At 47.4% G+C, this 288,358-nt stretch overlaps 4 protein-coding genes, 1 long non-coding RNA gene and 1 pseudogene across 7 annotated transcripts; 3 read left to right on the forward strand and 3 right to left on the reverse strand.

Annotated features, from left to right (window-relative positions):
• Positions 1-51,159: 51,159 nt before the first annotated feature.
• LOC139037812 (protein S100-A11 pseudogene) lies at positions 51,160-57,286 on the reverse strand (annotated as a pseudogene).
• An 18,078-nt stretch (positions 57,287-75,364) lies between these two features.
• Positions 75,365-105,250, forward strand: LOC139037673 (nuclear envelope pore membrane protein POM 121C-like). Its single transcript, XM_070474663.1, has 5 exons — positions 75,365-75,448; positions 77,455-78,718; positions 78,918-79,202; positions 79,261-80,380; positions 105,163-105,250. The coding sequence occupies exons 1-5, from the start codon at positions 75,365-75,367 to the stop codon at positions 105,248-105,250; spliced, it is 2,841 nt and encodes a 946-aa protein (XP_070330764.1).
• Positions 105,251-120,465: 15,215 nt separating this feature from the next.
• On the forward strand, positions 120,466-154,327 carry LOC139037813 (uncharacterized). The gene is made up of 3 exons (XR_011490727.1): positions 120,466-124,453; positions 153,069-153,268; positions 153,733-154,327. It is a non-coding gene; the product is annotated as an uncharacterized lncRNA (long non-coding RNA).
• Positions 125,095-150,145, reverse strand: PIWIL3 (piwi like RNA-mediated gene silencing 3). Its single transcript, XM_070475462.1, has 20 exons — positions 149,598-150,145; positions 147,250-147,358; positions 146,704-146,829; positions 145,864-146,078; positions 144,951-145,069; positions 144,212-144,292; positions 143,382-143,579; positions 141,044-141,155; positions 137,871-137,997; positions 137,537-137,654; positions 136,905-137,049; positions 135,667-135,848; positions 135,189-135,261; positions 130,986-131,186; positions 130,751-130,854; positions 129,742-129,812; positions 129,169-129,322; positions 128,369-128,497; positions 127,147-127,300; positions 125,095-126,473 (listed from the first exon to the last, which is right to left on the reverse strand). Exons 1-20 carry the CDS (start codon positions 149,754-149,756, stop codon positions 126,357-126,359), a joined length of 2,694 nt encoding a protein of 897 aa, XP_070331563.1. The 5' UTR covers positions 149,757-150,145; the 3' UTR covers positions 125,095-126,356.
• Positions 154,328-163,068: 8,741 nt separating the features above from the next.
• On the forward strand, positions 163,069-235,061 carry SGSM1 (small G protein signaling modulator 1). 3 transcript variants are annotated; one of them, XM_070475463.1, is made up of 26 exons: positions 163,069-163,251; positions 163,349-163,392; positions 187,286-187,361; positions 191,196-191,358; positions 193,512-193,664; positions 196,885-196,952; positions 197,214-197,359; positions 197,492-197,623; positions 199,289-199,413; positions 201,582-201,649; positions 202,754-202,917; positions 203,101-203,233; positions 206,889-207,053; positions 208,937-209,075; positions 211,423-211,487; positions 213,375-213,520; positions 214,828-214,956; positions 216,049-216,231; positions 217,432-217,500; positions 218,468-219,058; positions 221,759-221,883; positions 222,705-222,787; positions 226,575-226,684; positions 228,507-228,603; positions 230,284-230,451; positions 232,927-235,061. In XM_070475463.1, exons 1-26 carry the CDS (start codon positions 163,233-163,235, stop codon positions 233,013-233,015), a joined length of 3,450 nt encoding a protein of 1,149 aa, XP_070331564.1. In that variant the 5' UTR covers positions 163,069-163,232; the 3' UTR covers positions 233,016-235,061. The 3 variants fall into 3 exon arrangements, with proteins under 3 accessions (XP_070331564.1, XP_070331566.1, XP_070331565.1); XM_070475465.1 differs by lacking the exon at positions 206,889-207,053; XM_070475464.1 differs by lacking the exons at positions 163,069-163,251; positions 163,349-163,392 and adding an exon at positions 163,470-163,540.
• Positions 235,062-239,751: 4,690 nt separating this feature from the next.
• On the reverse strand, positions 239,752-244,655 carry LHFPL7 (LHFPL tetraspan subfamily member 7). Its single transcript, XM_020894334.2, has 3 exons — positions 244,444-244,655; positions 242,529-242,667; positions 239,752-240,351 (listed from the first exon to the last, which is right to left on the reverse strand). Exons 1-3 carry the CDS (start codon positions 244,642-244,644, stop codon positions 240,089-240,091), a joined length of 603 nt encoding a protein of 200 aa, XP_020749993.2. The 5' UTR covers positions 244,645-244,655; the 3' UTR covers positions 239,752-240,088.
• Positions 244,656-288,358: the final 43,703 nt, after the last annotated feature.

Consider the following 288,358-nt stretch of genomic DNA (forward strand, 5'->3'; position numbering starts at 1 on the left):
TGGCCTAGAGTTGGGAAGATCCTCTGGAGAAAGGAAAGGCTACCCACTCCAGTATTCTGGCCTAGAGTATTCCATGGGCTGTATAGTCCATGGGGTCACAAAGAGTTGGACACAACTGACTTTCACTTTCACTTTCCTTGGAAGAAAAGCTATGACTAACCTAGAGAGCATATTAAAAAGCAGAGATATTACTTTGCCACCAAAGTCCGTCTAGTCAAAGCTATGGTTTTTCCAGTAGTCATGTATGGATGTGAGAGTTGGACCATAAAGAAAGCTGAGTGCCAAAGAATTGATGCTTTGAACTGTGGAGAAGACTCTTGAGAGTCCCTTGGACAGCAAGATCAAACCAGTCCATCCTAAAGGAAATCAGTTATGAATATTTATTGGAAGGACTGATGCTGAAGCTGTACTTGGGCCACCTGATGCAAAGAACTGACTCATTGGAAAAGACCCTGATGCTGGGAAAGATTGAAGGCAGAGGATGAGATAGTTATATGGCATCACTGACTCAATGGACATGAGTTTGAGCAGGCTCTGGGAATTGGTGATGGACAGGGAAGCCTGGCGTGCTGCAGTCCACAGGGTCGCAAAGACTGAGTGACTGAACTGAACTGAACTGAAACTCAAAGAGATGTAAAACTTCCAGACACACTTGGCAAATTGATTTCACCTCTAACCCAATTTTGATTTGTGGCAGAAGGTGCCTGGTTCCCACTACTTGGAAGGGTTTTAAGATCCAGCTGGTCTGAGCAGGCCATGGTGCTGTGATCTGATAGTGATGTCTAGCACGGATGCAGAAGTTGAGAGCAGAGGTCTGTGTGGTGCCAAAGTCACTTCTGTTGGTCCTAAACAGAAAATCCAAGTATCCTTACAAAACAAAAACCTTCCCTCTTATTTTCTTTGATACTTGGGCTTCCCAGGTGGCACTAGTGGTAAAGAATCAGCCTGCCAGTGCAGGAGAGGCAAGAGACGCAGGTTCTATCCCTGGGTCAGGAAGATTCCCTGGAGTCAGGAATGGCAACCCGCTCTAGTATTCTTGCCTGGAAAATCCCAGGGACAGAGGAGCCTGGTGGGCTACAGTCCATGAGAGAATAACTTAATTGACTTGAAGCCAGTTAGCAACTTTGACAAAGTGAACATGAACTTAGGAGTCATCCTCTCCGTTCTCTGGACATTATCTAGTTATTGACCTTTATCCATCATCAGTTCAAATGTCTCTGGCAACACGGTCAACATATGGAAATTGCCTTCAACTACTTTGGAACTGAATGTAGAAGGAAAACAAAGGCATTTCCTTGGTCAGAAAGGATCAGAGTTCCTGTCTAGGATCACTTAATGAATGGCAGCCCAAGAAAGGCAGAGGAGACCATGTTTCCCAAACTGCTGACTCAGGAACCCAAATCCATCTCATTGAGGCCTGAGGGTCTCCCGAATAACAACTCACAGCACATCAAGGAGACCGTAAAACAATATGCTGACGAGGGGATGCATCAAGGCAAGCAGACTCCTTCCTACCTTCTGAGAAGAGGAATTTATATAGTAACGTGCTAAAAATAACTCCCAGGTGTCACAGACTGCCTCGTGTCCGTCGGTCAGCTCCCAGTTACTAGGGATGGAGGCAGCCTGGAACACTGGTAAAGTGAAGGGAAGGGAAACTGGCCATCATGTCTACTCAGCCCTGGGGTTCAGTGCAAAGGTTTGGGAGTTTCAGATAGACGTGGGTCTGGATCTTGTTTGAACCACTTCCTGTCGCATGACCTTGGGTGAGTCATTTTGCCTCTCAAGAGCCTCGGATCCCTTATCAAGAAAGCGGAGGTGCTACACACAGTTGTCCGTCAGCATCTGCAGAGGACTGGTTCCAGGACCACGCCCCCTGCAGATACCAAAATCCCCGGGTGCTCAAGTCCCACGGGTGGCCCTTGGTCCTGGGAATGAGGGATCCACTGACACAGAGGGCTGGCTGTACCTTCCTCCTAGCAGGTATTTTGAGAATTAAATGAAATAAAGAACACGCAGCTCTCAGAAGAGTGCCTGCAGCATGGTTAAGACCTCCATCAGTGTGGATTCAATTATTGTTTTCCGGATGAGGGTGGTGGACAGGGAAGCCTGGCGTGCTGCAGTCCATGGGGTCACAAAGAGTCAGACACGACTGAGCGACTGAACTGAACTGAATGAGTATGATGCAGGCTAAGAGTAAGTCAGAATCCCGATAATAAACTCAAGAGATGCAGTGGAGAAAGCTGCAGATAAGAAAGCTAGTTTGTGCTCCATCTACCCTGGCTCTTCAGGCTTGGGGAATTTCACCCCACGTCTCTGAGACTCCGATGGCCTGGTGTGTTGCAGAGAAAAGGGTAGCACATGGATTAAGACGGAGACACAGGTTTCAACTGCCAGCTCTGTATGTTCTGAGTGACTGAGTCTTGGTTTAGTGATCTGTCAGATGGGGATGATGATAACAACACCAGCCTCCCAGTGAAATTAACAAAATAAGCACCTCAAAACGTGAGCAATACTCATCCTTAGCTTCTTTATTAATAATAGTGCTATTATTATTATTTTAGTGACTATAGCTTAGGAACTGCCTTGCTCCAGGAAGCCAGGGGAGGCAGCAGGATGGAAAGCAACCAAACTGCAGTGGACAACTTGCCCTTGACACAGTACATGCTGGGGCTTCCCAAGTGGCTGAGTGATAAAGAATCCGCCTGCCAGTGCAGGAGATGCCAGAGGTGTAGTTTCGATCCTTGGATCGGGAAGATCCGCAGGAGAAGGAAATGGCAACCCACTTCAGTGTTCTTGCCTAGGCGATCCCACAGACAGAGGAGCCTGGTGGGCTACAGTTCATGGGGTCACAAAGAGTCGGACACAACTTAGCAACTGAACAATAATAGCAACGCTGCATGTAGGGAGATGAGAACTGCACAGGGGCCCCCAATACCCCTAGACTGTCCCTCCCTCAACCACCCCATTCTCTCCTCCCCTCCGAAAGCAACCAAGATAATTCAGAAACAAGTTTGAAAGATGTAAATGTCCACTTCTCGGGCCCCTACTGTAGGTCAAATTCCAAGAAAAAGCAAAGCTCCAATATCAGCACTAATTAATCTGCCAGACAGCAACAGTCCCATTATTCAACCGATAAATCTAATTCCTATCTGTTTGGCAGGAATCTCTGAACCACATAAACCCAGGTCTGAGTTTTATGTAACCTGAAAGGGCTCTTGATAGCTTCTGGAGTCTTTCCTCTCCCCACCCATCTTGTAGCATTGAGAAGGTCTACTCTGTGAGTTAATGGAAGAAATGGCTTCCCTCGGCATTTTCCCCATCTGTCTTAATTTTTTAAATTATACTTTTATTAAACCCTTAAGGAAAATGGACTTGCAGAGTTCTCATTAAACAGGGAACTATGCACTGCATAAAATAGAGAGATGAAATTTTTTTTTTAAAAGCAACCCTCACAATTCGCCTTAATGAATTCTCCCTCTGCTGCTATATTAGAGTATGTGCAAATAAACAGAGCACTTTGTGAGTGGTGGATGGGCAAATGGATATGCAAGCAGTTGATAATAGTTCTGGCAGCCTCCACTTGGGATCTTTCTTCCCAGGAACACAAAGCATTGGGCACATGACGTCACAAGCCTTTTCTCCCTGGACACTGACTTAACACTGGGCTGGAAGGCAACTCGTCCCTGGTACCTCTCATGGAGGGGGAATCCCTCCCACACAATGGTTTCAGAGGAAGCTGCGGGAGTCTGCTTCCTAGGAGAATTTTTGTTATTGTTGTTTGGTCACCATTGTGTCCGACTCTTTGGACCCCATGGACCGGAGCACACCAGGCTCCTCTGTCCTCCACTGTCTCCCAGACTTTGCTCAAATTCCTGTCCAGTGAGTCAGTGATGCTATCTAATCATCTCATCCTCTGCTGTCCCCTTCTCCTCCTGCCCTTCAATCTTTCCCAGCATCAGGGTCTTTTCCAACGAGTCAGCCCTTCACCTCAAGTGGCCAAAATACTGGAGGTTCAGCTCCAGCATCAGTCCTTCTAATGAATATTCCAGACTGATTTCCTTTAGGATGGACTGGCTGGATCTCCTTGCAGTCCAAGGGACTCTCAAGAGTCTTCTCAAACACCACAGTTCAAAAGCATCAATTCTTTGGCGCTCAGCTTTCTTTATGGTCCAACTCTCACATCTATACATGACTACTGGAAAAACCATAGCTTTGACTATATGGACCTTTATAGGCAAAGTGATGTCCCTGCTTTTGTTTACTGAGCACCTACTCTGGCCAGGCTCATTGCTAACTGCTTTTCCTAGTATTCATGGTTATCAGCTGTGATGAATCGGATTATGGTTCACAATGCCACAGGATTATACATCCATGCCCTTTGTCATGTGACTTGTGGGTGGGGTCTACTCCCTTGCCCCATTAGTGTTGCACTTAGTCATGTGACTTGTCTTGGCCAATGAAATATGAGAGGAAGTCACAGTGTTACAGTCCTAAGCTTCAACAGGCATCACATTTCCAATCTCTTGCACTCCTGCCATCACCATAACAAGAGAGCTAGTGGTTCCCAAATGAGACAACACACAGCCTAGAGTCATACCCAACTGACATCGGCCAAACACTAGCCCATCATACAGAAGTGAGAAAGACAAAACATACAGATGGCCAATAGGCACGTGGAAAGATACTCAACATCACTAATTACTAGAGAGATACAAATCAAAACTAAATTGAGATTTCACATCATACCAGTCAGAATGGCCATCATCAAAAAACCTACACATAGTGAATGCTGGAGAGGGTGTGAAGAAAAGGGAACCCTCCTACAATGTAGGTGGGAATGTAACTTAGTGTAGCCACTATATAGAAAAGTGTGGAGGTTCTTCAAAAAACTAAAAATAAAATTGCCATATGATCCTGTAATCCTACTCCTGGGCATATATCTGGAAAAGACTAAAACTAGTTCAAAAAGACACATGCACCCCCTGTTTCATGGCAGCACTATTCACAATAGCCAAGACTTGGAAGCAACCTAAGTGTCCATTGACAGATGAATGGATAAAGAAGATGTGGTACATATACATACAATGGAATATTGCTCAGCCATAAAATAGACTGAAATATTGCCATCTGCAGCAAAATGAATGGACCTAGAGATTATCTTTTTAAACTAAAGTAAGTCACACAGAGAAAGACAAATATCATATGGTATCACTTACATGTAGAATCTTAAAAAATGATACAAATGAACTTACTTACAAAACAGAAATAGACTCACAGACATAGAAAACAAATTTACGGTTACAAAAGTGGTAAAGGGAAGAGGGAAAAATTAGAAGCTTGGGACAAAAAGACACACACTACTATATATAAAATAATCAACAAGGTCCTACTGTCTAGCACGGAGAACTATTCATTATCTGTAATAACATACAATGGGAAAGAATCTGAAAAATACACACATGCATATATATAACTGAATAACTTTGCTGAACACTAACACAACACTGTATATCAACTATACTTAAAGGAAGAAACGAAACCTCAAACAAATTATTACTACATCAGGTTTGGGTTTTTGTTGCTGTTGTTGTTATGGTCGTCTTGGTCCGAGGTTTACTTGTTTGTGGAATAAAATGCTGATGACAGGGTGTTTTGAAAACAGCATTGTCCCTAACAAAGTTTATACCAGTACATGTCAAAGTGTCCGTGATGAAGGGCCAGCTTTGTATTTTTCCCCAAATATATCGCAGACCAGTCCTAGTTGTGCATGGAGCTGCCAGTAACCACGTGATCCTACACATGTGTGCTAAGTCGCTGCAGTAGTGTCCAACTCTTTGCGACCCTGTGGACTTTAGCCCACCAGGCTCCTCTGTTCATGGATTCCTCAGGCAATACCGGAGTGGGTTGCCTGACCTTCTCCAGGGGATCTCCCTGACCCAGGAATCAAACCCAAATCGCTTACATCTCTTGCATTGGCAGGCACGTTCTTTACAACTAGTGCTACCTGGGAAGCCCGATCATGTGGTCCTACTCTGCGTGATCAGTACTTGCTTGCATCACCAGCATCTCGCCACTGAATTTCAACACTTCAACTGGTCTATAGCTGGTTCAACGATGCAAGTCCCCTTGGCCCCCCCTGCAAGACTAGACTGCTATAAAAGTTCTTACATGCTGGTTCTCAGCGTCTGGTTGATCTTGCCTAGAACTGTGGACAAAGCTTGCAGACGCACAGCTCAGAGACTAGACTTGAGTGATGCTGGGCTGCAGTCAAGCAGGGCTCGGGTGCCTCCTAGTTCCAGTCCTGAGTGGAGCCCCAAAATGACAGACATGCTGAAAACCTCTAAATGAGCTACTTTGTGCTTCTTTCCAATCTCAGATTCCCAAAATGCCCACTGAGGCAAGACTTCTATCGTTGGAATAAATAAGGTGCGATCCCACAGCAGCCTTCAGGCCAGAGTGGACTGATCTTGACGTTCATGAAATGTAAGTTTCAGGACCGCTGTCTGAATGCACCTGACAAATAGCTCTGCCTGTACCTAAGTTGTATTACTATTAATTTTCTTAAGAGGGTATCACTGTATCAACTTCGTTTCCTTAGACCCGATTGGATTGTGCTGGGGACTTAGGCTGAAGTTCACTGAGTCTTTAGGTCCATGAGGTGAACCTTCACAGGTGCTGCAAGTCTTCAGGCAGTGACGTTTTACCTGTGCTCTAGAAGCCTTCCCCAGGAGGAAGTTTCAGGTGTGTGGCCAGAGAACCCTGCAGTGGAATTTTGGCAAAGCCATCTACGTGCTGAACTTGGGTTTCTCAATCTGGATGAGGACAGCATGCCTCAGAGAGCAGCACGGGTACAAGTTCATGGGCTCAATGAGCGGCTGGGTGTCTACAGATGCAATGCGTGGTGATTTAGCAATTGGTCTCTAGAGGCAGATACTCAAGTTTCCAGTTCACATCCTGGCTCTGCCACTGGCCAGCTGTGTAACTTTGCAAGCTTTCCCACATCTCTGAGCCTCAGTTTCTTCAACTGTGAAATGCAGCTAACATTATAATTCCCTCCTGGCGTCACTCTGAAGATTAATGAGATGACCCCTGAAAAGGATCAGCAGACTCCATGGGGCAGAGGGAATGCTTGTAAATGGTGACTGTAATTATTGTGGCCTCCCAGGTGGTGCAGGGGTAAAGAATTCACCTGTTAATGCAGGAGACGAAGGAGAAGAGGGTTTGATCCCTGGGCAGGGAAGATCCCCCTGGAGAAGGAAATAGCAACCCACTCCAGTATTCTTGCCTGGAAAATCCCATGGACAGAGGAGCCTGGCAGGCTACATGGGGTCGCCAAGAGTCAGACATGACTGAGCGCACACTCATGCACCACCACACACCACCATTATCACTGTGCAAACGCAGGTGATGGCTTTGATCTGAAGGCTGCAGGGAAGGTGTCAGAAGGCCAAGATGAGGGTTGAAGGGGTCAGTGACCCTGGAACTGAGTTAAGCCAACAGGCCACCCACAGCTCAAACCCAACCCTGGGCTGTTGGGCAGACAGAGCCCACCCCCGCAAAGCCAGCCCGCCATAAGGCCACCAAGCCTGTTCCCCTGTTTCCCTCTGCAGAGGGCTGGCAGCCGCGTGCACCTGCTCTCAGTTCACTCCTGCATCATTCCCCTAATATCTCCCTGGGGGCTGATGGATGGCGACAGGCGACAATCTATAGCTATGTGACAGAATGTTTACTACCAGCCCTCTAGGAAATGATTACTTCGAGGTAATTTTGAACCTCCAGACTATGATGCAGTGTCTCATATATTAAACTGCAGTGAGCAGTGTATAAAAGTATTACAAGGAGACCTTGTATTTCACAGTTTACTGGGGAAGGAGCATGCAGGGGCAAATTGGTTTGGGGGGATGGCGAACATGGGGGATTCAAATGCTTCATGTGCAGCCTTATGGAGGGAAGGGAGATTCAGCTTTGAGGCTACAAGACCAAGGTCAATGCTCATTTCATCCCCCTGGACCACTAGAGGGGAGACTCTACATCTACTAAGGACACACACACCATTGTTGTTTAGTCACTCAGTCGTGTCCAGCTCTTTGTAACTCCATGGTCTGTAGTCCGCCAGGCTCCTCTGTCTACTGGGATTCTCCAGGCAAGGATATTGGAGTAGGTTGCCATGCCATCCTCCGGGGGATCTTTCCAACCCAGGGATCAAACCTGGGTCTCTGCCATCTCCTGCACTGGCAGGTGGGTTCTTGACTACTAGCACCACCTGGAAGAATACTCACAACATAACCCATACTAACAAGGCTCTAGGAACCGGTAGACACAGTTGCTTCCAGAAGCTGAATGGATTTCTTCCTGCCTCTTGTACAATCATTACCAAAAATGGATTCCTTGGGGGTATCTCCTGATTTCAGAAACCTCTTTTCCCTATGAAAGTTTCCTAAAAGTTAGACACATAGACCAATGGAACAAAATAGGGTTCAGAGGTCAACTCACTCATAAATAGCCACCTGACTTACAACAAAATTTCTTGGAAGCAGAGGGTGAAAGATGCTGTTTTCAATTACAGGTACTGGATCAATCCATGTTGGAAAAAAAATCAGCTTGAACCCTGCCATACACAGAAATTAATACCAGAAGGATTGTACAGGTAACGTGAAAGGAAAACCAATAGAATGTTTAGACAAAAGCTGGGAGAGTGTCTTCAGGACCTTGGGGTAGGCAAAGGCTTCTCAAATAGGCCACAAGAGTGCTACCTGAAGGGGAAGGCTGATAAGTTGGATGATAGGCACAATGGTTCACAGTGATCAAACTATATTGTGGAGGGAATGAAAACACACCCAAGAGAGTGGGAATGGATATTTGCAAATTCAAAAAGGACTTGTATTCAAAAAGTCTTAAAAAGAACCACAAATTAGTAAGAAAGAGGCAGACGACCCAAAGAGAATAGTGGGCAAAAGACATGAACAGGAAGTGCACAAAAGACGATCTCCAACTAGCCAATAAGTACATGTAAAGGTGCTCAGATATTAGAAAAAATGCCAATCAAAACCACCATGTCATATTGCTCGTTCTTACCAGAATAGACTAAAATGTAAAAGTCATAGACACCAATGTGTGCGTGCGGGCTCAGTCATGTTCAACTCTTTGTGACTGCATGAGGCGCAGCCCAACAGGCTCCACTGTCCACGGGACTCTCGAGGCAAGAATACTGGAGTGGGTTGACATTTCCTCCTCCAGGGGATCTTCCCAACTCAGGGATCGAACTCACATCTCCTGAGTCTCCTGCATTGGCAGGCGATTCTTTACTGCTGTGACACTTGGGAAGCCCCAAGGCTGGAGCCATTGCAAACTCTCAGATAGTATCAGTGTCTGTAAAACTGGGGCAAACACTTCCTAAAGCATTTCACAGCACCTGCTCAACCAGCTGTGTGTATCGTCTTTGAATCAGCAATTCTACTCAAAAGAAATGCATACATACATTCACCAATAAACATGTACAAGACCATTCATAGCAGCCCTACTTGTATTAGATGAAAACTGGAAACAGTCCATATGTCTATCAACAGTTGAATTAATAAATTAACTGCAGGGACTTCTCTGATAGTCCAGTGGTTAAGACTCCAAGCTCTGGATGCAGGGGGCCTGGGTTCGATCCCTGGTCAGGGAACTAAGATCTCACATGCCATCACTAAAAATCCGGCATGCCACAACTAAGACCTGGTGCAGTCAAATAAATAAATATTTTTAATTAATTAATTAACCAACCATCATCACATGGTGGAATAATGCTCTGCAATGGAGATGAATTATGTATAGCTACATGCACAATATAATTTATATTTCTATGTATATTGATTCAATTTACATATACAATTAATTCCATTAATTTCCATATATATCTTCATGTAACATATCTATATAATTTCGCTTCTATAAAGTTCAAAGACTATCCAAACTAGCCTATGCTTTAGAAGTCAAGAGGGTAGATACTCTTGGGGAAGAGTGACTGGAAGATGGCTCAACAGGGTCTTCTGGGGAGTGGGTAACACTCCTATTTATATTTTAGGCACTGGTTACAGGACTATGTTCAGTGTATAAATACTCAGCAAGCAACATACTTATGCTTTGTGTGATTTTATACATATATGTATACACACACACACATATGTTACTCTTCAATAAAAGACGTATCCCCCCACAAAAAAAGAAAATCCAAGTCTTCCAAGATTGGGTCCCCAGATTGGACCAAAGCTGACAAGGAAGATGGAAAGGTGAGTTTTTGGCTTCTTCCTTGGAGAGGCAGGACTCTGGACAGGGGAAATTATCCCTACCCAGGCCGGACACTGATGCTCACTGGCCAAAAGGCATAAAAAAAAAAAAAAAGTCCACCAGAGCAGATGGAAGGGGGAGTGGGGCACACCCATCCGTACCTGCCAGGCCCTGTGCTCAGTACCTTTGTGCACATGTCTTCATTCAAGCCTCACCTGGGCTCCAGGTGGGGTGGGGGGTGGGGGGAGGTGGGTAAGTACTGCATCGTCCTGTGAGCTGAGCACTGCTGGGGAAACTGAGGCCCAGAGAGGGGCCAGCACACACGCCCAGGTCTCAGTGACTCCAAATCCAAGCTCCCAACCTCCAAGGGCAGCCCGCAGACCCGCAGCAGCTCACTGCACAGGGGCGGCCATCACCCCAGGGCCCTGCATCTCCGTGACCTCCCGGAAGACACGCAGGGACCAGACGGGTGACAGGAGCCCCCCGGCTCGGCCTCGTCTCCGCCTTTAGTTGGCACGATCTGCTCCACGTAGCAGGAGAAATGTTTACGCCGTTAACAAGGCACGCTGTTAATTAAGACAGCAGTACCCTCAGGTGCTTTTAATTTAGGGTAGGCAGCAACCGAGATAAAGATGTTCAGTCCATCGGATGTGTGCATCTTCTACACCCAACTGGCTTCCACGTGGAATTTTTAATGAAGGCGATTCTGCTTTCTCTTTACAATTTCCAAATACCTGCAAACAAGGGCTTCACGGTCTCAGAAGGATTCGGAGTCTACTGGGGGAACTGATAACAGAGGGAAGGTATGTGAAGCGGTGAAGGGGGTGGTGAGGATGTACGCAGCCCTGGTTTAAACCCCAGGGCCCTCGTTTATCAGCAGTGATGAGTTACTCGGCCTCGATGAGCCCCAGACTCCTCGGTGAAAACCCAGGGTCGACATGCCCAGCTAATAGGGTTGTTGAGGTTACAGAATTAGAACACATGTATGTGTGTACACACGTGACGTGTGTACATATGCACATAGGTACACTCATCTCATTTCGCACAGTTCTGGGCATACAGCAAACTGCTCAGTTATTGTCATCAGTTGTTAGGACTATGCTCACAGCACACTGTCCTGGGTTCAGCTTTGTGAAAACTGACCTAGGTGTTGTAAAGGTCTTAACTTCAGAGAAATTACCAAAGTCGCTCAAGGTCACTTAGCTCTTGAGGTTGGGTATCTGCCCAGAGTGAGGTTGGGTCCCGCTTGTGTCTAACTTTTGAGCCCCTCCTTTTTCAGGCTGGTCTGTTCCAGATGTGACCTGAATTTCGATCTCCCAGTCTCAGCCCAGAAGCTGAGATGGGAGTAATCTGCAGAGAGGGCCCAGCCTGGCACACAGTGAGAACCCCCTTTGTTTCCAAGCACATGACCACACCACTGGCTCCCCTGACCCATGGGGCTTTCCACTCTGGCTGCTGTTTTTGGCCAAGGATGACACAAGTTGTGGATTTCACAGCATCAGGAGGCTCCATTAAGGGCTGGCTGAGGCATAGGAAGAGCTCAGAATTACCAGACCCTCTAAAAATAGCGGCAAGGGCTCCCCTTGGTGCAATCTCCCCCTTCCCACGCCCCCAGTGAGTGACGAGGGGACCAGTGAGACTGGGTCAAAGTGTTCTGATGCCGGATTCCAAAGTAAACAAGGCTGGGCCCCTCTGAAGGGGGTTAGATTTCAGCTGTTTGTGCTTCGTCCCTGCCCATCCCAGCCCTGGCTTCTAAGCATGACTGGATTCCAGCCACGGGAAGAGGGATTCAGATGTGGATTCAAGTTCATCTATACTCCCCGAGGGAGTCAAAACGACATGAGTTTTTATCCTCACCCCCGACAACACTGATGTATCTACTGTCAAATTACACACATAATCCTACACTAATACATCACAGACACACGGTGATGTGTCTATTATGAAACATGGGAGAAGTGGAGAGGAAGGGGAGGGAGAGGGGGAGGATGAAGAAGGGAAGAAAATACATAAAATGGAGAGAAAGGGGGAAAATACATAAAGTGTAAAAGGAAGAAATGGAAAATAGATATAAATAGACCATCTGATCCTTTCTTCCCACACTCCTGTACACACAGTTCACATTCTGGGTGCCCGTTCCCTTTCCCATGCTGTATACTGATTCATAAATGAGCTGCCCTCTCATCTGGGCAGCTGCCCTTGGCCAAAAGGAGGGGCCTTGCTTTGAAGTTGACGTCCCTCGCCACCCTAAGGGTAGGCAGCTGACAGCGACACAAAAGTTCAACCCCCTGTGACGCAACCCACCTGCCGGAGATCCCGGAAGGACCAGGCGGAAGCCAGACGCCAGCTGAGGTCCCCGCCCTTGCTTATTAGCTTTTCCCCTCTTCTCCATTCTGCCTCCCCGACTCTCGAGTAGGTTTCTCCCGAGTGCCCTCCTCTCTGTAAGTCACATGGATCCAAATCCTTGCCTCAGGCTCTGCTCCCAGGGAACCTGAACCAAGAAACTACATTATAAAACACATCCCAGAAATACAACTTCCCAAACAGATGCGATAGAAAATACACAGAAAGAGAAGTTCTTATCCCTTCTTCCCACACCCAGGAGGATCGTCCTGCATTGACCCTGGTTTGCGATGCCCCCTTTCAGAGACCACTGCTATAGGCAAGTTGAGCTTTGGCAGGGTTTGCAGGAGGAGAGAGGCCGAGTGAGACTTGCAGGTTGAAAAGAGGGCTCTGGTTGCCCAGGAGAGAATGGAATGGGGATGGGAACCAGGCTGGAAGCAGGAACAGCACTAAGGAGATGCTTATGGCAGCCTGGATGAGGGTGGTGGGAGGATGGAGAGAAGTGGCTGATGGGAAAAAGACTTAGGAGGTGGGATCTCTAGTATTCGGAGGAGTAGGTGTGCGGGCTGGGGAGGAGGGGGAGGGAAGAGTTTCATTCTGGACTCAGTTCTACCACCTGAGCCAGGTCCTCTATCCCTGAAGGGGACTAGGAGTGCAGAGAAGAACCACGCACATTCTCCGTAGCCCGTACCGCTTTTATCGACATTGTCATTATCTGATGCCTTGCCCCTTTCAAATGTCAGCTCCACCAGGCGGGGACTCCACTCTAGTTTCCACAGTTTCAAGTGCCTGGCACAGGGTCTGACATCTGGCAGATGTTTGGTAAGTGCTTCTGTAAGAATCAAGGGAGGGGAGGGGCATGTGAATGTTCAGGATCATGGCATTCTGGAATATCCTGTCTGACTTTCATTCCTTGATGGGTCACGCGAGTTGTTTCACAAACACTTTAACACTACTCAGGCTGGCATAATGAAATGCTATGGACTACCTGGTTTAAGGGGCTTTCTTGGTGGCTCAGTGGCAAAGAATCTGCCTGCCAGTGCAGGAGATGCGGGTTCGATCCCTGGGTTGGGAAGATCCCCTGGAGGAGGGCACGGCAACCCACTGCAGTATTCTTGCCCGGAAAAATCCCACGGACAGAGGACCTGGGTGGGCTACGGCTCATGGGGTCACAAAAGAGGCAGACGCAGCTTCGCGGCAAAGCAGTAACAACCAGGGCACACACCACAAAGCGTATTCAAGGAAGCTGCAAGACCAGATGCAATTCACTTTGTTGACCATTTGTTGAGCACTTATTGTATAAAAAGCTTCTTGCGAAGCCTGAGGCAGACAGGAGGCTGAAGACACCAGAGGTTCTGCCCACTGGGGAACCTGAAGGAAAGACAAACCTGTAGGCAGGGCTCTGAAAGCCCACACTAAGAACCCTGCGGACTTTGAGGCCACATCTACTGGGGTCCTACCCTATCTTCTCCATTTAATTATTGGCTTAGCTTGGATGTGTTACTTAATCCCTCTGAGGCTCCGTCTCCTCACCTGTAAGATAAGGAGGAAAATGGCGGCACCTACCTTGTGAGCTGCTGTGAGGATTAAATAATAGTAATAGCAATAAATAGCATGTATTGAACCCCAAAGCCCTAGTACTATATACCTGGCACACAGCACATGTTTAACAAATGTTTGTTGAATGAACTAATTGAGCACTTACCATGCATTAGATGCTGTCTTGTTTTTAATTATTGAATTTTCTCAACAACTCTGTGGGATCCTGCATGACTGTTTCACCCTCTTTCAGGTGAGAAAACTGAGATCCTGGGACTTTAAGTGTATCATACAAAATCACACTGCTAGTAAATGACAAGAATACACTTTGCCGACTAAGGTCTGTATAGTCAAAGCTATGGTTTTTCCAGCAATCATAAACGAATGTGAGAGCTGGACTATAAATAAGGCTGAGCGCCAGTGCATTGATGCTTTCAAACTATGGTGCTGGAGAAGACTCTTTAGAGTCCCTTAGACTGCAAGGAGGTCAAACCAGTCAATCCTAAAGGAAATCAGTCTTGAATATTCAATGGAAGAACTGATGCTGAAGCTGAAGCTCCAATACTTTGGCTACCTGATGCGAAGAGCCGATTCATTGGAAAAGACCCTGATGCTGAGAAAGATTGAAGGCAGGAGGAGAAGGGGACAAGCAGAGGATGAGGTGGCTGGATGGTATCACCAACAATGGACATGAGTTAGAGCAAGCTCCGGGAGACAGGGAAGGATGGGGAAGCCTGGTATGCTTTAGTCCATGGGGTCGCAAAGAGTCGGACATGACTTACTGACTGGACAACAACAACAAACGACAGAATAGGATCCAAACCATGTCTAAGTCTGGAGCCAGTGTCCTTAGCCTGCTGTGTGTCAATCACACAGCCTGCTCCAGGGCGTGCTGATGTCTGTGCCCCCTCAATTACAGACTCCTCTCCAAGCCCAGAGTGGGCACCTGGACTCTTTCCCGAAGGTAACAGGGAGCCCTGGGAGAGAGATGATCAGAGCCCTGATGTGTGATCACATGTGTGATTAAGGGAGATAATTCTGGCTCCCACACAGGGCCAGATCTAGGGTGAAGCGAGGGAGGCACCCACCTGAGGCGCAAAATTTGAGAAGCTGAAAAGACTCACTAACAAGATAAATAAAGACAGAATCAGTATTACTGATATTTCCTTTTGCCCTAGGCTTCAACATGGCTCAGCAAAGCACTGTTATTAATCCTGTCTTAGTTTAAAGTGTTGATATTTTGTTCATCATGGATTTTTTTTTTTGCAGTAATTGAAAAATATGGCATTAGAATATCACTGTTCTTGATTGCTGAGTTTTTTGGTCTTGACTAACCTTTGCGCCTGAGTCCAGATCCTCCTCCCATGACTTATTATTTCTTTTTCCCCATTTATTTTTTTAGTTGGAGGCTAATTACTTTACAACATTGCAGTGGTTTTTGTCATACATTGAAATGAATTAGCCATGGATTTACATGTATTCCCCATCCCGGTCCCCCCTCCCACCTCCCTCTCCACCCGATCCCTCTGGGTCTTCCCAGTGCACCAGGCCCGAGCACTTGTCTCATGCATCCAACCTGGGCTGGTGATCTGTTTCACCCTAGATAATATACATGTTTCGATGCTGTTCTCTTGAAACATCCCACCCTCGCCTTCTCCCACAGAGTCCACAAGTCTGTTCTATACATCTGAGTCTCTTTTTCTGTTTTGCATATAGGGTTATCGTTACCATCTTTCTAAATTCCATATATATGTGTTAGTATACTGTAATGGTCTTTATCTTTCTGGCTTACTTCGCTCTGTATAATGGGCTCCAGTTTCATCCATCTCATTAGAACTGATTCAAATGAATTCTTTTTAATGGCTGTGTAATATTCCATGGTGTATATGTACCACAGCTTCCTCATCCATTCGTCTGCTGATGGGCATCTAGGTTGCTTCCATGTCCTGGCTATTATAAACAGTGCTGTGATGAACATTGGGGTGCACGTGTTTCTTTCAGATCTGGTTTCCTCGATGTGTATGCCCAGAAGTGGGATTGCTGGGTCATATGGCAGTTCTATTTCCAGCTTTTTAAGAAATCTCCACACTGTTTTCCATAGTGGCTGTACTAATTTGCATTCCCACCAACAGTGTAAGAGGGTTCCCTTTTCTCCACACCCTCTCCAGCATTTATTGCTTGTAGACTTTTGGATAGCAGCCATCCTGACTGGCGTGTAATGGTACCTCATTGTGGTTTTGATTTGCATTTCTCTGATAATGAGTGATGTTGAGCATCTTTTCATGTGTTTTTTTGCCATCTGTATGTCTTCCTTGGAGAAATGTCTGTTTAGTTCTTTGGCCCATTTTTTTATTGGGTCATTTATTTTTCTGGAGTTGAGCTGGAGGAGTTGCTTGTATATTTTTGAGATTAATCCTTTGTCTGTTGCTTCATTTGCTATTATTTTCTCCCAATCTGAGAGCTGTCTTTTCACCTTGCTTATAGTTTCCTTTGTTGTGCAAAAGCTTTTAAGCTTCATTAGGTCCCATTTGTTTATTTTTGCTTTTGTTTCTAAAATTCTGGGATGTGGGTCATAGAGGATCCTGCTGTGATTTATGTCGGAGAGTGTTTTGCCTATGTTCTCCTCTAGGAGTTTTATAGTTTCTGATCTTACATTTAGATCTTTAATCCATTTTGAGTTTATTTTTGTGTATGGTGTTAGAAAGTGTTCTAGTTTCATTCTTTTACAGGTGGTTGACCTGTTTTCCCAGCACCACTTGTTAAAGAGGTTGTCTTTTTTCCATTGTATATCCTTGCCTCCTTTGTCGAAGATAAGGTGACCATAGGTTCGTGGATTTATCTCTGGGCTTTCTATTCTGTTCCATTGATCTATATTTCTGTCTTTGTGCCAGTACCATACTGTCTTGATGACTGTGGCTTTGTAGTATAGTCTGAAGCCTCCTCCCATGAGTTGTTTATTCATGTTTCCTCAAAGCAAAAAAAAAAAAAAAAGTCCAAGTCTCAGTTTCTACATCTGTGAAATAGATTTCTTAAGACCTAAACTCTCAGAGCTGCTGGGAGTGCTAGAGAATACTCTTCGGGTTCAAGCCCTGCTTGTGTGACACTCAGTGGAGGTTACTCTCTGATCTCATGAAACAGGGTCACCCTGGCAGTGCCCTTGGCAGACCCAGGAGGCATTCAGGACTTTCCTTGTAAGCTTCAGTCTGGGTCACACTGTTCTCCATCCTATTTCCTCATCCACACCTTCCAACCCCGGCTGCCCACCACAACCAGTAAAGACAGTTGTACAGAGTAACTTATTCCCAAAGAAGTTCTAGAGCAGGAAAAAAAATCCTCCAAGAAATCACTGTAAAACAGTCTTGTTCTTTGACAAAATCTGTTCCGAACCAGGCAACTGAAAACAAACATTGCTTTTTCCGCTGGTGTCAGAAAACCATGCACTGTGTTTTGAGGCCTCCTGGAGAGGGATGAGATATTCTTTTTCTCAGGGGAGATGAAACCCAGACTCATACACTGCAGTGGGGATGGCTTCCAACCCCCACATTCAGGATATTTGCTATTTTGATTGTATGAACCCAAGTGAGGTACACACGCTGGGGCTTCTGAATATATTTACAAGGAAATCAGCATAATACACAGTTAATATTCAGAATATGATTAATCCAAAAGCCCCGCTCCATATTCCAATTACATCCATGCTCCCCTCCGTGGGCTGGGTTTTGCCTAAATGCATATGGAGTCAATTGGAGCGCCAGATTTATGGAGGCTGCCGAAAGGCTGGTGCTCTGATGGTAATAAGTTATATTCCTATTATGGGGTGGGCAATAAAGAATCTGATATTTATTCTGCTGCATTTTTGAGAAACTCTTGGAAAGGATCTAGGCTGCTGGAACACAGTGACATATTTCCCAAACAAATTGTCCCCACTGCAGTTTGACTGTTTAGAGGATCTGGAGTCACTTTAGAATCCCAGTAGTCTTAAAAAAATTTTTTTTAATTTTAAAAATAAAAAATAAATTTAAAAATTAAAATTTTGTGATTTAAAAATGTAAATAATTTAAATGTTAAAACAATTTTTTTAATTAAAAAAAGAAGCCCAGTATCCAAGTACTTGGTCTTTCCCGGTGGCTCAGATGGTAAAGAATCTGCCTGCAATGAAGGACACCCAGGCTCGATCCCTGGGTTGGCAAGATCTCCTGGAGAAGGGAATAGCCATCCACTGCAGTATTCTTGTCTGGAGAATCCCATGGACAGAGGAGCCTGGGGGCTACAGTCCGTGGGGTCGCAAAGAGTCGGACAGGACTCAGTGACTGACATACAACACACACGTATCCAAGTACTCAGGGAGGTTCTCCAGAACCTCCATTAAGGCTGGGAATTCCTCACTAGCTGAGATAAGACGCCTGGTTCTGTCCTCTGGTAGTCACAGGCTGTATGACCTTGGCACGGCCCTTAGACCTCTCTGAACCTCTTTTTCTCCATCTGTAAAACGGGAATAGCAATAGCAACCTCAGAGTTCTGTTGCCAGGATTAAATGAAATGCACCTGGGCAGGCCAGTGCCTGGCACATAGTAATCATCTAATGGGTGGTTTTAAAAGAACTGGAATTTACAAAAGGATAAATGGATAAAAGTTAATTTCTTCAACTCATGATGGCACCTATTACAACAGTGCGTCCTCAAAAATGTGGTAATGGCACCACATTCGGGTGTAGGGAACAATTTCTGATGGAACATGGATGGTGAATTTTAAAGTTGTGCACTTAATGTTGGTGCATCTTGAAGGGAAATAATAAATACTCAGTCTCATGATTTTGTGACTATGATTGCCTGGACCAAGGCTATAGAGGGATGACGATTAGAACAAATCTTTAAAAAAATAAAATTGTATAACTAAAGAGAGGGTAAAGATCTTGAAGGTGATATTAAAGCAACTGAGGTTTGGGAAACATTGTTCTAGAAGGAGAAAAATGGTGACATAAAATAAAATCTTAGGATTAGCAGAGCAAACCTTGGGATTAGCATAAATATATGTCTATATTTTAAACAGTAAAAATCAGTAACCATGAAGGGTAAGATTGTGGGTATCCAGTGTTGTTCTGAATTCCCCAGAAGGTTATTCAGTTGCTAAGTCACATTTGACTCTTTGCGGACCCCATGGACTGCAGCAGGCCAGGCTCCTCTGTCCCCCACTATCTCCCAGAGTTTGCTCAAATTCATGCCCACTGAGTCGGCGATGCTATCTAACCATCTCACCCTCTGCCGCCCCCTTCTCCTTTTGCCTTCAGTTTCCCCAGATGGTTCCCACTGTGCATTCCCACTCATTCCCCACCTGCAGGAAAGCACATTTGAAAGCAAAGCATTGAAAGCAGGATGCTTATAGAGAGAAACTTAAATGTTCTCACATTTGCTTTTTAAGCAAATAATCTGCCAACTTTGCTATTTCACCAAAGTTGAAATAACAATAATCTAATAGCTCAGATTATTTTCCAATGTCCCTGATTACTAATGGCCATCCAGTGGTGATGCAATGCAGTGTTTGAGAACTGCTGGGCTCCAGAACCATGCCATGTGGTTGAATTAAAACTACCTTAGGGGTCAAGAACTCAAACTCAGATTATAAAAGGAGAGAGTTGGCTCGAGCTCTTTCTGCTGGCATTTCAACAGCTAGAGAGCTGCTAAGGCCTTTGTCCTCTCCTCTCCTAAGTCCAGAGCTCTCTCCCTGGAAGGGAAAGCCATCCAGGCTGGAAACTGCAGAATGACAAGCTTCTGGAGCAGCAAGCATGGGGTTTGGTTGGTTGTGGCGGGGTGGCGGGGCGACGAGGCGGTGGGGGGGGGGGGTGGGGGGACACCTATTTTTATGTAAATTTCTGAAGTTCTCTCACAAGTTAAGAAGAGAAGCTCTTTTCCTTTGGCAAATGGGTACCAATGATGGGCGTTCTTACGCAGAAACTGGGAGAAGATTCGGGATGTCTGTGGATCCCCTGAAATGATTAGCAAAGCTCTGTCGTGTGTGTGTGTGTGTGTGTGTGTGTGTGTGTCTGCATGCACATACATGGATGTTAAGTATTTCCTTGGGGGACAATCTATGTGCATTCATCAAATTGCTGTTTGGAGCTTCAGGATGTGGAATTTTAATGAAAAAGACAAAAGAAGGGAAGCAGCTGCATCAGTTAAGAGTGGAGAAGGTGGTTTGGGGTGTGGCTGGGATGAAAAAAGAAGTTTAAGAGATATTTCTGTGGATCATGAGTCCTCTCCTAGTGTTGGAGAATTACAATAAGTGAATATGAGTTATTCTGAAATTTTTCCTGGGAGCATTAGACTGTCTTCTGTTGATCTCAACAGCTCTGGAGACCAGATAATAAAAGCACTGCATCAACGCCTCTTCTTCCAGGTGCTCAACCCCTAGAAGGCAGGAACTGACTAATTTTGGCTAATTACACATCATACCCTCCTCCACCTCCTAAGCTTGTGTTTGCTAAATCCTTGCAGAAGGAATGACTGTGCCAATCTCTAGGAGCCATTGGTCAAACGTGCATGAGCTTTGCCCCCAAGTGGACATGGACTCAAACTGTGATCTCCATCACATAATTATAAGGTTTTCTCGGGCAAGTTACAGACTCATTTGCCTCCATAGTTCCCCATCCAAAAGATGGAGGTGAACACTCCTAGTCCGTATGGCTTTTGAGATGATTAAATGAGTGAGTGGATTTCATTAGCTTAACGCTGTTCCTGGTACATGCGAGGCACGTGGCCAATTGTAGTTACTGCTCCAAAAACACATTTGTTTGAAAGACCGACCCTGCTTAATTGTTTAAAAATCATTTAGGGTCAGCAGCATAAATCTCAAACTGCCACTAACTTTAACACAATATTATTTCACCAAATAAATACTTGCTGAGAGCCTTCTGCATGCTCTGTGTAGGGCTGCAATGATTCAATTCTTGCTGTTGTAGGTGACCTAGGGAACTCAACCTAGGTTTCAAATGGATTCTCTCTGGTTCAGGAAAAGTCTGGATGATTGAGAGCTGCTATTGCCATTTTGGTGGTGGGGGAACCATTCTCTGTCTTTGAAAGGAATAAGTCATGTATGCAGAGATGTAATTTTTCAGTCCACAGGGTCCAATGGGGAGGAATAGTCAGGTGGCAGTGGCTCAAGAAACACACAACCCCCATCGCATTTTCAAAATGAGAAAACACTTGGCCGCTCTAAATTAGACCTCTGCAGAAAAAGAAATAGAACTTTCTTCTCCCAACTCTCCAGTGGCTTCATTTCTCCAACATCATCAGGGTGTCCAAGGCACCTGCCCCAACTGGCACAGAAAACTTGATTTCAAATCCAGAAAACCCCTGACTAATCATAAGACACGCGAATTAGAAATTCTGATTAATCTGATTTTCCAGTCAATTGAGGGCTCATCAGAAAATCTTCTGCAATGTAAGCCCTCTGGCTAGTTATCTTTCAATACATATGGTGGTTCGTTCTCTCAATTCTGGCTGTATCGCTGAGGAGCTATGTAGCCTTGGGCAAGTTTCTGAATGTCTTATCTACTGCTGCATCACAGAATTCCTCAAGTTTAGCGGCTTAAACCCACACACAATCGATATCTTGCAATTTCCTTGAGTCATTAGTCCAGGTATGGCTTAGCTGGGTCTTCTCAGGGTCCCACGATGCTTCAATCAAGGTGTTAAGTGGGCTCCTTTCTAGAGCTCAGGGTCTACTTCTGAGCTCGCAGGGTTGCTGGCAGAATTCAGTTCTTCATGGCTGTAGGACTGAAGTTCCCATCATCTTCCTGGTTGTCCTCTGGGGCTGCTCTCAGTTCCCAGAGGGCATCTGCAGTTCTTTGCTCTGTGACCCTTTGTCAACATGCTAACTTCCATAGCATTAACTTGTTGAGTGTTCGCCATGATCCTCTGAGGTAGATGCAATTACTATTCCCACTTAGCAGATGAGGAAACTAGGGTTTAATAAAGTGCTGTGGCTGGTACAAGGCTATCCATCTAGCAGGTGGCAGCAAAGCCCAAGATGCATAACCACTACAAGATCTTGCACGCTGCGTCTTATTAAAACTTGGTTGAGGGACTTCCCTGGTGGTCCAGTGGTTAAGAATCCACCTTCCAATGCAGGGGACGTGGGTTCAATCCCTGGGTGGGGGACTAAGATCCCACATGCTATGGGGCAACTAAGCCTGCAAGCCACAACCTGCTTGAGCCTGTGTGCCTCAACTAGAGAGCCTGCATGCCGCAAACTGCAGAGCCCATGCGCTCTGGTGCCTATTGCCACAACAGGTCCCACCACAACCAAGGTAGCCAAATGAGCAAATATATATAAATTTTTTAAAAACTTGGTTGAGTTTTATTTTGTCTTTTTTTTGTTTTATAGTATAGCTCTTGCATACAGGACAGAGATGTTCTTGGGGAAAGGAGCCATGTCTTAAGTTATGTGTGTCCTAGGTCCACAACACAAGTTGTGGCACATAATGAGCAATTAATAAATGTTCAATAAATGGATGGATAGGGTGAGCAATTAATTGGTGGCTGTCTGGATGGAGGGATGGATGGATGGAGGGAGGGAGGGATGGAGGGATGGATGGATGGGAGGGATGGATCGGTGGGTTTGAAGGGAGATGGGGTGGGTAGAGGAATGGGTAGATGAAGAGTGGGGTGGATATTAGGTTGGATATGGAGCAGGTGGTGGATGCAGGAATGAGTGTGGCCTAATTGGGGGGTGGGTGGGGGTGGGTATGTGATGACTGGGTAGAAACAGATGGTAACTTCTCTCCTCTCTGAGAAGCTTCCTAGACATTCTCTACTTTCCCCCTGCAATCATCTTGTTGTGTATATATCGTTCATTTACAAGATTAAAGCTGGCCCAGGTTCATCATTGGCTTGATGCCCATAAATGTATATTTAGATTCTTAAAAATCCACAAACCCTAGGATACCACAGGGACTGGCAGATTCTTGTTTCTTTAGAAGGGAGTGAGCTGAATGGCTGTTTAATGAGTGGATGACACCAGACCAACAGACAGATCCTAGGAGAAAGCTCAGTGTAGCCCAGAGCCCTGGAAGGGCTGAGGGATGCCTCACTTCCTACCTCCCTAGAAAGGAGAAGAATTTTGTTTTTCCAAGAGCAGATGGAACCCCCCTCCCCCTGACAGAAGAACTGGGCATAGCCCTCCCAACACCAGGGATGGGTAACCACGTGCTGCAGCATCAAATGGAGCATTCTGTGACATCCTAGCCCCATTCCAGGGTCTCAGTCTTTACCCTGACCTCACTTAGGATGTGTGTAGTCACAGTAATGGGCTTCCTTGGCATCTCAGCCGTGAAAAACTCGCCTGCAAATGCAGGAGCCACAGGAGACCCGGGTTCGATCCCTGGGTGGGGAAGATCCCGTGGAGGAGGGCATGGCAACCCACTCCAGTATTCTTGCCTGGAGAATCTCATGGATAGAGGAGCCTGGCGGGCTACAGTCCATAGGGTTGCAAAGAGTCAGACATGGCTGAAGCAACTTAGCATGCACGCAGTCACAGTAAGAGTTTAACAAACAACAGCAAAGTTCTGTGCCAAGGGCGTTAACATACATCCCGCTTAACTCTCAAAGTAGCCCTGGAAGCTGGTGCTGATACATTCTCTCCACTGGTTCAGGAATCAGGGGAGGTCATCTGCTGAAGGTCACCCGGCAGCTAAGAGGGCAACCTGAGCTTCACAACCCACTTCGATCTGACTTTAAAACTCTCCATCTGCGCTTGTGTTCCAGCTCAGTCCCATCCAAGGAGGAGGAACATCTTGTCTCAGGACAAGCAAGAAACTCGGGAAGGACAGGATAGAGCTGGGCCTCTTGTGAGCGATTTCTTGGAACACATGGTTTTGATAAAGGCATTGGGAGGCCACAGATTCAAACATTCTCTAAATCCCCTTCTAAACTATAGTAATCTTGGGAATGCCTCTTGTTTGGCTAATGGACTGGGGAGGGGGAAAATTCTTGAAATAACTGTAAGATTGTTCAAGATGGCCCTGCTGGCTAAGTCCGTGGAGAGCTCCCAAAGAATGTTCCCAATCACCTGGCAGAGCAAGAGAAAACCAAGAGGACTGAGAAGGTACCCGAAGGGCTGTACAGAGATTTGGCTCCTTGTACTAAGCCCTTAGCACAGTGTTTTTTTAATTTGAGAGCTCCACACACTCTCATTCCTGTTTTGTTTTTTTTTCCTGGCTCCACCCCAGAGCTTGTAGGATCTTAGTCCCCCAACTAGGGATTGAACCCTGGGCCCTGGCAGTGAAAGCGCCGAATACTAGCCACTGGACCACATAAGAATTCCCCCTTCCTCCCTTCTTAACTGTGCCGCCAGCTTGAATAAATGAGTCAGATGGGCAAAAATCATGCCATTTTCTTGCTGGGCTCACACTATATTCTGTGTACAGTGCTGATTTATCTTTATGTGCATTATCTCATTTAATGATCACAGCCAACCTGGGCGGGGGCTTCTATTATTATCACTACATATAAAAACTGAGGCTCAGAGTGGTGGAGTGACTCCCCAGGGTTACTCGGCTTGGAGGGGAAATAGGCAGGATTCCACCCCAGGTCTGTCTGACTACACAATCTCTTAAGGACTGCACCTCCTTAGTGCATTGCAGTCAAAACAGGGACACTTTGCAAACACAAACCCATTTTGTCCTCATCTGTGCAACGGGTTCAGTTCGTTGCCCATTTGACTGATAAGAAAACCAAGTATCAGGGAACAGAATCCAATTCCCAAGAAGAATCATGGGTAGGAGATAGCATATCGAAATACACATCCACTTCCATCCACTCCAAAACTTACTCTCTTTCTGCCACACCTCATGGCCAATCGAACCTACTCTCTCACCAAGACGATGTCCTGAGCCGGTCCCAGTGGGAACTCAGGGCAGCTCTGACCACAGCCACCTGACAGAGGGCGGCCGCCTCCACCCTCTGACTCGTCTCTCCTCTAACAGCCTGGCCCCCCCAGGCCCTGCGAGCTCTCCGCTCCTGTGTCAACAGCTTTCCGGGCTGCCTGTCCCCCGTGTTTTACAGCCCACTCGATGAAGAGCAAATTGATCTCAGAACACCTCAAGCTGTAAATTACTGGTCATGATTGGCTTGGTCACCTGGAGATGAGGGTCTATCCACTGTGCCAGGGGTCTGAATGTAATTATCATTCCAGAAAACCCACTGGCAGTGTGAGACCCAAAGTCTATGTGAGAAGAACTATTAAGATGGCCAAGGGCTACCTTCAAAATTGCATACTGCTTGATTCAGAGCTGGCCCTGGTCTTGTCTGGTGAATCAGAGTGTTAGCAGCTTACTGTGGGCATTGGATTAAGTTCTGAGAATTAACCGTGAGTATTCCTGTTATTAACAATAGTGATTATAATGACCGTGGCACAACAATAGCTAATACTCACTGACTACTTTCCATGCCTTATTTCGTTCTCACAAAAGCCCTGTTACCTACTAGCTGTGGGATTCTGGGCAAGTTACTTAGCTTCTCAACACCTCTGTTATTTCACCTACGAAGTGAGAAATAATAGTAACAGCTCCCTTGTCACAGGGAGGGAAAGGTTCACAGAACTGGTTTGTGTAAATTGCTAAGATCAAGAGCGAGGTGTATTCTTATTCTCATTACTCTTAAAGAAAGAGAAGTTCGGGGAGGTTAAGAGACTTGCCCAAGGTTACACAGCCAACACCAGGGGTTGTTTTTTTTTTAATATTCAACTACCAACACCGAAAAATAGAGATGATTTTCAGTTTCTCTTAAACACTGGGGAAAAAACTGGCAGCACTGGGCTTGCCTTTCTTTCCACCATATTCTTCTGCTAACCAAATCTGTTCTCTCCCATCAGCTAAGCCCAACAATGCCAAAGGCAGCCCATGGACTCTTGTGAGAAAAAAAAAAAAAAAAAAATTCTGAAATTTGAAGTTTTGTAGAATGCCTGGATCACACCCCTGAGTGCCCTGGAGCAGATGATGCTGACCAGCAGCTGCCGCCCTTCCGTGTGGTTAGGGCTGCTGGTTTACCCCAGTCCCCACCACTCCCTGCTGCCCAAAACTTCTCACAGTCACGACGCCTGCAGGCACCTGAGACTGTGGGCGCATTGACGCCCCGGAGTCCCTGAGGGAGGACGTGATAACATCATCCTCAGAGGCAGAAACAAGGAGACAGTGACTTGCCCAAGGTCACACGGTCCGGCGAGCGTCAGGGCCAGGATTCCAAGGCAAGCCTTTCTCCCAGGGCCAGCCTTCTTTGTCCTTTGCCGCGCTTCCTTCCCAGGCTGGCGGGCTGAGGGGAAGTCTGCAGGCGGAGACAAGAAAGAAAAATCAATATCAATCTCTCCTGCTGGGGAAGGAATGTAAAAATTCCAGAGTCTTCAAGCCGGCTTTCAGGTCTCGCTGCCTCTCCGGCAAATGACTCTTCTGAGGACAGAAGGCTGTTTCCCGTGGGACGGCTTGCTCTGTGCAAGACTCACACCCCGGAGAACACAGCGCCTCCAGGGTCCCTGTTTGGTGATGGCCACACACAGGCTTTTCCCAGCTTCAGACCTCGCCAGGAAAGCAGGAGGCAAGGAGGGGGCTGTGACTGACAGGAACCCCTTCACACAGCTCCGACCCCAGTGACAGCTCTAAGGCCCCCCACCCCAAATAAACGAGACCCTCTTCCTGGTCCCCACGCCTGGGGGGCAGCGGGGGAAAGGAGGCGGCGCCAGGAAGAGAGATTTCATCTCTCCGCTCCCAGAGCTGACAGCTTGGACAGTAGTTTCCGAGGAACAAACTTTATTCTCAGGCAGACGGACAGGCCCGAGCTTTAAGGGGTGCCATGAATATTTATGGCTTTTCTCCCGGCTTCCGCCTCAGCCTTGGCGGTTACACGCGGTTCCCGCTCACTGCCTGCGGCTGCCTCTTGCTCCGCGGGAGCCGCTCTTCTGTCCCAGGGGGAGGCAGAGCCACCAGGTGGCGCTGTTGTGTCTCGTGAATGTCGGCGACGGTCGATCCCCATGGGAGTGTGCCAAGGGCGCTACGTAGGTTACGTCATTTAATCCTCGCGACGACCCCGGGGAGGAGGCCCTGAGAGGCCCAGAGAGGCCAAGCCGCTTGCCCGCGGTCACACAGCTAAGAAGGACCGGAGACAACATTCAGATCTATAAGCCAGCGGCAGAAGGTTTCTGTAGCATAAATGTCAAGCGTACAAACACCAGCTGTCCCTGCCTGGGAAAGGCTATGGTTAATTATTTATTTTCCTGAAATTATGTCCTTCTTACATTCATGGGTTAAGATGGATTTTCTTTTTTGAAATGATGGAGCGGTGGATCTGTGTGGGTTTTCATGTCCTTATTAAGAAAAATTTTAAATGTCCTATCCAATGGACCAAGAGATTATTATACTAAGTGAAATAAACCAGAGAAAGACAAGTATCCTATGATATTGCTTATATATGGCATCTAAAAAAAAAACCACATACAAGTAAACTTACAGGCAAAACTGAAACAGACCCACAGACATAGAAAATAAACAAATTACCAAAGGGAAAGGAGGGGGAAGGGATAAATTAGGAGTTTAGGATTAACATATACACACTACTATATATAAAAACGAAAACCAACAAGGACTTAATGTATAGCAGGGGGAACTATTCTCAATTCTTGTTTTTTATAGTTTATTTTACTATTATAGTTTATCTTATAATAAACTGTAAGGGAAAAATATCTAAAAAATATAATTATACATAAATTATTTAAAAATTTAAAGTATATTATATATTATATAATATTATATTATTATTATCATTACATATTTATATATTATATATATTAATATTTTATTCGTAAATATTATATATTTATATATAATATAAATATATATTATATAATGTATATATTATTATATTATATATATTAAATATAATATAATATATTCTATAACATATGTTATATATTATATGTATATATACATATACGTATATGTATGTAAAATATATATGATAAATATAATATATATTTTTATTATATTATATATAATATAATGTATAATTTATGGTAAATATAATACAATATATTATATAATATACATATATTATATATTAATATATTTTATATTATGTATACATTAATAATATGATACATATTAATTATATAATATCTTATATATGTATAATTAATTATACATATATAACATGTACATATATACATATATATAAATAATTATAATATGTATAATTAATATATATTAATAATATAATATGTATAATATGTATAGTATATACTATATGTTATATATATCAAATTATAACTGAATATATATATTCTATATTTATATTTCTATATATATTCTCTCTATATATTCTCTATCTTCTATATATATTCTATATTCTATATCTATATATCTATATTCTATATATATATTTTATATATATTCTATATATATAACTGAATATATAATGTTATATAGGTATAATTAATTGTACCTATATAACATATGTACATGTATATATATACATATACATAAATAGTTATAATATGTATAATTAATATATTAATATATAATATACATAATTTATATATTTATATATTATACATATTCATAATACATCAGTATAATATATTTTATATTACAATAAATATAATATGATTATAGTATATTATAATTATATATAATATAACATATTTATAATATATTTATATGTTTATGATACATATAATATCAAATAATATATAATAATATCAAATTATAACTGAATATATATTATCTATAATATACATTATTTATATATTTATATATTATATATTCATAATATATCAGTATATTTTATATCACAATAACTATATTACAATATAATTATATATAATATAATTATATATATATATAATTATATATAATATAATATAAATATAATAAACTATATCTATAATATATCAATATAATACTATACATAATATACTATATAATTATATTTAGATATATATTTTATATTATGTATATTATATAAACAATATATAATATATTTTATAATACACATATATTAATATATATATATAATCTTATATGTTATATACTATGTATATTATGTATATAATATATAATATAAATAATATACATTAGATTGTATCATATGTGATATACAATTTATATTATATTATATCATAGTATATATTATATTATATTAATATATTATATATTATATATTATATTATAGATTATTTATATTATATGCTATATAGTATATAATATACATAATAATACATACATACAAAATGTGATGCATATAATATATACAATATATTATATAATTATATTATATATACATATTCTCTTTACATTATAATAATATATAATAAATACTACAATATATAACATAATATATTTTATATATTATTTATATTATATTATAATATATATTCTATATTAATATTGTATTATATAGAATATATATAACAGTTATGATTATATAACTATAATATAATATATATATTATATATATTATATATTATATATAATTATATTATATGTTAATTATATTATATATAATATATACAAGTGTATATATATAACAATTATACAATTATATATGTTATATAATTGTTATATATATAACATTATATATATAAATTATGTATTATATATAATAATTATCTGTGTTATACTATATTATATAAAATAATGTATATTAATATATAATATTTATATGTTTATATCATTTTATATATTTATTTATTTAATATATATCTATATATTTAATATATATTATATATAATATGATATAAAGTAATTCTGTAATATAATATGTTATATATTATATACATATATAATTATAAAATAAATATAATTACAATATAAATATAATAATTTATATAATTTATAAAATGATATATATATAATGATATCTATAATCAATGTAATAATTACATGATTGTATAATATAATAATTCATATAATATTTTACATAATTTATAATATATTTATAATAATATGATATATTAATATATAATATAATTAACACTTATATATTATATTGAATATAGCTTATATAATTATAAATTATATAAATATATATAAATGTACACATAGCATATATATATAATATGATTATGTTAGAAATATATAAGTATTATATTTACAAATAATTAAATATAAATGTAGCATATTTACATAAATATATTAATGTATATTATTATATAATTATAAATAATTATAATATAAATATGTATATTAAATAAATATATTATATTAATTATATATAATTAATATTAATATGTATTAAGTATATTTGATATATATATGTAAAATTGAATCCCTTTGCTGTACACCATAAACTAACACAACATTGTAAATCAGTTATAATTTAGTTAAAAGTTTTAATGACTAAGCAAAATTTTCTATCTAAAACATTTTTCCCCCAATTTTCAAGCCCCAGATATTCAAGATCAGTAATCATTCACCTTAATGAACAATCTCTGGTGTTCAGTTAGGAGGAAATTCAAGTTTGCACAACAGAATTCCGTTTGTAACCCAGTCCCACTGGAATATAAGCAGTAATACATTGTCTGCGACAAGCAGATGTAGACAGGGGACCCAGGCTCTCTGAGCCTCAGTCGTCTCGTCAGTAAAATGGGATACTTACAGGAACTCATGGTCTTGTGTTGAAGACTGAATGAGGTGGTGTGTAACTTGTTCATCACGTCATCTGGCAAGCAGTAGGCAGTCTGGTGTCTGACATCCTTCCTTTGTGACATTCATCTACCTTCTTCCATGCAGGTGTGGTTCGCGAGTCCTCTTCGCCTGTGGCATCCCACGGTGTGAACATGCCGCCCTTTGTTCGTTTCGCTGTTAATGGGCTTGCGGACAGTTTCACGTGCCGGGCTCTCAGTGATGGTGGTGCTGTGAACATTCCAGAACGTGCGTATTTGTGAACATAGGTACACACCTGTGCTGGGGCTATGCACGGAGGGAAGACGTCAGAGTCCAAGGTAGGGATAGGTAGTTTCCTGGAGAGTTGTGTCAACGTATTCAACTGCCCGCCCTGGGGAAGTTTCCAGTACCTCCACACCCTCAGCGACACTGGATATGACAACTCTTACTTTAGACGTTCTGGAGAATGTGTGGGACTGTCACGTGGGGGTGTCAAATTGTACGTCACTCAATAGTGAAAAAGAGCACATTTTCGTTTCAGTGTTAGCCACGGATGTTCTGTTGGAGAATGAGTGTTCACATCCTTTGCTCACTTTTTCTTTTTTTTATTACCACATTCTTTGTAGGCAATGTGCATTGCAGAAAACCTTTTCCACTCCATTTTACTGTTTCTTTCTCTTAATGGGTCTATCCAAGGGAACATTTCATGCAAGATGGGCACAATAAAGGACAATAACAGCAAGGACCTAACAGAAGCAGAAGAGATTAAGAAGAGGTGGCAAGAATACACAGAAGAACTGTACAAAAAAGTTCTTAATGACCCAGATACCCACAATGGCGTGATCACTCACCTAGAGCCAGACTTCCTGGAGTGTGGCGTCAAGTGAGCCCTAGCAAGCATTACTATGAATAGAACCATTGGAAGTGATGGAATTCTAGCTGAGCTATTTAAAATCCTAAAAGATGATGCTGTTAAAATGCTGCGCTCAATATACCAGCAAATTTGGAAAACTCAGCAGTGGTCACAGGACTGGGAAAGGTCAGTTTTCATCCCAATCCCAAAGAAGGTCAATGCCAAAGAATGTTCAAATTACCGTACAGTTGCACTCATTTCACATGCTAGCAAGATTATGCTCAAAATTCTTCAAGCTAGGCTTCAGCAGTATATGAATCGAGAACTTCCCGATGTACAAAGTGGATTTAGAAAAGGCAGAGGAACCAAGGATCAAATTGTCAAAATCCACTGGATCATAGGAAAAGGAAGGGTATTCCAGAAAAACATTTACTTCTGCTTTGTTGACTATTCTAAAGCCTTTGGCTGTGTGGATCATAACAAACCATGGAAAATTGTTAAAGAGATGGGATTACCAGACCACCTTACCTGTCTCCTGAGAAACTTGCATGCTGGTCCAGAAGCAACAGTTAGAACCACACATGGAACAATGGACAGGTTCATAATTGGGAAAGGAGTGCATCAAGGCTGTATATTGTCACTCTGATTGTTTAGGTTTTATGCAGAGTACATCCTGGGAAATGCCAGGCTGGATGAATCACAAGCTGGAATTAAGATTGCCAGGAGAAATATCAATAACCTCAGATATGCAGATGATACCACTGTAATGGCAGAAAGTGAATAGCAACTAAAGAGCCTCTTGATAAGGGTGAAAGAGGGGAGTGAAAAAGTTGGTTTAAAACTCAACATTCAAAAAATCTGGTGCTATAATTTCATGGCAAATAGATGGGGGAAAAGGGGTGAAAACAGTGACAGATTTTATTTTCTTGGGCTCCAAAATCACTGCGGTGACTGCAGCCATGAAATTAAAAGATGCTTGCTTCTTGGAAGAAAAGCTATGACAAACCTAGACAGCATATTAAAAAGCAAAGACATCACTTTGCTGAGAAAAGTCTGTATAGTCAAAGATACGGTTTTTCAAATACTCATGTATGGATGTGAGAGGTGGACCATAAAGAATGCTGAATGCTGAAGAACTGATGCTTTTGAACTGTGGTGCTGGAGAAGACTCTTTAGAGTCCCTTGGACTGCAAGGAGATCCAACCAGTCAATTCGAAAGGAAATTAACCCTGAAGAGTCTTTGGAAGAACTGATGTTGAAGCTGAAGCTCCAATACTTTGGCCACCTAATGCAAAGAACCAACTCATTGGAAAAGACCCTGATGCTGGGAAAGATTGAGGAGAAGAGGCAGCAGAAGATGAGATGGTTGGATGGCATCACTGACTCAATGGACATGAATTTAAACAAACTGGGAGATGGTGAGGACAGGGAAGTCTGGTGTGCTGCAGTTCATGAGGTCGCAGAGGCAGACATAACTTAGTAAATGAACAAACAAACAAAATTGTTAAATGGGAGTTTTTCATTTAAAAATAGTCAATTTTTCCTCTACATGGTGAGCACAAGTTTATCCTAGTTATGCAATCTTTGCCTACTCCCAAAGTTATGAAAACATTCTCCTAGGTTTTATTCTACAAGTGTATGTTCTACCTTACATGAGTAGATCCACAATAAATCTGGAACTGATTTTTGGGTCTGATTTTGAGGTCCAGTTAAATATTTCCGTATGGAAAATTGAGCCAGTATCTCTTTATTGAAAAGTATGGTCAAATTTATTTTTGTTTTCATTTCCAAGAATGAGGTGTACAGATGTGAGAGTTGGACCAGAAAGAAGGCTGAGCACCAAAGAATTGATACTTTTGAATTGCGGTGCTAGAGAAGACTCTTGAGAGTCCCTCAGACTGCAAGGAGATCAAAGCAGTCAATCCTAAAAGAAATCAACGCTAAATAAATATTCATTGGAAGGACTGATGCTGAAGCTCCAATACTTTGGCCACCTGATGGGATGAGCTGACTCACTGGAAAAGACCCTGATGCTGGGAAAGGTTGAGGGCAGGAGGAGAAGGGGGCAGCAGAGGATGAGATGGTTGGATGGCATCACCAACTCAAGGGACATGAATCTGAGCCAAATTCCAGGAGATAATAAAGGACGAGGAAACTTGGAGTGTTGCAGTCCATGGGGTTGCAAAGAGTTGGACACAACTTAGCCGCTGAACAACAACAACATCTTTAAGTGCCTGTTGTAGAGACTGCAGCCGTGTGTTCATGTATTCAGCCAACATTAACTGAGGTCATACTTCGTGCCAAGCTCTGTGCTGGGCACTGTGGACACACGGGCACTGCCCTCAGCTTCCATAGGGAGTGGACACAGGACAAGCTGCCCACTGAGTGGGTCTGTCTGATTCACTTCTGCATTCTCCAAGCCCCACATGGTGCAAGCAAACAGTAAGAGCTCAATAAATACCAACTCCTTTGGATGACAGGACAATACTCCATCTCTGGCACCTGGACTTGGACAGAAACTTCATCAAACCATAGGCTGCCCAGTTCTATATGCTCTGTGACTCTCAGCAGGTCGCATCTCCTCTCTGAGACTCAATTTCCCGGTATGTAGGATGGGAACTTACATCGCAGGGTCTTGGGCAAGGGGTAAGGTGGGGTTAAGTAGCTAATCCGTGAAAAGAGTCTGGCACATCCTGAATGTGCGACAAGATATAGCTTTGGAGTTAATACTGTCAGCATGATGTCCACAAGTCCTGGTAAATGTTCTGGTCCCTTCTAGAAAATCAGGACAGACCACATCACCTCTCTGTCTTGTCTGCACCAGGACCTTAAGGGATCAGAAATGACTGTTGTATCAGGTGGGTATAGAGCAGCATCTAGTGGAGAAGGGGGGAAAATGACAAAATGTCACAAGGATATTTAGAAGAGGAAGTTTTCAAGGCTGGCAGAGAATCCAGGAAGGTAATGGGCACGGGCTGGTGTCCTCAGCACGGAAGGTATAAAAGGTGCCCTTAACAGCACCCAGGACTCCCTCCCAAGTATGTGCCTGAGCCTCAAAGTACTAATGGGGGACATCCCCCCCACCTGTCCCTTGGCTTCCCTGGCTGTTGAGTCTCTGGGTCCTGTGGGCTCAGAGGCTCATCTTTCATGTTCTGCCCCATCTTCCCCATGTCCAGCTAAGGGCACTGCCTCCGCTGGTCCCAAGTCCCCTTTGCCAAAGATAAGACTATGTGTTAGTAATACTCAAACACTCCTTTCTGTTTCCACATTTTGCTACTCAGAGTGCAGTAGTTAATTTAGGGCCTGACTCCAGGCTTTTCCATGTCTGTAAACAAATCAGACAATTCTCTGCATGGTCCTGACAAGTCATAGTGTAACCGAAAGTGGGGTCTGGCTACTCATCGCTAGAGGCCAGGTTGGTGGAAAGTTTGTTTCATTTGTTATACTGGCAACCAGGGAATGGGGGGCGGGGAGGGTGGACGCCTATCCAAAGGCCAGCTCCCCGCACTGACAACCAGTGGGCAAATCTTTTATAGGCTGAGGGAGGGGGCTACATGCAGAACAGCACGGTCAGCTCTGACATCCATCTTGAGCTGGTCATCGGTAGTCTGATGAGCATCATCTTGATTGTTTAAGTACAGTTAATCTTCAGTAACGTGGTTGCTTTACTTCCATTTCTTGAGGCCAGTTCTCAGAATTGTGGCAGCTTATGTCGTGGCTATCGGCTACGTGGTGGGGGTTTCAGGATCTATAAGACAGCTCATAGAATGTGGCTCGGAATATTATCTATAGCCCATGGGAAGGAACTAAAGGTCCTTGACTATACTTAATTGGTAAACTATTATCATTTCTTTAACAGCTTTCCTTTGTTTCTGTGTGTCCTCATTTCTCAGATGAACCTCATATTCTTTGAAGTTTTTCCACAGGCAAAAGGCAGGCAGAGGATGTGGGACACAAGGACCATAGCATCCCACTCCATTTCAGTAGGTACTTAGCACCTTCACGTAACAGAGTCAGGCCAGACCACTGTAGGTTCAGATCACAACTGTACTAGAAGCAAAACCAATGAAGTCTTCTTCAATAATGTCTCACAATGTCTTCCGCTCTGAGAACAAGGGCTATCTTTCCATTTATTCCTGTCTTCTGTATTTTGGTTTAGCCACATTTTGTAGTTTGCGGAAGATGGGATATCTCTGCAGATGGCAATATGGGACAGAGGTACCATTGCTGGACATCTGTAGGTGTCTGTGGACAGGAGGAGGACGTGGAACTAAATGGAAGACTATTTCCCAGGTGGCACTAGGGGTAAAGAATCCACGTGCCACTGCAGGAGATGCAAGATACGTGGGTTCGATCCCTGGGTCAGGAAGATCCCCGGGAGTATGAAGTGGCAACCCACTCCAGTATTCTTGCCTGGTGAATCCCATGGACAGAGGGGCCTGGTGGGCTATAGCCCATGGGGCCACAAAGAGTCAGACATGACTGAGCAACTGAGCACCCATTTTCCATATTATGTGGGAGGTGAAGTCTTAAGCAAAATAAACAGGAATGATGAATCTACAGATATCCTGGAAGAAACTGGCCTGATTAACTTGACTGATTAAATTGTGCTTAATTTGTGAAACAACAGTTTTCAAATTACAAATGACTTGAACATAATCTGTTTTTTCCCCACCTAAAAAAAAGTATCATAAGTATCTTTTCTTTGTATACTTTTTTTGGTAAGATCAAAGTTTGGTCCTATTTGATAATGATTTATCATGTGATTAACAGACACAGAGAAGAGACGTGATTGCCACAGAGTTGGAGCATGAGGGAGAAGTGGATTGGGAGCTTGGGAGTATCAGATGCAAACAATTATACATAAGATGGATAAACTAGGTCCTACTGTATAGACCTTGTATATTTAAAACCCTGTGATTGAACCATAATGAAAAGTATATGAACATATGTGTATATATGTATATATATATATAGCAATCACTTTGCTATACAGTAAGAATGAACACATTGTAAATCAACTATACTTCAATAAAATTTAAATTTTTTAAATATAAAAAAATTAATGTGATTAGAAGAGTCCTACATATTCAATGTTTTAGCAATGGAAATAAAGACCTGGGATATGGCTGTAAGAGGTCAGGTTAATTCTAAGTGGTTGTATTAAATTATATTTCATCTATCATCACTGTTTGTTTTTTGCAGGATTCTTTGATCATTGTAAAGATAGAGCCCAGCCCTCCTCTATTATCTAAGAAAAATTGAAAAAGACATCTCTAGAAAGTGTGCCCCATGTTCTGTGAGGCAGGGGTTCAATTTCCTGTGGAAAGAGAGAAGATAGTGGAAATAATTTATCTCGACATAAGGACAAGTTTATGTAGGAAGCAACCATTGAGTTGGGCTTTGAGTTTTCGTGGAGTTTTGTCAGCCAAACAGGCTCATCTCTGGGCTGAAAGGAGGGTATGTGGATGCCATTGAAAGGGTGAAAACAACATAGCTACTTATTAATCCTGTTAGTGTAACTTGTAGGGAATACTAGGACCTTGATAACCAAGGTAATTGGTAAATGCACAGTATGTCCACTAGATGGCGCGAGGACACTCTTCCGTGACCCATGTAAAGATGTACATATTTGCCCGCAGGGCTCTCAACAGCTGTGCTGAGCATCGAGCGTGGTGGTGGGGGATGACTGGGTGCTGGGGCCAGGATGAAGACAGTCACGGTTTAGGGGAAAGTAACAGAGGGGTAGGAGCTGAGGTCTTAGAGCGATGGCCGGTTAGGCCCGGCAGTTTTCCTGCCCCTGCCGTGAAACCACGTATGGTCGGTCCTAACTAAGCAAGACCCTGGGAGAGCACAGTCCCCAGCGGAGGCGTGCGGAAAGGCAGCTGTGTCACCAAGGAGACGCCGACTCCGGTGGGGAAGCACAGGGTGGAACCTTCAGAGAATCGGCCCAGGATAGGTGGCAACTGTGGGTGAATGCCCGCCGCTCTGCAGTACATCATGAGAAACGCTGGGCTGGATGAAGCACAAGCTAGAATCAAGATTGCCGGGAGAAATATCACTAACCTCAGATATGCAGATGACACCACCTTTATGGCAGAAAGCGAAGAAGAATTAAAGAGCCTCTTGATGAAAGTGAAAGAGGAGAGTGAAAAAGCTGGCTTAAAGTTCAACATTCAAAAAACTAAAATCATGGCATCTAGTCCCATCGCTTCATGGTAAATAGATGGGGAAACAGTGGAAACAGTGGCAGACTATTTTTTTGTTTTTGGCTCTAAAATCACTGTAGATGGTGACTGCAGCCATGAAATTAAAAGACGCTTGCTCCTTGGAAGGAAAGTTATGACCAACCTAGACAGCATATTAAAAAGCAGAGACATTACTTTGCCAACAAAGGTCTAGTCAAGGCTATGGTTTTTCCAGTAGTCATGTATGGATGTGAGAGTGGGTTGTAAAAAAAAGCTGAGCACCGAAGAATTGATGCTTTTGAACTCTGGTGTTGGAGAAGACTCTTGAGAGTCCCTTAGACTGCAAGGAGATCCAACCAGTTCATCCTAAAGGAAATCAGTCCTGAATATTCATTGGAAGGACTGATGCTGAAGCTGAAACTCCAATACTTTGGCTGCCTGATGCAAAGAGCTGACTCATTTGAAAAGACCCTTTTGCTGGGAAAGATTGAAGGTGGGAGGAAAAGGGGACGACAGAGGATCAGGTGGTTGAATGGCATCACCAACTCAATGGAGATGAGTTTGAGTAAACTCCAGGAGTTGGGGATGGACAGGGAAGCCTGGCATGCTGCAGGCCATGGTGTTGCAAAGAGTTGGACATGACTGAGCAACTGAACTGCACTGCAGCACCCAGTGGAGGGTTGATGTGAGGCCAAGGGTGAGGCGCTGCCAGGCCCCATCTGAAGGGCACCAGGAGCGACCTAGGCGATGGGTGGGCTTGCGGCAGCAGGTCAGAGCCTCAGGCATCAGTTGTGCCAAGCTTTCAGATTTTGCTTACTACTTTAATTTTGTGAATGACAGAAATATTGATGGCAACATCACTTGAAATTCACTGTTTTACCAATAGCCCAAATTGACCTTGTCTTTTAAATTATATACAAATTATTACTATCATTATTTGGCTGTGCCACATGGCTTGTGGGGTCTTTGTTCCCTGAGCAGGGACTGAACCCAGGCCCTCAGTAGTGAAAGCATGGAGTCCTAACCACTGGACAGCCGGAGTATTCCTTACATATATGTTACTTTTATGTTATTTAAGAAAATTTCCAAATTGTGTTACATTTTAAAAACTATTATTTTCAAAAATTATATTTTTGGGAGCTTCTCTTTTTGAGTGTTTCCAAGTTTGCTGTGTATTGCTTTCAGCCAGTGTTTATTGATGTCACTCTGACATTGAGGAAGAGGTTTATATTGTCGACCAAATGAAACTTAGGGACTTTCTGTGGTCCAGTGATTAAGAATCCACCTCTCAATGTGGGGGACACAGGTTCAATCCCTACTCCAGGGAGGTTCCACATGCCTTGGGGCAACTAGCCCTGTGCACCACAACTTCTGAGTCTGTGCTCTAAAGCCTGCGAGCTGGGACCACGGAGCCCAGGGCACAACTACTGAAGCCTGTGCTCCCTAGAACCCCCGCTCTGTGACAACAGAAGCCGCTGCAGTGAGAAGCCCATGCACCAGAACTAGAGTAGCCCCAGCTCTTCACAACTAGAGAAAGCCTGCACGCAGCAACAAAGACCCAGGGCAGCCAAAATAAATTTCAAAAATGTAGATATTCCACTTCATTGTTGCATGTGCATGCATAGTGTTAGTTGCTCAGTCATGTCCAGCTCTTTGTGACCCCATGGACTGTATGCAGCCCACCAGGCTCCTCTGTCCATGGAATTCTCCAGGCAGGAAAACTAGAGTAGGTAGCCATTTTCTCCTCCAGGGGATCTTCCCAACCCAGTAATCGAACCCTCAGCTCTTGCATACCCTGCATTGACAGACAGGTTCTTTACTAGCTGAGCCACCAGAGAAGACAGTGCGTCTATAATCAGTACATTATATATAAATATATATATGTATATAATACAATATAAATATAACATTAGACATATATGTGTTTGTATATAAATATTTCATGCTTAATCTTTAGCCAGTGCAATAGTGGGCTAAAAAAAAGACTTTCATTTCAACTTCACTTTGATGACTTTAAAGATTTAAAAAGTTCATTATCATATAAACCATACCAATATTTTCCTAGGTCAGTTTCCCAAGGCAATAGAAATAAAAACAAAACCAAACAAATGTAGCCTAATCAAACTTACAAGTTTTTATATAGCAAAGGAAACCATAAACAAAACCAAAATCCTATTGACTGGAAGAAAATATGTGCAAATGATGCAATGACCAGGGCTTAATTTCCAAAATATACAAACAGCTCATTCAACTCAATAACAAGAAAACAAACAACCCAATCTAAAAATGGGCAGAAGATTTAATGTTGCTGTTGTTTAGTCACTAAGTTGTGTCCAATCAAAGATGACATATATATGGCCAACAGGCCTACGAAAAGAAACTCAACATTGATGGTTGATTTCACAGACATACAAACCAAAACTACAATGAGGTATCACCATACAGTGGTCAGAATGGCCATCATTAAAAAGTCTACAAATAAATGCTGGAGAGAGTGTGGAGAAAAGGGAACACTCCTGTTGTTGGTGGGAACGTAAATTGATGCAACCACTATGAAAGATAATTTGGAGGTTCCTCAGAAAAAAACTAAAATAGAGCTGCCATATGATCCTGCAGTCCCACTCCTGGGCATATGTTCGGACAAAACTATAACTCAAAAAGGCGCATGTACCTCAATGTTCATTGCAGCACTGCTCACAATGGCCAAGACATGGAAATAACATAAATGTCCATCACCCGATGAACGGATAAAGAAGATATGGTACATATATACAATGGAATACTACTCACCCATTGAAAAGAATGAAATAATGTCATTTGTAGCAACACAGATGGACCTGGAGATTGTTGTGCTAAGTGAAGTCAGAGGAAAATGAAGACCCTATCACTGTTATATGCAATCTAAAATATTAACACAGGACTTCCCTGGTGGTCCAGTGGTTAATAATCCACCTGCCAGTGCAGGGGATATGAGTTCCATCCCTGCCTCAAGAAGATTCCATATGCCATGGGGCAACAAAGGCCATGGACCCACCACAACTACTGAAGCCCACACAGCCTAGAGCCTGTGCTCTGCAACGTGAGAAGTCATGGCAATGAGAAGCCCAAGCATCCCAACTCGAAAGTAGCCCCCAGTCGCTGGAACTAGAGAAAGCCCACGCACAGCCAAAAATAAAATTAAACTCATTAAAATGACACAGAGAGGTACCAGTGAAATGTGAGATGCAGAAAAGACACTGAAAAGGACTGTGGACAATTAGGAGACAACAGATAGTCTATCATGTCTGCTATCCACAGAGGCTTGAGTGATGCTCACCAGGCATCCTCAAAGATTCAGCCCTTGAAGTTTTCCAAAGGAATTCATCAGCCTAAAGAGAAGAAATGACCTCCTCAGAGATCAAGCCCTGAGCCTTCGGTGTGGGCGCACTGACTCCAAGACCCTAGACTACCAGAGAGCTAACCCTGCTGCTGCTGCTAAGTCACTTCAGTCGTGTCCGACTCTGTGCGACCCCATAGACGGCAGCCCACCGGGCTCCCCCGTCCCTGGGATTCTCCAGGCAAGAACACTGGAGTGGGTTGCCATTTCCTTCTCCAATGCATGAAAGTGAAAAGTGAAAGTGAAGTCGCTCAGCCGTGTCTGACTCTTAGCGACCCCATGGACTGCAGCCCACCAGGCTCCCCGGTCCCTGGGATTCTCCAGGCAAGAACACTGGAGTGGGTTGCCATTTCCTTCTCCAGTGCATGAAAGTGAAAAGTGAAAGTGAAGTCGCTCAGCTGTGTCTGACTCTTAGCGACCCCATGGACTGCAGCCCACCAGGCTCCTCCGTCTATGGGATTTTCTAGGCAAGAGAACTGGAGTGGGGTGCCATTGTGGGTATCAAATAGAACTCACACAAAGGAGACCATTGTAACACAAGACTCTGCATCACCCAACCACCAATAGCACCCTGTGCAGGACGCCTCATCTAAACAACAAACAAAACAAAAATACAAACCCAACCATCAGCAGACAGGAGTACCCCCTCACTCAGCCTTGCCCATCAGAGGGAAAACAAACAACAAACAAACCGAAGCTCAGCACAAATCTCACCCTATAGGAAGCTCACACAAACCACCAGACCAGCCTTAGAGGGCAGAAACCAAATGAAGGAAGACACAAAGAAGACAAATGAAGGAACAAACTAGAAACACAGAAGTCAAAATAAATGAAGAGGAAATAAGCAAAGTACCTGAAAAGGAATTCAGAATAATGAGAGTAAAGATGATCAAAAATTTGAAAGCAAAATGGAGAAAATGTAAGAATCAATTAACAAGGACCTAGAAGAATTAAAGAATAAACATGCAGAGACAAACAACACTATTACTGGAATTAAAAATAGAAGGATTCAGTATCAGAATATCTGAAGCAGAAGAACAAATCAGTGAGCTGGAAGATAAAATGGTGGAAATAACTTCTGAAGAGCAGAATAAAGTAAAAAGAATGGAAAGAACTGAGGACAGTCTCAGAGACCTCTGGGACAATACCAAAGGAACCAACATTCGAATAATAGGGGCCCCAGAAGAAGAGGAAAAGAAAGGGTATGAGAAAATTTTTGAAGAGATTACAGTTGAAAATTTCCCCAACATGGAAAAGGAAATAATCAAGTCCAAGAGGCATAAAGAGTGCCATACAGGGTAAACCCAAGGAGAAACACGCCAAGACACATACTAATCAAACTAACAAAGACTAAACACAGAGAAAGAATATTAAAAGCAGCAAGGGAGAAACAACTAGTAACATACAAGGGAAACCCCATATGCTTAACAGCTGATCTTCCAGCAGAAACTCTGCAGGTCAGAAGGGAATGGCAGGATATATTTAAAGTGCTGAAAGGGGAAAATCTACAACCAGGATTACTGTACCCAGCAAGGATCTCATTCAAAACTGATGGAGAAATCAAAAGCTTTTCAGACAAGCAAAAGTTAAGCGAATTCAGTACCACCAAACAAGCTTTACAAAAAATGTTGAAAGGACTTAGATAGTCAAGAAATACAACAGAAGAAAAATATCTACAAAAGCAACCCCAAACATTTAAGAAAATGGCAATAGGAACATATATATCAATAATTACTTTAAATGTAAATGGAGCATATGCTCCAACCAAAAGACACAGACTGGCTGAATGGATACAAAAACGCAACCCATATATATGTTATCTAGAAGAAACCCACTTTAGACCTCAAGACACATATAGACTGAAAGTGAGAGGATGTAAAAATATATTCCATGCAAATGGGAAGCAAAAGAAAGCTGGAGTAGCAATCCTCATATCAGACAAAATAGACTTAAAATGAAGATTATAAGGAAGGACACTACACAATGATCAAGGGATCAATCCAAGAGGAAGACATAGCAATTGTAAATATCTATGCACCCAACATAGGACCACCTTAATACATAAGACAAACACTGACAGACATAAAAGGAGAAATTGACAGAAACACAATAACAGTAGACTTTAACACCTCACTCACACCGATGGACAGATCATCAAAACAGAAAATTAATAAGAAAACACAAGTTGATACATTAGATGAGATGGATCTCATTGATAACTTCAGGACATTCCATCCAAATGCAGAATAATACACCTTTTTCTCAAGTGCACATGAAACATTCTCCAGGGTAGACAACATCTTGTGTCACAAATGAATCCTCAGTAAATATAAGAAAATTGGAGTCATATCAAACATCTTCTCCAACCACAATGCTATGAGACTAGATAAACACAAACACATGGAGATTAAACAACATGTTTCTAAATAACCAACAGGTTACTGGAGAAATCCAAAAGGAAACCAAAAAATTTCTAGAAACAGTTGAAAGTGAAAACACAACAACTCAAAACCCATGGGATGCAGCAAAAGCAGTCCTAAGAGGGAAGTTTATAGCAAGACAATCCTAACTCAAGAAACAAGAAAAACATAGAATAGACAGCCTAATTTTACATCTAAAATTGGAAAAGGAACAACAACAAAGAAAACAAACCCAAAATTAGTAGAAAAAGTCATAAAGATCTGAGCAGAAGTAAATGAAAAAAAAAGTGAAAGAAACAATAGTAGGGATTAATAAAGCTAAAAGCTGGTTCTTTGAGAAGATAAACAAAACTGACAAATGTCTAGCCAGACTCATCAAGAAAAAGATAAGAATCAAATTAACAAAATTAGAAATGAAAAAGGAGAGGTTACAACAGACAGTGCAAAAATACAAGGGATCATAAGAGACTATCATGAACAACTATAGGGCAATAAAATGGATAACCTGGATGAAATGGACAGACTGTTAGAAAAGTTCAGTCTTCCAAGACTGAACCCAGAAGAAATTGAAATTATGAACAACCCAATTACAAGCACTGAAATTGAAGCTGTGATCAAAAATCTCCCAAGAAACAAAAGCCCAAAACCAGATGGCTTCACAGGAGAATTCTATCAAACATTTAGAGAAGAGCTAATATCTATCCTTCTAAAACTCTTTCAAAAAATTGCAGAGGAAGGAACACTTCCAAACTCATTCTACGAGGCCACCATCACCCTGATACCAAAACCAGACAAAGGCAACACACAAAAAAGAAAACTACAGGCCAATATTACTGATGAATATAGATGCAAAAATCCTCAACAAAATTTTAGCAAACAAAATTCAGCAACACATCAAAAAGCTCATACACCATGATCAAGTTGGATTTATTCCAGGAATGCAAGGATTCTTCAATATACACAAATCAATGTGAACAAATATTAAAAAGTTGAAATGTAAAAACCACATGATAATCTCAGTAGATGCAGAAAAAATCTTTGACAAAATTCAGCACCTGTTTATGATTGAAACTCTTTGAAAAATGGGCATAGAAGGAACCTACCTCAACATAGAAAAAGCCATATATAATAGGCCTATAGCAAACATTATTCTCAATGGTGAGAAACTTAAAGCATTCCCCCTAAGATCAGGAGCAAGACAAGAATTATCTTGTAATTGTATAATTAATCACTATTATACAACATAGTTCTGGGAGTCCTAGCTACAGCAATCAGAGAAGAAAAAGAAAAGGAATTCAGATCAGAAAAGAAGAAGTAAAGCTCTCACTGTCTGCAACTGACACAATACTGTACATAGAAAACCCTAAAGATAGTATCAGGAAATTACTAGAGCTAATCAGTGAATTTAGCAAAGTTGCAGGATACAAAATCAATACACAGAAATCACTTTCATTTCTATATACTAACAATGAAAAATCAGAAACAGAAATTAAGGGATCAGTCCCATTCACCATTGCAACAAAAAGAATTAAATATCTAGGAATAAACTTACCTAAAGAGACAAAAGAACTGTACACAGAAAATTATAAGACACTGATGAAAGAAATCAAAGACAACACAAACAGATGGTGAGATATTCCATGTTCCTGGGTAGGAAGAATCAATATTGTGAAAATTACTATACTATGAAATGCAATCTACAGATTCAATGTGATCCCTATCAAATTACCAATGGCATTTTTCACAGAACTAGAACAAAAAATTTCACAATTCATATGGAAACACAAAGACCCCAAATAGCCAAAGCAGTCTTGAGAAAGAAGAATGGAGCTGGAGGAAATCAACCTTCCTGACTTCAGATTATACTACAAAGCCACAATCATCAAGACGGTATGGTACTGGCACAAAAACAGAAATACAGACCATTGAAACAAGATAGAAAGCCCAGAAATAAACCCATGCACCAATGGGTACTATGGGTACCTTATTTTTGACAGAGAAGGCAAGAATATACAATGGGGCAAAGACAGCCTCTTCAGTGAAAGGTGCTGGGAAAACTGGACAGCTACATGTAAAAAAATGAAATTAGAACACTTCCTAACACCATACACAAAGATAAACTCAAAATGGATTAAAGACCTAAATGTAAGACCAGAAACTATAAAACTCTTAGAAACATAGGCAGAACACTCAATGACATAAATAAAAGCAAGATCCTCTATGACCCACCTCCTAGAGTAACAGAAATAAAAACAAAAGTAAACAAGCAGGACCTGATTAAACTTAAAAGGTTTTGCACAGCAAAGGAAACTATAAGCAAGGTGAAAAGACAACCCTTGGAATGGGAGAAAATAATAGCAAATGAAAACTGACAAAGGATTAATTTCCAAAGTTAGTTTCCAGCTCATACAACTCAATACTAGGAAAACAATCCAATCAAAAAGTGGGGAAAAGATCTAAATAGACATTTCTCCAAAGACACCACAGATGGCTAATGAACACATGAAAAGATGCTCAACATCACTTATTAGAGAAATGCAACCCAAAACCACTGTGAGATATCACCTCACACCACTCAGAAAGGCTGTCATCAAAAAGTCTACAAACAATAAATGCTGGAGACGATGTGGAGAAAAGGGAACAATCTTGCACTGTTGGTGGGAATATAAATTGATACAGCCACTATGGAAGACAGTATGGAGATTCCCTAAAAAACTAGGAATAAAACCACCATATGACCCAGCAATCCCACTCCTAGGCATATACTCTGAGGAAACCAGGGTTGAAAAAGACACATGTATCCCATTATTCATTGCAGCACTATTTACAATAGCTAGAACATGGAAGCAACCTAGATGCCCTTCTGCAGATGAATGGATAAAGAAGTTGTGGTACATACACACAATGGATATTCAGTCAATCAGTCAGTCAGTTCAGTCTCTCAGTCGTGTCCGACTCTTTGCAACCCCATGAATTGCAGCACGCCAGGCCTCCCTGTCCATCACCAGCTCCTGGAGTTTACCCAAACTCATGCCCATCAAGTCGGTGATGCCATCCAGCCATCTCATCCGTCGTCCCCTTCTCCTCCTGCCCCCAATCCCTTCTAGCATCAAGGTAGACACAGCCATAAAAAGAAACACATTTGAGTCAGTTCTGATGAGGTGGATAAACCTAGAACCTATTATACAGAGTGAAGTGGGCCAGAAAGAGAAAGATGAACATCATATTCTAATGCACATATACAGAATCTAGAAAAATGATTCTGAAGAATTTCTTTACAGGGCAGCAATGGAGAAACAGAGAATAGATTTATGGACATGGGGAGAGGAGAGGAGAGGAGAGGGTGAGATGTATAGAAAGAGTAACATGGACACTTGCATTGCCATATGTCAAATAGATAGCCAACAGGAATTTGCTGTATGGCTCAGGAAACTCAAGGATTCTGTATCAACCTAGAGGGGTGGGATGGGGCAGGAGATGGCAGGGAGATTCAAAAGGGAGGGGATATACATATAGCTATGGCAGACTCGTGTTGAGGTCACAGACATTGAGCATAGGCTTGTGGCTGCTAAGGCAGGAGACAGTGGGGGAGGGATGGATTGGGAGTTTGCGATTAGCAGATATAAACTATTATATATAGGATGGATAAATAACAAGGTCCTACTGTATATCACAGGGAACTATTAATATATTCATTATCCTGTGATAAACAATAACAGAAAAGGATTTTACAAAGAATGTATGTACAGTTAAATCCCCTACATGTGGACGAGTTCCATTCTGAGAGTGCGCTTGTAAATTCAATTTTTCGTTAAGCCCAACAAAGTTAGCCTAGGTACCCAGTTAACACCATCAGCTATATAGTACTGTGCCGTAATAGGTTTATACTTTTCACACAAGTAATACATAAAAGACAAAAATACAGAAAACATTTTTAATCTTACCATATAGTACCTTGAAAAATACAGTAGTACCATACAACAGCTGGTATACGGGAGCTGGCATCAAGGGAATAGGTTGAGAGGGTTAACAGGTAGGAAGCCCAGAGCTCCCCAGGCAGCAGGAGGAAATAAACTGCAGGTGGCAGACATTGTTTTTTCCTCTTCTCTGTTGAAGACACTTAGTTCCACCTGAACTTAGCTTTTCTCAAACCTTGAGCTAACCAACACAATCTTCTTGTGGAAATATTTTTCTTAAGCTATGTTAATCAAACACGTATTTGCTTGGGAATCTACCTTTCTTCAAATCGATTTCACCAAGGACTAATCTATTTTTTCTTTTCTCAAACTTTGGGCTGATGATGGCTCGACAAACCAGTATCAATGTCAAAAGTTTTATGGCTGTGGGGGAAGACACACCTTGTGCCTTTCTATCTCAAAAATGCATGTTGTAGGAGAGGGGCCTGGTGAAACTCCCTCAGCCTTGAGATGTTTCCCTTATCCAGTCAGCAGTTTGCTTGGGCTTCCCTCATAGCTCAGTCTGTAAAGAATCTGAGTACATGTAAATCCATGGCTGATTCATGTCAGTGTATGACAAAAACCACTACAATATTGTAAAGTAATTACCCTCCAACTAATAAAAATAAATGGAGAAAAAAAAAAGAATCTGCCTGCAATGCAGGAGACCCGGGTTCGATTCCTAGGTCAGGAAGATCCCCTGGAAAAGAAATGGCAACCCACTCCAGTACTCTTGCCTGGAGAATGCCATGGACAGAGGAGCCTGGCGGGCTACAGTCCACGGGGTCACAAGAGTCAGACTACCACTACTACTAAAAGACGAAAGCACCTTGCTAAAAGCCAGCAAGGGGTAGGGCACTCTTTCTGTCCCCTTCTGATGTCTATGTCAGAAGCTCCCTCTATCTCTATCTCTTTTTATGCTTGAATAAAACCTTGTTACACAAAAAGGCTCCAAGTGATCAAGCCTGGTCTCTGGCCTCAGATCAGATTCCTCTCCCCGGAAGCCCCGAGTTCCGGTGTCCTTCCCCGTTCTGTAGCAGCAGCGCTTTCACAGGCAAGAACAGCTACCGACCGGCGCTGGGAGAGGAGGTGGGAGACGGTGGAGCCGAAGGATCGTCAGCAATCGGAGGCAGAGGGCAGGCTGAAACCTCACTCACACCTGATGCTCGTGGCGCAGATTCCGATTCCTTGCTGGATTCCATTCTGTCTACGCTCTTGAAAAGACGACCCAGTGATGCCCGGGTGGCTACTGCACCGCCTGCAGCACCGCTGCTTCTGCACATGCTTCCGGGCCTCCTGGGCTTGAAATAAAGGCGCCGCGCTGCTCCGCTGTGTAGGCGCGGTGCAGCAAAGTACACGAAAGCGCAACCGCCTGAAGAAGATGCACGCACGTGGCAATGCACGCCAGACACAGGAGCTCCTTTACACGGCAGGACATGCGAACACACGGCCGCATCTTCGCCAGTTCACAACTTGCAGGTTCATGTGCAAGGGAAGTCACCTGATGCATTACAGTAGAAACTAACACAACATTGTAAATCAGCTAGACTGCAATAAAAGTTCAAAAATATCTTTAAAACCTTAAAAAAAAAAAAAAGGAGATAGAGAGAGATAGAAAGAAACTGGGGCTGGAACCCAGGGAGACTCACTGTCCAGCTGGGTTCTCGTCATATCTGGCTGTCCTGCTTTTCTGAGGTCTCTGCAACCTCTGAAGCCTACTAAGTACTTGGAGATCCACCGCTAATATGTTACAAAGGGAACGGATTCCAATATCCACCTCCAGGAAAATCCCTGAAGAACACGAGACCTGGGCTGCCCAGCATCGTAGCCACGTGGCCGCTGAGCACTGGGAACATGGCTTATCTGAACCGAGATGTGCAATGAGTGTAAAATGCTTCAGACCCAGATTTTGAAGATTTTTTTTTTTTAAGCAATTTCAACTATTTCAACATAGTTTGTTGATGACTGGTTGAAATAACATTTTTCCAAATAAAATTATTTTGACTTGGTTCCTTTTGCTCTAGATGAAGGTGACTACTAGAAAATTTTATCATTAAATGTGTGGGTTACATTCCACTGGCTATCCTGGTCTAGACTCAGAGACCCTCCAACCTCCGCCAGTGGGTCCCGCTGTCTGGTGGTGGCTCAGACCCACAGCAGCAGCTGAGAGGCTGAACTAGTCAGTGGGGAGAACTCGCTTCACCATCTGATGGCGAAGTCCAAGCCAAGATCTGACTAAGGAAAGACAGCTTCAGGGCTGAGTTATCTAGTCCTGCCTACAGATTCGGGAGCAGAGGTTCTGAGAGTCCCGAAGCGTACACCTAGGGCCTGGGATTTGAGTTGGCCTCGGCAACACTTGCTGTATTTAATAAATTACTCCACTCCCCCAAACTTTGTTGTGTCATCTCTGCCTTTTGTGGAAAACTGAAAAGCAAAAAAGAAATTAAGATCGGCCTCACGTTTCTCTTAGATCCTCCTCTGGCCTCCAACTCCTTCTGACGATGATTCAGGTTCAGGAGTGAGGTCCACCTACAAGGGGCTTTTAAATGCATTTCAATTTTTTGGAAGATGCCTAGCTATAATTTTTAACAAGTAATTTCTGTATTTACTTTTGGTCTCGTGCTGGGCCTTTGTCGCTGCGCAGGCTTCTCTCCAGTTGCGCGGTGCCGGCTTCTCATTGCTCTGGCTTCGCTTGTTACAGAGCACAGGCTCTCGGGCACGCGGGCTTCAGCAGCTTCGCCCGTGGGCTCAGTAGCTGTGGCTCCCGGGCCCTGGAGCCCCGGGGCTCAACAGCTGTGGCACAGGGGCTTAGTTGCTCCACAGCATCCGGGGGACCCGGAGGACCTGGGATCCTCCCGGATCAGGGATCGAACCCGTGTCTCCTGCACTGGCAGCTGGATTCCCTACCACTGAGCCACCAGGGAAGCCCTCTTAGCTACACGTTTAATGAGACCTGCATACGGTAAAACCTGCAAGTTTTGCTGAGGGATATAAAAATTGCTGTTTTTACTGAAGTGCAGTTGATTTACAATATTATATTAGTTTCAGGTGCCCAGCAAAGTGATTCAGTATTTTTACAGCTTATAATCTGTTACAAATTATTTATAAGATTAATGGCTATAATGCCCCTTGCCTTACAATATATCCCAGTTATCAACTACTTAGTAGTTTGTATTTCTTAATCCCTTAATCCCATACCCTACCCCCACTGGCAACCACTAGTTTCTATATTTTGAGCCTGTTCTTCATTTGCTATATACATTGATTTGTATTATTTCTTAGATTCCATGTATGTGATATCATATATATTTGTCTTTCTTTGGCTTACTTCATTGAGCATAATAAATATTGCAAATTGTTGCAAATGACAGAATCTCATTCTTTATGGCTGAGTAACATTCCATGGCATGTACATACCACATGTTCGACAGTGGGCTTTTTATGTTGGAGGATCTCTTCCTACCCTATTCAAACCAGGTGTCTTTAACCTGACCGTATTTTGATTTCATTCTGGCAAAAATGAGATTCTCACTAAAGAGAGAAATTACCACAAACTTTTGTGTGTGTGTGTTTGTGTGTGTTTTAAAAAACAATATTGTTTTATTACTAACAGGAGTGGCCTGTCTGGGTAGGTGGGTGTGCTGGGCTCAGGGTATGTGGGGGCTGTGAAGAGCAGATAACTGCGAGGCTGGAAAGAAAGGGAGTGGGTCTAGAGGCTAGGCCCAAAGGTTCCTCCAATTTACTTCTGGCCAGAGGCGGACTTAATAAGGGGTTCATGGCAAGCAATGGCCAGGCCACCAATAAGATTAAGAAGTTCTTGGAAATCTAGCTGCCCATCAGAGTCGAGGTCCAATCTCTTCATCATGCGGTCAAGGACACCAGGGTCCTTCTGGTTCTTTCTGAAGGCACCCAGCTCTGTATTCATGAAGATTAGGAACTCGGCCTTGGAGAGTCTGCTGTTGTTACCATCCCTTCCAGCATGCTTTTGGAAAACAGCAATCAGAGACTCCATGCATCGTTCGGTCTCCGTAGGGCTGGATACTTTTGCCATGTCGGAGAGGAGCGAGGCGCGCGGATGCGAGTGGGGAGCTGCGCAGCGAGCACTTACCACAAACTTTTTATTGAAGTACAACAAGGATTTTTACTCAGTACTGAACCAAAATTTCAAAATGATTTGCATTAATTGCAATTCACTATTTCATATAAATATGTTGTGCTTATTAATCTGTAAACCACACAATGGTAAGTAAAATTCTCATTCTGACCCTTATTTTAAATATTAACTTTGCTAAAATTTACCCTTCACTGATATCTAATATAAATTCTCACTTCAGCTAAACTATCTGGAATATGTAGGTCCAATTTGATGGGCAAACAACCTACTCAGTGATGGGCTTCTCAGGTGGTGCTAGTGGTAAAGAATCCACCTGCCAATACAGGAGACATGGGTTCAGTCTCTGGGAGGGGAAGATCCCCTGGAGTAGGAAATGACAACCCATTCCAGTATTCTTGCCTGGAAAATTCATTGGGCAGAAGAACCTGGCAGACTACAGTCCGGGCCACAAAGAGATGGACACAACTGAGTGACTAAGTGCACATGTGTGCATGTGCGCACACACACACACACACACACACACAACCTATTCACTAAGGAATTGCATGGTAGGCGATTCCATAGTGAATGGGGAAGGCAAAATGGGATTTGGTAATGCTTAATTCCCATCCTATGATAAATTCTTCACTTTGATTTTCTTGCAAAAGACCGCAAATTGCTATTTTGTTAAAAGGTGAAGTCAAAGCAAAAAAATCATGAAGCTGATTTTAAATATTCTTGAGATTCAAAATATGAGGTCATAATGGCAGTTTATTAATTGTACATATTTTAAATATCCATATTACCAAACACTGAATGAAATTTGAGAGTCTGTTGTTTCTAAACACCTCCCCACATAGTGTGACCTTTTTTCTTCAGATATTAAAAACCCTGGACAGGTTTTAGTTCTTGAGTGACAGTTGCAGACACAGTTAACCTTTGATTCATGAAGTACTCGTAAAAGCCTCTAGCCATCCCACAGCTACCCGCTAGGTGGCGCTCTGTCAAAGTCTATGAAAGGACCTTGCTCGTTCCCTGTTAGGATTCACGCTTCCTGTCTCCTACTTTCTGAAGGCAAGGACCCATCTGATGCTGTGACGCCTCAGCTTTGTACATAGCTCTGCCTCTTGGTAACTGGGCTATGGTGACTACCTTGTCCTCACAAGACTATGAAAATTCACAAGCTGTTTAAATTCTGTTATGGGCTGAATGGTGTCCCCCCCCACAAACCAGATTCTGATGTTGAAGCCCTAAAACCCGGTACACATCTCAGGATGAAACTATATTTAGAGAGAAGGCCTTTAAAGAGGGGATTCAGTTCAAATGAGGCCGTCAGCTGAGCCCTTATTCAATCTGACTGGTGTCCTCACGGGTAGAGGAGATGGCAATGTACAAAGAGAAACCAAATGCGCCCCAGCCCAGAGGAACAGCCGTGGGATGACAAGCCCAGGAAGGCAGGCCTTCCAAAAGCTTTTAAAACATTTTTCTCAAGTTATAAAAAGGATGGCTAGGATTTAGACACTGATAACTAAGCCATTATTGACTACCAACCCTATGCCAGGCAGTAAGTATGCAACTTTGTCACCCACCCAATGTGGTAGCGACTTTTGTTACTGTTTTAGTCACAAGTCGGGCCTCTTTGCGACCCCACGGACTGTGTAGCCCGCCAGGCTCCTTTGTCCATGGGATTTCCCAGGCAAAAGTACTGGAGTGAGTAGTCATTTCCTTCTCCAGGGAATCTTCCCGACCACCCAGGGAGCAAACTCAAGTCTCCACCATCGGCAGGTGGATTCTTTTTCACGGAGCCACTACGGAAGCCCATGATAGCAACTGGCTCAGTGTAACTACTGAGCCCTACAAATGTGGCCACATGTTATATGCCACGTGTAAAAACTCCAATATTTTGGACACATTGGGTTGAAAAAAATATATGATTTACGTTTACTTCATCATTTTTCTTTTCTTTTTTCCAAAGTTTTTCTTTTTTTTCTTTTTCTTGGTTGTGCCTCACAGCATGCAGGATCTTTTAGTTCCCTGACCAGGGATCAAACCTGGGCCCTCTGAAGGGGAAGCACAGAGTCTTAACCACTGGGCTGCCAGGAAAGTCCGTTTCCAATATTTTTTTTTTTTTAGGTGATGCAAAATGTGTGCAAAAACTCTGATCTAGAGGATGGTAGGTGTGCACTGTCCCCTCACTTCCATAAACTTCTCAGCCCTGCTCTGTGTCAACGTCCCAGCCAAAGAGGGCTTGCAGGATAGCTGGAGGTGAGACTGGATATTTCTTCCACCTCAGCCTAATGATGGACAACCCACGAATGGAAAAAAAAAAAATTGCAAATCATATATCTGAAAAGGGATTAACATCCAGAATATACAGAGAATGCCTACAACTCAACTACAAGCAACCCGACTTTAAAAATGGGTAAAAGACTAGAATATACAATTTTCCAAAGAAGATACACAAATGGCTAATAAACACATGGGGGAAAAAAAAACAGCATCACTGATCAAGGGGGGGGATTACAAATCAAAACCACAACAAGATACCATCTCATATGAATATCAAATATTAAAAAAAAAAATAGAAAGTAAGCGTTGGCCAGGTTGGGAAGAAAGCAGAAGCCTTGGACCCTGTGGGAGGGAATGTAAAATGGTGCGGCCATTACAGAAAATAGGAGGGCAGTCTCTCCAAAGATGAAAAAAATATCCCATGAGCCAACAAGTCCATGTCTGGCTATCAACTCAAAAGAATTTCAAAGTAGAGTCTTGAGGAGATATTTGTACACCCATATTCACAGCAGCATTGTTTTTCATAGCTGAAAGGTGGAAGCAAGCTAAGTGTCTACTGACAAGTGAATGGACAGGCAAACAGGTCTATCCATACAAAGGTATTATTCAGCCTTAAAAAGAAGGGCATTCTGACACATGCTACCAATGGGCTTTCCTTGTGGCTCAGCTGGTAAAGAATCCGCCTGCAATGCAGGAGACCTCGGTTCGATCCCTGGGTTGGGAAGATCCTCTGGAGAAGGGAAAGGAAAGGCTACCCACTCCAGTATTCTGGCCTGGAGAATGCCATAGACTGTATAGTCCGTGGGGTTGCAAACAGTCGGACACGTCTGAGCGACTTTCACTTTCACCGATATGGAAAAACCTTGAGGACATTATGCTAAGTGAAAGAAGCCAGTCCTAAGAGGGCATATACTGTATGATTCCACTTATATAAAGTATCCCGTCAGACTCAGAGACAAAGTAGAATGGTACTGTTCGGGACATCCCAGGACACCCCTCCAGGCAGGCAGCCACCGTGGCTTGGCCACCTTGAAGCAGCAAGCACATGGCCTGGGTGCCTGCCTTCGCTGAGATACCCGCGTAAGTGTGGAGATACCTCCGCTGCATCCATTTACTGCAGGAGAACCCCTATGGGGAGGGCCATTGCTCTGTGAACTCTCAGAAGGATAACTTCAGACCCAACTCGAAAGTTGATTTCCAAGAGAAAGGACCTGGAGCCCCAGCTGAGAGGTAGTCTCCCAGTGAATCCAAGGATGCTGACGTTCCAAGGGAAGAGCCCGGCCTCCCTGACTCCTGCCCTCACTTAGAACTCAAGAGATAGTGAACATTCCCTTGTGCCACAGATATGGAGGAGGGTATGTTCTCTGCTCTTGTGGGTGGCCTCAAAAGCAAAGAAAACTCTACATATTCAGGAATGAGTCTACTGCTAAGGAAAAAAATCTAGGAGGAGGAGGAAGGCGGAGCTTTTTTGCTGGCTTTTGGCCTGGAGGACCATCCTGGTGGGAGAGAGAATTTGGGGGTGTGGTGACATAAATTTATACTTCAGGTAAAGACCTATGGCCATGTCCTGTAAGTCCCCGGCAGTGGTTGCATTCCTTTTTGGTGGGGTGGGGGGTGGCCCATGTGTAAGTCTAAGTGGGCTAATTGTGAATATGTGTGCAGAGGTTGTGTGTGTGTGCTTCCCCCAGTAGATACATCTAACTTACACAGCGCAACCTGCCAGTTTTCTCAAGTAGCATAGAGGGAGCGAAGGAGGCCATCACCACCGCACTCTTTATATACATTCATTCATTCGACACCCACCACGGCCATACCTGGAGGTCTGCCCAACAACCCCACTCCTCAGACGGAGAAACTGGGGGACAGGTATGCATGTGCCCCAGTCTCAAGTGCTTGAGTGGAAGAGGCCACATGTGAGCCAGGCATGTGGTGTGGGTGGTATGGCTTGGGCCCCCTGAACACCCATCACTCATCAATGGGACCATCAGTCACCAGCATCGGTGCTTGCACCCTCAAGCGCCCAGGCCCCCAGCCCTGTCACCCCTAGAAGGGTGGCCCCAGGGGTCCCATACACCAAGGAAGCAGTCAGGCAGGGAGCGCCAGCTGCCAGTGCCCAGAGGGGGTTCCCCACATGTGCAGGCCGGCAGAGGTCCTCACGATACCGACCCCCCAAAGTAGGAGCCCGCAGAGCTCCACCCCGCGGCCATCTGGGCCTGGGGTTCAAGTCTCCCGGGGTGATCGCTGCACACCAGTTGGGTCGGGACAAGCTTTGGGCAAAAACATAGAAGCCATTCAGCGTGACCAGTGCCCGCAGTGTGCCCTGGTTCCCCCACGGCCAGCAGGTCCCTCCCCACAGCTGTCTCGAAGCCGCGGACCGCATATCTGCGGGTGGGCTAGCCAGGAGGCATTCGGCCACGCAGTTAGGCAGCACGAGTCGACTCAGGTCACGGGCAGGCCAGGGGAGAGGTTCTCCTAAAGAGAAGAACCCGGGGCCATAAGACACAGGGGGAATCTTGGTTCCAGTCCCAGCGTGCCAATGTTGCAATCCTGCCCATGGTGCCTCCCCAGCAGTCCCGATGGGTGGGTCCTTGTTACGGAGACTTGGGCAGCGTGGTTAGCATGAAGGGCAGGCAGAGAGTCCACGGGCTCTTTGGCCAGCTCACAGATGCTAAGCACGGAAGGCAGGATCAAGGACGACTGGGTCGCCTTCTGCCGCTTCTGGGTCATGACTCCTTAGGAGCCAGCCTCAGACAGGTAAAGCTGAGGGTTGGCTGCATTATCACCGGGAACCCTAGAAATCCTGAAATCCTTGAGCTACACACCCTGGGGATGGTGACAGGTTAAGAACTCAAAGTGCCTGGTGCCCACCCTCTTTGCTACTCTCTTGCACTGCCCGCGTTGAAAAGCATTGGTGCGCACACACACACTCCCCATCTCCCTCCCTCTGGAGTGGACTAGCCCACCCCCAGGCTGGTACCCAGGTGAGGACAGCCAGCGCTCTCAACGAATACACACACGTGACAAAGAAAAAGAGGACTGGAGGCAAAAATAGCACACGGCTAACAGGGCGTTATTTTGAAACGGCAGTATCTCAATGTTCTCACGTCTCCACAGCAGAGGATTGTCAAAGCATGGTAGAATGCACCGCCAGCAACTAAATCTCTTCCACCAAAAGTCTTCTCATCGTGTGTGAGATCCCATGCCACAGATGGCCAACATCAACGCGGCATCGTTGCCTTGTGGAGACTGAAATGGTCTTGGAAGAGGTCAGGAAGACAATGGCAATCGAAGTGAGCTTCAGAATGGGCAGGAGGGGCGATGCCCCTGAATCACAGCCTGCAAGCCAGGACCGCTCGTAGACTGACACATTCGTGTTACTTTAGGTCACCATGAGCAACAAAACCAAACCAAGGGCTCTGCTTTCTTGTTTCTTTCAGGTTTGGGTCACCTTGAGAGACGAAGCCAAACCAAGGACTCCGTTTCTCTTTCACACTTCTCTCCTTTGCCGTCCCCCTCCCCAGCAGTCCATGCCTGTTAACCACACACATCCACACACCGCCACCCCAGGGTCCATGCATCAAGCAAAGCCCTCGCCACACACACCCCGAGTCGTTTCTGAGTGGCACCACCAATGCCCCCACAGTCATTGTGTGTTTTCTTAGGACCCCCACCCCGCCCCGCAGGACCTATTACAGGATCTTCCCAGTGACAGAGCAGAGGAAGGAGCCCTGTCCAGAGCCAAGGTAAGCTCGCCTTTCTTCGTCTGGGGTAGAAATGCTGCTTTCTTGGTTTCTTTCCTTTTCAATCAAATATGAAAGCTGGCCAGGGTACATGAGGGGTGATAGGCACCTTTTCCATGGTGGTAGAGTGCCTCCAGACTACATCCCATCTTCCCTGACGCCACCTGCGTAGAGGGAAGGGGACTATTGAGTGAGAGAGTCTTTGACTGGCTGACACCTGATCCAAGAGGGTATTTACAAATGACAGCATCAGTGGTAAATTTCGCGGTGGTGGTGTTGAGGCAGGGGGATGGGGGGGGCGGACTTTTTGCTGGGCAGCAATAGTCCCCCTAGCCAACCAAATTAAACTTGAGAGTCGCACCCTTCAGGAAAAGCTCATGTCTTTTCCACGGCTGTCCCCTACCTCTTGCTTTCGGGGCCTTTGACCTCACCACGGGTTCTCATCTGGTCTCCTAAAGCCACCACGAAAACGGAAGGCTGGTGCAGGCAGGACGCACTGGGTCTGATTCTCAGATCAGTGTTTTATCTCTGTACTGGCAGGTGGCGTCAGGGAACATGGATGTAATCTGGAGTCACTCACTCGCTGAGTGAAAAACAATAAAAACATGCTGGCTTTCATGGGCAGAGCCGGCCTGATCCAGGGGACTGGATCTCCTGAGACTGGCCAGGAGATGAGCCCATGGGGACAGGGGTTATGGGACAGACGGTCAGGGCCAGAGACATGGAGGTCCCCAGGCCTCTTCCACCTGGGGGCCCGGTAGGGACAAGTTTCTGCAAGTTGCCCGACAACCAGTCCTTGTCTACACACTGTTGGCCAAGGGTTGTCTGGCTCAGAAACACATTTAAATGGCAGCGCTTTCACACCACGTGGCCAGGGCAGCTGTGGGCCATTCTCGCTGCAGAGCAGGTGGGAGGGGCGTGGGCCCCAGGGCTGGCCAGGCGGAGGGGACGTGGGAAAGAGATGGGGGCTGACCCAGGGTGGACGTGGTCCCTGCTGCTCTCCTTTTATGGCCCAGTGGTCATCAGTTGGAGAGCTCCTCTGACAGATCTTGCAATTCTCAGGCCCAAACTCCGTGTCTGCCTGCTCGTGAGTACAGCGACCCTGGACGTTGAAATAGGTGGGTCCCTGTGAGAGCACCGCCTGCGTGTGTCTCCCTCATGAGTTCTCATCCCAGTGCTCGGCCCCTGGACAACACATCTCAGGCCCCCCGGCAGTGTCCGAAGTGTACCCCCTGGGCTGGGATCTAGTTCAGGGGTGTCGTGCGTCTCTCCACTCTGCCTGTCCAGGCCTGCTGGGCCCACGTCAAGCAAGGGGCCTGCTCACAGGCTCTAATCTCCATCAGCGGAGAGAAAGGCAGGCTCTTGAAGCCATCACTCCCTTCCCCCTTCCGCCCCCCCCCCCCCCACCCTGCTGTTCCGGATTACGGATTACTTCCAACACAGGTGTGCCTGGCCTTGCCCTTCACCCTGCTGGGAACCCTCGAGGCCCCCTGGGTGTTGACCTTACTGTGTTCCCCAGGGCCTCACGTAGGGTCCTGGCACGTGTGCCTGAGCCCAGGAAGAATCTGCAAAGGCGTAGTCACCATCAGGCGGTCTTACTCCTCCAAAGCAAGGAGCTGCTTCTGATCTCTTTGTAGCGCGCTGCCCCCAGTGGTCCCACGCCAGAGCTGCCTGCTCCCATTGAAACCAATGAAAGCAAATCAAAAGAAACATTCCAGTCCCCTCCCCGCCCCCCACCCATGTTTCAAGGGCCCCATCCGCAGAGAACATTTTCATCCTCACAGAACATTCTCCCGCGAAGCTGCCCCGTGCCTGCCACACAGGCTCCGTTCCCTTCAAGTCACCTAACCCACAAAGCCTGTGCGTGTACGTGGATTTGCAGGCTAATGAGGTTGGAGGCCAGAGCCAGAAGGATCCGATGGAAGGGGGAAGTGAGAAGTTGAAGGGGGGGATCTTCTCTCTCAGTGAAGGTTTTGCAAGTACCATCAACCTCTGGGTGGAGGGCTCTGGCTCCAGGGAGCCCCGGGGAAGGTCTGAAAACCCAGAGGGAGCAGCTCCGTGATGCCGAGTGACAGCCAGCCCGGCCTCTGCGCGCACAGGAAGAGAAAGCAGCCCACTCTCTCTATTAACTCTATTGCTCACGTTTGTGTCGCTGAGGAATGTATCCTGGAGAGCATTTGTAGCTCAGTGAGGGTGAAGGCTGTCCATGTAGGGACCGACGCTCAGGCAGGGTCCAATAGGCCAGGGTCCCCAGGAGCACTCGTATTACACGCGCCTCTTTGGAGGCTGATGAAGAGGGACATGAAATAAGAAAGAAGGAAATATGTGTGAGGGCTTGTGTTGTTCTTTCTTATATTAATGCCATAACAGTGGGAGATACTAGGCCTATGTGTGGGTTTCAAGATTTCAGATTTCTCTTTCCCATGAGATAAGAGCTCCCATGAGCTCTTTTCTGACTTTGCCAAAGCAAAGCCTTGGCTTACGTTTGCTTGGCCTCTCTTGGGAAGAAAGTACAATCATTACTGGTCGGAGTCTGGCGGCTGAGCTGGGATGAGGCCGTCTGGCGGGACGCGGCTCCCTCACCAGCGCGGGAGCCTGGAGAAGCAGTCCCGTGTGCACGCTCCCGGCGCTGGGGAAGCAGACTCCCGCTCTCCCTCTGCACCTGCAGGTCTCGTGGCAGCCCCTCCACGGCCTGTGCTCAGGCTTCCTCCCGGTTTGAGGGCGCTGCTCCCAGGGGTGGGGAAGTTAAGAGATGACGTCCCCCCAGCTCCCTCCACGGGCTCCCAGGTCCTCCCGCAGAGCTGAGGGGGAGCACACCCTGGAGCACCTTTCTCGCCTCCACTCCTCACCCACATCCCGAATCCTGGGGCCAGCCGCCCCTCGAGCCCCTCCACAGCCAGCAGGAATTCTCCAGGACGCTGTGAACGACTGCGGGGCCGGCTGCACACCCCTGTCCTCACGGTCCTGCTGACCCGGGCCCCTGGGAGTGACCTGCCCCAGGACAGTGCCTCTGGGTGGCGGGGCCGGGGGTCATGGCTCTTCTCAGAAGCCCCTGCTCCCTCCAGACAGTGCCCGCTTCTGCCCCCCTAACACCCCAGTCCTGCCCGCTCTGCAACCTTCCCCCAGGCAGGCCCAGGTCCCCGCCTCCCCATCCCCAGTCCTTCCAAGGCTCCGGGACTAACCCTGGCCAGGACTGGGGATTTATGTGACCAACACCTGCTGGAGGACGACCCCTTGTTGCATCGCTTGCAGACCAAGAGAATTTGGACAAGTTACTTTACCTCTAAGCTTGTGTTCATCTTCAGAACGTATATACAGATTTGCTGTGAGTCTCAAACGTCTCCCAAGAACCTAGAGTCTCCCCAGGACGGGACAGTCACTCGCTACGTGGACTTAGTCTCTGCCACAGAGCCCAGCACAGCCAGGAGATCAGTCGTGGTAGGGGTTCCCCGGGTAGGATGGGGTGGGGGGACACCCATGATTCCTCCTCTTTCCACGCTCCCGTGTCAGAGAACACTGATGGATGGAGGCTGGCAAGGAGACAGGAAACGGGCTTCTACGCGTGAGAGAAAAACAGGGGGGTTAAGGTGTGAAGGGAGGGGGAGGGACAGAAGGCAACGTATGCAATGACATGGGGACAGCAGTGACCGCCTTCTTGGAGGAACAGAATGACACAGGCATTCATTCTCAGCCACACACAGTTTGCAGGCTGGGAGATGATGTTGGAGATCGTAAGCCCACCCCCTCCCCACCATTGCAAAAGTGACAGGATCCAGGCCCTGGCGGAGAACGCGTGGTGGGGGCGGGGGGACAGAAAAGGTCCAAACGTCAGGCTTTACCCCTCCCAGAAGCAGCAGGACCCTGAGTTCTCAGCCACAGCCTGACTGACCCTTCCCCCCTTTTCTTTTCCCAGGGCCTCCCCACCCCCATTCTTGCAATTCTCCATGTGGGGCATTACTTGGTGGATTTTGAAGCCTCCTAAAGAGAGAGCAACAATCTGCATGTGATTTATTCCTCTTTTTTAAATTCTCTTTCTCTTATTCATAAACTCCTCTTCCTAGCTCTTTCCTGTCCTCTCCTTCCCTCTTTTTCTGCTTCTCATTCAGAAAGACTTGGTCTCATCCAGGCACTTGAGGCCCTGGGACCAGCTATAAAATCTGTACAATAATCTCCCTGCAGCCCTCCTCCCCCATTACCCTGGCTCCTGACACCTCCACCCTCAACACATCTGTATCAGTGAATCCTACTGAGAGGGTAATAACCCTGAGTACCCCTCCAAGCTCACCCCACCCCACCCCCATGCTCACCCCACCACCTCCCATCCCTACCCAACCGGTCCAACCTCCCACCCCCATCCTACACCCCACAGCCCCAGGCCCGGGCAAGAGGAGGGACTTGGGTGTCAGAAGGGCTGGCTCCACCATGCTGGAGGGACCCCCAGGACGTCTGGCTCTGCCCTGGACCTCCCCCTCACCACTCCCACTTCCACCATCAATGGGTGTCCTGGGCAGCTGTGGACACACATGATTGTTCCTTGCCCTCCAACTGTCAAATTCTCTAGTCCTGGATTCAAGAGATAGGATGAAGTAAGAGGGGATGAGGAAGATCAAGAAGAGGAAATGTGAGCGTGGAGAGGACAGGAGGAAGAGGAGAAGGCAAATAAGTGCACGCAACTCCCGTGCCACCCCTGGCCTTTTTTTTTTCTTGGTGCTTCAGGAAAACCCAAAACCAGAGAAGAGCATGGAGGTGGCCATCTCTGTGTGTGAGCAAAACAGCGGAGACAAGAGTATGGTGGTAATCCATACATGCAACTGGTGGATGACCTGAGTACAACTTGTCAGGGAATGGTCCCCATTCCATAGACCCTGAGGATGCCAGGCTCCTACATTCAGGGCTGGGGGGGGGGGGGGCAGTGGGACAAGCCATGTGCGTCATCCCTGGAGGTATTGTTCACACTGTGTTTTCTGTAAAGGGCGTTCCTGGAATGGTTCTACATCTCCCTCTGTAGGACCCAGGCTTGCCCCTCCCAGCCAAGCCAAGGTCAGCAGGCCACATCCCCAGTTAATCACCAGATGTGGTGAGATGCCGAGGATGGCCCGGGTACCCTCGAGTGCAGGCTTTCTGGAAAAGGGTGAGGGGGACAGACACACCGGGGCAACTTCTCGTGAGCAGACAGCTCCCTTGTGGGTGCACAGCCACCCTGACATCAAGCAGGGGGCCCTGCAGAATCCACACCTGGCTGGGATTTACCCAACTACCCGCCCCAGCCTCTGTGGAGCCCCATGGAACGGCCCAGGTCACCTCATGGCACCATTTCTCAACTTGAGGTTCTATTGACTTTCGCACACTGATGTGTGAAAATTGAATACAACACAACTCAAATGAAAGCCAACTCAAAGCAATGCTAATTTAGCGTGTGTTAAAGAGCTAGTCTTTCAAATTAATAATCTTAAAATTAAATATCGAATGGATCTGGTTTTGTGGCACTCTGAAAAGCAGTGTCTTCTGTAAACTTTTCATGTTGGGATGGGGTAAAGCGGTGAAACTTATGATCCTGTCACTGCAGAAAAAACATAGGCAAGTTTGGCTTCGATGTTAAAGAATAAGGTTCTTAGGAGAGAAGAGAACACTGTGGTTCTCTGACCATTTCCACTGACTCAACGGACATGAGTTTGAGCAAGCTCCAGGAGCTGGTGATGGACAGGGAAGCCTGGCGTGCTACGGTCCATGGGGTGGCAAAGAGTCAGACATGACTGAGCGACTGGACTGAACTGACCATTTCCACTGTGTAGGTCTCCCGATGAGTCAGGCTGAGTAGGGCTGGAGGGACAGGGCTATTTACCATGCCCACCTGTGTCATCAGACCTCCCGCTCCCTCAGAGCGCCCAGACAGAGGGACCCGGCCTTTTTTTTCATCCTGGAGCCCTTTCCTCCGCATCACTTACACTGTTTCAAAGGACCAGTCACTTGAACACTGCCTGGCCAAACGCCCAGGTTAAATCACCGCTTACAGAACATCTCTCCGCTACTAGACAACACGTTTAGTAAAGAGCAGCAAACAGGCCCCAGCGCCCTGGGGATGTGAGCCCTGGCGGAGCCAGGCCCAGGTCTGGATAGCCCCCTGGGTCCTGCACACGGACCAGAGAGCCCACCCACCTCTCACTGAGTATAGCATCTCTGTGTGCGCGGCAGGTCCTGGAGCCACACCTGCGAGGGAAGATCCGTGATTGGAGGACTCACCCTGAGACATAGAGGGCGTGGAGCCTGGACAGCGTCTGGACGCTTAAATGAGACACACGAGGCGCCTCCCTCCGCCTCCTGAGTCAGCTGTTTAGCGCCCGTTTTTCCCCGATATGGTCTGTATGGGTTCAGCATTAGTTTCCTATGTGTGTTTTATATTTAACCCTTTTAATATCAAGCAAAACTGAGCTCCTGCTGGGTTTATTTTTTAAACATTTGAATGTAAAATAACACACAAGTATAGAAAAAGAACCCTCAACAAAGGGAGGGCTCTCAGTGGACTGCAGCGGGCACCCCACTCTGGGAAGTAGTCGTGTTTACCTCTGTAAAAGCCCAGGTGCTTCTGAAAAGCTCCTCTCACAGCTTCCTAACCCTGACCTCAGGCGTCCACAGCAGAAATCCCGAAGGTACTGGATTCTCCCAGCCCTCCAGCTCCCTCCACTACTTTCCAGGTGAGCTAACTGTGTGTAATTCATCGTGCTCGCAGTATGCACGGAGTAACTGATTTTCCTTCTTATAAGCTGATAAGTTAGCAGCTCCTCTTCTTCCCTTCTTCAGAGGGCTGCCAGGATGCTGAGGATATCTGGTAAACTGAACGGGGTGTGGGACAGATGTCCTTATATTTACAAGATCATAAAGCTCTATACTCAAGATCTGTGCCCTGTACAATATACCAAATAAACTTCTGTTGTAAGAAATGCAAAAAAGAAAAAAAAAAAAATTCCACAAAACAGACTTCAGGCCCAGGTGGCATCCTCTGATTTCTACCAAACATTTAAGGTAGAAGTTGATGCCCATCTCCTAACACATTCTTCCAGAGAACAGATATAGAGAGACTACACCTAACACTGCCTTTATCCGACCAGGAGATTGCTGTCTCACCCCAGCAATAGATATCACTAGACAAAGACAACAGCAACAAAGACAATTACATGCCAAACAGTCCTGCATGTTGATGTCAAAATCCAAAGCCAAATATTAGCGGTCTAAATCCAGAGGTCTTCGGAAAGGAAGTTGGGACCTCCCGGCAGGATTTCCATCTGCTGATATGGACAGGACCGCTGGGTGTTTGGGTGCTGCCTGGGGGATGAAGGGACCGTGCTGCCATCAGGTTAGAGGAATGAGCATTCAGTGACAGATGTGAGGAGGGCCTGATCTTTCAAGGAAATTCTTTCCAGAATATCTGATTCCTTTGGGGTCAAGGATCAACACAAAGGAGGCAGCTGGGTCTGGCATGTGTCCTTCTGTTGCTAAGACTCCTCTTGTCCTCGGAGCAACTGTGGGGCAGGAGGATTGAGCGGCTGAAGGGAGCCGAGTCCTGGGCTCCAGGGTCCAGGGCGCCGTCTAGAGGATTTAGGAGTTCGGAGATTTCTGTCCCCAGAATTACATTCCTGTCCCACATCCATCTGTCATCAGCTTTGAGACTCTGGGAAAGTCACTTAAAATCTAGACATTTTAGTGCCATGAACCATAACATGGATCACAGCACCGGCCCTGAGAGTTTCCACCCCCCCCCCATCCCCACAGCTGATGTGGGGACCACAGGAGATAACAAATATTCTTCACAAGCTGCAAAGCGTCACACCCATAACCTCCCCCCATCCTCTGCCCTGTGGCATCCAGGAGGCAGCACTTCTACATTTCTTGCTTATTCTTCCAGACATTTAATTTCTGAACACTTAGGTAGCACCTATGAAGGACCAGTCATTTTTCTTCAGGGTCTACCTGACTTTTTATATTAAGCTTCATCATGTAATACTAATAAGCAGGCCCTATTAACATTTCTGTATCACAGAACAGGGAACTGAGGACAGAGAGATTAAGTAACTTTCCCAGGTTCACGTGACTCCTGGTATGATTTGAACCCAGACCATTGGCACCAGCCCCCATGTTCTCAGTCGCTGTGCTGGGCTCCCTTTCTATACTGTCTCATCTGAATAAAGTCATGATCCAGTGCAATCAGTGCTGAATATTGTGAGTGTATTAATTGTTCACCGCATTGCAACATTCCTCTCCCCAGCCCCAGCTTTGATTCAGCTGACTCCCCTAGGTAGCTGGCAATCAAAGGGAACAGAAGTGGGACCTGGGAATGAATTGATATTTCCCCATGGTCTTCTCCCAGCAATTTGCCAATAGTTCTGCTTTGAACGTATTTTCTGGGATTGTGGCCCGGTTAACCGAAAGAAAAGGATCACAAGGGATTCAGACACTAGACGCACAAGAATATCATGTGCGGTCAAGATGGTCTGCTCACCATCCCCAGCCGTGGTTCAGACACATCACAACTCACTTCTGGCCAAGCCACAGGGTAGGCGCACACGTGTGCCATCCCCACTAACCACTCCATTGAAGGTACTGTGGAAATAACACCAGTGAGCAGATTCAAGAGTAAAGGCTGTAGTTTATACAGCAGAGCCTGGATCTGGGTGGGCGAGGACTGCACAGATGGTGCCCACTCAGAACCAGTTCAGCCTCTGCCTGCCCTCAACCAGGCCTTAGTCCAGGCTGTTCCAACCGTTGGTCGGGTTTTAGTCAGTGAGGCACTGGGGCTCACAGACTGCATTCATTAAACCCCCAAAGCACCACCAGCCCAGGAGATCCCGTTCCCAGCTAGTGAATATCCACTGCTCCTTGTCCAGGTTTGGTCAGTTGAAGATGATGCGAATTCTCTGTGCAACTGTCATGTGGGCAGTTGGTTTAGAATGTCCTGGGTTCTGAGCCAGTTAGAGTCACGCAGGCTACTGGTCATTCAGGGCGGTCACCTGACCACCTGGAAGTCTCACTGCAAAGCAGCAGCAGATAGAATCATGTGCCGAGGGGGAGGGGAGAGGGGCGGGATGCATGTTCTGATCTCCCGCTCCATCAGGGGGTCTTCATTTGGGGGAAAGGCAGTGTATTTGGGCTCAGGGTGAGTCAGGAGTTGGGCTGAGATTCAAGCCATTCTCTTGGGCCAGGCACCTTCTCTGGGTACCAGCTGTCTCCCTGCAGCATCCTTAGGCAGGAGGATGTGGGAAGGGAGTGAGGAGAGCTCTTGGTTTGTGTATCCGGGGCACGATCTCATGTCCAGGGATTCAGAAATCTTCATCCCCAGGGAATCATCTCCCTGTCTTGCTTCAGACCCGTCAGTCATCAGTGTTTGTGACTCTGGGCAAGTTACTCAGTCTGTCTAAATTTCAGTCTCCTGAACAGTAAAGTATGGGTCAGAGCCCCTACTCTGCCCTCCCCACAGTGCACTTTGAGAAATAATATTCTTTTCATAAGCTCTACAGTCAATGTAAATAAGTAGGTTCTGTCCTGTTTGTAGCCTCCTAGGTGCCCTTTCTGGAGACATTCTGCTTTTACTTCCAGACACTTAATACTTGACCACTTATGCAGGTAGCACTTAGGAAATGACCTATCATTTTTCTTCATGCTCAGTATTTACTAATTTTAGAACATAATGCAAATAAGCAGGTCATATTAATATTTCCACATCACAGACCAGGGAACTGAGAAACAGAAAATCTAAGTAATCAACGTTCCTAGGTACCTGGGACTTTCAAATGGAATACGACTTCAGGCCATCAGGCACCAGCACCTATACTCTCAGTATGTTGTGCTGCCTTTGTATTGTCTCAGCTAAAGTGATTTTTTCCCATGCAATCACCCTGTTGGGTATTTTAAGTGCGCACTAAAATAAAAGGTCCATCTTTGTAAGCCCTACTGATTCAGAGGGCTCCCTGGGACAGTTAGTGCTAAGATCTAAAGTGTGTCCTGGAAACAAGGCTTTTGCCAGGAAGATGTCAACATCTCTCGCTATTGTGAATGAATTTCCCAGGACCATGTTTCAAGAAAATGAAGAAAAAAAGACAGTGGATTCAAAGCAAGGATACATACAGGGACTGAATAAATACACTGGGTATGAAGAATATATACTGGCATTCAACAGCCCTAAATGAGCATTTAGTTCCAAAGGGTTGAGTCTCAAATATCACCTCAAACAAGCCACTCCATTGAAGTCGCTGTGGGAATTTCATTGCGAAATTGATCAAGAATGACTGTATCTTACTCATGTACCATGTTGACAGACAATATATAAAAATGTTAAATTGTAGTTTCTTTATTGAGATATAATTAACATTTCATAAATTCACACTTTTTAAAACTATACTACTTGGTGGCTTTTTATCTTGAGGTTTTGCAACCAACACCCCTAATTCCAGTACATTTTCATCATCCCCAAAAGAAACCCTATAGTATCAGTCATTCTTGCCGTCTCCACCCCTTTCACCTCAGCTCTGGTCCTGTCTCTATGGATCTTCTTACACTGCATGTTTCACATAAAATAGAACCATACAATGTGCGGACTTTTGCATCTCACTTATGCAGTAAGCAAAATGTAGTCAATGTGTATCCTGGTTGTAGCATGTATCTGTCCCTTGCCCTTTATGTGGCTGAATAATATTGTATGGATATAACACATTTTGTTTTTCCATGTATCAAGTGATGGACAGTTGGGTTGTTCCCATTTTTTGACTATTACAAATAGGGATACTGTAACAATCATGTACAAGCTTTTGTGTGAACATATGCTTTTATTTCTCCTGGACATATACCTAGGAGTGGAATTTCTGGGGCATATGGTATCTCTGTGTTTAACTTTTTGAGGAACTGCCGAACTATTTTCTTTTTTATATTTGTACCGGCAATGTTTGAAGGTACCCATTTACCCACATTATTTCCCAACACTTGTGTTTTAAAAAACTGTGCCCATACTAATGGGTATGAAGTGGTAGCTCACTGTAGTTTCAGTTGGCATAACTTTGACTAATGACTTTGAACAGGTTTCCTCTGCTTGTTGGCAATTTGTGTCTCTTCTTTGGAGGAGTATCTATGCAAATTCTTTCATTTTTCAAATTTGGTTGGCAGTTTTTGTTTTTGTTGCATGTGGGCTTTCACTAGCTGCAGAGCGAGCGGGCTACCCTCTAGCTGTGGCGGGTGGGCTTTTCACTGTGGCGGCTTCTCTCGGCTCGGGCTTCAGAGGTTGTGGCACGCGGGCTCAGCTGTGGCTCTGGGTCTGGAGCACAGGCTCAGCAGTTGCGCAAGGGTTAGCTGCCCCACAGCACGTGGGATCTTCCTGGATCAGGGATCGAACCCATGTCCCCTACACTGGCAGGCGGATTCTTTACCATTGTGCCACCAAGGAAGCTTGACATTTTATTGCTGAATGGCCAGTGTTCTTTACATATTATGAATGCTAGACTTTAACAGACATGATTTGCAAATATTTTCTTTCATTCTGAAGGTTGTATTATATTTTCCTTGAAGGTGTTCTTTGAAACACAAAGGATCTTAATTTTTATAAAGTCATATTTATTTTTCCTTTTGTTGTTTGTGCTTTTGCTATCATATTTGAGTTCATAGCCAAATCCAAGAATGAAGACTTACCCCCCTTTTTCTTCAGAAATTGGTACAGTTTAGCCCTTACATTTAAGTCTTTGATCCATTTGTAATTCAAAGTCTATTCTGATATTGGCATAGATGCTCTTGCTCTCTTCTGGTTACTATCTGGGTTTTCTCATTGAGTTTTTAATTCCTTTTTCTGTCCTTTAACTTTCAATCTGTCTATGTCTTTGGATCTTAAGTGAGTCTCTTTATAGACAGCATATATAGCTGGATTATATGTTCTTCCCTATTCTGCCAATCTCTATATTTTGATTGGAGAGTTTAATTCATTTACATTTAAAATAATTACTAAGAAAAAGCTTAGTATGTCTGCTATTGTGCTATTTGCTTTCTATATGCCCAAAGCATTTTTACCACTCATTTCCTACATCCCTATCCTTTTTGTGTGTTTAGCTGATTCCTTAGAGTGAAATATTTAAATTACTTTCTCACTTCCTTTTGTGTATATTTCACAGCTATTTTGTGTTTACCATGTGGATTACCTTTAACATCCTAAAATGAAAACACACTAACTTGAATTTATTTTTTTTAATAATTATTTATTTTGCCCACTCTGCATCTTAGTTACAACATGCAGAATCTTTAGTTTTGGCATTCAAGCTCTCAGTTGCAGCATGTGAGATCCAGTTTCCCAACCAGGGGTCAAACCTGGACCCCCTGAATTGGGAGTGAGGGGTCTTAACCACTAGACCAATAGGGAAGTTCCAAAGCACCTAAGTTGACGCTGCTGCTGCTGCTAAGTCGTTTCAGTCGTGTTCAACTCTGTGCGACCCCATAGACGGCAGCCCACCAGGCTCCCCCATCCCTGAGATTCTCCAGGCAAGAACACTGGAGTGGGTTGCCATTTCCTTCTCCAACGCATGAAAGTGAAAAGTGAAAGTGAAGTCGTTCAGTTGTGTCCGACTCTTAGCGACCCCATGGACTGCAGCCTACCAGGCTTCTCCGTCCATGGGATTTTCCAGGCAAGAGTACTGAAGTTGACTCTGGACCAGGTTAATCTCGATAACATCCAAGTTCATGAAGCTAAAAGGTCATCCCACCATCTCAATGCAAAAGAGACCTTCTCTAAGACACATTATAATCAAATTGTCGAAAATCAAAGGATAAAGAATTCTAAGGCAGGTGAGAAAAGAAAGAACCCTCATTAGACTATCAGATTTCTCAGCAGAAACCCTATAGGCCAGGAGAGAGTAAAATGATATATTCAGCATGTTGAAAGAAAAAATATGACACCAAAAATACTCTATCGTCAAAGTAATCCTTCAGATATGAAGGAGCAATACTTTTCTAGGCAGACAAAAACTGAGGGAGTTCATTACCATTAGACCTGCCTTGAAAGAAACGTTGAATTCTTCAAGCTGAAATGAAAAGTTAATCAGCAACACAAAAACATATGAAAGTATACAACATACTAGTAAAGGTAAATATACAATCAGACTTTGAAAACTCTAATTCTGTAATAGGAAGATGCATTAATCAAATTATAAAGATCAAAGGAAAAGAGTATCTAAAATACCAGTTACTGTGAAGCACCACTATGAACAAAGCTAGTGCAGGTGATGGAATTCCAGTTGAGCTATTTCAAATCCTAAAAGATGATGCTGTGAAAGTGCTGCACTCAATATGCCAACAAATCTGGAATCTCAGCAATGGCCACAGGACTGGAAAAGGTCAGTTTTCATTCCAGTCCCAAAGAAAGGCAAGGTTCAAACTACTGCACACCTGCGTTCATCTCACATGCTAGCAAAGTAATGCTCAAAATTCTCCAAGCTAGGCTTCAGCAGTATGTGAACTGAGAACTTCCAGATGTTCAAGCTTGATTTAGAAAAGGCAGAGGAACCAGAGATCAAATTGCCGACATCTGCTGGATCATAGAAAAAGCAAGAGAATTCCAGAAAAACATCTACTTCTGCTTCACTGACTATGCTAAAGCCTTTGTGTGGATCACAGCAAACTGGAAAATTCTGAAAGAGATGGGAATACCAGACCACCTGACCTGCCTCCTGAGAAACCTGTATGCAGATCAAGAAACAACAGTTAGAACCGGACATGGAACAACAGACTGGTTCTAAATTGGGAAAGGAGTACATCAAGGCTGTATGTTGTCATCACTCTGTTTAACTTACATGCAGAGTACATCATTCGAAATGCCCGGCTGGATGAAACACAAGCTGGAATCAAAATTGCTGGAACCTGAAGTTATTGAGAAATGCCAATAACCTCAGATATTCAGCTGAAGAGGAACTGAAGAACCTCTTGATGAAAGTGAAAAGGCTGGCTTAAAACACAACATTCAAAAAAGGAAGATCATAGCAACCGGTCCCATCACTTCATGGCAAATAGATATGGAACACTGACAGAATTTATTTTCTTGGGCTCCAAAATCAGTGCAGATGGTGATTGCAGCCATAAAATTAAAAGATGCTTGCTCCTTGGAAGAAAACCTATGACCAACCTAGACAGCATATTAGAAAGCAGAGACATTACTTTGCTGAAAAAGGTCCATCTAGTCAAAGCTATGGTTTTTCCAGTAGTCATGTATGGATGTGAGAGTTGGACCATAAAGAAAGCTGAGCACTGAAGAATTGATGTTTTTGAACTGCATTGTTGGAGAAGACTCTTGAGAGTCCCTTGGACTGCAAGGAGATCCAACCAGTCCATCCTAAAGGAAATCAGTCCTGAATATTCACTGGAAGGACTGATGCTGAAGCTGAAGCTCCAGTACTTTGACCAGCTGATGTGAAGAACTGGCTCACTGGAAAAGACCCTGATGCTGGGAAAGATTGAAGGCAGGAGCAGAAGGGGACAGATAGAGGATGAGATGGATGGATGGCATCACCAACTTGATGGACATGAGTTTGAGCAAGCTCTGGGAGCTGGTGATGGACAGGGAAGCCTGGTGTGCTGCAGTCCATGGGGTCACAAAGAGTCAGACATGACTGAACGACTGAACTGAACTGAAAAATACTGTCAAGTATAAATTTTACTAATACAGTAATTCTAAAGGATAAAGGAGCAGGGCAGTGACTTTACCGAGGACCCATGATTTCCGAGTGTTCACTGTGCCCAGTCACCTTTTAATTATCACCACATCCCTGTAACTCAGAGATGTAGGTGAGCTGATTTGCCCTGTGTTACACAGATAGGTGAGAGTCTTCTGGGACCAACAGTAGCTTTTGCAAAGACACTCCTGCTGTACTTTAATCACTTCCACCATTGGACACATTCTTTTTATATTATTCTATTTCCTTGGGTCAAAGAATCCAACTCCTGAATTAAGGTTAAGTATGAATTAGTAATGGATCAAAAGCCAAAATCACTTCATCCTTTTAATTTCCCAAGTAATGCTTTTAGTCACAAAAGTATAGAATAATATAGAAAATGACAAATCAAGTGACCTTAGTGTTCACAGGTAAGCACTAATACATTTTAATGTACCATGATCATATTAAAAATTACTATGAAACATTTTCTTTCACATGCATTTATAAATACATTTATCAGAGTGCACATGGAGTGAGATACTTATTATTCTATTGTCAAACAATCCTAATTTTTATTTCTTGGAAATTACCTCATTATTGAGTATTTAGCATATTACATTACATTCCTAAGCATTCTGTGATTCCTAAGCATTCCAAGCATTATGTGATCGCTAGAAATTGCCTAAATTTTTTATTGTGTTTAAAACACTTAACATGAGATCTTACCTCTTAAACTTTCAAATGCACAATACAATATTGTTACATGTTGTACAGCAGATCTCTAGAACATACTCATTTGCTGAACTGGAAATTTATGCCTGTTTAACAACTTTTCATTTCCCCTACACTAGCTTCTGCCAATCATCATTCTACTCTCTGTGTGTATAAATTTGACTTTTTTTCTGTTTTCTTTTTCTGGGGGGATGATCCTTCTTTCATCTCTGTTGGATATCACTGATCAACAAAATAGTGAGTTATTTACAACATGATTGAAAAAACATTGACCAACTTAAATTGGTTTTGCCTCTTTATATAGGTTTACCTGTGCTCCCCAGGTGACTCCAGTGGTAAAGAACCTGCCTGACAATACAGGAAACTTAAGAGATGCGGGTTTGATCTGTCTGTGGGTCAGGAAGATCCCCTGAGGAGGGTGTGGCAACCCATTTCAGTATTCTTGCTGAAGAATCCCATGGACAGAGAAGCCTGGATGGCTACAGTCCACAGGACTTCACAGAGTCAGGCACGACCGAAGTGACTTAGCACGGCGGTTGACTAATCAAACCCTGAGTCATTTTATAGAGACAGCACTCTGCCCATGCAAGATTGGAATCCATGTCTCCGGAACAAATCAAATTCTTAGGTTTATAGAACCTAAAGAAATCTTGTCACTGCAGTCTTTTACAAGAGGAAGGAGTACTTCAGGAAGGAAGAGCTGCCTTCTTGGTGTAGGAGTAGGTGATGTGGAGTGATTCAAGACTAGCCAATCAGCTTCCAAATTTGAAACTCCCTTAAGTCCTTAAATTGTGCCCCAAACCCTGGATCAAGGAGACAGATTCCAGAGCCTTGCCTCCTGTCTCGCTTGGATCGACCTCACAATAAAGCTCTCTCTTTCCTCAAAACCCACTACTGTAGTGCTGGCTTCTTTGCGCATCGGGCAGCCAGCCCTTGTTCAGCAACACAATTATTTGATACACTGGGAAAGGACTTCCCCCATCAAGTTAACACACCTGCCGCATATTTACCTTTTGAGTGGGGGAGGGGATGAAAACATTTCAGTTCTTCTCGTTCAGCAAATGCCAATGATCCGATTCAGTGTTGTCAACTGGAATTGAATTTGACTAGTTTAGACACTTTCATGAAGTGGAATCATGCAACTTCTGTCCTTCTGTGATTGGCTTATTTCACTTGGCACAAGGGAGCCATCTCACTTCTGGGCCTGGATCCGAAAGAATCGAAACCGGGATCTCAAGGAGGTATCTGCATTCCCATTCTTATGGCAGCATTAGCCGCAAGAGCCAAGGTGTGGAAACGACTTCATGTCCACTGACATATGAATGGATAAAGAAAATGTGGCATGCATACAGAATGGAATTATCATTCATCCCCAAAAGAAGAGGATATCTTGCCATATGCGACAACTTAAATACATTTATTTTAAAAGTAACGGCAGACTTCAGCTTGGGCCAAGACAGAGGAAGCCTCATACAACAACCTCTCTTATGCAGATCACAAGTGAAATTCAAGACAAGAGGACAAAGAAATACACACTTGCAACTTTATGAAGTAAACACTAACAGGCAGATGGGGCCTGGAAGTCCAAAGCTGAATACCAGCCTGTTAGGGGATTATGGTCTTTTTTCCCTGGCTCTTGTCTCCTAGCTTACCCAAAGCAGGTGATGTCCAACAGCAGCTTGAGAATTAAAACTCTGGGATCCACCCCTTCTTTTCAGCCAGAAGAGTGAAAAAGTATGAGACTTCCACAATGAGGAGTGAGGGAGGTCATCCCCATTTGTTTCTTCTCCTCCCTGGTTATCACATCTCCCCTGCAACCTCAGTGATGACAGAGAGACACCTAAACCCTGAGAGATGACCCGCATCTCTGGGCAAAGGAACAGGTAGAGAGGCTCCTGTTTTCTGGAGGTGGGGGGGGCGGGGAGGGCGTTCTTTTCCTTTCTTTTCTCTTGCTATTTCACCTGAAAGGTCAACCTGGCCACGTGGAGCTGCAAGACAGCCTGGAGGCTGAAACACTTTGAGGAACATGTAAGAGGAGCCCCTGAAGCCTGAGAATGTGGCTAAGAATCCTGAAGAGGAGAGGGCTAGAGAAGGCCTGTGTAGGAAGCAACATGGGTCCTAGGCCTCCCCTGAGCCTTCTGCACAGACAAACCCAACGAGGCAAAGCAGAGGCTTGCAGAAGTGAACTACAGTATGAACTGCCGCTTAGCCCCCAGGTCAGCACCTGATGGGACATGTGCCTTGTGGACGCAATGGGCTGGGACACCGCAGAGGACGAGGCGCAGTATGTGCTGGAACACAGATTCACAGGCTTCTTCATAGAAACCGCAGAGAAAGTAACGAGCTACAGAGCATTTTAATAGGAACCAGAGTCTAATAATAAGCGAAGTGTCCAGGGTTCCAACCAAAACCCCACAGCAGAGCATACAAAGGACTGGGAAAATCTGGCCAGCTCTCAAGGGGAAAAGACAATCAACAGACTCAGCCCTGAGGAGGAGTTAGCAGACGAAGCATCTGCTTCGTGGTTATAACCACACTCAGTGAGGTTAAATTCTCCTGAAGTGAATGGAAAGACACAAGTTCTTCACAGGGAAGTAAAAACTACAAAAAAAAAAAAAAGCAAATGGAAATTTTAGAACTTAACATGCAAAATCAAACATTCACTGCATGGACTGAATAATGGAATGGAGAAAACAGGAAAGATTCAGAAAACCTGTGAATCGATGGAAATGGCACAATTTGAAAAACAAAGAAAAATGAAAGAACATTGTCTCAGAGCTGTGTGAAACAATATTGGGAGTTCTAATTTTGTGCCATTGGAGGATCTAAAGGAAAGGTGCAGAATAAAATATATGAGGAAAAGAATGGTTGAAAATGTCACTGATTTAGAGACACAGACCTAAGCTCAGAAAACCTCACCCTGACACAATCAATCTGAAGAAAATTTAAAAAAGAACGCAGTCAAGGAAAATGGCCTGTTATACATCGGACAACACCAACTTGAAGGGCTGTGACTTCTCATCAGAAAACATAGAAGCCAAAAAATAAACGGAATAACATCTTTAAAGTGTTGAAAAGATCAAATCAGGACATTATATCCTTAAAGCAAAGATACCCTTAAAGATTGAAAGCCAAACAAAACTCAAAATGACGGCTGATGGAGACAATAAAAAACTAACAATTCTTTACCAATTTGCTACAAAAATGCATGAAAGGAACTTCTTCAGACTGAAGTCAAATAACTCAAGGAAGGCTGCAACTTCAAGAACAAAGGAAGGGCAGCTGAAATGGTAAGTATCTGGATAAATTATCCTCTTAAATTATTTAATATATGACTTTTTTTTTTTTCTTTTGGTCTCACCATGCAGCTTGAGGGATCTAAGTTTCTTTACCAGGGACAGAGCTCTGGCCCCAGGCAGTGAATGCGGTGAGTCCTAACCACTGGACCACGGAGGAATTCCCTGTATGACTTTCGAATGAAAAAAGGACACCACAGTCTCAGAGGGTGGCATTCAAATCATATAAAGGTGACACATATGACAACTATGAAAGAGTGTCAGGTAAAATAATCTATATGAATGTAAGTCTTCTGCATTTTATTTAATTGGTAAAATATTAACGACTGTGAGACAACGTGTATACACAGTATTGTTCTGAGAACAACTGAAAAATGGCAAATTCAAGAAAAAGTGGACAATCTTAATAGTCCTGTATTTAGGAGTTGTGGATAAATTAGCTAAAACATTCACATACCTTTTTGTGACAAATTTCTCCCTGAGTTACTTGCCTAGGAGTGGGTTTATGGGTCATGGGGTAAGTATGGCCTTCTCTGCCTGCCCTGGCGGCTGCCTCAGGGGTCATCCCAGCAGGATCTGGGTGAGGCGGGCACTTCTGCTTTTAGCAGCTCTCCCCTCCATTGCTGCTAGAGTTAAAGGCAGGAGGATGTACAGGCGCTGATGCCAAAGCTGCCACCCTGGGGGTGGGGGGTGGGGGGCTCAGAGCCAGGAACTCTGCTCCCCTTGGTTGGGTGGAGACCCCCGACAGGTCTGGGGCCCAGGGGCCCAGGCAGGAGAGAAGAGCCAGATGTCCTGCCAAGAAGCTCATCGCCCTCAAGACAAACACTTCCAACCCTCAGACCCCAGGAGTTTCGGAAGCGCCAGACTGTCTAGGAGCTTATCTCACCTGCTCACCACCCGGCCTCACTTGTCCTCTGCGCATGCGCTATCCCTCCAGAACCTTTTGCACCGAGCGCATACATCACATTCTTTGCTTACAGGTATCTAGAGCAGCATCCCAGCAACGCACCAAGCTGTGCTCACTTCACGTTTGGCTGACTTGGCAGCTGAACCAGAACGCTCTGAGCCCAGCCCTCTATCCAAGCGCCGACCACCCACCCACGTGCCCTATGGGCACTTACCTGGGCAGGCCCTGCCCCTCACCCCCACCCCAGGCTCTGGGGGGCCAGCACCTGCCAGGACGGCTCGGCTGCCCCCAGCCCGATCCCCGCACCCGCCGGTTTTCCGTGGCCGGCCTAGGTCACCCAGCTGTCCGTGCCCCGCTGTCCACTCGCAGGCCAGCCCACAAGTATCCGGTGACTCTGCATCTGCGCTTTGTCGCAGCGTCTCTGAGACGGTGTTCTCTGATCCCGCAGACCCTGCGCTCCTTCCTGGGGGTCCTCGCCTCCCTCTGCAGGCGACACCATCAGAGGAAGGCGGTGCTGGGTGCTCGCATCTCCACGATGTGCCGCGGCTCAGCGTCCGCAGTGGGCACGGTCCCTGCGTGTGGTGGGCGCCAGCAGCAGGTCAGCCCCGTGCCGCCCAGCACACTCAGGTGTGCCCCGGGCTCCTGCACAGGGAAGACGGTGAGGAGGGCCCTGGGAGAGAGCGGGAAGGGGCTGGCCCAGCAGGAGGAAGACCCCGCATTCACACAGAAGGACCATCAGAAAGGGGGCCCCGATGGCTCTCGGGGTGCACGGTCAACATTTAGGCCCCTTGCGGCCCGGGGAGACTTCTCTGCCTGCGTGCCCAGGCCTGGGCCTCTGCGGAGAAACCTCCACGCCAAGAGCTCGGTAGACAGATCCACCGAGAAACTCCAGACCTCTTGTGTGACCTCCTGCCCCCAAAGAAACGCCATCACCAGCTCCCACAGCTCCACCCCAGGTTTCCCGCCAGGGCAGAGGAGGACGGGCCCCCGCATGCCGCGAGGGCTGCCCCGGAGGTCCTCGAGGAAAGCGAGCGAGGGGGCCCCGCCGCCGCCCTGTGCCGCCCCGGTGGCTTCCCAGAGCAACAGCCGGCCTGAGGACGCGGAAGCTTCCAGGGGGCAGAAACGAACCGGGGAGAATGGCCCCCCCACATCGGACGGTCCCAGGCCCGGAAAACGCAGGTTTCCTCTGCTGCCGCGCAGGCGAGGGGAGCCGCTGAGGCTGCCCTCACCCCCTGAGCTGGGTTTCCGAGTCACCGCCGAAGACCTGGACGCGGAGAAAGCAGAGGCGTTCCGGCGCATCAACAGCGCGCTGCGGGATGAGAACCCGGCCCCGCAGCCCTACCGTCCCTTCCCCGCGACGGCCGACCCTCCGGCCCCCGGCAGGGCTCCTCGGCCCGAGAGAGGCCAGAGGGAGTCGGCCTCCCCAGCGCCAGTAGACGCCCGGGCGTCTGCTGGAGGGGCCCCCGCTGCGCATCCCTGGTCAGGGGTAAGGCACGGCTCCCCCGGGCCCCTCTCTTCCTGGTCCCAGCCCCTCCCGGGCCCTCCTTCCCACTCACGGCCCCCCCGCCCCTTTCACCCTGCCCACCCCCGCTTCCTCCCCAGGATCGGGCAGCGCGGGCCTGTCTGCTCGGCCCCCAAGCCCCTCCGCCCCTGCTTCGGCCCCGCGCCAGGGACTGCGGGTGCGAGGGGAAGCCCGGCTCCGGCCTGGGCCCCGGGTGCGGCTTGGCTTCCCGGCTTCCAGCAGAAGCCCGTCCGGGGGCCTCTTAGGAACGCGGCAGGAGGAGGAGGCCTTTCCCAGCCCCCGGCGTGGGGCCCAGCTGCGGAAGATGCCACACCGGCCTTCCCTGCAGCGCCCGGCTCCTCGGGCTTGGGGTCCCCCACACCCATGTGCCTGGACTCTCCTGTCTTCACCCGCCATAGCCCCCCTCCCGTATCTGATCCTCAGTCCCTGCTGCCCACCAGCCAGCTCATCAGGTCTTCTCTCCAAACCAGACCCTCACCCTGCACATCTGGGGGCCTGACTCCCCACCCACTTCTGACACTCAGGTCACCCCCATGGACACCATTCCACCCTCCCAGTCTCCCCTCTTCGGGTCTCCCCCTGGATCCAGCAGGAGCCTCTTCCCATCTTCCCAGGCCTTGCAGACGCCCCCCAGGGACAGCGCGGCCTCTGTCACGGTCAGCACCAGCCTGCCTGGACTCGGGTTCAGGCGCTCCTCTCACACCAGAGCCCCAGCCCAGCCCATCTCGGGGGTCCCTGATGTGCAGCAGCGCGGAGCCCCCGCCTGGGGCCACTCACCACACTATGGAAACCCGGCAGCTCCAGCCCTAACAGGGGCCCCAAGCTCTGCTCCAGGCCCCCCAGCTCCACCCGCCAACTACCCCATGGGCAGCCATGCCAGCAGCCAGCCGGCCTGGGCTGCCAGCCCAGCTGCGTTTCCAGCCGGCCCAGCCCCTGCCGCTGCCACCTGGGTGCCCCAGGCCGTGCCCAGCGCGGGGCCCAGCAGCGGGCCGCGCTGCCCCACAGTTGGTGGATCACGCACAGCCCCCTGCAGGCCGGGGGCGTTGGAAATGGAGCATCTGTCCTGGATCTCAGCTGCCTCTTTGCTGCTCTCAGCATTTCAACACAAAAAGGGGAGCCCGGAGAACCACACACAGCAGGGCGGGAAGAGTGGCCCGGAACACCGGGGCCTTCCTGGCCAGAGCCCGCCCATGGTGATCATGGGGCCCAGGGATAAGAATGAGCCCAGTGCTAAAAATAAGCCCAGCGCTAAGAATAAGCCCAGCACTAAGAATGAGCCCAGCACTAAGAATAAGCCCAGCACTAAGAATAAGCCCAGCACTAATAAGAAGCCTGGCTTTGGAGGTGCTACTGCCCCCATCTTCAGTCACATGCCTGGAGGTGCCCCCGGGCAGAGCCCCCATACTTCCAGGCAGAGCCCCCATACTTCCAGCCGAGAAGACAGCCCACCCCCAGCCAAGGCTGCCTTCAGGGCCATGTCCACCCCCGCCTCTACCCCCGGCAGCCCCAGCTCCAGGGGGTCACAGCCAGGAGACGCCCAGCTGTTAGGGACTCATCACCTGCTGAGGACTTGGCTGGACTCAAAACAGTTGGGCCATCAACAAAGTCCTCCTCCTCCAGGGCGCAGTCCACTTTCTGGGAGTCTAAGAGGCGAATGAAGACCTGAGCCGAGAACTTTGGGGACAGACAGTGTCTACCTTCCTCCCAGGCTGGGCCTCGCGTGGGCCCTGTTTCCATGTGAAACCCAAGTCCAGCCCTCACCCGTCTAATTCCAGAGCAAACCGGGCGCCTGGAGATACAGCACTCGTCCCCTTCCCCCGCCCACTACCTTCCCCTCTCAAAGGTGGGTGGTTCGAGGCTGTTGTCCCATAGTCTTGTCCCCTCCACTCCTGGAGCAGGGGGAGGCCCCCTGTTGCCTACACAGCTGACTCCTCCCTTCTCCCTGTTTTCCTTCCAGAACCTTTGTGTTAGCTTTGTAACTTATGAAAGTTTTCTCATTCCTTTGCAGAATCCTCAGATGTCTGGGATCTGTAGATCAAGTGTGGAATAGCATTGGCTTGTACGACTGGTGACATGGGAAGCCAGACCTAAGTGTTTTAGACTTCCCTGTAGTCCTGTTCGTGGGGTATGTAGAGCAGTACAACATAAAAGTTTAAGTGATGAAGCCCAGGATAATATGAGGCCAAGATAAGTCAGGATAAACCGGATCATCCCTGTCTGTTGGAATTGCTGCTTCTCACCCACCTGACTTGAAGGAGTCTGGATCATCCTGAATGTACACCAGGAGCCCACACGCTATGCCCCGGTCTTTTTTGTCTTTATTTTAGCCCCACCCACAGCATGTGGGCTCTTAGTTCCCCAACCACAGATCAGATCCGTGCACCCTGCGTTGGCAATGTGGAGTCCTAACTGCTGGACCACAAGATAAGTCCCCACCCTAGTCTTTTCTAATGCAGCAAATTTTTTCTTTCTTTTTTGCTCTTAGAATCTCAGGCAAATGACTGACCTACATATACATCTCCCCTGGGCGTCCCTGGTGGCTCAGCTGGTAAAGAATCTGCCTGCAATGTGGGAGACCTGGGTTCAATCCTTGGGGTGGGAAGATCCCCTGGAGAAGGGAACGACTACCCACTCCTATATTCTGGCCTGGAGAATTCCATGGACTGTATAGTCCTTGGGGTCACAAAGAGTCGGACACGACTGAGCCACTTTCATACATCTCCCTTAAAGAGTATGGGATTGGCACCGAAGCTTCTGGAAAGCTTGAATTAGGATGTGACAGCTCCCTGAGCAATCTGTGGCGTTCTGGTTTTAAACAAGCAGGAGGATTCCCTGAGTACATCTCTCCACTTTTCTAACAAATGAAAGGCAACTGTTTTAAAGAAACAAACATTATTTAACTATAAGAGATTAAAAGACTTCCAGTTTGTGGTCCAGTATGTTTGGAGCTTAGAGATCATCATTCCTGTCCTCACAATAGAAAAGCTGAACAAACTGAAAATCAATAATCCTGAAATCTGTCAGAGAACTGATGCCATGTGGTGAGCTATCACTACCACAAGACCTAGATAAGTGACTACAGAGAATTACAGCTTCACCAAGCACAGGACTCTGCTGGAGCCCAGATCTGGGCAGCAAAACTTACACTGCAATCGATGAATTTCTCCTCATGGGAGACATACTTAAAAACTCCAGGGAGGGAGCAGTCTTATGGGAACCACCACCATTTCATGGATTATGCCACCACCCACATTCTCAGGGTGAAGATCAAAGAAAAGTCCTTCATACTTCTGGCATGGGAGAAGAAAAGCAATCATTTTGAAACATGCCCAAAACAGTTCTGTTCTCCCTAAGAATGCTTTCCCTCAAGGGAAAATTTTACCAGAACATCACCTTAATTTCTATCAGATCATAAGAAAGGCCACTTCCTGGCCTGGAGAAAGGAAGTCCCCAAATCTAGTAACATGGTTCTAAATCAGGAAAGGAGTATGTCAAGGCTGTATGTTGTCACCCTCCTTATTTAACTTATATGCAGAGTACATCATGCAAAATGCCAGGTTGGATGAAGCACAAGATGTAATCAAGATTGCTGGGAAAAATATCAATAACCTCAGACACGCAGATGACACCACCCTCATGTCAGAAAGTGACAAGGAATTAACAACCTCTTGATGATGGTGAAAGAGGAGAGTGAAAAAGCTGGACAACATTCAAAAAATGAAGATCATGGCATCTGGTCTTATCACTGAATGGCAAATAGATGGGGAAAAAGTGAAAATATTGACAGACTATTTTCTTGGGCTCCAAAATCACTTCAGATGGTGACTGCAGCCATGAAATTAAAAGGTGCTTGCTCCTTGAAAGAAAAGCTATGACAAATGTAGATAGCATATTAAAAAGCAGAGACATTACTTTGCCAACAAAGGTCTGTCTAGTCAAAGCTATGGTTTTTCCAGTAGTCATGTATGGATGTGAGAGTTGGACCATAAAGACAGCTGAGCACCAAAGAATTGATGCTTTTGAACTGTGGTGTTGGAGAAGACTCTTGAGAGTCCCTTGGACTGCAAGGAGATCAAACCAGTCCATCCTAAAGGAAATCAGTCCTGAATATTCATTGGAAGGACTGGTGCTGAAGCTAAAGCTTCAATACTTTGACCACCTGATATGAAAAGTCGACTCATTAGAAAAGACCCTGATGCTGGGAAAGATTGAAGGCAGGAGGAGAAGGGGATGACAGAGGACGAGATGGTTGGATGGCATCTCTGACTCGATGGACATGAGTTTGAGCAAACAGGGGGAGTTGGTGATGGACAGGGAAGCCTGGCGTGCTGCGATTCATGGGGTCGCAAAGAGTCGGACACGACTGAGGGGCTGAACAACAACAACAAAAAACTCACATTAAAGACCTATTTGCCTCAGTGGTTTTTACCCAATACATTATGTTTAGTGTTCAACCAAAAATTACAAGGCATTCTCAAAGGTATTGAAAAAAAGTTTGAAGAGACAAAACAAGCATCAGAACCAGACCAGGATAGGACACCGATTCTGGAATTGTTAGGCTGGGAACTTTGTCCACCTGATGTGAAGAGCTGACTCATTGGAAAAGAACCTGATGCTGGGAAAGACTGAAGGCAAGTGAGAAGGGGGCAGCAGAGGATGAGATGGTTAGAAAGCATCACTGATTCAATGGACATGAATTTGAGCAAACTCTGGGGCTTCCCTGATAACTCAGTTGGTAAAGAATCCACCTGCAATGCAAGAGACCCTGGTTCGATTTCTGGGTCAGGAAGATCCACTGGAGCAGGGGTAGGCTACCCACTCCAATATTCTTGGGCTTCCCTGGTGTCTGAGCTGGTAAAGAATCTGCCTGCAATGCGGTAGACCTGGGCTCGATCCTTGGGTTGGGAAGATCCCCTAGAGCAGGGAAAGGCTACCCACTCCAGTATTCTGGCCTAGAGAATTCCACTAACTCTATAAGTCCCTGGAGTCGCAAAGGGTCGGACAAGCCTTAACCACTGGACGGCAACAGACTGGGAATTTAAAATAAGTAAAATTAATACAGTAAGGGAAGAAGTGGACAGTATGCAAAATGGATGGGGAGTGTAAGCAGAGATAGAAATTCTAAGAAAGAAAGGAAATGGTACAAGTTGAAAGCATTGCAACAGAAATGGAGAAGGCTTTTTACGAGTTCCTGAGTACTGGATACGACTGAGGGGAGAATCAGTGAGCTTAAAGATAGGGCAACAGAAACTTCTCAAACTAAATAAGAGGGAAAAAAAGACAGAAGAAAATAGAATATCAAGGAACTGCGGGACAGTTATAAAAGGTATAACATTTGTGTGAAGGGACTACCAAAAGAAGACAGAAAGAGAGAAAGATAAAATATATTTAAAGTAGTAAGGGCAAAAAAAAAATAATCAAAAATAAAGTAGTAAGGGCTGAAGATTTTTATTCGACATGCATCAAACCAAAGATCCAGAATCTCAGAGAACACCAAGCAGGATAAATACCAAATAATTAACACCCTTGTATATCATAGTTCAACTTCAGAAAATCAGAGCCAGAGAGAACCTTTAAAGTAGACAGAGAGGAAGAATCTTACCTGAAGAGAAATTAGTGTCACAGTGATGATGGATTTCTCTTCAGAAATCAAGCAAGCAAATAGAGTGTGCAGTGAAATGACAAATTGCAGGGGGTAGGGGCAGAGGAACTTAGATTTTGTATCCATCAAATTTCTACTTCAAAAGTGAAGGAAAAATAAAGACCTTCTAAGATAAAGCTTGGATTTGTCTCCAATAGATCTGCTTTGCAAGAAATGTTTAAAGAAGTTCTTCCCACAAGGAAAAGGAAAGTGATACAGGATAGAAACTTAGATCCACATAAAGAGTGTTAGAGAAGGAATAAATATAAAGATAAGGTAAAATATTTCAGTTGTTATTTTTTTATCCTTTAGTAACCTGATTCATTTAGTTCAAAATAATTGCAAAAATACAACTGGTGATAATAGTTTTTGGGTAAATGAACTGGTATAAGAGTAGTTCTTCATGAGCTAGAAAGGAGGGACTGGAAATACTCTTTAATAAGGTACATGCACCAAGCATGAAGAAATACAGCATGATCTGTTTATGAAGTTAGGTTAGTTGTAAGTGTATACTGTAAACTCTAAGGGAACTACTTACAATCTTTTTTTAAAGAAGTACATATAATTGTCATGCTAAAAGAAGAAAAAAGTGTAACTATACAAAATACTCAAAATCAGAAAAGGTGAAAAAAAATCACTTAAAAGAGTGGATCACAAAAAAAAAGAAAGAATGAGGGCAATGAATGGAAAAGTTACAATTATATAGTAGCAATTAATTCAAATATATCAATAATCACTTTAAATATTAATGGTCAAAAAGCAGCAATTAAAAGAGACCCTTGGGATAGATTAAAAAAATAAGCCCCAATGACATTGTCTCTAGGAGACACAGGTTCAATTCCTGGGTCCAGAAGATCCCCTCGAGAAGGAAATGGAAACCCACTCCAGTATTCTTGCCTGGAAAATCCCATGGACAGGGGAGCCTGGTGGGCTACAGTCCATGGGGTTGCAAGAGTCAAACACAACTTAGCAACTAAACCACCACCACATATTGTCTATAAGAAACTCATTTTAATTACAAAAATATTTTAATTAAAAGAGACAAAAATGATAAATTATGCTGACACGAAGCAAAAAAAAAGCTAGAATAGCTATGCTAATGCCATACAAAATAGACTTCAGAACAAGAAAAGTTATTAAGAGATAAAGAAAAGGTATTAATTACATCATGTTAAAGAAGTCATTTCTTCAAAAAGATATAATCTTTAGCATACATGCATATAACAACACAACATTAAAATATGTAAGGCAGAAACTGATAAAGTTGCAAGGAGAAAGACACAAATCCACTATTGTAGCACTAAACACAGCTCTTTCAGTAACTGGTAGATGCGGGAGGCAGAAAATCAGTAAGGATGAATTGAACAGTATCATCAATCCACTAGATCTAATTAATTTTTATAAAATACTACATCCAACAACGTAGAATACTGTCTTCTCAAGCTGATATGAAATGTTCACCAGATAGTCCACATTCTGGGTAAAAAAGACACCTCAACAAACTTAAAACAATATAAATTATACAAAATAGATTCTCAAACCAAAAAAATAAAACACTAAAGTAAAAAAAAAAAACAGAAGGATAGCTGAAAAATCCCCCAATATTTGGAGATTAAGTGACACAGGGATCAAACAAAGAATTCTCCAGAGAAATTTTACATACTTATCACTAAACGAAAATGAATATAAGCATATAACATCAAAATGTATGAAATGCAGTAAAAGCAGGATTTAGAAGGACATTTACAGCATTAAATGCATATATTAGGAAAAAAAAGTTCTGAAAACAATCACTTAGTGGAAGAACAACATTAAACCCGAAGCAAAAAAGAAAAGAAATAATGCCAACTACAGCAGAAAGTAATGAAATTGAAAAAACAGGAAATCAATAAACCCAAAACCAGTTCTTTGAAAAGAAGAAACAAACTGATAAACTTCCAACTAAGCAATCTTTAAAAAAAGAGAGAGAAGGCACAAATTACTAATATCAGAAGTGAGTGAGGGACTATTATTACTCATCACATGGACATTAAAAGGGTAATCAAGAACTATTTAAACAAGGTACCATATGATATCACTTATATGTGGAATTTAAAATACAATGCAAATAAATATATTTATGAAACAAAAACAGACTCACAAATACAAAGAACAGACTGACAGATGCCAAAGGGAGGGTGAGGGAGGGAAGGATTGGGAGTTTGGGATTAGCAGATGCAAATTAGTATATATGGGATGGATAAGCAACAAGGTCCTATTTTGTAACACAGGGAACTATAGTCAATATCCTGTGATAAACCATAGTGGAAAAGAATATGAAAAAGAATATATGGAAATAGCAGTCACTTTGCTGTACAGCAGAAATTAAGCACAACCTTGTAAATAAGAAAAATGACATGTTTGAACAGGGGAATGACATGTTCACTAATGAATTATTTTGCATATATACCAAATTTTGGAATGAACTAATTCAAATATTTCCCAAACCCTTTCACATTCAGCTTTTAATTTATATAACCAAAATCCTGCTGAGGATGTGATTTAATGACTAAATAGTTCCCAGCCAGTAAGATTCCCTTATGCATAAACCACACATCACTAAAATGTAAAGCTGTTGTGATTCAAAGGACACCATTAAGAAATTTCAAAAAAACAACCACCAATACAAAGAAAAAATGGCAAGGGCTTCCCTGGTGGCTCAGTGGTAAAGAATCCTCCTGCCAATGCAGGAGACAAGGGTTTGATACCTGATGCAGGAAGACCCCACATGCCGCAGACTAACTAAGCCCATGCGCCAAAACTATTGAGCCTGCGCTCCAGAGCCGGGAGCTCAACTACTGAGCCCACGTGCCACAACTCCTGAAGCCGGACAGCCACGGAGTCCCTGCTTCAGCAGGGCCTAGAGCCTGTGTTCCCCAAGGAGAGAGGCCACCGCAACGAGAAGCCCAAGCACCGCAACTAGAGTAGCCCCCCGCTCCAGAATTAGCAAAGCCCTCGCAATCCAGCACAGCCAAAATTAAACTTTATACCTGCAACTCATATGTATGATTTTAAAAATCTAGACTATTTAAGAACTATTACAACTCACTTATAAAAGACACATAGTCCAATTTTTCTTCTAATGGGCAAATGACTTGGACATTTCTCCAAAGAAACATTAAGCACATGAAAGGATACACAACATTAGCCATCAGAAAAATACAAATCAATACCACAATGAGAGACCATTTCACATTTCATAGGATAGTTATAATACAAAATTACAGATGGTAAGTATTTGTGAGGGTGTGGAGAAATTGGAACATTCACATGCTGCTGGCAGGAATGTAAAAAGGTGCAGTCACTTTGGAAAAGATTTTTGCAGGTATTCAGTGAAACAGTTTACCATATGGCCCAGCAATTTCACTTCAAGCTATACACTCAAAAGATATAAAAGTGTGTATTCACACAACACCCTATACATGAAAGTTCACAGTGACCTTCCTCATAATAGCAGGAAAGTGGAAACAACACAAAAGTCTATCAACTGAGGTATGATCTATACAATGGAATATTATTCAGCAATAAAAAATCAGGGACTGATACATGCTACACTATGGATGAACCCTGAAAACATTACACTGAGAAGCCTGACACAAAAAATCACACTGCATTATTCCATTTAAATTAAATGTTCAAAATAAGTAAATCCACAGAAATAAAGAGTAAATTAGTGTTTGCCTAGGCCTTAGGGGTTAGGGGAAATAGGGACTGTCTGCTAATGAGTAAGGTATTTATTTGGGGGGAATGATGTAAAGCTTCTAAAATTGTGTTGCTGTTGCAGCCTTCTGTAAATATCCTAAAAGACGCCAAATTTCACACCATGAAGTGTGACTGTAAGTGAACTATATTTCAATAAAGCTGTTAGTGATATAAAGACTGCATTATGTATCACCAGAATACAAAGTAAGTCCCCATAAGAGTGCAGAATCTTGTTCACTCACTTTAAAGGACCAAAACTAGGGCAATGAAACTCCAGAGGAATCCTATGAGTTAATGTTCGAGGTACTATGCCATGCTGAAACATTCATGAGGATTTCCATGTTTGTTCTTTTTTAAAAGTCACCTACAGTTTAATAAAACATTCAAAAGTGTCAGAAAAAAAGTCATAACTCAGGGAGAAGGTAACACAGGGAGGTTATCAAATTGAAAATAAGTGTAAAAGTTTTTATTACATGAATCTACACCCTGAATATGAAACTGGACCCAAATTTATTATTGATGTCCAAAATAACATCAAATTAAAACAGCTCAGTTAACAACACCTCTTTGGAAAGCACCAAGTTTTGAAAAAACAAAATATCAAGAAATAAATGTTTTGCAGTCATGGAGAATGGAATCATCCAAATTTCTAGATTAAAAATTAAAAACTCAGATTCCATGTCACAGGCATTGGATTGCCTCTCCTCCTCCTGGCAGGAGTGGATTCCAGGAAGTGACAGATGCATAAGGATAAAGCTCATAAGAATCCAAAAGTATTTTTAAAAGGTTACTGTATTTGTTGACCCTGAATATAATTCTTAACAACATATAATAGACATTCAAATCAGCACAACCCGCAGGCAAAGTAACCAATAATCAAGAAAAATTCAGAACTGTGTGCAATATGTATCTAAACTCTATAAGGCTTGGAAAGATGCATGCACTGCATTGTTTGGAGCAGCACTGTTTACCATTGCCAGGATATGGGTGCAGCCTAAGTGTACATCAACAGATGAGTGGATAAAGATGTGGTATGCATGTGCAGTGAAATACTACTAAGCCATAGAAAGAAGGAAATTTTGCCATTTGCAGCAACATAGATGGACTTGGAGGGTACTGTGCTGGGTGAAATACGTCAGGCAGAGAAAGACAAACACACGTAGCAAAGAGTTGGACACAATTAAGCAACTGAACTGAATTGAATATGATATCACTTAAATTTTGAAATTTTAAAAATACAACGAACTAATGAGTATAACAACAAAAAGAGAGAGTCATAGATATAGAGAACAAATTGGTGGTTACCAGTGGGGAGAGAGAAGGGGAGAGGGACAAGATAGGGGTAGGGAATAGGTACAAGCTATTATGTATAAAAATAAGCTACAAGGATATATTGCACAAGATAGGAAATATAGCCAATATTCTAGAGTAACTATAGATGGAGTAAAAACCTTGTAAAAAAAAGGTTGTGAATTACTACACTGCACACCTGTCACTTATATAATATTGTACATCAGCTAAATGTCATGAAAAAGTTTTTTGAAAATTTAGAAAAATAAAATCCATCGGGCTTTTAGTATAAAACTTTCCACAGGCATTCAAAACCCAAAACAAAGACATTCTGCATTTGTCAAAAAGGTGTCTGTCCTTTACACCCGTTTATTTCAACAATCAGTTCACAGGACTATCACCACAAAACACTCTCCTCAGCGCTTCCAAGGTGCCTGAGGCATCCTGCTTTTAAGATGCCTGAGGTGTCCTCGGCCAAGATGCAACTACTTAAGTGGTGAAAGAGAGGCTTAAGCTGGCTTAAAACTCAACATTCAGAAAACTAAGATCATGACATCTTGTCCCATCACTTCATGGCAAATAGATGGAGAAACAGTGGAAACAGTAACAGACATTATTTTGGGGGGCTCCAAAATCACTGCAGTTGGTGACTGCAGCCATGAACTTAAAGAGGCTTCCTCTTTGGAAGAAAAGTTATAACCAACCTAGACACCATATTAAAAAGCAGAGACATTACTTTGCCAACAAAGGTCCGTCTAGTCAAAGCTATGGTTTTTCCAGTAGTCATGTATGGATGTGAGAGTTGGACTTTAAAGAAAGCTGAGCACTGAAGAATTGATGCTTTTGAACTGCACTGTTGGAGAAGACTCTTGAGGGTCCCTTGGACTGCAAGGAGATTCAACCAGTCCATCCTAAAGGAATCAGTCCTGAATATTCACTGGAAGGACTGATGCTGAAGCTGAAGCTCCAATACTTTGGCCACCAGATGCGAAGAACTGACTCTGGAAAAGACCCTGATGCTAGGAAAGACTGAAGGTGGGAGGAGAAGAGGATGACAGAGGATGATATGGTTGGACTGCATCACCAACTATGGACATGAGTTTGAGTAAACTCCGGGATTTGGTTATGGACAGGCAGGCCTGGCATGTGGCAGTCCATGGGGTCGCAGAGTCCGACACGACCCGAGCGACTGTATTGAACGGGACCAAAAAGCGCGGGCAACACAGACCACGCCCCCATCGAGGCCCGCCCCCACTGACGCTATGTCCAACCAGGGCTCCTGGCTAGCGCAAGCCCCGCCCACACCCGGGAGAGAAGCCCAATGCCTCAGACACGACCGGCGCCATTTTGAGCTCCCTGTTGTCACGCTGAGGCACGCAGGTGTGTTAAGCGGGAAGGCGGGGCTGGAGCTGGGACACAGCACGCTTTCCCCAGCCTGACTGTGCCATTTAAAACTATCATTAAGCACTACTTATTTGTGCTGGGCACTATGCTGAGTACTTTCTGTGCATAATCGCCTGAAATCTCCTCCGCCGTCTTGGAACCTGGAAGGTGAGTCAGATAGTCCTTTGGATGCATTAACAAATAATAATACGAAATGAATGAGACTCCACCCCGGTAGAGTAATCTGAGTTGGCAGGACCCCTCGTCGAGTAATAGAAGTGGACAGAGCTTGGAGAATATTAAAATTAATTCTACCTGCATAAACCTGGAGTCTTAACGGCGTTGCATGCTGCATTGCTTCAGTCGTGCCCGACTCTTTGTGACCCCGTGGACTGTAGCCCACCAGGCTCCTCTATCCATGGGATTGATTCCCCAGGCAAGAATGCTGAGTGGGTTGCCAAGCCCTCCAGGGAATATTCCCGACCCAGGGATCGAACCCTCACCTCTTAGGGCTCCGGCATTGGCAGGTGGGTTCTCTGCCGTTAGCGCCACTTGGGAAGCCCTTTACCACGATGGGGGTGCTTCTTTCTGGAAAATATGGGGGCTGGAAAAGTACCTAATGATCCCACTGTGAATGAGATGCCTCATTTTTCTTTAATGAATAAACTTTATTTTGAGATGACTGTCAATTCCCACACGGTGTGAGAATTAATACAAAGGGATCCCATGCATCCTTGATCCAATTTGCCTTAATGGTAACATCTTGAGAAACAGTAGTTTATTTACAATGTCACAACCTGGATATTGACATTGATCCAGTCAAGATAAAGAATTGATCCATGACCACAAGGGTCCGTCATATCCATTTTATCCCCACATCACTTCGGTTCTCCATGCAGCTTTTCCTTATCTACTGGGTTACACTCCTTTATTCTCCATCTCTGTAGTTGCAAGAATGTTGTGTACACTTTACTTCTAGATTTAACTATTAAATGGTTGTTTTTAAGTTGCTAAGTAATGTCCGACTCTTTTGTGACTCCATGGACTGTAGCCGCCAGGCTCCTCTGTCCATGGGATTTCCCAGGCAAGAATACTTCTTCAGGGGATCTTCCCCACCTAACAATGGAACCTGCATCTCCTGCATTGGCAGGTAGATTCTTTACCTCTGAGCCATCAAGGAATAAATGTTTGAAAAAGATGAGCATCACATATCTATTTTGTTTTTCTCTGTTCAGAATTTGTGTATAATTCTATGGTTGCTGAATAAAAGTTTTTAAAGTGCATTGCCAAAGAAAAAGAAAAAACAATGTTGTGTAAATATACCATACAGTCCTTTTGAGATGTGTGCTTTTCACTCACATAATTCTCTGAAGATTCATCCAAGATGTCAGGTATATAAATAGTCTTTTATGGCTGACTATTGTTCCATAGTATGGATATTCTTCATTTAGTTTAGCTTTTCACCCACTGAAGGAGATCTCGGTTCTTTCTAGTTTTAGCTATTATGAGTAAAGCTGCTATAAACATCCATGTACAAGGTTTCTATGTAAGCATAAGTCTTTATGTCTCTGGGTGGTAAGGGGGGTAGTGGGGGGGGGGCGGGGAGATGCTCAATTGCCAGGGCTTGTTTAGTTTACCAGTAAGAAGTTGCCAAACTGTTTCCTAGATTGGAAATAAAATACACCATCTTATATTCTTTTTTTTTATATTAAGAATTATTTTATTGTGCTTTTCTTTTTACTTTTCTGTCTTACTTTTTTCCTATTAATCATTTTGTGCAATTAACTAAAATAATTCAAATCAGAAAATCAACGTTTTCTGTTTTTCTTCACATAACAGAGTACTTACTTAACTCTTTGTCAATTTTATCCAAATGCTTTCCTAAACATCCTATCTCACTTGGTGGTTTTTTTTTTTTCCATTTATTTTTATTAGTTGGAGGCTAATTACTTTACATCATTACAGTAGTTTTTGTCATATATTGAAATGAATTAGCCATGGATTTACATGTATTCCCCATCCCGGTCCCCCCTCCCACCACCATCTTATATTCTACCAGCAATCTGTGAATGATTCGCATCCTCTCCCACCTCACTACAAGTTGGTGTTTTTCCTACTTTTTTAGCCATTCTGATAAATAAATAATGGTATCTCATTGTGGTTTTCATCCCTGATGGCCAATGAATGTGGAAAACTCTTTTTTCTTCTCTGTAGATTCCTCTTTGACGAAATGGCTCTTCATGTCATCTACCATCTTTAAAATTGGGTTTTTTTATTGTTGATTTTTGAGAGTTATTTTATACACAGATAATGTGTTTGTATGATGCTGAATCTTTGAAATCTCCTGAGAGTTTATGACCTAAAACATGTAAGATTTTTAAATTAGAAACATCTATGCTTTAAAAGAATCTGTACTTGTCTGTTCTCCAATGTAATGTTTGATATGCCTCGAGAATTCTTTACATATTTAGACAGTGTTGCTTTGTTGCATGTTTGTTGCTAAGTTTTCTCTCAATCTACAGTTTATTTCTTCCTCTTAACAAAGTCATTCACAGAGCAATGTATTTTAATTTTGATAAAGTTCAGTTTATCAGTTTTTCCTTTTAAGGGTTATGCCTCTGCCTATCCTCAGATCTTGATGATTTTCTTCTGTGATTTTTTCCCCCAAAATTTTATAGTTTTATATTTATATCTGTGGTCTGTTTCTTTTGAATCTGTGCCATGTCTTCACTGTGGCATATGGGATCTAGTTCCCTGACCAAGGATTGAACCCAGGCCCCCTGCACAGGGAAGTCCCTGTAATACATTTTTTATTACTTTTTGTATGACATGTGACACTTAGGTTATAGTATTTTTTTTGTCTTGATGTCCAATTGCTCCAGCATCCTTTCTAGAAAAGGAACATCTTTCATCTATTAATTGCTTTTGGCCCCTCATCAAAAATCAGCTGGGAATATTGGTGTAGATCTATTTCTCAGTTATCTGTCATTTTCCGTTAATCTCTGCTTCTGTTCTGTCAATTCCACAAAGTCTTGATTACTATACCTATAAAATAAGTTGTGAAGTCAGGTGACTGATTCCTCCAATTTTCTTCTGTAAAACATTTTAGCAATTCCAATTCCTTTGCTTTTCCATATAAATACTGTAATGATCTCATTTGTAACTATAAAAATCTTTCTGGGTTTTGATAGGAATTACATTAGACCTATAAATCAACCACAGGAAATTGATATGTTTTACCAGGCTGACTTTTGAAGTGGCATTTGAATTCATGACTGCAGTAAACCACATCATTTGTCTACATCTTTGATTTCTTTCAGTGTTACGTGGGTTTTCAGCATGCAAGTCCTGAGTATATTTTATTAGAAATACATGTAAGAATTTCTCTTCTTTCCAGCTGTTGGGTTATTTTTCACTTTGTCCGTATGTTCATTGCTGCTGTTAAAATTAAATACCAAGTGGAGACTGGACTTGAAACTTCTCTTGAGTAGACAGAACCTGTTAAGCCACTTAATTGAAACTTAGCTTATCCTGCTGTGTAACCAAAACTCAGCTTGGATTGTTTCTTGTAAATGCCTCTGAAAATCATAAAACTGTTTTTCAAAATTGGAGTAAGGTAATAACTTTCTAATCCCCTGTTGTTAGGCAAAACCCCAATGCTATAACCAGTCTTTGTAAAGAATAAACAGCTTCTGTATTTTCACTGTATAAGCAATTGTAAAAGTGTAACTCAGCTTCATTCCACTGTGAGTCCGCTGTCAGCTCACACGCTGTTCTTATGTGCCAGATAAACTGATCTCCGCCTCCTAATTACTGCTTTATTGATACAGTGATTTTATTTGTTATTTCTGGATTTTTAATAGTATATTGAAATATAATTGATTCCTTTAAGGTTTTGCCATATCTTGCAAACTGCTAAAATCATTTATTCTAGAGTTTTATTTTCTGGGTTGTTGGGGTTTTGTTTGTTTTGTGGGATTTGTTTTGTTTTGATTCCTTGGGATTTTCCTCTATAGACAAGTGTTTGGTGAATAAAGCACTTTTATTCTTTTCTGTCATCTGAGAATGTTTCTATTTCCCATCCATTCCTAAGGGATATTTTCACAAGATGGAGGATTCTGGGTTGACAGTTCTTATCTTTGAAGAATTCATGCTTTTGAACTGTGGTGTTAGATAAGACTCTTGAGAGTCCCTTGGACTGCAAGGAGATCCAACCAGTCCATCCTAAAGGAAATCAGTCCTGGGTATTCACTGAAAGGACTGATGTTGAAACTGAAACTCCAATATTTTGGCCACCTGATGCGAAGAGCTGACTCATTTGAAAAGACCCTGATGTTGGGAAAGATTGAAGGCAGGAGGAGAAGGGGATGACAGAGGATAAGATGGTTAGAAGGCATCACTGACTCAATGGACATGAGTTTGAGTAAACTCCGGGAATTGGTGATGGACAGGGAGGCCTGGCATGCTGCAGTTCATGGGGTTGCAAAGAGTCGGATACGACTGAGTGACTGAACTGAACTGAGTGCTCAAGAAATGGTGTGCCAGTTTCTTCTGGCTTAAATGATTTTTGCTGAGAAATTGTTACACTTAGATTGTTTTTCACTGATAGCATGTCATTTCTCTTCCACTGCTTTCCATAAATTCTTTTCTGTCATTGGTTCTCAGAAATCTGACCACAGGGTGTCTTAGTGTGTAGTCTTAGGTTTGTTCAGCTTGAAGTTCACGTGACTTCTTAAATCTATAGGCCTGTGACTTTTGTCAAATTTGAGAACTTTATAGCCATTATTTTTTCAAGTATTTCATCCCTCTTTTCTTTTTTCCTTCTGGGACTCTGGTAATGAGACTGTGTTCATTTTTGTTCAGTCTGCTGTATGTCTGTTGTTCAGATGAGGTTATTTCTGGTGGTATAGCTCAGTGTTAGAGCATTCGACTGTAGACAGGGTAATTGTTCTGTCTTCAGAATTGATATTTCCCTGTGTCTCTTATATGCTAGTCTTAAACCCGTCCATTAATTCCTTTTAATATTTCATTATTGTATTTTTCAGTTCTAAACTTTTCATTTGGTTCTTCGTTATATCTTCTCTTTCTTTGCCAAAATTTTCTGTTTTTTTTCATTGATTTCAAGTATATATGATGGCTGCCTTAAAATCCTTGTCAGATAATTTCAACATCTCTGTCACATCAGTGTTGGCATTTACTGACTGTCATTGTTCAGTCCATTTGAGATCATCCTAGTTCTTGATATGATGAGTCATTATCTATTGAAACCTGGGCATTTTGAGTATTGTGAAACTCTGGATCTTATGTAAATGTTCTATTTAAGCTGGGTTTTATGACTCTTCTGCAGGAGGAGAGGGTCCTGCCTCATGACTGCCAGGTGAGTGTGAAATCTAGGTCTCCAGTTGGCCTCCATTAACCCTGAAGGACTGAGGTTCCCCTCACTGCTGGTCGGGGTGGGGCAGGGGTTCCAGCTTCCCACCAGGGCTCCAGTGCTACCTCGCTGGCAGGGAGGGGTATGAACGCCTCCTTAGTGCTCCCCATGTGACCTGACTGCCCTCTTAGGTAGGGAGAGTGGCCTCAGTAACACTGAGCGGTGGTCGAAGCCCCCTCTTGACCACCTCTTGTCGAGAGGACATCACCTCCTGACAGCTGGGTGGGGTGGGAAGCCCAGGCTCACTCCAGAGCCCACCAGCACCGAGGAGTAGAGGGCTCCCTCATCACCCAGCAGGGACCCCAGCAGGGGGTCCCTGCTTGGGACAGCCCCGTGCCCTCGCCAGAAGGGAGTGGGGCACTTCATCACAGCCTGTAGGGAGTGGAAGTCCAGGTTATTGAGTTGGTCTTTGCAGGCATATGTGCGTGGCTTATTCAGACTAATTTATCTCGGTTTCTGCTTTGTGCCTGGATCAACCGCCCTTGACCTTGAGATACAGATGAGAAGCAGACCAGTCAACTGACTTCTTTGAAATGTGGCCAGACATTTTCACTGGCTGAGAACAATGAAGGGGAAGGGTCAGAAGGAAGAAACGGATTGCAACCTACAGTAAGCACTATAAATTACTAATCCCTATTAATGTTCATCCTAAAGGAGATCAATCCTGTGTGTTCATTGGCAGGACTGATGCTGAAGCTGAAATTCCAATACTTTGGCCACCTCATGCGAAGAGTTGACTCATTGGAAAAGACCCTGATGCTGGGAGGGATTGGGGACAGGAGGAGAAGGGGACGACAGAGGATGAGATGGCTGGATGGCATCACCGACTCGATGGGCATGAGTTTGAGTGAAATCTGGGAGTTGGTGATGGACAGGGAGGCCTGGCGTGCTGCAGTTCAGGGGGTCGCAAAGAGTCGGACATGACTGAGCGACTGAACTGACTCACTGATTAATGTTCACTGATTCCTAAAATGTTGACGTGCACTCTTGCCGCCTCCTGCTTTACCACGTCCAATTGACCTTGATTCATGGATCTAACATTCCAGGTTCCTATGCAATATTGTTCTTTACAAACATCGGACTTTCACACATCCACAGCTGAGCGATGTTTCCACTTTAGCCCAGCCTCTTCATGCTTTATGGAGCTGCTTCTCTGCTCTTCCTCAGTAGCCTATTGAACACCTATCAACCTTCGGGTTCATCTTCCGTTGTCATAACATCTTTTTGCCTCTTCATTTTGTTCATGGGTTTCTGAAGGCAAGAATACTGAAGTGGTTTTGCCACTCCCTTCTCAAGTGGAGCACGTATTGTCAGGCCCTGACTCGGAGGGACATGCCCTTCAGCTGCTCCACATAGGCCAGACAACACGCCTGGCATCCTGGTTGTCCCACTGTTGGTCCTCGTTAAGCGTGTAAACTTAGAACTGAATAAATAACATGTGCTGGCAAAACCCTGCCGAGGATAGCAGCTGTGAACATGAGCTTTGGAATCAGATAGCCCTGGCTGCAAATTCTAGCCCTTCCACTAATTAGCTGTGTGACCCTGGGTAAGTTATTAACTTCTCTGAACCTCATCTATAAAAGGAGAATTGTTAATATAACATGTTTTGGTTTCCAAGTATGAACAAATAGCTATCTGCTGCTATTTTTGTTACTTAGGACCCCATCAATACACTTTGGGATGGTTTGTTACACAGCAGTGGGAGGATATGGTTTTTATCCTCCCATAATACAGACTGAACAAAATGGGATTTTCCTGACATTATGGAGCCAGAATTCAGTCTCTTTCCACTACACCATCAGGGTGCAGCCTCTTCAGACATCCCCATCGCCATGAAGCAGGGCCAGTTATTGATAAGACAAAGGGCAGGTTCCATTTGTGAAACTTCAGTCCACTCACTTATGACTCGGTTTTCATATCAATAAAATGGGGTCATGGCACCTCCTGGGAGGCTTATATTACTGTGAGAGTCTTTTCGGGGAGGGGGATTCTGCCAGTGAGACTTGGGTACTGGCCTTTCTCCATTGTGGAATCAGAAACTGAAACATCTTCCTCTATATCTCCTTGGGAGTGCACTGGAAACTATCCCTGGAGGCCAGCAGACACAAAGGTCCACAGCCAGAGCCCTCCTCCTGAAGACTGGAGGCTGGAGGGTGCGGGTGGGGGTGCCAGGCTTGCAGGAGACAATATACACAGTGAGTGAGACCAGGCCCCTGGCTGGAGCAGATGCAGTCCCGGGGAGCAGGAGGGTGTTTGGGCAGGTGTCCTGTGGGTGTGACCCCCTGCAGTTCTAAAGGCGGCCCTGCTGCTGCCCCTTGGAGCTTAACTTGTGCAGGCGAGGCTTTTGCTAACCAGGGGTAGGCAGGGGGAGTGGGGTGAGGGGAGGGTTTTCCTCTTCTGGAGCTCAGAGTTTCTAAAGAGCCAGAAGCTCAGAAGATGCTGGCATTGTAGCCCACCACCTCCCCAAGTGGGTTGGGGAGGCAGGCTGAAACTCCCCCCAAACCATATAATTCACAGTGTGTCCCTGGGTCACCCACTGTCTCTTTGTTTATTCAGTCAATACATCTGAGGCTGCAGTCAAGACTTCATCTCACCACTGTGTGATTTGAGCAAGTGACATCACCTTGCTGAGCCTCAGTTTCCTCATCTGTAAAATGAGGATGACAATAATACCACTTTCGTAGCTCTTCCAGGATTTATTGAGAAAACAAGTAAGGCCCTCTTATTCCTGTTGATGCTCTCCTCCATTCCATGCCCTTTCCATCACCTCAGCCCAGGAGACCCCCTGTCTGTCCACTCAAGAGGCCCAGCCCTGCTGGTATTTGGGGTTGTGCAAGGAAAATAGCCAAAGACACAGCTGGAACCAGCAAGATAAAGGCTCTGTGACCTTGGACGAGACACTGGCCCTCTCTGGGTTTCAGCTTCTCCATCTATGGAAGACAAGAGCTGCACTATAAAAAGTTGAGACAGCTGTGCCCAGTGCATCTATGCGGTGCCAACTGTGTGCCCCACACTTCACCTGCATCCCAGCAACCCCAGGGGGCTGCCAGCGTCATCAGCAGCCGCACTGTACAGGAGGGGAGGCTCAGAGAGGTGGGTGACGTGTCCACGGTCACACAGCCAGGAGTAGGGGTTCTGGGCTTGAAGCCCCACACTCCTGCCTGAGGAGCTTGGGCCCCTGGGAAAGCAGGGCTGACTCTGGAGGGGCTTCGTCTTGCCCTGCTTCCCAGCACCCCCTGGGAGGTGCACCCTGGAGGAGCAGCCGCCACCCTGCCTCCGCCACCCTGCCTCCGCCACCCTGCCTCCGCCAGGCTCAGCACGAAGCGGGGGCAGAGCTGGTGCTCCGACTCCAGCTCATCGGAAATGAGATGGAAAAACACAGGAGAGTTGGCCTGGGAGAGGAGGGTGCTCAGGAGCTGGCGCTGGCTCTCTGGGGCTGCAGCACAAAGAGCTGAAACAAGATTCCATTCCTTTGAGCGTGTGAGGACCTCCTGTGTGCCTGGCACTGAGTGGGGCCAGAGGGTGGGTGGGAGAGTTAGGAGCCGTCCCCGCCCCCAGAGAGCTCACTTCCATCACACAAGCCCTCTGAAGCATCACTTACTTCGGAAGCTCACTATGTCCCTTCACTCTCACCACCACGGAGCTACGGGTGCTGTTATTACCCCCAAGGAATGTATCTGGAAAATGAAGCCCAGAGAAGGAAAGTGATTTGTCCAAGGTCACACAGCTAGTCTATGTGGAAGTAGAGAATTACAATTCTTTCCTTTGAATTATACAATTTATTATCAGGTATTTACCTTTTAAAGGCAAAACAATCCTTTCGCTCTCCAAGCATACTTAGTTTTCTAGTTATTAATGTGGCCTCATTAATCTTTCTCTTTCACTAGTGTTTGCTTGGTATGACTTCCAAAAGTTTTAATCAAAAATACATATGTGTACTTATATGTAGATGTGTCTTACATGATTTATTTAGTCTGGATAAAAGCTTTTAAACTCTCATATCAAGCCCATTCAAATTTAGTATAAGTGAGTATTTTTATATTCATTTATTTCTACTATGTTTTTATATATTTGTATTTATTTCTAATTTTTTTTTCTATTTGTGCTTACTTCACTCTGAACAAAAGAAGTCTTCAAATCTGACTGCCATCTTTCTCACCCCATGTGTTACTTTTTTCTAGTAGTTCACTTCTAACTTTTTTTAACTTCATATTTGGAAAATAGTGTTATTTCATCTGGTGAGGACTTCATTTCTGTTCACCAGTCTTCACTGAACGTCCCAACATCTCAGACTTTTATTCTGAGATCATTGCCCCTTTAACTACCTCAGTTTTGTCTTAAAGAATCATCTTTACTCTTTTCACTGTTATTTGAATAAACATTCAGGCCTGTAGTTCTACACAGATCTTTTGAATCTTAGCATATGAAGGTGTTTCAGTTCCTTTTGGGTCTACTTTCGCTGGTTGTTTTTATGGGGTAAGAACAGCCCTTTCTCATCACTCCCTTTGTTTTTCTTGAGACACACCTGAATGTAGCTCTATGTGGATTTTTAAAGTTATTCACATGGCTAGGATTTTCATCTGGCTGTCTGAGGCTGATATTTTTGTCAAATCCAGGAAATGCTCAACTGTAATTACTTTCAATGTTTTCTTTCTCCCATTGTCTCCAGTTTCTCCTTGGAATAAAATTGGAAGATGAGCAAAGCTTCCCCCCTTTTGTGTTTCATATTGTTTAACCTCTTTATTTGAACATTCCATTTCTTTATATACTGAATTGGGAAAAATATGCCAGACCTAATTTTCATTTCTATGTTTCTTTCTTGACGTATCTCTAATCTTCTGCTATAGCTCATTAAAGGAGTTTTAATTTTAATTTCTGTATTTTTCACTTCTAGTAGTTCCAGTTGTTTCCTTTAATAATCTTTCTGTCCATTTCTGATCCCTTGTGTATCTAACTAGACATGAGAATATAGGTGAATTTTCTAGGTAAAGAACTTTGACCGTGTTTCTACAAGCTGTTGTAGTCCCTTGTATATGGTACAGATTTGTGTCCTGGGAATGGGCTGTGTCTGTGTGTGAGTTTGTGTGGTGACATTGTGCATGTGTATTTGTGTATCTTTCCCCTATATTCCTTTTACACAGCAAAATTGCAAGCGTCCTCTTTCTTAGTAAAATGTCCCATCGCCATTGGTTCATGGGTATTTGTATTGGGTATACTGTGACGTCATTCTGAGGCTAACCACCCCATCTGAACATCAGTATCTACCACCTGGTACATACATTTCAGTCCACAGTTAGTGTCTGTTCCTGCCAGGACTTAGCTATAAGCCCCCTTGGGGCCCCAAGTTAGTCAAGTGTAATCACTTGCCAACTTTCCTCTTGGGGAATCTGCCCCATGGTCATCAGCAGTTTGTGCCTCCCCTGTTGACAGACAGAACAGTTCTTGGCATTTTGTGTCTGAGGGTTCAAAAGGAGTGTGTGCAGTTTCAGCCCATTTCTGTGTTACTACAGTCCATAGACCAAGGAGGCCCCCTCAAACCAACACATTAGCATAGCCACTCATCAGTTCCAGTCATCTTACAAATCTGAAGCATGGTTTTTCTAAAGGGCATTGACATATCCTACTTTAAGTCAGTCTTCAGATTTCCATGGTGATTTACACAGGGCCGTGCCCCATCTGGGCATCCTTCCAGGAGGCCAGTTTTCCATTGCCTTTTGGCCTGGCCACATGGACAAGCTATTGTTCACCACCCATGCCTCAGTGAAAAACCCAAACAGAGGGGCAAGTAGATGCAAAACATAGCCCCATGGAGCTAATTTATTTTTAACTTCTTTGATCAGAGTGATAGTCTTCCAAATAGGAAACTGCTCACCTTGTAACTGTCATCTGAAAGTTAATCTGATCTTTGTTGGTTAATCAAGAGCTGTTTATAGGGCACTGTCCCAAGTGGCAATACAATCAGTGGCTCCTCATGTGATCCCAGAGTCAGCCTGGGGAAAATGAGTGTACTTGCCCACGGGTACGATGCGCAAGTCTCTGCAGCTCCCTAATAGCATATTCCTGTGCAAACCATTTCTATTTTATTATGAAACTCATCTGGGCATTTCCTTCTCTGTTATAGTGTCCCTTTTCCATCACCCGAAATACTATGGTATTTTGGGCTTCAAGGTTATTTAATGTCCTTCAGTTGTAGGGCAGAGTCAATTAATGTCTGAGAACAAGAGAGTAATTGTGCCTCAAGTGGAAATTTTCTAGTCAGTGGTCCCAGCAGTGGTCACTGGGAGGGAATCACAGGGTTTTGCTGTAAGCCCAGTGTCTATACTCTACATGGGTCTATCCTACGAAAAACTGTGTACCAACACTTCAACTTCTATTTTATACTCTGTAGCCTCTGACGTTTTACTGCTTCCCATTTAGCAATTAGGATTGCTTGAATGAAGGGCGTATTTATGTGCCCTTTTTTTATAATACCAGGCAGGGGAAACATTCTCTAGTCAGACCCAGTGTCCATCTCCATAATATATTCAGGTAAAACTGACGTGGCCACTTCACACAGAGCCTGCATAAAACATTCCAGTTTTCATCCAGACCTTCTGTCTTAATCCTATTAATTCATGCAGTTCTATTATTTTCTCAAATTATAGGCTTCAGGAGGTCCTGTGTCACCCACAGGTTTGTGTGCTGCACAGTACATGACGTTCGTTTGTCGAGGAGCCCGAGAAACTTCCCTTCCTCCCTCCCAGTCATTCCACCCAGACATGCATAAGGCTTTGGGTCCTTGGGCGGACACTTGAGCCAAGACACACTGGCCCCTTTATCAGTCTTTATCTAGGTAACTAGTTAAATCTGCTTCACTGTCAGCCCAGCTGACCCCCAGGTGGGTTTCTCATTGTAATCTTTGCCTCCTGGCTTTTAAAATTACTCCACACTGGGTTAAATAGAGTGGAAAGACAAGTTGGAGAACCCATGTCCCCTTGTTCTACTCATCCTCTGATGGTGTTCCATTAAGACTTTTAAATGCCTTTAATGCCTGCTTTATCCATCCTATTCTCAAACACCGTGCAGAGATTTCCATTCTGCTGGGATTCATGCCTTGATTTTCCTTTCTGCTTTTTGCCATTTTTTTAGTCTATTTCTTAATTAGCATCTATAAAACCCATAAGGGGAAACAGACAGAAAAATCTAACAAAGTCATTTTGGGCTGCTGTTTGATTTGACAGCAGTTAGGTTACACGGCGTGCCTCAATCACAGCACTTGCCCTGCCCTGAGTGAGGGTTAAAGTCGCGATTGCCATAAAACCAGTGCAGCATTCTTGGCTTGTGTGCAGAGCACTTCAGCTGCTTCATCTGAGGTGCGCCACTTGGCATTTATAGGGGGGAGTCGGATAGTCTTTGTCCTCAGGGGAAACAAACTTTGCAGGGCCTTTTATCCAGCCCACAAGGCTGACTGTTCCATCGGGAATAACCTTTGGTGTGTCTGAGTCACGCATTGCCTTCTGTGATTGTTCTTTAGTGACGTGTGTGTCCTGTGTCAGGCCAGACACACTCTTCCACTCTGCAGCCTTCAGAACCAAAGATGCATCCTCCACATTAGCCCTGGCACGTTCCATTTCAGCACGGGTTCTTCAGGAAGCCGATGAAAGCAGCCCAAGAAGGAAACCCTTCAGACTCCACCCCCTGGTGTCCGCGGTTTCTCAGTGTTGCCGTCTTCCTCACCAGGCTGACCTTTTTGATGACCAGAGGCCGCCTCTCCCGCCCCACAGCTGAGCTCGTCAGTGCCGAGACCTGCCCCCAGCCCTTTCTCTCGCTTCAGTTTTAGCTACCACAGGTGACAGTGCCCCAGGGGCTGCATACTTGTTTTCTTATTGTTCTACAATTCCTGTACATCCACTGAGGCCCAAACCCCAGGAGCTGGGTGTATCACCTCTCAACTCTGTGGTTTACTTTTAAGTAAGAGACGGCAGCACAGCTGCCACTTCATACCATGAATCACCTAGTGGCCGCCCAAGGGTCAGAGGCTCCCCACTGCCTCACCCTCTCATCCTTTCTCTTCCCAGACCGCATGTCTCAGTGCATCAGGGCCTTGTAGTAGATCCCTCATTTCTGACACAGAATGCTGTTTGCTCCCTTTTCTGGGCATACAGTAATATGAATCTGATGTTCACCACACTGCCTGGGGTTAGCATCAGACCCCACAGTGGGGGACACAGTTCCCGACAAGAGGGCCCCTCCATCAGAAACCATATGCAATTTGGGGATTCCTAGCCACCCACACTTCTGATGGACTGGCTATATATTTAGGGGTTCCCACAACCCCTGGGGTATGATAATTCCTGTGAAATAATTCCTAGGACTAAGGTGCGGGGAGCCAGCCTGACTGCTCAGGCTCCTTCTTGGCTCTGAGAGAGATCAAGAGGTCCCTCTCTGTCCTGCCACCCCTGATTTATTAAAGCACAGGTTGGCCTTTCTCACCTCCCTCAAGGAAATTGCTGTAGCGATCTTTCACCTGTTTTCCTGGTGCTGATAAACTCGTCATGACTGAAGCCTGTTATCTATCTAGTTAATGTTCTATTGATCTCAGTCATGTTGGGTGCTAGGGTAATACTTTACTGTCCTTAAGTGAAGGAATTTAAAACATCTGTGCCTATAGCTCTGCACATATGCAAACCTTTAATCTATTAGTAACTCCTGTTAGCACATATATAGGTGTGGTATTCTTCAATAAAGTCATCGGTTTCAGTCGAGAACTGACTCTGTCCCTCTCAACCCCATCTTTTCTAGTCTTTTATTTCTCAGGTATTTCGGCGATTGCGCCCGTGATTGGTTCGTTTGCCGGCAGGCTCCGGCAAGTGGCGCCCGAACAGGGACACGAGCGGATCCCGGACTACAGCCACCCAAAAACAAGTAATCCCGCGGGCAGCGTCTGAAGTTGCAGGTATTGTGGGTGGAGAGGGTATAGTTGAGAGTAAAAATTATGGGTCAAAGTAGTAGTAAACAGTTCTTTGTTTCTACGTTAAAAATTATGCTAACTGCTCTAAAGTTTATAACTCCTAAAAATCTGCAGCCTACCTCCGGGACAGTTGAACACATTTGCAATTCCCCGGAAGACCCAAAATCTAGTAAAAAGGAGGCTGTTGCTTTAACATCTGACTCAGAGTCTGAACTCTCTCATGAGGATCAAGGAGAACTAGATGAGAAAGCATTTGAGTACAATAGAGAGAATTGGGATGCTTTTATTGTCACAAAAGGGAAGGACAAAGCATCCCCCTTTTTGGAATTTAAAGAAATGTTAACATCCATATCACAGAGAGGAGAGCTCTACCCCCTTCTACCTAGAAATTACCTTAATCACGCTTTATACATTTTAAACTTTTTAATTGTAGATAAAGAAGGACATTCAGCCGCGCAGAGATTTTGGGATCCTCAAATCTCTAGTAAGAAACCGATGGTCTTGTGGAAGGACCCGTTAGATAATAACTGGCATGGCCCAGATCCCGTGTTAATTTGGGGGAGGGGTTATGTATGTGTTTTTCCACAGGATGCTGAAGCACCACGCTGGCTTCCAGGAAGGCTGGTACGCCAGACGGAGGAGATCCCTAAACCAGCAGATGAGTCGTCTGACTCTTCAACAGAGAAATCTTCTCCCGACAAATCAGCAGATGCATGAGTTTATTCTTCAAGCAAGGAGGATAACTGCAGAGACGGCTCAACCTCGACAAGCCCTAGCTTACACTGTGCTCACTTTGGCTTGTGCGATAATCAATCAAGCCTTCCCTCAGGCTGAAGCCAATGCTTTTGTTTCTGTTAAATGGCCAGGGACAAATTGGGAAAATAGTCCTAGTAAAAGAATTGTTGATGTTTTCCCATTTGTAAACGCAGCCATTTCCTTTGAGGGAGATATAAAGGCCATTAGTCAAAAGAAAAGGGGGAGATGCGGGGAGCCAGCCTGACTGCTCAGGCTCCTTCTTGGCTCTGAGAGAGATCAAGAGGTCCCTCTCTGTCCCGCCACCCCTGATTTATTAAAGCACAGGTTGGCCTTTCTCACCTCCCTCAAGGAAATTGCTGTAGCGATCTTTCACCTGTTTTCCTGGTGCTGATAAACTCATGATTGAAGCCTGTTATCTATCTAGTTAATGTTCTATTGATCTCAGTCATGTTGGGTGCTAGGGTAATACTTTACTGTCCTTAAGTGAAGGAATTTAAAACATCTGTGCCTGTAGCTCTGCACATATGCAAACCTTTAATCTATTAGTAACTCCTGTTAGCACATATATAGGTGTGGTATTCTTCAATAAAGTCGGCGGTTTCAGTCGAGAACTGACTCTGTCCCTCTCAACCCCATCTTTTCTAGTCTTTTATTTCTCAGGTATTTCGGCGATTGCGCCCGTGACCGGTTCGTTTGCCGGCAGGCTCTGGCACTAAGGGAAGCCATCTCTTTACACTTACAGTTTTATTATAAAGGATACACACAGGTGAATTCTAAGAGGGTTCTGGATGCCGAGCTTTCATGCCCTTTCCTGTGGAGTTCTCACACATCCACCTCCTGCCATGTCCATGTCTATGTGTTCACCATCTTCGAAGTTCCACTGATCCCAGGTGTCCAGAGATTTTACGGGTGTTTTATTAGGATAGGATGTTTTATTATGTAGGCTTGTGGACAGGGACTTCCCTGTAGCTCAAATGGTAAAGAATCTACCTGCAGTGCAGGAGACCCGGGTTCAATCCCTGGATCGAGAAGATCCCCTGGAGAAGGGAATGGCAACCCACTCCAATATTCTTGTCTGGAGAATCCCATGGACAGATAGAGAAGCCTGGAGGGCAGGCTACAGTCCATGGAGTCGCAAAGAGTCAGACACAACTGAATGTGCCAGATTATGTAGGCACAATTAATCAAATCATTGACCAAGTGAAGTTAAACTCCAGCCCACTTCCCTCTGCCTGGAGGTCAGTTTGGCTTGAAGTTCAAACCATCTAATCCTGCAGCTGGCCTTTCACTCCCATCCTCCAGCCATTCAGGGATCTACAGTGAGCCATCTCTTTGGCATAACAAAGGCTATCTTAGCACACAGGAAGTTCCAGGGAATTTTGAATCTCTGTACCAGTAATCAGGGAGAGAGGCCAGACACCATGTTTATTTATACTAGGGTAGTGTGTCCAGATTTATCACGTGTACACCTGCAGTATGTGCAGTATACTGTATGCTAAGCACACCTCAGTAAACCAGGAAAAATGACCACTGCCATCCCGGAAGACGTTCACCGAGTTCTAAGTGGACAGAACTGCATCTCACAATCCCTGTGACTGGGACAATAAGCAGTTTGTTTCAATGACAAATCTCCACTCTGAGCTGGCTTTTATGTTCCCCTCTTGGTATTTTGGTTGATCAGATACAAGAATCTATAACTGTATTTGACTTTAGAGAAAAAGGAGACGCGATACAGGGGCAGGGGTGGGGGCGGTGGTAGGGGGTTCTGCTGAGTTGTTCAGTCAGCAAACAGGGACCCAGGTCCTGTAGATTAACCCTTCAGTTCCCAGTCCTGTATACTTTCTCTGGGGCTTCTGCTTCCTTGGGACAGACTCTAAACTTCTGCTGTGAACCTGGCATATAAATTATGACTTTAATCCTTATTCCCAATCCTCCTTGTGCGGGATGCTCACCAGGTCTGAGACTCTGGTAACCCCAGCCTTTGTTCCCCCAGATACTCTAACATTAAAGGGATGCCTTCTCAAGGGTGCACCCTTCCTGTCTCTCTCCCCATTTCCAAAGTGTGTTTTTTTTTTTAAACATATATATATATATAGGAAGCCTCAGAATTAACCTTCCCCATCTCAGCCGGGGCTCTGGGGCAGCCTTCCTTACTTTTGCAAAAGCCCCAGGTGAACCCATGCATCATACCCAGTTCTGGAGTAATCTGAGAAAGGAGGACACTCCCAGGATAAATGGGGGGTGTGGGGGGACTTTTAACTCCAACTTTCACCAACTAAGGTCTAGTATTTTCCTTCAGAAAATGTTGCCAAGAATAGGAAATGCCATTCTGGTGTGGAAAATCAGTCTCCCATCACTTATGCCAGCCCTGGTTTCTGTGTGCTGGGTGCGGAACACAGTTCAGAGATCTTCAGGGACTGAGAGCATCAGGGTGGGCACTGGGCTCCTTTCCCCAGGAGGGTGAAGGGGAGGTTGTGCGTGTGGGGTGAAGGGTGAAGGGGGGTGAAGGCAAGGTGGGGCAGGGGAGCTCGGCAGGGGACCGCAGCCTTGCCACGCACGTCCATCCCCGTCACACCTGCCAGAGGAGATAGGGTCTGGGGTTCCTACGGAAGCCGAGTGGTTTCAAGTCCATGCAAATGTAAAACGAGGCAAAGCCTGACCTGAGGATCCTTTTGTTTCATGACTCCTGTGTGAAATGCATGACATTTTAATAGAATTTAACTGTCCTGCAGGGGTGTTGAAATTTTTACCCACAAAATAAACAGACTGCTATATTTAAAAAGATCACTTTTCCCCCTGCCTAGAAGCAAGCTTCTCATAACAAGATTGCCCTAGAAATCCTTGATCTCTAGATCACAGATTCCCAGTGGTGCTTGGTGAGACCCTGCTTATGCTAACTCACTTCAGTCGTCTCCAATTCTGTGCGACCCCATAGACGGCAGCCCACCAGGCTCCCCCGTCCCTGGGATTCTCCAGGCAAGAACACTGGAGTGGGTTGCCATTTCCTTCTCCAAAGCATGAAAGTGAAAAGTGAAAGTGAAGTCGCTCAGTCATGTCCGAATCTTAGCGACCCCATGGACTGTAGCCTACCAGGCTCCTCCGTTTTGGGGATTTTCAAGGCAAGAGCACTGGAGTGGGGTGCCATTGCCTTCTCCGTGGTGAGACCCTGGCCGTGTGCAATTATAAAGGCTCCACTGAGATCCAAGAGCAGTTGCCCAGTAGGTTCCATAGGAGCCATCCAAGAACCTTAGGCAGCACCTTAAGAGGGAAAAGACAGAGAGGGACAGAAGGAAGACACACAGAGTATCCAGGCCATGGGGAAAAGAGGGGTGATGGGCTCTAAAGTCTTCAGTCTGTGCTCCTTCCAGGTGAGGAGGAGAGGAGATGCTGGCATAAGGCTGCAGTGAGAACGGCAGGGGCATCTGCCTCAGTGTCTGCAGAAAGGAACTTCCTGCCTCTTTTGCACATTTTGTGGTATTCTCCAACAGTTGACGTGTGACCAAACACTTCACCAGAGCAGCTGGTGAGAGGCAGAGACGAGGAGTCAGGCCTGGCGTGGATCAGCAGGAGTGGACTGCAGGGTCCCGGCAGAGAGAGGAGGCTCGGAGACCTCTTCTCCCTCGTGTTGAGAGAGGGACTAGTGTTTACTTTTCATCAGCTTCCAGAGGTTGCCTGACTCCTCTTCTAGACAACATCAGCCGGGGACTGTCTGACCCAGAAAAGCACTTAAACTGAAGAGGGCTCACAGTGCGTTGCCCCGCAACTGTAGAACATTCCAGGTGCAGTGGAAGTGGAGGGGGCAGTGGGGAGCACGGCCCAAAGTGCCGGGCGAGCTCACCAGAGACATGGGGCATGATCCCAGAGTCCAGATGGTTTCAACTGTTTCTCTGAAATTGTCTAGCACAGGTGTGCCCCACACCTCGCTCTTCACTTCTGCTGGCAGGTGGGACCCCTAACTGGGAGCTGGGGGTTGACCTTCTTCCTGTCTCTGCCCCCAGGGCCTCTTTTAGTGCCTGGCACGTGTGTGTGAGTCTTAGCAGAACCTACAAACGCATGGTCACATCAGACCAGTAAACTACACTTTCAAGGAACCCCCAGAGGAGGGGAGACTGTGTCTTCATCTTTGGGTTCTAGAGCTGTGCCATCATCCAATGTGGGTGCTCCCTAGCCAGATTTGTCTATTTATAACTAGCTAATTATAAATAAAATGAACATTCAGTCCATCCATCACACCAGCCACGTCTCAAGTGCCTTAGAAGTTATGTGTGAGCAACTGCTGTATTCAACAAGGCAGAAAGAATATTTCCATCCTCAAGGAACAGTGTGTCTTCCGCAGCGGCTCTGATCTGGGCCCAGGGTCTGTTGGTGGAACTCATCTAATTCAAAGCACATCCATTACAGGTGGAATTTCAGGTTGATAATTTGCAGGTGAGTGTGGTTCTTATCTGGTGGGAATGGGGGGCGGAGCGTGAGAAGTTGAGGAGGGATCCTCTCTCTCTTTCTCATCTGAAGACTTGCAACTGTGATCTTGGAGAAGGCCTCTGGCTCTTGGGAGCCCAGGGAAGGCTGAGAATCCAGAGAAAAGAGGCAAGTGATGCTGAGTGAGCCAGCATGGCCCCAGCTGGAATAGGAGGAATGAGTGGGCCACTTTCTCTCCTAACTCTATCGCTCCAGTTTGTCTCTCTAAAGAAGGGCTTGTGGAGCGCATGTATGACTCAAGGAGCAAAGGTGGAGCCCGAGGCTCCATGTAGGGAATGAGTCTCAACTGAGGAAGAAGGGTGTAAAATCAGAAAGAAAAGGAAACCCCGGAGGGGCTTGTTTGGTGTTTTCCATATTTCAGCGACTTAACAGGAAGAGGTTATTATGTCTACAGGCCTCCACGGTGTTTGTAATCACCTTTTCCTGCTTTGTCATTGAAGATAATCATTTCCAAGAGACCAATTCTTGCTGCCTTTGCCACTGCCAGACACCAAAGCCTTGGCTTACGTTTGCTTGGCCTCTCTTGGGAATAAAGTACAATCATTACTGGTCGGAGTCTGGCGGCTGAGCTGGGATGAGAACGTCTGGCGGGACGCGGCTCCCTCACCAGCGCGGGAGCCTGGAGAAGCAGTCCCGTGTGCACGCTCCTGGCGCTGGGGAAGCAGACTCCCGCTCTCCCTCTGCACCTGCAGGTCTCGTGGCAGCCCCTCCACGGCCTGTGCTCAGGCTTCCTCCCGGTTTGAGGGCGCTGCTCCCAGGGGTGGGGAAGTTAAGAGATGACGTCCCCCCAGCTCCCTCCACGGGCTCCCAGGTCCTCCCGCAGAGCTGAGGGGGAGCACACCCTGGAGCACCTTTCTCGCCTCCACTCCTCACCCACATCCCGAATCCTGGGGCCAGCCGCCCCTCGAGCCCCTCCACAGCCAGCAGGAATTCTCCAGGACGCTGTGAACGACTGCGGGGCCGGCTGCACACCCCTGTCCTCACGGTCCTGCTGACCCGGGCCCCTGGGAGTGACCTGCCCCAGGAGAGCGCCTCTGGGCGTTGGGGCTGGAGGTCACGGCCCTTCTCAGAAGCCCCTGCTCCCTCCAGACAGTGCCCGCTTCTGCCCCCCTAACACCCCAGCCCTGCCCACCCTGCAACCTTCCCCCAGGCAGGCCCAGGTCCCCACCTCCCCATCCCCAGTCCTTCCAAGGCTCCGGGACTAACCCTGGCCAGGACTGGGGATTTATGTGACCAACACCTGCTGGAGGACGACCCCTGTTGCATCGCTTGCAGACCAAGAGAATTTGGACAAGTTAGTTTACCTTTAATTTTGTGTTCATCCCCTGTAAGGGGCTAGAAAACTTACAGGGTTATTGTGAGGACTAAGTATATCCCACGTAACTAAGGTCGTCGCCCCAGGCACAGGACATGTGAGTCATCCATGGAATTGGCCTCTTTCTCTCCCAAGGGGCCCATCACACACCCCCTAATCTGTGACAAGTGCTCCCCTGAGTTTGGATGGATTGGTTCATCAATCCATTGACTGACTGGGGAGGGTGGCAGGATACTCATGATCATGCCTCCAACGCTGCCATACGTTGGAGAACACTACGGTTGGTGGAGGCTGTTGAGGAAACGGACCTTGAGAGAGGAGGAAGGGAAGGTGTGGAGACGTGGCTGCCTGTTGGCGGCGCCGGTGACACAGGCATGGCACCTGGTCATAGTTACAGAGTTTGAGGGCCGAAAAGGGGGTCCTAGAGGTTCTAGACCCCTCTCCCTCATCGCAGAGGTGAAGCCATTAAGTCCTGGGATAGATGGGGACAGAAGGGGCCCCGAAATGGGGCTACATAAAGAATCCCGGGAACGTCAGGGCCCCAACTGCTGACCCTGACTGTGGACTTTCAGCTCTCCTCTCCTGTGCCCAGCCCCCGCCAACACCACTGCTGCCCTCGGGCCCTAGAACACTGCTTTGCTTGCAGCGAAGACTCTGAATGGGAGGGCAACAGTCTGCATGTGATTTACTTATTGCTCTTTTCACCTTTTCATTTTCTCTTTTTCGAATCCATAAAGCTTTTCTTCTAGGTAGCTCTTCCCTGTCCCCTCCCCCTTCCCTCTTTTTATTGATTCTCCTCCAGGAGGACCTGGTCTCATCCAGGTACTTGAGGTCATGGGATCGTCTATAAAATCTGTACAGTCTTCCCTGCAGCCCCCTTCCTCCACTTCTTTAAGCATTACCCTGGCTTTTGATTCTGCCCCACCACCCACACCCTGTCTGCATCAACTTAATCGTGCTGAGCAACCCAGAGTGCCCCCCTCTCCTGGGGCAGGAGGCAGGGCTGGCAGTCAGAAAGCCTGGACCCACCCAGCTGGAGCTACCCCACTCCCAGATCCCACCCCAGTGGAGTCTGACTTTGCCCTGCCCCCTCCCACCGCCACCCACCCAGCATGTAGTTCTGCCCTGGGTGCCTCGGACATGTGCCATTGTCTTCGCTCCAGCTGCCAGGAAGCTCTCTCCTAGTCTGCTAGGATGAAGGAAAGAGATAAAGTGGAAGAGGAAATGGGAGTGGGAAGCAAGCAAACTGCAGGGGGAAAGGCAGATAAGGCCCTGTGCCCCACTGCCTGCTTTCTTCTTGGCACTTTTAGAAGAACCAGCAAAACCAAGCAGCACCCTGGGTGGCCAGTATTTCACACAAAGGAGACACAAGCGGATGGTCAAAGTCCATGCAGACACATGCAGGGCGCCCTGAGGCATCTTCCTGGACACGACAGCCCACTCCACATAAACTTCTAAGGTTGCTGGGCGACACCCTCCAGGGGCTCCTGCGTTTGGAGGGCTGTAGGTTCCTGCAAAGCCAGCCCTGCCCACCTCCAGGCTGCACTGTTCACACCACACGTGTTTGGAAGAGTCTCCCAGGGTTTATTGACTATCTTAGTAGTACAAGACCCAACTCTCCTCCCCCAAACCCCCCTAATGCCAACAGGGGGCATATCCCCCACTCAGCAGTTGAATGCTAGATCCGCTGAAACTGGATAGGATGAGAGAGCACCAGGTGACCCTGACCCTCCCCGCTCCTTCAGGCCTCCTGGGAAAACGATGGAGACAGAGACAGAGGCACCTGGGGTCCCTTCTCATGCAAGCAGGGCAGCTCATGCGGGCCAGCTTTGAACCCTATCCATGCTCAGTAGTCCTGGCATCAAGACTACCCCAGGATTCACACCCAGCTTGGTGGGTGCCCCCCACCCCCACCCAGACTCTGCAGAGCCCTGTGAGGGGCCCGAGTCCCCTCAAAGCACCATTTCTCAGGCTGAGCTTCTACAGATTTGTCACATGTATGTAAAAACAAAACAAAAACTTGAAGCAAACTCGATGCCATTCTCATTTGAGATAGTGTAAGGGGGCAGATTACAAATTGCTTATGTTTCTTTAATTTCCAAATTCATAAGTAAAGAAACCCATATTTCATTCTATTTTAAATAGTGTTTTCTGTAGCTTTTTCACATTGGAGTATTTAGGCCATAAACCTTATTGGTTTTGGGGTTTTTTTTTTTTACCACTGCATAATCTTTTTTAAAAATTGAAAAACAGAGGCAAGCAAGACTGGTGGGGAATGTTAAGAAAAAGATTATTGGGGAGGAAAACGTAAGTTAAGAATTAACCATTTCCACTGTGTAGGTCTCCCGATGAGTCAGGCTGAGTAGGGCTGGAGGGACAGGGCTATTTACCATGCCCACCTGTGTCTCATCAGACCTCCCGCTCCCTCAGAGCGCCCAGACAGAGGGACCCGGCCTTTTTTTTCATCCTGGAGCCCTTTCCTCCGCATCACTTACACTGTTTCAAAGGACCAGTCACTTGAACACTGCCTGGCCAAACGCCCAGGTTAAATCACCGCTTATAGAACATCTCTCCGCTACTAGACAACACGTTTAGTAAAGAGCAGCAAACAGGCCCCAGCGCCCTGGGGATGTGAGCCCTGGCGGAGCCAGGCCCAGGTCTGGATAGCCGCCTGGGTCCTGCACACGGACCAGAGAGCCCACCCACCTCTCACTGAGTATAGCATCTCTGTGTGCGCGGCAGGTCCTGGAGCCACACCTGCGAAGGAAGATCCGTGATTGGAGGACTCACCCTGAGACATAGAGGGCGTGGAGCCTGGACAGCGTCTGGACGCTTAAATGAGACACACGAGGCGCCTCCCTCCGCCTCCTGAGTCAGCTGTTTAGCGCCCGTTTTTCCCCGATATGGTCTGTATGGGTTCAGCATTAGTTTCCTATATGTGTTTTATATTTAACCCTTTTAATATCAAGCAAAACTGAGCTCCTGCTGGGTTTATTTTTTAAACATTTGTATGTAAAATAACACAAGTATAGAAAAAGGACCCTCAACAAAGGGAGGGCTCTCAGTGGACTGCAGTGGGCACCCCACTCTGGGAACTGAAATCACGGTCCGACTCTTTGCAACCCCATGGACTGTAGCCTACCAGGCTTCTCAGTCCATAGAATTTTCCAGGTAAGAGTACTGGAGTGGGTTGCCATTTCCTTCTCCAGGGGATCTTCCCAACCCAGGGATCAAACATGGGTCTCCGGCACTGCAGGCAGACACTTCACTGGCTGAGCCACCAGGGGAGCTTCTCACTCTGGGAAGTAGTCGTGTTTTCCTCTGTAAAAGCCCAGGTGCTTCTGAAAAGCTCCTCTCACAGCTTCCTAACCCTGACCTCAGGCGTCCACAGCAGAAATCCCGAAGGTACTGGATTCTCCCAGCCCTCCAGCTCCCTCCACTACTTTCCAGGTGAGCTAACTGTGTGTAATTCATCGTGCTCGCAGTATGCACGGAGTAACTGATTTTCCTTCTTATCAGCTGATAAGTTAGCAGCTCCTCTCCTTCCCTTCTTCAGAGGGCTGCCAGGATGCTGGGGATATCCGGTAAACTGAACGGGGTGTGGGACAGATGTCCTCATATTTACAAGAAACCATAAAACTCTGCACTTACGGTTTGGGTACCTTAGCAAAACCATGAGATACCACACCTCACACCTGTTAGAATAGCTGTTATCAAGCAGACAAGAAACAATAAGCATTGACAAGGATGTGGAGGAAAGGGAACTCATGTGCACCGTTGGTAGGATTATAAATTGGTGCAGCCACTATTGAAAACAGTATGGAGGTTCCTCAAAAAATTAAAAAATAGAGTTACCATATGACCTGGCAATTCTACTTCTGGATTTACTAACTGGAAAAGATATATACACCCTCATGTTCATTGTAGCATCACTGACAAGATATGGAAACAACCTAAGGGTCTATTGATGGGTGACAAAGAAATGTGATATATATGCATATATAATTCAGCCATTAAAAAAAAGGGATAAAGGAAATCTTGCCATTTGTGACAACATGGGTATACTTTGAAGGCATTATGCTAAGTGAAATAAGTATGACAGAGAAATATGGTAACAGTTTCATTTATATGTGGAATCTAAGCAAACAAAACAACAGACTCATTGGTACAGTGAACAGATTGGTGGTTGCCAGAGGTGGGCAATGGGGAGAGTTGAATAAATATGGATGAGAGTTGAATATGAGTTCAGAAAGTATGAACTCTTCCAGTTATAAACTAAGTAAATCATGGGCATAGAAAGTACATCATGGTGACTGTAGTCAATAATACTGTATTGTGTATTTGAAAGTTGCCTAGGAGAATAGATCTTAAAAGCTCTCATCAAAGAAAGTTTTTTTCTTGTAAGCATGTCATATGATGGGTGTTAACTCGGCATTGTGGTGAGCATTTCACAATGTGTATACAAATAGTAAATGATTATCTTGTACACCCAAAAGCTAGTGTTATATATGAGTCACATTTCAATTAAAGAGAATAAAATGCTTAAAAAATATTTGGGTACCTTATATAAATTGTCATCAATTAAAAAACAAGAAATGCAAAAAGAAGTTTTTCCACAGAACAGACTGGAGGTCCAGATGGCTTCCTCTGATTTCTACCAAACATTTCAGATAGAGAGAATACACCTGATACTGCCTTTATCTGACCAGGAGAATACTGGTCTCGCCCCAGCAACAGACATTAAAGAACAAGGAAATTACAGGCAAAACTGTCCTGAATGTTGAAGTCAAAATCCAAAGTTAAATATTAGCCATCTGAATCTGAAGGTATTCAGAAAGGAAGGAAGCTGGGGCTTCTGACAGCATTTCCACCACTTGATGTGGACTGCTGGGTGTTTGGGTGCTGCCTGGGAGAGGGAAGGGACAATGCCACCGCGTTAGAGGAATGAACATTCGGTGACAGAGGTGAGGAGGGCCTGGGTCATCCTCAGAGACAGTCTTGGGGTGGGGTCTCCAGGCTATGTATGGCTATGGAGGGCCCCTCTGGGAGGACACGGAAGTCTCTCTCATGCCACTGCAGGGTCGAAGGATGGATGAGGAGTCTGCAGGGGCTGGACTGTGATGAGGAAAGATGAGCAGGGACGGTGAGCCCTAAGACCCAGTGCAGCCATGGACCCTCCCTGGCCAGGCCATAAGCCTACGGTGCTCAGACAAGTGCTCACATCAGTAGTCGGGGCATACCAGCTTTACCCACTAAACCACCAAGCATAGTGCAGCAGGTCACTCTCCTCATGAATCAGCACCAGCTGCGCATCCAGGGCTGAATGAAGGCCAAGCTGCTTCATTAGAGACGTGCCATTCAGGGCACTTGGCTTGGAGAGGTGGGGCTCTGAGAAAAGCCGACCACTGGTCTCCCTTTGAGGTGGCTGATGCGTGAAGATGCTGGGGGAAGAGGGACACATGGGATGAGACCCCCTGATCCTTCAAGGAACTTCTTTCCAGAATATTGGACAGCTTTGCGGTCAGGAATCAACACGTCAAGGAGGCAGCTGGGTCAGGCCTGTGTCCTGCTGTTGGCTAAGACCCCTCTTGTCCTTGGAGCAGGAGGATTGGAGGACTGGAGGGAGCGGAGTCCTGGGCTCCGGGGTCCAGGGCGCCATCTAGAGGATTTAGGGGCTCAGAGATTTCTGTCCCCAGGGAACCAGCTACATTCATTGTCCCACACGCATCAGGTCATCAGCTTTGAGACGAGACTCCAGGGAAGTCACTTAAAATCTAAGACATTTTAATGCCATGTACCATAATATATGGATCACAGCACCTGCCGTGAGCACCTATGAAGGACCAGTCATTTTTCTTCAGGGTCTACCTGACTGTTTATATTAAGCTTCATCATGTAATACTAATAAGTGGGGCCTATTAACATTTCTGTATCACAGAACAGGGAACTGAGGACAGAGAGGTTAAGTAACTTTCTCAGGTCCTTGCAGCTTCTGGTATGATTTGAACCCAGACTGTCAGGCACCAGCCCCCACCCTCCCAGTCGCTGCGCTGTGCTCCCTTCCTATTAACGTGTCGTCTCACTAAGTAAAGTCGTGTCCCCATGCAGTCAGCCTGCTGGCTGTCTCAGGGGCACACTACATTGCAACGTCCCTCTCCCTAAGCCCGATTTTGGTTCAGTTGACCTCCCTACACAACTGGTGATCAAAGAAAGCAGAAGCGGGACCTGGGAATGGACTGACACTTCTCCACAGTCTTCTCCCAGCAACGTAGGCATTGTTTGTCTCAGTTTTTGTTCTGTTTCCCGTGATCATGACCAGGACGAGAACAAGAAAGGGAAGAATATGGAGTCAAACCCAGAAAGCAGATGACCGCCACGTGTGGTCAAGAGGATCTGTCGGCCACTCCCAGCAGTGGTTCAGACGCCTCAGGGTCCGCATCTGGCCGCACAGCCGCGTAGGGGTGCACATGGGCCACCCCCTCCATTGAAGATGCTGTTGAGTAGGGTTCAAGAGTAATGGTTGTCTACACAGCAGAGCCTGGATCTAGGCGGAGGGAGAATTGGGTACCCCCGAGGCAGGTGCCCACTCAGAGCCAGTTCAGCCACTGCCTGCCCTCAACCAGGCCTTAGTCCAGGCTGCTCAGATGACCGGTCAGGTTCTAGTCAGTGTGGCCCTGGAGGCCTGTGGATTTCATCTGTTAAACCCACCAAGGCACCAGCTCAGGAGCCCCTTTTCCCAGCTAATGAATATTCATTCCTCATTAACAGTTGTCAGTTAAGGTGAAGCTAATTCTTTGCTATTCTGTCATATGGATGCTTGGTTTGAAATGTCCTGGGTCCTAAGCTATTAGGGAGTCATGATGATTACTGACTATTCAGAGTATTTGATAGAGCACCAGGAAAGCGTTTATAGGGTGAAGATGCTGGGGGAAAAGGGAAATAGACTGAATACCCCTGATGATCAGAGGGGCCCTTTGATTGGGACAAAGTGTATAATTTGGGGTCAGGGATTTAAATGTAGAGTCAGGAGACTGGGTCAGACAGGTACCATTTTCCTATTTCAGGCACCTTGTCCAAGTCATCAAGTGTCTCCCTGCAGCAACCTTGGAGCAGCTGCAGGGGGGCGTGGGGAAAGGAGAGGAACTCTTGGATCAGTGGTTCAGGGCACAAGCTCGTGGCCGCAGGTGTTCAGGGATCTGTGTCCCAGGTGGCCAGCTATACTCCTGTGTAGGATTCATCCTCATCAGTGTGATGTCAAGTCACTTAGTCCCTCAATTTCAGTGCCCTGCATCATAAAATGTGGGTCACAGCCCCTTCTCTGCCCACCCCACAGTGCGATGTAGCATTCACAGGAGGTCAGACATTCCCCATGAGCTGTAAAGTACCAAACCCATGTGAAGGCTGAAAATGAACCTTCTCTCCTGACTCAGTCATTCCTCTCTGGAGGAACCACTGCCATATTTCTTATTCTTTCAGGCTAGTAATCTTTGAACACTTCTGTGGCACTTAAGTACTGATAATTTTTCTTCAGGCTTTATCTGTATTCACTTAAAATCAGTCTCATAATAGCAGTAAGCAGACCCTACTAACGCTTTCCTATCACAGAACAAGAAATAAGAACAAGAGGGTCTACATAACTTTCCCAGGTTCACGTGACTCCTGGTGTGATTTGAACCCAGACCATTGGCACCAGCCCCCACATTCTCAGTCGCTGTGCTGGGTTCCCTTTCTATACTGTCTCATCTGAATAAAGTCATGATCCAGTGCAATCAGTGCTGAATATTGAGTGTATTAATTGTTCACCGCATTGCAACATTCCTCTCCCCAGCCCCAGCTTTGATTCAGCTGACTCCCCTAGGCAGCTGGCAATCAAGGGGAACAGAAGTGGGACCTGGGAATGAATTGATATCTCCCCATGGTCTTCTCCCAGCAATTTGCCATTTTCCAGGATTGTGGCCCGGTTAACCGAAAGAAAAGGATCACAAGGGATTCAGACACTAGACGCACAAGAATATCATGTGCGGTCAAGATGGTCTGCTCACCATCCCCAGCCGTGGTTCAGACACATCACAACTCACTTCTGGCCAAACCACAGGGTAGGTGCACACGTGTGCCATCCCCACTAACCACTCCATTGAAGGTACTGTGGAAATAACACCAGTGAGCCGATTCAAGAGTAAAGGCTGTAGTTTATACAGCAGAGCCTGGATCTGGGTGGGCGAGGACTGCGCAGAGATGGTGCCCACTCAGAACCAGTTCAGCCTCTGCCTGCCCTCAACCAGGCCTTAGTCCAGGCTGTTCCAACCGTTGGTCGGGTTTTAGTCAGTGAGGCATTGGGGCTCACAGACTGCATTCATTAAACCCCCAAAGCACCACCAGCCCAGGAGATCCCATTCCCAGCTAGTGAATATCCACTGCTCCTCGTTCAGTTTTGGTCAGTTGAAGATGATGCGAATTCTCTGTGCAACTGTCATGTGGGCAGTTGGTTTAGAATGTCCTGGGTTCTGAGCCAGTTAGAGTCACGCAGGCTACTGGTCATTCAGGGCGGTCACCTGACCACCTGGAAGTCTCACTGCAAAGCAGCAGCAGATAGAATCATGTGCCGAGGGGGAGGGGAGAGGGGCGGGATGCATGTTCTGATCTCCCGCTCCGTCAGGGGGTCTTCATTTGGGGGAAAGGCAGTGTATTTGGGCTCAGGGTGAGTCAGGAGTTGGGCTGAGATTCGAGCCATTCTCTTGGGCCAGGCACCTTCTCTGGGTACCAGCTGTCTCCCTGCAGCATCCTTAGGCAGGAGGATGTGGGAAGGGAGTGAGGAGAGCTCTTGGTTTGTGTATCCGGGGCACGATCTCATGTCCAGGGGTTCAGAAATCTCCATCCCCAGGGAATCATCTCCCTGTCTTGCTTCAGACCTGTCAGTCATCAGTGTTTGTGACTCTGGGCAAGTTACTCAGTCTCTCTAAATTTCAGTCTCCTGAACGGTAAAGTATGGGTCAGAGCCCCTACTCTGCCCTCCCTACAGTGTTGATCCCAAGAAATGACAGATTCTCTCCACCACTGACAGCTGAGGATTGAAATTTCCAACTGGTATTATTAAGGAGTCTTTCTTTTCAATTCTGTCAGTTTGCTTCATGTATTTTGGAGCTATCTTGTTAAGTGCAAAAATGTAATGTTTCCTCTTTGAAAAATGGACCCTTTGTCACTATAAAATGTCCTTATTGGTCTCTAGGAAAAATTATCATAAACTTTGTTTTACATAATAAAGCCAGTCAAAGTCAGTCTCTTTTGGTTAATATTTGCTTGGTATATGTTTTCTCATCCTTTTCCTCTCGGTCTCTTTGTATCTTGAATTTAAAGTTCAGCTCTACATAGCACATGGTAAGATCATGGCTTTTTATCCATTCTGCCAGTGTCTGCCTATTAACTGAACTGTGTAAGCCATATACATTTTGTTTAATCCCTAATCACATAGAATTGAAACCTGTTATTTTGCCGTCTGTTTTCTGAATGAGTTGCATCTTTTTGTTCTCCTGTTCCTCCATTACTGCTTTCTTTGTGGTGGTTATTTTCCTTTCTTTTCTTTTTTTTTTGTGGTGGTTATTTTCTAGTGGAGCAATTTAATTCCCATGTTGTTTCTTTTACTATAGATTCTGGGTTATAGTCTTACTGGTTTCCCTGGGAGCAATTAGCATCTTAATTTATAAAATTCTTATTTGGATTAATACCAAATTAATTTCAGTGATTCACAGAGACTTGACTCATCTGTGGATCTGTTCCATTACCCTCCTGTATGCTGTTGTTATATTCATTATCCACTTTATGCTTTTTGTGTTCAGCAACACAGATTTACAATATTCTTGTAGTGTCCTTTTTAACCAGATAGAATAAAATAGTACATGGTTTATATGGGCTTCCCTCATAGCTCAGTTGGTAAAGAATCCACCTGCAATGCTGGAGACTCCGGTTCGACTCCTGGATTGGGAAGATCCCCTGGAGAAGGGAAAGGCTACCCACTCCAGCAGTCTGCCCCGAAGAATTTCATGGACTGCAGTCACAAAGAGTCGGAAACAACTGAGTGATTGTCACTTCCACTTTATATGTTTATCCTATATACATCTTATGTACTTACATTTACACTGTTGTCTTTTCAGCATAAAGGACTCCACATTTCTTATAGGTAGCAATGGATCCTCTCAGGTTTTATTCATTGGTAATGTCTCAACATCTCCGTTACTGAAGGGCGTCACTACTAGAGAATTCTCGGCTGACATTCAGTGACTTTTAGCAGTTGTTTGTTTTGTTTTGTTTTTTTGACTGCATGGCATGTGACTTGCTGGATCTCAGTTTCCCAACCAGGGATGGAACCCCAGGCCCTTGGCAGTGAAAGTGTGAGTCCTAACCGTTGGACCGCCAGAGAATTCCTTCTTTCAACGCTTGTAATGCACCATCCCACTGATGGTGCCCTTAAACTTAGTGGGAGGTTTTGCACGTGATCTGCCACTTCTTTTTTGTTGCTTTCATGATTCTTTGTCTTTGGCCTTGAATCATTTTATTATGATGCAAGCTTATTCATCGTATGAGGGCTACCCTCATAGCTCAGTTGGTAAAGAATCAGCCTGCAATGCAGAAGACCCCAGTTCAATTCCTGGGTCAGGAACATCCGCTGGAGAAGGGATAGGCTACCCACTCCAGTATTCTTGGGCTTCCCCTGTGGCTCAGGTGGTAAAGAATCCGCTTGCAACGCAGGAGACCTGGGTTCAATTCCTGTGTTGGGAAGATTCTCTGGAGAAGGGAAAGGCTACCCACTCCAGTATTCTGGCCTGGAGAATTCCATGGAGTGTATATACAATCCATGGTGTCGCAAAGAGTCAGACACGACTAAGCAAGTTCCACTTTCACTTTGGGCTTCCCTGGTAGTTCGGTCGGTAAAGAATTTGCCAGGAGTACAGGAGACCCAGGTTCAATCCCTGGGTTGGGAAGATCCCAGGGAGAAGGAAATGGCCACCCATTCCAGTATTCTTGCTTGGAAAATCCTATGGACAGAGGAAGAGGAGCCTGGCAGGCTACAGTCCATGAGGTCACAAGAGTTGGACACGAGTTAGTGACTAAACCACCAAGCTTATTTAACTTGGTGTTTGTCAGACTTCCTGAACATTGTGGTTGTGTTTTCCATTAAATTTGGTGAGATTTTGGCTAGTACTTCACATGGTCTCCCTTTCTCGTGTCTTTTTGGAGCTCTCTTTATGCATGTGGTAGTACACAGTCTAATTAGGCTCTGTTCATTTTTCTTCCCTATCCCCTTGCCTTTTTTATTTAAAAAAGAAAAAACTGTTCATCAGACTGGAACTCAGTTATCCTGATGTCTTCAAATTTGCTGCTTCTGTCTTCCTCCTATTGAAATCTGTTCAGCCCTATTGTGGGTTTGTGTCCCCACCCCCAGTTAGGTATTAATTCCTTATTTGGAAATAAGGTCTCAAGTTTGGATTCACAGACACAGAGAAGACCACATGATATTGAAGGCAGAGATTAGAACAATGCAAAGGCAAAGAAAACCATGGAGTTCCAGAAAATGCCAAAAGCTAGCAAGCAAGGAAGAATTCATTTTCTAGTTTTTCATAGGGGGCATAGCCCAGCCTACAGCTTGACTTCAGATTTCCAGCCTCCAGAAGTGTGAAACAGTACATTTCTGTTGTTTTAAGCCATGTGGTTTGTAGTGATTTGTTACAGCAGTTCTGAGAAACTGCTGTTTCTCAGAAGCCCCTCCAGTGAAATTTTCAGTTACTTCCATCCTTTTCAACTCCAGACAGTCCATTTGGTTCTCTTTTATAAGTTTATCTTCTTTATTGCTATTTTGTACTTCAAAGAATATAATTTTCATACTACTGTTCAGTTTTTTAAGTATGATTTCTTTTGATTCTTTGAACATACTTAAATTATGTTCATAGCAGCAGCTATTTATAATAGACAAGACATGGAAACACCAGATGAGCGAGGGTACAGAGCAGAACAGAAGGGGGTCCCCCGAGATCTTGCACCCAGAGCAGGTCAGCCCCCACATACGCTGAGAGGGAGGAGGATAAGGAGAGTGGTGTGCAGGTCGTGAGGCAGGTGCTTAAGAGTGTGCCCCTGGAGACTCCAGCAAGGGGCTCCCCTAAGCCTGTCTCATTCTGAGGCACTCATGGGGGAAGGTGTTCTGCGTTCACATATGTCCCTTGTTCCCGACAGTCTCAGCCCTGGACAATGTTTCTGGCAGGACAGTGGCTCGTCTAAGATGTCCATATTCTAATCTTTAAATTCTACCCACATGTTGCCTTATATGTTTGGAAAAGATAATCAAGGTTTCAGACAGAGCTAGGCTGGTTATCAGCTAACATGAAAATAGGGAGAATATCCTGGATTATCCAAGCAGTCCCAGCATCATCACAAGGGTCCTTAAAAGTGGAAGTGGGAGGCAACCAAGAGTCAGTGTCGGTGTGATATGAGAATGACTCCACTGAACATTGCAGGCTTTGAAGATGGAAGTGGGGCCCGGGAGGCAAAGAGTGCAGACAACCTATAGAAGTTGGAGTGGAGGAAACAGACTCCTGGAGCAGGAAAGGAGAGCAGCCCTGCTGACACGTTAAGTTTAGCCTGGTAAGGCCTGCATCAGACCTCTAACTCAGAGTCAGGAGGTTCATTATTCTTAGATTATATATTATTATTGCTACTTACAGCTTCCCAGGTGGCACAGTGGTACAGAATTTGCCCTGCAGGAGGCGCAAGAAACACGGGTTCAATCCCGGGGTTGGGGCGATCCCCTGGAGGAGGAATGGCAACCCACTCCAGTATTCTTGCCTGGAGAATCCTATGATCAGAGGAGCCTGCTGGGCTACAGTCCATGGGTCTCAAAGAGTTGAACACAGCTAAGCACACACACGTGTGCACGTGCACAAACACACACACACACACTGTTACTTAAACCAAATTCATTCCTAAAAGACCTTAAATTGGTCTGCCTAACACCTACTCAGCAACATGAAACTTAGGTAGTACTGTGATATACTGGAGAAAGTTTATCTACTAAGCCTTTGGAATAATACAGCTTTCCCCTAGAAATATTTGATACCCAGTTTCCTTCATCTGATTTTATAAAGGACTAGTAGGCTAATGAAATCAGATAGTGTCCTGGTCACAATATTTCTATCAGTCTTAGAAAAGCAACAATTTTTTTTTCTAATAAGCAGATTAAGAAGCCTAAGACCAGCATATATTTTTAATAATAAGACTGAATTCAATGATTTTTAACATGAATACCTTTATTGAATTTTAACTTTATAAGTCTAGAAATTAGTGTTACAAATAAATGACATTTGTATTGCATTTATAGAAAACATTCATAAAGTTCTTACTACTTTGAATTTGTTCCTTCCAAGTGATTTCTGTAGATCTCTCGAAACCTGCTACCATACATGTATTATCATAAATCAAATTCTAGCTTTAGAAGAGAATATGTTTAATCATGGAGACCATATATAGCTAGGTAGGACATTACCTGGACTGCAGTATATTTAAATAACTTGTTTTCATTTTCTTATAAGACAGGTTCAAACCTAAATGGTTAACCTATAATCAAAGCAGTTATTTTTAAGCATATCATTTTGGATATATTCAAAGCCTGTCTATTCTCCCTAACCACCCCACCTCAAAAAAAAAAAAACCACTCCATTTAGGAGTATAGGAAAATAAAAGTTTCACATGCTGTCTCTTAAGTATATTTAAAGGTAGGTTTAAGTGGAGAGAGAAAAAAATGTCTGCTTTCAGGAAAAACGTGACAACTTTAAACAGCTTATCTTCTGATGATGGTACAGCTATCACAATATGTCACATTTAGAACATGCACAAGAGAATTAATTAAACAAATGCTAACAAAGCCCTTTTTTACCTTCTTTGTGGAAAAATGACAAAATATTATGTTCCTGAGCTGCCAACTTTCAAATCCTTACTACAGCTCCACCAGAAAAAAATTGATTATTACTTGTGTACAAAGGATAAACTATTTCACATGTAGGTTATTTCTTCCTTATAAAATATTAAACACAAATTCCCATTTAATTTTGCCACTGTTAAATATTCGCTGTCCTCAAGGAAAAGATTGTTTCAAAAACAAAGTAGGTATGATTTTTCCAAGTAGAATTTACTTGTTCATAGACATATTCTCCATGTGACTAATTCCCAACCTTTACAGTTATAGCAGCTTTACTTGGAGCAGAGGATTCAGGCACATTGAATCATAAAGTCTTTGTAACACATTTGAGAGGTTAAATTGTGAGTCAAAACCTTCATTGTCAGTTCTCCCACCTGGAGAAGAAAAGCCTCATGTTTAAGTTAGTGGTTGTGTTGAAAATAGCTTAAAATCTCTGAATCTCATCCATGTCAAGAATGGTTTTAAATTCTGATCATGCATCTGGAAAAAATATTTCAGATGTACAGATGCAAAATGAGAAGATAAATGTACAAATTATGTTTTTCAGCATCCCACTGTGCTTTCTTCTGTAGGTTAAAGGTAAAAGAGGTATTTTGACAGAGATTCATGTGGTTGTTGATGAAGACTCTGGCCCACCAAGTAAGCCAGCTTATGGGCATAATGGCAAGGAGCAGGAACTCGGATGATACCCTTAAGGAGAAAGAAAAAAAAATTTTTTTAACCTTTATGTTTACTTCCCCTAAGTTTCAATTTTTTCTAGATATCCAAGTTTCAAAAAGTAGATTCAATTTTGTACAGTTTCACAGATGTGAAGGAAAATCAGTATCAAAAAATACCACAGCCACTGTGGGAAACAGTATGGAGGTTCCTTAAAACCAAAAATAGAGTTACCACATGATCCAGCAATTCCACCCCTGGGTGCATAATCCAGAAAAGAAGAAAGCTTTAACTCAGAAACATGCATGCACCCCAGCAACACTATTTATAATAGTCAAGACACAGAAGCAGCCTAAGTGCTCAGCAGCAGATGAATGGACAAAGTCCTGGTATGTTTCTCTGAGAGCATACTCACTCAGCCATAAAGAGTGAAATGACGCCATTTGTGGGAGCATGGATGAATCTAGAGATCACCATGCTACCTGAAGTAAGTCAGAGACAAATATTACACTGTGCCACTTATGTGTAGAATCTAAAAACCAGGGTGCAGATTTAACTTATTTACCCAGCAGAAATGGACTTACAGACACAGAAAACAAATCCATGCCTACCAAAGGAGAAAGGGCAGGGGAGAGGGATAAATTAGGAGTCTGAGGTTGACAGATATACACTACCAAACTGAAGGGAAAAAAAAAAAAAAACTTACCGAAAAATTGTAATACATGTGGCAGAGTTTGTAAGTGAGACCCTGTATTGCATCCGGGCTCAAGTAAAGCGTGTCGTGGATGACGTTATAATGAGTGGGAGTGACAGTGCCGGTCCCTTCCCGCACAGACTGACTCACAATGAAAAAATCGTACCTAGAATTATAGAACGTGTCGGTCTCACGCTTATTTTAGAAGAAAAATGATGTAGCAAACCTAGCCTCTTAAGTAACATTAATTTATAGAAGTCCATTCTACCGACTTTCCTTTATATTTAGAAGCCCAACTAACTGTTGAGCAATGGTTCGCTAAAGCACATCTACAAGAGACAGGGAAATCATTGGCATGATTAATAACCCTCGTGGGATTTAAACTCAAAAGCATATGTACTGATGCCCAGAGGCAGCAAACTTCAAAACAGCACATTAGACGTGGTCACAGGTAACGTGATTCGGGAAAAAATAGGAAGTATCTGTCTTTCAAGTCACCAGAATAGATTCAAACGCCCTAAATTATGTGCACATCTACAAAAGACAGTGAAATTGTTGACATGATTAATAACACTCGTGGGATTTAGACTCAAAAGCATATGTGCTGATGCCCAGAGGCAGCAAACTTCAAAATAGCACATTAGACGTGGTCACAGGTAATGTGATTCAGGGAAAAATAGAAGTTTCTGTCTTTCAAGTAAGTCACCAGAATAGATTCAAACACCCTAAATTATGTAAGTGGTAAGGTAACCAATTTACTGTCAGTGTTGAATGTTTATATCATTTTATGCTATGCTTCATGTTTATCCTATTTTTCACTGGCTTTGTTTTCTTCAGTCCTTTCCTGCCTTCTATTAGAAGAATCGGTGTTTCTGTCTTTTTTCAAATTGTGTTCGTTTCTCCCTCTCTAGTGGCATGAATGTCCTGTTTATTTCTTGCTGTGTGTTTTGCATAACTTTCTTATTTGCATAATTTCTTGAGAAGTTCAAAGTTAACCAGAAGTTCTAGCATTTCTACCTAACACCTGGGTCATCTTAGAATGATCGATATATTTGTCTGTTTTTTAAATTCTGAGAAACAAAATGAAGACAGAAAAAGTTACCGTATAAAACACAAATCATTTTTTAACCTTCTTTAGGCCAATTCTTCCTTTCTCATCGAAATTATTCAAACCTTGAAAAATTCTTGCTATTTAAATAAAAGGGAACCTTTAAAATAAAGAAAGGTGGCTTACCATTCTGTCCTAGTCACCTTTAGGTCAATAACTGTTCCTGGAGATGGATTGTTAAGTCTCCCTCCATCCTTTCCAATAAAAAATCTGGTATTTATTCGTTTCTTCACCACGATGAAAGTTAGTCTGACCCTTAAAAGATTATGATCACTTGTCACTATTTGCTCTGTGTTATCTCAGAAGCATTCAGAATGTCAGAAACAGCCCACACTTAGGAGCCATTAAAGGGAGTCTGCAGATGGCAGGCGGCTTTCTGCCCACCCCAGTTTTACTGTCTTAGCTCCACTAGCCTGATTCAGGCAGTATAGGAGGAGGTTCCGACTCATAGCCATTCAGATCCTAGGGGGAGGGTCCTCTCCTCCCGAGGTCAGAATTATTTGTACTGCCTATGCTAGGCACCAGGCCTCACTGACAAGCAGATGAGACCAGAGAAGGGAACTGTGAGAAATCCCCAGCCCTGGGATGTACAGAACTCCAGGATGGAGAAGCTGGATAAGTGCAAACTACTGACAGGCTGTATTCATGGATGCTAAAAATATCAGAGGTTATCAAGCCCTCCTCCATCAAGGTTTGGCAGGAGATTAGATAAAGAGAAAGCTTCATGGGTTCCCAGGTGGGGACACAACCTACTACTTCAGGGCTTCTGGGGAAAGGTATGTCTCCCCAGCCACCCACTGAAGGCTGCTGTATCCAGCTCTCCAATTTACACACCACAATACTTGCAGATACTCCTCCCCGCCCCCTGCCCCCCAACCTAAAATGCAAGACGTACAAAATCTGCTCTTTATAATGTATATACCTACTTTTGTCCTCTGTAAGCCTTCTCTAAGTAGGACTCCATCTGTTTTACTTCTTGATCTATCAGTGCTTGAAGCTGCCCGTCTCCCACTCCATCTCGATACACAATGATAGAATGTGGCAGAGATGAATTTTGTTCATACCAGAGCTTCAGGGCAGCTGAAAGGAAGTCAGAAACACATATAAATTGAACCATAACTTTTAGAACAAAGTGGGCTACTATTTCTGACAACTTCTGGATTCTTCTGTCAATATGGTGGCTTTCAGGACACTGCTAAAGTCCGCTGTCTAGTCCAGACTCAACAAGAGTATGGACACTTTGAGCCAGATAGTTCTTTGTGTTGGTCAGAGGCAGAGAGTGTTGCGGTCCCATGCTTGGTAAGACATTTGACAGCCTCCCCAAACCTCTATCCACTAGACTAGATGCCAATAGCACCTCTGTCCTCCTGTGAAAACCAAAAGCGTCTTCACTCATTGCCAGATGTCCCTGGGCTGGGGGGGGGGGGGGGGGCGGGTGCTGGGCACAAAAATCTCCACCAGTATAGACTCAGGCCCTCCAACCTCCACCAGACACTGACTATACAAGCAGGTCGTCAGCCCCTTGACAAGCTCCTGCCCCGACTGCTGGATGATACACTGAGAGAACCACCTGTTTGGAGAAAAATAAACCATTAGCTTGGAAAACAAGATTAATTCAGAATCAAAATGATGAAGTTAATCTACACACCCCCCCCAAATTCACTGTCAGTAGCTAAGGATCCAACTAAAGATCCATGCTTTCATGCCCCTGCAGTGATCCAAGTATTGGTCTCTTCCCATATCTTAGGCATTTTGTAACATTTTGAATGCACAAAAATAGTAAGATAGAATGGAAACAGCCATTAATATTAGCTACAAATTATACATGCTTTGAATACACTTGGCTCCTACTGTTTCGACTCCTGGGGAATTCCACTAGGTACAAACCCTGGGTTTTTCTGGAGACTCCTCCTTCTAGGTCAGGAGTCATCCATATAAATGGATTAAACAGCCCTTCATCCATATGAATCTGCTTGGAGGGAACAGTTTTCTTCAAAACAGCAGTAGGTACTGTGACCAGTGCTCAGCGTATCAAGGACAATCACCTATTTGTCTTGAGTATCTATCCCCTTACTGCATTTTCGTTCACTTCAGAGTCTTGGAATGACCTGATAAATGGTCATGACATATGTTTGCCTCGTCATCTGAATTTGCACTCAGTGGATGGGGTGAGGCATTCTGGCTCTACATTTTCACTGCCTTCTCAGGATTTACACATAGCAAATGCTTGTAAGACCCCGAGAGCCCTGCCATGACCGCCATCTGACCCACAGGACTGCCTGTGGTCACGTGGGCATTATCTTTAAGTGGTCACATTTGTCACAGTTGTTAGATAGCAATAGAGAATGGCCAGAAGCTTCCACATAGAATGTCCTGGGAGCCTAACTTTGCCAGAAGGTCAGGAGAGCACATCGCTAAGAACCTGTCCCTGGATCTTGCCAGCAACGTGCATGAGGGCCACCTCTCTCATCTGGCCTCCCCACTAAACACTCCCAAAGATTAACTCACCGTGTCAGGTCTGGATCGATGCTTGCTACAAATCCCGCAACTGACTTCCGTCGATGTTCAATATCATGGAAACAATCGATACCGATGAACATTGCATTCTGCAGCTTAAGTTTTAAACAGGGTAGGAGATTGAGTTAGAACAGAACACAAAGCAAATTTACAATTTAAATAGGACCTTAACAAATTCTGCCACAGACAGATGAAAGCAAGAGAAGCCAACAGAATCCCCACGTACTCCTATGTCCACCTTCCAGAGGGCACCTCCCAGCTTGCAGTTCATCTGCAGAGCAATTTTTGTAGCTATGGTCACTGGCGTCTTAGGTCTGTCCAAGGTCCGTTTCAACACGCACTGGCTTGGAATTGGGTAATTGATGCACAGATATCTTTTTATGCCATCGTAAATTTCCTTGTTGTCGGTGGGCAGCAGGCAAAGGACCTTGAAAGGAAGCAAACATGAAACTCCCTGAGATGCAAGAACATGATGATGTGAGAAATGGATGCTGTGTTGCAAAAGCTATGTAGGTGGAGCACTGACAAAGTAGGGCCTGTTTAAACAGATACCTGAGTCCATGAGCGCGAAGGGTCTAGAATCACACATTCAACAACTGTGAGTGTGAATGTATGGAAGAAGACAGGCTGTGAGATATTATTTGGAAATACGCATCAGTCCCTTAAACCTGCAAAACCCTTTTATGCTGGTCATTTGATTTCGAATGACATAAAGTCATTCGACTTCATTTTATCATGAAGTCGACATAGTGGGTTAAGAACATGGACTGAACTATACCATCACCAGGATGGTCACCATCAATGGATGATCACTATGTGTGGGGCACTCACCAAGCATTTTACTTAATTTGGTTAATTATCTCAATGGTCTACTTAGATATACTATTATCCCCATTTTACCCCCGCCCCCAATACCAGCAAACAAATTTGGGGAGTTGTTATAGAAATTGCCTGATTTACAAGATTCCAAACTCTCGCCAGGACCTCTAGTAGGATACTAAGCAGTTAGGAAGAGAGGTTCCTGCTTAACTTGTTTCTGACTAATGGGAAAAAATCATCAATATATTCTTTTTAACATAATGATACTTATAGAAGTTTTTGGCAGACATTATCAGATTAGGGCAATTCTTTTCTCATTGTAGATTTAGCAAGTTTTTCTTTTTACATGAAAGGGTGAAGTGAAAGTGGCTCAGCCATGTCTGACTTTTTGCAACCCCATGGACTGTATAGTCCAGTTCTCCAGGCCAGAATACTGGAGTGGGTATCCTTTCCCTTTTCCAGGGGATCTTCCCAACCCAGGGATTGAATCCAGGTCTCCCACATTGCAGGCTGATTGTTTACCAGCTGAGCCACAGGGCCCATGAAAGGGTATGGGATTTTATTAAATCCATTACCCATGTGGATCAAGAGAAATATTCACCATACTATAATTCTCCACACTAACCAGTTCATTTTTAGGAAAAAAATAAAATATCAAGGCCGTAAGACCCAAAGATAGATTAAAGATACTTCCCAGATTAAAAGACTAAAAAAAATTTTTAAAGCCTGTCAGATGCCTCAGGGGACCCTGGATGAACAAAGGAATTAATTTTGCCATAAAAGGGGACAATTGGTGGAATTCGAATTAGGTGTGTAGATCAGGTAAATGGCTGAGGAAAAACACATATATATACACTTTTGTGTGTCTGTGTGCTTATCCACTCAGTTGTGTCCGATTCTTGGCAACCCCATGGACTTTATAGCCCACCAGGCTCCTTTGTCCGTGGGATTTCCCAGACAAGAATACTGGAGTGGGCTGCCATTTCCTCCTCCAGGGGTTCTTCCCAGCGCAGGGACTGAATCCATGTCTTCTTCATCTCCTGCACTGGCAGGTGGATTCTTTACCACCGAGCCACCTGGGAGACCCATATACACACCTGTAGCTGCAGTGAATAACGACACGTGTATACACACACATATTACATATATAGTGAGAAGGGAAGAATGGTTATATGTCGGTAGATAATAGAGGGCTTCCCAGGTGGCACTACTGGTAAAGAGCCTGCCTGCCAGGGCAGAAGACTTTGGAGATGCAGGTTTGATCCCCAGGTAGGGAAGATCCCCCGGAGGAAGGCCCGGCAATCCACTCCTGTCTTCTTGCCTGGAGAATCCCCATGGACAGAGGAGCCTGGTGGGCTACAGTCCATGGGGTCACAAAGAGTCGCACACGACTAAAGTGACTTAGCACACCACAATACAGGTGGGTGTAGAGAGGGCAAAAGAATGTTTATAGAAATGTGATAAAACATACTGATTGGGAAACCTGAATGATGGCTGTAGAGAGAGTTGGACTGTCTTTGCAACTCTTCCTATAAGTCTGAAAATATGAAAAGCAAAAAGTTTTTAAAATCTCACAAAAATAGTGGAGGTTTTGCACTGGATTGATGTGTACTCATTTTTAAAACAAAAATTATAAAAGATCCTCACAATGGGGACTGTGTTCACAGTTGGCATTTTTACTGCCAATACTGGATTTTGAGGAATAGGTAGTATTATGTATTAATAGAAGCTGATTACTTTATTCTTTTTGCCTTAAGTTAACTTAAGTTAACTGCCTTAACTCAGTAGTAGATTTCTTTTCCTTCCTAGTTTAAAAAAATCTTATAGGTTAAATGTGCTTTTATTTCCTGTATTTCTGCCTTATTCCTCCAACTCACACGTTTATAGGAATTAAATTATTTATTATTCAAAAACTTATGCTTCCTCATCATGACCTGTTTAAAATAGTGATCTCTAATCTTTTTGTCTGTCATGAGGAAAATATTCCCAAACTATGTGAGTACTTATGAACTCTTCTAGTATTACCACTAATTCACTTTAATATTTGAGAAGTTAACATTTAATTTTAGATATAAATATGTGGCTTGATATCTACCCATCACATTCAGTGGGTTACTTTACACAGACCACTTCTGGCCCCCCACCCACCCAATGCCACACAGACTTTGAAATTTGTGAGTCACGAGGCTTCACCCCTGCTTATACACATGATAGGGAGACTTCCATTGATGCATAATTTTCAGTTGCTGTTTAATCAGTCATTCCAGTTGTTTGGAGTGTATAAGATTATAGGCATGCTCTCCTATAAGATTATAGGCATACCTTAAAATATTTAAGGAGCACCTTGAATAAGCAATATTGGTCCAAAAAGCAAAGCCAGGATAAATGGGTAAAAGTGGGACATGTTCCCATTCAAGATACAGATAAGCTTTCTTAAAAGACATCCCCACAATTAGAAAGGCAGTCTTTCACTTTGCAGGCAAATGCTCAGTGGACAAAGTCATGTCATGAGTTGGGATGCAGACCCACCACCATGGCCTCTTCAAAGCCATTCTAACATGTGAGTCTTTGCTGAGTCCCACCAGAAGCTTCCCTGCCCTAGCTAAGCATTTAAGGTTACAACGCCGGAGAAGAATTAAGCATGGAGTTCAATCACAGTGACAGGAAGCAAGCACACAAGACTTACAAACAGGATTTCAAAAGTAAGACATTTCATTTGAGTATGATAATGGCTCACAGAAAGTAGCCATCACGCATGTGTGCTAAGTCGCTTCAGTTGTGTCCGACTCTTTGTGACCCTATGGAATGTAGCTCTGTCCATGGTGGTTCTCCAGGCAAGAATACTGAAGTGAGTTGCCATTTCCTACTCAAGGGGATCTTCCCAATCCAGGGATCGAACCTGAGCCTCTTACATCTCCTGCATTAGCAGGTACGTTCTTTACCCCTAGCATGGTGACTCACAGAAGGTAGCATTCAGTGTAGCCTAAAAGTGTCCCAGGTAGAAGCTGAAAGGAGAGAGAAGTCTAGGCTCTATGGATAAGACAATAGGAGGAATATCCTGATCTTGTGATCAAGAAACAAAAGGTTCCTTTCAAGAGCATTTTGGATGATGAAGAATGTGAGATAAGTTTGAACAAAGCACCCAAAGAAGGAAGGAAAAAGAAGTAACTTTAGTAATTTACATACCACATTTGTTGACAGCTTGGTCTAAGACACTGGATGGGGAAAAGGAAAAGTCCCAAGAGAAACACCAGACAAAAGAAAGGACACTTACTGGAAGAGACCAGATCATAGACTTTGCAGGTTATAGCTGGAGAGAGAAATAATACACACGTGACTACCATAATCCATATTACTCAATATTTTTATGGTGTTTTTCAGTTTGAGACTTAAAAATTAATTCTAAGTCCTCAAGCCTGAAAGAATGAGCATAACACAATGATATTAGGTAGTAGCTAAAACCCCAAAGTCTGTATTGAGCTACACTACAGGGGTAAATTTCTATTTTTTGACTGATTTGGGAAACCAATGGCAACATCTCAATTCAAAGATATTAATACATGCAAATGCAGCTCACTAAGGAGGGGGCACACATCACATAGACACTTACCATCTGTGTTTTTTGTGAAGCGTGTTTTTCCAAGGTTCTTATGTAAGATTGGACTGTATCAGCTGCTTCGAGCCTAGAAAAGAAGTATTTCATATTTCAAAAATAATGAACAGTGAAACATGTAACATTTTACACAGCTGATGACACATTAAAACAAGATGAGCATTTCAGCATTTCAGACAAAACCAAGTTCAGTTTTTGGAAATAAGACTGGAAACTAGTTTTTACCATCTTCCCCCCTCCACCCCACCCACTTGCTAATTCTCATGTCTTCAAGATGAAGCCCAATAGCCAGAAATCTACAGATCCCAAGAGTCTGATTTAATACCTGCAGGCTGGAGGAGACTTTACTTATTTGCTCAGACACATTTCAGAGTTTGGATAACATGACAAGAGTCCTACAGTTTCAAAACCTTCCACTTTCAGATTGCCAGCAACCAGTTTTGAATAAAAAAAAAAAAATTTCTGCTCTACTTACAGTTTTGCATTTCTAACAGTTATGCCCATTTTGGGTGTCACTTTCTGTAGATTCTGCTGCAAGTTCAGGGCTGTTCCATAATTTCCCTTAGTATAGACTATTAGCCAATGATCCAGTGACATTGCTCTAAGTAATGGTACCTCCCTTGTGTTTTTTGACCAGTCTGCTTTATGGTTGTCAAACTAGAAGAGAGTTCCAAGCCATGGTGTAAAATTCATTAAAAAAGAAAAATTGACATCATTTAAGATCCTTTCCATTGTAAATGCTGTGATATTTCCTATTGAAACATTACCATTTAAACTTCAGTCATGATAGGATTTTTAAAAATACTTTAAGAATAAGTTTATTGTAACTAATATAAAATCTGATATGTTTTCAAACAGGTTTTCTAAAAAAGTAACCCCCTCCCAATTCCCCCTTCCCCACAAGATACAGTTATAAGAACTTGGACAGAGTTCAAGTTTTAAACGTGAAATTCTCACTTATTATTTGATCCTTGAAAGCTCCAAAACATTATATTCTAAACAAAGGTCCATTAAAATCAAGAAATCAATAAGCCACTTGCTTTCTGCTGTCATTATGATGCTTATTCAAAATGCTGAAGGAGAACAGGTAACACAACACTGCATGAGACAAGTATTCAAACTGCATGGATTGGGACTTCCCTGGTGGTCCAGTGGTTAAGACTCTGTGCTCCCAATGCCAGGGGCTCAGGTTTGATCCCAGATCAGGGAACTAGATTTTTCATGCTGCAACTAAGATCCAGTACAGCCAAATAAAAAAAAATTAAGTGTATGGATCTATGAAGTCACAAACAATTGAGATGAGAATACTGGGAGTATTAAACACTGACTTAAAAAAGCAGTCTTGAAATCTTTATCCATTGTAGACTTCAGCAGCTGATCTAATAGCTATTTTTCCTTAAGATATAGGTTAGTAACACTGGAGTTTTACCATGGGTTATTCTGGGTTATTTTGATTTTAGATATTTGACTTTTAAGGATATTGTGACTCTTAAGGATACATTTGGAAGATTATTTTGCTACAAGAGAATGTACACAATAATATTAATAACAAAGATATAATATATAATACATATGAGTTTACTATATGCCAAGCATGTTACATGCATTTTTATTGAATGCTGACTTGTCCTCTCATAGATAAAGGACAGGTAGTCTGAAAAGAGTTATTGACAGAGCCAAGTTAGTCCCACTTTGGGTTGTTACTAATTTGACCCAACTCTGACATAATTCTGAAGTTCTTACCATCCTTCTTCCTTGGTGAATTCTTACATCTTGCAAGGTTCTTCCAGAAAAGGACAAAAACCCCGCTTCGAGTTCCAAATTCCAGTCTCGAAGCTCCTTCTGCACAGTATTATTTCTGAAAGAAAAGATATTTCCACATGACCAAACCCCAGAAAATAAGCAAGGACAATTATCCATGTGCAAAACACAAGCCAGTATTTCTCTCATCTGAAGTTCCTCATTGCTTGTCCTTTGTGTCAAGATGCTACCAATAAACTCCCTAAACTCTGAAACAATCTTGTCTTTGTTCTCACATTTGTGCGGGCACTTACCCTCTCTAGGCCTCCTCTAACACAGCAATGACAGAAAAAAGGAGTTGCCCTTCCCTCCCCAATCTCCTCCCAAATATAATTTTCTTCCCAATCATCACTTTGTAATTGAAGAACTCTGAGATGCCAAGTGATCCACACAGGTCTTCACTTCATACTCCCAGACAGAAAAGTAGCACTTAGTCTGCATGGCTTGTGGGATCTTAGTTCATCAACCAGGGATTGAACCCATGTCCTCAACAGTGAAAGCAGAGTCCTAACCACTGGATCACCACGGAATTCCCAAGCACTTACTTTCTTAAAGCATCCATAAATGTTAGCAGTTTATGCTGCCTTCTATCTGGATCCATCCTCGTGTGGGCAGACAAGTCTCTCATCATTCTGTAGTCTTTACGCATGTCATCCGTTAAGCCTTTAAAAAAAAAAAAATCTGAAAGATAACATGCTGAACCAGTAAGAATAGATTTGTATTAGAGGAGACTTAACTGTTGTGTCCAGAAGGAGGAGGAAATCAGAGAGAACACAGGTCTGGGTCATGTGGAATCTTATGAAAGAGCCTATAAAGTAATATTGGTGACTTTAAAGAAGGGGGGGTGTCTTTTATGAAGATGGGATAAATCCGCAGTACCTGTCAGGTGGCATAGCTCAGGAACCAGCATGATAGGCTGATGAGATGTGTCCTGCCGGCTCTTTTTCCATTTGCCTTTGGTGATCAAAAGTGGCTGATTTAAGGTAGTGACCACTGTACCATACCGCTGTTGAACAGAACAACGAACACTGGCATGACTATTAGCAAAACCTTAGTAACGTCACATAAATAGGTGCAAAGGTATATTTTCGGATCACAATTGGAGGCCCAGAGGTGGTGTGATACAGTTTCCCCAAGTTGAAGAAAGCACCAAAAATATTCTAAATGTTCTCTTGATTTGATGTCCCAGGGGTCACTGATAAACATAGATGGCCAAGGAGGATAGGACACCCACCAAACTATAATGGAATCATTGCACTACCCTTTTTAATATAGATGTAGATAGGTGAGAGGCTCTCGGAATATGTATTTCTCACCACAGTAATGCCTTCAAACTTTCTAAAACATATTGAGAACTTTCAAGAGGACTCCCATTACTAATAGGGAACAAAAAAACCCTGGCCACTTTTTAGAGGGGCAGTTATACATCTATTCCCAGCATTCCTCCTTGTTTATTTGCCCTAAATACTTAGCCCTGCTTCCAGTAGGAAAGGCATCTTCTAAGACTTCACATACAGAAGTTCCTATCCCTAAGGCAGCAAATTCTTGTACAACAGGGTGTCTGTGCTCCCAACCCAATGTGCAGATTCTTCATAGATTTTGTTCTTAAGCTACTTGTTAGCAAGGTCCTCGTCAATAATAAGTTAGCCACATGAATTGCGGTATCATCTGGCATTTAAAGGCTTCCCTGATAGCTCAGTTGGCTACTTGTTAGCAAGGTCCTCGTCAATAATAAGTTAGCCACATGAATTGCGGTATCATCTGGCATTTAAAGGCTTCCCTGATAGCTCAGTTGGCTACTTGTTAGCAAGGTCCTCGTCAATAATAAGTTAGCCACATGAATTGCAGTATCATCTGGCATTTAAAGGCTTCCCTGATAGCTCAGTTGGTAAAGAATCCACCTGCAGTGCAGGAGACCCCGGGTTGATTCCTGGGTCAGGAAGATTTGCTGGAGAAGGGATAGGCTACCCACTCCAGTATACTTGGGCTTCCCTGTGGCTCAGCTGGTAAAGAATCCACCTGCAATGCAGGCAACCTGAGTTTGATCCCTGGGTTGGGAAGATCCCCTGGAGAAGGGAAAGGCTACCCACTCCAGTATTCTGGCCTGGAGAATTCCATAGACTGTATAGTCCATGGGGTCACAAAGAGTCAGACACAATCAAGAGACTTTCACTTTCACTCAGTGGCATTTAAGCTTCTGGGAACTTCAAAAGGAGCTTGTTCCCAAAACAAAAACTCCAGGCTGTACACCCTGTGACTCCAGACTCATCGACAGGCCCAGAGAACATGCTTTAACTTAACCCACTTTGGCAGAGTAATGATATTGAACTCACCACATCTGTACACGGAAGAGAACTGCTCACTGAGTTAGGTTCAGGTTATAGGACTGGATTTTAACACGTATGACTGGAAGTAGGGCGTCAGCCTGCAGCTTTCAGCCTAAGGGACCTAAGAGCCAGTAAGCCGCTGCTTCCTCTCGTCTAACGCCACAACCTTGGAGTCCACTTGTTAAGACGGTAGAGCCACAAAATGGAAACAGATGGGATCTCCGAGCCTTTGAGAGCCAGAAGTCTTCAAGCCAGAAGTAAACCTTTTAAAGTCAACTCTCTGATATTTCAGCGTGCAACTCCATCAGTGCCTGTCTCATCCCCAAGCCAGCTCCTCCCATAGACTCCCCCCAGTTCAGTAAATAATGCTTCCATCCACTCACTTCCTCAAATAAAGCCAAAGGGTTACATTTCAGTCACCCCTTTCCATCACTTATCACATCCAAGCCTTCACTGTATCCTCTCCATTTCCACCTAACTTCTCCCACCCTGCTCCAGACCAACCACCATTTAAGTCGACTGATTCACTAACCTTCTCACGGGTTTCCCTTGCTCAGTTTTTACCCCCGTGCAGCCCATTCTCTGTACATTAGACAAGACGTCTACAAGTATCTGCATAAGGTGATTGGATGGTAACATCCAATTTCTCTCGAGAACACTCCACCCTTGTTTGGGCTCTGGATACACCATGCCCATCCTGAAAACAGTGTCTTTATACCCTCTCTTCTCCCTCATCCACACCCAGCTTGCTCCTTGCTGACATTGGGTATCAGCTTCTCCGAGAAGCTTTTGAAGAATATGCAAACCCAGTAGCCACCAGACACTGTCCATAACACCACCCAGTTTTAATTGCCTCCATGTCCCCTGTAACTACTAGAATAGTTTTCTTCTTTCATCACCTCTGTCTGCCAAGCAAATGCAAGTCCCTTGAGAGCTGAGAACTCAATTGTCTTACTAATGTATACCCAAGATAGACAATAGGCATTCACTAAATGCTTTAGGGATTGAAATGAACAAGCAGTAAGTGTGAAACACAAATGAAGATGTCATAATAACCACCCCTTGAAGGGATGTCAAAGGGCTATGTACCTACAAATTCCATGTGGCTTTGGGTCCCAATATAATACAGGCTTTTTTAAGTGTCAATTTATAACTTTTAAAAAATCATCCGTTTATAAGTTCTTTCCATTTGTCACATATATCTACCATTCCTTTAATTATCTTTCTTTTACAAGCCAAAGCTAGAAAACCAACCTCACCAACTGGCCTGAGTTTATGTCTTTGTGAGCACTCAAATTAAAAATAGAGGAATCCATGAATTAGATTTAACACATAACAGGCATCGTTTCAGATTGTAGTTGGTCGTTCTTTTCGAACCAAGATCTGTGGGGCTGAAGCTCCTCTGTAACGTTCTCATTTCTGAAGTTCTACCATATTTTGTTTTCTACCTAACAACCCATCTCCATGTTTAAAACTACCATAGCTACATCTAAGCGATGCCCTGACAGGCAGGGCCATCTTGGAGCCATTCTAATTATGTGACTTTACCCTCTACACAAGGCACTGGGACACAAGGATATTTGACATAAGTCAAGCTTCAATGACCCAAAGGGAGAATATATGCAAATATATACATATGTATATCTAAATAAGACTTGAGACATATACTTAACTATATAATAGGAAAATTTTTTAAGACGAATGTGTTTAAAGAAAATTCCATACCTCTTTGTAGTAGTCTACAAAGGAGATTTCACTGCCATCTGACTTGGTAAATGTGGAGCTGGGAGACATCTCCCAAATAATATCATCCACTCTATAGGTTCTGTTGTTATACCTGCAGAATAATCGTGGAATATATGGTGTTATTCCTGACTTTGGTGCATCGAACCATGTAAAAAGGGAGTGGTTTAAAATCCTACTCTAATTGTAGGATATATCAGCTTTGTTAAGATTAGTCCACACAACAGGCAATTCAACCCTGTAAGTGTGCAATCTAGTGGTTTTTCGTATATTCACAGACTCATGCAGCCATTAACGCAATTTTAGAATATTTTCATCACCCAAAAAGAAGCACCTTAACTATGAGCTTATGTGTATATAGTTAAGCTCGTAGTTAAGTATAGTTAAGCTTAACTATAAGTCACCCCTTCTTTCCACCCAGCCCTTTAAACCACCACTAGTTTACTTACTGCCCCATGTGTGTGACTCATCACACGTCATATAAATTAAATTATATAATATGCATCTTCCCTGACTGGGTTTCTTCAGGCTTCAGTCACACTGTAGCATGTATTGCTACTTCCTTCCTTTTTACTGACAAATAATATACCATCGTATAGATATACCACATTTGTGTTTATCCATTTACCAGGTGATGAACATTTGGGTTGTTTACACTCAATCTATTGTGAATACTGGTGTTGTAGATAATCATATACCAATTTTGGTTGACATGGTTTTATTTCTCTTGGGTATGTAGAGTGGAATTGCTGGGTCACATGGTAATGCTGAATTTAACACATTGAGGAAATGACAGGCTCCTCAGCGAGGCCACACCAAGTGTATGACGGCTGGTTCCAATTCTTCCACATCCTTGCCAACACTTGTTAACATCTTCCTTTTTCAATTTTAGCTAACCTAGTTAGATAGGAAGTGGCATTTCATTGTGGTTTGAATTTGCATTTCCCTGGTAGCTAATGATATTGAGCATCTTTTCATGTGCTTATTGGCCATTTGTAATTCTAGGTGGAGAAATGTCTATTCAGACTCTCTGCCCTTTTTTTTAAAGTCAAGTTTCTTTCAATTATTGAGTTGCAAATATTCTTTATGCAGCTACACAAAAATTATTTACTACGTGAGATTTGCAAATATTTCCCCCATTCTGCCAGTTGTCTGTTCACCTTTATGACAGTGTTCTTAAAAGAACATTTTGTATTTGGTTAAGTCCAATTTGTTTCTTTTGGCATCACTTGTGCTTTTGGTGACTTTTCTAATAAGGTTTTTACATAACTCAAAGTCAAGTAATTTACTCATGTTTTCTTCTAAAAATTTTATTTAGGTCTATTTTGAGTTAATTTTTTAGTAAATTTGAATTAATTTTGTATATCCTGTGATGAAGGGGCAGGTAAATATACAGCTATCCCAGCAATAGTTGTTGAAAAGACTATTCTTTCCTTGACTTAATTGTCCCCATACCCTTGTCAAAAAGTCAACTGACTTTAATAGTGAGGGTTAAATGCATGAATTCCCCATTCTGTTTCACTGATTTTTATGTCTACCCTTACACCAGCATCACACTGTCTTCATTACTGTAGCTTCATAATACGGTTTGAAATTAGGAAGTGCGAGTCTTCCAACTCTGGTCTTCTTAAGATTGGATTTAAGCTTACTTAGCCAAAATGTCACCCACTCCAGTACTCTTGCCTGGAAAATCCCAGGGACGGAGGAGCCTGGTGGGCTGCAGTCCATGGGGTCGCTAAGAGTCAGACATGACTGAGCGACTTCACTTTCACTTTTCACTTTCATGCATTGGAGAAGGAAATGGCAACCCACTCCAGTGTTCTTGCCTGGAGAATCCCAGGGACGGGGGAGCCTGGTGGGCTGCCGTCTATGGGGTCGCACAGAGTCGGACACGACTGAAGCGACTTAGCAGCAGCAGCCAAAATGTCCTCTTATCAATTTAAGATTTCTAGTGTAGAGGGAGATTAAAAATAAAAACTTCCTTCAAATGGAAATTTGCTACATTATAATTAAGCACAAATTTTAAAAAATAGCTATAGACAAAGAGAAGGGAAAGTAAATTTGGAAGCAGCATACATACCCTCATGTGCAATAAGGGTTCAGAGCCAACGACCAGATTTGCAGTAGGACATACAAGGACTGCCGAGTTTACAACTGACACATACTTCTATGTCGGCGAGAAAAAGTATCTAATGATTCTTACCATTTTCATGCTATTTCTGCTTCTGAATGTCAACATTTAACCATTTTAAAATCCAAGGAACATCTCTAATGAAAAAATGTAAAAGTGATTGCATAGGTTTTCAAAAAGCAGACTTACTTTGTAAGAACAGATGACCCAACTAATTCTCTAAGAATTTTCTCTTTGGCATCTTCTCCTCTGACTTTTTCACGAGTGTGTGATATTAAATCATAAGCAGTTTCCATTCGGAGCAGTTTATGGCTCACATCAGCACAGAGAGTAAGACCGATTTCATATGGAAGAATAGAAGTAACATAGCCAGGCCATATTTCCAACCTGCAAACAAGTTAGGTGTGGGTGTCAAGATCCCGGCTCTGGACGTAAAGCCAAGTGGTAGGGGCCCTAAACTCACTGTCCAAAATGGGTACTGTTAGTGTCAGCTTTAGTCTCTTATTTTTAATAATCACTGACCTTTTGAAGGACCTTCAAATAGAGATTTTTACTAGATGTGCTAGTTAAAAGTAATACATCTTTGTTAAATCATTTTTATTACCACTTGCAGGCTTAAACTATTGTATATACTCATGTGAGACTATATATGATATATAAGATGTAAATTATATATACATATACCAATGAGTAATAGACATACATAGAGGCAAGTGTTGGATTGACTATAATTTCAGAGAAATTATCCAAGATTCAGATGATTGATTTCCTAAGGTTTATACAATAACTGACCATCTTAAAAGTTTATGTTTATCATGCCAGGAATTTTTAGGGTAGATAAATTTTGAAGTTCAAATTATAAATTCAGTTGTAACTTAGTTGTTCACAGTCATTGGAGAGTATTTAAAAGATCACTTGTAAATCATACACCAGTGCAGATGAGCAACTTTCTCAAAGGTTTCTATGATTATGTCTATAGAATGTGAGACTTCACACTTCATAGACCACTTCATACATACCTATACTCATTGAACTCAGTCTTCTTATTTTTATTGTAATAGTTGCGACCAATTTGGTTCAAATCCATCTTTTCCAACATTCTAGAAATGGAAGAACAGGTTTTGTTGAAAGTGTAGTGAATATTAGTAAGCATTTGTTAATACACATAAGGATGCATTAGAGAGGGAGATGATCTGTCAGTGGTTTTCTTTATACTAACAACACAAAATGCCTGATAATGACTATTAATGACAAGTAAATTATTAATACACTGAGGTGAATACTGAAGTCAATTTAACCTCAAATTTTCTCTTTCATAATATAAGACAGTATTACATGGAAAGGCCATCAGTATGTATGTCCTTCGTTCCTAGAAATGAATCGAAACATCTTTTGCAGTCGATGTGTTCCAAGTTTTGACTATTTGTTCATTACCGTGAGTCTAGAACAGACAACAAGTATATTTGCTCTAGAAAGGAATAAGCATGGGTATACATAGCTGATGTCTATCACTTCTCCGAGACAGGTTCCCGACAGGGAAGGCAGAGGTGGGCAGGAAGTGGAATACTGGAGAAACCCATGGAATTTGCACGTGCCTAGCGAAAGCCCCAGTGTCCTTGCATCTCAGAAGATCCTCCACCCTCTCAGAACGCGGGACTCGTCAAGAACACAGAACGCTGGAAGCACGCGGCTGTGTTCGGCATCACTGACACACAGCAGTGTGGGTCAACTGAATCCGAAGGAAAGCATCTTACATACTTTCTAAAGAGAATGTTGTAATAGCGGAGGCAGTCTGGAGAAGTGGTCTGGAGTTCTCTGGAGAGCTCGAAGGTTATCGTCACAGGTTCATTTTTCAACTTGCTGACCACTTCCTTTTTCTGAGAGGAAGAAAAAAAAAAAATTCCCTTAGTTCTTCCAAGGAAACTAAGCTCCACCGTGACAGATTGAATTGTCACTTGGCTGCCCTGCACAGCACAAGTGCTAGGAGCAGTCTCTCCCACAGAAAGGCAGACGCAGGCAAAAAATGGGATGGGCAAGACCAAAGCGAAGAGCCAGAATTACATGTGCAAGTCAAACTTTCATTTAAGCAAGTTCCTATGAATTATTTGACCCTCTACCGTAGAAGTTTATAGGATAAAGCAGTAAGTCCTTCTAATGTGTTTTTTTTCCTCCTGTTTAAAAAAAGAGAGAGAAAAGGAGGGAACAGGGAATTTTAAAAATTGTTTTTTCTGCGGTTTAGTTGCTCAGTTTTATCTGACTCTTTGGCGACCCCATGGACTCTAGCCCTCCAGGGCTCCTCAGTCGATCGGGTTTCCCAGGAAAGAATGCTGGAGTGGGTTGCCATTATTCAACTTCAGTATCAGCATTTGAAACATATTGTGCCATCAAAAAAGGTGAAAGTTATATTTTACCTTTATGTCAAATAAATTCAGTTTAGGCAGTGAGATGAAACGCTAGATACTGTCAGTGAAAATTAAACATGGTACGTGGGTCAGTTACAAGTCCTATGGGCAAGGAGTGTTTAGGATTTCTCCACAAACTGTTGCCCAGGAATGGTGAGACTCTGGCTACTCTAGAGTGAAAAACGGGAGAGAAGAACAATGTAGAATGCTACTACAGATGTGGTAGAAGAACGCAGAAAGCATGTAGGAAGATATAGATACTACTTAACCGTTTCCCCCAGCGAGTGAGGCAACAGCAGAGATTTTCCATCGTATATACAACGATTTCCCAGGAACTTTTCAAGTTCAGAGAGTAAAGCTTCCCGTTTGCTTCCATCCTCTATGTCTGGTGTGTAGATGACGTTGTACTTGTATAAATGCTTCTGAGAGCAAGACTTGAGCCGGACATGATTCGAAAGTAGCATTACCGGGCTACCTTGCGTGCCTGGGAAAATGGAACCCTGTGTCAGTCATGAGATAGTCTGGCTGATCAGGCCCCAGACGACCTGGACACCATGGTATTGAGAGCCAGAGTCAGATCCAACAAGGGAGGTGGTCAGCAAACGACATAAGCAGTTATGTACGCCTGGCATCAGAATCCCTCACCTGAGTTTAGGTGAGTCCTTATGCAAACCCACATTTAGGAAGTTCAAGCAGACAGGTATTTAACAGAGGTATTTAAATACAGGTACTTAACAGATATATTTCTATATTTAACAGAAATATCAAAAGAAAACGTCTGCAGCACAAATGTCCCAAAAGCTGGGGGTTGGGGGAGGGGAGCCACTGTATATAATAATGTTTTATTTTTGGGGGAGGGTGCAGTTTATTAATCAGTATGTCTCAGCACAACCAAAGAACTGGATCATTCTATCTCAGTGTGTCTATAAAAGGAAGAGAGGAAAATGAGTTATCTCCAGGACTCTAAAGTCAGTCTTAATTTCTGCAAAAGTGAAAGTTATTATAAAAATGTAAGAATGTGAGAGGGTACCTCCACTTAAAGTGATGGTATAAAACATCACAGATACTTAAACAACAACATAAAATTGTATTGTTAATGGCCAGCATACCTTTTGTCGACTCTCTAACGTGGACCAAATTCTGCCGAGTATTTACCACAAAGTCTTGATAATCTCTACCAACATCCCTCGTCTTCCTCAGCAAGGATCCCTGTGATCCAGATGGCGGTGGAAGTTCTTCAATGTACAAACAAGCATGACAGTTGTCAATTTACACAAAAAGGGGAATGTACCTAGAAAGGACAATATTACACCCCAGCTATTAAAGATATTTTGAGGTAGAAAGGATAGCAAAGGAACCAAACATTATTTAGCAATGGGTCATCAGAAAAGAGGGCTTCCCTGGTGGCACAGTGGTAAAGAATCCGCCTGCCAATGCAGGAGACCCAGGTTCAATCCCTGGGTCAGGAAGATCCCCTGGAGAAGGAAATGGCTACCCACTCTAATATTCTTGCCTGGAGAATCCCACGGACAGAGGAGCCTGGTGGGTTATAGTCCATGGGATCACAAAGAGTTGGACACAACAGAGCGACTAACACTGCCATGTATTAAGCATTCTCTGCCCCTCACGGAATCTCTCTTCCTCCCTCCTTTTACCTGAAGGCTGAGGCGTCGCTTCTGCTCCTGCTGGTGGCCCAGCCCCAGCCACGTGTCTAACACCCGTCAGTGACTGGAGTCTAGGCTGGATCTGACGAGGTTGCTGAGCCTGCATGTTTTTGGGAGATAGAGTAATGTTATCCATATGTTCAACTATCATCCACAGGTTATATGCCTGCCATGTGCCATAATGCATGTATCAGGGCAAAAGGCAAAGAAACTTCCTTGAAAAGCTTATATTCCAGTGACAGAAAATAAATCAACAATTAACTGACATAGCGTGAATATGATAATTGCTGGGGAAATGAAAAAAAAATAGGAGGAAGCCAAGTATGGAAAATACTGTAAAGGTGGGGTGTGAAGGAGGCTGGTGGTCTTGACTCATGGGGGACAGAACCTCAGTGAGAAGCTGACACTGCAACAAAGACTGAGAGGAGGCGAGTTAACAAGTTACACAAACCTCAGGTAGAAGACACGGCAAAGCTCCTAAGGGAGAAAAGCTCGAGGGAGAGCAAGATGAACAGGGAGGGGGACGCAGGAGGACTCAGAGGGGCAGCGGAGGGGCGGCCAGCTGAAGGGATTCGCCTCCGGCTCTGAGAAAACAGGAGCCCTCACAGGCTGTGGGCGGGACGCGAACCCGAGGTAATCTGGTCCGATGCTGGGAACAGACTGAGGGTGAGGCCAGGGCAAAAGCATGCCGAGTTAGGAGGCTGTTCGTGGGCTGCAGCCAGGGACCCTGGTGGTTCAGCCCAGAGGGTAGTAATAGAGAGGGTGAGAAATGATCAAAGACTGGATTGTTTTCTGTAAGTCAGGGGGGAAGGAAGTACTTCCTGGTGGTTTCTGTGAAGTGAGGTCAAAAGAGGATAAATCCAAAGGTTTCGGCCTAAACAAGTGTAAGAAGGGGATTTCACCAAGTGAAGTAGTTCAGAACTGTCTGGGAGGGCAAATCAGGAACGTGAGACATCCATGGGGACGGTCCTCTGTGCAGGAGAGGGGTCTGGCTGGAGATATAAACAGGGGAACCTGTCCACTTACCAGATCACACTTAACAGCCATGATACCGCTAAGATGACCAAGGGTGTGCGCGCATGGACCAAGGAGAAGAGGCCCAAGGATGAGGCCCTGGGCATTTGAAGAGCACAGGAGGAGAGCCCAGCCAAGGGAAGCTTCCAGCAGTGGCCAGTGAAGTCAGCAGAAAGCCAAGGGCGTGTGGTGACGGGACCACCACTCAAGGAGGAGACGACCAAGGAGAGAAGAGGGCTCGACTGTTCCACGTGTAAGCGATAGGCCAGGGCCGCGGAGGACTGACCTGGAGGACTGACCGAGTGGAGGATACTGGGGAAGCCTGACCAGAGCCTTTTCAGCAGAGGGATGGGGGAGACCCCTGGCTGGAGTGAATGGACAAGACGGAAATAAGGGCTGGCGTTCAGAGTAGACACCAGACTTCTTTGATGAGAAGCAAAGAGAAGGAAAGTTAACTGTGGGGAAAGCGGAATCCAGGAGAGGATTCTTGTTGGTGGAAGTCAGCTCAGCTGGATGTAGGCAGAGGGGAATGACCTAGGACTGGGGAGATAAGAAAGGAGAACCGCAGGAGAGATTCAGGGGATGGAGAGTTGACTCAGGGACCTCAGGCAGGAGCAGAGCCAGTGCCCTGGGGACTCGGGTGAAGGGCCAAGGCCAGGATGTGGAGATTCAGTGAAGGCAGCACCGAAGTTCTGCTTGGGTGCCGTATTTGTCTCAGTGACGTAGAAGCTGATGTCGGAGGCTGAAAGTGAAGACGGAGGAGGAGCCACAGGAGTGTAGAGCAGGCAGCAGGTGACGGGGGGTCAACAGTCCTGGAGGAGAAAGAATGGGACCGCTGGGGTCATGGGACTGCCGGGCCAGCACCGGGATCAGTCAGAGGTTGTGAAAGCCAGACCCACCCACCCCTCCTCAGCACACAAAGAGGATAGGGGATAAGAGAAGACCGAGATGCCTGGAGACAGCAGGGATACCGAGTTTTAAGCAAAACAGGAAATTCTGTCCAACTCAGTCTGTTCACACGCTTGAATAAAATCGCCCGCTTTGAGGTCACTCCCCAAAGAGGAGTTACTGGCTGAGGCCAAGGGATCTGGGTGCCTCTCCACCCACTCAGGTTTGGAAGAAAGCCTGTGTGCATCTGCGAAGACACACAGGAGAAAGGGAAGCAAGCGGTGGAGACAAAGCCTACCACAGGGCAGCCCAGCCGCAGTCTCCGCAGGAGAGCGCTCCATAGCAGGAGAGGAGCTATTCCAGCTGAGCCACCAGCCTCCCTCTTCTCTGGAAAGGCAGCATCTTTTGCATAGAGAGAACTACGTGAGGGAGCTCACCGCTGTGCCTCGTTTCACTAAGTCAGCGAAGCTCAGTGGAGGCTCGGTTCCGGGCACTCGAGGCGTTGGGGGCCCCCTCGCCGCCTCGGGCGGAGCCTGCTCCGAGGGTGGTGTGTCCCGCCGTCTGCCTCGGGCGTGAACTCTGGCCCTGCCAGTCATTGCTGTCCTGAATCCGATGGCCCTGAAGGGGGAGACCCTTAAAGAACACAGTTATGTTAGACATCTCTGCACTGTTGCCTGGGAATTTTTTTTTTTTTTTTTTACTGTAAGCATCACCTGATGCTTACACCACACCAATGAAAGGGACTGCCGCCAAATTAGTCAGAGGAGTGTCCTGTAATAAAAGATGGGGGACCTAGGAAGATACTCGTGGGAGTTTAAGAAGATTGTTGATTGTGATTCTTTTCCTCACATGCATTCACAAGGCACTATGGTCAAAGCACTTGCTGGTATTAGTCGGGTGTGTCCTGAGTTCTTACCTACGAGGCATCCCCATAGCACAGTGAGGAGCCCAAATGTGCCCTAGACTTTAACACACACACACACACACACACACACACCTACCCTTAAATTGCTACCACACACACACCCACACCCACAAACTGCTAGTCCACACACCCACCCACACACACACCCTTACACTGTGACTCCACCCTCCTGTCTCTGGTCTTGGCCCTCTGGACTTGGCCCACACAGCTCACCTTCTGTCTTTCCTCCTCTGGGATTAGGAAGATCTGTGTGTGATGCGCCCACAGTTCTGTGCCCTCGGGTCCCTCTCCTCCAGCCCCACGGTGTCTGAACACCAATTTCTGCGGGGTTAGAGGTGCAGACCTCCTTTCCAAAAGAGTTATCCCTCCCCAGGACACAGCTCTGCGCCCCCAAAGCAGTCACCAAGCAGAGGCGGGACTGGAGAGAGGACCGGCCTGGCTGCCTTGAGGGATGCACCTCACCGCCCCCGCCAGCAGGGCCCACCCCAATTTCAATTTCAAGCCTGCGGCCCCGCGGCGCCACCTGCATCCGGGCCCAAGTGCAGCCGACTCTGAGTCACACCTGGCGAGGTTAAGCGGTGCTCTGAGCGTCAGTGGGAGGGGTTGAGGGGCTGCTCTGCCTGCCCTCAGGCCCACCTGATCCTGCCTCTCAGCCACTCACCAATTAACCTGCCAGGTGACTTTACCAAATGACGTGCACTTGAAACTCCAGAAACTTATGTCCTTGGCACTTAATTGTTGTTGTTAAGCTGCTAAGTCATGTCTGACTCTTCTGTGCCAACCCCGTGGGCTGAAGCCTGGCCCGTTACAGCCCAACCCTCTGTCCATGGGATTTCCCAAGCAAGAATACTGGAGTGGGTTGTCCTTTCCTTCTTCAGGGAATATCCCCAATCCAGGGATTGAATCCACATCTCCTGCTTGGCAGGCAGATTCTTTACCACTGAGCCACCTGGGAAACCCTTAGCACTTAATACTTGAACTAAATCCCTGCTGTTGCCAATTTGGCCACGTTGTAGCTGCTGCGACCGTCTTTGGACTCTAACATTGGCGCCTCCCTAATCATCTCCTTGACACACACATCCCTACAAGAGGATTTGCAGTGATTTGTAAGCCAAGTATTGGAGGTCGTTTTTGCAGATGATGTTTGTTGTATTCTGCCTGCAATGCAGGAGACACAGGTTCTATCCCTGGGTTGGGAAGATCCCCCAGAGGAGGAACGCATTCCTATTCTTGCCTAGGAGATCCCATAGAGACAGGAGCCTGGCAGGCTATAGTCCATGGGGTCGCAAAGAGTCGGACACAACTGAGAATATGTGTTAATTGTTTCCAGGTTTTGTCATTCATTGCCTTTGCCACTTAAAGTAAAAAAGTAAAAGTAAAGTGAAAGTTGCTCAGTCATGTCTGACTCTTTGCGATCCCATGGACTATACAGTCCATGGAATTCTCCAGGCCAGAATACTGGAGTGGGTAGCCTTTCCCTTCTCCAGGGGATCTTCCCAACCCAGGGATCGAACCCAGGTCTCCTGCATTGCAGGCAGATTCTTTTCCAGTTGAGCCACAAGGGAACAAAGTTTTTTAAATCATGAATTCTTTCTTTTAATATTTTCATAGTTGCATTGTTCTGCACTTAATTCCTTGATGTACACATTGAATATCCATTTTAATTACGAGAAAGTTACTGACACTTGAATAAACCTCACCTTACTGCTTTGAAATTCCTGTGTTACCCAACAGAAACCTGTGTGCACACTCAGCTCTGAAATGATCCTAAAGATTAAAAAAGCCTAAAAGTGCTCAAAAATTTCTGGCTGTTCTTTTAAATATATTTTTTCAAATGAACTTTAGAATCCTTGCAATGAGTTCTAGACTATAAAAAATTCTGTCATCCTGTTAATTAGAGGTTGTGTTGAATTTAGACGTTGATTTAGTTCCCCCAAGTTGCAGAGTCCTCACTAAGATTTCCCTGGAATATCCTTGTGTCCAGGCTTCCCAGGTGGCTCAGTGGTAAAGAATCTGCCCGCCAATGCAGGAGATGCAGGAGACGTGGGTTCGATCCCTGGATCGGGAAGATCCCCTGGAGGAGGAAATGACAACCCACTCCAATATGCTTGCCTTCGGAATTCCACGGACAGAGGAGCCTATAGCTCCTATAGCTCGCTATAGTCCATGGGGTCGCAAACAAGTCGGACATGACTGAGCGACTAACACTTTCGCTTTTTACAGACATCTCAGGTTAATGAATTTAGCTCTCTTCTATATATCAGAAGATGCAAGAGTCTGGGCTCATTGAAATCGCTCCTTCGATAAGCACCCTTGCTGTCGAGGGCTGGTGTCCTGTTCTTTCCCGTCTGGGTGTATCCCGGTGGTCCTGATGGTATCCTGGTGTCCCTGTCTGGGTGCATGGATGTGGGTGGCTACAGTGGCTGAGGGCTTGGCAGTGAGCCATCAGTTTCCGTCCTGAGTCCCCTCGTGGCTCCTGGAGGAGAGGGCAGCTGCGTTGACTGATGGTAGCAGCATCCTTTGTTTACTGATAAGGCAGTAAAGGATTTTCATCCATGAGGAAAATGAGGAGACAAAAGCTGAGATTGACACAGCAGTGGAAGTACGGAGCCTTAACCACTGCACTCCCAGGGAAGTCCCAAGAAATCATTTAGCTTTAACTAGAATGTTCAGTTCAGTTGCTCAGTTGTGTCCGACTCTTTGCGACCCTGTGGACTGCAGCATGCCAGGCCTCCCTGTCCATCACCAGCTCCCGGAGTTTAGATCCATGAAGGGTAAAGATCAATCAGAAGCAGATACCAAAGAATGTGGGACTTGAGATACAAATTAGATCCACACTAGGATCTGCCAGTTCCTGAAACAAGTGGGGCAGAGCTGGAACCAGCCCCTAAGCCTCCTAGCCCAGTGGGATGGACTTCTGTTGGAGGAGTGGGATGAGAAAGCCAGGGCTGTCGTTACTAATTGATTACTGTGCTCTTCCCAGCCAGACCTGGATGTGGCCTCAGATTTTCTTGAACAGAGCTCCAGAATTCCAGAACCAACCATCTGCAGTTGGACATCAGGATGAAGCCTGACCCAACGAACCTGTAACTCAGAAGACACATGCACCCTATGTTCACAACAGCACCATTCACAATAGCCATGACATGGAAACAGCCTAAATGTCCATTGACCGCTAAATGGGTAAAGAAAATGTGTGTGTGAGTGTGTATAGATACTGCTGCTGCTGCTGCTGAGTCACTTCAGTCGTGTCCGACTCTGTGTGACCCCATAGACGGCAGCCCACCAGGCTCCCCCGTCCCTGGGATTCTCCAGGCAAGAACACTGGAGTGGGTTGCCATTTCCTTCTCCAATATAAATACTACTCAGCCATAAAAAAGAATGAATAATGCCGTTTACAGCTACATGGATGGACCTAGAGATTATCATACTATGTGAAGTAAATCAGAAAGAGAGAGACAAATGCCATATGGTATCACTTATATGTTAAATCTAAAATATGATGCAAATGAAAGAAAGTGAAAGTCTTAGTTGCTCAGTTGTGTCCCACTATTTTGCAACCCCATGGACTACAGCCTGCCAGACTCCTCAGTCCATGGAATTTCCCAGGCAAGAATACTGGAGTGGGTTGCCGTTTCTTTCTCCAGGGGATCTTCCCGACCCAGGGATCGAACCCGCGTCTCCTGCATCTCCTGCCTCGGCGGGTGGACTCCTTACCACTGAGACATCTGTACAAAACAGAAACCAGCTCACAGACATAGAGAGCAGGCTTGTGATCACCGAGGGGTGAGGAGGCGGGGGAAGGACAGACTGAAGCCCGGGATTAGCAGATGCAAACTATTATACGGAGAATGGATAAACAGCAGGGCCCTACTGTACAGCACAGGGAACTATATTCAGTATCCTGTGCCCGTAATGGAAAAGAATATGAAAAAGAATGTGTGTGTATAATGGAATCACTTTGCTATACAGCACAAATTAACACATTGTAGGTCAGCTATACTAAAATAAAAAATAAGTTTTAAAAAGCTATGACTGAGAATGTTGGAGAAAATAATATACATGTATAAACATTTTCTTTATTTATTCGTCTGCCAGTGGAGGTATAAATTGCTTCCATGGGTTAGCTGTAGTAATTGATGCTGCTATGAAAACGGGTGTACAAATATCTTTGAGATCTTGCTTTCAATTCCTTTAGGTATACACCTGAAAGTGAAGTTGCTGGTAATTCTGGTTTGTTTTTTTTTTTTTTTGGTAATTCTGTTTTTAACTAAGCACCATGGTGTTCCTTAGTAACTGCAGCATTTTAAATTCCCACCAACTGTCTACAAAGCTAACAATTCCTCCACATCCTCGCCAACACTTGTCTTTTGTTTCTTTGATAGTAACCCTTGTAATGGATGTGAGGTGGCACCTCCTTGTAGCTTTCCATTTGTGTTTGCTAATGACTAGTAATGTTGAGCATCTTTTCACATGTTTGTTGGCCACTTGTATATACTTTTGAAATGTCTGTTCAACTCCTTTGCACGTTTTTAATTGTAACATTAGTTTTTTATTGAACTTACAAGAGTTCCTTATATATCCTGACACTTCTTCTATATATCCTGAATATTAACTCCTTATGTTGTTGTTTAATCGCTAAGTCATGTCCAACTCTTTGCAACCCTATGGATGGTAATCCTCCAGGCTTCTCAGTCCGAAGGATTCTCCAGGCAAGAATAACTGAACTGAGTTGCCGTTTCCTTCTCCAGGAAATCTTCCCAACCCAAATTCGAACCCGAGTCTCTTGTGCTGGCGGCCAGATTCTTTACCACTGAGTCACCAGGGAAGCCCAACCCCTAATGAACAATTTTCAAATATATCCTCTCGTTCCCTCAAATTGCCTTTTTAAAAATTCTGTGTATTGTGTCCTTTGATGCACCTAAGTTTTTAATTTTGATGTAGTCCACTTATATATTTTTATTTTGTTGCCTGTGCTTTTGGTGTCACATCCAGGAAATCACTGCTGACCTTTGAGGACCTACTTCATAGCACAGGAGACTCCGTCTAATGTTATGTGACAGTCTGGGTGGGAGGGAGTTTGGGGGAGAGTGGATACAGGTATATGTATGACTGAGTCCCTTTGCTGTTGCCTGAAGCCATCACAACATTGTTTGTAAATCAGCTATACCCCAACACAAAGCAAAAAGTTCAGTAAACATAAATACATAAAAAGGAAAAAAAGGAAAGCATTGCCAACCCAATGTCATGTAGCTTTTGCCCTGCTTTCTTCAAATTTTATAGATTTCACTCTTAAGTTTAGATATTTGATCAGTTTTGAATTAACTTTTGTATATGGCATAAAGTGAGGATCCAACTTCATAACTCCATGAATCTTTATGGCATTTCTTCCTGTTTCTGTCTCAGCCTTGGCCATCACACAAGCTTCCCACTCACTGCCCACGTGGATGCCTCCACCCAAGCAGCTGTCTGCACCTGGGGCAGAGAGCCATGAGGTGGCGCTGTTGTCTCTTGCGAATCTCGGTGACGATAAATCTACAGTAGAGTATGGAGTGGGCCTCCAGGATAGCTCAGTTAGTAAAGAATCTGCGTGCAATGCAGGAGATCCCGCTTCGATTTCTGGCTCGGGAAGATCCGCTGGAGAAGGGATAGGCTACTCACTCCAGTATTCTTGGGCTTCCCTTGCGGCTCAGCTGATAAAGAATCTGCCGCCAATGCAGGAGATCTGGGTTCGATACCTGGATTGGGAAGATGCCCTGGAGAAGGAAAAGGCTACCCACTCCAGTGTTCTGGCCTGGAGAATTCCAAGGACTGTACGGAGTCCCAAAGAGTCGGACATGACAGAGCGAGTTTCACTGACAATTACGGAATGTCCGCGGGAGACCCAGGTTCAATCCTTGGGTCTGGAAGATCCCCTGGGGAAAGGAACGGCTACCCACTCCAGGATTCTTGCCTGGAGAATTCCATGGGCAGAGGAGACTGGCGGGCTACAGTCCACGGGGTCGCAAAGAGCCAGACATGACTGAGACTGAGCGATAAATGCGACCAAGGCCTCCCTACAGGCCTCCGCGTCACTGGGTCATCTCAGTGACCCGCAGAAGGGGCAGTGGGTCACAGGGAGGCAGCGCTGCTCGTCCAAGGTCCCAGAGCTAGGAGGTATCAGAGACAGGGTTCAGATCCGTAAGCCAGAGGCGGAAGACTCCTGTAGTGAAATTGTGGGTGCACCAACACCAGCCGTCCCCGCCTGGGGAAAGGCCATGGTTTTTTTCCTTTTTTCCTGAAATTAGATGCTTCCTACCCTTTAGGTGTTAAGACGGTTTTTCTTCTATGAAGTATGGAGACAGTAGATTTGTGGTGGGTTTTTGTGTCCTTAGTAACCAAAATTTAAAATTCCTGGAAATTCCCTAGAGGTCCAGTAGTACAGTAAAAGTACAGCTCAGGGATAAAGTGATTTAATATATGTATGTACACATATATATTTTCTTTTTCACATTCTTTTTCATTATAGGTTATTAGCATTTATTTAGATATTTATTTTTTTAATGTAAATTATAGTTTATTTATAATATGACGTCAGTTTCAAGTGTATAGCATGGGGATTGAGTTACACATACATATGTAATCTCTTTTTTTTCAGATTCTTTTCCATCTATGTGGAAAGAAAATAGGCCTTTTTGAATCAGGAGTTTGTGACAAACCACAGCAAGGCACTTGCATGGCATTAGGACATTTAAAAAAATTAAAATGTGGGCCAGTGGTTGGGGCTCTGTGCTTCCACTGTCGGGGGCACAGGTTCTATTCCTGTTGGGGGGAACTAGGATCCCACATGGACAGTGCACAACCTAAATTAATTACTTAAATTATCTAATCCTGTAGATATCTGTGGCCTCCACAATATCACTATAGGATTCCTCTTCTAAATAAGAGTAAAATCACTTTTGTACACCACCACCCATATGTACAAGTGTAAGACCATCTTCCCAGGAATAATTGCTCAGTCTGAGTTTAATTTCCATACATTTTGCTTTCCTGATTTCATAGGGTCAGAGTCACCTCTTTAAGCCTCCAAAAACCACATTAGTTGGATCTTTTAAGGCCCAGGTAGCTTCCCCAAACTATCTTTTGCACTTCAGAATTTAGTTGTTGAGAAAATGCTTCGGGCCCCCAAATTCTTAAGAACTCCCCAGTTCCTATGAGATAATGGGAGGTGGGCTTACAGAAAAATAAGTCACGAAAGAGGTGCATCCAGGTATGAGTCGCGTGAGTCCCCTAGTGAGGGGGGGTTATTGTTCATGTGATGGTTCTTCTTTCGGTTGTTTGTGTGTTTGCTTTGCCGACCTGCCTCTTTGGAGCGTTCAACACTACAGCAGAAGCAAGTGGGTCCCCGAGAACCACAATCTGCTTGGGGGAGGAGGGGCCTGAACATCTGGAACACCCCCTCTCCCGCCAGAACACCCCCATGATGACCTGGGGACCAACAATAGCCCTGTGTTTGCAGGCACGATTGCCCCTCCCTTAAGTCAGGACCCAGAGGTGCATTCAAGCAGAGCCCCCCTGTTGCCAGTAGACAGCCCAGGGACACCAAAGGCAAGGCTGCGCCTCCAGAGATGAAGGCTCTGGCCTTTACTGCTGGTGGTCCTGATTCTGCCAAAGGCACAGTGAGAAGCGGCCTTGTCGCTAGGGTCCCTGGTCACCTACCCAGGCTTTGTTGGACACAGCACTGTCGGGTCACTTTCCTCTGGTTCAGGACCCACACTCCCAGGGTCTAAGCAGCAAAAGCTGACCTAAAGAACAGTTTGCTCAGAAGCAGCCAGAGCTCAGGTTCCTGCATCCTGGACCTTGCCTCTGGTCTGTCTTTGTTTCTAACACAAACTTATCTCCCATCTGTGCATCCCTCCAGGAAACTGGAATCCCAAGACCTCAAAGAGAGTGTGAAGAGAAGGAGGGAGGCAGAATAAGGCGGAACAGAAGACACCTAATGCCCAGATTTTAGTTTTAAAAGCCACGCTCCAAAGAAACCAGGCCTTCCTGGAGGAGTAGCTGATTCACAAGGAGGCACGATTCACAAAATAGGCCAGTACTTCCAATTCCTGCTGAGATCCTACCCATCATTTTTTATTATTATCCTTATTATTTTCTATTTTGTGAAAAGGTAACATATGTTTGTAATAATTTTTTAGAAAGCACACTGCTGGAGAGAGTGCACAATTCAGAGTAAGTCTCCCTTCCCTTACGTCAGTGAAGGGAACAGGACCCATCGGCAGAGAGAAGGGAGCCACACACAGCAAGAGAAAATCAATCAGCCTCACGCAGCCGGAGATACTGCTGTTTGGCTTGTCCTTTTTTTCTATCAAATCCACCCCCCCCACCCCCGTGTCCTTCCATCAGCTTAAGTGACTCAGAGCGAGTGTCTTTTCTCTCCCAAAAGCCTTGACTGAGATCTGCTTTAGCAGCTCGATAACATAATTGTATTACTTCGGTAAATTAATGATCCTATGTACACCAAGAACCTCCGTAAACATGAGGTCATTTGATTCTTATCCTCACAGGTGCACTGGGAGATGAATAGACAAGTAAAATTAACACCTCTCCCATTTTATAGATGAGAAAACAGACTTAGAGAATAAGGATTGATGTGCAGAAGGCAATGGCTGTGAAACAGGAGCCAGGCATCATGGGGCCTTCGGAGACCATCTGGAACACTTTTGATTCCCTCCCATCCTCTCCAGGCCTCACTCATAGGCACATCTCTGATTGGAGACTTACATGTAAAAGCTGTATCTATAAAACTCTTAGGAGAAAACATAGGGGCAAGTAGGCATAATCCTGGTTTTGGATATGGTTTCTTAGATATGGCATCAAAATCACAAGTAACAAAAAATACATAAATTTGACTTCATAAAAATTTAAACCTTTTTTGCACTATCTCAATAGGCCACTGTCAAGAAAGAAAAAAGCCCACAGAATGGGAGACAATATTTGCAAATTATATGTATAATAAGAGTCTAGCATCCAGAATACATAAAGAATTCATGCAGCTCACCAACAAAAAGACAATTTGGTTTAAAATGAGCAAAAGACTAGAATAAAATTTCTCTGGAAAAGTTATACAAATGGCTCACAGGCATATGAAAAGATGTGCAACATCATTAGTCATTAAGAAAATGCAAATCAAAATCACAATCAGATGCCACTTCACACCCATTGGGATGACTATAATATTTAAAAAGGAAAATAGTTTTGGCAAGGATGTGAAAAGAATTGAAATCCTTATACACTGCTAGTAGTGATATGAAATGGTACAGTCACGATGGAAAAGAATATGGAGGCTCCTCAGAACATTAAGCATAGAATGACCCATGTCTTTGTCAGTCTGGACTGTTAAAATACCACAGACTGGTTGGCTTATAAACAATAGAGATTTATTTCTCACAGTTCTGAAGGCTAGAAAGTCCATGACCAAGACACCGACAAACTCAGTGTCTGATGAGAGCTACTCCCTGATTTCTAGATGGCTGTCTTCTTGCTGTGTTTTCACATGGTGGAAGAGGCCAAAGAGCTCTCTAGGATCTCTTATAAGGACACTAATCCCATTCATGAGGGATCCGTCCCCCTGACCTAATCACCTCCAAAAGGCCCCACCTCCAAATACTGTCACATTGGGGATTAGGTATCAACATGTAACTTTGAAGAGAACATAAACTCTTAACCTGTAGCACCCAGAAATTTTACTCCTAGGTATCAAATGCCCAAGTTAAAAACATTTGTCCACATAAAATCTTCTATGCCAATGTTTACAGCTCTAGTCATAGAAGCACTCTATAACAGCCAAGAGGTAGAAACCATCCAGATGTCCATCAACAAATGAATGGAGAAACAAAATGTAGGTATGTCCACACAGTGGAATATTCTTAAGTCATCAAAAGGAATGAAGAACTAGTATGTGCTGTAACATGGATGAATCTCAAAACTATTATGGTATGCCAAGGAAGCTGGATATAAGGGCTACATATCAAATCATTTAATTTACATGAAATCTCCAGAATAGGCAGACTCATAGGTACAAAAAGCAGATTCATGGTTGCCAAAAGTTGTGGGGAAGAGGGAGATGGGGAGAGGCTGCTTAAGTGGGCACAGGGTTTCCTATGGAGGTGAAGAAGAGTTCTGGAACTAGAGAGTGGTGATGGCCTCACCACATTGGGAGTAAGTGCCACTGGATTGTCCAGTTTAAAATAGTTACAATGGTGAATGTTATGTGAATATTGCCACAGTAAATTTAAAAGGCTTGCTGGTGGAGAGAATGTGGGATGAGAAAGAAGAAAATCAAGGCTCTCTTGGGCTTTTTTAAGGAGTTGTGGACTGGAGGAGCCTTAAGCGCGGACTGTGTTACAGTCTCCACCGCATCCATTCTCTTCTTCGTCTAGATATGCTCATTCCCACCCCAGGGCCTTTCCACCTGCTCTCCCACGTGTCTGGAATGATTGAGATCTGCGTATATTGACATAGAGGTTCATTTTCTAAGTGGAAAAGTAGGTCAGGTTTTTTTTTTTTTTTTTTCGATTCATGTTCATAGAAACAGACGAACACATTACACGGAGTAATTTTATTAGCACAATGTTTTCAACTGCAAGTAAGAGTAAACTGTAGTTCGGTGGCTTCACAATGAGGCCGTACCATTGTACCAGTAACCAGTGTATTGCTTTTCAATTCCAAATTCATTCTTCAGTAATAAATGGAACTGTTTATGGACCGCTGGCCATAAGCCACAGAAGCTGCCTTTGGCTAACTTAAGCAAAAGGCAATAAACTGGAGGGAAAATGGGTTTTCCCAGAGTCCAACGGAGGCTTCTCGGTAATAGGACTGCGATAATGTCGTCTCATTTATTCTGAGCACGATGCTGAGTTTTCTCAGTAGAGGGCGCTAAAGTGACACTGCAGGAGGAACAGGCCTTCACTGATTCTGGCAGTTGCACAAGTGGTCAGCTGCACAGGTATGGGACAAAACCTAGGCAGCAGTGAGTCAGATGGTGGGATTTTCAGACCATGAAGAGGGCTTTGGGACCCAGGAAAGATTTCCTGCTCTGATCTCAGGGAGATTGCGACTCAACAAGCTGACCTTCGGTGCCAGCGCCCCTAGTGGTGAGTGGTCTAACTGCAGCAGAGAGAGCCAAGCGCCGGGTCCAAAAACCTGAGCAAATCCAGGTCCCGTAGATGCCCATCTTCCTGTTGCCACTAAAGCAAGCTTCATCAAATCCTTCCTTTTGAAAGAAAAGCTCCAGGTGTTCAAGGAAGGATCAGTACAAATCACCTTCCCATGCTTTGAGCTTAGGAGAAGGAAAACTTCCCAGGTGGTGCTAGTGGTAAAGAACCTGCCTGCCAGTGCAGGAGACCAAAGAGACCTGGGTTCCATCCCTGGATTGGAGAAGATCCCCTGGAGGAGAGAATGGCAACGCACTCCAGTATTATTGCCTGGAGGATCCCATGGACAGAGGAGCCTGGCGAGCTACAGTCCATGGGGTCACCAAGAGATGGACACGACTGAAGCGACTTAGTACACACGCACGCGGGAGAAGGAAAAACACGGGTTTTAGGAAACAGACACCAAAGTGGGGCTTCGGTGCCCTGCTTTTCTAAACTAACTCCATCATCTTAGGGGCACAGTCAAGGACAGAAACCCTGGATCCGTCCCTTGGGCCCTGAGGTCAGAATTCTGACTGCTCTTCACTTGGTTGTTACGTATTTTTGCTAACAAGAAACTGTTTCCCATTCTCTGGGCTCCAAGGGGACCCACCACACCTGCGCTGGAGATGGTGGGGTTTGAATGAGGCTTCCCTCCCCCAGCAAGGGGCAGGTGTGATCCAGGCCAGACCAATCAGATGCTCCCTTTCTGCAACAGGACCTTAAATAGATGGAGTTTATGTCTCCTCAGTGGTGGTGCCCTAAACACCCTGTCTCTGTCCGATGATCGTTCAAGTCTCCCTTGCTGTCCTTCCAGTGCTGCCTTGGGTTCACCCTGTTTCTGAGTCCTCCAGCCTCCCTTGGCCTCTGGGAATGACTTTTATCCTTCCAGTCTATTCCCTTTTGCAAAGTTAGCCAAAATCAGCACCTGTGGCTTGTGGCCAAAGGCCCCCCAACACTGACAAATGGAAAAGAGGAGACTCTGGATCCACAGCTGGATGTACTGGAGTGGAGGTAGAATACTGGACTACCAGAGTGGGTTGCCATTCCCTTCCCCGGGGGATCTTCCCAACCTCAGGTTGGAACCTGTGTCTCTTTTGTCTCCTGCATTGGCAGGCGGGTTCTTTACCACTAGCGCCACCTGGGGAGCCCGTCATCGGCGACTTCATGGAGGAGTCAGTCTTTTTGCTGGTGGAGGGTGTGAAATATTATGAGCACTACCAAAATGTGACAGAAACACAAAGTAAGTCGATGCTCCCGGGGAAATGGCACCGATAGACTTGCTGAATACAGAGTTGCCACAAACTTTCCATTTGTAAAAAGCAAACCCCACAACATCCCTAAAGTGCAGTAAAGCAAAGCACTATGAAAAGAAGTATGCCTGCAGTGGTCCTAGTAGCAATAATAACAGTATAGCAGGACAACTACCCTTATGGTTTCTGGCCTTTTCCCCCTAGATGTGTGCTAAGTGCTTTACATTCAGGACTTCATTTAAGTCTCATATCATTCCTATGAGGTGATCATACTATATCCATTTTAAAGAGCAGAAAACAGGCTAGGAGCTGTCGGTAGTAGCCCCCACCCCCGCCCGCCACCGCCACACCTGAACCAGGCACACAGCAGACAGTGAATAAATGATGCCGTCCTTCCCGGCCCCATAGACGGAGGGTGGGCATGGAAGTGGTGGTGGCGATGGGTTTCCCCCTGGGAGGGCGGTGCAGGCGCCGGCTCCTCGGGACGCGCGGGCCCGAGCGTGTTGTGTCCGGCGGGGAGGAGCCTCCGGGAGGACCTGGGCGGCCCTGCGTGGCTCCCGGGAGGGTGGGGCGGCCGCGGCCGGGCCTGACGTCTGGCGCCTGGACCGTCACTCGGCGCTCGCCCCGCCCCGCCCCGCCGCGGCTGCAGCAGGCGAGTGGAGCGCCCGGGAGCCGCCGCCGCCGCCGCCACCCGCACTCGGATCGCCGCGCGCAGCCATGGCTTCGGGGCTGGCGGGTAAGGGGGCGCAGGGTGCGGGGGCGGCGGGGGGGCAGCTCCGCAGCACGGCCCCCAACCCCGGGCTGAGCGGCTGCCCTCCCGTCTCACCCCACAGAGGCGGAGACCCGGCAGAGGCTGCTGCGCACCGTCAAGAAGGAGGTGAGTGCCGGGCGGAGGCGGGCGGCGCGACCCCCGGGGGAGGGGGCCGCCGCAGCCACCCGCAGGGAAGCGTCTCCAAAGGACGTGTGGCCAGCTGGGGTGCGGGGCCCGCCTGGTGGGGGCTAATCTCCCGCGGGGCTAGAAGCAGGTGAGTTTGGGGGTGGGAGTAGGGGGGTAGGGGGGCCCTGGGTGTTTTATGCTGCGCGCAGGGGCAGCTGCCGCGTGAGGGCCCTCCGGGTGGGGGGGCATACCCGGATGTGTCTCGATAGGGCCCCCCTCTTGTGGAGGAGCAGGTGGGTGGGTCTCATCAAGGTGAGGAACGCACCTGGCCGGGGGGTGCTGCTGACTGGGCTTGTTGAGTCGGGGAGGCCTGGATAGGGCTGCAGGCAGAGGACCAGACTTCCTGAAGGGGGGCGAAATTCAGTTTGGGAAAATTAAGCTTCCCACACACACCCCTCCCCTAAATTCAGTCCTTGGAGCCACCCCTAGGAGCCAGGGCACCCCCTCCCTGAGTGTCCCAGGCCAGTGGGTTACTCCACTTGTAGGCATGTGTGCCTGCTCTCCGGGCAGGCAGGGTCCCCTGATCCCCCCACCCACCCGACCCTGGCAGGAGGGTGAGAATTAGTCAGGGTTCAGCTCCCCTCTGACCCTTCACTCTCCCTGGGGTTAGCCCAGTCTAGCCTCAGAGTTAATAGTTCATGACTTTTCACAGAGCAAGAGTCTAGAGTGATGGGTGCCTAGGGAAGCACTTGGATACCTGGACTCTGTGTGTGTGTGTGTACACGCACATGCCTGTGGGGGTGAAGACGTGTAGCTGTGAGTATGTGTATCTGAGCACATCCGCGCGTCTCCCTGGAGATACCTAAGTGTACCTCTGTGTGTCCGTGCATCTGTGCATTTATCTGCTTCTCTGATTGTGATTGTATCTGTGTGATGCAGGAATCTGTGAATGAGTGAGCCTGTGGCTCTGCCTGAGCGAGCAGAGTTCAGGGATGGGATGGCGTGAGTCTGTGTGTGGATGAGTGAGGCTGTGGCCGTCTGTGTGTGTGTGTGCGCGCGCATCCCCCCATGTCACCCCGCACCCCACCACCTGGGACCCCATTGCTGCCAAGCCTGCCTCACCGCTGCGTTCTGAGCACTCAGCTCTCAGCCAGAAGTGGCCGCGGACCTTGGGGGCTGGCTTGGCCCTGTGCCTCCGTGTGTGTGGAGGGTGTCAGCATCTGGGGACAGTGCTGACCCCCCAAAATGCCCTCCCTGCATGGCGGCAGCCAGCCATCCACTGAGGGCGGCCACCGACAGGGACCTGTTGCGGCCCCTCCCCCTCGGGGAGCGTGGGCGTGTGTCTGTGTGTGTGTCTCCGTGTGTGGCACGTCCCACTGTTGCTGAGAGAATCAGCTCCAGGCTGATTGCACATTCTAGCGTCTCTGAATAAGGAGACATACAGGCTACATGGGAACCCTCAGAAAGGCCCAGATCTTTTACACTCACAGAGACCCCTATGGGGGCCTGAAGAGAGATCTATCTAGACCCTCTTGCCATCGAAAGCTACACGTTCAGATGACTGTTTCAGGGGAGAGTGGGTATAGACCGCCCCCTCCAAAAGCCTTCAGAGTAAAAACCTGCAATTTTTGTGTTTGTTGTTTCATTAAACCCAAGTGTTCTATGTGCTCTCCAGGTCTTTTCACCCAGAACGCTGTGTTTTTAAGGAAATGGTCCCACTGAGGGTCAGGGGCTGGGGTGGGGGGCTTGGGGCAGGGCCAGAAGCAGAAGAGCTTGTGAGCATGTTGTGGGGAGTGATTTTGGCTCTGGGCAGGCCTCCAGCTGGGACTCTGAACCCAGCTCAGCCACCAACTCCCTCAATGCCCTTATGAGTTCCTTCCCCTCTCGGGGACTCAGCTTCTCCGTGTCTGGGGGAGGAAGCATTGGTTCAGTGTCCTTGGAGGTCCCATCCATGTCAGTCTGGTTTGGGCTATTGGCCAGGGTGTGGGGGACACTTTCCCCCTGGTGGTTGAGGGCTGCATTTTCTCTCCTGTGAGCCGCTGAGTTTGGCGATTGGGGTGAGCTTTCTGCCTGACTTGAGGCTGAGGCCATCTCCTGGTCTGAGGCACCTCTTGGCATCCTGCTTGATACCTGGGCAGGGGTGGGTGGGGGTGCAGAGGCAGACCTTGCAAGTTTGGTAAAGAACTCAAGTATCCATTGACTCTGAAGTGCAATCAGAGGGCAGGACTTTGCAAGCTGATGGCTGTTTCTAAATTTTGCATTTCTCAGGGCTCATCATTTTGATAATTAGTGCTTCCACTTCCTGGAGGCTACTCTAAGCCATATCCTGTGTGCACAGTATTTTTATGAGCTAGGTGAGGTTGTCCCCATTTTACAGACACAGAAACTGAGGCTCACAGGGTGAGTTCTTCACGAGCACACAGCCCAGAAGGGACAGACCCTCCCAAGCCTGGTCTGGCATCAGAGCCAGGCTCTTACGCCCTGAATAACAAACATGCCCATCCACGTCTACACGGCACACAATCTCAGTGTGTGTGGGTGGTATAATTTCCATTTTACAGATGAGAAAACTGGCCCAGAGAGAGTGAGCAATGTTTCAGGGACACAGAACCAGTAAAGGGAAACAGTTTTCTGTCTCTGAGCCCTCTGTTCAGCATGGGTACCCTCCCACCAAGGATATGGAGACAAATCCAGCCACACACACCCCAAAGCAGACCTCCTCTCTCCTTTTCTTCCTCTGACCACCTCTTCGGGGAGCATCTCCAGTGGGAAGGCAAAGGGGAGGTCTTTGCTTAGAAAACTAGGAGTCAAGTCAAGTCTTCCTTCTCTGCACCCTCTGGGTTCAAAGCCATATACCTTGTCGCAGCCTCGCCCAGAGGTGCCTCCAATCCTTCTTTTTGGAATGGGGCAGCTTAACAGCGAGTTTCTGTAGATAAGCCAGGCCGGTCTGCAAGCTTTTGTCTGAGCCACTGAAGCCACGTAGGCCGGCAGAGGCTGGGAGGCTGGAAGCTCTGTCGAGTGCTGACTCGGCTGGGCTCTGCGGATCCCACGGTGAACTAGATTGGCTGAGTCCTCTTGGGGCTGACAGTCCAGTATGGTGGACAGACCCTGACAGACATCCCGAGGGTAATGTAATTAAAAGGATAATTGCAGGCTGTGCACCAAGATCTGGAGGAGAAGCAAGCATCACTTGGCATTACAAGAGCATGTATCCGGGAGATGTAATTGCATGCAGGTGGCTCAGGAAGGCTTCCTGGAGGAAGTGGTGTTTTAAGAAGCTGTGTGAAGGATAAGTAGGCTTTTTAGGTGAAGGTATGAGGTAGCGAGAGATAGAGGGAAAACAGTTCTTGGCAGAGGGAACTGCACATGCAAAGACTTTGTAGTGGGAGGGAGTACCACGAACTTGGAGGAATGCAGGTGGTGGTGGCGGGGACTCGGAAATGGCTGTAGGGCAGAGGGCTGCACTCAGAGGGGCAGAGCATGCGGTCCTATCCTAAAAGCAAGAGGAAAGGAGTGGGGAGGACATGAGGAATATGGGAAGAAGAGGGTGGAGCTGAAACCGATTGCTAGTCAGTTGTGCAATCTTGGACAAGCATCTGTCTTTACCTTCACACGTCTGGGTTCTAGTTTATTTGTAATGGGGATGACAGTTACTCACCTGTCAGTATAAACCATGTGAAACCACCATGTTAGCCTGAGCTTCTCCAGGACAGGAACCTTTTCTTTTTTCAATTGTCTCCCTCCCCAGGGACAGCTGGGGACAGGATGGCCTCAGCATGATTTCCTCCAGTCAAATCCAGCCGACTCTCTGCTGGCTCCTTCCTGGCTCGCTTAGCCCTCCCCTTCTTGCCCCTCCCCACCTCCACCCCTTTAATTTTGTTTTGGTTCCCAGAGCAGCGGGGACTGGCTTCCCGTTGCCATGACAACTGCCATTAAAGGAGCCAGCCACGTGATGCGGGTTGATAACGGAAGCCAAGTGACTAACTGTGTTGTTTTCCTGCCTCTTGGCTGGGCCTGCTCAGTGGCCTCCTAACTGGAGGGGAGGAGGTGGGGGCTTGTGGCTCGGCGGAGAGACCCCAGGGAAGAGGCTGGGGACGAGAGGAAGCGCGTTTAGCTCTGCTTCCCAGAGCTCTGCTTCCCAGAGCCGGCGCGAGGGCTGTTCGGCGGAGCCGTCATCACAGCGGCTGAGCTGGGCTGGTTTGGGGAGATGAGCCTCCCCACCCCCGAGTGGGCGCTCGGGGCAGGCGGGTGGGACTTGCTGAGAAGGCTGGAGGAGGTCAAGAGGGGAAACAAGGGATGTTAGCCCTAGGGCCGCGTGGCCGTGTCCCTCCAACCCAGGGGCTCTTGATGAAGCAGGCGGGACGACTTCGCCTCCCAGGTGGGATTGCCGGATAACACACAGGTCACACAGTTAAATTCAAATTTAACATAAACAATAATCTTTGGGGATAAATATGTATCACTAAATCTGGCAGCCATACCCCCCACCCACTGGGACATTTGGCAACGTCTGGAGACGTCTTCGGTTGTCAGAGCTGGGGATGCTCTGGCATCTAGTGGGGAGAGACCAGAAATGCTGCTCAGCATCCCGCAAAGCACAGCACAGCCCCCGTCACGAGGAAGCCTCCAGCTCAGAACAGCACGGCTGGGCTGAGTGGTGCCTGGATGCTTGCTCCTTCACCCCTCACGACAGCCCTGACGGGGAGACTCACCACCTCTTCTGCTGGATACAGGAGGAACTGGAGGCATGGGGATGGTCACATAGCCGGCCCATGGAGAAGCCAGGATTCAGATCCTGCTTTGCCAGGATCTGGAGGGCGGCCTCATGGCCCCTCATTCCCAGAGGGCAGAGATTGGGAGCCACAAGCTTCAGCAGAGTCCCCAGAAGCCAGCTGGGGGTTGCAATGTGTGTAGGGGAAGGAGATGAGCCGGGACAGGTCCACGAGGCCCAGCCTGTGCAGCGCTGTGAATGCCCCGCTGCAGCGTCTGCCCCCTCAGAGAGTGGGGAGCTCTGGAAGATTTGTGAGCAGGGCAGGGTCTTGCTTGGAGTTGTACTTCAGGAGGTTTCAACTGGCAGCAAGCGCCGGGACTGACCTTTCTTACCAGTTCCTAGAAGAAAACTTCCTCTCTCCTTTCCACAAACATTTCTTGAGCATCTGCTGGGTGCCAGGCACTGTTGCAGGCAGATTGAGAAATGAACAGAAGCAGCACCCCTGCTCACCTGGTCTTGAGAAGCTGGTGCTCAGTCCTGTCCGACTCTGTTGGACCCCACGGACTGCAGCCCACCAGGCTCCTGTGTGCGTGGGATTCTCCAGGCACGAATACTGCAGTGGGTGGCCATGGCCTCCCCCGGGGGATCTTCCCGACCCAAGGGTCAAACCTGCGTCTGCTGCATTGGCAGATGTGTTCTTTACCACTAGCGCCGCCTGGGAAACTCTGTTGCGAAGCTTAATAAATACATAATAAATAGGTATCAGAAGGGACAGGAGCTGTGAGGAAGATAAAGCAGAAAAGGCGGTGGAGCGTGGTGGGAAGCGTGCTCCAGAGGTGACCCTCAAGGGCGGCCTCTCTGACGGGGTGACGTTGAGCAGAGTCCTGCCGGGCAGACATCTGCGGCAAGGGTGTCCCTGACAGAGGGAATGGCATGCACAAAGGCCTTGAGAGGGGGCCAGCGAATCTGGGGAGGCCAGCGAGGCTGGAGCAGAGTGAAAAAGGATGGAGGGGGAGGAGACGGAATAGGCAGCCGGCTGTGCAGGGCCTGTGGCCCTCGGAAGCTTCGGCTTTTACTCTGAGTGAGATGGAAGCTGGGGTGGGCGGGGAGGGGTTGATCACGAGAGGAGTGTGAATTCACCTACGCGTGGCTGCCAGATGGGCAGTACATGGAGGGACAAATGAGGATTCAGAGTGGTTAGGCAAGAGAGGAAACTCCTGTCTTGATTCTTTCCAAGCTTTCCATTCTTGGGCCGGAAATCACATCCCCACACTCCCCTGCTGGGCCAAGCGCAGGTTCCAAAAACGCTGGACCAGTGGAAGGAATATTAGCAGAATACTGGGTGGGGTATTTTGGGGGCGCTCTGATGCTTTTGCAGGGTTGACTCAAATCAGTTCATGTGTGTCGTGCTTTCAGGCTTAAGATGGCAGAGATGCTCATGAATAATGCAGCCATATCTGCACATGGCCCGGTTTGATGCTTGTTTTCCTGTATCTGGCAATGCGGCTTCCTGGAGCTCTTGATAGTGGTGGGCTTGGATACAACGTGATGGGTGTCAGGAGGGATGCTGGCTTTCCTGCTTAAGTGTAGTCTGCGTGGGTCCCCCTGCAGTAACCTCCTGGGGGGCTCAGGAGAGGGTGCTGGTTGGCATGTGGGAAAGGGCATTTCTGCCTCCCCCCACCACATTGGGCCCACAGTTGTTGGCTGCAGACCCCAGGATGGGAGGTGAGGACACCTGAGTCCTTGTCCCCATGCTGACCCTAACAACTGTGGCCTCCAAGCAGGTCCCTTCTCCCTGCCTTGTTCTCCTGCTTTCTAAGTGGATGCGGTCAGACAGCTCAGGGATTCTAAGAACCTCCAACCATCTGATTTGGCCGCCATCACTTTCCGAGAGCCAAGTCTCCCCCGTGTTTTCTCTACTCTGAATTTGCCAAGTCTGTATTTAAGACTTGTTAAAAAAAACTCAGTAGTTGATAAGACTTTTAGGGAGCCTTCACTCAAGGGAAACAGGGCTCGACTAAAGCCATTCTAAAGGAATAAAGATTTAAAAAAGAAAAAAAAAACAGCATTTACTGGGCTTCTTATGTGAATGACCTCACTTAAGCATCTCAGTGACCCCTGAAGTGGATAAAACGTTGTCCCTAACAGAGAAGGATATTGGGGCACAAGAGGTGACAAGTACCTTGCCCACGGTCTCGGAGATTGTCAGTGGCACAGAGCGGGGGTCTGGCTCCAGAACCCTGCTCTCTATCACTGCAGAGCCCAAACCAGTGACCCACATGTGGTTGTGAGCGACGCCGGGAGTGTGGAGTTGGGGATAAGGCCAAGCTTTGAAAGCAGACAGCCTTGAGTTCAGGTCACAGCCCTGCCCTTGAGGGGCTGCAGGATCCTCTCGGACTTGAGTTCCCGCGTGTGTCCGTCCGCTGGGGCATCATCTGCCGCTCTGTTGTGCTATGACCAGGGGGTTGTTTGTGGAGGGACCAGGCACGGTGCTCGGCTCACCCACTTAAGAGTGAGGTAGAACCCAGGTCAGTGGGAGAAGGACATTTTTCTGCCCTTTCTGGTCACACCAAACTTGCAGGTGCCCTCAGCATGGGATCGTGCCCTCCTTGGGTCAGCCCGGGGCTGAGGGGGTGAGGGGCAGGGCCACAGGAGGGGTGCTGTGGACTGGGGAGGGGCGTGTTTGGGGGTCCAGAGGGACGGAGCCCCCGAGTCGGAGTCTGGGAAGCTGAGTCTTGACGTATGGCATCACCACCCTGGGGTGGGCAGCTAGAGTGTCCCTCTGTGTCTGGCCATTCGTCGGTCCCCAGTGGAGGTAATCCCTCTGCCTCAGGAGGTCAGAAACTGCCATGAGCCTGCTGGTCCTGCCTTTCGTTTAGTGGTGCAAGAAGATAGGAGATGAATAGTTTTTGCTTGGGGGTTTATTTGGTGCTTTTTCTTTGCAAAATCTTCAGGGAACTCGGTTTCTGGGTGTTTATAAAGGACAGTGACAGGACCTTTTGCAGTAGACCCCCACACAAAAATCAGATGACTAAAGCCCCAGGAGTTCAAGAGGCTTCGTGATACTTGGAGTGTTCTGTGAATTCTCCTCTAATTATTATTTAGTGCATTATGTTGAAATAGAAAGTTAGAATTAGAGCAGCTATTTTTCTTTTTAAAAAAAAGAAATAAAGACATCTTTACCACTACCATTTATTGAACACTAAGTGCTTAGCTCTGGCTCATTTAATCCACAAAGAAGTCTTCCTTTAGGGAAGGCACAGATTGCAGCTCCTCTTTACTGATGAAGAAACTGAAGCTCAGAGAGGTTAAGAAACCAGACTAAGGCAAAGCAGCAGAGCAGCATATTTTAGCCAGCCCCACCATTTCAAGTTGAACCATAACTTGCTAACAAAACTAGTTCAGTAAATAAATAAATCTACAAATATAAAACAGAAAGGGGAAGAGAGGCTAAGAAGTGGATATATTGGTGCAAGGGCTTGGGAAGTGTGGAGTGACCCGCTTTAGGTATGGCTGTATCCAGGGGTTCCAATGATGTTATCTCTCCATCTCTCTGCATTGCTTTTTCTCTGTGTAGGCTTTATGCTCTGTCTCTCTCTATGGGGAGGTCGAGTGTTGCCCAGCCGCTCTCAGGGCACAATCTGCCAGCTTCGCATAAACAGAAACCAAGCTTCCCCTTCCCTGTGGTTCTAGCGGAAGTCTCAGGATCAGACACCGGGCAGGTGTCTGCCCGGTCAGAGATTTCTCCTCTGGGGTGTGCAGACCCTGAAACTGTGTGAACACTTTGTATTTGCCGTGCGGAGAGGGTATCCTCCCTTCTCCTCAGGACCCGTAAAGAATCCACAGCCCAGATAACTCCAGTACGGTAGGTGTTCTTCACTGTGGTTTTAAATAAAGCTTTCACCGAGTTTATAAAAGAAAACACCCTGCAAGGTGCTGGGATACAGTTCTTCGCCCTCCACGTGCTCAGAGATGAAATGGTGTCTCCTAATTTCTAACCCAGTGAGTCTTCCAATAATAATAGCAACCTCTAATAATAATCTTTTTTTTCTTTGCTTCAGTCGTGTCCGACTCTGTGTGACCCCATAGATGGCAGCCCACCAGGCTCCACCATCCCTGGGATTCTCCAGGCAGGAACACTGGAATGGGTTGCCATTTCCTTCTCCAATGCGTGAAAGTGAGAAGTGAAAGTGAAGTTGCTCCGTCGTGTCCAACTCTTCGCAACCCCATGGACTGCAGCCTATCAGGCTCCTCCGTCCATGGGATTGTCCAGGCAAGAGTACTGGAGTGGGGTGCCATTGCCTTCTCCATAGTGAGCATTTATTGGGCACCTACTGTGTTCCAGACTGGTACTGTCCAGTGTGAACTACTAGTCGCATGTGCCTATTTAAATTTAAATCGAGTAAAATTAAATTTAAAATACTGTTCCTCAACCTCACTGGGTACCTTTCAGGTACTCAATAGCCCCACATGGCTAGTGATACCGTATTGGACAACACAGGGGTGCGGCATGTGCAGAAAGTTCTGTCATGTTCTAGACACTGTGCTAAGTGCTTTATATCCATTGATGTATTTAATCTTTAAAAAATCCCTAATGAATAGGACCTACCCCAGAGGTAGGGGTATTGTTGTTGAGTCACTAAGTCATGTCTGACTCTTTGCGACCCCATGGACTGCAGCATGCTAGGCTCTTCTGTCCTCCACCGTCTTCGGAGTTTGCGCAAATTTGTGTCCACTGAGTCAGTGATGCTCTCTAACCATCTCATCCCCTGCCACCCCCTTCTCCTATTGCCTTCGGTCTTTCCCAGCATCAAGGTCTTTTCCAGTGAGTGGACTTTTCTCATCAGGTGGCCAAAGTATTGGAGCTTCAGCTTGAGCATCAGTCCTTCCAATGATATATTCAGTGTTGATTTCACTGGTTTCATCTTCTTGCTGTCCAAGGGACTGTCAAGAGTCTTCTTCGACACCACAGTCCAAAAGCATCGATTCTTCGGCACTCAGCCTTCTTTATGGCCCAGGGCTTACATCCCTGTGTGACCCCTGGAAAAGCCATAGCTTTGACTATTTAGGTCCTATTTATCATCCCATTTTACAGATAAGTAACCCAAAGCACAGAGGAAGTGAAGTGACTTGCCCAAGGTCACAGGGGTGGTAAAAAACCAGGGTTCTAACCCAACCCTTAGACCCAGTATCTCACTGCTTTTCCTCCTAAGGTTTGCTGGAGGTAGCTGGTCCATTTTCTGGTCCACACTGTGTGTGAACCATCTGGGAATTCCATTTCTTACTTTCCTGTGGCCCCTACACCCCCAAATTTCAGGCAGCCTTCCAGAGAATCTCGGCAGCATCTGGAGTCTGTGTACCTTCCTCATCCACAAGGCCCGTGGGTCTGCGGAAACAGGGAGGGTTGCCAGGGGAGCCGCCACACGCAGTGGGCAGGGCACTGGGAGAAAGCTGGCAGGCGTCCAGGCTGTGGGCTGAGAATGTGGAACTCGTGGGCCTGGGGACGGGGGGAAGCTGGGACAGCTGTCTTTGAGGCTCCTCCGTCTCCATCATTGGCTGGGTATAGGAGTATTGGCTGAAAGGACCTTTTGCCCAAGATGCCCCCTGGCAAATGCTCTTAGGATCAGGCACTGGGGGAGGCTTCTTGTCAAGGGGAGTTTAGGGCACCCATGCAGGGTGTCCTGTTGGTGGGAACCCCCTTCTTAGCCCCAGAACACCTCTCCTTCCAGGCCTGGCTGGCTGGCCAGTCCTCTGACTCTTCGGAAACAATGCAGGTGCCTATTTATAGCACGTCAGTAAACCATTAACTGGGGCCGGCCTGGCAGCAGACTGGGAGAGGCCTTTGCTTCTCCTGCAAGCCCCACAGCCACCTTTAGGGTCGTTAGGAGTGAGGAACCAGAGGGAGGGTTTTTCTAACCGCCTGAAGACTCGCATGCGACCGTCTCATCATTTATTTGTCTGCTCACTCCCATCACACGGATGGGCCCGCAGAAGGATGCCCCTGGGGCTTTGCCTTCCATACCTGTGGATGTGGCGGGCAGGATGGGAGGATGTGGGCGGGAAGGGTGCGGCAGGTCAGTCCCGGAACTGCAGGTGAGAGAGAGTCCACCAAAGGAAGCCTTGATCCGTTCCCTGTGGTTGCTGAGGTCTCTGCGAGACCCGGAAGGCCCCCCGCGGCCCATGCAGACTGAGGGCGTGGAGGAGTGCCTTAGCCTATCTGCCCAAAAGCTGGAACCCCTGCCAACATCCTCCATGAGTGGCAGAGTGAGGGAAAAACATTAAAAAACAAAGAATAGACTTTATTTTTAAAAGCAGTTTTAGGTTCCCTGTAAAAATTAAGTGGAAAGTACAGAGATTTCCCTTACACTCCCCACCCCCACTTCCCTTCTGAGCTTCCCTGGTGGAGGCTGGTAAAGAATCCGCCTGCCGTGTGGGAGACCTGGGTTTGATCCTTGGGTTGGGAAGATTCCCTGGAGAATGGATAGGCTGCCCAGTCCAGTATTCTGGCCTGGAAAATTCTATGGGCTGTCTAGTCCATGGGGTTACAAAGAGTCAGACAGGACTAAGCGACTTTCACTTTCACTTTCCCAACCCCCACACATGGACAGCCTCCCCTATTATGGACCCTCCACCACCAAAGTGGGACATTTATTAACAATGGATGAGCCAACACGAACGCATCATTGTCACCCAAGTTCATAGTTACGTTAGGCTTCACTCTTGGTGATGTACATTCTGTGGGTCTGGACCAATACGTAAGGACAGGCATCCACCACTAGAGTATCACACGGAATAGTCTCGAGCATGCGTGCTAAGTCTCCAGTCGTGTCCGGCTCTGCGACCCTTTGGACTGCAGCCCGCCAGGCCCTTCTCTGCCTGTAGGATGCGCCAGGCAAGACTTGGAGTGGGTTGCCGTGCCCTCCTCCAGGGGATCTTCCTGACCCGGGGATCGAACCTCGCATCTCTTATGTCTCTTGCACTGGCCTACAGGTTCTTCACCACTGAGCCACCTGGGAAGAATACTCCCAGCACCCTGAAAATTGTCTGTGCCCTGACTGTTCACTCCCTCTCTCCCCCCAAGCCCTGGCAACTACCGATCCTCTTACTGTCTGCATAGTTTTGCCTTTTCCAGAATGTCCTACAGGTGGAGTCATACTGTATGTTGCCTTTTCAGATTGGCTTCTTTCATTTACTAATAAGCATTTCAGCCCGGACGTTTCTCTTTGTGACTGTGATTCACCTTGGGGAGCCGATGAGTGGCAGAGAGAGGGTGCTGGGAGGTAAGCTGGGAGAGGTGAGTGATGAAAGATGACGGCTGGGGCAGAGGTGGAGCCGGCAGGCGCGGCTGGACCGTGGCTGTGACGGTGACACTGGGCTACGCTGGGCTGAGGGAGCAGGTGCATTGGCCACCTGGCTGCTGGGGTCCCCACCGTGACCTGGGACTGCGGAGCAGGAGACCTGGGTTCAGATCCCAGCCTCTTCACTGGCCAGGTGATCTTTGTCCTTCCCAGGTCCACTGCTTCCTTGGGAAAATGAGAATAACAACAATATTACCTGTATCATTGTGAATCTCTGGGCTCACTTTCGTTAAGTGCCTACTGAGCGTGCAGGAAGCATCTGTATGTTGAATGAATGAATGAATCTACTATGTGCCGGGCTCGGTGCAGGGCAGACAGTCGTGGGTTTGAATCCCTGCCCTGCCGTTTGAAAACCCTGTGCTCTTGGGAAGTCATTTAGTCTCACTGAGACTCAGTTTCCTCATCTGTAATGTGGGGAGAGTAACTGTACCCATTTTTCCAAATTACCACAAGGACTGGATGCAGTAAACCCCTAAACACAGTGCCTGGCACACAGTGAGGCCCTTCTAAGTAAATGCGGGTTGTTCTCACATAAAACAGACGCATAAACACCTACTATGTGGCTGCAGTTGTGTTCGGTGCTCCGTGTTGAGTTCTCTAAGTGTTTATGTATACTTTGGATATTAACCCTTTATCAGGCATAACATTTGCATGTATTTTCTCCCATTCTGTTTCAATTGTCTTTTAGTTTTGTCGATGGTTTCCCTTGCTGTGCAAAAAGCTTTTAAGTTTAATTAGGCCCCATTTGTTTATTTCTGCTTTTGTTTCTTTTGCCTTCAGAGGCAGAGCCAAGAGAATGCTGCTATGGAATGTATTATCTTAGCCCGTGAGGCAATACTGATACAAACAGTAATGCAACACTAATATGAATAGTACTCTTTGTACAGATGGGAATGCTGAGGCTCAGAGAAGAGACACGGTTTGCCCGAGATCATGCGTGTGTGAGCTGGGATCTGAGTTCTGGAAGATCGATCGCAGAGTCCAGTGCTCACGGCTGTGCCACGGGTGTTATTCTGTGTGTGCTCAGTCGTGGCCCACTCTTTGCGACCCTTGTAGTCCACCAGGCTCCTCCGTCCATGGAGCTTCCCAGGCAAGAATGCTGGAGTGCATTGCCCTCGCCTCCTCTGGGGGATCTTCCCGACCCAGGAACCAAATCCGCATCTCTTGTGTCTCCTGCATTGGCAGGCGGGTTCCTTGCCTGGGAACAGGTGGGGGTGGGCAGGGCATCACATCAACTCGAGGGCCTCTCAGGAGGGAGTGAGAAGCTCACATGACTTGGTTCCAAGTGTGAGCCTCGGGCTGGTTTTCCAGAGCTGGAGATGGAGCTAGGAGGTAGGGTGTCAGGCGGAGAGGACTGCAGAAGCGAAGGTCAGCTGGCGGGAGTCACGTGGGTCACCCGGAAGGAGTGCACGTGTGACTGGGAAGGGACAGGATTCGGCTGGAAAGGAAGGTGGGGGCCACATGGAAGCGGTCACGATTTGCAGGGCAGTCCCATCTGGGTCCAGCCCCCATGTCTGTGTGCTTTGAAGCTTCCCAAAATATTCCTGTCCCCCCCCCCCGTCCCCCACCCATCAGGCCTGTTCCAGCCCCTCCCACCTCTCACCTCCTGCGTGCCTCGCCCATAACAAATTGAAAAATGCAGAGCCGCGAGCTATTTCCACGTAGTGCTTTTCCCTGCCACACCGTCAGTACATCTGTTCCTCCCTTTGAGCTCCAGGGCGACTCGGTGGGGGCAGTAGCAGGAGGAAGCTTTTCCCCTCTGCTTTCCAGTTGGTGAATCTGAAACCCAGAGAGTTCATTTCTACATGTACTTCAGAACTTAAGGATCACCTCCTCCAGGAAGCCCTCCCTGACCTCCCCACTTCCCCAGTTTCCTTGCTATTTGTTTTCATGGAACCAAGTTTTTTTTGCTGCAGAGAATTGGTCTCACTTCACACCGCTTGGTGTGATTTAGTTAATGTCTTTCCACTTAGCTGGACTGTGACCTCCGTGAGGACAGAGACTGAATCTGCTCGTTGCCTGATGCCAGACGCGTAGGAGGTGCTCTATGAATGTTGAGTAAACGAATGTGTTTTGGTTCATGTGATCCGGGCTGGGAAGGCAGGTGTCAGTGGAATATGGAAGAGGTGCACGTATCCCCGCTTGGGATATGGAGAGTCCAGGAAGGCTGCCAGGAGGAGGAGATACCCGACCTGAAGCCCAACTTGCAGTTAGCAAGCTGGAGCGCACATGGAGGGGCATCCGGCAGAAGGTGCCACGTGGGCAAAGGCGTGGAGGTGAGCCCATCGCGTTGCCTCTGAGGACCCACATCCAGGAGTCAGTTGTTCCAGGCAGGATTGGGAATACTGGCCTCTTACGGTGTCTGCATCTTGCTGTCAGCATCCGGAGTGCCTGCAGAGGGGCCCAGCCCATCCACCACTCACCCCCTCGCCCCAGTCATCGTTGAGGGGGCCTCCGTGTCACCCCCCTCTTCTTCCCACTTTCCCCACATGCTGAGAGTTATTTTTAAAACCACCTCGAAGGCCCTCCAGGCATCCTAATTTAGCGGTCCTCTCCACTGCGTTTCTTGCAGAGTTGTAAGAGTCAGGCTGCCTGGGGGCCTTCATCGCAGAAGCTGATGCTGCCTCAGCATTAGCCACCCGCCTGCACAGCCAGGCACCGGCCCCCTGAGACCCCAGCTGGGGCTGGCACACTCCTCGCTGGCCTCCGAGGAGCAGGTGGCGGCTCCGGGGGTGTTTGTTTAGGCCTCCTGTGGGCCGCAGGCACTGCGCTGGGGTCGGGTGTCCATGTTTGTGGACGGCTCTTGAGCTGAGAGGGCTTTCTACGTTACAAAGAGCTGTAAAAACGAAGGAGACTCATTTAGACCATAGGTGGCTGAAAAGAGGTTTGCCAGATTTAGCAAATGAAAATTCAGAACGCCCTATTCAATCTGGATTTCAGGGAAAGATTAATGTTTTAGTAAAAACACCCACCATGCACTCTTTAGGACATACTTATACTAAATGTATATTTATCTGAAATTTACATTTCACTGGGCATCCTGTGTTTTACATGGCAGCCTTGTCTCCAAGCCTGAAGCATTTGCTGTCTGACTCGTTATAGAAGAAGTTTGTCAACCCCAGCCTTACACAAGAGCAAATACGATCCATCATAAGGGCTTTGGACACTGCCTGGAACCCAGTTCCATATGCCCTGGATGCTGGTATTAGTGTTATTAATACAATCAGAGCGATCACCAAATATATATTGAACTGCTTGTCCAGTCACTGTCCTAGGGGCTCAGGGTTTACTTGGGAGAGGGAACGCTGAGCACGTAAATCCAAAGATGTGTAGTGACGGTCAGGCCGCGGTGAGTTCTAAGGTGCCGCGGACAGCGCTGTGTTTCAGGGCAGTTCTGAGCGCTGTGCCTGTTTTGTCTTTGGAATCTCCCCATAGCCCTGTGAGGTGCTGCAAAACCTCATCCCCATTTCACAGATGAGGAAACTGAGGCCTCGGATTCCCCCAGCTAGCAGCAGAGCTGGAGTTTGACCGCAGCCTGGCGGCTCCAAGCCCAGGTTCTTACGTCACTAAAGGGCCTCCCTGTATACGGTGGCAGCTGTGTGCTGGGGCCCACTGAAGGCCCCCTGCCTGTATTTTCCACAGCCCTTACTGGCAGTCCTGCATACCGGGCTTAGAGGGGGTGAACACAGCACAATGTGGGGAGGCAGGGAGGAAGAGCAAGGTGATCTGGAACCTGGCAGGGCTCCAGATGGGCAGCGTGAGAGTACCTGGGTGTGAGCAGGTGGCAGGTAGGAGGAGAGAGATAGGATGGCCGGAGGGGGCCCAGGAGCCCCCCTTCCAGCTGTGCAGACTGGCCCGGGTTTCCCTGCCTCCCTTCAGAGATGAATCCTCCTTTTATACTGTTTAAATATTTGCAGGTGGAGGGAGGTTGGGGTGAAGGCGGGCGGGGCGTGTTTCTGAATGGTTTCAGGGTGAGGCCGGAGGTGCAGGGGAAGGCGCTCCGAGGCCTGACGTGGAGGGGCGGGACCGGGCCACAGCCAGAGGAAGTCGAGGTTGCTCGCCCGAATAGAGCTGAAGGGCCTCTTAGTACCTGCCCATTCACTGAGTAACTAAGCCTCATGAAAATGCACCCCAGGCCAGGCAGTGAACCTGACCAGCACTGTCATCTCAGGAGTCACTGCTGTTTGTAGAATCCCCACTGTGTTCTAGGCACTGTCTCCACGATCTCATTCACGCCTCACGTCCCTGTGAGGTGGGGGGTGCTAAGACCCCCACACACACCGTTTTCCAGATGGGGAAGCTTGTCCAGTGTCAGGCGGGCAGTGAGTGGCCAAGGACTTGACCCCAGGTCAGTGACTCCACCTCCCAGGCTGTTAGCGTCTCTCACCTGCCTCCTGACATCCTATCCTTAGAGCTGCGAGGCTGGTTCCACAAGGAGCGAGCTCCCCATCGCTGGAGGAATGCAAGCCGATGTCGCGGGACTCCTGAGAATGGAACTGGAGAGGGATCGCAGCTTCCTGACCCCTGTGACCTTTGAGGTCCCCCCTGACTCTGACGGGTCCCCACAGTGGTTAGCAGGGTCACATCCGGGTGAACCTCTTTCCAGCCCCAAGTTGGGAGACACCAAGGAGTCCCGCCTCACAGATTTCTCAGTGCCTGACCCACGACTGGGCAAGGCTGGAGGCAGGGCCCCAGGTCAGGCTGTCAGGCAGACCTGGGTTCAAGTCCCGGCTGTGTGACCTTCAGGCAAGTTGTATAAACTCTCCATGCCTCACTTTATCCACCTTTAAAATAGGGGATAATAATGCTCTTGATTAAATCAGACTTTCTATACAGCTCACCTGGCCCTTAGTAGGTACTGTTAGTAAACATTCTCTTTAATAACAAAAGCAGAATGATGAAACAAAAGGAGAATAACAAAAGCATTTGCTTCACAGTGGCCTCTGGCTTCTGCAGAGAGAGACAAAGTATTATTAGAACAAAGGCCCTGGGTCTGTCCGGGCACTGCCCTAGGGGCTCAAGGTTACCTTGGGAGAGATGAACACTGAACAGGTTCACGTAGTGACGATCCACAGATCCACAGACGTGTAGTGACCATCAGGCCCTGGGTCTGAATGCTGTCGCCTCTTCATGGCCCAGGTCAGATTAGCTAATTCTGTGTGTGTGTGTATCAGTTTCCCCATCTATAAAATGGGAATAACTTGGGAAATGGCCTCCTTAAGGTTGTGTTTACAAACAGTCCCCAGAACATAGCGAGTGGCCCCCAAAAAAGTGAGGGTACGCTTTAGCGCCATAAAGCTCCTACTGTGTGCTGGCCCGGCCTGCCCTTTCACCAGCAACGTCCCATTTAATCCTCAGCGCAGCCCCGCGGGTTGATGGGTTCTACTTCACAGTTGAGGGAGCAGAGATGGCAGCAGGGAGGTGACCTGACCGCGCCCACACAGGACACCCGCCGCTGAGCCGGGGTGGGAACGCGGATCTGTGCGGCTCCAGAGCGGCGCCAACCATGGCCACGGCCTCCATGCTGCCGAGACGGGGCGTGGGTCCTGGGCCCAGGCTTGGGAAGTCACACTGAGTGCCAGGATGCCACCCTGCCAGCCCCGCAGTCTCCACACCACCCCGCGGCCCTTCTGAGCTGTCTGCCTCCAAAGTGGACCACACTCAAGACCATGTCTGGCGGCCTGAGAGGGGAAGGTGATTGAGAATTTGAGAGGCCCTCTGTGGCTGCCAGGCCCTCTTCCCCCGCCCACAGTGCTGGTCAGGCCTCGGGGATGGTGCCCCCCAACTCGCAGGAGTGGGCAGCAGCTTCTTTCTTCCCACCCTGAGACCATGCCCTCTTCTGCAGGATTCTCATTGACCTTCCAGGGCAGGCTCCCACAGAATTGCCTTTTAATTTCCTCCCTGGCCTCCGGCTGTCAGCCCTTTATTAACTTCTGGGGAGATGCGCTAGCCCACAGCTGGGAGCCAGCAGAAGTGGGGAGGGGCCTTTACTCACCAGAACCCCTCTTTCAGGCTGAGAACACCTCGATGCTGCGTTCTCCCCTCCAGCCCCCCTGCCCTGGATCCATGCCGGGGACTCCTCCCTGCAGCCAGCTTCCTGACTGTGTGACCTCAAGATCTGAGTTTGGGATCTGCAGCTGTAAGCAAACAGTCTTCTCTGGCAGATTTTGAACTTGAGACAGGGCATGTGTGCAGTCAGAGTGCCGATAGGAAGCAGATGGCTCCCCCAAACCGAGGACATTAAGATGAATTTAATAAAAGACTGTTGACTATGGCTAGGAAAGGATGCTGAGAGACTGCAGGAAGCATGCAGCACTCTGTGATATTAACATTGGGGAGCCAGGAAGCACCACCACCCCCAGCCTGACCAGGGTGTGAGAAAGTCATTCCCAGGAGGAGCTTGCTGTGTGGGGAGGGTCCCTGGACACAGCCGTGACTGCTGCGTATCTTCCTTGAGGATTTGGGGGCAGTTCCCTGTTTTATATCCTCCCCCACCCTTCCCTACTCCCTCCCGCCCTCCGTCCATCTCCTTAGCTCCTCTGTGCAGTCGGAGTGTGCAGAAGATCACTGGGGGGTCTTGATAACCACCCTGGGGTTTCTGATTCAGTAGGTCCAGGATGAGGCCGATCATTTGTATTTATAACCGGTTCCCAGCAGGTGCTGGTACCTCTAGGCTCCTCCTGGAGCAGCTCTGCCAGTCCCCATTGCACGTACCTGGTGCCTCTCTTAGCGTATGGCTCTTAGGACTAAGGGCCCCTCCAGCCCAGGACTGTCCGACTCCATCCCCACGGCTCTCCCACCTCGAGCTCAGTACCCAATGGCTGATTCTCTTGCTGCCTGCCCAGATGAGTTCCCCTGCATTTGTATCATTTGCAACTTGTCCCTGGAGATTGCTGTCCAGACGCGTTGATGGGAGGTCAGCACTGAGATGCAGGTCAGGATGCAGGAAGTTTACAGGGGCCTGCTCTTGGGGTCAACTCCAGGGGAGGTGAGGCAGAGCAGCGGGAGTGGGTGGAAGGAGAAGTTGGGCCCTGAGCTGGCCTCCACGGAAGCCCCCGGCAGCCCCCACCAGCCCCGTGGGGAACTGGGAGGGCCCTTGTGAGCTGTCCCCTGTGAGGGCAAGGATGCCGGATCTTCACAGCCACATGCATCATTCCCTGGATGGCACCTGCCCTGCCGACCTCGGGAAGGAGCGAGACTTTGGAAGGGCTCTCTGTGCAGCTGAGGCGACCCTGTCCCGAGGGGCCAGCAGCTCTCCCAGCCTCCGGTCCTCATGGGATCCGAGGGGTGCCTCGTGGCAGCTGCCACATCATCAGAACCTTCTCACAGCCCACCCCCCTCCTCGCCTTCTTCTCTCTGTCCCTGAGGCCCATGGCCCCTGCACCCCACACTCTTCCTTCTTCTCCAGCCCCAAACCAGAAAGCCCTCTAGCTAGCACTCAAGAGCACAGAGTGCCCCCCCCCGCAGGTTTTTTCCCCCAAAGCAAAATACTTGCCCACAGTTTTGCCACCAGCGGACCTCTGAATCTTCATTTTGCTCGGCCAGGCCCTCCTGCAGCTCCAAGAAGTAAAATCACCCCCGCCCAAGACCCCACCCCGCTTGCATTTCATCAGTGCTACCTGCCACGTGCCATGGGTCGGGATGCCCCAGGCCTTCCAGAGAGAGAGGAAGATGGCAGAGGTGTGAGTCGGCTCAGGCTGCCACAGCAGGGGACCACACACTCGGCAGCTTGAACGGCAGGAGGCCGGAATGCATTTTCTCACAGCTCTGGCGGCTGGAAGTCCGAGATCAAGGTGTCGGCAGGACGGGTTCCTTCTGAGGGCCTCGCGGGAAGGGTCTGAGAGGTCTCCCCCTCAGCTGTCGATGACTGCCTGCCCCCTGAATCTTCGCATGCTCCTCCTCTGTGACCGTCCGTGTTCAAATTTCCTCTTCGTGTAAGGACCCCAGATGATACCAGACTAGGGCTTGCTCTAAATGTCCTGACTTCCACTTAATCACTCTGTAAAGATCTCATCTCCAAACACCCTCACGTTTGGAGGAACCGAAGGATAGGATTTCAAGATACGAATTTGGTGGGGGGCCCGGGAGGGCCACAGCTGAGCCTGTAACATTAGGGGAGGTGACGGTTTAGAGGACTGGAAAGAAGGTGGCAAGTGAAGGGAAGGGAAAGAGTTTAAGGCGTCCCGAGCTGGTCTTTGACGTCAGAGAGAGGGGGAAACCACGGCTCCGAGGGTCGGTGCCAGGCTTAGGCCACCTCCTAGTTGATGGCCGAACCAGAAGTCAAAGCTGAGAGATTTTTCACGTGTCCTCAGGAAGCTCACAGCCTCCTTTTGTGGATGGAGCCAATGGGCCTGGTCGTCTCTGGGCTCACCGTGGGGGCGGAGGCGGCAGGCCGCAGGGTCCCGCGTCAGAGCCACTCCAGAGGGTGACCGGCAGATGGCCACCTCCAAGGAACAGGAGGACGTCGGCAGGAGGGCTGTGACCTGCTAAAGAAGGAGCCAGCCCTCTCTCTGGAGGGAGCTGGGGCCTGCCATGGCATGGAGCGGTCAGGCTTTGACGCTCCCCGCCTCCCCGCCCTTCCCCCGCAAGAGCTGTCCTGCTGCTAAAAGAAACGTGCCAGGCCCGCAGAGCCAAACGTCCTTGTGCTCAGTCGGTGAGCTGCAAACACACGCCCCTCCTGTGTGTTTCTCCTCTGCTCTGGTCTGTCCCCCACTCAGTATTCAGACACCGGACGTGTGGGTTTTCCGCACAACAGTTCTCTGACACTATCTGAGTGTCCTATAGTTAACTCAGTTCTGACACCGTCTACCCAGGGGTGGCATCAGATGCTACAGGTTAAGGGCTCAGTCCCATGATACTGACCCCCACCCCCCAATTTCAGGCACTGATCACAAATTTCAGGCTATTCCGTGTACTTCTGGCAGACCAGCGGTAGATCAGGGTTCCAGGTCCTAACCCCATCATAGTGCAAGTTTGGGTTTCAGCAGATGAATTTTGGAGGACCCTGAACCGCCCTTTGCAGAGGAGTGTGCTCCCTCCTCGTCTCCGTTGCCTCCTCTATAAGGAGTTCTCTATAAGAACCGTGCAGTTCTTAACGCTGATCCAGAGAGGCGAGGCAGGCAGGAGAGAACTTTGGAAGCAGTGATGCACGCAGGAGTTCTTGCTCTCTCTGTCCACCTGCTTGCAGCCCTCCTTCACACCCCCTGCAGGCTGCCCTTGGTGGCTGTGTTTCCCCTGGGAGGTTAATTTTTTTTTTCTTTTTAATTTGGTTTTACCTGTTTGACGGCATGTTGTAGAAGGAGCGCAACCACTGGTGTGAGATAAACCTGGGTCCAAGCCCTGAGTCCACTCCTCACCAGCTGTGTGACCCTGGGTGGGTTTCTCTGCCTCTCTGTGCCTTTGCTTGCTCCAGGGATCAGCAGCTGCTGCCCCGTTTACCCGTGATTATAGTGACTGGAGAATTCCATGGACAGAGTCCACGAGGTCGCAGAGTCAGACACGACTGAGCGTGTTTCACGTAGTGACAAGAAAGCTTTTTTTCCTTTGGACTAAAATATTCTACCAAAGCAGAAAGTCAGTCATGATCCTTCAAGGCGTTCGTTCCTCAAACGCTACTTTGTTGAGCGCCAGCTGTGTGCTGGAACCACATTTGTAAAGCAGGGGGACATGGAGTGCTTGCCCTCATGGGATCCACAGCATGGCACGGGCGACAGGCCTTAGCAAAATCACCGTAAACCTGATGGGTGTTACAGAAGCAGCCACTGTCGGACCTCAAGCAAGCCGATTTAACTGAAACAGCTAACGTTTCAGCCGGGATCAGAATTAGCAATGAAGGAGGCCAGAGGCGAGGCTCTAGGCAGGGCAGTGGCCTGCATGCAGCTCACGTTTATTGCAGGCACGCTGTGTGCAGGCTGTGTGCTCAGCACATGGTGCGCATTGCCTTGTGTCATCCTCCCAGTGCCCCTTATCACTGTTCCTACAAACCCTTCGTGTGTGCGTGCTAAGTCGGTTCAGCCGTGTCCAGTGCTGTGCAACCCTGTGGACTGGAGCCCGCCAGGCTCCTCTGTCCCTGGGATTCTCCAGGCAAGAGTGCTGGAGCAGGCCGCCATGCCCTCCTCCAGGGGATCTTCCCAGCCCAGGGGTCAAACCCACGTCTCTTACGTCTTCTGCATTGGTAGACAGGTTCTTTACCACCGTGCCACCTGGGAAAGCCCCACAAGCCCTTTACCCAGTGAGAAAACTAACGTTCAGAGAGGCGGCTTGATTTGCCTGAGGAAATACAGCTAGTAGCTGGAGGGGCCAGGATATGGCCGCTGGAGCCAAGGTGAGAAACACTGTTACAGGTTAGAATTCCAGCTCTGCTCCTTCCTAGCCGTGTGGCCTTGGGTGACCTAGCTCATCTTCCTGACCTTGGTTTCCCGTTTGTGAACGAGGCCAGTCCCACAGGCTTGGTTAGCTAGGGTTCAGGCTTTGACATGCTGCTGGCAGAGCCCGGCTTGGGGCTTGCCGGCCGGGAGGTCGGGAGCTGTCCACAAGGCGAGTGCTGACTGGGCTGTGTGAGGGCGGGGTGGGGGGGGGTGACATGCCCGCTTGGGTGGGCGCTGCCAAGTGTTTTTCCGGAGAACACAGCCAAGTATGCTTTGAGTTCTGTCTTCTCCAGGAGGCAAGCAGAAGGAAGGGAAAGGAAGGGCATTGGGACCTGACACTGCACTCAGACCCGTGCGTGGATGGGCTGGCCGGGCTAAGCCTGGGCGGCCCTCGGGGCAGCCAGAAAGGGGGCCTGTCGATGGGGGTGGGTTCCAGACTCCCACATCAAGCCCTGCTGACGTTAGATCTGTGACCAGGCTTTGATATCATCTCTTCCCACCTCCTCAAGGTGGGAAAACTGATGACTCAGAGGGGAGAAACATTTTGCTTAAAGTACTTCAGTGACTCTGGGGCCCAGAATCCAGCAAAGCAGAAGGGCATTCAGGCCGGCAGAGGGTCACCAGCGTGAGCAGAGGCATGGCTGCCCTTTGAGTGCCGTGTCCGCTGTGCCTGGCACCTCACAGGTACTAAGTGAACATTTATCGACTGAGGGGATGTAGTGTGGGAAACACAGCCTGGGGAGTCAGACCCATCTTGAAATCTGTCTCCACTCTGGGCCGCTCTGTCTACTTCTCTGGGTGAATTTCTACATGTTGCTGACCTCAGTTTCCCAAAATAAGACCACAAATCCAGCTGGTAGGCACCTGAACAGGGATTTGAACCATGATCTCCTGGATCTCAGGGCTGACATTTCATATTGCACCCCCTCCCCAATTTTTTTTATATGTACTCATTTCATTCATTCATTCATCCACTCAGAAAATATTTGTGGAGACCTACGATGCACCAGACCCTGTTCTAGGCTCCGTGGATACAACAGTGAACAAGGCAGATGAGGCCCTGCCCTTGAGGAACTTATTGGAGGCAGACAGTAAGCAGAGAAATAGGACAGGAAGTACCCTGAAGGAGCTATAACAGGGGATGGAAGAAGTTGTAGGCGGGGTGCCTTAGATTGCGTAGACGGGGAAGGAGATGACACTTCATCTAACATCTCAAAAGAAGCCCACCATGCAAAGAGCCTGAAAAAGAATTCACTTCAGCGTGGAGTGTGGGGGTAGCAGGATCCACAGGCCTCAGCCCTACAGAAAACATAGGGAATGCGAGGAGGGAACGCAGTTACCAAAACATGCCAAGCAACCCGAGAATGCTGTTGTGGGGGCGGGGCCAGTGCAGCCGCCTGGGGTGCCTGCTCCCCAGGTAGAGTAGGGTCTCACCCTCCGGCGCCTCTGCCTTCCAGGTGAAGCAGATCATGGAGGAGGCGGTCACACGCAAGTTTGTCCACGAGGACAGCAGCCACATCATCTCCTTCTGCGGTGAGTCAGTGGCCCCAGGCAGCCTTGAAAAGCGGCTTTCTCTCTGTGGGCTGCCTCGGGGCTGTGGCAGCTTTCTTTGAGCAAAGATTCCCAAAGGTCATGCTTTTGCTGCTTCGTAACTGTGAGGTTGTTTTCCAGATCCCAAAGTGACTCCATTAGGGAATTTGGAAGTAGGGAAAAGATGAGAGAAGACCTTAAGAATGGCATCTGTGCTGGGGGCTCAGATGGTAAAGCATCTGCCTACAATGCGGGAGACCCAGGTTCAATCCCTGGGTCCGGAAGATCTCCTGGAGAAGGAAATGGCAACCCACTCCAGCATTCTTGCTTGGAAAATCCCATGAATGGAGGAATCTGGTAGGCTACAGTCCATGGGGTCGCAAAGAGTCGGACAGAACTGAGCGACTTCACTTTCACTTTCTGTGCCCTGGGAAGGGGTAATCACGGTCGACCCGGAGAGATGCCTCCCCTCCCGTGGGCTCCATTCACACCGACCCCACCCCAGGCGACCGGGGCGCTTGCCTCTGAGGGATGGGCTCCGCGTCCTTTCCTCGCCCAGGTAGAGAGACAGGATGGATGGGGACTTGAAGGAATCAAGGAGCCATGGACACTTGCTGAGGGATCGCGGCCAGCTGGCTCAGCAAAGGAGGCAGGCCCGGGGCTCGGAGCGTGACTCAGCCCTCTCCCTCTCCTTGAACCTGTAAGGCTAGCTGCCAGGTTCTTCCTCTCCCTTCACAGTGGCAGGAGGCATGGGCCCTGCGTGTCTCTGAAGTCAGGATTCAGCACATACGATGCAGCGCGTACGCAGTGTGTACGCATACGTGGAAGTGTCTCTTTCTCCCTGAGGACCTTCTAACCTCATGATTGTGGAGTGTCTCCCCACGAAGGACAAGCGATCATGCCCCTCTCACGGTCTTGGCTCCAGGAGGGACCCATCAGCTTCCGTCCAGGTGGCGGGGGACACCGCCTGTGGGCCCGCAACCAGCTGAGCGCACGCCACGACCTGGGAAACCACTGACGTCAGTTCTGCTCTTTGGCCGCCCAGCTCTGCTCAAATCCCATCTCTGCCACTTCTTTGCTGGATGACCTTAGGCAAGATCTTATTTTTTTAGCTGATATATCTTTATGTAAATAAATGTGCATGAAAGTGAAAGGGAAAGTCGCTCAGTCATGTCTGACTTTTTGCGACCCCATGGACTATGCAGTCCATGGCATTCTCCAGGCCAGAATACTGGAGTGGGTGGCCTTTCCCTTCTCCAGGGGATCTTCCCAACCCAGGGATGGAACCCAGGTCTCCCGCATCACAGACAGATTCTTTACTGGCTGAGCCACAAGGAAAGTCCCCTGTGTGTGTGTGTGTGTATATATATATATATATATATATATGAAAGTGAAAGTGAAGTCGCTCAGTCGTGTCCGACTCTTTGCGACCCCACGGACTGCAGCCCACCAGGCTCCTCTGTCCATGGGATTCTCCAGGCAAGAATACTGGAGTGGGTTGCCATTTCCTTCTCCAGGGGATCTTCTCAACCTGGGAATTGAAGCCAGGTCTCGCACATTGGGGGCAAACACTTTAACCTCTGAGCCACCGGGGAAGACCGCCAATGCAGGAGTATATATATATATACATACAAACATTAAAAATATATTTTTTTTTCCTTTTTTTTTCCCTTTGGCCACACTGCGTTGCTCATAGGATCTTAGTTCCCTGAGCAGGGATTGAATCTGGGCCCATGACAGTGAAAGCGCTGGTTCCTGGACCACCAGGGAATTCCCCGAAAAATATTTTATGTATGTAAAAATACACATATACACATGCCCATATACTCACATATGTATATGGAAATATATATCTCTCTATATAAATATAGATCTCTGGCTTTCTTTTTTCTCCTGGACATTTTTATTTGCAAAAAACTTAATATGCATGTCTGTTTCAGGGCTTGCTAGCATACCTACCAATTAAAGACTTAGAAGATCAAGACTTAGAAGATTTTAGCAAGTGATAAGAATCATAATAACTCTCTTAACTCCGATCAAAGTTCAGGGGTGAGAGAAACATGCCCGCATTAAATGAGGCCTGAAGGATGTCCCTGAGGTTTCTTTTGTCCGTTGTTCCTTATGAGCCATTGTCAGAAAAACATGGAACAATGTTTACCAAGCTGTACTAGATCATGAATTTAATCACTGTAAGCAAATGAAAAGTCCTAGATATGTAAGCAAAATTGGAGCTATTTTAAAGATCATCTCCCAGAATATTTTAATTCGATGAGCAGATTAGGCAGTGTGTGAACAGTCCTTCAAAGCCAAGTCATTGCTGACAACAGCAAGAACGGGGCAAGCAGTCACCCCGAAACTTCTCAGCATTTCTCCTTGCGCATGGCTTGGCCTTGCCAGGCTCTTAACCCTGCGCGTGCTGGGGTCCTCCTCTGTGAAACGATAGTAACTAGAACACTGGCCTCTTGAGTTTCACTGCAGGGATTAGGGAAGGTGAACCTTAGCACTGGTCTGACGCCCAGCAGGTGCCCGGTGAGAGTAAGGAGTAGCCCTTAATAAGCTCACGTTTTCCCATAGACATGGATTATGCTCCTAGTGCATAGCAGCGTGAGTTCCCAGGCCGCTGTGTAAGACAGCAAGTCAGAAGATAGAGGCTGCCCGGGGACTCCCCTGGTGGGCCAGTGGCTCAGACGCCACGCTGCCAACAGAGGGGACCCAGGATCCATCCCCGGTCAGGGAACTAGATCCCTCATGCCCCAGCTAAGCGTTACACACGTCGCAGCTAAGGATCCCGGCACAACCAAATAAATACATATTAATTTTTAAATTAAAAAAATTTAAAGCATCTGAAAACATCAGATATGTAGGATAGAGGCCATCAGAATGGTGTGCACAGGGCCTGTTTCTTGGGAGGGAATTCTGAGGGCCAGAGAGGGAAAGTTATTTGCCTGAGGTCACGCAGCAAGTTAGTAGAACCCAGGCTATGCCCTGGGTCTCTTGTTTGAGGAGGGCTGGACAGAGCCTCCAGGGGAGACACAGAAGTGGGAAGATTAAGACTGAAACCTCTCTTCAAAGGCGCTTTGTGGAGGCGCAGATGTGAGCACACCTTGGGCTCAGACATGGGTATGAATCCCAGCTCCTTCACTTATTTGCCGGGTGGCCCTGGCAACTCAGCTCACTGCTGCGAGCCTCCGTTTCTGCATCTGGGAAATGGGGATGGTTTTCCTTTCTGCCTGGCCATGGCGGAGATTGAATGAGATCCATACTGTTAACTGTTACTGAAATCACAATGGTAATGACAGCAGTGTGATTCTTTTAACTGAAATACAACTAGGCATTCACGCAGTCCAGGCTCCCCTCCTTCACTGAAAGGAGGAATAGCTAGCCTTCATAAAGCACACATGCGTGTCAGGCTCTGAGCAGAGTGCTTTCCATGCATTTTTTTCCCACCTTATCCTGACAGCAACCTTATGAGGTTACTGTTCACACTATCCCATTTTACAGATGAGGAAGCTGAGACACGTGGAGGGGAAGTGATTCCCCTCATGCCGTCACACAGCTGGTAAGGGGCCAGGAGAGGATGTGCACAGAGATGATCTGACCTGGGGCAGCAAGCGTGGGTTCACCACTAAGCCCTCTTGCTCCCTTTTGAGGGGCTGGACGGTGGAGAGGCATACAGGCTTTTCACCATGATGCTATCATAGTGATGCTATCATGAAATTGGTGACTTTGGGGGCCCCAGACCTTCAAGGCACCTGTGTGTGACTGAGAAAGCCCAGAGCCAGGGTGGGCGTGGGGGCGGATCATGGGTGGGGTCTGCTGACCGCGGTGTCCCTGCAGCGGCCGTGGAGGCCTGCGTCCTGCACGGGCTGCGGAGGCGGGCGGCTGGCTTCCTGCGCAGCAACAAGATCGCAGCTCTTTTCATGAAAGTGGGCAAGAGCTTCCCGCCGGCCGAGGAGCTGAGCCGCAAGGTGCAGGACCTGGAGCAGCTGATCGAGAGCGCGTGAGTGCTGAGCGTGGGGTGTGGGCCGGGGCACCCCCAGAGGACAGCCGGTGCTCCTGCCTGGGGTCCGCAGGAGACCGTACCTCCCGGCCCGCTCCCCACTCTCCGTTCTGCTCCTCAGACCTGCCAGGCTCTCTCATACCCCAGGGCCTTTGCGCATGCTGTACCCTCCCCCCAGTTCACACCCCTCATCTTCCGTGGTGGATTCCTTGTCATCCCCAAGGATGGTAACGCCCTCTAACTAGTAGTAAATTCTAACCCTCACCCCGTTTCTCTTTTATATCACTCTGCTTATTATCTTCCCAGTTGTTATCACCACCTATAATTTTTCATTCATTCATTTACTGTTAACCTGATTGTTATCAGTCTCCCCCACTGGCCTCTGAACTCCATGAGGATAGGCATCTGGATATGTGCTACTCCCCATTAGGTCACCAGTGTCTGGGATAGCGCCCAGCACCCAGGAAATGCCCAGGAAACGATTGTTGAATGAGTAAGTGCCTACTGAGCCAGGCCTGTGCCAAATGCAGGCAGATCGAAGTTTAATATAACCACATGGTCTCCGTCTGCATGGATATGATGCTCACAGTGAAGCAGCCATTTATGGGGGCATTGTCTTAGTGGCTCGTGGCCTGAGAATGTGTAAATGAGTGCCTCCCACCAGAACCACCCCCAGAGTCCCAACTGCGCAGCCAAGCCCCCATCCTGGAGCCTGGTCAGGGGTGGCAAATAGGTTTCCTCCCCAGTTGGTGCTGCTGGCTGTGAGGTTTTCCTGCCGGAGCTCATTGCTTTTACAAGAGCCGAAAGACCAACAGAGACTGTCTTGTGGAAAGTTCTGGAGTTGTGAGTGGGCTTCGTGGGAAAGAGTGCATGGATTGATGAACACATGTGGCCACGTGTTATGGGCAAGAGAAGGGAGAGAGAGGCAGGCATGCCATGTGTCTGCCCTCGCTGCCATGAGTGGCCACTCCACTTCACTGCGAGAGAAATGGCCTTTCCTTGCCCTTCAGGCCCTGCCAGCCCAGGGCTGCTGGCCAGAACTGCACTATGGGCAGCGCTCTGGACTTGGCATTGCTAGTTCCCATTCGGAACCTGACTCTTCAGCCACCTGGTCTTTAGGGGTCTTCCAGTCCATCTGCTAAATTCCCAGGTGTCTGCTGATAGCTTCTTAAAGGGGTGGATTTCCATGAACCTTCCATAACATTGGGAGCAACTTTCTAGTGGAAAAATGAGAGATGTCCATTCCAGGGGCCCATTCACTCATTTTTGCCATCATTCTTTTATGGACATATTTACTGAGCCCCCTATACATGCCAGGCACTGTGCTGGGCCCTGGAGATACAGGCAGGAAACAGGGCCAAAGCTTGCCATGTGGCAGACTCTCCGAGTTTTATTTAAAAAGCAGTTGAATTGCATAATCCATGCCTTTGAGGTCCCATTGTGGAGGAGAAGACAGAGGAGTGAGCAAGAAGTTAAGCTGCAGAAGTCCACGGAACACAGGGTGGGGGGGCCTCCCCAACTTCAGCTGGTGCTCGAGTGCTTCTGTAGGAGGGGGTGCCCTCCCTGAGACCTCAAGAGTGACCAGGGTTCAGCCAGATAATAGAGTGGGGAGGGAAGCCAGAAAGAAGCAGCAGCTCACAGAAAGTCCTCAGATGAAAGCCTGGCAGCTTTGGGGATCTGCAGAGATCCCTGTCTGGCTGGATCGTGGGGTCAGAATCAGGGAGTGGTAAGGAGGTGGCTGGGGAGGTGGACGGGGCAAGGTCGTGGAGTGCCCTGCTTGTCGTGTTATAAAGCTTGCTTCTCCAGAGCAATGGGGGAGCCTCCAAAATGAAAGAAGAATCCAAGACTCTTCTTGGCCAGCACTCCTTTCCAGCTGAGCGACAGAAAGTAAGAGAGAAATTTCAGTGTGAGAATCTGGCTTACCCATCACCAGTGTGTGAAAGGGTCAGTTTGACCGCATCTTCACACTCACTGGCTGTTGGTATTTTTCCAACTCTTTTCCCATTCTCCAGGAGCAGTGTGGGCTCCTGTTGCTGTTCAAATTGCCATTCTTTCATTTCTTAGAGAAGTTGGACACTTTCCTATTTGCATATTGATCCTGTTGGATTTCCTCTTTTGTGAGTATCTATTCTCTTTCTTTGCTGGTCTCAAAGGCGAAATCAGATCCAGGGCCTCCAGGAGAACGTGCGAAAGCTGCCAAAACTGCCCAACCTGTCCCCACTTGCCATCAAGCACCTGTGGATCCGCACGGCCTTGTTTGAGAAGGTCCTGGACAAAATTGTTCATTACCTTGTAGAAAACAGCAGGTGAGTGGGGAGGGATACAACACTTGGGTGCACTCTGCTTCCACCTGCTGGCCATCTTGGAAATTGCGCCCTCTCTCACAAAGCTGCTTTCTTTTTGCCCTCTTGATGTACCCTTGATTTGAAAGTGACTAATAAGGACCTCCTGGTTGTTTGACTCTAAACTAGCCAAGCTAGACCCTTGGGAAGATTTGGGTGCTTAATAGCAATGCAGGATCTTCTGAATTGGGGTGGGGTGTAAGGATCTTGCAGTCTTAAGAGCTGTTTCTTTTCCCATGAATTAAGCCCACAGTCCATTCGCTGTGTGATCCTAGAGAGTCATTTAGCTTCTCTGTGCCTCTCTTGTCTCCTCTGGTGAATGGGACAGGATGGGAATTGCTGCCACTCTGGAGCAGAGGCGAGAAAAGCAGTTAGTGAGTACACAGCATTTTGCAGAGGCCTAGGGGTATTTTTTACATCTTCTCTGCTAGCTCAGATTGGCCTGGTGTAGAGGTTTTACAGTGTGAGTCCTCTTGGCACACATTCATCCATGGATCTGTTTACTCATCCACTAAATGATTAATGAGCATTTACAACGCCAGGCAATAACCTAGATGTTGAGGATACCCAGGTCTTGCCTGTCGTGTTAAGGAACTTGGATATTTGGAGGAGAGCAGCGAGGAGCTGCTGGCGGATCTGTGATCCAAGAGTCCTCATGGGCAGCACTCCTTTTCTTTGCCTGTTTGCTGGGAAAATACATGTGAAAGTGCAGAGCAAAGCGCTTCCCCTCCCGGAGCTCACATTGGGCAGGGAGAACAGGCCCATGCTAATGGTGATAATGCGTTGATGAGTCTGCCAGGATGGATGATGGGTGGCAATTAGTTTCCTCTGGGTAGTCAGGGAAAGTGTCCTGGAAGATGGGACAGTCACGCTTCAATTTGAAGGGCATGTTACCCAGCACAAGTTACCCAGCAGAAGGGTGTGGGGAAAAGCGTTCCCAGCGGAGGGAACAGCAGGCACAAAGGCCCGGAGGGCAGAGAGGAACTGAAAGAAATCCAGGCTCCAGAGCTCCAGTTAACCTCTGCACCTTCTAGTAATTTATAGCACCTTTCTGCCCGCTGCCTTGCTGTGGGTCCAGGGTCTGTGTAGTTACTGCCTTTGGCACATGAACTTGAGTTTTCCTGCTGAAAAAATTGGTTTATTTAGTAGTTTATTCGAGTAGCTTATTTATTTACTTATTAGAGTAGTTTATTAGGGCTTCCAAGGTGGCTCAGATAGTAAAGAATCTGCCTGCAATGCAGGAGACCCGAGTTCAATCCCTGGATCAGGAAGATCCCCTGGAGAAGGGCATGGCTGCCCTCTCCAGTATTCCTGCCTGGAGGATTCCATGGACAGAGGAGCCTGGCAGGCCCCAGTCCGTGAGGTCGCAAAGAGTCGGACACACCTGAGCAGCTAAGACACAGACTAGCAATACCAACGCACTGTTTCTTCATTAAACATTTTGGATTTTAGAGCCACACAGAATTGAGACAGTAGTACAGAGAATTCTTGCCTACCCTAAGTGTTAACATCCTACATAACCATAGTACAAGTCTCAAAACCAAGAAATTGCCATTGGCATAATACGTTAACCAAACAAACTCTTTTTTTTGCTATATAATTCTATGAAATTTAATACATGCCTAGTTTCATAAAACCAACGCCACACTCAGGCTACAGAATACTGTACCAAAGAACCCATCACCCTGAAGAGACTCCCTGGGACTGCCCTCTAAGTCACATCTTGTGCCCATCTATACCTGTGATTTTTAAGGCATTATTTTCAGGTTATGGTCACATAGCTGTGCTGATTTGGGGAACAGAAACTGAGTAGTGGGCTGGAAAGTGTCTCTAAGTATTAGCTTCAGACCTGACACCGAAATGTGTAAGCTTGATGTTGAGCATGTCCAAGGCATGTCATTCTGCCCCAGCCAGTGTTCTGGGTGGCTGAAGATTTCTTTGGGGTGATACTGCAATCGCGTTGCCGCATTTAGTGAGACCCTCTCCTGATGTCAGAACTTAATCCGTGCAGTTGGACATTTATTCCTCCCAGCAGCCCTGGGTGGGTGAGTTGTCATTCCTCCCGTTTTATAGCTGAGGACACTGCAGCTCAGGGAGGGTAGTCGCCTGTCCAGGGACACAGAGAGGGAGGGAGGAGCCAGCCTGGGCTCCCCGTTGGCTAGCCGACTCTAGATCCTGGGCTCTGCACCCACTGCTGTTGAATGGGAAGAAGAGCTGAACTGGCTGGATGTAGCCTCCAGCCACCTACTGTGTGGCCTCGGGCAAGTCTCTTACCCTCTCTGGGCCTGAGATCCCTCAGAAGTCAGGACAAGGTCCTTTCCATTCTGGAGTTCTCTTTCTAGACCGTATGAATTTGCAAAGAATCCGAGGCCAGTACACAACAATTTGGCCTTCCCTGGTGACAGACGGTAAAGAATCCACCTGCAATACAGGGGACCCTGGTTCGAAAAGATCCCCTAGAGAAGGGAATGACTCCCCACTCCAGTATTCTTGCCTGGAGAATTATATGGACAGAGGAGCCTGACAGTCCCTGGGCTCACAAAGAGTCGGACACGACTGAGCGACTGAACACACACAACAAGTCAGACGAACAAAAACGGAAACCATTCAGCACAGACACTGTGCTGACAGCATTGCATTGATATTTTGGAGAGTCGGAGGCCAGGAGGCATTTCCGAGCATGTCAGACCAGCGTCATCTGCGTTGGTTACCCAGATGGGAAGGCCTGTTAGCACAGCTTTTGGGGACACACCGCAGCTAAAATGTGTTTTATTGCCTCGATAACATTAGAAGGGCAGATGTCATCTGAGCCTCTACGTGACTTCCTGTCTGAGATGGAAGATGCAAAAGGAGCAGACAGAATCAGCCAGGCCTCAACAGGCTTCTAATGATTGTTCCTGTTATCATCATCAAGGCTTTTCCACAGCCTTTGTGTTAAGCAGTTACAGCCAAGTGCCGTGCTAAGTGCCTGACATCTGTTGTCCCTCTCAAACGTCCTTAGGCAGCCCATAATATTATCATTATGCCCATTTGACAGATGGGGCAGTTGAGGCTCACAGCGGTAGCTGGGTGACCAGAGGGGCTTTGAACCCAGTCTGTCGGCTCTCAACCATCAGGCTGTAGTCGACTCTGCGCCCTCTGCTGGTCACCATCCAACCCTGCATGTCCTTTCCTCTCTCGCTAGTAAGTATTACGAGAAGGAAGCTCTCCTGATGGACCCGGTGGACGGCCCCATCCTTGCGTCTCTGCTGGGTAAGTGGCCCAGCCAGCGCTCTGAGCTTCATCTGGATCTCTGGTCTCGGCTCGAGGGGGCGCCTCCTAAGGGCCTGTCTCGCCTCCCTCCAGCTTCCCACCTTCGAAACTGCTCCCTGCCTCCCACCTTCAGGCTCCTGCGCTGGTCTCTCTTTGACAGGAGCCTGGGGTGCCCCAGCTGCTGGAGGGGGGTCCTTTTGGTGGGAGGAGGGAGAGGGGACTGTCCTGGGCGATGGGCTCCCAGCCCCATCTGCTCTGCAGTGGGGCCCTGCGCCCTGGAGTACACCAAGATGAAGACTTCCGACCACTTCTGGACGGACCCTTCGGCCGACGAGCTTGTCCAGAGGCACCGCATCCACAGCTCGCACCTCAGGCAGGACTCGCCCACCAAGCGTCCGGCCCTCTGCGTGAGTGGGAGAGGACGGCGGGGCCCCGGGGGGCAGTCCGGCTGAGTTCTGGACTCGGCGTGGAGGTGGGGAGTGGACTGCGGCCTTGATGGTCATTCAGGCCTCACCCGCCGCCTCCCCTCACGTTGCCAGATCCAGAAAAGGCATTCGAGTGGCAGCATGGACGACCGGCCCTCCCTCTCCGCCCGTGACTATGTGGAGTCCCTGCATCAGAACTCCCGCGCCACCCTGCTCTACGGCAAGAACAACGTTCTGGTCCAGCCGGTGAGGGTCCCCATCTTGGGCCCAGGGCTTCCACTGCGGGTCTGGCTCCAGGTTACGGGGGGTGGGGGGGGTCCCTGTGGCCCCAGGTTGCTCATCCATCTATCCATCCATCCACTCACTGATCCATCTGTTCGTTCATCTGCCAATATCTCCATCTCTCCATCTGTTCACCCACAGGATGGTATTTCCTTCTATCCATTCATCCATCCATTCATCTGTCAGTGTCCCACCCAGCCAGCCAGTCAACTCTCTTCCAGCCTCTGTATTCACCCCTCCCTCTGTTCATGCATCCCTTCACCATTTTTTGTCCATCTGCCTGTATTTATATCTACCCAGCCACCTATCCATTCATCCATCCCTCTCTCCATCATTACGTCCACCCATGCATCCATCCGTCCTTCTACCCATCATCAGCTCCACCCATCAATCATCCATCCACCCATCTTTAACCTCCACCCGTCCATTTGTTCATTTGTTTTCCAGTCCATCTACCCATTACCTTTCCACCCAGCTGTCTTATCTATCATTCTCCCTCATCATCACTCACTCACTCAGTCCCCTCATTTGTGCTGGACCTGCTCTGTACAGGGTGCTTAGGATATCAAGGTGAACATCTTCACAGCCAATACTTAGGGAGCGCAGCTACTGGCGTGTACATAGGAAGGAAGCAGCCTTCCCGTGTACACAGTCACTTTTCCAGTCAGATCACAGTCTATCATCTTTTCGGAGACATTTTAAAAAGTCCCCGTACTCTGCATGTGGAGTAAAAACCATTACACCGAACCTCACTGAGGGGTCAACATATAAATGTCTGTGACTGAGTCTGCACAAGACTGGGCAAGGATGACTATGTCACAGTTGTAATATAACTGCTGATTATAAGAGGCATCCCCACTTTAGGTGCATTAAAATGTGAAAAAACAATTGTGTGCCGTAGAATCAATGAAATACGGCAAGGATGCTGCCTCCCGGGGTTGCGGTGTGGTTGAGGTGATACTGGTGGAGCAGAGCCAAGCTCGGTATACACTCAGTGCTCAGTAAATGTCGGTTGTCTTCTGTCTCCACGTGTTTTGGGGGGTGGGTCTGCAGGGAGGAGGGCTGCCTCTTATGTGTGAGTCTTGGAGCCCCCTCCACCGCACCCCACTTGGAATAAAGTGGAGCAAGTGAGAAGCTCAGCCGATGAATTGGGAAGGCGGAGGATGGGGCTGCTGGGCGGGGAGCGTGGAGCAGGTGTCTGGGGAGGGGCTTCTGGGTAACATCTGTGGGATGGGTCATAGAGCCCAGCTGCGCTCTCTTTCTCCCTTAAGACTGGCCACAGTGACGGCAGTAAATGCCTTCTGTTTTGGAAAAGGTATTGTTGAAAGGGCAGAGCCCCGTTCCTTGTTCTAAAGACCCGCCCCCCACAACCCCGCCTTTGCATTAGGGCCCTGGGCAGCTTCCACAGCTGACCCTGCAGACCCAAACCCATCCTGGTGGTTGGCGGCAGAAGGCTTGGTTAGCACAGCCACTTGGAGGGAGGGTCAGGGCTTCCAAACGGACACGGCCTTGGGGGGAATGAGCCAACCTCTTGGTTCTGGCTGTGTGCCCGCGAGTGCCACAGGTCGGGGCCCGTGTTCTCTGTGGCTCCGGCACCACGACCAGGCCTGAGTCCCCCTGTCTCTGCAGAGAGACGACATGGAGGCTGTGCCGGGGTATCTGTCCCTGCACCAGACGGCTGACGTCATGACCTTGAAGTGGACGCCCAACCAGCTGATGAATGGGTCTGTGGGGGACCTGGACTATGAGAAGAGGTGAGCCTCTCCTTCCCCTCAGCGCAGGGCCGATCGCGCCCCGTCCCGTGCGCCCTGCCCCGGCCCTGTTCCGTCTGTTATGACCAAGTGGCCCAGCCTCCCTGCACCTGTGGCCTCATGGGTAGTTCATGGGATCTGAGAGCCAACTGGAAGAGTCTTAGGGGACGGGCATTGGGCAGTGCCTTGAGCAAACGCCACTGGGAGAGAGAAATACTAACAAAGATCTTGTAAGCCCAGAAATGACAGTATTCCCCGGTCTCCAGCCACATTACCCATCACTCGATGCAAAAGGAAGCCAGAGGTGTTGGTTGTGAGCCTCTCCTCTAGGGCTCCTGGATACCCTGTGAGTTATAAGACCCAACAGAGGCCTTGGAGTCATGCTTCTAAGAGACCTAGTGGCTGGGGATTCTATTATCATTGGACATGTGCCTGACTTCCTCAAAACTTTTGCTTATGGGGAATTTCTAACATAAAGGGCTTCCCTGATAGCTCAGCTGGTGAAGAATCCACATGCAATGCAGGAGACCCCGGTTTGATCCCTGGTTGGGAAGATCCTCTGGAGAAGGGATAGGCTCCCCACTCCAGTATTCTTGGGCTTCCCTTGTGGCTCAGCTGGTAAAGAATCCGCCTGCAATGCAGGACACCTGGGTTCGATCCCTGGGTCGGGAAGATCCGCTGGAGAAGGGACAGGCTACCCACTCCAGTATTCTGGCCTGGAGAATTCCATGGACTGTATAGTCCATGGGATCGCTAAGAGTCAGACGTGACCGAGCGACTTTTCACTTTTTCACTTTCTAACGTAAAAGTAGAAAGAACTGAAGTACCCACCACACAGCCCTAACAACCTTCCCCTCACCGTCCTCTGCCCTGCGTTTGTTCTGCAGTAGCAAACAGACATCATAGGATTATAGGATTTTATCTAGAAGTTTATATACATACTTGTAAATATAAATGTAAATATATGTATGTGTGTATATATATATATATATATGTATTTATATACATATGTATGTGTGTGTGTGTATATAGAATAAGGACTCTCTTCAAGGGCCATAAACAGAGCACTGTTGCTGCGTTCTGTGTGATGTTAAGCCTCAGTGCGATCACCACCAGGCTTTGGTGTGATTAATATCATTCTCTAAGCTGATCACTTCCTGGGAAGAGGTTACCATCTGTCCTCAGAGAGGGTCATTGGGAGGCAGTCAGTCCTCAGCTGGGCCAGATAATCCAACTCCAGCCAGACACCTAAGTTTCTTTTTTTCTTTTCTTTTTTTTTTTTTTGACACCTAAGTTTCTGATGGAGGAATCCTCTGGGAGCCAGGAACACTCTTGCCCATGAAGCTTATCTCAGCTTACTCATCTGAAACCTCAGTATCAGACCTTCTATGACCTCCCAGCTGAGTTCAGAGCCCTGAATCTCCTTCTTAGCATTTACAAAATCGTAATAAATCTGTCCCTACTTGTTTTCTGACTGTCTCACCCTTTAGATCTCAGTTCTGTGAAGGCAAGGAGTCTGTCTTGCTCACATCTTCTCCCCAGCGTCTGCTGGTGACAGAAAACCAAACTCACGCTGCCTGAAGCATTGGCTCTCATGAACCGAAAAAAATCCAGGGGTGGTGGCTTCAGGCGGGGCTGGATCCAGGGACTCAAATGAGGACCCAAACCCTTTCCATCTCTTGGCTCTACTTTCCTGACTGTTGATTCCATTCACAGGCAGGCTTTTCTTGCCAGGGCTCTTTACGTCTCCAGACTTCTGTCGTCCTTAGCGCTACTCTCCTAGCAGAAAGCCCTTCTTTCCCAGAGATTTCTCACGTAGATCTAGTAATTGAGTCTCACTGGTTCTGCCTGGGTCATGGTCCAGAACAGTGTCATATGATGATCCGCCAAGCCAGGGTCAGGTGCCCATTCCTGGAGTCCTGAAGGGGGAGGGTAGGAGAGGTCAGCCTCAGCCACATGGACTGGATTTAAAGAAATGTGTGTGTAGGGGGCAAGTTGGAAAACTGGGATACTGGAGCCAGAAGAAGGGGAGATAGGGTCTGTGAAGACTGGGGACATGGATGTTGGGGTTAGGTGGTCCTGGTGAGGCGGGTGGAGGAGCCTGTGGGTGGGGCGTCCCTGTGATGAGTGGGACAGGCATCCTGCAAGCCTGGCCCTCCCTCCCCTTCCAGCGTCTACTGGGACTATGCCATGACCATCCGCCTGGAGGAGATTGTCTACCTGCATTGCCACCAGCAAGGTAGGGACTGCGGGTAATCATGGGGCCGGGGGTTCCTCCTGGGTCCCCTACCTTCCCCACCCCCTTATTACCTGTGCAGCCTCAGACGAGTGGGCCTCACGTCTCTGAGCCTCAGTTTCCACATCTGTAAAATGGGGATAGTAACAGTATCTGCTCATGGGGTTGTTGTGAGGATCAAGTGACATTTGTTAAGGGCTCAGCATCAAAGCCATGTGTCAGGCACGGTTCTCACTATTCACGTGCCTGCTATTTAATCGTTGCTACAGCCCACTGCTAGAGGCACCGTCATTCCCATCTTAAAGCTGAGGAAGCAGCATGGCACAAAGACATCCTTTCTAAGCTCCCCAGTCTGGTGCCAAACCCAGGCCTTTGTCCCTCCAAAGTCAGTGTTCTGAAAATTGAAGATTTATAACTGTAGTTTATAGTTCAAAGAAGGTATATTCTGAATAAGTGAAAGGCCATCCTGCTTTAGAAAGCAAGGTGTCTGCACCCCACCAAGGCACAAAAGACAGTGGTTTTAGCCTATTTAATGAAACACACCTGGGTTCAAACCCAGGCTCTGCTACTCACCAGCTGTGTGGCCTTGGGCAAGTGACATAACCTCTCTGAGCCTCAGTTTTATCATTTGCAAAATAAGCAGTAACAGATATGCCTCACAGGGCTGTTTTGAGTATTACAGTAAGACAGTGCCTTTAATGTGCTGTGTATGTATACAGTAAGTGCTTAAGGCGTGTAATGCATGCTAGCAAGAGGCAGTTGCTGCCCTGCAGAGGGATCTATCTGACAGCCTGCATACAGAAATAGGTCAGGTCAACCTGCTGAGGGTGTTTGAGGGGGCATCATCTTCCTTTGTCGGGTGACTGCAGGGAGGCCACCACGTTTGTCTTGACCTTGCCCTGTCATTCTCCAGTTGGTGACCATGGCAGGTAGGATGAGGGAGACTCAGAGGAGGTGAAAGCTGCCCCTGACCTTCTGCCCAGGCCTTTCCCAGAGCCTCGGAGCGGGACCCCTGGGTCTGGCTGGGGATGTCTGGGGAGGAGGGGGACTCCCCATGCCTCGTAGTGACTTCCTGCCGGGTCTCCCCTGGCCGGGTCGTGGCGGCAGTGGACAGCGGCGGGACGGTGGTGTTGGTCAGCCAGGACGGGATCCAGAGGCCGCCCTTCCGCTTCCCCAAGGGAGGGCACCTCCTGCAATTCCTCTCGTGCCTAGAGAACGGGCTGCTCCCTCACGGGCAGCTGGACCCGCCGCTCTGGTCTCAGCGGGGGAAGGTGAGTGATCGTGGGGGGCCCAGGGAGGCAGGGCTGGGGGCCAGCCGTGGGGAGTGGCTGTTCTTGCCTTCGGGCCCTTGAGTGGCTGTGTGGGCTCATGCACGCCCCACAGGGACCCTCAGGGTGTGCAGGTTGCGGGACAGGTGTGTCCCAGGGGCCAGGCCTTGGGGTGTGTTCTTTCAGGGCAAAGTGTTTCCCAAACTGCGCAAGCGAAGCCCCCAGGGTTCATCCGAGTCCACGTCTTCAGACAAGGAAGATGACGAGGCCACGGATTACGTGTTCAGGATCATCTACCCTGGCACGCAGTCCGAACTCGGTAAGCAGCCCTGGCCCTCGGCCCGGGGAGTCAATCTGTTTAGCTGGTCCTGAAATTGACTTCAGCTACGTGGGACCAGAGGACAAGAGATGTGAATTCTGGGGTTAGCAGGAGGACTTGGAATCAAGAAATTAGGGTCTCGGCAGCCTTGATTTTCTTCCAGATGAATAACCACTCTCTACTTGGCTAACTTAGATGTCCCTGGGTGTGAGGTGGCATGGGGTAGCAGCCGTGACAAGAGATGTGAATTCTGGGGTTAGCAGGGGGACTTGGAATCAAGAAATTAGGGTCTCGGCAGCCTTGATTTTCTTCCAGATGAATAACCACTCTCTACTTGGCTAACTTAGATGTCCCTGGGTGTGAGGTGGCATGGGGTAGCAGCCGTGACGTGGGCTCTGAAATCCTGGTTTAACTTGAGCAAATCCCTTCACCCCTCTGTGCCTTGGTTTCCTCATCTGTAAAATGGGGATGTTCATAGCACCTATTTCACAGGACTCTCACAAGGATCAAATGAGATAAAGTACTTGGCACAGAAAGAACACTCAAATGCTGTTATGTGGTTGTTACTGTTATTTTTTTTTAACTTCAACAGATTGTTGTAAGGATTCAGTGAGATAATAAGCTGGTCATCATAGAGCCCATAGAATGAGGCCTCGCATACCGTAGGCCAAGTGGTTGTCAAGAACAGCAGAGGGGGTGATCCCCTGGCAGTCCAGTGGTTAGGACTCTGCATCTTCACTGCCGAGGGAGCGGGCTCCATCCCTGGTTGGGGAACTAAGATCCAGCAAGTCATGCAGCGTGGCCAAAAAAATAAATAAAAGACAGCGGGGGGAAGGACGACCCTAGACCCTGGCCCGCGAGGTTGTGACGTATGTCCTGCCGTTTGCATGGGGCCTGCTGAGAAGTCGTGCTTAGTGAATGCAAACTGCGGTTGCTGCAAAGATCATCCATTCCAGAGGGCTGTGGTGGCGATTAAATGAATTAATATTTGAAAAATTCTCAGAAGGAAGCCTGGCATTTGTTAGGCACTGTATGCGTGTCTGTTAAACAAGTGAGTAATAAGTTATGGCTTGTTTCTGGAAACCTCGTTCTATCTAGCCCTCTGTGGCCCTCTTGTCCCCATTTGATGGATAATGGCTCCGAGATTCCCTTTGTTTAAGGGACCACAGCTGGGCGGTGAGGGCGTTTTTAAAGCAGATGTCCTCCCTGGCGAGGTTGGACTCATCATGCCAGGCCTCTTAATGCTCCCGCTCCCATCCACTGCTGTCAGAGCTGGGGTGTGGGGGCTGGCTTGGTGCTAAGGTCTTGGGTTAGCCTGTGTTTTCTTGTGTGTTCCTTTATGGCCCGTTAGGAGGAAAGCCTTACATTCCTGTGTCATTAAGAGCCATAGAGTGTCCTGACGTGTATCCCTACATCTGTTCCCGCCCAGGATCAAGGTCTGGAGCTGGCCCAGCCTCTCTGTGGTACCACTTCCCCCCAGAGAGCTGATTCATCCGAAGGCCAGGTGCCCAGCTGCTGCCTTCCCTGGCAGCTGGCTCTGCGGGGACCCATCCAACACATGATTTGTAGGCTCTAGCTGGGAGCCAGGCTGGGTGCTCCATATCTTTCCTCTTTGGGGAATATCCACGTCAGCCTGTCGTGGTCCTGCGCGTGCCAGGGGAACAGATGCTAGCTGCACCCACTCACACCCTCTATGCGTGCAGCTCCTCTGCCATCTGCCAGCCTCGTGTCTCCTTGCCTCAGGGTTTCTGCAGCCACCAGGGTTCCTCTGCCCGTGGGTGGGGTGGCCTACATTGCCTCCCTGGAGCAGCCAGTGACTGGCAGGAGCTGTGTATAAATGCCCCAGCTCTCTCGCCCCTCGAGTGAGAACATCCTGAAACGTGTGTTCTGCGCGTGTCCAAGAGACCCCTCACGAGATCAAGTGCCAGTAGTCCATAACGGCAATGTCCATGGTGACTAACTCGCTACTCCCTTCACCCTTCTCCTCCTGGGTCCCTTTATCTCTCCCTACCCGTGCTTCTTGGAAACATCTCCCAACTTGCACTTAAATCCTGTCTGCCTTCAGGGAAACCCCAACCAAGTCAGTGTGTTTAAAACAGGGTTTCTTAATCTTAGCACCACTGACATTTCAGATGGAATAATTCTTTGAAGTGGAGGCTGTCCTATGCACTGTACGATGTGTATTTAAAACCAAACATCACTTTGCCAACAAAAGTCTGTATACTCGAGGCTATGGTCTTTTCAGTAGTCATGTACACATGTGAGAGCTGGACCATATAGAAGGCTGAGCACCGAAGAATTGATACTTTCAAACTGTGGTGCTGGAGAAGACTCTTAAGAGTCCCTTGAACAGCAAGATCAAGCCAGTCAATCTTAAAGGAAATCAACCCTGAATATTCATTGGAAGGACTGCTGCTGAAGCTCCAATACCTTGGCCACCTGATGCAAAGAGCCAACTCATTGGAAAAGACCCTGCTGCTGCTGGGAAAGATTGAGGGCAGGAGGAGAAGGGGGAGACAGAGGATGAGATGGTTGGATGGCATCACTGACTCAATGGACATGAACTTGGGCCAACTTCTGGAGATGGTGAGGGACAGGGAGGCCTGGAGTGCTGCAGTCCATGGGGTCACAGAGTCAGACACAACTTGGCGACAGAACAACAAGAGAAATTCTTTATGGTGGGGGCTGTCCTATGCACTGTAGGACGTTGAGCAGCTTCCCTGGTCTCCACTCACTGGATGCCAAGTAGTGAATCTGTCCCCACTACCAACACACTGTGACAGCCAGAAATGTCTCCAGACATCACCAAGTGTCCCTTGGAAAGCCAGCAGCACCCGAGTTGAGACCCGCTGATCTAGGGCAAGGATGGGTTAGGGAGTCAACAGCCAATAGAAGAACAGCTGAGAGAGTATGAATAGGATCTCGGGGTCTGATCCTCTGAGTTGGAATCCTACCTTCACCACTTATTAGCTGGGTGGTCTTGGGCATGCTGCTTAAACTCACTGTGCCTCAGTCTTCTAATCTGTAAAAGGGGTAAATGGTAGGACTTGCACTCAGAAAGTGACAACTGTTGTTAGTGGGAAGAGAAGAAGGGACTTTAGCCAAAAAGACTGGATACCGCAGTGACGACTTGGTGAGGCTTTGGGTGAGTAAGTTGTCTTGTCGTTCTGAGCCTCCGTTTTCTCTCGTGCAAAATAGGACACAAAACACATCCCTTACAGCAGGGGTCCGCACCCTCCGGGATCCAGTGCCTGCTGGTCTGAGGTGGAGCTGATGCAATAATAACAGAAATAAAGTGCACAATAAATGTCACGTGCTTGAATCATGCTCAAACCATCCACCCCAACCCCGGTCCGTGGAAAAGTTGTCTTCCCCAAATCCAGTCCCTGGAGCTGAAAAGGTTGGGGATCACTGCCTTACAGGCTCATCAGAGGTGAGGCGGTTCCCTTTATGGTATGGCACCCAGCACATAGTAGGCTCTTTATAGATGTTGGCATTCTTTCTTCCTCTAACAAACACAAGCCACGGGAACTGTGTGGAGCAGGACGGGGAAAGGTTCAACCCCCGGGGAATTGGTTCCTCCGCCTTTTCAGTGTCCTGTCCCACCCACCGCAGACCTTCCATTTCATTGGTGTTTTTATTTTTGTCTCTTAAGTTGCTTCCAGCCCCCTGGGCAGCCCTCCCCCCATCTCCGCGGGCCCTGCCTGGATGGTGGTTCCTGCAGGCCGGTCCGTGTTAGTGGTGGCCAGGGGCAGCCGGTGGGCGCAAGCCAGATGGGACACGACCCTCCTCACGTCATGCCTGAAGCCGCAGCCCCTCAGTAATGTCTGGGCTCCCCTCACCCCTGGGACTGGGCGCTGGCTACCTCTGCCATGTTGTCATTTGAGTCTTGGTCCTCAGTGGGAGATGGAGGCAGGGGAAAAATTTGATGCCCTTACACAGTCTTGCCTTTGTGCTACAAGACACAACTTGGAGTGTTGTGGGTTCAGCAGCAGAGGGGTCCACTGATGATGTCTGCAGGGGGCGAGAAGCTGGGGCTGGGGGCATGCTTGCCACACCGGGGCCAGTCTCCTGGTCAGTGCTTCCCGGAGGTTGGCTGAGAACTGGGATGTTTTCAAGAACATTTTGTAGGGGCTGACTGGTCTTTCTTGGCCAGTTCATTGGTGAGTCTGCTACAAAGTCACTTTTGATGGACCCCAGAACCTCATTCTGTTAGCGGTTTTCTGTTCTGTCCGTGGGTGGGCAGACGCTGTCAACAAGGGCGCTGTGATGACTGGTGGGGCCAGGTCCATAGCTCCTCCTCTCCTTAGAGCCCAAGGGGAGAGGCCAGGTATTGCCAGCCATCGTTAAGGAGGTGCTGCTCATCGGGCAAGTGTGTGCCCCTCTAAGTTCCTAAAGCAGGGCTTGGCAAGCTAAGGCTTGCCAAAATCCAAATCCTCTATTTCACTCATGAACTGAGGTTGGTGTTGACGTTTTTAAATAATTGAAAAAAAAAAAAACAATATTTTGTGGCAGGTGAAAATGATATGAAATTCACATTATAGTGTCCCTGAATTAAATTTTATTAGAACATAACCCATCCTCATTTGTTTGCAATTTTTTTGGCTACTTTTGTTCTATGATGGCAGAGTAGAATGGTTATGATAGTGACCAAATGTCTTGCAAACCCTCAAATATTGTCTACCTGGCCCTTTACAGGAGATAGTCAGCAAGTCCTGTCCTAGAGAAAATACCATTTTTTGCACCAAGAGGCTGGGAAATTAACCATAGAAATGGTAATGCCTGGGTCACTGGTATGTCTGTTCTGCAGCGTTGCAAATGCTGTGGCTTCCATGGAGCCGGGAAAAAACAATATGGGAAACTGCGAGTGGTACATCCTTGGGAGCAGTTGATCAGGAACCACCAGTGTCCAAGAGTTAGGAGCTCATTTGTGCCCCTTAGTTCTCAGACAGGGCTGCTACCTCAGAACTCTTTCTGAAAGACAGACCCGAGGGCTGTATCACCAGGAGACTTTAGTTCAGTAGGTCAGGCATACAGGTGGGATAGAGGCATATGGCTTCTAAACAAGCACCCCACGTGATTCTGGGGGAGTTGCCAGCCTATTTGAGGCTCTCTTGGTAGAGCAGCTGTAGGAGCAGGACCATGGACCATGCAGGCTTCTTCATCAGTGGGGGCTCCTCTGGGTCCCCTTGCTATTGAGTGTCCTGCCTCCCCTGTTGAGCCAGGCTCCCTTACATCTCACCACCAAGGGCTCCCCATGAGACCTACCCCTGGGGACTCGAGGCCATCGGACCTACCCCTGGGGACTCGAGGCCATCGGTCCCCCCAGGATTCCCCAGCGGGCTCCCCCGCCTTCCCGCCAGCCTCCCGTGAGGACAGTTGAAGGACAACATGGTGGGGGTTGGCCTCATGCTCTGCGACTGGGCCTGTTTGTCTGGCTCTGATCTCTTTCTGTCTCTTCAACTGCCATCAGCCCTTCCTATCACCTTGGGGACCCGCAATCTTGGTGGTGGCTTCCATTGACTTGGATGGGCTCAAGGACCTGGGTCAGACGGTGATTGAGGTCGCTGTTTCCTACTGTGCCATTCCGGGTCTTTCGCTGTCCCTGCGCTGGTGTGGGGGTGAGCTGCTTGCTTTGGGGTGAGGTTTCTGTGACCCACAAAAGCTTTCAGGGCTCTCCCTCTGCCCTTGCCCCCACCACAGCTCCCCAGGACCTAATGGATGTCTCTGTGAGCAGCCTGCCATCCCTGTGGCAGCCCAGCCCCCGGCAGTCCTCCTGTTCCTCCTGTTCACAGAGTGGCTCGGCTGATGGTGGCTCAACCAACGGCTGCAACCATGAGAGGTATGAGGGGCTTGGGCTGTGGACGGAAGAAACGCAAGCACTGACTGGAGGCGTGCAGGCACCCATTTCTTGTCCTGCGCTGAATTCAGGGGAGTTAACATAGGCTATAGCAGCATCCAGGGCTTCCCTAGTGGCCCAGCGGCAAACAGCCCACCGGTCAATGCAGGAGAGGTGGGTTCGATCCCTGGTTGGGTGAGATCCCCTGGAGAAGGAAATAGCAACCCACTCCAGTATTCCTGCCTGGGAAATCCCACGGACAGAGGAGCCTGGCTGGGCTACAGTCCATGGGGTCGCAGAGTCGGACACGACTGAGCGACTAAACAACAACAACATAGAATCATTCAGATCTTGGTTAAATCCTAGCCTTGTGAAGTCCTAGCTTCCTTACATATATCAGTCAGGATCAACAAGGTACTGTCGCTGTAACAAACAGTCCTAAAATCTCAGTGATTTATTACAACAAAAAATGACTTATCATGCATGCTCTGTGTCTACCATGCATCAGCAGGGGTCTTTGCTTTTTCTACATTCACGGGCCTGGCAGATGGAGTTACCACCATCTTGAATATCGTGAATACCAGTGACTAAAGGAAATGCTTGCTTTATTTAGCTGTCTTAAGGACAAATAATGGTTTAAAAGCGGCCAGTCCATGTACCAGGCACATGGTGATATTCAGTAAATGACACTTCTTAAATTTATTGCATAAAGTTAAATGCCCAAATGATCTCTCTCCTTGTCCACAAAGCTCTGTCTTCTCCAGACTACTCGGCCTATTCGCGAGACTGGTCATATTTCCCACTGACCCAGCCTGGCCTGGCCTGGGAGAGTGGAATCCTTTTTTCCTTGCTGGGCCTCTGTCCCAGTGCATGGCCCATTCTTCAGTCATGGGAATATAAGTGGGGGCCAACGTCCAATCTGTGAAGCCACAGAACTCCTGGCTGTCAGTGTGGTTTGTGGGCCAGCAGCATCATCACCTGAGCAGATTCTCTGCCCCAGAACTACTGAAGCTGAATCTGCATTTTAACACATCACCTAGGGTCCCAAGATGAAGTGTGTGCTTGTAAGCTTGAGAAGCACTGAAATGACTAGAGATTCTCACATTTTAATATCCATCAGAATCACCTTGGGGATCACATACTGCTTCCTCGACCACTTCCTGGAGATCCTGATTGAGTAGATCTGTGCAGGGCCTAGGAATCCACATGCTGGAGAAACCCCAAGTGATTCTGTGACTGATGGTCCCTGGACCATTGACAAATGCTGCTCTAACCCAGTACCCCCACTCATAGCATCTGCTCCACAGCTGCATTGGTGGGGAACTCACCACCTTACGGACAGCCAAGGCCGCTTTAGAGAGCAGCGACCAGTGTGATGCTGCCCTTATGTAACCTGAGGCTGCCTGAGCCTCATCAGCCCAAGGGCACAAGAGGGTGTCTTTAGTGTTTAACACCTCCCTGGAGGACTTCAGCCATGCCTCCTTCCCAGTCTCCCTGGGTTTTTAATGGGTGTGATATTCTTCTACTCTGTTCTCTCCAAGAATGGACCACACTTCTTTCAGCAGTCCTGTTTTCCCCATCAGTTCTGAGGCCATATTTCTCTCTCCTCTTTCACCTAAAACAGCATCCCTGTCTCAAATTCCCGTGCAAGGAGAATCTCTGAGGCATTACCTGCTTTGCAATTAACCAGACCCTGAATCCCAGACTGTCTCCTTTCTGGTTCAGCTGGGTCACCTTAGAAGTCAGAACATTTTCTGCTGGTAATGGAAACCCACTTCCAACTGGTGCAAATGAAAAATAAAACGTATTGATAGAACTGAGACATCCAGCAGCGTGGGGGCTTCAGGCATGGCTGGATCCAGATGTGCCACACAGGAATGTGCTTCTTTAGCTCTCAGCTCTGCTTATCTCTAAGATGGTTTCATTCTCAGGCAGGCCCTTCCTATGCAGCAATAAAAATGGATCCTAGCAGCTGCTGCCCTGTATCCCACTGGCTTAGGAACTCAAGTAAAGAAGAGTGTCATTTTTCTAGTAGATGTGCCAGGGTTGATTCTCATTGGCCCAGGTTGAATCATGTGATGCCCCCCTGACCCAAGCACTGTGCCTCTAAGCTGAGTCATGTACTGGGTAGAATCAGCTCCACCCAAAGCATAGGAACAGAATTGGGAAGGAAGAAACTTCCAAAAAGAAGGGGCAGTGATGCTACGCAGATGGAAACAGCAGTACCCCTGGTCTCTTTGACTGGCTGGTTCTCATCTGCTCCCCAAAGATAATGAGTTATGTTCCTCTCCAGCAAGCCCAGGCTATGTGTGGATCTGTACTAAACGTCTTCCTTTTGCTCCACGTGCAGGGCTCCCTTGAAGCTTCTCTGTGACAATATGAAGTACCAGATCCTTTCCAGAGCCTTCTATGGATGTGCGTATTGGCCTTATTTGCCATTATGGTCTCCAGGGAGCATTTATTCAGTGCCTATTGCATATCAGCAGTATTAGGGGAATGAGCCTGGTTGTTTCCTAGGTGTCTAGTGTTGGTTAAGTTACAGTAACCTCCCTGAGCCTCAATTTCCTCTTTTACAGATTGGGCATGAAATTTCTCCCATGGTTCTAAAAAAAGGCAGTGAACAACGGGGCTCCTTGCTGGAAGGAGCAAGGTTTAACTACCATTGCATCTCTTGTTTCCCACCTTAGAGGGTGTGTTTTCAGGATTAAATGGAAACATACATAAAGCACCTAATATTGCTTGCAGTTGGTGCTCAATAGATGTCAGTTCTTTCTTCCTATAGGCAGGAGCAGAAGAGTAAGATGGCCTAATCCCTTTCCAATAACGTAAAAACTAAGTTACTAACACAGGTGCTCTGATGGTTTCCAGTTAACAGGTGAGGAAACTGAGGCACAGAGAGGCACAAGGACTTGTCGAAGGTCACACAGCAAAAGTGACAGCGCTGGGGTTCTCAAACCCAGACCTGCAAGGACTGTTTTTCCACTCTCCTATTTTGATTCTTTAGCAGGTTTTATTTCCCCAACCTCACAGCCTCGATGGGGGTGATAAAACATGTGTATATTTTCAGGAAATCTAGGAAAGTGTTACTACATCCTGCATGGGCCTGTGAAAAAATAGTGCAGATCATATCTGCCTGGAGAGACGGGGAAAGCATGAGCTCCCCAAGGTCAAGCTTTTTGCCGTTCTGTTACCATCCATCCGCAGTGCCTAATGCAGGGCCTGGCATGGAGGAGGCGCTGGGCAAGTATTTATGAAACCACAGTGGAGGAGCTTCCTGGTGGAAGGGGTGGGAGTCAAGGTGGGCTTGATGCCCTCCCATGATGTGGCTCCTCCCTGATGGTGGTTGAGAGCCCAGATTCTGGAGCAGATGGTCTGCGTTCATATCCCAGCTCCACACCTAGCACCATGACCTGAGCAAGTGATACATGCAGACTGTGCCTCGCTATCCCCATCTGTAAGATGGGCATAGTAAGAGGACCTGCTTCATAGGGTTGTCGTGAGAATCAACTAAGTTATCTAAGCTCTGGGAGCGGCACCCTGGGACAGAGTGTGTGCTGTGTAGGTGTCAGCTATCCCACCGTCGTCGTCATAATCATCGTGATTAGCCCGATTGTTGGTGGGTTGAGTCCTCAGGCTCCAGCTGGTCCAGGTTCCTCTCTGGGACTTGAGGATGAATTGGGGGTCGGGAGTAACCAGAAGGAAAGAGCATGGTCAGAGCAAACACAGGCCAGCGTTTGCTGAATCCTGTATGTGGGCCAGGCGCTGTGGCCTCCAGGCACCCAGGGTGGAGCCAATGAAGGTTGGCGGGTAATTCTCTAAGAGTGCAGAGCCATCTTTGAAAGCAAACCAGTGCCTTCAGCATCTCCCCTGCTACTGACCTCAGGGCCTTCTTTATCCAGCTGCAATTCGAACAAGTCCTCTCCTCTCCCATTCTCTCTCTTGGTATTCACTGGAGGCACCCTGAGGCACAGTGAGCCCATAGAGTCACTTGCCCATTCCTGCCTCCAGCCTGTGAATTAAATGCCTTGGTTTCCAGCCGGAGAGGAGTGGGCATCACCCCAATTGAGGCTGAGAGAGGTGACATGACTTCCCCAGGGCCGCAGGGCCATGAAGCAGTTAAGCCAGGAAGTAATTTCGCCCCTCTGAGCCTCACCTTCCTCAACCTGGAAAAGGGGGATGATGAGAATTTGCTGGTCACAAGGGTTCGGTCAGATTGCGAGGAGGACAGTACTTTGGAGACTTCGTGAGACAAGGTGGGGGTGCTGGATGGTGGGCAGTGACACTTTCTCTCCCTCCCCACAGGGCTTGCCTACTGCAGACACCTGTCTACCGTGAGGACCCACCTGTCAGCCCTGGTCAATCACATGATCGTGTCCCCTGACTTGCCCTGTGATGCTGGACACGGGCTGACAGCCGGGATCTGGGAGCAGTACCTGCAGGACAGCACAGTAAGGCTTGGCCAGAGACTTTGGGGGGACAGAGACTATGGGGACCTCTTAGCATTCTTCAAAAAATGAAGAATGCAAGTGTACATATTTTTTAAAAGTTTTGAGATAGTATGTCTCTGCCATACCCACCCCCCCCCCCAGTTCTGATCCCCTAAATTAATGACTAGTATCAGTTTGGTGTAGAGCTTGCTATACATTTCCTATACTTATACATTCACAGGTATGTCTATATAGATATAGCTGAAATTCATTTTTTAAGGAGGTGACATTATATTTGCATTTTGAGTGGTCAACTTACTTTTATATGAAGGACATCTTTCAGATCCTAGGTGAAATACTGCATGTTAGAACCTCAGCCCCTCATGTATGTATGGGCCATAATTTAGTCAAATCTTCCTCTAATGATGGACATCTAGGCTGTTCCTGTCTCTTTTCTTTTTTTTAAAATTATTTCAGCAGTGCTGTAGTCAACATCTTTATAAGCATATACCTTTCTGTACTAGTTTTCTTATTTCAAGGGTAGATTCTTAGAAATAAAGCTGTTTGATGTCCATTTTCAATTTAAATGGATATGACAGCTTACCTTTCTCGAGAAGTTAAAGTGTTCATAATCCCTGGCAGTCTGTGAGCATGATTGCACATTTCCTAAGGAATGCAAAAGATTTATCGACTTCTGGGTCCCACTCCAGATTTACTGATTGAGAACTTCTAAGAGTGGACCCCAAGAATTTATATTTTGGGAATTTCCCATGGAATTCCCTGGTAGACCAGTGGTTAAGGCTCCATGCTTTCATTGCTGAGGTCCCAGGTTCAGTTCCTAGTTAGGGAACTAAGATCTCTCAGGTCACGCGCTGCAGCCAAAAAAAAAAGAAAGAAAGAAAGAAAAGAAAGTTCCCCAAATGCTCCTAGAGATCTCCCCAGTTTGGGAAGCACTATCCTAAGGACAAATTGGCTGAAACAATAAATAGTCAAAACGGATGTTTTTCATCTAACGCTTCTGCACCCACTTACTACCTGCTTGGTTATATTGTTGTATCAGGGCTGCAGTAACACCATAGTCCCTGCTGTTTTAGTTACTTGACACTATAGAGGTGTATTTCTTACTCATTTATTAATAACAGCAATTGGAGATTTCCTAGGCTTTTGCTTTTTCAAATATGATGCCATCATGGACATCTGTGTCCATGTGGCTTTGCTTGTTCACAGCATGATCACTGAGGGCTAGGTCCGATAGCTGGGACTACTGGGTCACAGTACCCACGCCCTAGTTTTGTGTTGACCGAATCTTTGCCTCCCCCACCTACCAGAGTTACGAGGAGCAGGAGCTGCTACGTCTCATCTACTACGGGGGCATCCAGCCGGAGATCCGCAAAGCCGTGTGGCCTTTCCTCCTGGGCCACTACCAGTTCGGGATGACAGAAACAGAGAGAAAGGAGGTTGGTTACCCCAGAGGGGCAGTGGGGTCCTTGGCAACAGGAAGAGCCAGGTACCGTGGGGGTGGGGGAGCTCTAGTCCCCTGGTGGACCAGGGGGACCGGGAGATATGGGGGAGCAGGAAGGTTGAGAGCAGCGCCGTCCATTAAATGCAGCACAAGCCACAGATGTCGTTTCTTTCAAATAGCTTTTTTGAGATAATGATTCACATGCACTCGTAAGAAATAATGCAGACATCTCCTTCATCCAGCTTCCCACAATGGTAACTTCTTGCAAAACTGTAATACAATTTATCGTAAGCAGGGTATTGACATCAACATGGATATATACTGGCAATATATCAATCTTCATTTTTAAAGTCCATATTCTATTGCATTTCTTTTTGTTGTTGTCTATAATAATGTCTATATTTTTAATTGAGATGTAGTTTATTTACAACATTATGTTAGCTTCAGGTATTTAACATACTGATTTAAAATTTTTATAAATTAGGGATTTCCTTGGCGGTGCAGTGGTTAAGACTCTGTGCTTCCCATGCATGGAGCACGGGTTCAATCCCTGGTCTGGGAACTAAGATCCATATGGCATGCAACATAGTCAAAAAATAAGATTAAAAAAAAATTATTTTAAACTTACTGATTAACATAGTGCCTGACATATAGTAGACATTCAATAAATATTTTACTCGGTCCAGACATCTGGACTTAATCAAAAAATGTTTTTATAAATTACAGTCCATTTATAGTCATTATAAAATATTGGGTATATTCCATGTGCTGTATAATATTTCCTTACACACACATACACACACACACACACATATACATGTATATATATATATATATGTCAGTCTTGATCAGACTTCCCATTTTACTTGTGCTCACGTGTGTGTGTCTATGTAGTTCTCCACAGTTTTATCACACAAGTGGATTTGTGTATCACCACCACAGTCAACATGCTGAACATTTTCTGGTGCTGATGTGGTCCTCATGTCCTTTTATAGCCACACCCACCTCCCTCCCGCTCACTCCCATCCCTGACCCCTGACAACCACTGATCTGTTCTCTCCGGCTGACCGTGCATCTACCCTGGCAGGTGGACGAGCAGATTCATGCCTGCTACGCACAGACCATGTCCGAGTGGCTGGGCTGCGAGGCGATCGTGCGGCAGAGGGAGCGGGAGTCCCACGCGGCCGCCCTGGCCAAATGCTCGTCGGGGGCCAGCCTGGACAGCCACCTGCAGCGGATGATGCACCGGGACTCCACCATCAGCAACGAGGTGATGGGCGGCTCCCCACGGGGAGCCAGGTGGAGGCTAAAGACTGGGCTCTGCTTCGTGGGGCTGCTGAAGGAAGGGCGAGGGCTGGGTGTCTGGGGCCTTAGCACAGACCTGACTCCAAACTCCAGCCCCTTCATTTCTTAGCTCTGGGGCTCAGGCAAGCAGCTTTACTTCTGGGCCTCAGTTACCTCATCTATGAAATGGAAATGATCATTTGTATAGGGGAGATTTGCGTGCAGCTCCAACAAGATAGTATATATTAAAGTACCCAGCACAACATTAGACCTTCACTTATTCAGCAAATGCTGTTGAGTACCAACCATGTGCCAGGTACTGTCAGCGATGTCCTGGAATGTCAGGAATGCTCCAGTGAACAGGTCAGACATATCTGCCCTGATGGAGCCCCAAGTTTAGCAGCCAAAAGCTGGAGGTGAAAAGAAAGTCAGTTCCCTTCACCAATGATGTATCAGTCATCAATTGCCATGCTAATACTGTGTAACAAACAACCCCCAAAAGCCAATGACATCCAACAATAACTATTTCTTTTCCACTTATGAGTCTGTGGGTCAGCTGGGCAGTTCTGCTCAGCTGAAAGGTTTGTTGTTCTATGTTGGGTTCTCACGTGTCTGGGGTGGCTCAACTCTGCTCCTCATGTCTCATCCTCCAGCGGACTAGCCTGGTCACCTTCTCACAATGAAAGATCTTTAAGAGAAAAAGCAGAAATGCACAAGCATTTTTTATGTGTCTGCCTTGTCAAGTTTGCTAACATCCCATTGGCTGAAGCAGGTCACACGGCCTAGCTTTGCTTCAGAGTAGACACAAACTGGAAGTTATAGGGCAAAAAGCATGTATACAGGGAAGGAGCAGGAAATGGGCATTAATACAGCCAGTCCTTTGAGTTCAAAGTCTCAAGTGCAGAGCATTTAAAAGCGGCGGTCTCTGGTTGCAGGTGGGAGGTGGAGGTCCTGTGGTTTGTATAGCCTCCGAAGGGGCTCTGGGGATGAGGGATGAGCCCCCTACCCACTTTTATTTGACAGATAGGAAGCTGAGGCCCTGGGAGGGGACTTGCTCATGTCAGGAACAGAGATAAGACCACACTTACTGACTCCCAGCCTAGCACTCCGTCCTGAGCTCAGCGCAGGGACCCTGAGCCTAGATGCAGCCTCACCTGAGCTCCCTCCTGCCCCCTTTTCCTCTCAGTCCTCCCAGAGTTGCAGTTCCGGCCGCCAGAACATCCGCCTGCAGAGCGACTCCAGCAGCAGCACACAGGTGACCTTCCAGAGGCCCCGCTCCCTCTCCGCCCATCCGCCTCCCTCCAGCCGGGAATAACGGGATCAGAAGTCCCTCATCTCCAGATCACTTAAGATTTCTCTGTTTTAGCTTTTTATACCTCCATTAAAAATTGACGTTCTGCCTACACAAGTGATACGTGAATCTCTTCTGCCTATTAAAATAATATTGCAGAGAAAACTAAATTTGGTTTTGCCCATCCCTAACCCCTACATGCCCTCCCTAGAAATAACATTGCCATCTTCCCTGAATATACTTTGTTTTCTAGTTTTGACTTTGGAGTTAGGAAAATGTTTTGTTTTGTTTTTTTAACACGACTGAAAGCAATTTAATCGAAAAGAAATCTTTTTAAAACCAGAAGCACATGAAATTAACAGTAAATCAAGTGGGTGATATAACCACACCAAAGAAATATTTCAAATGACCTTGGGACATGATCTTATGCAGTCTGCATTGATGGGATATGGCCTAAAGACACAAATAACCACAATTAAATCTTGGATATATACCCTGGAGACTTTTCCATAATATTTCATATTCATCTAAGTGTTCTTGAAAATTGATTCATAATGGTTAACTACATGGATATATTTTAAGCCTGTTCCTTATGCAGTTAACTAATTAGTTAACTTTAAAAAGTTTTTTGTGCACATAATTTTGCATGATGAAAGATTTTCCTCCTCAGAGCCAACTGCAATGCTCCCTTGTTTCTTTCTGGATTTTTCTATGCCTGTTCCTGCATACGGAGCACTTTTAAATTTTCTACAAATGGGAGAATATGTCCCACCTTGTTCTGCCTCCATCTTTTTACTGACTGTGTAGCGTTCCCCTGCGTGCATGTTCCATATTTGAACCAACCCCCTGTGGATGGCTATTCAGCTCGGTGCTGGAAGCAGCACCATGACAGACATCCTAGCCCATCTGTCTTTGTGCACCTTGTCTGCAGGTCTTTGAGTCTGTGGACGAGGTGGAGCAGGTGGAGGCAGAAGGTAGGCTGGAGGAGAAACCGACCAAGATCCCCAACGGGAACCTGGTGAATGGCACCTGCTCCCCAGACTCAGGCCATCCCTCCTCCCACAACTTCTCCTCGGGCCTCTCGGAGCACTCAGAACCCAGCCTGAGCACGGAAGACAGCGTCCTGGACCCCCAGCGCACCGCCCCCCTGGTGCTTCGACCCAGGGACAGCAGCATGGATGACGGGCAGAGCAGTGAGGCCACCACCTCCCGGGACGAGGCCACTCGTGAGGAGCTGGCCGTGCAGGACAGCCTGGAGAGTGACCTCCTGGCCAACGAGAGCATGGACGAGTTCATGTCCATCACTGGCAGCCTGGACGTGGCTCTGCCCGAAAAGGAGGGCCCCGCGATGGAAGGCTGGAGGGGCAGCGAGGTGGAAAAGCAGAGCCAGGTGGACAGTGAGGACAACCTCTCAGAGGAGCCTGAGATGGAGAGTCTCTTCCCTGCGCTCGCTTCTCTGGCCGTGACCACCTCGGCCAACAGCGAGGCATCCCCTGTGTCTTCCAGTGGCGTCACCTACTCCGTAAGTCACCAGGATTTTCCTCCTCTCTGTTTTCTGCAGCCGTGGGAGGGTGGCAAACCTCTATTATCCAGAATGACCTCTGTTTCATTGCCTTTACCCCATCATGGAGGGTTCACTGTAGAAATCTATTTGGAAGAGAAGGTAATTTAATACTCAAAGAACACAGGCTTTTGCAGACAAACAGTGCTGGGTTCAAATCCCAGCTTAGTCACATCTTGGTTTATGCTCAGGTCCAGTATCTCTTAAATATTTTACTTTCTTGCCGTAAAACCCAGAGGGAAGAATGTCAACTGAAAAGTTTTTCTGAGCCAAGGATCATGTACCTGTTCTATTCTGGGGGCTCCCCTGGTGGCTCAGACAGTAAAGAGTCTGCCTGCAATGCAGGAGACCCGGATTCGATCCCTGGGTTGGGAAGATCCCCTGGAGGAGGGAATGGCTACCCACTTCAGTATTCTTGCCTGGAGAATCCCACGGACAGAGGAGCCTGGTGGGCTACAGTCCATGGGGTCGCAAAGAGTTGGACACAACTGAGCAACTTCACTTTCTTTTTTTAATTTAATTTTTTTGGCCTTGCAGCATGGCTTAGGGAATCTTAGTTCCCTGACCAGGGACCAAACTCATGCCCTCTGCAGTGGAAGCTAGGAGTTATAACCACTGGATCACCAGGGAAGTCCCCACATCCATTTTCTTTTAAAGAATTTGTTATTTCTATCACAAAGAGTCAAACGGTCAGACTAGGCTAGATCCAAAAACCTAAAGTTGTCTGGCCCAACTCTGCCTCTCCCCCGAGGCAGTAGTAGTGACTTATTCTGCCCAAATTATCTGGTGTTTACCCTCATGTCTGAAAATAATATACTTGTATTGCTACTGCTTGATATGTTTTTATTTTTCTTCAGTTTTAGATATTGCCTGTTGACTTCCCATTATGGAGGAAGAGGATTCAGTCTTCTTCCTTCCCTACCCCTACACCCTCACCACACAAGTGAAACCACCCATTCCCCATCCATCCACTATAGTCACAAGAATTTTAGTTAAATGATTGTTCTCTGTTTATATTATTATAGCATTGTAATGCATATTAAATTGCATGTTTTCCTGTAAAAAATTTTGTTTTTCCTAGAAGTGTTTTTTTAATTTGTTTGTTACATGTATATTGTAGCATATATATATATGTATATATATATATATATATATATATATATACACACAAATATATATATATATATATCTTGATCTTCATTCAGTTCAGTTCAGTTGCTCAGTCATGTCCAACTCTTTGTGACCCCATGAACCGCAGCATGCCAGGCCTCCCTGTCCATCACCAGCTCCTGGAGTCCACACAAACCCATGTCCATCGAGTTGGTGATGCCATTCAACCATCTCATCCTCTGTCGTCCCCTTCTCCTCCTGCACTCAATCTTTCCCAGCATCAGGGTCTTTTCAAAGGAGTAAACTCTCCACATCAGGTGGCCAAAGTATTGGAGTTTCAGATTCAACATCAGTCCTTTCAAAGAACACCCAGGACTGATCTCCTTTAGGATGGACTGGTTGGATCTCCTTGCAGTCCAACGGACTCTCAAGAGTCTTCTCCAACACCACAGTTCAAAAGCATCAATTCTTCAGCCCTCAGCTTTCTTTATAGTCCAACTCTCACATCCATACATGACCACTGGAAAAACCACAGCCTTGACTAGATGGACCCTTGTTGGCAAAGTAATGTCTCTGCTTTATAATATGCTGTCTAAGTTGGTCATAACTTTCCTTCCAAGGAGTAAGCGTCTTTTAATTTCATGGCTGCAATCGCCATCTGCAGTGATTTTGGAGCCCAGAAAAATAAAGTCAGCCACTGTTTCCCCATCTATTTGCCATGAAGTGATGGGACTGGATGCCATGATCTTAGTTATCTTGATCTTACTTTCTTATATAAAATGAGGATAATAATTCCAGATACCTCATAGGATTGTGAGAAAAAACATAGAAAATGTTCATCAGACAAAATGAAAGAGGTCTTCTCAGGAAACAGCATCAACAAAAATTAAAGTCAGACATCTGATTGGTCCAGATAGAGGAAGTTTTCTCAGTGATGACAGGAGAGGGCTAGGAAGAGGAGGAGAGAGATTCTGTGGAAGAGTGCCCCTCTGAGGAGCTGGGGTGTGACTGTTTTTTCCCTGCCCTGTGAGGAGCTGGGGTGTGACTGTTCTTGCCCTCCCCTGTGAGGAGCTGGGGTGTGACTGTTTTTTCCCTGCCCTGTGAGGATCTGGGGTGTGACTGTTCTTTCCCTCCCCTGTGAGGAGCTGGGGTGTGACTGTTCTTTCCCTCCCCTGTGAGGAGCTGGGGTGTGACTGTTCTTTCCCTCCCCTGTGAGGAGCTGGGGTGTGACTGTTCTTGCCCTCCCCTGTGAGGAGCTGGGGTGTGACTGTTTTTTCCCTGCCCTGTGAGGATCTGGGGTGTGACTGTTCTTTCTCTCCCCTGTGAGGTGTAACAGTTCTTTCTCTCCCCTGTGAGAAGCTGGGGTGTGACTGTTCTTGCCCTCCCCTGTGAGGAGCTGGGGTGTGACTGTTTCTTCCCTGCCCTGTGAGAAGCTGGGGTGTGACTGTTCTTGCCCTCCCCTGTGAGGAGCTGGGGTGTGACTGTTCTTTCCCTGCCCTGTGAGAAGCTGGGGTGTGACTGTTCTTTCCCTCCCCTCCTGGGGGCCCGCAGCCTGAGCTCCTGGACCTGTACACGGTGAACCTGCACCGCATCGAGAAGGACGTGCAGAGGTGTGACCGCAACTACTGGTACTTCACGCCCGCCAACCTGGAGAAGCTGCGGAACATCATGTGCAGGTGGCCGGGGGCCGGGGGCGGGGCCGTCGGGAGCAGGGGGCGGGGTTGTCGGGGGCCGGGGGCGGGGCCGTGGGGGAAGGGGCCGGGGGCGGGGCCGTCGGGGGCAGGGGGCGGGGGCGGGGCTGTCGGGAGCAGGGGGCGGGGTTGTCAGGGGTGGGGAATGGATGGCGCAGGTACAAGCAACCGGGAGTACACGATGGAGTGAGGCCCCCTGGATTCAAATCCTTTCTCTACTGATCATTGTGAGGTGTGTGACTTGGTGCGTGTCACTTAATTCTCTGTGCTTTACTCTCTTTATTTGTGAACTGGGATAATGATAGATGTTCCATATGATTAGTTTGAGAATTCAGTGATAAATACATATGTAGTGGACAGAGCATACAGTAAATGCTCAGTAAACGGTAGTTACGATTATTAAGAGGCAGAGGAGAATTCCAGGCAGAGGGGACGGCTCAAGCGGAAACACAGAGGCAAGAACGTGCGCTTTGTTTGTACAGAGGTAAATATCCCAGTGCAGCCTGCAGGGAAGAAGTCCTGGGAAGTGATGTGTGAGACTGCGAGGGGGGTTGGGAGGAAGCAACAGACGCCCCTGCCATGCAGTGAAGAGCCTGTAAAGGCTCCTGAGCTTTAAGAAGGTCATCCTGGTGACTGTGCATAGGCTGCTTGAGGAGAATGAGACTGGGGATGGAAATCCAGGCAGGAGGTTGGGGGAGTTGGTCCAGGTGAGAGGTGGGGGACTGAAGCAGGGTGAGAGGAAAGGAGGAGTGGGTTGGAGAGGCAGACTGTGGGTGCCATCATTGGCCGTCCTGTGTGCCTTACAGCTACATCTGGCAGCACATTGAGATCGGCTACGTCCAGGGCATGTGTGACCTCCTGGCCCCGCTGCTGGTCATCCTGGATGATGGTGAGTGTACCCTCCGTGCCCCCGGACTGGGGATGCAGTTTCCTTCCCGCGGCAGAGAAGAAAGGTTAACCTTACTGTGCGACTCCACAGACTGGGTTGGTGCAGCTGTTCAGAAGACCTGTCTAGTGAACACATCAAAGTCTTAGTGAAATAAAAAGTCCTTTTGTTCTACATTGACCAACACTTATTTCCAGCTGCCTGACCCCCATCCAAGCTTTTGCTAGCCACTGGTTATATAAACATGAATGAAAACAAAGGAAAACTCAGACCGAGATGGCTTCACTGGTGCATGCTACCTAACACTTAACAAAGAATGAATACCAATGCTTTATAAACCCTTCTAAAACATAGAAGAGGAGGGAATGCTTCTCAACTCACTCTGTGGTGCAGGACCTGTTGGTACCCGGATAGCAATACCAGATAAAGACATCACAAGAAAACTACAGACCAATATCCTTTATGAAATCAAGGTAAAAATCCTCAACAAAACACTAGTGAACTGAATCCATCAAGATATAAAAAGGATTATATGTCATTATCAAATGGGATCTATCCCAGGAATACAAGGCTGACTCAATATATGAAATTCAATCAGTGCAATTCACTACATTCACAGAATAAAGGATGGAGGTCACATGATCATGTCATCAGACAAAATTCAACAGCCTTTCGTGAAAAAATATTCAGCAAATTCAGAACAAAAGAGAACTTAATCAATGTGATAAAAGACATCCCTGAAAAACCCACAACTAATAGTCAGTGATGAAATTCTGAATACTTCTCACCTAAGGTCAAGAGTATGACAAAGCTGTCCACTTCTGCCACAAAAGGCCCTATCCTGGACAATTACTGAAGAAAAAGGAATAAAGACATCTAGGTTGGAAAGGAAATAAACCATCTGTATTTGCAGATGGTATGATCTTGCATACAGAAAATCCTAATGAGTCAAAAAAATATTAGAACTAATAAACAAATTCAGCAAGGTTGCAGGATATAGAACTTATACAGTTCTATATTATATTTAGATATATTCAATTATATTTCTGTGCTATTGTAATAAACAATCTAAAAATGAGAATAGAAAAGCAATTCCATTTGCAGTAGCCTCTAGAAGAGTAAAGTATTTATGAATAAATTTAACAGAAGTGCAAGATTTGTACACCAAAAATGTTAAAATGTTGCTGAATATAGTGAGCCAGAAACACAAAAACTGACTCCTTTTTCTTCCAGTGAGCATGTGATTCTTACTTGATCTGAGGTTGCAAATAGACAAACAGATTTCCCCAAAAGGGAACCAAGAAAAAAAAAAGACCATGAAATTGGATTCTTTGTTATTTCTCACCCAACAGAGAACAAACTTTCATTATACACTCAACAGAACCCACTAGATAGTTAACCATAAGAGCAAATCTCCAACCACTGCTATCACCAATTCAGATTAATTTGTCGAAGGTATATAAACCAGAAATAAAAACAAATACATAATATCAATAGAAAAAAAGAACTAAAGGGTTAAAAACGTTAAAACTCTGTTGCCACCCAAAATTCACTTCAGAAACCAAGAAAAGATGCAGCAAATGGACTTAATTTGTCTCCATTGGATTAATCCCCTTAAACAGCTCAGTGGATGACCTTCAGAACTGATAAAATGTAATTTTCAAAAGGTTACATGACTCTCACATACAAATAAAATGAACAAAGATTTTATTCAGTGTATTAATGAGGAAACCAGTCAGGTACGAAAACTGGCTTCAGGAACATTTGAGAAGCTGGGCATGTTAGCACCATCAAGGTAAGGGTGCTTCCAGAAAGGGCAAATCTGTAGAGACAGAAAATAGACTCATGGTTGACAGGGACTGTGAGGAGAGGGAAATAGGTGATGACTGCCAATATGTAGTGTCTTTTGGGGGTGATGATAATGTTCTAAAATTAGATGAGATGACAGTTCTCAACTCTGAATATACTAAAACCACTGAATTATATTGGGTTGACCAAGAAGTTTGCCTGGATTTTTCTGTAACATCGTACAGAACATTGTACAGAAAAACCCAAGCAAACTTTTTGACCAACTCAGTACATTTAAAAGAGTGAATTTTATGGTGTGCAAGCCTCAATAAAGTTGTTTAAAAATGAGAAGTATAAGTCGCAACTCTTAGAGCTGAGCATAGTGACTTCTTTCCAGAAAGTTCACTAAAGAAGAGGGTGGGAGGTGAAAGAGAAGCTATGCAGTGGAGAAACCAGAAAACACTGCCCCTGTCAGGTGGCCATGGTCATCCTCCGTCCTCAGTCACATCAGTACTGTACGCCCTTGATGTGATGTGAGTCAAGTGGCACCTTACCTACATGGTCTTTCTCACAATAACCCATAACCCCAGTCTTATCGTGAGAAAAACATCAGACAAATTCCAATAGAGAGGCATCCCATAAAACACCTGGCATGCACTCTTCATAACCAGGGTCATCAACAACAAGGAAGGTCTGAGTCACAGCTAGGGCCAAGAGGAGCCTAAGGAGAGATGACAGTCCTTTAGTCCATCCTAAAGGAGATCAGTCCTGGGTGTACATTGGTAGGACTGATTTTGAAGCTGAAACTCCAATACTTTGGCCACGTGATGCAAAGAGCTGACTCATTGGAAAAGACCCTGATGCTGGGAAAAATTGAGTGCAGGCGGAGAAGGGGACAACAGGGATGAGATGGTTGGGTGGCATCACCGACTCAATGGACATGGGTTTGGGTGAACTCTGGGAGTTGGTGATGGACAGGGAGGCCTGGCGTGCTGTGGTTCATGGGGTCGCAAAGAGTTGGACAGACTGAGTGACTGAACTGAACTGAACTGAAGTAGGTCATTAATTGTAACAAATGTACAAATTAATGGGAGATGTTAGTAATGGGAGGAACTAGGTGTGAGGTATATGGAAACTCTACACTCTGCTCAATTTTTCTGTAAATCTAAACCGTTCTGAAAAATAAAGAAAATGAGCAAGATTCTATGGTGACTTGGGTAACCCTCTTATAACTTTCTCTAAAGCTACTTGGCGTTAAGAGAAAATAGGTACTGTTTTCAAATTATTCTTTAAACACTGGGTTGAACAGTATGAAATGGATTTTTTTTTTTTTTTTTTGGCTGTGCCATGCAACTTGAAGGATCTTAGCAGCTCCCCAACCAGGGATTGAACCCATGCCCTCATCAGGGCAAGTGTGGAGGCCTAACCACTGGACCAGGGATTGAACCCATGCCCTCAGCAGTGATAGTGTGGTATTCTAACCACTGAACCACCAGGGAATTCCCAACATATATCTTTTAAATTCCATAAATACTCAGAGCCTTTTTTTCCCTTAGTATATATAGTCTCTCTCTAAGTAGCATTTCCCAAAGTTGCTTGACCTTTGCTTTGCATAACACCTGCAAACGCCCTTCCAGTATTGACACTTGTTATTTTAGTTCAGTGGTTCTCAGACAGGAGAGTTTCATGAGCCCCACAGAATTTCTTTCAAGACATTTGGGACCAAATATTGTCAACTTTTTATTAGAGCAAATAGGGATCTTTAAAACACAACGTTTGCTGTCACTGTTGTTTCCTAAAAGAAAGGATGCTCTATTTCCACACCTCTCGGGGGGAAGTGCATAATGAAAGATTGGAGAGCATCCCTTGAAATGATGTGCATGGGTATACTCCATGTCCTTACGTTTCTTATTTGGCTGTGGACCTAATGGACCCTCGGACCATCACTCTGGGACCTTGGGCAGCGGCAGAGTTGACTCTTTCTCCTGTACTCTTTCCCCAGAGGCCCTTGCCTTCAGCTGCTTCACTGAGCTCATGAAGAGGATGAACCAGAACTTCCCCCACGGGGGCGCCATGGACACACACTTTGCCAACATGAGGTCGCTAATCCAGGTATGACCTTGTGCTTCTCAGTAATATAACTTATTCCAGCTCAAACCAATGGACCACAAACCAACTTAATAGCCACACCTAGTTTAAATTAACTCAGTAACTCAGTCCTACTTCACTCAGCCCAGTTAAGTTAACCTGAAAAACTCAATTCAAATTAACCTTCACTCAACAGCTCAAGTCGACTCCACTGGATTCATTCTTACTGAGCATTTACTTGGCCCAGGCACTGTGGCTACAAGGATGAACAAGACATGGTACTTGCCTTAACAGGACATTTGATTGTACTGATCCTTTTCTGCAGAGAAAGGTGGTGGCGGTGGTGGTTTTGTCGCTAAGTCGTGTCCGACTCTTTGCGACCCCACGGACTGCAGCCCACCAGGCTCCTCTGTCCATGGGGTTCCCAGGCAAGAACACTGGAGTGGGTTGCCATTTCCTCCTCCGGACTGCAAAGAAATATTTGAGTATATTTCTCTCTCTCTCTTTCTGTCACACACACACACACACACAGCTTTATTGAGATAAATTCATATATTGTAAAATTTGCCTTTTTGAAATGTTTGATTCATTGGTTCTTAGAATAGTCACAGGTGTGAAATCATCATCACTATCTAATTTCAGAACACTCACATCACCTTGAGAAAGAATCTCTATCCCCTGAGCTTCCCTGGTGGCTCAGTGGTAGAGAATCCACCTACCAACACAGGAGATGCAGGTTTGATCCCTGGGTCGGGAAGATCCCCTGCAGAAGGAAATCAGCTGGTAAAGAATCCGCCTGCAATGCGGGAGACCTGGGTTCCATCCCTGGGTTGGAATGATCCCCTGGAGAAGGGAACGGCTACCCACTCCAGTATTCTTGCCGGGAGAATCCCATGAACTGTATAGTCCATGGGGTTGCAAAGAGTCGGACATGACTGAGCGACTTTCACTTTCCAGTATCCTTGCCTGGGAAGTCCCATAGACTGAGAAGCCTGGCGGGCTGCAGTCCATCGTGTCACCAAAGAGTTGGACGTGGCTTAGCAACTAAACGACAGCAAACACCACCACCATTAACAGCAATCCCTCTCCACTGCTCCTGGCAGCCACTAGTCTACTTTCTGTCTCTGTATAGATTTACCTGTTCTGGACATTTCACGTAAATGGAGTCACACAACATGTGGCTTTTTGTGTCTGGCTTTTTTCATGTAGCATAATGTTTACAAGGTCCGTCCATGTTGCAGCATGTATCGATGTCATTCCTTCTATTGCTGAATATTCCATTGCATATATAGACCACATTTTGTATACCCATTCATCCTATGATGGATACTTGGGTTGTTTACACTTTTTTGGCTATTATGAATAATGCTGTGGTGTACATTCATGTGTAAGTTTCTATATGTTCGTAGGTTTTCATTTTTGTTGGGGATATACCTACGAGTAAAACTACAGCTGTACCATTCTAATTCCCACCAGCAACACACGAGGGTTCCATTTTCTCTACATCCTCCCAGCCCTTTGTTGTCTGTCATTTTTATTACAGCCACCCTAGTGGATATGAAATAGTAGCTCATTATGATTTTGACTTGCATTTTCCTAATTACTAATGATGGTAAGCATGGTTCCTGTGCATATTGGTTATTTGCATATCTTCTTTAGCGAAAGACTGGGTTAGGTTGCATCAGATTGATTTCCACTTCAAATTCTTTAGCCATTTTTAAGCTCCACCCGGTTGTTAAGGGCTGTGTAGTGTCTGGTATGGGGATGTAGCGTCATTTGTTTGACCGTCCCCTCTGGCCCAGCCTTTGCCGAGGAGGCTGATGCCTTTCTTTCCTTCCTCTGACAGATCCTGGACTCAGAGCTCTTCGAGTTGATGCATCAGAATGGGGACTACACTCATTTCTACTTCTGCTACCGCTGGTTCCTGCTGGATTTCAAGCGAGGTACACACCTCCAACTGGGACCTTGTTCCCAGATTCTTTGCAGCAGAGTCCCAGGGGGGAAAGATACCACAGCAGTGAGGCTGGGACATGTTGGGACAAAGCCACTGGACTAGAGTAACACCTACTTGTTGAGTTCTGACTACAGTTTTCCTACCGTATCCTGCAGAGACACTGTGTAGTAGGTGTTCTCACAATCCCCATTTTACAGATGAGGAGACTAAGGCTGAGAAGAACTAAATTCAGACCTAGCAATAACAGAGCCAGGATCTGAGCCCCCGTCTGTCTACCCAAGCCCAGTTCCCTACCATTCTGTTAAGTGGCTTATCAGAGGCCAAGAACTCTGAAGCCCATGGAGTCTCTTTCCCACGTGACTGAGGAATGATGTCTGACACAGTGCATTGCTATCTTGCCAATTTGGGATGATGCTAATAATAATATCTAGCCTGTATGCATACGTGTGTGCTCAATTGCTCAGTCATGTCCAACTCTTTGCGACCCCATGGACTGTAGCCTGCCAGGCTCCTCTGTCCATGGGATTCTCCCAGCAAGAATACTGGAGTGGGTTACCATTTCCTCCTCTAGGGGATCTTCCTGACCCAGGGATCCAACCCGGGTCTCCTGAGTCTCCCGCATTGGCAGGCTGATTCTTTATCACTGAGCCACCTGGGAATCCCCTAACCTGTATAAAGGTGTTTATTAAGGGCCAGGCACTGTGCTGAGCCATTTCTATGTATTATTTCCTGCAGCCCTTTATTTTTAAAAAATATTTATTTATGTATCTGTTTATATGACTGTGTTGTCTTAGTTGTGACACATGGGATCTTTTGTTGCCACACACAGGCTCTTCATTGCAGTGCATGGGATTGTGGGATCTTAGTTCCCCAAGCAGGGATTGAACCTGAGTCCCCTGCATCACAAAGCAGATTCCTAACCACTGAACCATCAGAGAAGTCTCTTCAGTCCTTTATTACTATTGGTATCACATCATGTGAAGTTCCCTGGTGACTCAGTGGTAAAGAATCTGCCTACCAATGCTGGAGACTCGGGTTTGATTCCTGGGTCAAGAAGATTCCCCTGGAGAAAGAGATGGCAACCTCCTCCACCAACATCACCACACTAACAGATGCAGAAAAGAAAGGGCTCATGGAGGGGAAGTAATTATCCCAAGGTCATCTTGCTCATAAGTGATGGAGCCAGGATTCAGACTGACTTTTGTTGGACACAGGAAGCCTTACTCTCCATCCTTACTCTGCTGTCTCTCTTTACTAGACCCAGAAGCAGCAGCCGACTCTGCCTGGGTGCACGGGGAAGGGGAGGTACCCCATGGGTGCTAGAGGAGCGGGAGGGTGCAGGCAGAGAGCAGGACCCTGGCCCGGGGTCAGGGCAGGGGCAGGTCAAAGAAAACCAAAGCTGCCCCTGCCCAGTTCCTCCACTCACAGGATGTCGGAGCTGGAAACATGCGGCCCACCTAGTGTGCCCAGCCTCTTCCACAGAAAGGGGAAGCTGAGGCTGCTGTCAGATGGCAGCGGCCAGGTCTCCTGCCCTGGCCTGACTCTGTCTGCCGCCCCAGGACAGAAGCTCAGAGCACAGCCGGCCTGGGATCCTCCCCGAGGGCGGGCAGCACTGTGAGCCCCGTGGGGGACTCTCCCCATGCGTGTGTGTGTGTTGGTGTCTTGGCAGAACTCATCTATGATGACGTCTTCTCCGTCTGGGAGACCATCTGGGCAGCCAAACACGTCTCGTCCGCCCACTATGTCCTGTTCATCGCGCTGGCGCTGGTGGAGGTCTACCGTGACATCATCTTGGAGAACAACATGGATTTCACAGACATCATCAAATTTTTTAACGGTACCCACGTGATCAGGGTCTCATCCGAAGGGGGCAGACTTCTGGAGGGCCCCTTCCTGGGTCCTGGAAAGGGATGGATGGAGAGTCCCTGAGATTGATTCAAGATGAAGAGGACGGAGGAGGCTTCTGACCACCTCCTGTGGCTATTTCCCAGTGGATGAGTTGACGTCTCGTAATCCTGAGTGATCCACGTGTGTTTCTCTCAGGGATCTGGCCAACGGGGCCTGAGTGTTAAAATCAGGCTCAGGGGCCAAACTTGGCTCTGCTGGGAATGAGCTGTGCCATAGACACGTCACTTCCCCTCCCTCTAAACATCTGCTTCCTCACCTGGGAACAGGAGGGAAGATGTCTGCTTCAGAGGGTTGATGTGTGGAGGGAAAGCAGATACAGGAAGGTGGCATGAAAAAGGCACAGTCTTGCCACCCAGGAGCTGTGTGACCTTGGGCAAGTGACTTCACGTCTCTGGGCTTCAGATTCCTTGGGAATAAAATGGTACTGACACCTCCATCACAGAGATGTCAGGAGGATTAAATGAGACCACAGGGATGTCAGGCCCATCAGTCACATGGTACTTGGCTCACAGCTGTTGCTTTGAATAGAAGCTGTTGCTATTATCACTATTAAAACATTTTCTTGAACTAAAGAAGGTTTTGGATAAAGCAAAAAAAGAATAAAGCCACCAGTGATGACCTTACACTGGAAACATTATTAGTTATTGTTATTAATATATTTTATATTTAAATAATATATAATAATAATAAATAGTAATAATTAACATTATTAGAAAAAAATTTCAAAGATAGTACAAAGAGTTCCCTATACCTTTTAACGCCGCAGCCCCTAATGTTAATATGTTACCTGATCCTCGTACATGTGTCACAACAAAGAAATTAACACTGATATAGTACTATCAACTAAACTACGGACTTACTTGATTTCACTTGGTTTTTAACTAACGTCCTTTTTGTGCTCTAGGATCCAATCCAGAAAACCATGTTGCACTTAATAGGTTCATTTAAAAATATTCATTTTTTTTATCCAGTCTTTTCCAAAATTATGTATATGGTGGCTAAGCCATAGAGAATCCGCCTGCCAATGCAGGAGATACCCAGAGACGATCCCTGGGTTGGGAAGATCCCCTCGAGAAGGAAATGGCAACCCACTCCAGTGTTTTTGCCTCAGAAATCCCATGGACAGAGGAGCCTGGTGGGCTACAGTCCATGGGGTCGCAAAGAGTCGGACGTGACTTAGCGACTAAACAACAATCACAGAATCCAGTTGTATCTAGGCTTTTTTCACTGATGTTTTTAAAACCATTTTCCATATAATGATTTTTTGAGAAAACAGAATATACCTCAAGTACCTGTTCATCACTTACTGAACCATCCTTTCTGGTTTAACATCTGTGTTGGTTTTGGTTTGAGGTTGTAATTGAGAACTCAAAGCAATTCATATCTTAGCGTGGAGGTTCTCAAGCTTTTCTTAGTTCATAGCACCTCTAGTGTCTCTGTGAAATTTTCGTGGCATCCCAGACCATCTAGTAACTATTGAATAATTAAGTCCAAGCCACCTAATAAGTATATCTAGCCTAACAACTTAGTAGCCATTTGAAAAAATAGCACATGTTAAGTCAAAAGAAAATAATATATTTTATATTTAAATAAGTAGTTTCTAATGGGTGTGCTCACCTGTTGGACTTTGCCCAACTTCTCAGATCTTGGAATCAGTTTAAACTCACCACCTTCACTACACTTTCCATAGTGATTTTCACATGATACTTGCTTTTATCATGGCAACTGCTTGCTGAAAACTTAGTTTTTTTTTGCAAAGCTATAAAGCCATTGATAGGAACGCAAACTGCAAACTCACTCACATTAGCAGTTTATGTGGTGTTCAACAGATGTGGAGGATCGCACCCAATTTGGGAACCATGGTCTTAGTGTCTTTCTCTTCTACCAAATGATTTATGACAAGTGTCTAAATTTAGGATTATTATTTTTCAAAGAGCTGATCATTGTGTGTTATTCTTGACAAAATGGCTATTTGTGCTTTCTCCCCTCCACCCTCCCATCTCCTCCCATTTCCTTTCCTCTCTGCTTTTAAGCGTCCACCTTGTGCCCAATATTGCTTTCTTAAAAGGGGCCCAGTCATTGTGTCTGTAGGAGGATGGTGAGAAAACCTAACATTTTTTAAACAGACACACATTTTTTTAAACAAACACACTTTATCCTGTTTGATCTCACAGTAACCCTGTGAAGCAGGCACTGTCACAGTTCCCATTTCACAGATGAGGAAACTGAGGTCTGGAGTCACAGGCCGTCCCCAAAGTATGTGCTTCCAGAGCCACTCTGGGGGTGATGCCAGTTGATGATGGGGATGGGGGTACTCCAGAGACCTCTCAGAGTCTCTGCTGGAAGTGTGGCCCAAGGACAGACAAAGCGAAGGCTCATGTGATTCTGCCTTCCGCTCTTGCAGAGATGGCCGAGCGACACAACACGAGACAGGTCCTGAAGCTGGCCCGGGACCTCGTGTACAAGGTGCAGACGCTGATTGAGAACAAGTGAGGGCCGTGTCAGCGCCCGCCCGCCCGCCTGTCCTGCCTGCTTCTCCTCCCAGCCGCCCGGGGAGCGAGGTCCTGACGTCTGTTCCCGAGCATGGACTTCTGTGCAAAGAGAAAACACCCCAGCTTTGGCCGCTGGGCAGGTGGGGTGGAGGGGTCGCCCCTTCAGTTCAGCCTTATGTTTTCCTGTTTGACCAAAGATCGCCCAAGCCTGGGATTTCTCCCTTGCGGGAGTTGGGGGTTGTTGGTGGGCAGAAGGACCATCTTCGTTCTTGGTCTCCAGAATGGTCTTCTCCCCTTCCCTCCCATCCCTCCAACCTGTCTTGTCGGATGAGACTTGGGTTGGGAACTTGAGGTCTGTGGGGCTGCCTCTGAGCTCTGAAGGGGCCTTTGGAGATGTTCCAGAACGTGGCTGGGAGCAGAGCATGGTGACATGGAATTCTTCTATGAAGGACGCCTCCCTGTGCACTGTCGGGGCTTGAGCAGCATCTCTGGCCTGTCCCTGCTAGATGCCAGTAGCTCCCTCCGTCCCCCGCCGCCTCCCGCCCCTCCCGGGGCCTTATGACATCCAGAACTTCTCCGGACGTTGCCAGGTAGCCCCCGCTTTGAGAACCGCTGACTTGCAAGAGGGACTGCAAGTCTTTCTCCCTCCCCACTTTCTTTGTACCTGAGCCAACTGTGTCCTGAGACTCCCTCCCATTTAGAAAAGGCACATGGGGTCCTCTGCACACGTCTCCTGGGGTCAGGGATTTCAGTTGTGTTTTCTCGTCTTTTCCTCCTCCCCCTGGCCTCGGGAGAGACTTTATTCTTCTTTCAACAAAAGGCTGTGAGAAGGGTCTGTAAGCTTGAGACAGGCCTCTTCGTGGTCCTGCTCAGAGCCCCTGCTCCAGGCAGGGCAGAGTCCACATCCCCTTCCTCTCATCCTAGGGAGGACCTCGCCTCTCCTTCCTACATTGGGTCCGGAGTTCCAGAAGCTTGGAAGGTGTGTGTTGGTGCAAGCCACTTATTCAAGGAGGCTGGCATTTCCTTAAGTGCCCTTGCTTACTCAGGACAAAGGGAAGAGAGGAGGACAGAGGTTGGCCAGGGTAGGGTGTGGCGGGTGTTCTCCTTGGGAAAAAAAAAAAAAATCAGCTGATGAACTGGCATCCAGGTCACAGCCCAGCCTGGAAATGGTCCCCTCCATGTCTTCACACAAAGGGTCACCAGCCCCCAAAAGAGACCCTAGGCGAGCTAGTTTACCCTGCCTACATGTCCTCCCAGGAGAGCAGTCGCGCCAGCCCTTCTCTGTTTTGGAGAATGCACCAGCGTCAGGAAAAACAGAGAGAGTCCAAGAACGATGCTCTTCCCAAGAATGGCAGGTAGGATTTTGGAGAGGAGAGGAGACTCACCAAGCACATTGAGACCTTGACAGAGGGAGCGCATCAGTCCTCTGGTCCTGAGGAAAGCAGGAGGGGGCAGTCCCTGCCTGGCCTGCTTGTGAAGGCGCTTCCCTTGCACCCAGCACTTTCGGCTGCATCTGAACTTCTGCCCAAGTGGGGTGTCCTGGGTGGGATGGATGAGAAATGGACCTCGTTTCCGAAGAACGCTCTGTGCAAGTTTCATCTCCTTGCCTTGGCCCTCTGCCTTCCCGAGACGGGTGATCATGTATGAAATTTCCCTCTAGATAAGAGTTTTATTTTGCCATTCAACTCTTCACTACAGAGGATGTTATTTTAGCAAGACTTAGGTCCTAGACCTTCCAATTCTTATTTATTTTTTGACAGACTGATCTGAAAGTACAGCACAAGATCTCTTCTCTGCCTTCTCTCGTGGTGTTCCAGAGAGTGTCGTGGTTGTGATTTGAAACAGTGCTTATTTATTTGGCTTTCTGTGTTTATTTGGGTCTCTGTACATTGTGTGTACGTCCTTGTGTCCCCGAATCAAATGCGTGGGAGTCGTTTTATCTATGGAGTGCTCTCTTTTTCTCAGTGTTGCCAACATATCTGGTTACTGTTTACTGAAGAGTCGTGTCTATATATAGAGAAAATATATATAAACAGAATTGTGTGAACCTGGGTTATTTCTTGCTTCTGTGTTTGTGGATTTTCTCTTTGATTTGAAAGAAAGAAATGTTTGCTTCTGAAGAGTGTGTCCTCATACCCCAGTCCTCCCAGCCCACCCCCATTGACCCAGACCCAGAGAGGGACAGATTCTCATGCTCGCTGCCTGATCGGTCCCCAGAAAGTGCAAAGGCTGGTGAAACTGGTCTCATCCTTTGTATCAGTTAGTTGTTACCACAAGCAATGCTGTGTAACAAACCACCCCAAATCTTAGTGGCTTCAGACAGCCATTTATTTAGCTTGTGATGATTCTTTTTTCAATATTTATTTATTTATCCATGTCTTTGGCTGTGCCGGGTCTCAGTTGCAGCACATGGGATCTTCAGTTGTGGTGCTGGATCTTTTTTTAGTTGCGGCACAGGGAACTCTTAGTTGCAGCATATGGGGTCTGGTTCCCCAACTAGGGATTGAACCTGAGCCCTCTGCATGGGGAGCTCAGAATCTTAGCCACTGGACTACTAGGGAAGTCCCTCCATGCACTATTGACTTATGGTAATGGATGATATACTTTAGGGGAAAAAAATTCTAAGAAAATATTTTGTTTTAGTAAAAGCTTTCCTAAGCACGGCATTTACAGCTTGCATAGATGTGGGAAGATGAGTCTTGGGCCACTAGGCACGTTTCCTTGCCTCACCTCGGGGTGGGACAAGGGGTCTTCATTGCCATGTGCATGGCACACACAGGTGTCGCTGTGAGGTCCCGCTCCCACCCTTCTTCTTCCTCCTCTGCCTCCTCCATCTTTTCCCCCACGTCTTTATCTTCTCCTTCCCCCACACCTCCGGTTCCTCTCCTCTCCTTCTGCCTGCTTTCCTTGTAGCCTCAAGCATGTGGATACTGTCTATCACCATGCCTTCACCTGAATGATGCTGTCCCATCTAGGACAACATGTGGGGTTTAGCCCCTCTGGCTACCCCACCGTTTCCCTTCTAAACCACACTCCCTTTTCTTTTCACCTCAAGCTTTCCATTTGGCGCCTGGGAGAGTCCATGGGAACAGTTAGAAGCACTTACGCAAAGAGTTGAGAAGGTCCTGACCATCCCATTTCGGAAGGGCCGGTGCCCATGTGTGCCATCCTGTTTCATCTTCCTCCTCCTCTCCCAGGCCTGAGGTTCCAGCAGCTTGACAGGGAAGGGAAGTGAGGGTACAGCTAAGGGCAGTGGGAGGAACTAGTTTAGATCTCTTCTCTTTTTTCAAACAGATAGTCAAGTTTGAGAGACATTAGATCCATCAATCAATGAGTCTTCTCCCCAGGTTTTATGACAGCATCTCCCAAACTCAAGTCACGTGCCATCCCCCTTTATGATCTGGACCATATATATGTGCTATTATATCTTTACTAGTTTTCTTTAAATCAACTCACCTTTAAAAAAAATTGTTTATTCATTTGGCTGTGCCAGGTCTTAGTTGCGGCACGTGGGATCTTTAGTTGCGGCACGTAGGATCTAGTTCCCTGACCAGGGATCGAACCTGGATTCCCTGCATTGGGAGCATGGAGTCCTAGCACTGGACCACCAGGGAGATCCCATAAATCAACTCACTTTTTACACTTCAAGCTAAGAGCAAGCCAGGATCATTTGCATAAACAGGAGATGGTTGTAAAAATGAATACTACTATTTTACCAAAGTACTGTTTCCCACTGAAGGCTTTCCTGAAGCCTACTCGCTCACTATTAAGAAGAGATGTAATGAGAGTCTGAGAAGTTAAAGACATACTGGCACCAGACGAGCTTTTCTTCTTGGAGGACTTCAAGGAGGATTGACGTGGGAGTGACCTTCTCACTGCACCAACTAAAATTACATTCTGTATCTTTGTCCACATGTTTGGGGAGTGATGACTTAGGATCCTAAGTCTTCCGGCTCCTGGCTATGTGATTTTGGGCAAGTGACTTTCCCTCTCTGAGCCTTGGTTTTCATTTCTGCAAACTGGAGGTAGTAATGGGTGTGGATTCCCTGGTGGCTCAGATGATAAAGAATCCGTCTGCCATGCGGGAGACCCGGGTTTGATCCCTGGGTTGGGACGATCCCCTGGAGAAGAGAACAACTACCCACTTTAGTGTTCTTGCCCAGAAAATTCCATGGACAGAGGAGCCTGGTGGACTATAGTCTGTGGGGTTGCACAGAGTTGGACACGACTGGGCGACTAACACTTTGACTTTTTTGGCTGTGGATTCAGTCCTGACCCTCCCCTTTCACCGGGACCCTCTGGCCCTAGCATTGCTGGGAACGGTTTCCTGGTTGAGACCTCAGTTTCCCTGAGTTCCCATCATCTCTTGCTCGGGTTCTCAGGTGAGACTTTGAAACCTGAGAGGATACAGCTCCTGGAGAACTGGGGAAGGGATGAACTCTGCACCCTCTCAGGCTGTGACAGGGCCCCTGGAGGTGGGGATGGTGAGGCCATCAGTTCTTGGCAGGAGCAAAACCCACGCCGACTCTGCAAATTGCACTGGGTTCTGCTGACTCAGGGAAGGGCTCTCGGGGCTCTGTGCTGGTGGCTTTGAAGCTGCTGGACACATTGAGAGCTTGAGCCCAGGACAGGTGTAGACTCTAGAGGGAGCACAATCAGATCCTCGTTGTCAGCCTAGCAGAATTGAGATGACCCTCTGAACCCTGCAGCACCCTGGGGACTTTCTATTACATCAGGGCGTCAGGCAGGACTCCTCTGGTACCTTCCTCGCATTCTTTATTCAGATTTGTGGAGCACAGTGGTTTCCAGCCTCGGTAGGGGCAGGGCTCCTCCAAACAAAGAGAGCCTCTTACTATGATGCAGAGAAAAATGAGACAGATCCCTCTGTCTCTTGTCAAATAAGGATGATGTCTGTGGAAATGCTTCTGCTTCATAAGCTGAAGAATCGCTCCCTTTGGCACTGCTGAAATTGCTGAGAGAGGAAATGAAAGGGGACTTCCCTGGCAGTCCAGTGATTAGGACGCCACACTGCCCAAGGGCCCAGGTTAAATCCCTGGTCAGGGAACTAAGATCCTCCTAGCCACACTGCATGGTCAAGAGAGATGATTGAGGAACTTGGGGGGCAGGGGACCGTTGTAAGGTTATTACACAGAGGAGGCGGCTCATTTCAAGCACAGGTGGGTGACCTGAGGCCGAGTTTGGGCTTCTTCTTATTGGCATCTATCTGCTTGCTGCTTTTTGCACTGGGGATGCTGCTTAGGGCTCCTGAAATCTTCCCACACAAGCCTGACTCCCATCAGCGTGCTTCTGATGACACTTGAAACATACCAGGGGTCTTTGAGTCCATCTACACACCATGGGGCGGCTTCCTAGGTTTTCTATTACCTTAATCCATTATTCTGTGACTTTTTAAAAGTAATTATAGTCCTTATTTTCTGAGAGATGAATGCAGGCTGCATTCTCAGTGGCCGATGTGTTTTTCAAAATTGTAGAATTGCTGTAATAATATAGTGCTGTTGTTTACAGATGGTCTTAGTTGAATGTTTAAAGCCAAAAGAGTTTGATGAGCTGGGTCAGGGCAGAGATGTCATTCTGTCTCTATCACAGAGTCAGGCAGCCCTGGATCCAAATCCCAGCTCTGCCACCAGTCAGCTGTGTGACTTTGGGCGAGTGACTCTGTCTCTCGGAGCTACAGTCTTCACTTCTGTGAAATGAGGATAACAAAGTTTCCTTTAAGGAGAGGAGTTGGGCACTGAATGTTTTTTGCTTGCTCAGCCTCCTTGCCCCATTCCAGGACTAGCAATTTCTCCCATCTTCTGGGAAACTGTATCACGTACATTATAACTGTGGCCTTCTAGTCTAGATTGCTGACACCCCCCTCTCCCCAGGGGGACGCATGACCCAGTCCTGGCCAATCAGCTTCCTTCCTTGGGAGGAGAGTGGTTCACGCTTTCTTCCACTGCAGCCACAAGCTAGAGGGATGCCAGCCTGGAGTTGCCTGTCACCATGTGTCCTGGGGGTAGAGAAGCAGGCGTGACTGGATCCAGGTAGTCGAGTGAAATCCTTAGAGCTCCATCTGTGTCCACCTCGTGGCTCCGCTCTCCTCCATGCTGGTTTATACAGGTCCCAGGCCCATCTCTGAACCAGTCATTCCGACCATTCCTGATTGGCTAAAAGGTCTCATTTGTCCATCTTAAAGCCTGGAGCAGTCAGAAAGTGGCTGAGGGGCACGTCCGAAGGGAGGATTAAGGTGCTGCTCCCAAAGCAGGGCACTGGGTCATGATCAGCAAAGGTGACAGGCTGACTCCAGCACCCCATGGCAGAGAGAGCAGTGTGGAGCTGTGAGGAGACCCACTGTGGGCTCAGAAGTCAGCATGGCCGGAGGGAGAGGGGCAGGGTCTGGTGGGTGACAAGAAAGAAGCTGAAGAGAGAGGTCGGGACTGCATCTCAAGGGGCCTCGTGTGCGCCAAGTAACGGTGAGGTTTTCATATCAACGGGATTCTTTGCATGAAGGGTGAGACAGGTCCTTAACTCCTGACCCCACTCCCTGCCGAATCCCCACCCCAACACTGGACCAGCTCTCATTTATAAGGGGACGTTCTCATTGATGGGAAAATGAATACTTTCCAGATTCACCAAGAGGAGGAGTTGTAGAAAGGGTGGGAAGAGAGAGAGAGAATATGCACGTACCCATTAAAAGGTGTAGTATCTGAGTGACGACCATGGATCCAGAATTGCCCGACACTTGTCATGAATAGGTTTATGCTCACCACAGTCCTCCTGTGAGGTCAGGATTACAATAACAATGCCTAAAGTTTGCCTAACATATGCTAAGGGCTTTATCTATACACAGCATCTTAAGTCAATTCTCATAACAGCCCTCCAAGCTAGGCATTATTTCAACACCCACCCCCCGCCCCATTTTACAGAAGTTATACACTGAGGTCCAGAGAGATGAAGCGATTTGCCTGAGGCCACACAGCAAGCAAGCAGCAGAAGTGGGATTTGAACCTGGGTGTGTGGCGATTTCATACAACTCTAGCGTGGGCTCTTTTTGCTCCTCCTCAGATGTTTTTATTTGGTCGTTTCTGGCACAAGGATGATGCTCTCAGTATCACTGGAGAAGAAGATGGTCCTCCGCTGGACCTCGGTCACATGGGGCCGCCTCATCATGGGCAGGAGGCTGGCCAGGCCTGCGTTGAAGATGGCGGTCACGTAGCCCCAGCCTAGCTGGCACTGACCGCCATGGTACATGGAGGAGGCTATGCAGGCTTCCTTGGCAAACGGCGAGGCCAGGCTGATGGGGAAAACCAGCAGGCCCATGATGGTGGCGATGGCTAGAGAGAGCAGGAAGGAAAACCGGTGTGTTGGTCATGGGGCTCTGGGCTGACCTTCCATCCCAGTCCTCCCATCCACTCACTCATCATCCATCATACATTCACTTATTCACTGGCTCATCTATCTTTGTATCCACCGATCACTCAAGTAGACTTCCACCCATCTGTCCACCTACACACCCATCCTTTCAACCGTATTCTAGTCCACTCATGCTCTCCATCCCTCTGTCTACCTATCCATTCACTCATCCATCCATCTGTCCAACCACCCACTTAGCCACCTGCCCCCCACCAGTCCCCCCATCCTTCCATTCCTCCACCCATTTCCCCCATCCATCTAGCCATTCATCCATCTATTCAGTAATATATCTACTGATCCATCCATCTATCAGCTCATCTACCTACTTATACACACCACTCCACATATCCACCAACCCACCCATCCGTCCATGTATTCATTCCTCAAAACTGTTAGGGGCTCTGTGGAAGGCACTAGTGATACTAAGCAAATGAACCAGACACTTCTTCACTTTGGAGGCAGTCCCAGCGCAGGAGAGTCACGTGACCTCCAGCCCCCCTTCAGCCACACTTGTCCATTTGGAGTTCCTTGACTGTGCCTTTCTCTCTTGTCTCTCTATGCCTTTGCCCCTGAGGTTCCCATTACCTGAAACGCCCCTTCACATTGGTTAACTTCCCACTCATCCTTCCAGATTCATCTCAGTGATGCCTCCTCCAGGAAGCCTTCCTTAACACCCCCTCCAAACACTGAGGCAGGTACCTCTTGGAGTTTTCCCTTACCTTCTGTGCTCATCCTATTGTGCCAAATATCCACCAAGTTATAACTGCCACCCCTACTAGACACTGTGCAAGCCAACGACAAGGACTGTGTCTCCATTCATTGATTCGACAAATATCTAGTGAGTGCCTCTATGTGTGGAGCACTGTATCAGATGCTGGTGATGTCAAGGCAGACGTGTCCTTGACCTCACAGAGCTGATGTTCTTGTGGAGAGAGATGCACAATAATCAGGTAGGCAGACGTGATATTTCAGGCTATGAAAAATAGAAAGCAAGGCAAGAGGAAGGAGACTCTAAGCAGAGGGGAGCTCCCTTACCTTGAGGTCATGGGAGACCCCCACTGAGAGAGAGGTTTGAGCAGTGCCCTTAATAAAGTGGGAGGAGCAAGCTGTGAAGATCTGAGAAGAGAATATTCCAGGCAGAGGGAACAAGCTTGGTGTTTATGAGCAACAGAAAGCAAGCCAGTGTGGCCGGCGTGTGCTGAGCCTGGCAAAGCCAGTTAAGAGATGAGGTCAGTAAAGGAATGAGGGCCGCCTTGGTGGAGCCTCATCAGTAACAGGAAGTCATTGACGCGGTGGCTTGATCCGATTTCAGTTTTAACAGGTCTCACTTGGCCAAGGTGTGGCAAACAGGCTCTAGGGGACAAGGGTGGCAGCAAAGAGATGCGTGAGGTGGTCACCTCTAATCCAGGTGGGAGATGGTGGAGAATTAATTGGATGAGGCTTACCACCAAGACCTGAGCTAGATCATCCAAAGCCGATGTGTGAATTAGAGATAAGCAATCTTCTGGGCTTGGGGGCTTTCGAGGTGGCTCAGTGATAAATGATTTACCTGCCAAGCAGGAGATACGGGTTTGATCCCTGGATTGGGAAGGTCCCATGTAGAAGAAAATGGCAACCTACTCTAGTATTCTTGCCTGGAGAATTCCATGGACAGAGGCACCTGGCGGAGTACAGCCCATGGGGTCACAGAAGCGTTGGACACCACTTAGCTACTAAACAACAGTAACAACAATTCTTCTGGGCAAACACAGCTCTCAGCCCTCCCATCCTCAGCCGGATGCCCTTGTGCGGTGCACAACCTGCCCAACTGCATATGCTGGTCCCGGTAAAAATGATGCAAAGTGGATGCACAGGAGAGAAAAAAAGGAGGACAACTATTAGGACTGGGTTTGGATAAGGGCAAGAGAGGGTGATGTTAAGGATACCATTCCCTACCCCCAATTTCTGGCTTTTTAAAGGATCAGGAATAGTCTGCAGTCATAGGGTTTATCTCTGAGATTCAACCAGGAGGCAAGTCTCTGCTTACAGGCTCGCTCATTCATTCATCCATTCATTCCAAAAATATGTCTGAAACACTTATATGTGACATCACATTTACCTGCTGCTGCCTGCACCCCTGGCATTGGACCACTGCCCCTCCGTGGGCACAGTCCTTTGGGAGCAAGGACCCAGGACAGGAGGAGAATTGCATTGAAAGCCAATAGGAGCCAGCCTCCAAGGAGCATTGCAGCTGAAACCTGCCAGGAAGACAGAGGAGGGACAGTGTCGACTGGGCTGGGGCAGTCATGCACTCCCTCTGCTTAACTGATCAGCTGCTGAGTCCTCAAAACCCCACAAGGTCTGTGCTATTATTATCCCCGTTTTGTTGTTATTGTTCAGTCACTAAGTCATGTCTGACTCTTTGCAACCCTATGGACTGTAGCACGCCAGGCTTCCCTGTCCTTCATTATCTCACTGAGTTTGCTCAAACTCATGTCCATTGAGTCAGTGATACCATCCAACCATCTCATCCTCTGTCATCTGCTTCTCCTCCTGCCCTCAGTCTTTCCCAGCATCAGGGTCTTTTCCAATGAGTCAGTTCTTCGCATCAGGTGGCCAAAGTATTGCAGCTGCAGCTTCAGCACCAGTCCTTTCAAAGAATATTCAGGGTTGACTTCCTTTAGGATTGGCTGGTTTGATCTCTTTGCTGTCTAAGGGACTCGCAAGAGTCGTCTCCAGCACCACAGCTCAAAAGCATCAACTCTTCAGCGCTCAGCCTTTGTTATGGTCCAACTCTCAAATCCGCACATGACTACTAGAAAAACCATAGCTTTGACTCTATGGACCTTTGGCAGCACAGTGATGTCTCTGCTTTTTAATATGCTGTTTATGTTTGTCGTAGCTTTCCTTCCAAGGAGCAAGTGTCTTTTAATTTCATGGCTGCAGTCACAGTCCACAGTGATTTTGGAGCCCAAGAAAATAAGCCTGTCACTGCTTCCACTTTTTCCCCTTCTATTTGCCATGAAGTGATGGGACTGGATGCCATGATCTTAGTTTTTCCCATGTTGTTTTAAGCCAGCTTTTTCACTCTCCTTTTTCACCCTCATCAAGAGGCTCTTTAGCTCCTTTTCACTTTCTGCCATTAGAGTGGTATCATCTGCATATCTGAGGTTGTTGCTATTTCTCCTGGAAATCTTGATTCCAGGTTTTCATTGATCCAGCCTTGGCATTTCAAATGATGTAGTCTGTATACAAGATGTACTTTGTTTTACATATAAACAAATCAGATTATAAAGAGTTGGAGTCATTTGCCTCAGGGCACACAGGTAATTAAGCCTTAGAGATAGAATTAAGATCTGCATTTACCACCTTACCTTCTCTTTGCTGAGGCACCTTTGTATGGGTTTTGAAGGCTGTGTAATCTTCCTTAGGTGGGCTTCCCAGGTGGCATAGCGGCAAAGAATCTGCCTGCCAGTGCAGGTGACGCGAGAATCCCTGGGGTCAAAGAGTCAGGCTGGACTAAGCTCACACCCAGTCTCGCTTTGAGGAGCTGAACTGGGAGTCCCGACCCATTGTCCCGATTGCTGAATTGGTAATGTGCATCAAAACAGAGACTTTTGACATCTTAGCCGTGGTTTTCAAATTTAGCAGTGCTTAGAGGGTGACCAGGTAGGTGTGTACAGGTTGCGCACTGCAAAACTCTAGGAGATGCCTTTGGGAGTCATCACAGAAATGCATATTGATTATAGTAATTCTCCAGCAGATGGCAGTATAGTGTCCTGAGGAAGGGGCACTGTTTCCTAATCTGTATAAAGGCACTGCCTGGGCCAGCAGCTGCCTTCAGAATCACTCTGGGTGTTTGCTAAAATTCACATAGCCAGACCCCACCCCACACCTACAGAGTCATACAGAGTCAGAGGTTGGAAGGGAGGTGGGAAGAACTTGGCTTTTTTTTTTTTTCTGCTGACACGTTTGAGAATGCCCTGCTCCGGACCCCTCGAAGCTGCAATAAATTGACTAGTCCACTATCTCACCTTCCAGGCGAAGTCAGGAATATCATCCAGGGACTGGAAGGTCCCACAGCTCTGGTTCCAGCTGTCACCCTGAGGCCAGGAGCAGTAGGTGAGGACACCGAAGGAGAAAGTGGTGGTCTGGAACCAGGCAGGGGAGACGAGGCTGACGGCCGAGATGCAGGTGAGGGAAAGCCCCAGAGCTGCCCACACGCTGCTCACCATCAGGGCATGTCAGTGACCTAGGAGTCAACAGACAATATTCGTGGAAGGAGGACAATGGGATCTGGAAAGGATGTCCCTATTTTCCCCACCAGCCAGGCATCTGGTCCTCTCTTTGGATCCCAGGTCATTAGCCTCGCTTTGACCTGGGACACACTGGGAGGTGTTCATAACTGGGGTGGAGCTCTTTCCTAACACATTCTGGAAGTCAAAAATCCAAATTTTAGAATAAATGTTACTGCTTACACAGACTTTGGCACACAACCAGTCCTACTGGGAAGTAAACATCACTGGTCCATGCAAGACCCCTCTCATGTCTCACTCATTCATTCATTTCTTTCTCCATTCACTCGCTCTGCCTATCAAGCCTTGCAGCGTCCCTGAGGTCTGCTTCTCCCCAGAGGGGACCTTTGTCAAAATCACACACAGATGCTATGTTCCCAGCAACCATTCTGCTCACTGGCTACCTCCTCCCAGTCTCTGACCATTATTTAATGTTTATCTTTTTGTTTGGAGGTATTCTTGCAAAACCAATACTGTTCAGTCTGTGTGTATTTTTCATGTGCTTAATTAAATGGCATTGCTTTATATATTGCTGTTTTATGTGGTTCCACAGAGGTCAGGTGATACCTGGACTCATCCTTAAATGTCTCTAAATCACAGGATGCCAAGAGTTATTTAGTTTTCAATGCTTCTTCAACCCTTCAAGGAGAAAGTTTCCGTAAGAGCTGCAGGGTCTTAAACACCCCCCAATCATCTGTCATTCTCCTCTGTTGAAAGACGGGGAGCCTTGAGGAGGCCACGGAGTCTGGTGAGACTTGGGGGATGAGGTTGGACTTTTCTTGTATTTGTTGTAGTGGTTTTATTCTACTTATTAGTTATCTATTTGACATTTAAATGCATGTTAATGAGAAATCGAGTCGCTTTGAAGTTTGGTCTTACTAAAATAATAATAGAGTGTTGGAGGAGGAGGCTAAGGCAGGAAGGTGGTTTGCTAATAGCCAAAGTTGTCACTGATGGTCAGAAGCAAGGTCCAGAGGGGCTGGGGCAGCCCAGGGGCACCCAGCCAACCAAGGACATCGACACGGACCTTCCAGGGCCGGAGCTTTTCAGCCTGGGGTTTCACTTCGGGACCCTAAGCCTGGCCAGCACGTTGCACCTGGCCGGAGTCCTGGGCTTGGAGCCAGCCGATCCCTCTAGCATTTCCCAGCTGTGTGACCTGGAGCAAGTTACCCCGTTGCCCTGGGCCTCAGTTTCTCCACCTGTAAAAGCAGATTCTAACTCCCGGGGGGCAGAGAGTGTTGGGTTCCATCACTGGGCAGGGCGATGAGTAGAAAGAAACACACGAAGCACCACGTCTCCCGGGGTGACCTCGGGGAGGCCACCTCATCTCTCTGGAAATGGGGCCGTTGGGGTTGTCGTGAAGGTTCTCGGGGGTCAGATGCAGCCGTGTTGCAGGGAGAGGGGGCTGAGCTAAGCCGGGGAAGGGAGGTCGGGGTTGGGTGGCACAAACGTTTTATTCCCAAGCTTAGAAAAACCTCACAGCAGCCAGCTAGCAAATGAGATGCAGTGCCTTAAAGTGAGGGAGGGTGGTTTTTTTTTTATTTTCCCCCCACACTGAAATCAGCCTCAACTTTGAGGTTGGCAGGATCCCGAGGGGTGTAATTCCAGCCAGGAAGCTGGGGAGCCCAGAGCAGACTGCAGCCTGCGATTTTGCCTCTCCCTGGCTGCCCCAGTGCCTCTCCAGGCATTTCTGACCTTGAAAGGAGTTTTGTTCTCCAGATAATATGCTCAGTGTCACCTGGGAAAATCACACCAACCATCCAGGTGCCCAGAAACTTAAATGAGGCAGTCTAACCCGAAACCACATCCGTCCGGGTTCCAATTAGCTGGAATTCACCTAAGGGAAACTTGAAAGGGATTGGATGTTTTCTCCTCCAGCTCGGCGCTTTGCTGCTCAAGGCAGCTGACAGTCCTTGAGCACTCATCACGGCCCCTTCTAAGCTCTTTCAGTGCCTCATTCAGTTTAAGCCTCATGGTTCCCCCATGGTAGGGTGGGTGTTACTCTTATCTGAGTTCCCATTTTACAGATGGCAAAATGAAGCCTCAGGAAGTGAGCAGTGGACCAGGGTCTCAAACTCAGGGAATGGGACTGCTGACTCTGAGCCCTAAACCCAGAGTGATATTAAGGAATTCATTTAAAGTCAAACACCCCAGCATTTTTCAGGGGCTACCCAGGGTTAAAAGTTTGGTCAACCCTCTCCCCTTCTCCAGCCAGGGAGCCTGGATGGGCTCGGGAGCCATAGACAGCCATGGCAGGAGGGGACCTGGGACTTGGGAGTTTAGAGGTGGCTACTAGTGTCTTACTATGTCCTTACTAAGTCCCTTTCTCATTCTGGCATTCGTGTATCCTCATCCGTCAATTGGAAGGAGTTCATTCATTCATTCATTCAGCTTTTATGTGCCCAGCCCTATGTGACCTTCATAGATACAACAGCGAAAACACTCTGCCTGTCTTGAAGGAACTTAGGGTTTGGTGGGCAAGATAGGGAAACAAGATAGAACAATATGGTCCATCCGTCCATCCATTCAACAAATTTACTGAGTACTATGTTCTAAGAACTATTCTAGTGCTGGGGATTTAGTAGTGAGGAAAACAGACAAAAACAACTGTCCCCATGGAGCTTACAGTCCTGTGAGAGAGAGAGAAACAATAAGGAAATAAGTCAATATGAAAGATGCCTGACGCAGGGACTTCTGCTGAGGTCTAGTGCACTGGGGTTCTGTACTTCCATTGCTGGGGGCACAGGTTTGACCCCTGGGCAGGGAGCTAGGGTCTCATATGCAGTGGGCAAGGCCAAAACAAAAGGATGCCTGATGTAAATAAGGCCACAGAGAAAAATGAAGCCAGGAAGGGAGATGGTGAATGAACAGGGGAGGGTCATGGAAAGCCTCACGAGAAGGTGACCTCTGAGCAGGAGCTGAGGGAGGAAGCCATGTGGATCTGTGGGGGAGGAATATTCCAGGCAGGGGGCAGAGCAGGTGCAAAGGCCCTGAGGTGAGCCTGTACTTGGCATGCTGCAGGAAGCAAAGAGGCCCGGTGACTGGAAGGAATGAGGAAGCAGGCAGAGTGGGAGGCTTTGTAGGCAATGACAGATCTTTGACTTTTAATTTCTGAGTTAGATGGTGGATCTGTGGGTGGTCTTGAGCAGAGGTGGGACATGACTTGTCTCAGTGTTTTAAAAAGGTCAGCTCCGGCTGTTGGGTGGAGAAGAGGCCGAAGAGAAGGCAAGGGAAAAGGAACCAGGAAGCAAATTCAGTGGGTCGGGTGAGAGACATTCAGTGGATCAGACAGAAAAGAGACAGGGAGGGCAGAGGCAGGTTTGGGATCTATGTTGAAGGTCAAAGGTAGGTCCAGCCAACCGGATTTGTTTATGGACTGGACTTGGAGAGTGAGGGGCAGTGGGGAGGCAAAAATGCCTCCAGGGCTTTTGACCTTGGCACCTGGGACAGGGGAGCTGTCCTTCCTTGAGACGGGGAAGCTGCAGGAAGGGTTGGTTCGTTAGGAGAAGGGAAGCTCTCTGAGCATGGTGTAGCCCAAGTGGAGTCTGAGATGTGCACTTCACCAAGCCATCAATCGACGGATGCACACAGACACAGCGTCACACCAAGGGAAGCAGCACGACATCAGGGGCAGGCACAGAGCAGGGGCGCCTAGGGCCAGGTGGACATCCAGGCTGAAATCTGAAGATGCGCAAGTCGGGGTTGGGGCAGGACTCTGACCCGCATCCCTTGTCTCACCTTCCCAGCCACGCAGCCTGGTGCGTTTCCAGCTCCGGTACAAGTCGGCCATGTGCACAGGGTCAAACTGTGATGTAACGTAATGACTCCAAGCTTTTGTTTCCCCATTGCAGTGGACTGAATGTTTGTGTGCCTCCAAATTTATATGTTGAAATTCTACCCCCAACGGTGATGCTGTAAAGAGGTGAGCCGTCGGGAGGGGATGAGGTCATGAGGGTGGAGCTTCCATGAGGCTTAGAAAAGAGACCCCAGAGACCACCCTCACCCCTTCTGCCACGTGAGGATGTAGCAAGAAGGCAGCCATCTGTACACCAGGAAGTGGGCTCTCACTAAACACCAAAATCTCCCTGATGTTGGAATTCCTAGCCTCTGGAACTGATGGAAATAAATTTCTGTTGGTTATAAGCCATGTAATCTATGGTACTTTGTATATAGCAGCCTGAATAGACTAAAACATCCAGCCCTAGAAGGATGGCCACATCCTAGACTAGGCGGACTTAAACTTTTGGAGTTGATGGACTCCTTTGAAAATATGATTTAAAAGCATGGCTGCATTCTTTATGCAGACTTGAGTGCGCATGCACGCGCGCGCACACACACACACACACACACACACACACACACACACACTACTGTAATTTCAGGGGCTCATGGACCCTTAAAGCTCATTATAGCTCCCAGACAATGCTTTCCTCTCCCCCTAGTCTTCACCTCACCTCCCTCTTCTCTCCAGACTCACCTACTTCAGGTCAAGACCCTCCAACGTGGCTACTTATCAGGCTCCAGTTTTGAACATAAATCTTTGACCGTTTGAAGAAAACAGTCAGACTGGTGAACGAAGCCCAGGTGTGCGATAAACTGGCCTGTGTGCGTTTTCCTTCCCGGTTTCTTAAACAGACAGCCTGTCACTGGGCTGCTGGGTTGGCCGGGCAAAGAGAAAAGCCAGCCCCAAATCAGAATGGGGTGAGGGTGTGGTGTCTCCTGGGTAGGAGAAGGTGTGAATAGGGATTAACCGAGATTAAACGCCAGGTGTTGAAATTCTTGCCGTTGTGCTGTCTGCCTTTCTGCCTCGGTAATTCTAGTTGAGGGAAATTTCTCTGGGATCTGAATATCCACCCTGCGGGCTGTGAACTTCTAGAGAGTAGGTTCCGGATCTGAAAAGTTTTATCCAGTAGGTGCTTGTCTTGTCTTTTGCTGTAAATGATGGAAGTGCAACTCCAACCGGCTCAACAAGAAACGAGGAATGTATCAGCTTACATAACTGAAAATTCTGTGGTGCAGCTTCAGGCACAGCTGGCTCCAGGGGAACAAGCAGCGGCCCCACTCTCTCTCTCTCCATCTCTCAGCTCTGTTCCTGCCGAGTCGGTTTACTCTCAGGCAGATTCTCTCTCAGAGTGTTGGCTTCTGGTGCCTCCAGGCTTAGCAACCCCAGGGAAGAGAAAGCTCTTCTTCACACACGGTGGCTTGGCTGCAATGACTGTGATTAACTCTCACTGGCCAGACATGGGTCCCATCCATGAACCGGACATTGTGGCCAGGGAAACGGGATCCTCTGATTGGCCGGACCTAGGGCCTGGGCAAGGGTTAGGGGTTGAGGGTGGGAGACTGGGGATGAGAGTAGGCGTGTCCTGACGTCCACCACACTGGAACCACATGAACTAAAGGTGGGGCGTGGGGTGGCTTCTAGGAGGAAAACCGGGGTGCTGTTACAGAGGACGGGGAAATGGATGCTGGGCAGGGGAGAACACGAGGCGTCACTCTGAGGCTATAAATGCTGACATGACAAATGATACACACGGGAAGCAGGAGGATTGAGACTGAGACTCGAGTCCTAGCTCTGCCACCTACTCTTAGGCTGGCCTTAGTCAGAGCATCTCTGCTTTACTGGGCCTTAGCCTTTCCACTGTAAAATGAGGGCATCTGGAATATACCAAAGTTTTGAAGAGATGATTGCCAGGGGCTTTCTTCCCCCACTCATTCAGTCATATATTTATTCTCTTTTTTCTTTCAGTCAATATTTGTGGAAGGGCTTCAGGGTTAGTGTCAACTGATCTGAATCCAAGTCTGATCTCCGGCAGGCCTGACTGCTGCACCTTCTGAAGTGTGCTTGGCGGTGTCCTTCCCGGTCACCCAGTGGCCCGGGACGCCATCCAGCCTCTGCTCACCTCCCGCGGCAGGCAGCTTGGGTCAGACTGCCACAGCCACTTGGCCAGCTAAGCCTGCAGTGATGAGGCCTGAGTCGTGGCTTGATCTCCCAACAGCCCCAGCTGTGGTCCAAGCCGACCTGACCGGATCCGAGGCCAGGGCTTGGGGATAGGGTTCTGGTGCTTTCTCTTGTAGACTGAGGTGAACTTCTGGGTGTAGAGCTGGTTTTCCTCCTGGCTGCCTGGAGGTGTCAATAATACAGCCCAGACGTGAGGAGCAGTTGGGTCCAATGATCACTAATGGCAGAGAGGAAATGGGACAGGCCAGCAGACGAAGTTCTTGCCCTTCATCCCTGCATATTTCACGTGGTTTCCCCAGAGATGCCCTGGAACTTCCGGTCGCATTTTCTTAAAAAGCTGTAGCCAATTCAGTAAAGAACGTCTTATATTTGCCCTCCCTCCTTCTCAGTCTCACAGTCCCTTTTCCTTCATTCTTGTTAAACTGGGATTACATCCCCAATAAGGCATTCGTTTGTTAATCTTGCCTCTGGCTCTGTTTTCTAGGGAACCCAGGCTGTGATCTTAGCTGTGTGACTTTGAATGATTTACTTAACCTCTCTGAGCTTCAGATCCCTTACCTGTGAAAAGGAGATAATAGAGCATCTCTTACAGGACTGTTGTGATGTTTAATGAGACAGTACAGGCAAAGTACTTAGCTCAATAAATGACATCTTTCATTAGTATAATTTCTGTGAATGAGGCATGGGACTGTATTATGTGAAAACATTTATTCAACATTGAACTTCATGAGTATTTACTGAGGGTCAAGTCTGTTTCAGATATTATGCTAGTGTTTGCTCCCAAGGACCTCACAGTCTAGAAAGTGAGACAGAGAAGTAATTGAGCAATATTGCAACAGGGTCATCAGTGCCCAGTTGGGGTTATAAGATTCAGAGGCTTTGGCATGGGGAGTGGGGATGGTAGTCAGGGATGGATTCTCGGAGGAGTTGGCATTAAAGCTAAGATCTGAAGGACACGTAGTAGCTATAGATGATGGGCACGTGGAGGGCACAGTGTTCAGACAGATGCCATGGTATGGGCAAAAGCCTGGGGTTGAGAGAAAACATCTCAAGAACATACTGGCACTCAGTCTCAAGAAGCAGGCGAGTTACAAGAGAAACAAAATGAATATGCACCAATGAAAATATGTGAATATGGTCTTTGCCAGGGAGTGTGTGAGTTCTAGAGCTATGCTGTTCAATGTGGTAGATAGATGTGGCCATGTGTGGCTATTTGATTACGATGAAATACAACTAAAAATGTAGCTTCTTGGTCACACTGGCCAAAATTTAAGTGTTCAATAGTCATCTGTGGCTAATGCTGGACAGTGCAGATACAGAACATCCCCGCCACTGCAGAGAGTTCTGTTGGAGGGGGCAGATGATGGCAGAGAAGGAAGAAGTCCTGGGAAAGCCCCTGGGAGGCACTGTCCTCTCTCCTTGGGAAGAGAAAAGCCAGGACTGGGAGTAAGGGGTGTTGGCTCTGAAAACAATGTACAACCTGACACCTCTTTGGTCAGGGTAATCGCTGGGTGTGTGCTGGCTGGCAGCCTCTCACCTGGGGGGAGGGGGCGCGCAGCAGGGCGGGGGAGGCCCAGGACTGCAAGGAGACTCTGCTAAGGTGGGGCTGAACCAGGAAGTCCCGCCCCTCCGGGGCCAGGAGGGCTCTGGGAGTTGTAGTTTGGCACTTTTGGGACTCCCCCCTCCCCCACCTCAAAGCTCGGTGTAGGTAGGAGCATTGACACTGGGCGTGGGCTGGGCATTTCTTGGGGTGCAAAGTTGGGAGTGGGCTGGCTAGGGCTGGGGCCACATCCGGGTTGGGGTTTCTGTGATGAGTGGCAGAAAAAGGACTGTCTTCTCTCCCCCCACTTAAGTTCTGGGATAGAGAGGAGATTCCAAGATGGAGGACTAAGCTGAATGGGCAGCTGAGAGACATCCAGTTTCAATAGAACCCTCAGCCCACACATTCTGGTGAATTGAGATTTGCCCAGAGAGACAAGAAGTTCCCATAAGGTTAGGGGGGAGAGGTAGCAGTCAGTACTCTATTAAAACTGTTGGTTATTCATGCGTTTAATCCAATTAAGCACAGTATTTTCTGAGGACATACTATTTGCCAAGCCCTGCCCTAGGCACTGAGAATCAGGAGTGAACTAGAGACAAAAGCTCCTGCTTCCAGAAGTTCTAGAGAGGACAGCAAACAACAAACAGGGACTTGCCTTTGCTGATACAATACACATGTAATGGAAAAACCCTACTTTAAAGGTGGATTTTGAGGCATTTTTAGTTTCAATCCAACCATTCTCCCTACCTCGAAGACGCCACCCTGGGCATGGTTGTCATATTTACTTTTTATTTATTTTTTAAAATATTTACTTATTCGGATGTACCAGGTCTTAGTTGCGGCATGCAGAATTACCACTTGTAGCATGCGGGATCTTTTTTTAGTTGCACCATGCAAACTCTTAGTATGTGGGACCTAGTTCCTAGACCTGGGATTGAAAAGAAGGAACAGGTCCTGGAAAAGTCCCAGGACGGCACTGTCCTCCCTCCTTGGGAAGAGAAAAGCCAGGGCTGGGAGTAGGGGGTACGGAGTCCCAGCAACTGCACAACCAGGGAAGCGCCTGGTAGTCGTATTCAAAAGCCACTGAGTTGGATCCTGTTGACGACTGTTCTCCAGACATCCAGCTGATACAGGAGATTATTCTAAGCTGCAAGACGTCATAGAGCCACTACCTCACCACATCTGGGTTCCATCACCGTGGACAAGTCTCCTAGGGAGCCTCAGAATGCTCCTTGATAAGGTACGGAGGTGCCGATCCTTGCTCCAAAAGTGCAGATTAAAAGAAACAATGGATATGATGTATCTCCTGTAACAAGAGTCCCTTCTCCTTACACACACACACACACACACACACACTCTCTCTCTCTCTCTCTCTCTCTCTCTCTCTCTATCTCTCTCTGAGAGAAGGACAGATAAGGGAGCGGGGAGCCAAACAGCATTACATTCTTTTTTCTCTCTTTGACTTCACTGAGGTCTAACTGACTTAGGTCTTTCAGTTATTGTCTCCATACATTTCCTTCCTAAGGAAGGAAGCATAAATCCCAAATGCAATTCAACTTCTTTGTGCAAATATTGCTGACAGCGTCTGGAAGCTCTGTGACAGTCTATATCTTGCCAGCTCTATCTTGTCTGTATCACCAGTATGGTCAAGTCCCCACCAGTATGATGGGTCCCTGGCATCCAGCATGCTGTAGGTGCTGCATAGAAACCTATGGAACGAAATGAGTGAAGGATAGCAAAACAGACATTTTCTCGTTCAGGAGAGACTCCCTACGATTCTCTCAGCTTGTCCAAAAAGTCTATTCGGCTCACCCTTCATCCCCCAACTTCAACATAAGGCCGCAGGGATGACAGACTGTAGGTGCCCCAGCGGAAATGAGCCGCCCCGGGTGCGAGTCCCCTGCTCGCCGCGAGGAGGCGCGAGCGCTACGCACAGACCGGGCTCGCTCCAGGCGCCCGTAGCCCAAGCGATGCAATGGGCGAGGCTCTCCCGAGCGCCTCCTGAGTTCCCAGGCTGCACTAGGCGCTCGGGCGCAGACCCGGCGGCGGTTCGCCGGCTGTGTTGCGGGTGGTTCCCGGCCAGAGCCGGGGGCTAACCCCGGCAACGCAAGCAGGCATCACGAACAAATGTTCTGAGTCGGGCAAGGCAGGGTCGGGGCTCGACGGCCGGGAGCGCTTCCGGGAGGAGTCTCGGGGGAAACTCGCGACCTCTGACCTGCCGGACCGTCCCCCTGGTCCCGGCGCTGAGCAAGAGCTCGAGTCTGCGGCTGAGCTCCGCCCCGGGGCCCTCCGCGCAGGCGCCACCGTCCGCGGTTCCCATGGCGACGGGGGGCGCTTCCCCGTCCGAGGCCCCGCCCCCAGCAGGCTAGGCTGCGCGGGGCCGCGGGCGGCGCAGGCAGGTGCCGCGGGCTGCGGGCAGGTGGCGGCGCGGCGCGGACCGGCGGCGGCGGCGGCTCTAGGGTAGGTTGCGCGGCGGCCGCGGCGTGTCGGGGCCGGCCATCAGTCCCGTGTCCCCGGCCTGTGAGGGGATAGAGGAGGCGGTGGCCGGCGGTGGCTGCCGAGTTTCTGCTCCGCTGAGGCCCCCGGAGAAAAGTTGACAAAGTTAGCCCGGGAAGAGGTGGGGACCTGGTGGATCTCCCCGGGCTCTGGATCTGCGGGGAGGGGGCATCTCGAATTGAGAACCGGAAGGTCTGTCTCTCCAGACTTGGGAGTGGATCCCGCGGGAAGATCCAGCACTGGGCAGCCAGTGGATCCCGCGCCACTCGGCTGGAGACCTGCGAGTCGATATTAGTAGTGGATCTGGCCCCGGTGGCCCGGGGTCCCATTGGGTCCCCCAGCCTGGGGTGACTGTGGACGGTGATTGGAAACTGGGAGCTAGTTGATCCCTCTCCCCTGCCCCCTCACTGGTCCGAGCCTTGGTAGTGATTCCGAGAGGAGACCTGGTGGCCGGGAACTGGGGATCGTTGGAGATCCGGGCTACTCAGCCTGCGACTGCTAGGATCTGGACGACCGTGCGGGTTGGAGGCCCAGGAGGTGGACACTGGGAAGCGGGGGTGCGGATCGAGGCGGAGCCGGAGGCGAAGGGATCCTGCGGGCAGCGGGGGCGGTGGAGAGAGCTGCGCGCCGGGCCCCACGGGTTCCGGACGCGCCCTCCCCACCCGGTCTGCGCACCCCTCCGCGCGCCTTCCCAGGGCAGAGTCTCCCTGATGAGATTAAGGCTCAATCCCCCTGCTCCCCGGCAGGCTCGGCTGGCCCCCACCCCGTTGGCGCCGCCGCCTAGAGCTACAGGCGGGGCCCTGGGGAAGGGAAGCGGCGCGTTGACCCCCGATCCGGGCCCGACCTTTCCACACCCTCCTAGCAAGCACCCGGCGCGTAGCCCGGTCGCCGCGCCCTGAGACCCTGCTTCTCTGCTGGTCCGTGGCGGGTCCGTAGTGGCGCGGGCGCATGACCTGCGCGCGCCACCTGGGTGGCCAGGGCTTCCTGCCCGCAGGACTGAACTTTCTCCAGCCAGGAACTGCCACTACCTTTTGGAAAGGAAAGGATTTTACCTGTTGCACAAAGAAAGTGATTTTTCTTTGCAGCTTCTTTGTGACCTTGGACAAAACACTTAACATCTCTGAGCCCAGATCTCCCTTCTGGGCACAATGGAGTGGGGGTGGGGTCGCAGTCCTCCCTTTTCTGGGTGACTGGCGGGATTAATGGGTATAAAAGGTATGAAGCAGGTATGGGCTGTGTAAATACTAGTGGACCCTCATTCTGTGGCCTCTCCTCTCCCTTGTCTTATCCCCGCCGCCTCTCCTAGGGTATCTGAAGGAAGGCTCACGAAACTCAGCTTGCTATCTTTTTAAACTGCAGGATTAGAGAGATATTTAACTTGGTCATTCTTCCAAAGGGGTTTAATTGCCCCTTTGATCCCCCTTGCAGAGAGAAGCTCTAGGGTTTGGCTAATCAGTAACCTGGCCATTTGGACAAGACTTCTCCTTTGGCCCAGCTTTTCCTTTGCTAATGCATCAGAGCTCCTTGACAAACATGCATTCACCCCCAGACACTGGCATCTTACCCCTGGGACAGTTCCAGAGGGAGTTGTGCAGACACTCGTTGAGGTCCTGGTGGTTTTAGGGGGAAGCTTTTTTGAAAGGATTGGCATGCTTGACAAGGGTGCAATTATCCTAAAGAAGTACAGGGTTTCATTCGGTACTGTGTCTGGGTACGTGAGTGGCTCTTTGGTCAACCAGGGTGTGTATTGAGTGCCTACTCTGTGGAGGACACTAGAAATGACGTGACCCAGAGCAATATAGGATCTGTCCTTCTGGCTTGCAATCTAGTTATGAACAATCAACTTGCCCTGCAGTCCAGTGAGATAACTGTACTGATTCTTGATGTTGGGCGTACAGCCCTCACCTCAGATTCTGGAGGTGCCCTACCCCGCTTGAAGGTCCTGGGGGTTGTCTTTTATTCAGGACTGATCTTGACAGGAGAATGGAACAGCCCACTATCTTGTCCTGAGCCTTTCTCCCGTCTCAGCACCCCCAGAATACATCTCTGACCAACTCAGAAAGAGAGCCCCAGGGGGAATGTTTTAAAAGGGCCTTCATTCATTCATTCAACAAATATTTCAAGACACTGTGTCAAAGAGAAGGCTAGCAGTCCCACCCTTAAGTGGCAAAGTCTATGTGAAAAGAGGCAATTGTCTGGGAGGAAGGGCTGAGGACTTCTGGCCTGGGGAGGGATGGAAGGCAGGGAAGCTTTCTTGGAGAGCTTGTCTACCAGTGGGGAGAGGATGATGTTATACGCTGTAGAGAGAACAGAAAGGCCTGGACAGAGGAGCGAGCGTGGGGTGTTGGCAGGAGAAACTGGCAGGGACCAGGTCGGCTATTCCCAAGGATCTGGACTTTATTCCAGGGCAGTGGGGCACTGTGGAAGTTTCTCGAGGGGAGAAGGATGGAGTCAGATGTGTGTTTTGGGAAGCTTGCCCGTCTCTTGGGGAGATTGGATAAGGGTATGCCAGGAGGCTGGAGACCGCTCAGAAAATCCAGGTGAGGGGTGACGACGGTATTGAACTTGGGTAGAGACAGTGGTCAGTGTTGTGTTTAGAGAGCTGCTCAGTTGAAGACCCCTTTCTGGAGGCCTGGCAATCAGTCTGGAGAAGGAAACCTCCAGGGGAAGTGGCCTGAATGTTTTAAATGTCTTGTATTTCATTCCATTCAGCACACCTTCCTGTGCATCAGTTGTCCACTTGCCCTGGGAGGGTCATGAAACATCCAGGTCCTCCCAGGACTTTGCCCTGGAACCCTCACCACCTTCCTATGGGAGGAGGTAGGGCTTGTTCTTCCCGATTTACAGATTCAGGACTCAGTGGTGTGGCAGCAAGGTCTTTGCCAGTCCCCCGTGGCAGAACGGGGACTTGAACCCACTTCCCACTTGCAGCTTGTGCATGTTTGGAGTCAGGGAGGTTGAGTAGAGAAACCACGAAGGTTGGTGAGGTTGGGTCAGGATGCAGCAGGGTGTAAACCCAGAGAGGCTTCCAGAAAGAGGCAGGGACAGAAAGGAGGAAGCTGGCCAGGAAGAACTGGGGAGAGAACTTAGAGATAGCACATAACACATCAGAACAACCACTTTTTACCAGACCCTTTACAAGTGCTGGGCTCTGGCGAAGTTCTTTTGTTCTTTTCTAAATTCTTCACAACAAAGCCAGGCGATGCTACTTCTGGGACCCTTGATTCTGCACTTTATCAAACCGAGGCTTCAAGGAGTCCTTCTGCCCAAGCCCACTACTCGAACTCCTGTCACTCACAAGGAAGCTCAAAAACTTTGAGTTGAGTGATAGATACACACACAGTTTTTTCCCCTTCAATGTGACAGATATTTTATTGAGTGTTTTCTGTGCAAAAGAGCCCCTGTCCTTAGGAGTTCACTCTGCAGAAATCTGGTCGACCCAATGGAAGGAAGGGAGGGGGAAGTCAAAGTGAGACAAATATGGTGACTCTGGACTGACTTCTGGGAAGCAGTTATCACTATTGCATTTGCTAATTGCTCAGTTGAATGACCTTTGAATCTTGTCTCCACTGAGAATATAAAATATGTCCCCAAAGCCTGCTCTTTGTATATTTACATCCCTGAGTCAGAAGAGATACACACACACACACACACGTAGTATAATAATACATATAATGTTACATATAATGACATATATCATGTTGTTCCTATAATAATATATATAATAAAGACTTCCCTGGTTAAGACTCCATAGAGTTCAGTGGTTCTACTGCAGGCGGCAAGGGTTGGATCCCTGGTCCAAGAACTAAGATCCTGTGTTCTGTGCAACACAGCCAAAATAATAATAATAATCACAATATATGTGTTATTGTGAAAATAACATGTAACACACCAAACACTTCAAAGATGGCAAAAGTATTTTATGTTAAGTGAAATAAAATCCCACTCAAGACCCCCGTCCCATTCCTCAGAGATAATGCAGTCAGCAGTTTCCCTTGACTGTCCAGAAACTTTCCAAGTCCATATGCTCTGTCCACTTCCTTCCAAGCCCTTATCACACTCTAACTGTTTTAAGTTGTTTTTTTTTTGTCTATCCTGGAGCCAGACGGAAAGAGTTGCATCTTGGTTCTGCCACTTATCAGCTCCGTGACCTTGGGCAGGTGACTTAATCTCTCTGAACTGCAGTTTCCTCTTTGGTTTCGCTGTTTTTTGGGCAAGTCATGTCCTACTGTTTGCAACCCCATGGACTGTAGCCCGCTAGGCTGCTCTGTCCATGGGATTCTCCAGGCAAGGATACTGGAGTGGGTGCCATTTCCTTCTCTCGGGGATCTTTCTGACCCGGGGATTGAACCCGTGTCTCCTGCATTGGCAGATGGTTTTGTTTTTTTTTTTTACCGCTGAGCCACCAGGGAAGCCCCTTCCTCATCGGTCAGCGGAGATGATAACGGGTCTTACCTCTGAGGGTTGCTGTGAGGAGGAACTGAGAAGGCACATGGTCAGTGCTCAGGGTGTGTTGATTATCATTATTCTCGTTCCTTGTGGTGGTCGTAGTAGAGTCGGTATTGCTTCCTTTCCCTCTAGACAGCCCTCCAAGAAGGTGGAAACCCCTGTTGGTCTTCGCTGCTCTTTCCTTAGTGAAAAGTTGTGGAATAAACAGATGAACAACAGCAATCATAAGTCAAAGAATTTCACACAGAAGTTAAACATAGATCTGAACCCATATTAGACTGAGTTGGCTTACTGTACTCTTTTGAAAAACTGAACACTACGCCAAGCCATGAAGGTGCTGTTAGTTACTGAGCAGATGCCCTGCTGCTGGACATTCTGAGTGGTCTGTTATCTTGCTGTTTCACCCAGTGTCATGTGTCTTTGCATACCTGTTGCACTCGATAAGAGGACAGATTCCAGGATGGGGAACAGTTGGAATAAAAGGTATTTAGGATGTCGGTCTTTCCTGTTTGTAAAATGGACACAAGGTGCTTGTGACCATTAGCAATAAGGACTGTGGAACACTTGGCACCAAGTAGATGATAAATAAATGATCCTGTGAGTGTGGAGCTGGGGTGGGGATTCCCGACTGGGTTAGAGTGAGGAATTCTGCAAAACTTAAAGTTGGTTACAGAATTAGATATTCCCAACATCTCTTGGGAATATTGCAGAAAGTCAAGATCCAGACTGCTTGCGTTCAGATCCCAGCTGCACTACTTTCCCGCTGTGTGGCTTTGGGCAAAGTAGTTAACCTCCTGGTGCCTCAGTTTCCTCATCTGTGAAATAGGAGTAGGTGTGGTGCCTGCCTCCTGAGATGGATGAGCATTAAATGAGTTAATACATAATGCCCTATCTAAAAAAAAGATTAAATGAACCTGTGTATAAAACAGAAATACACCCACAAACCTAGAAAGCAAACTTATGGTTACCAGCGGGAAAAGAGGTGGGGAAGGGATCAGTTAGGAGTTTGAGATTCACAGATACACATGACTATATGTAAAATAGATGACCAATAAGTACAGCGCAGGGAACGATACTCAGTATTTTGTAGTAACCTATAAGGGAAAAGAATCTGAAAAAGAATATATATGTATAACTAAAAAATATATATATAACTAAATATATATATATAAACTATATGTATATATAACTAAATCACTGTGCTGTCCACTGAAACTAGCACATTATAAATCAACTATACATCAGTTTAAAAAATACATACAAAATACATAGTTCCCTGTAATGAATGTTCATGTGTTAGCTAAGGTCATCATTATTAGCATCATTATTATTTATGAAGGTCTGGTTGAGGTTACTTTTGGTTCTTGGAGCCCCAGGGCCTTGGGGAAAGGAGTGACTCAAGACCCCTGCTTCAGTGTTTTTCCCCTTCTGCTCTAGCTGGAGGGTTGTCTGTTAATAGATCACTGTTTACAGGCCTCTCGTCCCCAGGTTGAGCCTTGATCAGCCCATTCTGGCCGTGGGGGGTCTCGAATGCTCTTTATTTAAGGTATATTCACACTGCCCCATTGGGAAGGCTATCAGCAGGTTTCAGGGAGCCTGCGGTTATGCCTATCGGCCAGAGGCCACCAGAGCTAGATGCAGGGTTAGAAGTCATGTGTTCTTTCAGTGAACGTTTATCTCGTACCTGTCAGTTGGCAAATCCTGTGCTGGCCGTGGGGAAAATGGTATCTGCTGGATGTTGGAGCTGGATTTCCAGAGGGAAAGTCTGGAGCAGGATTGCTGTGTGACCCTACATAGGTCGCTTCACCTCTCTGAGCATTTCCGCATCTGTGCCGTGAGTCGCAGATGGGCCACGATGTCACCGAAGGTGAGAGAGGACAGTCTTTGCCCAGTGTGTACCTGGCGGTCTCTGCCCTGGCCCCTGGACCTCCAGAGGTTTGGGGGAGATGACTGAGACTGCTGTTCCTCCATCTGCGGAGACCTGGCTTTTGAGAACATTAAATGTCACTTAGAGTAACAGAAGAATAATAGGTAGAGACTGTTCATTCTGTCCCAGGCACTGTGCCCAATGGCTGTTTTATTTGATTCTCATGTCCCCACATTACAGGTGGGAAGACTGAGGCTCAGAGGGGGAGTCCCATGCCCCTCCTTGCTGGGAAGAGGCGGTGCTGATCCTTGCAGCCTGTCTCAGCCCCTGTGCCCTGGGTCCCTCCTCCGCGGCCGCCCTGGAGATCAGGCAGGGCTGAGCTGGACGATCCTAGTGTTCCGTCCCATCTCTGCTATGCCATTTCTGTGTGACTTTGGGCAAGTGACTTTGCCTCTCTGAGCCTCAGTCCTCATCTGCAGAAAGAAGATGCTAAGATTTTCCCTGTGGGGTGGTTGTGGGGTGAGGTGAGGTAACTGTGCACATAGTAGGTGCTTTAAAAAAAATGGGTGCCCCGCCCCATAAAAGGATCAGTTTAGAGTTTTTAAAAACTGTGTGTAAGTTATGCCAAAGAAGGACTTTTTGAATCACTATATAAATCTTCCCTGTTTGTAGTAGCAGAAATGACCTAGTGTTCTTGCCTGGAGAATCCCAGGGACGGGGGAGCCTGGTGGGCTGCTGTCTATGGGGTCGCATAGAGTCAGACACGACTGAAGTGACTTAGCAGCAGCAGCAGTAATTTAAAATAATAATTAGCACTGATGGACAGCTTCTTATACTCTCCACCCTTGTGCGTTATTTTATCCAGTCCGTTCTTGGTGCTGGTGTTGTTCCTATTTTATAGATGAGGAAGGAAACTGAGTCCCGGGGAGGTGAACCTCGTCACCCGGAGCTCCCGGCTAGTGACAGCCCTTTCGCATGTGTATCTCCTTGGCAGAGACAGAGCCGTACTCTCGAAGCCTCCAGGTCAGGGCTGCAGCTCCCAGCCGGCTCTGTGTTGATGTTTCTTTCCTTTTTATTTTGCTTCCTTAGTGACCAGAGCCCTTTCTGGGGGCCGTCCTGTTTACCCACAGCGTGGTGAGGCACCGCTGGGGGAAGGAAACGTGGGGTGTGCGGGGCCCCCGGGGGTGGAGAGGCCACTGGGTGTGTTGGGTACACCGAGGCCCCTCCAGGAACTCCGCTGACCCCTGTCTGGACATGGAGCCTGGCCCCGGTGGGCACAGTGCCTGCCGAGCCCTGCCCAGCACCCTGGACTGGGTCGAGGAGCTCCCAGGGCCTTTTGACCTGGGATGCGGCCCCAGTTTGTCCTCTCCTCTAGGGCTCCAGCCCTAGAAAGCTCCTGTCTTGTTTCTAGAATGGATTACCTGCAAGCCAGGGGCCGCGTCTGGCATGAGAAGGGGTCGGGGGCCCTGGGAGAGAACACAGAATATATTAGAGTGAGTTTAGGCCCTAGTCAGGCCCCCGGAGTGCTAGCACCCGCTTCCCTCCTGTGTGTCCTTGGGTGAGCCCCTTCCCATCTCTGGGCCTTTTTCACAGGGGGAGGGAAGACATGGATGAATAACTCCCAGAGCCTCTTATTCCTGCTGCTCCTTGTGGGAAGAATCAAAACCAGACCTTTAACTGAAGCACGCCAGGCTTCCCCGACCTTCTCTATCTCCCTGAGTTTGCCCAGACTCATGTCCATTCAGTCAGTGATGCCATCCAACCATTTCATCCTCTGTCACTCCCTTCTCCTCCTGCCCTCAATCGTTCCCAGCATCAGAGTCTTTTTCCAATGAGTAAGTTCTTGGCATCAGGAGGCCAGGGTATTGGAGCTTCAGCTTCAGCATCAGTCCTTCCAAAGAATACTCAGGGTTGACTTCCTTTAGGATTGGCTGGTTTGATCTCCTTGAAATCTGACAGTGTTTCCCCATTTTCCCCTTCTATTTGCCATGAAGTGATGCGACCAGTAGGACCCAGGAAGAGCCACCATTGATTGGAGACTTACCGTGTGCTAACTCCTTTGCTAGGGAGATGTTACATGTCTGTCTTCCTGTCAGTCCTCAGAATGACTTGGAGGTGGTATTACTAACCCCCTTGTACGGATGAGAAAACTGAGCCCCAGAGACCTAAAGCCTTCCTCAAGGTCATGTAGCTTGAGGCAAAAGGTGGCGGAGGCTGAATCTGAACTCAGGTCTGCCTCCTGGAAAGCCACCACCCCTTAACGCAGTGGGTCTTCCCACCTCCCCCCACAACGGTGTTGGAAACAGCATCTCTCCTTCAGAACTTCCGGGCCAGCATATCACTGTCCTCCCATGAGACAGCTGGTCATTTTCATCTTTGTTATTAAGCACCTACTGTGTACCAGGGCCTGGGCTGGTTCCTGGGTGTCAGAGCAGCCTGAGAGGAGAGAGATTGCTGGGGGTTGGGGTGCCTTGTGCCCAGGGCTGCGATGGGAGGCGTGGGGCCCATGAGGGCACCTGGGTGGGGCCTGTGTTCTCCCTGGCCCGCGCCTTCTGGCAGCCTTGAAGCAAAACCATTTCCCGCGACACGCTCAGACTTGGATGAGACGGGAACTTTGGCAACCAGCAGACCACCTCCTTCCTGGAGAGGTGCGGCGTGCCTGGTCATCGTCAGATTTCACTGCAGGGAGGAGGCGATAAGACGTCCAAGCGTCGCCTCTCTCTGGATGCCTTCATCACAGCCCCTCTGCCTTCCTTCATTAAAAGGGGGGATGGGGTGGAGGAAGTGGGGGGGCAGCAAAAAGCTCTGGAGGAATCGTTGGAATGCCCAGAATGCTGGCTGACCCGGCAGAGCCAATGTGAGCCATCTGCCCTGGCTTTAGTCGGCTCAGCTGGGCAACCTCGGGGGCTCTCAGGGTGTCGCCCAGTTCCCGTGCCGAGGCATCAGCCCACCGCGATGATACTGCTTGGTTGGGAGCCACGCATCCCCGGGGTCACCTGCTGCCTCTGTTTTGTCCCAGGGCGTCCCCTCTCTGCCGTGGTGTCCACACCCGTGGAGTGGGGTGCCAATGCCTGCCCTTGAGCCTGGCCAGGGGCTCCCAGTGAGATCCCGTGGGTGAACTTCGGGGTGAATGGCCAGTCGTCGTTGGCGCCGGTCAGTGGAGCGGGTGGTGATATTAGGTAAAGGCCCTACTGTGTGCGTGCATCTCTCTGGGGTTCTCTACCTTTCCTGTTTACCCTTGACTGGCCCTTCTGCCTTAACGTGAGCGCGTGCCTGTTCAGTCGTGTCCGACTCTTTGCGACCCCATGGACTGTAGCCCACCGGGCTCCTCCGTCCGTGGAATTTTCCAGGCAGAAATACTGGAGTGGGTTGCTATTTCCTCCTCCAGGGGATCTTCCTGACACAGGGATCAAGCCTGAGTCTCTTGCGCCTCCTGCGTCGGCAGGCAGTTTCTTTATCAGCTGTGCCGCCTTAAGGTGGTGGCAAGATAACAGTTCAGTGCTCCGCTGGGCAACTCTCAGTTCACTTTCCAAATTCATCATTTTCATTCTCTTTTTATCTTTACTACAGTATATTTAGTAGTCCTCACTGTAGTAGTGCTCACTGAGCTTAGTAGTACTGAGCAACCAAACGTGCTCATTGTCAAATATTTAGAAACACAGATAAAAAGGAGGTAAAAACTCATATAATCCCACAGCTGAGAGCTAGCCAGGGCTCATCTTTTTCAGCGTGAGTTTTAGACTCTCGCATTCAAACGTGTGATGGACAGACGTCAGCCCCGCGCGGTAGAGTCCAGAATGTGGCCTTCATTCTCCCGTGGCTTGGGTTCAGATCTTGGCTCTGGAACCTCCTAGCTGTGTCACCTTGGGCAGGTCACTTTCCCTCTCTGAGCCCCAGTTTCTCCTCTGTCAAATAAGGTGGCTGTGAGGATCAAACGAGCCGCTGTCTGTGAAGTGCTTAGAGAGATGCCTGGGATACAGCAAATGCTTCGTGTTTACAAGCTAACTACTGTTTTATATGAATGGGTATTTATTCTCGTTTTGAGGGCTGAGGCCCTTTCTCACAATGCTGTCATCTGCAACTGGTGGGTTTGGACCTTAGGCTGGGGGGGACACTCTGACCACCTCCTCCAGGCAGGGCCCGTGGTGGGGGCTGGAGAGGAGGGGGGTTGGGCCAGCTGGTTTGGCCGACACAAAGCGTCCGGGCACGCTCACAAGCCGGTCCCGATCTTTATCGCTCAGCGATGCTTCCTGTCCCCACTGAGGCCTGGGCGTTTGTCCAGGTTAAAGCCGCTGGCTGTTCCCAGCAGACTGGAGGCGGCCCCTGTAAATGAGCTCGGCGAGAACCCTTCTTCCTCTTCCCTTGGCGGCAGCAGGGACTTCAGGACAGGCTCACCCACACCTGGGACGAGGGACAGGGTCGGCCGGCCCCCTGTAAGCAGGCCTGAGACACCAGTGGGGACCCTGAGGACCCGGGAGAGGAAGGGGCTCGGACAGCCGTCAGGCGGGACAGTTAGTGGGGCCTGACTTTCAGAGGTGAGTTTGGCGTTGGTGATGTCCATGGGGGCAGCTCAGTGACCACGGGGCAGTTAAACAGCCTCACCTGCCTGCAGTCTCTTCTGCGTGCGCTCAGTCGTGTCCTACTCTTGGATCCCAGGGACCGTGGCCCACCAGGCTCCTCTGTCCGGGGGATTCCCCAGGCAAGGATCCTGGAGTGGGCTGCCATTTCCTCCTCCAGGGGATCTTCCCAACCCAGGAATCGAAGCCGCATGTCCTGGGTCTCCTATTTGCCTGGCGGATTCTTTACCACTGGGCCACCTGGGAAGCCCCTCCTTCTCTGTAAAATGGGGCTGACGGTGGGTCTCGCCTTGTACGGTGGTTGTACTGTGATGAGTGAAGGTCCGAGCACAGCTGGGCACAGAGTCAGTGCCTCCTCCTCCTCCTTTTCATCATCATCTAGTACATTTAAAACAGCGCTGAGCCAGACGTGACGCTAAGTGTAATTGCCAAGATGTGGATGCAATCTAAGTGTCTATTGATGAATGAATGGATAAAGAAGAAGTGGTATGTATATATATATACACACATATATATGTATGTATATGTATACATGCATTACTTCCTAGTCATGAATTGTCATTGCCATGATCATTATTATTTTTCTAATTGTATGAATTTCGTGTTTGGCTTCTCTGGGTCTTCATTGCTGTGCACGGGCTTTCTCTAGTTCGGACGAGCGAGGGTTACTCTCCAGTTGTGTGCAGGCTTCTAGCTGCCGTGGCTTCTCTTGTTCTGGAGCGTGGGGTCTGGAGTGCTTGGGCTCAGTAGTTTGTGGCGCACGGCCTGAGTTGCCCCATGGCACTTGGGATCCTAATTCCTGGGCCAGGGACAGAACCCATGTCGCCGGCATTAGCAGGCAGATTCTTAACCACCGGGCTACCAGGGGAGTCCCTGTCATTGCTATTATTAATGCTGTTGTCCTGCTGTCTGATTCCACGCCGCTTGGCAGTTTGTTTAACACGGCTTCACACCTCTGAGCCTGTGATGAAACAGCCAGCACAGAGTCAGTGATCAGTACACAACAGGCAGCCTCAGCGGTTATTATGATTAGTGTTGCTGGCGCTGCACGCAGCGGTTGGACAACAGGCCGCTCCCTTGCCAAGGTCTGTAATCCGGAGCGTCTGCCCCGCCGAGTGTTCTTCTGGGGCGGATCTCGAGAACCAGGTTTTCCTTAACCCTTGTCCACTTCAGCGCCATGCCAAGTTGCCATGCCTGGTCCCCCTTTGGCGATCCTGCAGGCTCTGTTTATCCACTTCAGCTGCTCTTAAGGGTGGCCTCCACATCTTGGGTGTTCTGCTAGGATCCTCTAGATTGAATGTTGTAGCTACAATATGGTACATCCCAACTATCTCTCCCAAATTTGGAGGTGATCACTCTGGTTATTGTTGTGGGGGGTGGTACAAAACTTGCCCCCAGAAACTATCTTTTTAGGGAGTGGATCATGGAGGTGAGGTGTCAGGAGGATAACTGGTCCTCTGGGCTGCTGGCTTGGGCTCTGGCTGGAATCTTTGTCCACAACTGGTTTGGTTTGGGGATGGGGGTTTCCTGTAACAGTGATTGCGAAGGCAGAACGGCCCTGGGGACTCTGCACTTCCCGAGTGTGTCTAGAGTGAGTGGAGGGGGTAGGGTAGGCGGCTGGAACAGGCCAGGACCCCAGCTGGGTTTCCCTTCTATCTGAAATCCAAGATCATACTACAGAAAGATGCTGAGTACTAAATATAATTCTTTGGGTGGTTCTCTCAGTACCAAAGCAAGACAGAATCACTGTAGAGCACAAGTGAAAAATAAAAACCATCCAAAATATCACCACCCAGGCAGATAGCACGATGATTTAACAACAGTGAAAATAACAATGTTTGTTGAGGACTTGCTAAATGCTTTACATGTTTTATCTCACTTCACCTACTCAAAAATGGTATTCAGGAAAGATCTGAATTTGGGACCTAGTGCTCATGATTCTGTGGTCAAAACCACCCAAAAGATCTGATGCCTCATTGATTCTCCCATCAACCCGCTAGGATGTGCCAGACACTGTGCTAACCCATTTTATTCTCATGGTGACTCAGAGAGGCAAGAATTCTTGTCCCCATTTTCCAGATTAGGAAACTGAGGTCTGGAGAGGTCAGGTCCCTCGCTGATGGTCACCCAGGAGGTGGAATTTGAACCCAGATGGAGCCTCTGTTTTGACGATTTAATGCATCAGGTCTGTGTTTCCCAAACTCCAGTCATTCTTCTATTACCTATTTATATACTCCCTGTGACCATTTCTCAGTTAATATTTTTCTTAAACTTGACTCACTTTTTTTTAAAATAAGGGCTTTATTCAGATACAGTTCACATACCATATGATTCATCCATTTAAAGTGTACACTTCAAATTACAATTAAAAACGGATTCAGCAGCTCCAGTTCTGGGTATTTATCCAAAGAAAATGAAAACACTATCTTGAAAAGATATCTGCCCATCATATTCATCATAGCATTATTCCTAATTGCAGTCATGGAAGCAGTCTAAGTGTCTATTGATGAATGAATGGATAAAGAAGTGGTGTATATATATGTATTACACACACATACATACAGTGGAATATTGTGCATGTATGCATGCTAAGTCGCTTCCGTCATTTCTGACTGTGACCCCGTGGACGGCAGCCCGCTAGGCTCCTCTGTCCGTGTGATTCTCCAGCCTAGAATACTGGAGTGGGTTGTCATGCCCTCCTCCAGGGTATCTTCCCTTCCCGACCCTGGGATCAAACCTGTGTCTTTTTCATCTCCTGCATTGGCAGCTGGGCTCTTTACCACTAGTGCCACCTGGGAAGCCTACAGTGGAATATTACTCATTCATAAAAAAGAGTGAACTCCTGCCATTTGTGACACCATGGATGGATCAAGGGCATTATGCTGGCTGAAATAAGTCAGAGAAAGACAAATACCGCATGACCTCATTTATATGTGTAATCTAAAACAACAACAATAAAAAAAGCCAAAACAGAAGCAACACCTCCAGTTCATAGACGCAAAGAGCAGGTTGGTGGTTGCCAACATGGGGTGGAGGCTGGGGGTTGAAATGGCTGTTCAAAAGGCACAAATTTCCGTCTGAAAAATAAGTCTTGGGGATACAGTGTACACCGTGGTGGCCGTAGTTAATGATAAATACTGTATTGCATATTTGAAAGTTGCTGAAATTAGATCTTAAAAAGTTTTCATCATAAGAAAAAGAAAACTTTATGTATGGTGACAGATGTTAATTAGATTTATTGTGGTGATCATTTTGCAATATATATGCTTAAAACTAGTAATGTATGTCAATTATACTTTAATAAAAAATTAAATGAAATGAATTAAGAAAGTATACAGTCCAGTGGTTTTTAGTATATTCACAGAGTTCTGCAACCTTCACCACAATCAAGTTTAGTATGCTTTTATGATCACTAAAAATGAATTTTGTACCCATTATCAGTCATTCTCCATTTCCTTCCAATTACCCCAGCCCCTGGTAACCATGAATCTACTTTATGTTTCTATGGATTTGCCTCTTTTGGACATTTCATACAAATGGAATCATGCCATATATGGTTTTTGTGCTGCCGTCTTTCACTCAGTTTTTTTCAGGGCTCACTCATGTTGCCATGTAATCAGGACTCCATTCCTTTGTATGGCCAAGTAATATTCTGTTGTATGGCCAGACCACATTTTGACTTATTTTTTTTTTTAAACTTAAAAATATTTTTTAAAAGTGTTCATCATATTAGTTATATCTGATCTAAAGCACAGAAAAATACATCCCTTAAAGAATTTTTTTTTTAACTATACCCGGAGATTTATTACATTCTAATGCAGAACATTTATAAATGCAGTCTCTTAATTAAAAAGCTTCCTCTCTTTTTCTTTGTATGATTTTGTTTTTTTTTTTTTTGTCTCTTTTGTTTGTGTGTGATTTGCAAAACTGCTCTGAAACTGGAATATGTGTGCACAAGTCTGCAAAGACTGCAAATTTAGGATATGGTAAATGCTGTACAAATTTAAAAAAACTGCCTGCCACAACTGGGCCTTTACAGTGCTTTTTTTTAATCAAAATATTTTGATGTCAGCCTTCCCTCCGCTGCGTTATCACCGTGGTACATACACACTCCGTGCTCTGATGTACTTGGGACTTTACCTCATAAACGCTTAACAGGCCATCCCCACCCCCCGCCCCAAGTGTGCTGTTTTGTCGTATTGTTGTTATGTTGGGGGAGGGCGGGTGTGATGACATATTTTCCATTTTGTCCCATGAATGAGAAAAACACAACTGAGGAGAGATTTAAATTTCAGCATTAATTGCTCCTGTGCTGAATCCTGCTCTCATCCACATCCTGGATTGAAGCATATGAAGGTGCCTTTTTTGTTGGCCAACTAGTGGTGCAGTGGCACAACCTGAAGATGACCCCACCAGGTCAGCAATAATTTGGTCCGTTTCTTGCAGATGAGAAAACTGAGCCCTAAGGTGACTGCAGACACAGCCGGGACAGGCGGAACTGGGAGCCAAAGTCCCCACTCAGACCTTCTGGCCTCCCTGGCTCTTAGTGACAGTGCTGACTCACCGGTGGTGGATGGGAGCTTTGGCTTATTATTTCAGCGGCGGGGATGGGTTTCCGTCCGCACCAGCCTTGCTCCCCTCCGTTCGGAAGGGGCCGGCTGTGTGACTACCCTCGTGGCTATTGGCATGCCCTGCCGGAGGCCTCTGGCTGGAGCTTGAACTAGCTTACCCATCTCTGGTCTCCAGGGCCCCCGACCACCTGGTCCTTCCTGTTCTCATCCTGAGTCAGTGACTCAGGGCTCTCGGCCCCCGCCGCTGAGCTGGGTGCATCCCTCCCCGGAGGTTTGGTCCATATTCAGCAGCTGCCTGTCTGTGGAGGGGGATGGCAGCATCCCCAGAGGCAGGCATTGGATCTGGGCCCTAACTCGGCTGTCTGGGGTTTTGTGCCTTCCCTGTGGAAGCTTTTCTTTCCAGGGGAGGGAACAAAAGGCCTCGAGAGGATGCTGTTTTGCTCAAGGTCACACAGCCAGCCGGGAGCTGCTGCTGCTCGGGAGGAAATGGCAGGATTCCTGCCACCGAATCCTGACTTCTTTCTGCCTGGTACCCTCCCCCAGCCCTGAACCTTTCTGTGGTTGGAGGCACCCGTCCTTGTTCCTTCCTGACCCCCGAGCCCACAGCAGATGTGAGCTGGCTCAGGGTACCACGGCTCCTGAGCTGTCTGGGTGGAGCTTCAGGACCCGCTGGCCACCGCCAGGTGACGTGCGGAGCCCACCGGGCCGGCCACAGCTTGAGGATGCTCCAGCACCCAACACCCCAGCAGGTGGAGGAACTGGTTTGGGCCGTTTCCCCACCCATCTCCCCGCACGCCGGGGGCCCAACCCCGGCTCAGCCCACAGGCCACCTGGCTCTGGCTGGGCCTGAGTGCACCGGGCTTTGTAGGAGAAACGCTGCCTCAGTCTTCCCTGCCCTCGGAGGACAGAGCTTTCCGGGGATCCTGCCAGTGGGGAGGGGAAGGGGGAGACATAGGCGGGGTAACTGGATCCCCAGAGTCACAGCCCGGTGAGGACGACCCCAGTCCCACCAAGAGACAGACCCTAGTTCCAATCTTGCCCCCAGACAAGTCACATCACCTGCCTCTGCTTCCGTCTCCTCTTCGGCAAAACGGGTGTGACAGTGAGGTCAACTCCAGAGGACGGGTAAGGGCGGGGCCTGTAGGAAGGGCTCAGAAAAACGGTCTGAATCACAGAGGGGCAGACGGAGTAGAGCAGGCAGGCTCTCGTGTCCAGAAAGCCTGGGCTCGAGTCTTTGGCTTCACCACTTGCTTGTTACTCCAGGCAAGTTCAGTCCTCAGCCTCAGTTTCCCTGTCTGTACAATGGGGATGAGAGGAGAGCCACTTTGCATGTGCTGTTAGGAGGATTGACTGAGATGCTGCCTGTGAAGTTCTGATTAGCTGGGCATGTCTTTGGCAGCTGTTGTTACAATTATCATTAATATAATGATAATACTATTTCCACAGTATCAGCATCATACGCATCCCGGTGTGCTTATTGGATGAGCTTGGATGTGTTTCTTTGAAAAGGGGGAGACTAAAGGGTGATGGAGGCAGGGTGATGGATGAGGTGACCCCTCGGGGAACTTCCTTTCCAGATATTCTGGGTAAAATGTTTGTCTAAGGCCAGGGACTCTGTGTTCTGCCCAACTGGGCCCTTGACAAATGGGGTCGTTGGCCTTGGTGAGGCTGATGTGTGGATGGTAGGCGGGTTCCACCCCCCCCCAACCCCGCCCCAACTTCCTGCTGCGATGAGTCAGAAGCAGAAAGGCCGAGAGTGTCCAAGCCCCTCTGACCCTGTGGTCACTTGGGGGCATCTGGCTTCCCCTCCTCGACTGGGGTTCCCGTGGGGCTCAGGTTGGTCCATGGGCTGGTTTCTCGCCCTTGGGTTCACAGCAGGGTGGGCTGGGGGACTGGGGTTGCTGAAGCCCAGAGAAGGCAGGGCCTTGGCCTGTGTCACCCAGCAAGCCGAGGGCAGAGGGCTGTTGACCCCAGGCTCCAGGCAGGGACATGTTATTTATTGCCAGATTGGCCTCTGTCCTCAGTGAGTTTAATTTCTCCACTTTCTCACCCGCGGTATGTCTTTACTCCTCGCTCATAAATGGCACCTGGCATTAACCAAACCACAAAGCCAAAAATACACCCCCCTGGATGTACATATTTTTCACGTGGGTGCTCAGAACTCCCTCAGTCCAGCAGGGTGTGGATGGGGGATGGTAATAATAGCCACCACCATCATACAACTGTTAACACATTGAACACATGCTGTGAACCGTGTGCTCTGCTCAGCACTTAGTAACAACTCATTTCATGCTCCCAGTGATACCCCCTGAGGCAGGGATCTTATTTCTATACCCATTTTACAGATGAAGCAACACAGAGATAAAGTAACTTGCCGAAGGCCAGCAGGGTAGAATTGGGATTTGAACCCAGGCCCCAATATCTGGCACCAGATTAAAAAATAAGTTATTTTAAAATTGTGATGACATACACAAAGTGTAAATTTAGCATCTTAGCCATTTTTTAGTATATAGTTTGGTGTCATTAAATACACTACAGTCTCTACCATCTACCTCCAGAATTCTTTCCATCTTGCAAAACTGAAACTCTGCACCCGTTAAACCTTAGCTCCCCATTCCCAGCTCCCTGCAACCCCTGAAAACTATTATTCTACTTTCTGTCTCTATGAATTTCACTACTCTGGGGACTTTATATGAACTTGTGCAGTATTTGTCTTTGTTTGGCTTATTTCACTGAGCATAGCATTCTCAAGGTTTATGTTGTAGCACGTGTCAGAATTTCCTTCCTTTTTTAAGGCTGTATAATATCCCATTGTATATAAACACCATCCTTTGTTTATCCAGTCATCTGTCGCTGGACACTTGGGTTACTTCCACATTTTAGCTATTGTGAATGAGGCTGCTGTGAACATGGGTGTACGAATATCTCTTTGAAATCCTGCTTTCAATTCTTTTAGGTAGATCCCCAGAAGCTAGAATTGCCAGGTGATATGATAATTGTATTTTTAATCATTTGGGGAGCCACCACACTTTTTCACAGCCACTGCACCATATTACATTCCCACCATCTATGCGCAGCCACATCCCACCAACCCCTGTTGTTTCTGGGTTTGTTTTTAAAACCACTTACTGTAATTGTGAGCTTTCTCAGGACGAGCCCATGCTCCCTCAGGGTGCCGGCCTGGGTTAGCTGCTGCTGCTGCTGTTTAGTCACTCAGTCGTGTCTCAGTCTCTTTGACCCCATGGACTGTAGCCCACCAGGCTCTTCTGTACATGGAATTTCCCATGCAAGAATACTGGAGGGGTTGCCATTTCCTTCGCCAGGGAATCTTCCTGACCTAGGTATTGGACTCACGTCTCATGCACTAGCAGGCAGATTCTTTGCCACTGAGCCACCTGGGAAGCCAGGGTTAAATGCTGAGGAAATGCTAAAGAACTTGCTTCTCACTGACCCAGGGCACATGTGTCGTTTTGGGAAGGAATGTTTAAGGCCTGGATCTAATTCTTCCAGGGTGCTCTCTGGACACCATAGCCCCAGTTCCTGGGTCACTGGGTGGGAAGTGCTGGAGGTGAGAAGGACCAGCTAAATACCTGAGACTTGGCTGTTCAAAATGTAAGAAAGCCCCAGCCCCAGGGACTGGTAGTCCAGTGGTTAAAACCATGCTTCCACTACAGCAGCCGTGGGTTGGATCCCTGGGTAGGGGGAGGGGACTAAGATCAAAAAAGAATCCCCCACCCCCATCCCGGGCAGCTTGAAGAAAATGCAGGTGCTGGGGCCACCATTTGGGTGGTCTGGGACCTAGTGTGGGGCCTGAACATCCATATTAAAAAAGAAATCTCCCCTAAGTGATCCTTATGGGCACCTGGCCCAGGAGACACAGTCGTGTAACATATCACTCTATTCTGGATAGAGCTGAGGAATTTATTACAAAGCTGCTGGAGGTGTCATATGTGTGTCTGCATCTTTGCTAAAGTGAAGAGTGAGTGAACAGATGAATGGATGAGGGCCGAGTTCCCCAAGCTCTGTCATCCACACAACCATCTTCATAATTTTTCCTGCATCTATCCAGGCAGGCCTCAAAGACATTGCAAGTTCGGTTCTAGATGACTGCAGTAAAGCCAATATGACAATAAAGCGGGTCACGTGAATTTTTGGATTCCCAAAGCACATACAAGTTATAAACATAACTACTATACTGTAGTCTGTTGAGGGTGCAATAGCATGATGGCTAAAAAAAAAAAAGAGAGAAAGTGTACACACTTTAATTTAAAAAATACTTTAATGATCAAAAACACTGCTCATCATCTGAACCTTCAGTAAGTCATCACCTTTCTGCTGGTGGAGGGTTTGAAGTATTCCAAAAGTTACCAGTATGTGACACTGAGATCGGAAGTCAGCAAAAGCTGTTGGAAAACGGCACCGGTAGACTTGCTCCACACAGGGTAGTCAGAGAACTTCCATTTGTGAAAAACACAGTATCTTTGCAGGGCAATAAAACTCCGTATGCATGTATACCTTCTATGTTATTAGTCACTGTGCTTTAAAGTCACCCCACCTAGTTGTGCCCAAACAAATCTATGTATCCTTATTGTAAATTGAAAAAACCAGTACCTCTGGCCATAAACAGTTTACTTTCAAGATACAAAGGAAACTGGGACTTCCTTGTCGGTCCAGTGGTTAAGGCTCCATGCTTCCGCTACAAGGGACGCAGGTACCATCCCAGGTTGGGGAAATAGGATTCCACAAGCCTCAGCGGCCAATAAAATAAAGTATATGTGTATATAATAATATATAATATGTGTATGTAAGTGTACATATACCGAGAGGATAGGAAGGAAACCAGACCATGTCAGCAGGTACAATCATCCCTTGGTTCTTTGGGGAACTGGTTCTGGACCCATACCCAAATCTGCAGATGCGTAAGCCCCATCTAGGATAGTCGGCCTTCCGTATACTGGGGCTTCTTTATTCTCCGATGCAACCAACTGCGCTAAACACAGTGCCCGATGCGCGGTTGGTGGAGGCCGTGCGTGCGGCGGTGGAAGCCGTGGACGCAGACAGAGCAGACCCGGAAACCACGTTGCAGAAGGCAGACCCCAAAGGCTCCAACGCCCCAGGGGACTTGAGCCCGCGGTCTTGCTCTCTTGTTAAAAAGGGTGACGAACAAGTGTTAGGTAAGTGTTAAGGGCAGGCTAGCACCCCGTGGCCGCGTTCTCCCGCCTGGAACTACTTTTCCTCCGTGAGTCCGCGCCGTTCCGGCCCTTGGAGAGCTGCAGAGTCAGACTTGGAGGGTTTGTGGGAGGAGCCGGGGTGACTGGGAGGGTGATTCCCATGGGCGAGGCCCACCGTCTTGGGTGACCACCACGGGAACTAACCCAACCCCAGGGCGACCCTTGCCCCCACGGGGTCCCCTCGGGGGATTACAGAGGCTTTTATCTCTGTAATTGAGATAAAAGGTTCATTGAGTGGAGACGGATCCCTGCCAAGGAGGTCAGGCCCCTAATCGGGCGCAGAGCCCGGAGGGCACGGGCCTGGCAGCTGGCAATCAAGAGGGAGAAGAGACCTGTCCTGCAGGGCCGGAGTCGGTGTGGGGCGGGCGGCAGCATCGCGCGGGGCTCTTCTCAGCCCAGGTGTAGAAGCCAGCGGTTTGCCTCTCCCCGGAGTGTGGCCCTGGGTGAGCCCCTTGACTTTTCTGAGCTCCCCTTGATGCATCTGTCAAATTAATTCATTTGGAAACCCCTTGCGGATGCCTGCTAGCGCAGGGCTCTGAGCTGGTTGCCATAGGGAACCCTGGCAGTCAAGACCCCCTTCTCCCTGGGAGTTTATGGGCAGGGTGGAGGCAGGACATCACAGGAGAGGGGAAGAGGAACAGGCTTTGAAGATAGTCTGGAGGAGAGACTTTAGCTGAGGGGTGGGCTCAGGCTTTCCTGAGGCTGACATAACAAGTAAGCAACCATCTGTGTTATTGAAAACACAGAAATGTACTCTCATTGTCTGGAATCCAAAATCAAGGTGTCTGCAGGGCCCCACCCTCTCAAAGGCTACGAGGGGGCCCTTCCTTTCTTCTTCCAGCTTCTGGTGGCCTCCAGCAATCCTTAGTCTTTCTTTTATATTTTTGGCAGCACCGCATGGCTCTTGGGATCTTAGCTTGCAGACCAGGGATTGAACCCCCTGCCCTCATCAGTGAAAGCACCGAGTCTCAACCCCTGGACCGCCAGGGAGTTCCCCTTTTAGTGTGTCTTGGCTTATGTCTGTGTATCTGCATTTTTTCCCCCCAGTGAGCATGGCAGTCATCAGATCAGGGCCCACCCTAATCCAGGATGACTTCGTCACGGCATCATGATGTCTGCCAAGACCAAATAAGGTCACATCTCAAGATTCCAGGTGGACTTGAATTTTGGGTGGGGACACTGTTCAACCCACTATGCTGAGGAAGGGCTGTTAAAGCTGAGACCTAAAGAGGTGTGCGTGGTCAGGGTCGGGGTGGGGGTGGAGGGGAGTGGAGGGTGGGGGGGTCCTTCCAGGCAGAGGGAACAGCATGTGCGAAAGCTTTGCGGTGGGAGGGCAGCTGGAGCCGGTGTGACTGGGGCAGGGTGAAAGTGAAAGTGAAGTCTCTCAGTCGTTGGTGGCTGTTTGCGACTCCATGGACGGTAGCCCACCAGGCTCCTCTGTCCATGGGATTCTCCAGGCAAGAACACTGGAGTAGGTTGCCATTTAAGGCAAGGGCAATAGTGAGAGCTGAGGCTGGAGAGACGGGGGCTGCAGCACAGAGCCAACGGAAGGGGGTGACGTTCATCCCAAGCGCCTCCGAGTTTACAAGGTACATAATGTGGTTAGATTCCCTTTTTGGGAAAAGGTCATTCTAGTTGATATACAATATTGTGTTAATTTCTGTTGTATGGCAAAGGGACTCAGTTATATATACACATACTTTTTTTTTTTAATATTCTTTTCCATTTATGGTTTATCACAGGATGTTGAATATGCGCTTAGTCGTGTCTGACTCTTGGTGACCCCATGGACTGTAGCCCACCAGGCTCCTCTGTCCATGGAATTTTCCAGGCAAGAATACTGGAATGGGTTGCCATTTCTTACTCTAGGGGAATCTCCCCAATACAGGGATCGAACCCGCATCTCTTTCGTATCCTGCACTGGCAAGCGGATTCTTCACCGCTGCGCCACCTGGGAAGCCCATTGAACATAGTTCCCTGTAAGGAAAGAAACAAAAGGTCGTTCTAACTATAGACTTGGCAGTGACATGGCAGTGGCCAACAGTGTACATTTTTTTTTTCTTCAAGGTTTCTTGATGTGGACCATTTTAAAGTCCTTACTGGGATTTGTTACAGCATTGCTTCTGTTGTATGTTTTGTGTTTTTGGCCCTGAGGCATGTGGGATCTTAGTACCCCCACCAGGGATTGAACCTGCTCCCCCTGCACTGGAAGGCAAAATCCTAATCATGGGGCGTCCCTAGTGTATGTGCTTTAAGGTTTACCCCCAAGCACATTTACTTCTAACAAGCGCGTTAATCTTCAGAGCCCTGGAAGGGAGAGCGGGCCGTGCTATTAGACTTTGAAGAAATGAAGGCCCAGAGAGGTTAAGCAGTTTTCCCAGGATCACACAGCTAGGAAGAAGAGTACTCAGGACAATCACCAGTGTCTTCTGTCCTGTGAATGCTCAGTGCCCTTGGCGGTGGAAGTCCCTGGACCTTGAAGGTCCACTTTTGAAGACAGCTGGGGTTCTGGGGCAGGGATCATGCCCTGATTTTATCCTCATTTCTGCCTGTGCCGTGTCACTTGCCCAGCCCAGGGAAGCTTTAGCTACGCAGTGGGGATAAGGTAGCCTCAGCAACTTAGTGTGGAGTTAATTCCCTTATATCTGTGAGCCGCTCAGATCCTCCCCTTCAGAGCAGAGCTCCGGAGGAGGAAAAAGCAGGCCAAGGGCAGTATGTTGGGAGGTCTGCGATAAAATCTTGGGCCGAAGCCCAAAGGAAACGGCCGGATAGTTAAGACTGTTTCAGAACCTTTGGGCTGGTGTTTCTGTGACATTTGGGGCGTCTTTTCACATGGAAAAAGACCTCTCTTCTTCTTGAGAAGTAAAAAATAACATTTATCTATTCAGATGAAACATTCCAAAGTGTGAACATACTCATTCAACCCGCCCGGGGATTGAAAACATAAATTAAGTGCCGTCTCCCAGGTGCCGAGGACGCTAATGTCCTCCTGAGAGACAGGCTTATTTGCTGGATCCGAGATTCCCAGTGTGGCCCAAGGTCGTTACTTCCTGCTCGGTAGGTCTGCTGTCTCTTTAGTCTTCTCTTTGTCTCGAAGCTGAGAGAGAGAGAGAGGAATGGTGAGGGAGAGTGAGCCGGAGGGTTATGCTGGAATGCCCTCCCCTCTTCTTGCTTTTATTTTTAAAACTATTATTTTGGGGCCACATTGGCGGGATCTTAGTTCCCTGACCTGGGATGGAACCTGTGCCCCCTGCAGTGGAAGCCCTGGAGTCCTAACCACTGGACCACCAGGGAAGTCCCTGGTATGCGCCCCCCCCCCCCCCCCCCACCACACACACCCTCTGATGAGGATTTGTCTCGACTGTGTTTTGAGGGAGCTGTGGGGTACACCTTGGGGAGAAGGCTGAGCTAGATGCTGCTGACTCCCGCCCCCAGTGTGGCTCCTGGGGTGGACTCCTGACCCAGCAAGGCTGAGAGATGCTGCGTGCGTGCGTGTGTGTGTGTACACGTGTTTTATGTGTATGCACGGGGGGGTGGTGTGTGGCAGAGAGGAGTTAAATTTGGTTTGGGATCTGAGGGCTGGTTTCCTTCCTTTCCTGGTGAAAGGCCTGTGGAATGAATCACATCCTCTCTTTAGAGTTTAGAGGCCCACAGAATGTCAAGGCCAGCCTGGTGTTGTCGGAGGGACGCCCACCCCGAGGATGTCAGACTCTGGTTTAGGACTCCGTGGAGGGACTTTGGGCCACCCCAAGGGATGACCCCTATAGCTTCCATCTGGGGTGTTTTATTCCATCCATACATCCGTCATCACCCGCTCATTGCAAACCTGGGTGATGCTCAACCCCTTGCTGGAGACGGGTCCTCTCTGCTGAGATTGTCACGTGGCCTTTTCTTCAGTCAGATCTCCCTCTGCCTCTCTCTTTTAAAGTTTTAAAAAATTTATTACGTGGTTCTTTAAAAAAATATTTATTTGGCTGTGTCGTTGCAGCATGTGGGTTTAGCAGCTCCGTGGCATGTGGGGTCTTAGCTGCCTGACCAGGGTTGGAATCCTGTCCCCTGCCGTGGAAGGTGAAGTCTTAACCCCTGGACTCCCTCTCTCTTATGAGGACACAGGTGATTGAATTTAGGGCCCAGCCAGGTCATCCAGGCTGATGTTCCCCTCTCAAGACCTTGAACTAAGGTACATCTGCAAAGACCCTTTTTCCATGTATGGGAACAGGCATTCCTGCTTCCAAGAGTCAGGATCTGGATATTTTTTAGAGGCATTCCCTCAGCATCATGCCCTTGGTCCTGAGAATGAATCTCTTGAGCCTCCAGCCCTGGCAGGTGCCTCCCCCGACAGCTAATCCTCTGGAGTCCTTCGAGGTTGGGCTCCTTATTTCTGCTGTACATCAAAGTATCTGTTTCACATGTATGTGTATATGTATGTACATGAATATGTATGCAAGAATATTTCATATTCTTTTCTATTATGTTTATCACAGGATATTGGGCATAGTTCCCTGTGCCCTATGTAGGAACTTGCTTTTTTTAATCCATCCTTTATATACTAGTTTGCCTCTGCTAGTCCCAAACTCTCAATCCTCCCCTCCCCACCCCCGTGGCAACCACAGGTCTGTTCTCTATGACTGTGTGTCTGTTCCTGTTTCACAGATATGTTTATTTGTGTCCTACTTTAGATTGCACATATATGTGCTATCATACAGTATCTGTCTTTCTCTTTCTGACTTACTTTGCTTACTCTGATAATCTCTAGGTCCATCCATGTTGCCACAAGTGGCATTATTTCATTCTTTTTCATGGCTGAGTAGTATTCCAGTGTATATATATACCACATCTTGTTTATACATTCATCTGCCACGGGCATTTAGGTTGCTTCTATGTTTTGGCTATTGTGAATAGAGTTTCTGTGAACGCTGGGGTGCATATAGCTTTTCCATTTAGGCTTTTGTCAGGATATGTGCCTAGGGGCGGGATTGCTGGATCATATGGCAGCTCTAGTTTTTTGAGGAGCCTGCATACTGTTCTCCATAGTGGGCTGCACCAATTTACATTCATGGTGGGCATTCTGAATTGCACTTTTTCGATCCAGAGGGCAGTTCACGCTCTTTCTCTCACCCTCACATTCAGGCCTCAGCCGGCCCTCTCATCTGTGTTTAAAGCCGCACTGCCTCCTCTCTCTGACTCCACCATCACCGAACTGGCCCACGCTGCCCCCTCTTCCACCTGGGAGGCGGCCGGGGCCTCCACCCTTGTCCTCAGCAATTTATCCTCCTCTAGGCACCTGGAGTGAGCTTCCAGGTGGCTCAGAGCCCTGGTAAAGCCCGCATAGGGTTGGATCCCCCTACCTTCCTGCAGAAGCTCTGCCTGACAGGGGCTGGCCACCTGCCCCTCCGGATGACCCCGTCCTGCCCCTTCCCTTTGAAGGGGTGCCTGCCTCCTCTTCCCTTTGAAAGGCTCTTTTCCAGGCTGTTTGCAGGGCAGGCTCCTCCCCTTCCCATGGGTCTCAGCTCAGATGTCACCTCCTCGGAGAGTCCTCCCCATCCCCCCAGGGTCAAGTTGCTCCCCGCAACCCCGACTCTTATCACATAACCCTGGTCGGCTCCGAACCAATCTCATCCTTGCCTTTCATTTACTGAGACCTCTTCGGTTTGCTCTGAGGCTGCACCCGCGGTGTCTGGTACACAGTCAGTGCTTAATTGATGTATATTTGTTGAGTGAATGTCCGGGTGATGCCCTGGCTTCACCCTGGATGTTCTTGGGCAACTTTCTTCCCCACTCGGGGTCTCCTCGCCAGTGTAACCCGGGAGCTTGGGCTACATGGTCTCCAAGATGGAAGGTTCTGGGCTTCCAGGCCCCAGGAATTCAGGGCTGGTCAGGGCTCTGGGGGACGCACTAGCCTGAGGGAAGATGTGGGAGGAAGGGTGACCTCGAGCCGCAGGAAAGGGAGGGTCCCTGGGTGGGGAAGAAACTATTTGGGAGGAGTTGCCGAGGTTTAACCGGAGCTCACGGGCCCCTCCCCAGGGGCCTCCCCCCAGAAGACGCTAGCTGTTGTCTTAGTTCAGAGTTGGGGCTGGGAGGGTGTGCGGGGCAGTGTCCACCCCACCGGGGACTTCTGCCAAGCAGGCTTTTGTTTATTTGAGATTTGAACAAAAAAGAAGGCTATCCTCTTGAAAACACAGCTTCAGAAACTTTGCTGGAGTTGGGGGATCTGGGCAGACAGCAGGGAGCTTTTCTCCCTCTTTGTTAAATTTAAAAAAAAAAATTTAATGGAATATCACACATGCCAAACATCAGGAAGAAGAAATTTCATCCAGAAGCCCACCGCTGTTAGACAATCACCGTGAACTTTTGGCAGGGGGATTTTTGTATTTTTAAGGGTGCTTTTGTTTTCCCTGTAGATTATGTTGATTACGGGACTTCCCCAGTGGCCCAGTGGTCAAATAATCTGCCTGCAATGCAGGAGCTGCAGGAAACGCTGGTTCTATCCCTGGGTCCAGAAGATCCCTCGGAGAAGGAAATGCCAACCCACTCCATTATTCTTGCCTGGACAATCCCATGGACAGAGGAGCCTGGCGGGCTATAGTCCATAGGGTCACAGAGAGTCGGACTCAACTGAAGTGAGTGACTTAACAGGCACACATGTTAATTACAGGGCTGTATACAGCTTCAAAGCTCCCCCCCCCCCCCCCCCCTTAAATCATACCATTAACTAGTTTCTCCCATCTCCCATGTTGATAAACTTTGTTTGGGACAAGTATGTGAAATTGCCAAATACCGTGGTCTGGTTAACCAATCTCCAGTTTAGATTGTTTAGACATTTAGATTGTTTCTCATTTCTTGGACCATGTCTCACCTAGAGTACCAGTGTTCTCTCTGGCCCCAGGGTGCCTGCACTTTGGGTTCCCTGAAAGGGTCTCCTGCCTCAGGGCCTTTGCACAGGCTATGCTGCTTCCTGTCCCTCGGTTATACTTTTTTGGTGTGTCTCCTTGACTTTCATCACAGTTTGTATGGAGACCTATCTTGGGTTTCTCTCTGAGTTCTGCCTGGCTCCCCAGACCCATGACTGTGAGCCTCCTGAGGGCAGGGGTATTGCTGTCTCTGGAGGAGTCGGGAGATTGTTAGTTCCATGCCCCCTCGATGTTCATTCTTTTTTTTTAAGTCTATTTTTGGCTGCACTGGGCCTTTGTTGGTGCACGCAGGTATTCTCTGACTGTGCAGAGTGGGGCTGCTGTCTGGCTGCAGTGCTTAAGCTCGTCATTGCAGTGGCTCCTCCTGCTGCAGAGTGCAGGCTCCAGAGCACTGGCTCAGTAGTTGGGGCACACAGGCTTTGTTGTCCCGAGGCACCTGGGGTCTTCCCGGACCCGGGATCGAACTCACATTCCCCTGCACGGGCAGGCGGATTCTCAACCCCTGGGCCACCAGGGAAGTCCCTGATGTTCATCCTTGAGTTATAAAAACGGGGCCTCGACTTCTTTCGTGTCCTAAGTAGTTGAGTGGAGGTGGTGGTGAATAACTTTTATGGTGAAGGTGCATGTGTTAGTCGCTCATTCGTGTCCAACTCTTTGTGACCCCATGGACTGTAGCCCACCAGGTTCCTCTGTCCATGGGATTCTGCAGCCAAGGATACTGGAGTGGGTGGCCATTCCCTTTCCCAGGGGTTCGTCCTGACCCAGGGATTGAACCCCAGTTGGCTGCATTGCAGACAGATTCTTTACCATCTGAACCACCAGGGAAGCCCGTGGTGAGGGAAGGGGATCCGTTTTTATTTTAGCCCACCAAAGCATGAAGCAAAGATGAAAATGAGCCCCACAGATGTATAACACCCCTTGAGTTCCTCCATTGATATCCTCTATATATGTGAACCCACATGACCATGGTGGTTACCATGGAGATCCACAGATGTCCTTGTCACCACGCTGAAAGTAAGAGCTGCTCTTTCTTGAACACATAATTTGTTTTATTCATTAACTTCTTACAGCCAGCCCCTGAGAGAGGCTTTCAACATCCCCACATTACAGAGGAGGAAACTGAGGCTTGGGGAGGTGTTGTAATTTTCCCAGGATCCACACAGACTAGAAGCGGCTAAAGTAGGCTGTAAACCGAGGCAGGATGGTTCCAGGGTCAGAGCTCTCTTGACGACAGCCCCACCCCACTGTGTGCGTGTGCTGAGTGTGAGCACACAACAGCAGCTGCCCTGGTGCCAGGCCCCAGTGTGAGCAGGTCACCCCTGCATGTCAACAGGCTGGCCCAGCAGGCCCTGGCTCATGCCTTGGTCTTGCCTGTCCTTGAGGGGTGGAGTCACGGTGGCCCCATGGTGACCTGGCCTTGCAGGTGGGCAGCCTCAAGGGTGCTTGCCTTGGACGCTTGCCAGAGCCCATATAGCTGGTCTTCCTGCCTCATCGATGGGAAGGACCCAGGATCTGATGGGTCCAGGCCATCAGCCTGGCCCTTTTTCCAAGCTGGGGAAACTGAGGCCCAGGACACAGCCAAAGTCACAAGCCCCGACCATAGGCTTCCTCTTGATGGCTCAACTCCGCCGTCCTGCTGGGGGCCTGGCCCAGGCAGTGCCTGTCACTTGGGCCGGCTTTGGGGACCCTCCCTTCCATATTTTTAAGCTTGTCTTCTCTCTTGACTCCTGCCAACCCAGCAGAGGGGTTCAGCCTTTCGGGTCTGAAGTTTGACCTTGCACTAGGCTTTTAATTTCCTTAAGCTTCTGTTTCCTCCTTTTAAGTGGGAGAAACAATGACACCTGTAGTCACCGGGTATTTGTGAGGAAGCGAGGGGATCATCTGTATCCCAAGTTTATTTTAGAGCTGGGGACCCGCACAGCAAGCAAGGAGCGACTGCCTGCTCTGTGGCTGGGGCTGTTTCCACTAGTGTGGGGAGGTCAGGTCCTCGGTTTGCCTCACGTCCCCTCCTTCCTCGGCGGGTCACACCGCACCGACGTTTGCAGGCGCGGGTCTCGGGACCCCTCCCCCTCCTCTCCAGCTCGGGCAGGACGTGATTCACGGCTGCGCTGGCGGACACCGCCCTTGGCATAAGTGACCACGCCCGGCATAACTGACCACACCCGAGATGTTGTCTATGGGGCTTAGGGATCTTCTCGGCAGAGATAGGGGTAGGGCCCAGGGCTTGGTCCCTGCAGGAGCTGAGACTGGCCCCTAAAGAACTGGGTTCTTGAAGGATGCCCATGCCTGGGTCTCTGCCAGGAGACGAGAGTCTTAAATCGCAGTGTTCATGTCGTGGCTTTAGGCTCTTGGCTTTCAGTAGAGGACAGGGTCTCAGACGGAGGGGACACATCAGTGGTGCGCTTGTAAAATCTTGTCTTTGTAATTACCAACTTGTGTGAACATTGTATGGCTCCCCTGTCTTCCCCACCCCGGCCCCACCCGAGCTGGCCATGGCTTGTTCACAGCTGGGTCTTGGCTCCTGGTGCAGGGCCTGGCACATAGACTTGTATAAATGGCTTCAATAAATTAGCACTGCCAAGCACTTGTTCATCTTTAGCAAACCTTTCAGCTACTTTTGGAACTGGAAAGGGTGATAAACCCATTCAACAGGTGAGGAAGCCGAGGCTAAGGAAGATAAGAAGGGTGCCCCAGCGCACAGAGGCAGGATGTGGGCTGGAGTCAGTGCTGTGAAGCGGCAACCCGAGCCTCTCTTCTGACTCGGAAGCCCGCCTGCCAGGTGCCGATCTCCAGCAGCCCTCTCTGCTTCTCCGTCTCCCTGCCTTGAAGCCAGCAGTTCTCACCTGGGTGCACCGCATGGAAGATGTTGACACGTGAGACGCCCCGGGAGTGCGGAACCCAGCGAGGCTCCTGGCAGGCAGGCGGTAACTCCACCCTCTCCCACTCAGGAAAGCAGATCAGAAAGCAGGGGCGGGGGCGGGCAGGAGATGGTTCTGGGAGAGCCCCACTTGCACTCCCATAGGTATCCTCAGATGTGCCTCCTGTCCAGATTCAGCTCTTGCCACTTTTGGCCACTGCACCCCAGCCAGGTCAGCAGAAATCTCTGTTCCTTCAGTGACCTTAGGAGGTCTTTTCTAACCCTAGACCTCACGCTCTTTCCTTGGCTGGCTCCCTCTGATCCCTTCAGTCGTGTAGCTGAAATGTCACCTCTTCCAGGAAGCCTTTCTTGATCACCCAATTCATGGGACTCAACCATGGATGAATTCACACAGCAGACCTCATTCCCTTTACCTCCCTTGTCACATGCTGCCATCTCTGTCCTGGCGTGTTGCCTTAATCCATTCCCCATCTTTCCCACTCCCCAGCTCTAAGCTGTATGTAAACCAGGGACCTTGAGTTTCGAGTTCATCAGTATCTCCCCATCCCCAAACACAGGGTCTGGCACATAGTGGGTTAATAAATCTTTTGAATAAGTTGATAAAGGAGCAACTCCAAATTCAGCCAGTGCATACGTTGGCACTTCCCACCATCTTGGTCTTCAGAGGGTAGCAGACCGTTTCACAATGGGGGTATGTCTCACCATCATGTCACGATGCCCTCGGGGAGAATGGGTGTTCTGAACAAGTCCATCTCTTGTGAGTCAGGGATTCTAGGGAAAAGAGGGGTGTCTTAGGCTGGGCTCCCTCAGAGTCACAGCTTGAGGCGATGGTGCCAGGACAAGTGGTGTACTTGGGTGGTGGGACACTGTTAGGGTTTGCTGACCATCAGGATACCTCTGGGGACAGCTGGGGTTATAAAATGTGCTGGGAACCTTGAGGAGACTCTGGAGCGTGCCTTTAAACTGTCCCGGCAGCAGTAGAAATCTGTCCACCCGTGCCAGGAGGATTTGGGTGGGGGCTCCGACAGCATCTGCTACAGTGGGCAGGCTCTTCCCCTGGTGGCTGGCACGCTCGGCGTGGCGAGCTCTGTCGGGGATCTGCCGGCTCCAGCAGACAGACAGGGATGGGCGCTCCGGTGAACCAGAGCGTGAGCCCAGAGGCTGTGACCGGGAAGAGGTTGGCTACTCGTCTTTGTTTCTGCCGAAAACCTGGGGCCGTTTGCAAAATAGTTGCTCCTTTGGGCATAAAAGGATCTCCAAGCCCAGAGAGGTCATTTTCTTGGGTTCCCCTTCTGAGGAAGAATTTTATGATAAGCAGATTTCCTGCATACCGATCGCCTGCTGTATACACTTCCTAAGCCTCTTTGGATGCTGGACAAAGCCCGACCCTCCCCCAGCTCCCCACATCTGTCCTGCCCTTGGTCTAACTCCACAGGCTCCTCCCCATCCCTTATTCTATCTCTCAGTTCTGTTTAGTTCAGTTGCTCAGTCGTGTCCGACTCTTTGCGACCCCATGGACGCCAGGCTTCCCTATCCATCACCAACTCCCGGAGCTTACTCAAACTCATGTCTGTTACGTTGGTGATTAATAATAATATTGTTGATAAGGACTGTATCTGATGCATATGGCACCCACAGGCAGTGCCCTAACCATTTTGCACGTGTGATCTCTTTTAGTCCTCACAAAAGCACATGAAATACCTACCCATGATTCCATCTTATACTTGAGGAAGCCTAGGCTCAGAGAGGTGGAGTGACTCGCCTGAGGTCACACAGCTGGTGAGGTCAAGATGGGACTGGACGCCAGCTGGTTGACTCTGGAGGTCCTCTTTCTGCATGGTCTTACAGAAGGATGGAAACAGGGCACAGAGGACTGGGACTTCTGCTCACCAGTCCTGCATATTGTCTCCCAAGCACATCATCCTCTGAGCTCTTAAACTGCTGATTACACTGGGCAAAATTAGGGTCTGGAAGAACTGAGAGCAGGTAGTTTTTATTTATTTATTTATTTTGAGCAGGTAGTTTAAAATATGAATTTAGGAGATTGTAGTGTTTTCTCTCACCAGATGGGGGGTAGGTTGCCTTCAGGGGAGGGGTCTGAAATGACTCTTCAGGGAACAGACCCCTGTCTGTCAAGGTGATTCTTCTCAGAGCTGGTGGTTGAGTGGGAGGCTCAGGGGAGGGCCCTCGCTGCCCTCAGAGGGGCTTTGCAGAGCTTTGTTGCTGGTGACCGAAAGCAAGAAGGTTTGGATGGGTCCTCCTCCATATCGTTTAGAGATGAAAGGATTTGGGAGCAGAGGGTAGACCCTCTCCCAACACGTGCGCGCGCGAACACACACACACACACTCACACACACACACACTCCGCTCTGGACGCTGCCTCTCATAGACCGCCCCCCCCCCCCCCCCCACACACACACACACACACACTCCGCTCTGGACGCTGCCTCTCCTTATAGCTGCACTCCCGGCCCATCCCGAATCTGTCATTGTCATTCACTTTAGACTTACCTGTGAGAGGCAGTAGGTCTGCCTGGAGTCTGTCTGGAGTCAGGCGTACCGTGGAAGCGAGTGATCAGATGGAGGAGACAGTGCCCTCAGGAAGCACCGTCAGGCAAGTGTGGAGGTGAGACAGGGAGTCAAGGAGCTAACATAGGGTGCGTCACCCAGACAGCACCCCGGAGTTTACCCCAGGGAAGGAGGGAGCCGGGGTATTGATTCACCAGTTGCCATCCGTCTGAGGTGGCTGCTGCCCGTGGGGCGCTTCTAGCCTGTGCTCCAATGGCGAGAAAGCAAGCCAGAGAATCACAGGCATCTTCAGGAGGCAGCCTTCTGCATCTTAGGATGAGATCTGAGGGTGTAGGGCAGGGCACTCTGGGAATCAGCTGCACCCTTCTCAAGAAAGGTTTGGGCTCCCTGACATGCGTTTTATATTCAGAAATTTATTCTGTTTCACTTCATGCTTTCATGCATCTAGCATTAAAAAAAAATAATTGCAATTCCATTTTTTTCTTGTCCTCATTCTTTTTATTTATTTATTTTTGGCCACACTGCGTGGCATGCGGGACCTTAGTTCCCCGACCAGGGATTGAACTCATGCTCCCTGCAATGGAAATGCAGAGTCTTAAACTCTGGACCACCAGGGAATTCCCCATATCTAGCGTTTTTAAAA

This window comes from Odocoileus virginianus, chromosome 12, assembly GCF_023699985.2.
Source record: "Odocoileus virginianus isolate 20LAN1187 ecotype Illinois chromosome 12, Ovbor_1.2, whole genome shotgun sequence".
In the NCBI taxonomy this organism is placed as follows: Eukaryota; Metazoa; Chordata; class Mammalia; order Artiodactyla; family Cervidae; genus Odocoileus; species Odocoileus virginianus.

Excerpts from the sequence above, each read along its gene's own strand:
- LHFPL7 (XM_020894334.2), bottom strand. The coding sequence starts at position 244,644 with ATGGTGAGCAGCGTGTGGGCAGCTCTGGGGCTTTCCCTCACCTGCATC. Across the intron at positions 242,668-244,443 it reads TTCCTGACTTCGCCTGGAAG|GTTTCAGCTGCAATGCTCCT; the intron begins GTGAGATAGTGG and ends TCTTCCTGGCAG. Across the intron at positions 240,352-242,528 it reads AGGGGTGCAGGCAGCAGCAG|CCATCGCCACCATCATGGGC; the intron begins GTAAATGTGATG and ends TGCTCTCTCTAG.
- PIWIL3 (XM_070475462.1), bottom strand. The coding sequence starts at position 149,756 with ATGACTGGCAGGGCCAGAGTTCACGCCCGAGGCAGACGGCGGGACACA. Across the intron at positions 146,830-147,249 it reads AGCGACGCCTCAGCCTTCAG|AACTTCCACCGCCATCTGGA; the intron begins GTAAAAGGAGGG and ends TGTACATTGAAG. Across the intron at positions 130,855-130,985 it reads TCTGGAAGGTGGACATAGGA|CTGCAGAATGCAATGTTCAT; the intron begins GTACGTGGGGAT and ends TTAAAACTTAAG.
- SGSM1 (XM_070475463.1), top strand. Across the intron at positions 187,362-191,195 it reads CCACATCATCTCCTTCTGCG|CGGCCGTGGAGGCCTGCGTC; the intron begins GTGAGTCAGTGG and ends GTGTCCCTGCAG. Across the intron at positions 209,076-211,422 it reads AACGGCTGCAACCATGAGAG|GGCTCCCTTGAAGCTTCTCT; the intron begins GTATGAGGGGCT and ends CTCCACGTGCAG.
- LOC139037673 (XM_070474663.1), top strand. The coding sequence starts at position 75,365 with ATGGGCTGGGACACCGCAGAGGACGAGGCGCAGTATGTGCTGGAACAC. Across the intron at positions 79,203-79,260 it reads TTGGGGTCCCCCACACCCAT|TCCCTGCTGCCCACCAGCCA; the intron begins GTGCCTGGACTC and ends TCTGATCCTCAG. Across the intron at positions 80,381-105,162 it reads CAGCCAGGAGACGCCCAGCT|GCTCCGGCAAGTGGCGCCCG; the intron begins GTTAGGGACTCA and ends GTTTGCCGGCAG.